A 288,358-nucleotide genomic window follows, 5' to 3' on the forward strand; every position below is an offset into this window, starting at 1 on the left:
AATAATCATTCTCACACAAAGATTCACATGGGAAGGGGAGGGGAAGAAAACTCCTATAAGAAGGAGAGGAAGAGAGGGGGGGGTTTACTTAAACCTCAATCTCAGGGAAATCAACTCTGAGAGGGAAAAACATCCAGATCCATTGGGATCTTGAATTCTATCTTACCCAACAAGGGTAAGGAGAAGGGAAAACCAAGGGGGGGGAGGGGGAGAGGGAGAACAAAAAGGGAGGGAAAGAGAGGGGGGAGGGGGAGGGAACAAAAAGGGAGGGACTAAAAAGGGAAACATCAAGGGAGGGGACAAGGGGGACTGTTTCAAAGTAAATCACTGGACTAAAAGGTAGAGCCGAAGAAGAAAAGGTTAGAATTAGGGAAGGCAATCAAAATGCCAGGGAGTACACAAATGACAATCATAACTTTGAACGTGAATGGGATGAACTCGCCCATAAAACGTAGATGAATAGCAGAATGGATTAGAATCCAAAACCCTACCATATGTTGTCTTCAAGAAACACACATGAGTCGGGTTGACACCCACAAGGTCAGAATTAAAGGATGGAGTAAGACCTTCTGGGCCTCAACTGATAGAAAGAAGGCAGGAGTGGTAATCATGATATCTGATAAAGCCAATGCAAAAATAGACCTGATCAAAAGGGATAGGGAAGGTAATTATATTTTGTTAAAAGGGACTATAGACAATGAGGAAATATCATTAATCAATATGTATGCACCAAATAATATAGCACCCAAATTTCTAATGGAGAAACTAGGAGAATTGAAGGAAGAAATAGACAATAAAACCATACTAGTGGGAGACTTAAACCAACCATTATCAAATTTAGATAAATCAAATCAAAAAATAAATAAGAAAGAGGTAAAAGAAGTGAATGAAATCTTAGAAAAATTAGAATTAATAGACATATGGAGAAAAATAAATAGGGACAAAAAGGAATACACCTTCTTCTCAGCACCACATGGCACATTCACAAAAATTGACCATACATTAGGTCACAGAAACATAGCACACAAATGCAGAAAAGCAGAAATAATGAATGCAGCCTTCTCAGATCACAAGGCAATAAAAATAATGATTAGTAATGGTACATGGAAAACCAAATCTAAAACCAATTGGAAATTAAACAATATGATACTCCAAAACCGTTTAGTTAAAGAAGAAATCATAGAAACAATTAATAATTTCATCGAGGAAAATGACAATGGCGAAACATCCTTTCAAACCTTTTGGGATGCAGCCAAAGCGGTAATCAGAGGTAAATTCATATCCCTGAATGCTTATATTAACAAACAAGGGAGAGCAGAGATCAATCAATTGGAAATGCAAATGAAAAAACTGGAAAGCGATCAAATTAAAAACCCCCAGCAGAAAACCAAATTAGAAATCCTAAAAATTAAGGGAGAAATTAATAAAATCGAAAGTGATAGAACTATTGATTTAATAAATGAGACAAGAAGCTGGTACTTTGAAAAAACAAACAAAATAGACAAGGTACTGGTCAATCTAATTAAAAAAAGGAAGGAAGAGCTTAGCATGGTGTCTGGTACTATAGTAAGCACCTGATGTTTATTCCCTTCCCATCTGACTTGCCGTTGAAATTTCCTATATGTAAAGATTAAAATTAATATCCAATGCTCCATGTATTATATTTAATACCATTTATTAACATTCAAATTAAAGCGAAGGGAAAGTAAAATCTAGAGAAAACTGAGCAAGCTGCTCCCCTCTTCCACATGGGTCCAGCCAGAGAGATGAGAGGGAGAAGGAGAGGGAGAGGGAGAGGGAGAGGGAGAGGGAGAGGGAGAGGGAGAGGGAGAGGGAGAGGGAGAGGGAGAGGGAGAGATACACAGAGACAGAGAGAGAGAGACAGAGAGTTGTCTCCCACTATTAGAATGTGTTCCTTGAGATTAGGGACTATCTTGTGTTTCCATTATTTTTAAATTTTTTGTTTTTTTAAAAATATTTTTCCATGTTTCCATGATTCATTTTTCCCCCTCCATGAGCTAACAAGGAATTCCACTGGGTTATACAAATATTAGTATTTGATATCTATTTACATATTGTTCATTTTTTGTAATAAATCTTTTAAAACTAAATCCCCCAATCATAAACCCATATAATCATTGTTTCAATTTTTCCCCAGAATTTACACGTTTTGTACCTAGTAAGCAATTAATAATCATTTCTTTCTTCTTCTCTCCCTTCCTTTTCTCTTCCTTCCTTTCTTCTTTCTTTCTCTTTCCTTCTTTCCTTCCTTCCTTTCTTTCCTTCCTCCCTTTCTTTTTGTTCCTTTTTTCTTTTCTTCCTTCCCTTCTCTCTTTTCTTCTTCCTTCCCTTCCTTTTTTCCTCCTCATCCCACTTCTGCTTTCATGACTTAAGTCTACATTCTATAGAGTTCATTTAGGTCAGCTGGCCCTTGTACAACAAAGAGATACATCATGTATCACTAAACCTTACCCGAGTCCTTTTTATCTTGGTAAGACCCATCATGTCTTGAATTTTACTGGCATAGTTTATAAAAAACCAGGACTACCACACTGTGATGGAACAATATTAAGGACAAATCATTCCATAACCTTTGGTTTGGAGAAGCAAAAAAAGAAGTGGTCTTCAAATGAGACAACACAGGTTTGTGTCCTACTTTTAATACTATTTAGCTATGTGACTTTAGGCAAGTCACAGTCTCTAAAAGCAAAACTGGGTAGATTTAAAACTGTTTGACCATAGTAAAGGAATATTGATTAATAAATTGCTGTCATCATGGAAGGGGGTCTTTAGTGGAATGCCCTGGGGATCTTTTTATACATCAGTTCTCTTTAACATTTTAATTAGTGACTTTGGGAGAGGAATAAATGGAAGCTTATCAAATTTTTATGTGACACAAAGCTAGAAGGAAAGTGCTTGTTGTCTGCTTGCTTGTTAACAGATGGATAAGAAGGTCAAAATCTAAACAAGTTGGACTAATGAGCCAAATCTAAATCTATGTTCCTATGATGCTAATGAGAACTTTAATGACAAAAAGCTTCAGTTAAAAACCTAACTGCACAAGTGTAGGAGAGGCATAGTTAGACTACAGATCTGGAAAAAAGAGCAAAAAGGCACAGTGAAGAGTGATAGATAGCTCGTGTGTTCCAGCACTTTTGGACTGGAGGCCATGAACCAGAGTACAGAATTGGACAGAAAAAGTAGGGCAGGATGGGTTGACCATTTGCTTATTGGAAAGAATACCATATTACTGAGATCACAAATACACTGGAATATAGTATTTGTTAACTTGGGCTCCCTCAACATCAAAATTTTATGACTATGGTAGTGAATTTTCTGAAAAAAAAAAGTTGTCCTATATATTATGCAGTTCTGGATTTAATCTTATCTTAGTCATCTAAGAATTTGATAAAATTATGAACATATATTTCTTTAAATAATCAAGGACAGTACTTTTAATCCAGGAATCAGCAACCTATTTAGTTCTGAGAGTCACTAGTAGAGTTAAGCAATGCTCATTAGATACCACTGGTAAACAGGTTTGGCTGCCTTTGGAATGGAATGGAGGTGGTGGTGGGTGTTTGGGTCCCTTGATCTATACTGATTTAGGCCCAGGGGCAAATTACATTGTGCTTTTCCCTACACACACCCAACATTTTTAAATAGGCAAAAACTAGGTAAAGGTGATTACTGGGGACAATCCTGATTGAGAAAAATTAATCATAAAACAAGTGGTCTGGTGGAAATTTTTGGAAGGAAGGGAAATCAGTGTGTTATACTCATGACAATAACACTATTAAAAATTATTTAGCAATAGCAACTCTCCACACTGTGAGGAACTGCTGTGTGTATGTGCATGTTTGCATGTGTGTCTCTGAACATAATCTTACAGGGTTAATTTTTTAAATGAAAACTCTTTATATTCCTTCTATAGTTACTTTTCCTCTCATTTATGATTTTGGGCCATAATTGGTAAATTTGAGTTGAACAAAATGGTTGGAGGAGAAAGATAAAGTACTAAATGAGAGGAAGCTATTTTTGAGTAACTCAGAATGTGTGTGAATAAAATACATGGAGACAACAGTATTCTGGGAAGAATTATTAAAGCAGGCTTTGAAGAATAGTGTTGTTATTAAATTGGGTTTTAAATAATGTTTTATCCAAACATCTTCCAAGCATGTTTAATGCATTGGGTTCTTTCATCTTTTCTGGAATGTATTCAGTTTATGAGTCCCAAAACAAAAGCAATATTGGTATTTTTAAGTCAAATTTAAAAACAAAAGCAATCCATCAATAGCACCTAACTGCATCACACATAGTGTAGGTCCATTAGTACTTAATAAATGCTTGTTGCTTGTTTAACACATGGCTTTACTGTTTATTACTTGTGGGGCCTTGGACAAGTCACTACCTCAGCTTCTTATCTGTAAAATAAATGGGGTGGATTCACTAGCACAGAAGTCTCTCCAGCTCTCAATCAGAGATCTTATACCAAACTTGACTTCTAACTTTTTCAAAAAAACAAAACAACAGATCCATTCTCAAAGAGAAACGACTGGCCATCACTAAGAATACTCAAAAGTATAACAAGCAGTTCTGAAATTGTTTGCAAGAGGAATGCCAATAAGGATTTGATTAACCTCAGCAGCTCAAAGTGACTACTCTGAAGTGGACAATGGCTAGTACTAAGCAAGACCTGAGAAGCAAAGATCTGAAAACAAAAAATTTGAATAGAATTTGTGGAATTGCCCAAAAGTGATTGCAATAGCTTAAGATTCACCAAACCAATAACCTGAAGTGATTGCTTCCATTTGCCCTCTCTGCACCTCATAAATAACTGAGAAGGAAATGGGAAAAGGAGAGGTGTACCTGGTAAAGTGTGAGTACCACTCTTTCAGGTGCTATTCAAAAGTCGGGTTACAGTCATTAGACAAAGCCCAAGAATTCAGGTGGAATGGGGAATTTAGGATTGTTTCAACCTCCGTCATTCTGAGAGCACTGGGGTCTGGTGGATTTATCCTGGAAGATGTAGGTCCAAGTCCTGGCTTTTGACACACACAAAGTCTTGGGACCTTGGGAAAGTCACTTCTCAGTAACCCAGGCAACTCTCTAAGACAATCAGTTGCTGAGAAGGTGACAACCTTCACTGGTAAAGGAATTTTCCTCAGCAGTGAAATAACAGGGTCAGTCTCTTTCCTTGAAACCAGTGTATGTCTAGATAGGATATTATATAATTTATGCAAATCCCAGTTTTACCCCACAAGGAACAAATGAGGAAATCGGAGCCCAGGAAGTCATTGGAGAGCCTTAATTAAGGGCAAAGAATCACAAATACACATCCCTTGGGCTCTTTTGCTTCTTTCCACCCACTGCTCCTTCATCCTCCCGTCCTAGATATGGTTCCCACTCTGCTCATCATCACCACAGCCTTCTTTCTCTTGTGTGCCAAACTGAGGACGCGGTCTGGTCTGCTCGAGGTTTGACATCTTTTGAATTATTCTCTCCATTCCAATACCCGGCTACCCTCCACAATTAGAAACCGAAGGCGACTCCTGCGACTTTTTCTCCAGGAGACCTGGGGGATGTGGTTGGGAGGGAGAAAGCGAACAGTCATCTTTCAGTTAATGTGCTTCTCGAAATGGAAGCACAGAGTAAAAAATTGTTGAATCACTGTGAGGCCAGGAAAGGGTGCATAGGGCTTTTTCTGTCATACTCACAGGCGCACCAAACGTTCTCCCAGCAAGCCAACTTTCCCAGGAAGTCCTCACACTTCGCCCCGCCACTGCCTCCCCAAACCCAAACCAGCCATCCCACCCTATCTGCAAACCGCCCGCAATTAGGATGCATGCACGCCACACCCCAGCTATCTGTACGCATCTACCAGCTGGTCTCGGGCTAACCTGGCCACACCCACTTCCTCTCCGGCTAGCAGCAATCTTCCCACTCCATCAGCTGGTTCGGTGTAGGGCAGACGGCTGCAGCTTGGCCCAGCCGGGCTCCCGAAGCGGCGGGCCGCCAGCCCGGGCTCTGTGACGTCACAAGTCCCCCCCTCCTTCCCCCCCAATCAGCAGTTCGGTGCGCGGCCGCCGCCCGCAGCCCCAGCTGCAGCCTCGGGCTAGTCTCGCGCCCGCCCCCTCGGCCCCCGGCCGCTCTGCGCGCTGCATCCACCCACACTCCTCCCCTCTCGGCCCCGGGGAGCCTCGGAGCCGAGGCGGAGGCAAGCAGCAGCAGCAGCAGCAGCAGCAACAGCAGCCGCAGCAGCAGCAGCAACACCACGAACACTCCTACACGATTACCACCATCGCCAACCAACCCCCCCTCCGCACCGATCGTTGGGCTCTACAGTCCCTCCGGGCCCCAGAAAGCACTAGTGGAAACTGAAGATGGCGAGTCTGGGACCCCGGGAGGAGGAGCAGGAGGAAGGATGCTGTGCGCGGGCAGCCAAGGTGGCTGCACCAGCTGCTGCCGAGGAGGATGAGGAGGAAGAGGCTGCGCCCGTGGCGGCGGCGGCGGACACCCAGCTGGGGGCTGCGACTGGGGCCCCCCCGCCCTCCAAGGAGACCTCGGCGGAGCCCCACCGGCCGCTGGAAGAGCAGGAAGCGGCTGGTGGCCGCGTCGCCACAGCCGTGACTTGGTTGCTGGGGGAGCCGGTGCTGCTGCTGAGCTGCTGCGTCGGGGATGCTTTGAGCTGGCAGAGGCCACTCCGCAGCCTGGTGGGCTTTGTCTGCGCCAACCTGCTGTTCTGGTGAGCGCTCCCGGGGCCTGGCCCGGCGGGGCGAGGAGGCGGGAGGGTGTGGGGGGAGGGGAGGCTCACCTGGGCCAGGTGTGTCATTCCATTCCGGGTCTGGAAGAAGCCGAAGAAAAGTTAGAAGTGGGGCCACCTAGACCCATTGCCTCCCCGGCCCCCTCTCCCTAGTTCCTAACTTTCCTCGTCCAAGCCCTTGCCTGTGAATGTGTTGGATACCTCCCTTTTTGCACGTTCACAATTACTTGGCTGCCGATCTAGTGGTCTGTCCAAAAGGCCAGCGGCTAAGAATGCATCTGATCATCCCTGTCAGGTGCCCAGCATGCTTAGAAACACACTGGTAGCGCCTCCAGAAACATGCAGGTCTTTACTTGCTCATCCATGAATGCATGAACCAACATGTGTGAATTTGAGTCCCTGAATGCAAATCACAACAGGTACATCCAGACAGACTCCTGGATACATTCTGGGCTGCTGTTTTCATAATCCACCTGAGGCAGCGACTGAATGATTTGTTTTTCCTCTCTTGGGATCTAGTTTGCTGGATCTGCTCCCTGATGAGAAAATACAGACAAAGCAAAGCAAACAGGTTGATTATAGACCCTACACGGTCTAGAATAGTGTCACATTTTTAATATTTAAAAATAAAGGGTATACTGCCGGGATGGTCTATGGAAGCATTAGGTTCAACAGGTTTAACTCCAAAATGGTCATCTTCAAACATGCAAATGAAGGACCTAGCTCTTTAATCTATAGAAGTGCTTTGTCATCTATTAATTGCCAGCATAAACTCTAACAATAAAGATCCTCCCCTTTCTGAAGAATTCCTGCAACAACCGCAACACTTAGAATCCAGAATAAACATTTCTTATCATAATAAATGCCTTGTTATAACTAAGGGTGTGGCTCTTCTCTGCCCAGGAGGAACAGGATGAACCTTTCCCTTTGAAAAGTCTTTTCAAAGCTGCTCCCCACCCCCCCCCAGTTCCTGTAGCTCTTCTTCATGTGACATGATTTTTCCAGATCCTTCACCATCTTGCTTATTCTTTTCTGCCCCTGCTTCAGTTTGACAGTGTCCCTTAGAATAGTACCCCAGCTGAGCATAGTACGCCAGATGTGTACAGAATGGTGCAGAGTACAAGTGACACTTTATTAGCTTTCAAGTTCATCAGTGCAGTTTAGAGCATGCTGCCATTTCCTAGAGACTCATGGAAGTAAAGGAGATTTTTTGAGCAATTAGAAACTGATAGATCCTGATGTCTCCAGGAAAATGAGCTGTTTTTCTTGGTAATATTGTAACTATATTGTCATTTATTCAGTTTTCCTAGATTTCTTTTTTTCTGTATCAGTGTCTACACATTTATCTAGTTTTGTCACTATTTGACATAATGACTTGGATTAAGGGGAAAAAATGGTATTAGACAGCCAAGAATGGAGCATTCAATAAAGTGATGGCCTGGAGTCAGAAAGACCTGAATTCAAATTCTGTCTTACATGCCTAATGTAAGCTGTATGACCTTGGCAAGTCATTTGAACTTATTGAACTTCAGTGTCCTCATTTGGGAGGGAAAAAAAACAAAGGCACTATTAGTACTTACCTCACAGGGTTGTTGTGAGGATCAAAGAAAAGTGGAAAGCATATTAAAGGACTTTGCAAACCTAAAATTGTTATATAAACGCTAGTCATTATTGTAGGTATAACTAGAGCTTTTAGAGTTTAATTCATCTAGTTTAGTCTCCTCTTTTTACAAGAGAGACAAAATATATTCTAAATAAAACTCTAATACTTCATGGATTCGTTTTGACTTTATGGATACTCATTACTCAGTTGTTACCCCCTTCCCACCTTAGTAGATAGCCTTAATTGCTCTTGCAGATAAAAAAACAAAAACATTATTTGTTGGCCATAGTTCTGAAGATGAGCCTCTCTGAACTTAGCTAGCCTAGTCCTCAGATAATAATGCACTCTATGTGTAAGGACAATATTCAAAGCTTTTCCAGCTTGGTAGAACCTGTAGGGATTGTGCTCTTTTGAGATAGCCTTCAGGAACTCTGAGGCATGTCCACTTTGTGGTGAGGCACTGCAGGAAGAACTGAGTGAAGGATGCTTTCATCTATTAAAAATGACATTGCCTTTCACATCCTGAATGAGGTTGTAAAGAAATGCATTTGATATATTACACTTCTACTGCCTGTCATTTAAGAAATAGACTTGTATTGTAAAGATCCTGGGGCTGGGAATCAGAAGATGTGGGTTTTAGTTGTCCATGTTATCAATTTAATGAGTAATTTTGGGCCAGGCACCTTATCTTTTGGGGCCTAAATCTCTTCATCTGTAAAATAAAGAGGATTCAGCTACATAACTGAATTTTCTCTTCCAGCTCTAACTTCTAAATGAGTCAAATGAAAAAGTTATTTTCAACACTATAGATTTACCTTTTATTTGTGATTGAGTGACTTCAACAGCTGTTTTTTGCTTTTTTTTGTGACTACACATGGATCTTTTTTAATAGAAAAAAATATTTTGGAGTCACAATTTGTCCTTCCTTCTGAGTGATAATTTCTTGAATTTTTGACCCATGTTTCCCAAATCTATAGTGTTTATTTCTTAACATTTGCTTGCTACATCAAGAATTCTTTGGTTAGAATAAGTTCAGCCTCTGTTAATGATATTAACTTATTTTAAACATCATCTTTTTTTGAGGAAGGGGGTCATCTCTTCAAAGGTCTTGAAATTATATCATCTAAAGTTCTGGTTCTTCCCTCTCTGCTCTCCCCATCCAACTTCAGTTCTATATCCTTGTTTTTTCAGTGAAAAGATGGGGTTTCTAGTGTTGATTAAAAACACAAATCCTTATCATATATTTTTCTTGTACAAGTGGTATTGATGAATGCTTTTAGAATTTCTATAAAATAAATATTAGTCTTATTTCTGGGCATGATGCTAAAATATAATGGCCTATTAGGTAGAATTATTTTTGTGGCCTATTGTCTTTTGATTCATCATGTTACTTTGACATGTTCAAGGGCTTTTATTTTTTATTTTTAGAAAATGCAGGTGAAAAGATTTTGTACAGGTCAATTTCTTCCTTTTTTTTTTCAACCCTTACTTTCTGTCTTAGAATCAATAGCTGTATATTGGTTCCAAGACAAAAGAGCAGTAGAGTCTAGGCCCTTTACTGGGGTTAAATGACTTGCTCAGCTAGGAAGTATCAAAGGCCAGATTTGATACCAGGACCTCTCATCTCTGGGCCTGGCTCTCAATTCTCTGAGCCTTCTAGCTGCCTCCAATTTCTACTTAATGAATATTTCCTCAGAACTCAAAATATTGCCGTAAAATCCTATCCTTATGCTTATGAGGAAGCTAGCATACATATAGAAAAAATGACTTGCTTTAGATGGCTAATTTGATTGCCAGAACTAAGGTTTTTATTTTCATTGCTGTCACTCATACAGTTCTCTGGCACTCTGGTGTATTTTTAAGATACTATATAGTCAGAATCATAGAATCTTGGATTTGAAAAGCATCTTAGAAGATCATTTCATTCAACTTCCTATCCAGTATATTCCTCTGTTATGACTTTCTTAACCAAAAAGCAAAAATGTTGTAAGCATTCCTAATGATTGTGGAGTCAGTACAGCATGAGCCAATTAGTTCTACTTTTGAATATATCAAATTCTTCTTTATATTGAATTCAAATCTATCTCTACCTTTTGATACTAATTCTGTCTTTTGGAGGCAAGCATAACGTTTTGGAAGAAGGATCCTAGGACCTTGGAGAACTAGCCATGATGGATAAGTGGGAGGAAGCAGTACTGCCCAGTCACCCCTTCTTGACTCCCCCCACAACAACTCCAATAAAGATCTAAGAACAGCACCATACTGAACACTGGGGGGTAGGGGGTGGGGAGTGGGGGGGGGAAAGAGAGCTACAGAGATATGACTTGGAAAAAGAAGTAAGAGCTTAGCATAAAGGTTTAAAACCTTCAAGTACAGACTCCTTGAAAGTTATAATGGACCAAACCAAAGTTAATGACTATACGTAAGACAATAATATTAAAATAAAAAAATTAAATAATATAAATAAAAAATAATATTAAAATAAAAAATATTTTAAAAATAATAAATAATAAAAATAAAATAAAATATTAAAATTTAAATTAAAAATTAAAAAAAAAAGTCAAAAGATTGAACTAAGCAAAAGAGAATGTAAGGCTATCTCCTATCAACAATTGAAACAGCTCAAGAACTAATTCAAGAATCATTGGATTACCTGAAAACTATAACCAAAACAAGAGACTAGACATCATATTGTAAGAAGTCATGAAAGAAAACTCTCCAGACATATTACAACCAAAGAGCAAAGTGAAAACAGAAAAAAAATCCACTGGTTATCTCCTGACAGAAGCTTCATGATGAAAACTGTCAGGAATGTGATATCCAAAATCCAAAGGTTCTGGCTCAAAGATAAACTAGGAATTATATAGCAATAGATCTGGTAATCTAAGTGAAATAGATGAATATTTTTTAACATTATTTTATTTGGTCATTTCCAAACATTATTCACTGGAAACAAAGATAATTTTCTTCCCCCCCCCTCCCACCACCCTTCCCTCTCCCATAGCCGACCCACGATTCCACTGGTTATCACATGTGTTCCTGTTTCTAACCCATTTCCATGTTGTTGGTATTTGCATTAGAGTGTTCATTTAGAGTCTCTCCTCAGTCCTATCACCTCCACCCCTGTAGTCAGGCAGTTGCTTTTCCTCGTTGTTTTTACTCCCACAGTTTATCCTCTGTTGTGGATAGTATTTTTTAGATCCCTGCAGATTGTTCAGGGACATTGCATTGACACTAATGGAGAAGTCCATCACCTTTGATTGTGCACAATGTAACAGCCTCTGTGTACAATGTTTTCCTGGTTCTGCTCCTTTCGCTCTGCATCACTTCCTGGAGGTTGTTCCAGTCTCCATGGAATTCCTCCACTTTATTATTCCTTTTAGCACAATAGTATTCCATCACCAACATATACCACAATTTGTTCAGCCATTCCCCAATTGATGGGCATCCCCTCGTTTTCCAATTTTTGGCCACCACAAAGAGTGCAGCTATGAATATTCTTGTACAAGTCTTTTTCCTTATTATCTCTTTGGGGTACAAACCCAGCAGTGCTATGGCTGGATCAAAGGGTAAACAGTCTTTTATCACCCTTTGGACATAGTTCCAAATTGCCCTCCAGAATGGTTGGATCAATTCACAACTCCACCAGCAATGAATTAGTGTCCCCACTTTGCCACATCCCCTCCAGCATTCATTACTTTCCACAGCTATCATGTTAGCCAATCTGCTAGGTGTGAAGTGATACCTCAGAGTTGTTTTGATTTGCATCTCTCTGATTATAAGAGATGTAGAGCACTTTTTCATGTGCTTATTAATAGTTTTGATTTCTTTGGCTGAGAACTGCCTGTTCATGTCCCTTGCCCATTTATCAATTGGAGAATGGCTTGATTTTTTGTACAATTGATTTAGTTCTTTGTAAATTTGAGTAATTAAACCTTTGTCAGAGGTTTTTATGAAGATTGTTTCCCAATTTGTTGCTACCCTTCTGATTTTAGTTACATTGGTTTTGTTTGTACAAAAACTTTTTAATTTGATGTATTCCAGATTATTTATTTTGCTTTTTGTAACTCTTTCTAAGTCTTGCTTGGTTTTGAAGTCTTTCCCTTCCCAAAGGTCTGACATGTGTACTATTCTGTGTTTGCCTAATTTTCTTAGAGTTTCCTTCTTTATGTTCAAGTCATTCACCCATTTTGAATTTATCTTGGTGTAGGGTGTGAGGTGTTGATCTAAACCTAATCTTTCCCACACTGTCCTCCAATTTTCCCAGCAGTTTTTATGAAATAGTGGATTTTTGTCCCAAAAGCTGGGATCTTTGGATTTGTCATATACTGTCTTGCTGAGGTCACTTATCCCGAGTCTATTCCACTGATCCTCCTTTCTGTCTCTTAGCCAGTACCAGACTGTTTTGGTGACCGCTGCTTTATAATATAGTCTGAGATCTGGGACTGCAAGGCCCCCTTCCTTTGTATTTTTTTTTTCATTATTTCCTTGATCTTTTGTTCTTCCAAATGAACTTTGTTATGGTTTTTTTCTAAATCAGTAAAAAAATTTTTTGGAAGTTCCATGGGTATGGCACTAAATAGATAGATGAGTTTGGGTAGGATGGTCATTTTTATTATGTTGGCTCATCCTACCCATGAGCAGTTAATGTTTTTCCAAATGTTCAAGTCTAGTTTTAGTTGTGTGGAGAATGTTTTGTAGTTGTGTTCATATAGTTCCTGTGTTTGTCTTGGGAGATAGATTCCTAAGTATTTTATTTTGTCTAGGGTAATTTTGAAAGGGATTTCTCTTTCTAGTTCTTGCTGCTGAGCTGTGTTGGAATTATATAGAAATGCTGATGACTTATGTGGGTTTATTTTGTATCCTGCAACTTTGCTAAAGTTGTTGATTATTTCAATTAGCTTTTTGGTTGAATCTCTAGGATTCTTTAAGTAGACCATCATGTCATCTGCAAAGAGCGATAATTTGGTCTCCTCCTTGCCTATTTTAATGCTTTCAATTTCTTTTTCTTCTCTAATTGCTACTGCTAGTGTTTCTAATACAATGTCAAATAATAAAGGTGATAATGGGCATCCTTGTTTCACTCCTGATCTTAATGGGAATGGATTTAGTTTATCCCCATTGCAGACGATATTAGTTGATGGTTTTAGATATATACTGTTTATTATTTTTAGGAATGGCCCTTCTATTTCTATGCTTTCCAGTGTTTTTAATAGGAATGGGTGTTGTATTTTATCAAAGGCTTTTTCTGCATCTATTGAAATAATCATGTGATTTTTGTTGGTTTGCTTGTTGATGTGGTCAATTATGTGGATGGTTTTCCTAATATTGAACCAGCCCTGCATCCCTGGTATGAATCCTACTTGATCACGGAGAATGATTCTTCTGATCACTTGCTGGAGTCTTTTTGCTAGTATCCTATTTAAGATTTTTGCATCTATATTCATGAGAGGGATTGGTCTATAATTTTCTTTCTCTGTTTTTGGCCTGCCTGGCTTTGGAATTAGTACCATGTTTGTGTCATAAAAGGAATTTGGTAGAACTCCCTCTTTGCTTATTATGTCAAATAGTTTGTATAGTATTGGAGTTTGCTGTTCTTTGAATGTTTGATAGAATTCACTGGTGAATCCATTTTCTTAGGAAGTTCTTTGATGGCCTGTTGGATTTCTTTTTCTGATATGGGGTTATTTAAGAAATCTATTTCTTCTTCTGTTAGTCTAGGCAATTTATATTTTTGTAAATATTCATCCATATCACCTAGGTTGGTATATTTATTGCCATATAGTTGGGCAAAGTAGTTTTTAATGATTGCCTTAATTTCCTCTTCATTGGAGGTGAGATCCCCCTTTTCATCCTTGATGCTGTTAATCTGCCTTTCTTCTTTCCTTTTTTGAATTAGATTGACCAGTACTTTTTCTATTTTGTCTGTTTTTTCAAAGTACCAGCTTCTAGTCTTGTTTATTAGCTCAATAGTTCTATCACTTTCAATTCTACTAATTTCTCTAGTTTGGTTTTCTTCTGGGGTTTTTTAATTTGTTTGTTCTCAAGTTTTTTGATTTGCATTTCCAATTCCTTGATCTCTGTCCTCCCTAATTTGTTAATATATGCACTCAGGGTTATGAATTTTCCTCTAAGTACTGCCTTGGCTGCATCCCATAAGGTTTGAAAGGATGTCTTGCTGTTGTCATTTTCCTCAATGAAATTATTAATTGTTTCTATGATTTCTTCTCTAACCGATTTTGGAGTATCATATTATTTAATTTCCAATTAATTTTTGATTTGGCTCTCCATGTACCCTTACCGATCATTATTTTTATTGCCTTGTGATCTGAAAAGGCTGCATTTATTATTTCTGATTTTCTGCATTTGAGTGCTATGTTTCTGTGACCTAGTGTATGATCTATTTTTGTGAATGTGCCATGTGGTGCTGAAAAGAAGGTGTATTCCTTTTTGTCCCTATTTATTTTTCTCCATATGTCTATTAACTCTAATTTTTCTAAGATTTCATTCACCTCTTTTACCTCTTTCTTGTTTATTTTTTGGTTTGATTTATCTAAATTTGATAGTGGTTGGTTCAAGTCTCCCACTAATATGGTTTTACTGTCTATTTCCTCCTTCAATTCTCCTAGTTTCTCTATTAAAAATTTGGGTGCTATACCATTTGGTGCATACATGTTGATCAGTGATATTTCCTCATTGTCTATACTCCCTTTTAACAGAATATATTTACCTCCCCTATCTCTTTTGATCAGGTCTATTTTTGCTTTGGCTTTGTCAGATATCATGATTGCCACTCCTGCCTTCTTTCTGTCAGTTGAGGCCCAATAGGTCTTACTCCAACCTTTAATTCTAACCTTGTGAGTATAGACCCCCCTCACATGTGTTTCTTGAAGACAACAGATTCTAGAACCCAACAGATTGGGTTCTAATCAAATCTGCTATTTGTCTACGTTTTATGGGTGAGTTCATCCCATTCATGTTCAAAGTTATGATTATCACTTGTGGATTCGCTGGCATTTTGATATCTTTCCCTAGTTCTGACCTTTCTTCTTTAGCTATATCCTTTTGAACCAGTGATTTACTTTGGGTCAGTCCCCCTAGTCCCCTCCCTTGATATGCTTCCCTTTCTATCCCCTCCCTTTTTATGCTCCCTTCCCCTCCCCCTCTCCTTCCCTCCCTTTTTATACTCCCTCCCCCCTCTCCCTCCTTAATTTTCCGTTCTTTCTTGCCCTGTTGGATAAGATAGAATTCAGGATCCCACTGGATCTAGGTGTTCTTCCCTCTCAGATTTGATTTCATTGAGAGTAAGGGTTAAGTAATTCAACTTCATGCTCTCTTCCTCTCCTTCTCATATGAGAGTTCTTCCCCTCCCCTTCCCATGTGTATTTTTATATGGGAAAGATTATTCTATTAAGTCTCCCCCTATTTCTTGAAGTAAATCTTAGTATTATCGACGGTTCCCCCCCTCCCTTTTCCTTTCTTTGCCCCCACTTTCACCAAATCTTCTTAATGCCCCAATCTTTCCCTATGCATGTTTCTTCTAACTACTCTTATGATGCATACAATTTTTGAGAGTTACACAAAACATTTTCCCCACATATTAATATATATAATTTGATGTAAATGTAGTCCTTATAGAAGAGAGTTTGACTTAAAGAAAAAGATAAGATTTATCTCCTTTTCCCTTTCTTTCATATTTACCTTTTCATGTTTCTCTTGCTTTCTGTGCTTGGATATCGAACTTTCCACAGAGCTCTGGTCTTTTCTTAGCAAATGCTTGGAAATTTTCTATTTTGTTGAATGCCCATACTTTCCCCTGGAAGTATATAGTCAGTTTTGCTGGGTAGCTGATTCTTGGTTGGAGACCCAGCTCTCTTGCCTTTCTAAATATCATGTTCCATGCTTTGTGGTCTCTTAGTGTGTTAGCCGCTAAGTCCTGTGTGATCCTTATGGGAGCCCCCCTATATCTGAAGCTCCTATTCTTGGCTTCTTGTAGGATTTTCTCCTTTTCTTGGAAGCTCTTGAATTTGGCAGTTACATTCCTGGGGGTTGTCTTTTGGGGATTTAGTAAAGAGGGTGTTCTATGAACCCTTTCTATTTCTATTTTGCCCCCTTGCTCCAGAACGTGTGGGCAATGTTCTTTTATAATCTCCTGTAGAATAACATCGTGGTTATTGTTTATCTCTGCTTTTTCTGGGAGACCTATAATTCAGAGGTTGTCTCTTCTTCTTCCTCTGTTTTCCAAGTCTGCGACCTTTTCAGTGAGATATTTTATGTTTTCTTCTAATTCATTAATTTTTGGGGTTTGCTTTATTGATTCTTGCTGTTTTATGATTTCACTTTCTTCAAGTTGCTTAATTCTGGTCATTAGGGACTGTTTTTGCTTTTCAGCTTTGTCTGCCCTTCTATTGGATGCTTCCCACTCTTTCTCCAATTGTGCAGTCTTATCTATCAGACTGCTGATCTCTTTCTCCCATTTTTCTTTCCAGAAGGTTTCCATCTTTTGGGTAAGCTCCAGTTTGAGATCTTCCAGAGCTTGTTGATAGTTTCCTTTTTGGGAGGCATGTTCTGATTTTTTTTGGATTTCATCCTCATTCTCTTCTTTTCCTTGGGTACTCCCACCATAAAAGTTTTCAATAGTCACCTTTTTCCCTTTCTTCCTGGAGGCTTGATTTTGGGCCATGTGAGCCATCCCTTTGGTGGTTTTATTCTACTTTCTTTTTTGGTCTGGGGTCTGGGTGATATGGGTGGGTTTTCTGTGAATTTAGGTTGCCTCAGACTAATTCTTCCCAGCCTCTGAGGTTTCTTAGAGAGCTGGGGCCCTGATCAGAGTCAAACTGCCCAGGTGTTCAGCTCTGCCCAGATAATCAGCGCGTGGTCTGCCCCTGGTGTTTAGCTCCGCCCAGATACTCAGCTCAACCACCCCGAGTACAGTTCTGCGGCCCCTGTGCTCAGCACAGGATTCTCCAATGAAACCGCCCTGAGATGTTGTTTCCTGGCAGCCCCCAGATCCCAAGGACCCTGGAGTGTCCCCCCAGACAGAGACTTTTCCCACCCACGCTGTCCCAGTGAGCGCTCTGGTAGCTCACTCTGGTTTGGTGGGTTGAGGTGTGTATGGGGGGAAGGGCAGCTCAGTTCACCTTTCTGTGCAAGCTTTTCCTCCTTCTTATTATAGTGTGGAAATGTTCAAACCCCACGTACCTTCGCCTCTTTGGGATACTGGGGAGTCCTTCTGTTCCTCCAAAGGTGATTTTTATGCTCCTTTGATGTAGTCTATTTCGTTTGGTGCTGAGGAGAGGAAGCATGTGGCGTCTAGATTGCAGCCATGTTTACCCGGAAGTCCCTGAATATTTTAAGAAATATAAATTGTCCAGAATAATAGAAGAGGAAATAGAATACTTAAATAATTCATCTCAGAAAAAGAAATTGAACAAGCCATCAGTGAACTCTCTAAGAACAAACATCCCAAGATCAGATGGATTCACAAGTGAATTCTACCAAACATGTTTTTTTTAAACCCTTACCTTCCGTCTTGGAGTCAATACTGTGTATTGGCTCCAAGGCAGAAGAGTGGTAAGGGCTAGGCAATGGGGGTTAAGTGACTTGCCCAGGGTCACACAGCTAGGAAGTGGCTGAGGCCAGATTTGAACCTAGGACCTCCCGTCTCTAGGCCTGGTTCTCAATCCACTGAGCTACCCAGCTGCCCCCCTACCAAACATTTAAAAAACAATTAATTCTAATACTACATAAACTATTCAGAAAAATAGCTGAGGGAAGGGACTCTACCAAATTGCTTTTATGACACAAATATGGTAGTGTTATCTAAACCAGGAAGAATGAAAACAGAGAAAGGAAACTATGCCAGTATCCCTAATGATACTGATGCAAAAGTCTTAAAGTACTAAGAAGAAGATTACAGCAATTTATTACAAGGATCATACACTAGGATCAGATATGTTTTATGCCAGGAATGTAATGATTAGGAATCTCATCAACAAAATTGACCACAACAAAAACAAAAAAATTCAGTAGATGCAGAAAAAACTTTTGACAAAAACTAACACTCATCCCATTCCAATAAAAACATGAGAACGTTGAAATCAATGGAACATTCCTCAGCATGATAAATAGCATTTATCTAAAACCATTAGCAAACATCTGTAATGGGGATAAGCTAGAAGTCTTCCCAGTAAGATCAGGAGTAAAACAAGGAAACTTGTTACCATTTCTCTTCAAATATTGTACCAGAAATGGTAGCTATAGAAATAGGAGAAGAAGAAATTGAAGAAATTAGAATAGTCAGTGAGGAAATAAAGCTGCCACTCTTTGTAGGCGATATGATGGTATACCTGGAAAATCCTAGGACTTAGTTTCATAATCTCTAAAGTCATAGAGTTAGACTAATCACTTCTGAGGTAGGTCTCTTCCAATTTTAAATTTATAAACCTATTATCTTAATTACATGGAAAATCTAATAATGTCTCTATATGATAAACATTCTCATATCTGAAGATAACTATTATGCCCCAACTATGTCTTAACACTTGAATTCTCTCAAACATTTCTTACATGATATGATTTCTAGGTCCTTTCACCATCCTGGTCATTCTTCCTTGTTTTTACAACAAGTTTTCAGTGGTTCCTCTTAAATGTGGTACACTGAACTGAACTCAGTCCTTCAAACATGATCTGAACAGTGAGGCCAATAGTATCTTCCCCCTCAGTTATGGATCCAAACATTTCATTAAAACTGGCTTTTCTTACCCCAGTTGGCTGCTCATGTCCATCTTCCATTTGATGACTAAGAGCCTCTGATAATCATTTGTACTTGGTTTCTAGAGAGCAACATGTAAGCCAGAGTCAGAAAACTCTGTCTGAAGAGTAATATATAAATAGAAAAAATCAAAGTGAAGGAGTACTTGAGTGAGCAACCTAAAACAGTGATTAAATAGTGTGTCCATGTAGCAAATTAGACCCAGTAGTTTCTCCAGATTATTTCATTATTAGAGCCTGATTATGTTGAGTGATGGGTTCCTTCTGGATTGAAAGCAATACATAGATGCCCCTTGTTGATCTGTCCTTGACTCCTGTCCTGGCATCTCTTGGGATTCCAAGTAAGTACAGTTGATCAACAAGGACTGAGTATATACTTTTTTTTCCTGTTGTTGTTGGCCCTTCGTTTTAGAAGAGCACAGAGTGGTCTTGACTTGTTTGTAAATTGGTCATAAAAAAGACAAAGTTTCAAAAAGCCATATTCTTTGAGGAACAATGATGAGAGCAATAGCTCACATTTCTGTAGCACCTTAAAATTTATTAAAATGCTTTATACCCAGAACTCTGCAGTATAATGAGCACAATTATTATTGCCCACATTTTACAAATGAGCAGCTCAGAGAGGTGACCGGATTTGCTGAAATACACACAACCAATAAGTGAGAATATGGGAGATTTAAGCCTTGCTCTCTTGATTCTAAGTTCAAGGCCCTTCCCATATTACCATTTTGTGAAAGTATGCTCTGACTCTTTTATCCCTTAGCACATCACATGGCAAATTAATAGGCACTTAACAATCATAACTTTGGTGAGTGAATGAATTATTGCCATTCATTCACTGCAATCAAGGAGCTTGCAAAATAATTAGGAAAAAAATTAATACACAGGAAGTAATTAGAAAATAATACAAAACTGCCAATTTGTACAGGACATAATTCCATAAGATTTCAGGCCACATAATACTGTAATCATAAAGCTGGGAGGGAGAGGCAGGTCATCTAATCAACCCTCTTTGCAGTTGAGGAAACTGAGGGTGGAAGTGACTGACCAAGGTAAATAGAGGTATTGTAACTTTATAGAGTTACAGTAGTTAGCTACTGAAATTTTGGTTCATATGTCAAACAATGGCTTGAAAAAAAGGTTGTGAACTACTGGTAGACTGTATGGCTTCACTTCACTGATATTTTAGGTCAGATATTCCTTATATTTAGATATATTTGTGCTAAATAATTATTCTTGTTCTACTTTTTATTCACTAAAATTTTTTTTGCCTTGGCATAGTTTAGATAAAATTAAATTCAAGTTAATATCACAACTAGCATTGTGATAGATGAAAGATTTCAAGCATAATTCTTCATTTTTGAAATTTACATGATTAAAAGTTTTTGCTAGTATAGACATGCCAGTGTAGATACTTTTTAATGTGTAAACCTAGTCTGACATTTTTTTGAATACTTTAAAAACATAATCTTAATGTCCTATAGTCTTTGCTATGTTTCAAATTTTGACAAGAATTCATTCTTTTCCAAATATTATATCAGCTTTTTTATGTCAAGTTGCAGTCGGAAGCTGTGCAAAGTAGTGCAGAAAGGACCCCTTTGTATCCTTGGCCCTGCTTGACTCTTTTGGAACTGAGGGCAGAGCCACCCAAATGGTTTCTGACTTGCTCAGGCATGGATCACATTCTTTACTATTATAGATTTATATTTACATTAAAATGTGGGCAGGAAGTGTTCATTTTTTAATCTTGCCCTATACTGGTCAAATGTGACACTGCATTCATAGATAAAGGCAAATGACTTGGTAGTTGGTTGGTACAGAGGATAGAGTGCCAGACCTGTAGACAGAAGGACCAGAGTTCAAAGATGGTTTCAAGATACCTACAGGCTTTGTGACCCTGGGCAAGTCACTTAACCCTGTTTGCCTCAGTTTTCTCATTTGTAAAATGAGTTGGAAAAGGAAATGGCAAACCACTTCATTATCTCTACCAAGAAGACTCCACATGGGTTAGACATGATTAATAAAAACAAATCGCTAATGTAAGACATTTTACTATTATAGAATATTTTACTTTAACAAGAGGTCTTGCTTTCAGGTGATGATTATTCTGCATGCCAGAAAGTGAGAGCCTTATAGTATAAGATGAAGGGAGAGGACGTTGTATACATATTCTTATGTATGATAATATCTTACATATAGAGTGATTTAACATTTATGAAGCAATTAAAAATATTATGTCATTTGATTCTCACAACAACCTTGTTAGGCGCAGGCTATTATTATCTCCATTTACATATGAGGAAACTGAGACAGATATAGGTGACTTGCCCAGGGCCACACAACTTCTAAGTGCCTGGGACTGGATTTGAATTTAGGTCTTACTGATTCTAAATTTAGCTCTCTATCAACTGTACCCCCTACTGTTTTGTTGCTCTGAAAAATTAAAAAAAAAACACCAAAAACCACTTTATTTCCTAAAAACTATTAACTTAAAAGTGACTTCTCCTATACAGTGTTTTAGGTCACCTACATGTCTTTGCACAGGCTGTTTTTCTCCTTTGTCTGGAATGCACTCCCTCTTCTCCTCGGTCACTTAGGAATCCCAACTACCTTCAAAAACACAACAAGCGAGGGTCACTTCCCAAATGAGCAGTTTTCCCCTGAGATCCTTGTTTCATTCTTTGTATTCCTGGCACAGGGTAGGCCCTTAAGAAGTGCTTCCTGATTGCTTATCCCCCACCCCCAAATATTGCATTTCCTCTTGTATAAACTTAATTGTGTATATGTTTCTCCTGATAGAACAAAAGCTGTCTGCAGCCAGGGCTGGTTCCTATTTGTTTTTGTATCTTCACTGCCTAGCAGATAGTTGTCAATACTTACTGGATGATTAATCTTACTCTTTTTCATATCCTGCTCTTCATGCCTTTCTTTAGCCATTTAGCTCCTACTTTCTATTGAATTTAATTCCGGTTAACAAGCATTGATTAATGAATTCATAGCTTCAGCCTTCCTGTTACTGGTAGAGAGAATTTAAATATCATGCCAGTTCATAGTATCATTTGGAATAAGAAATAGTTTTCTAGAAGGGAAAATATATAAATTAATTCCTTGATTGAAGGATCAAACTCTTTATCTTTTATTATTATCTATCACTAGGATAGACATTGTACTTTTGTCAGTTCCAATATTTCCCTTTAGGGGATTGTGTAACCCTCTGGTCATTCTTTCTTATATTAGAGTTATTTGTGCATTTGCATCTTATCTTTGTTATTGAATATGAACTCCATGAAGGAAGAGACTGTCTTATTATTTTTGGTATTGCCAACAGTTTGCCAATCAACAAATGAATTAAATATGAATTTTCCCTGAGATGATAAACAAAGTTCTTGCCCCAAACCACCTAGTGAGCTTACAATTCAGAAATAGAAATTTATGTGCCTTTATACTCTTCTGCTCCACCAGACCAAATCTCTCCACTTAAATTTCTTATATGTAGAGTGTCCACCTAACTCTCCATAGATATTTATGTGGCATATAAGTTAGATCCAGTACTTGTGCTGCATCCATACTTGTTGAAATGGATCTAGTTCTGGGGCATTTTGGCAAGTGTGGCAATTTTATGATCCCTTACATCTTAACAAGGATATCCTTTGAGGAAGAATTGTAATGCTTATGAAGAAGTAGTCATTTAGGATTTAGTCTATCATGAATTAATTTCTGAGGAAAATGAAAAATTGGCCCTGGCAAACTTTCATAGAAATGCTTTGTAGTAAATTATCATAAAAAAGAACTCAGCATTATTTTTTGAAATCAAAGAGAATTCAATAAGCTTTTAATATATTTGTTCAAAGAATTTAAAAAAGTAATAACTTCTAATTGCTTGGTTCATGATCTTTTTATCTTCTAGAAGCACAGTTTAAAAAGAAAACAAAAAACTCCTTTCTTTCTTCCATTCTGCATCTGGAAAGCTCCTCATCCAAGTACTGAATGGTATAATTTTAAAATTTAAATTGACAATATTGCATTAAATTATTAAGCAATGTATATCTGTGTTGTGAATAATTTAGTAAATGCAATATTTATCAACATCAGAACATATTTGGTTATCATTTTTTAACATCTGAAAGACATTCTTTAATATGAAACACAAGTTTTATACAGTTAGGAAAAATAAAAGCATAATGGGGTTATTGTTACTGAAATTAGACTTGGCTGATCCTCAGGCTCTGAACCTCTCTTGGATAGTTCTGTATTCCCTAGGGGTACCTTAGGTGGTAAGAACAGAAGATATAGCTGGAAAGACTAATTTGGACTTTAACTAATGAAAATCCCTGACCAGGGCTAGATTGAAAAATTGAGAGGAATCGATTCTAGACACTGTTCAATCCAGTTCTTAGCCTACAGTCTATAAACATGTTTTAAAAAATATTTCAATAACAGAATTTCAAATCCATTTGATGTCCTATATATATATATAATCATGCATTTAAAAAACATTATTTTGAGAAGGGAGCCATAGCCTTTCCCAGACTAGCAAAAAGCATTCATTACAAAAAAAGAAACTCTGGTCTAAAGGTTTAAATCCATTCCAAGAGGAGTGCTGTGAATCAGACTACAGGAAGGTTCCTTGTAGATCTACTTTAAATCCCAGAAAGGAGAGGTCAGGATAAATTACAATTGGTCTATTCAGATGGAATTTTTTTTTTTTGGACAGAGTTATTCTGTGACTATTTGATGGCTGACAGTCCCAAATCCCAGAATTCCATTTTTTGGAGATTACCTATAGTTTGTTATGGGCTCATAGAGAAGGGTGGAAAGGAAGCCTGTTTTTCCCAGGCACAGAAACAGAATATTTAATTAATTAATTAATTTTTTTCTTTCTCCAGTTTATTTTATCCATCCATTAAATTATTTTTTTAAAAATTTAATTAATTAATTTAGAATATTTTTCCATGGTTACATGATTCATGTTCTTTCCCTTCCTTTCTTTCTCCCCTCTTTGCTCCCCCAGCCAATAGAGTATTTTATAAACCCTATCCATACTTTTGTTTTGAGTGCTACAGTGGGAAAGTGGTGGATATATATTATGTTATATTCTGTGAACCTATCCAATTTATTACTTATGCATTGTTTTATTTTCTACTTGCTGCATAACTCCCATTTGGAGATGAATTAAAGACTTAATGGAATTCAGTACAGAGTTGTAAGGTAGCTTTAGTAGAACAAGTCTAATCCTTATTTGTGATAACCCTTGAAGAAAACTATCATGTTCTTCCTGTCTTAAGTAATCTCTAGGTTGAAAATTACTATTTTCTTCAACAGATAATTCAATACTTGGCATGATCTCATGGCTCTTTTGTCCTTCTGGTCTTTGTCATTCAGATCTGGTCTCTGGATATTTTCTAGCTTATCATTATTGTTTTTAAAACGTGGCACCCAGAACTAAACACGATGCTCTAAAAGTGAATTGATCAGGGTAAAATGAAATTAAACTTTCACTACTCCTAGAAGCTATCCCCAAACCTGGTAGGTTATATGTGAAAAAAACAAAACAAAGCCAAAAAATCTCCAGCTTTGTTCCTCATAGATCTGGGTTCAAATTGTGTGTATTTTCAATATCACTTATAATGAAAATAGTTTGCAAGGGAAATATTGGTAGATGTATTTCCTTTGCATCCATTTGTTATTCTTCCAACTTTATTTATAAATGTTCATTGAATGACTTTGCTCTTTGTATTTTTTAACTCTTATTTTCTGTCTTAAGTTTTGGTTCTAAGGCAGAAGAATGGTAAGGGCTAGTTCAGTGATGGCAAACCTATGGCATGAGTGCCAAAGATGGCACACAGAGCACTCTCTGTGGGTGCTTGGCTACCCTCCCTCCCTCCCCACCCCCAGAGTTCATTACTAGAAAGGCAGAGGGATTTGGGCAGAGCTGCTCCCTTCCCCTCTCCACTATGCCTGATGACATTTTTTTATATCACCTGCCCCCTGCAGAGCAGCCTAATCAATGGGAGCCCCTTCTCTCTCCCTTATATGGGGTAAGGTGTGGGAGGCATACCCAGTGTGTAGTGGGAGAGGGGCACACACAGCACATGGTCTGGGGAGAGGGAGGGTTGGGGTTTGGGCACAGCACTTGGTCTGGGGGATTAGGTGGGGGTGGGGCCTGGCCCTCCATCTCCAAAAGCTTCACCCTCACTGGGCTAGGTGATTGGGGTTAAATGACTTTGCCTTTGAGGGTCACACAGCTAGGAAGTGTCTGAAGCTATATTTGAACTCAGGACCTTCGCTCTCTTAGTCCTGGCTCTCTATCCACTAGGCCACCTAGCTACCCCCACACATCTCTTTCTCTTAAATCATATAGCCTTTCCCCTAGTTCAGGTGCTCATCTCTTTTTGTCTATGTTATTGTCATAGATGTTAGTCTCACCCCTTTCCAAGCCATACTTCACACAGCTGTCAAAGTATTCTTGACTAAGATACAGAGCTGACTATGTAATTCCATTGCTCAAAAACCATCTCGGATTCTCTTTTTTTCTGGGATACAGTACAAATTCTTCAAAGTGACATTTAAGGCCATTCAGTTCTACCTTTGTATCCTTTTTTCACATTATTTCTCACCATGTACTCCACATTCTAGTCAAACTCAACAGGTTTTTCTCCTAATGCAACATTTCTTCTGCTGCCTCTCTGTATTTGCTCAAGCTTTCTGTGTTGCCTGGAATGAGTTCTCTACTAATCTTACCTTTCACATTCCTCACATTCCTTAAATATCCTGTGAAGCCTTCTTGACCCTGCCAGGTACTAATGTTCTCCTATTCCTCAGTTGACCTCCTTTTTACCATTTAGATATTGTATCTCCCCTGTAGACTGTAAACCCCTAGAGGGCAGTGATTGTTAGATTTTTACATTTCTTTCTGGTCTTAATGTCTAGTCCAGTGCCTTGCACTATTCATTCATTCGCTACTGGCATAAACTTCGAGAACTCAGGGCTATTTCCATGTCATGAAGAGACTTCAGAGTAGAACTTTTATAAAGGACATTCATCACTTACAAAGTAATTACTGTATCCAAACATGGAATAACCTGGGACTGCCAGTTCTTATAATTGATACTGTATGTAGGTTTTGCTATTGTGTATTTATGATGTTAATTCCTTCATTTATTGATTCATTGACTTATTTTTGAGTAAACATTTGTTATTTTTATCCTTGTAGACACATGATTTTATCAGCTTTGGAAGCTCCATATTATAGAATCTCTACATGAATGCAGATGGACAGCTCCTCTGTAATTTATTGTTTTTGAGAGTTGCCTGAGGCACTAAAAAATTAAGCGATTTGTCCATTATATAGTCAGTATTTATAAGAAGTAGGACTCAAATCAAGATCTTCCTGATTCCCAAACCAGCTCTCTAGGTACTATTCCATTCTGTCTAATTGTGCTAGGTACTGTGGGAAATTAAAAAAAAAATACCGAACTTACTGTCAAAGAGATTTCTGTCTAGTAGATGGGATAAGAACAGTTCATAGATAAGTAGAATAGAGGGCATAAGGAGGTACCATAAGAGAATCACAAATTGCTTTGGGGGTTTTAAAGGAAAGGAGAGTTCCTTAGAAGGGGGGAGGGAGATTCTATATATGGAATTATTTCTGCCCATGCAAAAATGTGGAAATGCTGCATGTAAGAATAATCTATAAAATATAATTTTCTCCTTTTCTCAAGAAGACTACTGTGAAAACTGGTGTTTTATTTATTTTGGTTAGCTTTTGTTTTAAAGGACTTCCAATTTGGGACTGGCTCATTTAGAGTTTAATGAGAAGCTGTGTTCTCTTGTTACACTTTCTTTCATTCTCTTTTTCTGTATTGTTGACGATGTGTTTCATTTTTCTAGCATAAATACTTAATATGGTCCTAGAATTCTCAGGTGAAATTATCAGGGAGGACATATGTTTTCCTTTGGAACCTAGTTAGGCCTTGAGTTAAGGGAATACAGTGGATTCTCTGCTTAATTAGAGAAAGTTGTTACTGTCTTTCTGCCATTATGTATAACATTTACAAGCACACAAAGAGAAAAAAGACTGGATAAGTCTGTTGTGTAAAGATGACCTTTTCTTTGGGGTAAAGGGAGGAAAAATAATGGGTAGCATTTAGGTGATGCTATTTTCTAAATGCAAGCATCTCCCTGTTATTGGTTGTATAATGGTTATAATGGATGGTTGCCAAAATTGTAGTTAACCCTTAAGTCACAAGATTGTTAATAGCTAGATTTATTAGTAAGAAAAAAATAAGAGAAATATAGAGAGGAGGTGAAGAATTTCCTAGCCTAATAATTCAAGAGCTTCACAACTCAGTGTCTGTCTCCAAATCTCAGCCTCAGAAAATAACTCTCACCCCGAACTTCCTGCTGGGTCTCATCTTATAAATCCTAACCACACCCACTAGCTCTCTTACATCACTCCCCAGGAACCAATCACAATTCCTCAGTTAGCCTGGTACCACCCAGGGGGGCAGTGCCTGTGGGATCAATTCCCTGGTTGCTGAATGACCCAAATTCAAAACAAATGGAAGGGAAGTCTAAATTCCTGATTGATCAAATTAAAATACAAATTCCCTTCTCACAGTTGGATTGTACCAATTAAGACATTTTCCCCTTTAAGCCAAATGGGAGTGGTAGGGAAAACAAACACCGCCCAAAATACAGTCTAAAGTTAGCTTAATTGCATAGAAGGGTTTTAGCAAGCACTAGTTATTTACTTTTTTAGGCTCATGGTAACTTTGAGCAATTTAATAAAGCCAGTGAATTCATCCAAATAATATTTCAAAATATCTGGTATTATGAGGAAAACCAATTATTGAAATAAAGATGTAACTTTTTCACATCTATGTTCACAGTCTCCAGATTAAGAATCCCTCTTCTAGCACAATTTTGAGTTATTTTGACTCTCAGATTCTTATTGCTTATTAGTCTATGTTTAGATTGCTGAAATCATTTACCTTGGTAGATTTATTGTTTTTTAATTATTCTCTAGCAAACACTGAGTTTCATATCAGAATCAAGATGAAAAAGTTTGCCTATGGTATTACAGAGTCTGGTCTGGTAAGGTCAAGAAGAGTTTCTAGATAATGAAAGTGGTGCTCTAGCATTCCAAGGAAGCCAAGAACTATATTGTTGTCCCCATCTCCAAGGTCACATTTTACCTGCTTTACAATTTAAAAATTTTTTTATTAAAAAAATAAGAAATAGAACATTTAAAAATTAAATTAAACATTTTATCACTGATAGCTTTAAAATAATCAAGGACAGGAGTTCTTGGGATTTTTGTTTCATGGACTTCTTCATTGAATAAGATTATAAACGAAACCAATTATATTGAAATAGTTACATAAACACTTAAAAGTTCATGGACCCCAACTTAAGAACTTGTGATCTAGAGTATATATATAAAAACATTTTTTTAACCCTGACCTTCTGCCTTAGAATCAATACTATGGATTAGTTCCAAGGCAGAAGAGTGGTAAGGGCTAGGCAGTAGGGGTTAAGTGATTTGCCCAGGGTCACACAGATGGGAAATTTCTGAGATCAAATTTGAACCCAGGTCCTCCCATTTCTAGACCTAGCTCTCAATCCACTGAGCCACCCAGCTGCCCCCTAAAAAGTTGTTTTCTAACATAAATCCAATTATATTTTAAGGGACATGTTGATCTTTCCTATTCTCCAAGTTTAAGGAAAAAATTTTTTATCCCAAACCTAACAAACACTAAATAAGATGAGCATTTCCATATACATTGTAGGACAGAAAAAGGAAGTATTTAAGACTGTGAATCTCTGTTGGGATATAGCTTGCTTTTCTTTTAAAGTATATAATAAATTCAATGGATAATTTCAAGGACTTATTTTTTAATAAAATTAAAGAGGGGAGAATGTTTCCTTATATAGTGTGTCCTCTGTGTGTATATGTGTATGTGTACACATGTATTCATTCAATTAATATTTTAATGCCTACTATGTGCTATGAGTAATAGAAAAATAAACAAGACATTGTATGTTCATTAGTTATTAACATGTTATATTCCATAGAAGAATGAAGATATATATTAATTATCATTCTTTATTAATTATATTCTAATTATTAATGCTATATTTCAGAATTGGTTGTTATAACCTAAGCCTAACATATTTAAGAAATACTTTTCACTAATGCACATATATATTCCCATTGATATTTATTTCTGCTGACCCAACCACCAAAATTCCTAATCCTGAAAGATAGGAAGTATGACTGTACTAGGGGGACAGGGAGGTAAAATACTCTTTCATATTCTGCCATGTCATCAAACTTCTATCTGGATTTCCAGATCTTTCTGTGGTTCTGTATTAGCCTCAAAACTAGAGACCAAAATCAGAGAATCCTGGAGAAATCCCATGGATTAGAGCTTGTGCTGTTTCCAACTTTGGGGTGATCCTAGCACACAGAGTCTGGGAAATTCTCAGGTGCCACAAGCAATTCAGAATCACTCCAGAATTACTCCTTGTGTCCTCTCCCTCTAACTTCAGTCTACACTTGCCTTAATTTTAAGCAAATTGCACTAAGACTTTTTTTGAGCACTTTGTACTATAGGAAAAGTCTTAGGTAATTATCTTTATGTTTTGGGGATGTTTGCTCAGGTTAGCAGTTTGTCTTTGTCTCTGAGGCAGCCTGCATGTACAGTGAAAAAGAGCCTGTAAAATGAGGAGGTTGGAGGAGATGGAAAGTCTCTTTCAGCTTTAGATCTTGCTCCTTTGAGTCATACCCAACCGAAGTAGGGCCAATGACCTGTGCTGTTGGATGGTGTGTAGTCCTTTGTTGAAATCACTGGAAAGGTTTGTTAATTCCCAGGGACAATATACAATAAAGCTCTAGTAAAACTCAGGTTCTCACAGGTCTCTATACACAGATGCTAAGAAGAAGGGAATTAAACAAAGTGGAGGTTTAAATTTTAGTTCTAGCGTTGCCTAGGACCACCTAGCTATGTGACCTTGGATATGACTTTCCTAGGTCTTAGTTTCTTCATTTGTATAAATTTGTAATTCTATATTATTAAATTATACATAAAATGTATATTAATATATAAACAGACATAAATTTTGATTTGTGAAATTATCTCTAAGGAGCTCTCTGGGAAGCACTGGGTCTAAGACAGGAGTTACAGCTGAGCATTTTTTTTTTTGCCTCAAGCTAAGGGTAACCTTTTTAAAACAAAGTTTTATCATATTTAATGCATTTTTGGTCTGTAGGATCTTAATTTGCCAACTACTGGTATATCTATTCAGGAGTTATGCTCCCAGTTAAGAATATGAGGCCATTTCCCCAAGAATAATATTGTTCATTGGGGGGGGGGGATGCAATTCCTATTATCAAAGAATGGAGCCCCCTCTTTTGCATTTCAAGAGTTGTGTCCTCTTTCTGATTGGCCTGACAGTTTTGCCTTAGGACCGCCCCTCAGTCCTCATTGGTGGATATTTCTAAAGAGGAAGTGGTATTAGAGGCCTCAACTTCTCTCTCACTGCTTCACCACTGGGGAGGGCTGTGCCCTTGCTGGGACCTTTAATCTTTCTACAGGGCCAGCGTTTGACATGGTGGTCAGTCCTGCCCTTCATCTTTTTATTTTTTTAAGATTTAATTTGATAGCCATGATTTCATAATAATATCATAATTCAATATTAGTTTTCCATAGAGGCAAAGAGGCAGATTTTGACTTGATACATCTTACATTTAATATTTTTATATAATATATAAATTACATTGGTAACAGGGGGTGAAAGCCCTTGATCTGCTTTACTGGGATATATATATCATGAAGCTATTTCCCTGATAAATAGGATGCAAATAATTTAATTATTATCATCTTGTGATTTCATTAGTATAAGGAACTCCCTGTGGAAAAATGATCCTAATCCATGCTCCTCATTGAGAGTTCAAGGAGTTCTTTTCACCAATAAAATCAGAAATTTAGACAACTTTATATAAATTAATTTGTAGCACAGAGAACATTCAGGAAACATCTTAAGGATCTACCTGGGACCCCCCTGTCCAAGAAACATCCCCATTGTATGTTGCTCAGTTATTTTTCAGTCATGTCTGACTCTGTGATCCCATTTGGAGTTTTCTTGGCAAAGATACTGGCATTGCTTGCCATTTTCTCCTCCACTTAATTTTACAGATGAGGAAACTGAGGCAAGCAGGTTTAAGTGACTTGGCTAGGATATATAGCTAGTAAATGTCTTTAGACTAGATATGAATTTAGGAAGATGAGCCTTCCTCACTCCAGGTCTGGCACTTTCCCTTGTACCACCTACCTGCACCTCCTCAGTATAAGGCAAAAGACAAGGATATTGACTGCATTTCTTTCCTAAGATTTGGGTGCTTCTCTTTCAGACCCCTGTAGACTTGCTGTATATCTCACTGTACTCTCAGTATCCTGTAGGGCAGCCTGATGATGACAGGTCACCCTCTTAATGTTGCCTTTAATCAGTTCCAGCCTTCTTTCATTACATTAATATTTAAGCCCTCTTTACTATTTAAACAATCTCCAAGGGAATTGTGTGACTCCTCTATCCTGGAATAAAGGTTTTTCAAAAGCAAAGCCCTAATTGTCTAAAATGTTTAATCCAGGTTTTGGAAGAAAGGACATGGGACAGCTTGACTAGCTCTAGAGCTTGTTTTTTCAATTCTGTTCATCTTCATCATCATCATCATCACAGCACATCATCATTTATATAGTACTTTAAGGTTTGCAAATTCCTTTACGTGTTATCTCATTAGGTACTATTTTTATCCTCATTTTACAGATAAGGAAAATGAGGCTGAAAGAGAAGAAGTGACTTGCCCAGGGTCACACAGCTAGTAAGTGTCTGAGGCAAAATTCAAATTCAGGTCTTTCTGACTCTAGGCCCGGTGCTCTCTAGCATAGACAAAGTTGGGGATATTGACTGACTTTTTGTGGTGCTATTTAACAATAGGTATTTGGGGCTATAACAACCCAAATATGTTTTGACTTTTTAAAAAATAACTGCTTTTGTTACCCATTTCTTTGTGTAGCATCTTGTACAGTACTCTGTATGTGGATTTTTCTACACTGGTTCATAGTTTATCAGTCAAGAAGTATTTATTAAGCATATCTATATGCCAGATACTTTACTAGATACTGGAGATACAAATACAAAAAAATGAAATGATCCCTATTCTCAGGGTGAATACTTTCAAACACAGACAATAACAGGTATATAGGAGACAACCAGTATATATGAGTAAGTATTTAAGATTGGAAAAGAGCCTGGACCTTTGATTTCATTGATTAAAGGGAACTATTTGGTGAAGGACTTCCCTCTATCAGTCCAAGTTGCCACCTTTTGAGCCACTTTGCAGCTTAGAAAAAAAACCCCAACAAAACACCTTACCTTCTATCTTAGAATTAATTCTGTGTGTTGGTTCCAAGGCAGAAGAGCAGTAAGGAGTAATGTTAAGTTTAAAATTATATCTCTAATAATAAAAATATTATATTTTTAGAAGTTTATTAAGGATTATTAGAAATCAAGGATACAAAATAATAATCACATGCCCATGGCTGATTAGCCCATTCAAAATCACCGTGCTTAGCTTAGCTTACCACTATATTTCCTACATCATTGCAATGGCAGAGAAGAGAGAGAGAGTGTGGGAGATATTAATGCCAGTTAAATACCAATTGTGATCTCGCCAACCTGGGGACTCAGGTGAGATTATAGGGAATTCTGGGAAACACCAAGGACTTCTGGGGATTGAAATCTAGGGTTCAAAAATCTCTATTTATACACTAGGCAGTGGGCGTTAAGTGACTTGCCCAGGGTCATATGTGTGTCGGAGGCCAGATTTGACCCCAGGATCAACCATCTCTAGACCTGGCTCTCAATCCACTGAGCCAACCAGCTGCTCCCAGCTACTTTACATCTTAGAGAGTTTCTCAGAGTACAAGGAAGTTAATCCATTGACTTACCCAGTCATGAACACTGAACCCAGGTATTCTGGATGAGAAGGCCAGCTCTGTGCAGGATAAATATAAAGAAAATGAATATAAGATAGGAAAGGAAGGCATCACGCATTGTGGGGATGAGGAAGGCTTTGCGCTGAAGGAAGAGTAGGCTGCTATGGGACAGAGGAGAAGAGGAACATGGAAGATGATATAGAGATAGAATGTCAAATCTATGTGAGAAACATAGAGAAAGCCAAGCAGAATAGATGGGAGAGTTTAACAAGCTGAGTAATGTAAAATAAGCTTGAAACATTGTTTGGAATGAATTGCTAAGGGCTTTAAAAGCTAAGTAGAATAGTTTCTATTTTATTCTAGGAGCAATAGGAATCTGCTGGAGTTTCATGAATAAGGGAGAACTGCCCCTAAGGAAAACCTATTTGATGTCAGTATGGAAAATGGATTAGAATGGGGTAGAGGGAGACTTGGAGCAATCTATAATAATAATAAGTAAAAGTTAGTAATACCTCAATTTAAAGTAATGATTCTATGAGGAGAAAATGAGAGAGATGTTGTGAGGGGAGAAATGACAAGCTTTAACAATCAATTGGATATATGGGATGAGGAGCAGTGAGGAGCTGAGGATTATGCCAATGATATATTATACCTGGGAATTAGAATTTGAAAATATGGTGAAATTTGGAAGAAGTGGGGTTTGAGGGAAATGTATTCAGTTTTGAACATGCTTTGAAATGTCTTTAGGAGATCATTTGATATATCCACTAGGAAATTGGTGATGTGGGACTGAAGCTCAGGTGAGACTGAGACTAGATGTATGTATGGATCTTCATAGAAAGGATAGTTATGGAAGCTGACAAAATCACTGAGACAGGATGCAGAGAATGAAAAAAATATGGTTCCACCTAGAGAGTTGGGGAACAGCCAGATTTAGAGATATGATAATTGCTGATAAGCCAAGAAATGAGACTGACAGAGTGGTCAAACGAATAGGAGGAAAAACAGGAAAGAGTACTTTCATAAAATCCCAGAGAAAAGAAAGTGTCCAGAGGGAATCAGGCACTAATAGATCAATAAGGATGAGGTCTGAAAACATACTACAAAATTCATCAATTAAGAAATCATTGATAACTTTGGAGAGTTATAAGTTCAGTGATGATACTAGAAAACCAATTTGCAGTGTATTGAGAAGAAGATACAAAAAGAAGAAATAAAGCAAATACAGTAAGTCTAAGCTTTCTTAGGACTTTGACAGAGAAGGGGAGGAAAGATAATAGCTTAAAAAGATGGTAGGGTCCATTGAAAGTTTTTTAAGTGTGAAGGGAGACTTGGACTTGTTTGAAAGTAGTAGGGAAGTAATCAGTAGATAAGAATAATCAAAATTTTAGAGTGGAGATAATTGAGAATCAATATACTGGAGAAGACTATAGGGGATAGACTCAAGGACAGAATTCTCCTTCTGGAGGAGAAGAGCCACCTCATTATCAGAGACTGGAGCAAAGGAAAAGAAGTGAGAGATGTCAAATTATTTTTTAGATGAAGAGGAGGAGAAAAGAGGGTGCTCACAGTGCAATTTTTCTAATAAAGTAAGAGGTGAGAAATGAGGGTCTCGAGACATCTGAGAGAGTAGAAGAAAGTTTTAGAAGGAATATGGACATAAGAGGTTTAGAGTAGCTTCTGAGGGGGAGTAATATAGGGAATAATAAAAGTATTGCTTTTGCTTAGTAAGGGCCCAATTAAAGTTAAATAACTTGAATTAGAGAGTAGAGAGGAATATTATAGAAGGTATAAGGAAAGAAAAGGTTTAGAATGGCTTCTGAGGGGAAGTAAAATAGGAAATCAATTAGGGAACAATAAAAGTATTGCTTTTGCTTAGTAAGAGCCCAGTTAAAGTTAAATGATACAACTCTAAAGTGAATCTAGTTAATAAGATTGTATGAGTTTTTCAAGCTACAATCAGTGGCACCAGAGTAGGAGGAGAAGGAGGCTGGGGTTTGGCATAGGATGAGTGGCAATAAATAGGACAAAGAGGTGAATAATTCTGGAGTTGATAGTTGAGTTGGTGAATTGGGTAAAGGTGAGTTGGTTCCAGACTGATACAGGAAAAAATTGAAATAAGAGCAGGGAAAATAGCCTGAGAAAGTAAGATGAAGGGATCGAAGGTCATGATGAGGAAAGAGAATAAGAAAACTGAGATATAGTGTCAGGGTTTTTGATTATGGAAGTAAAATCCTTGCAGGTAATTATGAGATCCAGGATGTGACCACTTTTGTGTGTGGCTGAAGCAAATTGAAAGAACCTACAATGAGTACATTTAAGGAGATCAAGACTATTTGTGTGGCAGAAGTTTATTAGCCAAGATACAAAAAACAAAAACCAAGTCTCCAAGCCAAAAAGAAATAGGCTTATTGAAAGAGGGCCAGTTTCACAATAAAGCTGGACCCTGGTTAGCAACTGGAGACTTCTAGCCTTGTGAGCAGCCTCCTTTTATAGCACAGTTTACAGAAATGCTATCAGAAACACAGTTGAAGTTCTTTGTCCCAGAGTTGGCCCAGGGTTCAGTATATAGGATTGGCAACTCTGACCTAGGTCAGGGAGCAAAAACTCATAATAAAGTAGGGCATATAGCTTAGTCAGCCTAAGATGAATGAGGTCAAAAGTTTAAATCACAGAGTGGAGGTGGTAATAGCAAAACAGAACAGAACGAAGGTCAGCAATACACACTTGACCCCATTATCACTTACTTGGCCCATGCCATGGTTGGTATCACTTGGCCCATATCATTGACATAAATAGGTCCTTTGACCATTGTAGTCATGCAGTGGGTCTTGGAGTTAGTTCTTAGACCAATTACAACATAAATATTAGTCTAATAGATATACTGACTGGTCTTGGGTCCTGTGCCTTTGCCTTTGGCTGAGAGTGTGGAACTCAGCTCCATGTGAATTACAGAATTATTACAGAATCATAGAGAATGGAATTTCATATTCACATTTGTGGATTTTGAAGTCCTATGCTCCAAAGGGAAGAGTTTAGAAGGAGAGGAAGATAGTGAGCCAGGTGATCCTTTCCAGTTTTATCCCATAATATTCTCAACATCTGGATCAACAAGAAATCTTGATGCAAGGAAGCAAATTCAATCTCAAGGATTTCACTAAATACATTAAACTATGACTTTTTTAAAAGTGGGGACTTTTTTGCCTTCCTTTTGTACCCCCAGGCCTTAGAATAGGAACTGACCTATTATAGGTTTTTAATAAATGCCAGGTAATTGATTATAAAATGTGGCTCAATACCAAAATATGGTTATGAAAGGGTATAGCTACATCCAAAGGATCAGTTTATATTGAATAAATAAATGATAGATAAATAATGATAACTGCTACTAATCTAGAATTTTATGGTTTGAAAGGTTCTTTACATATTTATCTTAGTTGCTTCTCACAGCCACTATATGTGAGGTGGGTTCCCTTCTATTTATAATCGTTCACACTTTGGGGAGCCAAAATGGCAGATTAGAGGCAAATCAGCTAAACTCTCCCAATATTCCCTTTAAAACAATTTTAAAATAACACCTTACATCAAATTTTAGACCAGCATAGCCAACAAAGTGTCATGGTGAGACATTTTTCCACCCTAAGAAAATTCAGGAAGTTGGTAGAAGTTTGTGGCACTGTGGTGGTATCTCTGCCTCAGTAGCAGGAGCTTTTGCCCAGGAACAATAAAGGGGTCAGATAAGTGGTCAGAAAGAGATTATTGGGGACCTTTTTCTGGTACAGGGTTTACCACCAGGGTAGAGCAGAGTTCTAGGGGTTGGTCACAAGGGAGTAAGGACCCTGATCAAAGTTTCAGGTCAAAAAGAGCACTAGCACATATGATTGCAGGAGACCAAGGGGACTTCCTGTCCAGGAGATCAGTGACCACACCTCTTCCCACATCCCCAAACTTGTAGACCCCTAGAACTAACTCTGAAAAAAGCAGAACAAAAAAAACTAAACTTTGGACTCAGAGATTTCCTTCCCACCCCAAAGGGAGCAGAACTTAACTTTTAATGATAAAATAGACTGGAAAAAAAGAACAAACAATTTAAAAAAATTGACCATAAAAAGCTACTAAGCTGGCAGGAAAGATCAAGACATAAATTCAGAAGAAGATAACAGTGTGAAAACATCTATAATCAAAACATCAAAGAAAAGTGCTAACTGGACCCAAGCCCAAAAATATTTACTGGAAGAATTAAAGAAAGAGATAAAAGGGGTACAAGAACAAATTAGGAAAATAAATTACAATTATACAAGCAAATTATGAAAAGATAATTAAGAGCTTGGTAAAAGAGGCACAAAAAATTTGAAAGAAAATAATATTCTAAAAAACAAAATTGCCCTAATATAAGAGGCACAAAAATTCACTGAAGAAAAGAACTCCTCAAGAGAACAGAATTAGCCAAATGGAGAGAAGTAAAAAATCTCACCGAAGAAAAATAATTTCTCAAAAATTGGATTTGGATAAATGGAAGCTAATGTTATGAGATGTCAAGAAACAGTAAAACAAAGTCAGAAGAATGAAGAAATAGAAGAAAATATAAAATATCTCTTTGAAAAAACAATTGACTTGGAAAACAGATCAAAGAGAAATAATTGAAGAATTACTGGATTACCTGAAAGCTGTGATCCAAGAAAGAGCCTATACATCATATTTCCAGAAACCATCAAGGAAAACTGTCCCAATATCTTAGATTTGAAGGGAAAATAGAAATGGGAAAAAAAATCTACCAATCACCTCCTGAAAGAGATCCCAAAATGAAAACTCTCAGGTATATTATAGCCAAATCCTACAACTCTCAGGTCAAAGAGAAAATATTTCAAGCAGCCCAAAAGAAACAATTAAATACTGTGGAGCTACATTCAGGATCACATAAAATGTAGAATCTTCCATAGTAAAGAAGTAGAGGGCTTGGTATATGATATTCTGGAAGAAAAAGAAACTAAGATTACAATCAAGAATGACCTAATCAGCAAAACTTAAGTATAATCCTTCAGGGGGAAATGAATATTTAATGAAATAGAAGACTTTCATGCATTCTTGATGAAAAGACCAAAGCTGAATAGAAAATGTGTTCAAATACTGGAATCAGGAGAAGGATAAAAAAGTAAATATGAAAGAAGAGTAATCAAGGGTCTCAATAAAAGTTAAATTGTTTTACTTTATGGGAAGATGTCATATCCAACTCTTAAGAACTTTATCATTATTAGAATTAAAAGGATATGAGTCAATTATGTTGGAAATCACTCCAAAAAGAAGGGGAGAATGAGAAAGAGGAATGTACTAGGAGAAAGGGAAAGGGAGAGATAGACTGGGTAGACTTTTCTTACACAAAATAAACATGCAAGGAAGAGTTTTTATAGTGGAGGGAGAAATGGAGGCTTGATGTGCAATGCTTAAACCTTACCCTTGTTGGAATTTGTTTAAAGAGGAAAGAAAATGCACATACATACTCAGTTGTGGATACTGTGTAGAAATCTAATTTAGCCAGTAGAGAGATAGGAGAGAAAAGGAATAAGAGAAAGGTGAGAAGGAGGATAAAAGGGAGAACAAATTAAGGGAGGCAAGGTTTGAAGCAAGATTGACTTTGGAGAAGGACAGGAATAAAAAAGAGAAGAAGAAACAAGGAAATGGTATGAAGGGAAATATACAGTTAGTCATCATAACTGTGAATGTTAATGGGATGAGTTCACTCACAAAATGGAAGTAGATTGCAGAACCCAACAATTTCTTATTTATAGGAGATACACTTGAAATAGAAAGACAAACAAAGAAATAAAATAAAGGACCAGAATAGAATCCAATATGCATCAGCTGAACTACAAAAGGCAGTGGTAGCAATCATGGTGTCAGAAAGGAAAAAGTAAAGATAGTTCTAATTAAAAAACAAAACAAAACAGGACTACATTTTCTTGAAAGAGATCATAGATCAGGTTCTGAGGAGCTAGCCCATCATTAGGCATCCCCTCTGCAGATTGGTGGGGGAAGGGCTGTTCACTGAGAGGGCAGTGCAAATTTGGGAAAGATGCCACAGGCTTGACCTTGGAAAAAATGTCCCCCTTAAATCTTTTTTCCTATTCCTTTTCTTGATCATTCCATAGCATTTGGGGAAAGTACTATTAAATTTCTAGAAAATGTATAGAAGTTTAGACCTGTATTTAGTTTCACAATGATGGGTAAGAAGTTTACATACCTCCCTGGCAATGAAACTGCTGCCCTGCTCTTCAACAGCAAGAAAGAAGATTTGAATGTAGAAGATATTTACCTGGCTCAGGATGCCAGTCTTTGGAAAGGGAGTCATTTATGATGTGCCCAATCCAGTATTCTTGGACAAAAAGAAAAAGTTAAAAACTGGCCTTAATATAGCCCAATTTAAACAACATGTTTTGATAATTGAAAAAGAAATAAAGGAATACTTTGAAAGCTGGGGAGAAAGTGGAGAAAAAAAACTTTTTTGAAGACCTTTCTGAGCTAATCATTCTTTTGGCTAGCTACTCTATGTGGAAAAGAGATCAGAAAAAGTGGTCCAGCTCTACACAGTCCTGAATGGAGGCTGCACCCATGCTGCGTGAGTCCTGCCAGGTTGGCTGCCTTTGCCCAGTTTAAAGCACTGGGACCAAGCACATAGAACAACCAAAACATTTTCCATAAGGCAATCCAGAAATGTAGGCAGTCAAAAGAAAAATTCAATGATTTTTCCTCCAAACTTTACTAGATTCTCCATACAACGATGGGCTTTCTCTGACAGATGTTGAAATTTCAGTGCTGCTTATTGGACTTCTGTTAGCAAGGCAGCACACATCATCCACAATGAGTGCTTAGATGGGCTTCTTTTTGGTCAAAGAAAAACACTTAAGGAAAAATATTACTTAGAAAAGTGGAATGTCTGTGGAGATTTGCATTCTTTACATTATGATTAGCTCAAAGGTCTGCTTATGTTAGATTGCTTCTTAAAAGAAACATTAAGACTTAGACTTCCTACCATTGATCATCGACTTAAAGACTCTTGGATAGAATGCTTGGATTTTAATCCTGACTAACACAGGACAATCCTGCATTGGGTGAGAAGTTTGCATGTGCCACAAAGAGCTGGTTGGCATTGTTGTAATGGTGAGAACTTTGCATATGTTCAAATTAAGACAATTTGGTCCACTCTGCTCCATTTATAGAAATTTGATCTTGTTGATGGATATTTTCCTACTGTGAATTATACAACCATGATTCACACCCCACATAACTCAATAATCTGATACAAATTAACAATTTTGGGAATGAGGAAGTCTGTTCTCCCTAGACTGTTTACTTCAATGAATGTGATAGGCTAACTCACTTGAATGATTGATGAATTTTTAAAAAATTAAGTGGTGCCTTGAAATCAATGCATTACAATATGTTGTACAATACAATGCAATACAAATAGTTGTATTAGAAACCTTTGTGCAATATAGTCAGATTCAAGTTACATGGGGGAAATAGATTTCTTCCAAAATAACCAATTTCCTATAAATTATGTCATCAGAAAATCAGTGGGGGAATTCCAACCATGGTTTGATAAAGCTTTTTGTCTTTTTTTTTAAAGGCTAACTAAACATAGAAGTACTGTAAGAAAGGAAACTAAAATCTTTGTTCTTGAATTATACCTAAATATTTTACAAATTAACAAATTTTTATACCTACTATTCATTTATTAGATAATGATAGGACTCCCCAGGGTCTTTCAGCTTAGGTGACAGTTTCAGAAGAAGCAAGACTAAAACCACATATACTCAAGAACCTGTACCATGGTACCTTGACACTTGAGTTTAATTCGTTCCATGGCCAAGCTCGTAACTCAATTTGCTCATGTGTCAAATGGAATTTTCCAATTTAAATGAATGGAAATCCTACTAATCTGTTCCAGCCCTAAAAAAACTACATGAATTTTTTTGTTTTATATGCTTTTAAATATGAAAATATACTTCATAAATAACATTGATTTACAGTTATAAGGAAGAATGTAAAGAAATAAACTTGCTTATGAAATGTTATTTACCTTCAAAGTCAGGAGAAGATGCTGGCAGACAAGGTTTTCATTTTGTGCATAATTGCTTAACATAACTTACTCTTTACACATGTAATGCTACATTTAAATGCAAAATTGACCTTACACATTACTTATGATATGTAACTTTTTTGTTAAACTTAATTGCTATTTTTTTACTTGTCGTCATGTTCTTCATTGAATTTTGACTGTTTTGCCACACTTTCCTCCATTTCACTTAGAGGCCATTTCAACAGAAACCTTTCCACAGAAGTTTGTTTTTTCCTCCCTTTCAGAATGTTTCAATAATTTGTGAAACAAGCGTCATTGCCCAGCTCCAAGGCAAAATCTGTTGCAACTTTTTCAGAGTCTTTTCAATAAACTGTTTAATTTTTTCCCAAATCCTCAACATTTCCTTAATCTTGTTTGTACTGATTACCTCATCCACCTTGGTCTCCTCCCACTAATTTCCTACAAAATCTCCATATGCTGCTGCTGGTGTAATTCCTTCAATTCCTCCATTCATTGTCAGGATCCATGATTAAAAGTTAAGAAATTTGCCCAAAAAACTGATAAAGACAAAAAATAAAGAAGAAAATAAAAGCAATCCAATATAGATGCCTGCCCAGCCAGATGAACACTGAACTAAATGTGACAGCCTTATGTAACTTGTGAAACTGAACATTTGGCAGACTATCTAGAGGACAATGGCAGAATCTTGTTATTCAAATACCCACTTGTGACTTAAAGTAAAAAATCCCAATTGTGACTGCTCATATCTCAAATTGCTCATGGCTTAAGGTGCTCATGTATCAAGTGTACTTAGCTGTGTCAGCAGAATTTTGAGAAGCCCTCTTGTCCAAAAACACCTCTTTGGATTTCTGGGTGAGAAAAGGGTGCCAGAAGTTTGGATACCAAACTTTTATGTACCAAAGATTTATGTTCATATTTTGAATAGGACTAATTCCTTCTTTATCTAGATCAAACAGGAACACCTCTCTCTTTTCTCCTGTGCTTCCCTGAATGAGTTCCAAGCAATTAAGATTACTGTTTAAGGGCCCCTGGGTTAAACTTGACCATTATTCTTATTTAATCAAATTACTTGAAATCCAATAAATGTTGACATTTCTTTTGATTGAGGTGAAGAAACTAACAAACAAACAGTAAAGTTGGAGTTGAAACAGATCCATGTGTATGTTCTAACTTGAAAATTTATAGTTAGGGGTGTATACGTATGCATGTGACTTTATTGATACACTGTGTATTTGAGTGCATGATTTTTTCTTACTAGGTAAGGCTAAAATATTCCCTCCTTGAAATATCATGAATATTTCATTAATGTTCTTAGTTAATTTAAAATAGTTTTCAGGATTCATGTTGAACTCATTAAATGTAATTAAGGTTCTGCTGTTAATTTTTCACATTAAAATCATTTTTTAAAAAAGGCATCATAGTCAATGAAGTAATATAAAAATGTTTATAGCAAGTTTCTTTTTTTTTTAAACCCTTACCGTCTGTCTTAGAACCGTCTAAGACAGAAGAGTGGTAAGGACTAGGCAATGGGGGTTAAATGTCTTGCCCAGAGTCACACAGCTAGGAAGTGTCTCAAGCTGGATTTGGACCTAGGTCCTCCTAATTCCAGACTTGGTTATAGATCTGATTCTGATCATTTTGAAGGAAAGTGATTGCTAACATACAAATACTGATAACTTTAGTAGGAAGTGGCTACACCATCTTAGGAAAAAAATTGATAGAGAAGGTTATATCATTGTCTGATGTATGCTGTGAGTTCTGGCAGGGCTTATGTCACAGTTTATGGAAAGGACATTTATAACTCCATGGCCTAAATTTCTATAGAGAAGTCAGCACAAGAACACTCTAGAATAAATTATAAGGACAGAAGCACAAAGTATTTTAGAAAGGAAAAAAGGGCTTGTATGAAGAAATTCATCAACCAATTCAATGTTTTTATAAGAGGTGTAGGATTTGAAAGCCCACATAGATCTCTGAATGTGAATGCAAAAAGAGTGTCACAGTACTATAGAATATTAAGAATGCTAAAATGGAAAATGAGCTGAATGAAATAAATGCTAAGTAGAATAAGGCTTAAAAAAAAGCAAGGTTGAAGGCAAAAGCAAAATCAAGCAATGGATAAGATTTCTGCTTGGGACAAATGGGATAACACTAGATGGCAGAAAGAAGACAACTATAAAATATCAAGAAGAATGATCTTCAGATTTGTTTTGCTTATTCCTAAAGGGCAAAAGCACAGAGAAAAAGATCTAGGATCTGTGAAGAGAAAAACTTCCTAATAATTAGGAGTAGGGGTTTCTATAGTTTGAATGGGTTGTGAAGAAAGTAGATACCCTTCACTGGAGGTGTTCAAATGAATACTGGATGATCACTTGTGTGATGGATAATTAATAATTGAGGAAACAATTGGAACTTCAGTGACTTATTGACTAAGCAGGACAAAAGAATGGTCAATAGACTCTCCAGTCAGTCCAAAGACCCCAAATGCAGAGTAAATCACTTTTTTTATCCACAAAAAATTGATCAAATAAGCCCAATTATTTATAACAAAAACAATTAACCAGGATACAAAATCTGGTCATCTCATTTCCTATTGGAGAAAAGTTGAGGGGCTTTCCAAGTGAAGGAGTAAGTTTCAGTCGAATTGGCAGGGGGGAAGAATAGGTTTCAGGGTCCTTTATTCATAAAATGAAAAGATGTTAATTATTTCCATCTGCATGTATGAAACAATAGATGACTTATATAATCTAGTTTCCTATGGTTGAATAACAGAAAAACAGTAAAATGGAGAATATATGTAGTAGCATAAGGTGGAGTGTTTAAGATGGATAGAATCTGACTGGTCCTTCTGACTCTCACCACAAACTAACTGCATTTTGACCATGATCTTCATTTTATCTTATCAATTGGAAATGTTGTAAAAGAGGACTTTAGATCAGGAATAGGTTGGACCATGGAGTTTTGAAGTCCCTTTCAGTACTGATTGTGTTTCTGAGAAATGTGGACAAAAATAAGTGAGGAGGCAATACCTAGCTGCCTTTGATGAATTTGTGTCCCCTATAAACTACTGGCAAGGGTACTAAAAGAACTTGTATAATACCTACATCATGTGAGACATTTTTGAGATGCTGTGGAGAATGAAAGAAAAGTGCTGCAAAAATGAATATAGGTAAACATTGTTTCAAAAAGAAGAAGAGAACCTTAACTTCAGTTCCTGGCAAAATTCTATAATTCATCTTAAATGCCTATATTTTACGCCTTTAAGACAGGAAAAGTTGATTACTACCAGCCAATATTTATCATTTATCAATGCCAAGACTTAACATCATTCCTCTTTTGACCAGTTCGTTAGGTTGGTAGATAAAGGGAACCCCACAGAAGATAATAGACCTGAATTAGAGCAAATCATTTATGGCCATAGAGATCACAGATTTGAAATTAAAGGACTTGAGAGTCCATCTTAATCCAATCACCTCATTTCATAGATGAGAAAATTGAGTCCCAGGGAAGTTAATTGATTTATCCAAGGCTGTATAGGTCATGTCCGAGGTCTAATTTGAACCCAGATATTTACAGAGATTTGATTTGTAACCCTCTGACTATATAGCCAGTTAGTACTCTGTTTATCAACAGTCATTAAATATTTATTAAGAGCCCACTATGTTCAGATGCACTAGGGATACAAAGATAAACAACCTTGTACAGATGAAACTACGCAGGATAGGTGGATAAAATCAATGAAAGATAGACACTAGGATTAAGAGGGATTGGGAAAAAGCTTTCTGTAGGTGGTGAGATTTTAGCCAGGATTTGAAGGAAGCCAGAGAAGCCAGGAGGTAGCACTGAGGTCGAGAGAATTCCAGAGAAGAGGCAGCCAGAGGAAATGCCTGGAGTTAGAAGATTGAGTATACCCTGCTGAGCAAGTAGGTGAAGAATTTAAGATTATCTAGATTATGACATATAATAGTTGATGGAACAACTTGTAGAAGTCATTTATCGGCATATATATTTTAGGAAGATACTGCAAAAGGACAGTGAATAGGCACTCAGCTACTTGTTGACTTGAACAGATAACCTTCAATGTTCTTTTCTAACTCTTGAGATTGTATGATTTTATTTTTTTAATTTTATTTTTATTATATATTTAGTAACAATTAAAAAAGAAAACATTTAAATGAACAAATGAAAAAATTATGGCAAAACCACAATCTCCACATTGTTTACAATTTGTTTAAAAGTATGTGAATTATAAATGTGATCTAATATAAACACTGCTTTTGAGTTCCCTTTGGATTTGTTTTACTTAGATGTTTTTTCTCTTGATTTTATGGCTCTCATTTTTAATGTAATTGTATGTATTATTCTTATTCTCTTTCATCTCTTCATGTATTTCTCTTATATTTCCAACTTTGTAAAATTATTTTTTATCATAATCATAACTCAGAGTTTACATATTATATTACAAAGTATTTTTCTTACTGAAAATCTATGGCATAGCTAGTCCAACTATTAATTCTCTTATTTTTCAGATTGGGAAATGAAGTCTCTGAGATTAATTTATACTCACACAATTAATAAATGTCAAGTCTTGAACTCAGATCACTCGACTTAAAAATTCATCCTTTCAACTCTATTATGTTTCCTCTCTGTCATTTGACAGTATACTAGTAGTACCGAGTATCAGAGATTCAGCAAATAATAATTTCTCATGTATAACTAATGCTGGAGGCTATCACCATTCTTTCCTTGCCTGGAAATTAAGAGATGCTTAAGCTTCTATAAAGGCAGTTGGATTTACAGTAAAGTTCTGATTTTGGACAAGTCTTTACAACTATTTTCTATTGTCTGAATCAAGACTGTGGCCCAATCTGTGGCAACAATCCCACTGGGATTCTATTCATATCTCTGAATTACTTTTTGCCAATGCTTCCTTTTGTTGAAATACACGACTAAGAATTAACTAAATTTCTGCCCTTCCCTTTGTCTGTCAGTGGTCTGTCCATTTTCATTTTACCTTGTTTGGTAAAGACTATATCCTGTTTTATGTTTCATATAGTACCTTGAATATTAGACATCTGTAAATAATAAATATTGATACTAGCTACATTTGACCACTAAAATACCATTGATGACACCAACTTTCTCATCACCCAGATTTGCAACCTCAGAGACATTCTTTCTTCTTCTTCTTCTTCTTCTTCTTCTTCTTCTTCTTCTTCTTCTTCTTCTTCTTCTTCTTCTTCTTCTTCTTCTTCTTCTTCTTCTTCTTCTTCTTCTTCTTCTTCTTCTTCTTCTTCTTCTTCTTCTTCTTCTTCTTCTTCTTCTTCTTCTTCTTCTTCTTCTTCTTCTTCTTCTTCCTCCTCCTCTTCCTCTTCTTCCTCCTCTTCCTCTTCTTCCTCCTCCTCCTCCTCCTCCTCCTAAGTTTTGATTCCAAGGCAGAAGAGTGGTAAGGGCTAGGCAATGGGGGTTAAGTGACTTGATCAGAGTCACACAGCTGGAAGCCAGATTTACCAATTCTTGATTCTACTTTCATCACATATCTTGCACCTGTTACCTTCTCTCTACTCATATGGCCATCACCCTAATTGAAGCCCTCATCACTTCTTTGTTGAACTACTGCCAGAGCCTCCTAATTTTACTCCTGACTTCCAGGCTCTTCCCTTTTAATCCTTCATGTCGGCAGTGTCAAACTCAAACAGAAATAGACCATTGATGCATAATTAAGAATTTTAAACTCAGTTATAAAATGCAATTTATAGTATATTTTATATCTATATTATATTTTGTTAAATATTTCTCAAGTGCATTTTCATGTTGTTCCAGCTGTCCTAGGAGGCTGTGTGCTTGACACCTCTGCTCCACTGTGATTGCCAACATGATTTCAAGCACATTTGACCTTGCCACTCTTCTCCATGCTCTATGCTAACTGGACTCCTTTGTCATTTAGTTTTGGTCTTCAGCTAAATAGCCATACTAGCCAGGCTAAGGTGCTAGTAAAAGAATTATAGATGTCCCAGAATTGGGGGCCATCGGAGCAACAAAATTTAATTTGTTTGTTTAATTTAATTTAATTGAGAATTGGATTTATCACAAAGTCTCTTATATAACTTTCAACCCTGAAGCCTTCCTATTTATTGGTTCAGGTAATTAAGTGAAACATTTCAACATAGCTTTTGTAAACCATATCTTTGATATTTCCTGAGCAAATATTTTATATTTGTTATATGATCTTTGGATCAGGAGAAAAAGTGACTTTGTGAGTAAGCAGGTTTGAGTGGTTGCAACATTTTAGAAACTGTTAAGCTTCTTCTGCTGTTAGTACTATTAATTCAATGCTTTCTTTTTTTTCCAGGTGGAAAAAAAATGTCCATTTCCAACATTGTCCTTTTCTGCTTAAGCACTGTAGTATGATTAATATTGCTAAGAGTTTGGATCAATGTGCTAAGGAGACTGAGGTCCCTTATTTAATATTTGTTAACTAGTTTTCTTGTTATTTCCTAGTTAATAACTGAACTCTCCAGCCTGGCCAGGTCATGTGTCTAATGCTGGTGGTCATATGGGAGATTTAGAAAGAAAATTTGGTTGGATTGGCACCCATTTGTCACTAGAACTAAATACGACTCATTGGTAGTGGCTCAATAATGTTATTATATATATTTCATATTGCTTTCTCTCTTTTAACACTTCCAGTGGCTATCTGTTTTCTGTTGATAGAAACTAAACTCCTCAGCTGAGAATGCAATATTTTTAACATCCAGCCTCCCTTCCCCTCCAAATCTGACCTTAACTATAACTATTATCCAACACACCCTCCTTACCACTTATATTAAAACATCTGACTTTGAAGCATACCTTGTAATTATCTGATGCGGTATTTACCACTTTCTAATAGTACCTCATTAGATTTTCATGGATAGTGCTGTTTTTTGGCAGTAAATGATTTGTCTTCCCTTCCTTTAATCTAAGACTCTTGCTTCACTCTTTCCTGAACATATTGTCTTCATTCCCAGCTCTGAAATCTTCTCTCATACTGTTCCCACCTCTTCCTCATTCTCTGTGCTTGTCTAAACTTTCTTATCCTTCGTGGTCCAGCTCAAATGCCATCTCTTTTATTAGGCTTCTCTGCCTGCCCTTCCCCCAACTGATGCTTCCCCTTCACCACCCCCTCCCCAAACTCTTTTTTTTTTTTTAAATATATTTTATTTGATCATTTCCAAGCATTATTCGTTAAAGACATAGATCATTTTCTTTTCCTCCCCCCCACCCCCCATAGCCGACGCGTAAGTCCACTGGGCATTAGATGTTTTCTTGATTTGAACCCATTGCTTTGTTGATAGTATTTGCATTAGAGTGTTCATTTAAAGTCTATCCTCTGTCATGTCCCCTCAACCTCTGTATTCAGGCAGTTGCTTTTTCTCGGCGTTTCCACTCCCATAGTTTATCCTTTGCTTATGAATGGTGTTTTTTTTCTCCTGGATCCCTGAAAGTTGTTCAGGGACATTACACCGCCCCTAATGGAGAAGTCCATTACGTTCGGTTATACCACAGTGTATTAGTCTCTGTGTACAATGTTCTCCTGGTTCTGCTCCTCTCGCTCTGCATCACTTCCTGGAGGTTGTTCCAGTCTCCATGGAACTTCTCCACTTTATTATTCCTTTGAGCACAATAGTATTCCATCACCAACATATACCACAGTTTGTTCAGCCATTCCCCAATTGATGGGCATCCCCTCGTTTTCCAGTTTTGGGCCACCACAAAGAGCGCAGCTATGAATATTTTTGTACAAGTCTTTGTGTCCATTATCTCTTTGGGGTACAGACCCAGCAGTGCTATGGCTGGGTCAAAGGGTAGATATTCTTTTGTCGCCCTTTGGGCATAGTTCCAAATTGCCCTCCAAAATGGTTGGATCAGTTCACAACTCCACCAGCAATGAATTAATGTCCCTACTTTGCCACATCCCCTCCAGCATTCATTACTTTCCTTTGCTGTTATGTTAGCCAATCTGCTAGGTGTGAGGTGATACCTCAGAGTTGTTTTGATTTGCATCTCTCTGATTATAAGAGATGTAGAACACTTCTTCATGTGCTTGTTAATAGTTTTGATTTCTTTATCTGAGAACTGCCTATCCATTTCCCTTGCCCATTTATCAATTGGAGAATGGCTTGATTTTTTGTACAATTGATTTAGCTCATTATAAATATGAGTAATTAAACCTTTGTCAGAGGTTTCTATGAAGATTTTTTCCCAATTTGTTGTTTCCCTTCTGATTTTAGTTATATTGGTTTTGTTTGTACAAAAGCTTTTTAGTTTGATGTAGTCAAAATTATTTATTTTACATTTTGTGATTCTTTCTATATCTTGCTTGGTTTTAAAGCCTTTCCCCTCCCAAAGGTCTGACATGTATACTATTCTGTGTTTACCCAATTTACTTATGGTTTCCTTCTTTATGTTTAAGTCACTCACCCATTTTGAATTTATCTTGGTGTAGGGTGTGAGGTGTTGATCTATTCCTAGTCTCTCCCACACTGTCTTCCAATTTTCCCAGCAGTTTTTATCGAATAGTGGATTTTTGTCCCAAAAGCTGGGATCTTTGGGTTTATCGTATACTGTCTTGCTGAGGTCGTTTTCCCCCAGTCTATTCCACTGATCTTCCTTTCTGTTTCTTAGCCAGTACCAAATTGTTTTGATGACTGCTGCTTTGTAATATAGTTTTAGGTCAGGGACTGCAAGGCCCCCATCATATGTGTTTTTTTTCATTAATTCCCTGGATATCCTTGATCTTTTGTTCTTCCAAATGAACTTTGTTATGGTTTTTTCTAAATCAGTGAAGAAGTATTTTGGTAGTTCAATGGGTATGGCACTAAATAGATAAATAAGTTTGGGTAGGATGGTCATTTTTATTATATTGGCTCGTCCTATCCATGAGCAGTTAATGTTTTTCCAATTGTTCAAGTCTAGTTTTAGTTGTGTGGCGAGTGTTTTGTAGTTGTGTTCATATAGTTCCTGTGTTTGTCTTGGGAGATAGATTCCTAGGTATTTTATTTTGTCTAAGGTGATTTTGAATGGGATTTCTCTTTCTAGTTCTTGCTGCTGAGCTGTGTTGGAGATATATAGAAAAGCTGATGATTTATGTGGGTTTATTTTGTATCCTGCAACTTTGCTAAAGTTGTTGATTATTTCAATTAGCTTTTTGGTTGAATCTCTAGGATTCTTTAAGTAGACCATCATGTCATCCGCAAAGAGTGATAACTTGGTCTCCTCCTTGCCTATTCTGATACCTTCAATTTCTTTATCTTCTCTAATTGCTACTGCTAGTGTTTCTAGTACAATGTCAAATAGTAGAGGTGATAATGGGCATCCTTGTTTCACTCCTGATCTTATTGGGAATGCATCTAGTTTATCCCCATTGCAGATGATATTAGCTGTTGGTTTTAGATATATACTGTTTATTATTTTTAGGAATGACCCTTCTATTCCTATGCTTTCTAGTGTTTTTAATAGGAATGGGTGTTGTATTTTATCAAAGGCTTTTTCTGCATCTATTGAGATAATCATGTGGTTCTTGCTAGTTTGCTTGTTGATGTGGTCAATTATGTGGATGGTTTTCCTAATGTTGAACCAGCCCTGCATCCCTGGTATGAATCCTACTTGATCATGGTGAATGATCCTTCTGATCACTTGCTGGAGTCTTTTTGCTAGTATCCTATTTAAAATTTTTGCATCTATATTCATTAGGGAGATTGGTCTATAGTTTTCTTTCTCTGTTTTTGACCTGCCTGGTTTTGGAATCAGTACCATGTTTGTGTCGTAAAAGGAGTTTGGTAGAACTCCTTCTTTGCTTATTATGTCAAATAGTTTGTATAGTATTGGGGTCAACTGTTCTCTGAATGTTTGGTAGAATTCACAGGTGAATCCATCAGGCCCTGGGGATTTTTTCTTAGGAAGTTCTTTGATGGCTTGATGGATTTCAATTTCTGATATGGGATTATTTAAGAATTCTATTTCCTCTTCTGTTAGTCTAGGCAGTTTGTATTTTTGTATATATTCATCCATTTCTCCTAAATTGGTGTATTTATTGCCATATAATTGGGCAAAGTAATTTCTAATGATTGCCTTAATTTCCTCCTCATTGGAGGTGCTGTCCCCCTTTTCATCTTTAATGCTGTGAATTTGCTTTTCTTCCTTCCTTTTTTTAATTAGATTGACCAGTACTTTGTCTATTTTGTTTGTTTTTTCAAAGTACCAGCTTCTTGTCTTATTTATTAAATCAATAGTTCTATCACTTTCGATTTTATTAATTTCTCCCTTAATTTTTAGGATTTCTAATTTGGTTTTCTGCTGGGGGTTTTTAATTTGATCGCTTTCGAGTTTTTTCAATTGCATTTCCAATTGATTGATCTCTGCTCTCCCTTGTTTGTTAATATGAGCTTTCAGGGATATGAATTTGCTTCTGATTACCGCTTTGGCTGCATCCCAAAAGGTTTGAAAGGATGTTTCGCCATTGTCATTTTCCTTGATGAAATTATTAATTGTTTCTATGATTTCTTCTTTAGCTAAACGGTTTTGGAGTATCATATTGTTTAATTTCCAATTGGTTTTAGATTTGGTTTTCCATGTACCATTACTAATCATTATTTTTATTGCCTTGTGATCTGAGAAGGCTGCATTCATTATTTCTGCTTTTTTGCATTTGTGTGCTATGTTTCTGTGACCTAATGTATGGTCAATCTTTGTGAATGTGCCATGTGGTGCTGAGAAGAAGGTGTATTCCTTTTTATCCCTATTTATTTTTCTCCATATGTCTATTAATTCTAATTTTTCTAAGATTTCATTCACTTCTTTTACCTCTTTCTTATTTATTTTTTGATTTGATTTATCTAAATTTGATAATGGTTGGTTTAAGTCTCCCACTAGTATGGTTTTATTGTCTATTTCTTCCTTCAATTCTCCTAGTTTCTCCATTAGAAATTTGGGTGCTATATTATTTGGTGCATACATGTTGATTAATGATATTTCCTCATTGTCTAGAGTCCCTTTTAACAAAATATAATTACCTTCCCTATCCCTTTTGATCAGGTCTATTTTTGCATTGGCTTTATCAGATATCATGATTACCACTCCTGCCTTCTTTCTATCAGTTGAGGCCCAGAAGGTCTTACTCCATCCTTTAATTCTGACCTTGTGGGTGTCAACCCGCCTCATGTGTGTTTCTTGAAGACAACATATGGTAGGGTTTTGGATTCTAATCCATTCTGCTATTAGTCTACGTTTTATGGGTGAGTTCATCCCATTCACGTTCAAAGTTATGATTGTCATTTGTGGACTCCCTGGCATTTTGATTGCCTTCCCTAATTCTAACCTTTTCTTCTTCGGCTCTACCTTTTAGTCCAGTGATTTACTTTGAATCAGTCCCCCTTGTCCCCTCCCTTGATGTTTCCCTTTTTAGTCCCTCCCTTTTTGTTCCCTCCCCTTCCCCCCTCTCTTTCCCTCCCTTTTTGTTCTCCCTCTCCCCCTCCCCCCCTTGGTTTTCCCTTCTCCTTACCCTTGTTGGGTAAGATAGAATTCAAGATCCCAATGGATCTGGATGTTTTTCCCTCTCAGAGTTGATTTCCCTGAGATTGAGGTTTAAGTAAACCCCCCCCCCCCCCTTCCTCTCCTTCTTATAGGAGTTTTCTTCCCCTCCCCTTCCCCTGTGAATCTTTGTGTGAGAATGATTATTCTATTTGGTCTTTCTTTACCCCCTATTTATACATTACATTTTCCCCACATATTAGTATACATAGGTTGATATAAATGTAGTCCTTATAGAAGAGAGTTTGAGTAAAAGAAGATAACATTTTTCCCCTTTCCTTAATATTTACCTTTTCAGGTATTCCTTGCTCTTTGATTTTCGGTATCAAACTTTCCACAGAGCTCTGGTCTTTTCTTTGCAAAAAGTTGGAAGTCTTCTATTTTGTTGAATGCCCATACTTTCCCTTGGAAGTATATAGTCAGTTTTGCTGGGTAGCTGATTCTTGGTTGGAGACCCAGCTCTCTGGCCTTTCTGAAGATCATGTTCCATGCCTTACGATCATTCAGAGTAGAACTTGCAAGGTCTTGGGTGACCCTGATTGGCATTCCTTTATATCTAAATTGTCTTTTTCTGGCTTCCTGTAGGATTTTTTCTTTTGTTTGATAGTTTTGGAATTTGGCAATTACATTCCTGGGAGTTGTCTTTTGGGGGTTTAGTGTAGAAGGTGTTCTGTGAGCTCTGTCAGTGGCTGTATTGCCCCCTTGTTCTAGAATCTCTGGGCAATTTTCTTTGATTATATCTTGTATCACCATGTCCAGTTTGGTGTTTATTTCTGGCTTATCTGGGAGTCCAATTATTCTTAAATTATCCCTTCTCCCCCTATTTTCCAGATCTATCACCTTGTCGGTGAGATATTTTATGTTCTCTTCTAATTTCTTGGTATTTTGGCTTTGCTTTATTGATTCTTGCTCTTTTACACGATCATTGTCTTCCAGCTGCCTGATTCTGGCCTTTAAAGCCTGGTTTTCTTTTACAGTTTGGTCAAACTGGTTTTGTAGATGCGTGAATTTCTTTTGCATTATTTCCAACTTTTCCTCCCAGAAGGCTTCCATCTTTTTGGTCATTTCTGATTCAAATTCTTCATAGGTTTGTGGAGAGTTTCCATTTCCTTTGGAAGGTTTTGGAGCATTTTCTTTTATATTATCTTCTGTCTGCTCTGTATTTTGTATTTTGGCTCCATAGAATGTGTCCAAAGTCGCCCCTTTCTTCTTATTTTTCTTGGTATTTTGGGGCTTCTGTGGTTCTGTGGAGTTTGCCATTTCTGAATGTGGAGGATTAGTTTTTCTTGTCTCTTTCTGGTGTTCAGGGGCTTTAGTCCTGGGCAGATAGTTCTATGAGCTTTCCCTGGGTTAAACTGAATATGCCTCACTGGAACTGGAATGGAAGGGTCGGACCACGAGGCCACACTCTCCCCCTGGCTCGATTTCCGGAAGTTGCCTTCAGAATCGCTGGCCGTGAGGCTGTTTCGCAGGCCTGCGGGGGGGATGGGCTGCCGCTTCCCCAAGCTCCGAGAGCACAGACTTTCACTGAGACTTGGATAGCAGGATCCAGCCCGTGAGGCTGTCTTGCCCGCCCTGAGGGTTGCTGTTGTTTTGACCAGCTCTCTGCAGCGGAGGCCCCAGGCAGTAACTTTCCCCCGGACCAACGGGCTCTCTGCAGCGGAGGCCCCAGGCAGTAACTTTCACCCGGACCGACCAGCTCTTTGCAGCGGAGGCCCCAGGCAGTAACTTTCACCTGGACTGGGACTTGGGTAGAAGACCCTGAGGGTTGTTGTTCCTCAGACCCTGCTCTCTGAGCCCGGCGCGGCTGCGGCTTCCGGGAGCCTTGGACTCTGCGCTCCTACCCCTGAGGTCCGAGGGATCTCGGGTTCTGGCTTTTAAGGGGAGCCGTACCTTTTGAACCGGGTCCAGGTCCAGGAGGAGGGTTCCCAGGGTCTGTGCTGTTGATCGTTTTGAATTTCGGCGCCTTAGGAGCTTCTAGTTTGAGATCGGTCGGGAAGGGTTTTCCGGAGATCTGAACTTCAGCTTTCTCTAAGCCGCCATCTTAACCGGAAGTCCTCCCTCCCCAAACTCTTAAGTATATCTATCTATATACATATATATGTATGTATGTATATATACATAATATATATTTTGTCTTATTTGTTTTTTGAGATTAACTTTATTGTTACTTTGTTGTTCAGGCATTTCAGTTGTGTCTGATTCTTTGAAACTCCATTCGAAGTTTTCTTGGAAGAGATACTGGAGTGATTTGTCATTTCCTGGAAAACCAGCTCATTTGATATAGATTGAGAAACGGACATAAACAGGGTTAAGTAACTTGCCCAGAGTCACATGGCGAGTAAGTGTCTGGGTCAGGTTTGAACTCGGATGTTCCTGACTCTAGACCCACCTCTTTATCCATTATCTGGCTGCTTATTTCTAATACTCGCTGTACCACTTTTAGAGTGGATATGTATTTTCATCATAGATAAAGTGAAGTTATGTTAAAGCATCTTCCAAATAGCCCTTCAGCTTCATCTGTGCTATTTTTCTTGCTCTATAATGTAAGGAAACTCACATATGTCAGGCTCTAATCTTCCCAACTAAACTGTAAACTCTTAGAGGGCAGGAGCTTATGTATCACACATTTCCTTCAAATTATTGGAAACTAATGCAGTACTGGGCATAGATAACAAATGTTTGCTGAATAAGGGAAGAAATCAGTTCATGGAAATTGCCATGTTAATGAGCATTTTTGCAGCCTTCTTGTGTGTGCAGGAGAGAGTGCTTTGGGTTTGTAAAATTAATGGGATGGATGGTAGGGCAGGAAGTAAGGTGTTGGGCTTTAGTAAAGTTTTGCTTAGGGATTAGAAAAGCAGTATTTAAAACATCACCTGAAAAAATGAGCTATGCTTCAGTGCCTTAGAACTAAAATAAAATTAAACAAGTTGGCGGATCAGCAAGAATCTTAATTAACTCTGTTTCTTCTATCCACACTTGGGTTTCCTTGATTCCTTAAATTCATGCTCTGTCCTTTTTTGTTCGTTTGTCCCTTTAAGTTTCATTTCTTTTTGTCTTCTTTCTCTTGTCTTTCCTCTTCCCCTCTCTCCTCACCACTTATATTTTGAAGCATACCCTGAGATACTTCCTTCCCACTTTCAAACAGTACCTCATTAGATTTTCATGGCTATTGCTATTTTTTGGCAGCCTATCTGTCTTTGTCAGCAAATTGTACTTGTCTTCTCTCCTAAGCCAGCAGATGTGGGTAGTAACTGGGAGCCAGAGGCCAAGGGTAGGTTAAGTAAGCAGGCAAGGTGTTAGGTAGATAATGAGGAACTGACTGTGGAAAGTGCTGGTGGTTGGGGTGGCTCAGTGGATAGAGAGCCAGGCCTAGAGAAGGGAAGTCCTGGGCTCATATGTGGCCTCAGTGTCACATCCTAGCTGTGTGACCTTGGAGAAGACACTTAATCCTCATTGCCTAGCCCTTGCTGCTCTTTTGCTTTGGTGCCAAAGCCCAGTATTGATTCTAAGACTGAAGGTAAGGGTTTATTATTTTAAAAAAAGTTGTGTGGGTAGTCTAGTGAAGATATCTGACAGATTTATTAGTTGGAAAAGTAATTTTCTACAAACCTAAGATAATTTTCTAATTTCTATTAAAGCATGGGGTTATTTTGACACTTTTTTCTTCTTGTAGGCAATGATATAAGATCTTCCACCTAATTTATTTTTAAGCAAGATCCCAAGATTCTTATGCATTTTGAATCTAGGCAGAATAGACTTCTTTTTTGTTTTTTATTTTTTCCCTCTTTAGTTTTGTCATCTCTTTATATGAATTATTCAGAATTTACATGAAAGTATAAGAATAGAGAGAATAGTACAAAATCCCAGAGAAGCTGTGTATAACAATGAATTCCTCCCAGGATCCTTTTTCAGATGTTTTGCAGAATTCTTTACAAATGGTTGATTGACAGAGACTAAAGATGGCATTGTTTGAGTCTGGCTTGCTAGTGTTAAATTGGATGAGGGACTGCCAGGATTCCCAAGTGTTGACAAGAAAATAGAATCAATTGTCAGTAAAATTCAAGGTTCTGTTATATAAATAACAGAGCTGATAAATCCTTAGGCTTTATGAAGCTGTTCTTTCTACTGTGATTAGAGAAAACATTTGTTATACCAAAGTCCTGAAATTAAGGGTTCTATTTAAATTAATCCTAGTCTTGTATAAATTCCAGAGAAGGGGGCTGAGGAGTAGATTAGACATAATTTTCTTTTATGAGAAACTCAGACAACATTATCTCATTCTGATCAGCCTAAAACTGGAATTACCTTTTTTTGGTTATCTATTTTGAAATATTTGCAATTCAGTTAGTACAAATGAACAATACCAGTCCTTTTCTGCTGCCTCTATCTCTGCTGCTGGATAGACTAGGGCAACACTATACTATCTGGGGTATAGGATTCCAGAAGCACTCCTTAGAGCCAGTAACCCTACTCAGCATAGTCAAGCACTGGACACCAGCCCTAGGGGAAGCTTTGAAAACTCAGTTATGCTGACATTCTCATGCATTCCCTCTTGCACCCCATAAATCCCTCAGCCTATATGTTTCCTGCCTTTTAAGCCCCCTTTATTTATCCCTAACTTGTATCCTAAATTTTCTTTTTGTTGGCTGTGAATTTAGGCAAATTGCTTTAGCTCTCTAGGCTTTGTAGTGCTATAGAATCATAGATTTAATCTAGGCAGGACTTTAGAGGTCTGCCACTTGCCAAATTTCATAGATAAGGAAATTGAGTTAGACAGCTTCCTGAAGATGACATAAATAAGTTTTGGTGGTGGGACTTGAACCCATGTCATCTGATTCTAGAGTTAATGCTCTTTGCCAAGAAGTATGATGCCTCACTTTTGTCATCTGTAAAATGAGGGGATTGGAGTAGCCAAAGTTTCCTTACAGTTTAAAAAGTCTATGAGCAGATAAACTTCTTAATTCCTGAGATGATTCAGCTTGAAGAAGAGATAAAAGCAAGGACTCAAGGGAACTCATTATATGAGTTTTGGCTCTTTCACTCTCTTCTTGCGGGTTGGAATGAGCCATTTCACCATTCTGATCTTAGTTTGCTTTTATGTGAAAGGCCCTTCCAGCATTTCCCAACTGGCAAACTGGTACGGCCCTAGATAGAAATCCATTTTCTCTAGTGATACTTTTAACAATACATTTAAACTTTTTTTTACTTTCTTCTCTCAGGTTCCTATCCCCCTTGCCTCTTCCTTGGTGCTCTTTGGAACCCTTTCTTTCTTGTCAACAAATTTCTTTCCATTTAAAACTTTTCTATAAATTCTTTCTGACTCCTGACATTGATTGAAACCTGGTTTTCCCTGGAAGAAATATCATACATCTTGTCATTCTAATCCTGGTGATTCTTCTTTTTTGCTTACTAGTGCCTAGGGCCAGACTCACCACCTTTTTTTTTTTGCCTTCCACTCTCATTTTCAGAAGTTTGTTCTGCCACCATCACTCAGTGATCTTTCCTCCTTTGAAATTTAAGTGATCAGATTTTTCTACTCCATCCCAGCTCTCTTTACTATCTTATACCAATTTCAGGCAAGTGGTAAAGTGAATAGTGCCAATTGGAGTCAGGAAGATGAGTCTTCCTTTTTTAAAATTTTTAAAAAATTATTTGCTTGTTGATGACATTAAAATCTCCAGATCTCTCTCCCCCTCCTTCCCTTGACCAAAAAAAAAAATACACACATTTACATACAATTTATCTTGTATTTCTGTTTATCAGTTCTTTCTCTGGGGGGTAGATATACACAAGTTAATCTTTAAACCCTCATTCTGTAGCTGTATATAATATTCTCTTGGTTCTACTTGTTTTGCTTATCATTATTTCATGTAGGTCTTTCAATATTTTTTTAATTAACCTGCTCAGCATTTCTTATGGTACAGTAGTATTCTATCACAATCATATGCCTTATGTTAGGCATTATGTTAGGCATAGGAACAGTTTAGCTGTTCCCTCATTGATGGACATCCCTTCAATTTTCCAGTTCTTTGCTACCACAAAGAAAACTGCTATAAGGAGTATTTTAGAACATATAAGTTCTTTTCCTTACACAATTTTATAAGATTCGGCATAATTCCAGATTGCTCCCCAAAATGACTAGATCAATTCATAATTTCACTGACATTTTATTAGTGTCCCCATTTTCCCACATCCTCTCCAACATTTGTCACTTTAGCCAGAATGATAGATGTGAGATCTCAGAATTTTAATTTAAATTTTTTATTTAATTTAATATATAATTTAATTTAAATTAATTTTAATTTTCTCTTCTCTAATCAGTAATGATTTAGACCATTTTTAATATGACTATGTATGACATATCTCTTTATCCCAAAACTGGCTGTACATATCTTTTTGTCCATTTATCAACTGGGAAATATTTCATATTCTTACTAATTTGACAAAATTCTTTTTAGATATGAGACCTCTATAGGAAAAACTATAAATTTTCCCCAAATTTTTCTGTTTTCCTTCTAATCTTGGCTCCATTAGTTTTATTTTTATAACCCCTTTTTAATTTAATGCGGTCAAAATTATCCATTTTACATCTCACAGTTGTTGTTATCTCTTGTTTAATTCCTCTCCTAATCATAAGTCTGATAGACAGTATATTCTGTTCTTCTAATTTGCTTATAAGAGCTCCCTTTATGTCTAGGTCATGTTTCCATTATGACTCATCTTTCTGATAGAGTGAAATAAGCAGACCCAGGAGAACATTATACACAGACCTGAACTATTGTGGAATGATCAAATGTGATAGACTTTGCTACTAAATGCAAAACAATAATCTGAGACAATTGTGAGGGATTTATGAAAAAGAATGCTATCCGCCTCTAGAGAAAGAACTGTTGGAGTATAAATGCAGATGAGAATATATGATTTATCACTTGTTTATTTGGGTATGAGATTTGGGATTTTGGTTTTATAATTCACTTACAAAAATGAATAGTATGGAAATATGTTTTGTGTGATAATGTATGTATAACCCAGATGGAATTGCTTATCAATTGGGGAGGGGGGAGAAGAAGGAAGACAACATGAATCCTATAACTTTGGAAAACTTATGTGGAAATTTGTTATTAAAATAAAGATTAAACAGAAAAGACTTATTTCTGAATTCAAATCTGTCCTCAGACTCTGTGACCTTGGGCAAGTCACTTACTCCTCTTGGCCTTGGTTTCCTCCTCTGTAAAATGAGCTAGAGAATGAAATGACAAACAACTCCAGTATCTTTTCCAAGAAAACCCCAAATGGGGTTACAAAGAGTTGGACTTGACTAAAACAACTGCCTGGAACTAATTTCTAAGATAGTCTTTTCTTCAATGACTTCAGCACTTGGTTTACAATTGTCTTCTCCTTTCCTTCCCTTGCCATCATCCCATGTGACTTTAGTATTCATGCTGACAACTCTTTAATACCCCAGCCTCTCAGTTCCTTGACCCTTTCAACTCCTGTGACCTACTCCACCTCATTCAATTTCAGTTATGGCCTCTGAGATGACCATCTAGAAGACTCCATCACTATTAGAAGTTTCTCAGATTGTAAACTCAGAACTCACTGTCTCTGATTACAGTCATCATACCCCTCCCACAGTCTCAATTCTCCTGAATGAACCAGTTGTATCAATTTAGTCTGGAATTTCAAAGAATAAAGATATAGCTCTATACCTAGTTAATCTAATTATAAAATTCATTGAGTGTAATAATAAATGAATATATCAGATAAAATGAATATACAATCTAATTATATTATTAAATATGTATAATTATATTATTAAATATAACAAATATATAACAATCATCATCATCATCATGTACACACAGAAAAGTATACCAATACCCTTCACTGTGACCCAGGTCTCACTGCTGGCTTGAGTACCCAACACCTAATGTCCCTGGAGACCAGCCTTCTAGCTGATTTTAAAGGGAACAAGTTAAATCAGAGCTTTCATTGTTTTGCATTTAGGAACATTACCTTTAACTTTTTAGTCTTTTTTTCACCTTTTCCCCCTCCATGTACTTTGTGATCCAATGTCACTGAACTCCTTGCTGTTCCTTGAAAAAGATACTCCATCTCCCCACTTTGTATTTTCACTGGATGTTCTGAATGCTTAGAAATTCTCTTTTTCCTCATCTTCATTTCTGGGCTTCTTTGACTTTCTTCTTCTTGCCTTCTGAAAGGAACCTTTTTCTGTTCTCTTTAATGCTAGTTGCCTTCCAAGATTATTTCCAATTAATTCTGTATATATTTTGTTTTGTGTCGATCATGTGTTGTTTATGTATTGTATCTCATCTTACATTGTGAGCTCCTTGAGGGAAAGAATAGTTTTTCCCTCCTTTATACACCCTAGAACTTAACACACTGTCTGGCATGTAGTAGGCACTTAATAAATGCCTGTTGATTTGACACTGAAATAGGTCCCAGACATCTTGTTCTTTATTATGTTAAATTTTCTTAAATATAATTACTGTCCAGGAATATTCCCTACCCTTAGTAGAATCCTCTGGTAATGATGAAGTATCCCCATCCAGTAACTGTGTCTTACAACATATTCCTCATCCTATACCTATAGTCAATTGCCTTTATAACTTGAGAAGATATGTTTAACTTTTCAGCATTTTGGACTCAAGATTAAACACTGATTAAGTCTTGCCTTTCCATGTTGCTTTCTCTGAAGTTCTACTTCACATTATTTTGCATCAGTTCATTGAAGACTTCCTAAGTTTCTCTAAATTTTTCACATACATTTTTTCTTACACACAATACTATTTTATTACTTCTACATGCTACAATTTGTTCAGCCATTTCCCCAATTGATGTGTACCCAGTCTGTTTCCAGCTTTTTGCTATCATGAGAAGTGCTTTCATAAATACTTATATATATATATATAAGTATAAACACACACACATATAAATACATATATATAAAGACAAAAATAAAGGTCCCATATATATGGGGATTTCCTTGGGATATATGCCCAGTGGATGGGTATTCCTGGGTCGAAGGATAGTTTAGTGCCTTTCCAGTGTGCATTTTACTGACTGCCCCTATGCCTGGGATTATCTTTCACCAAATCACTATCCCCTAGCTTTCTTCAGGGCTCAGTGAAAATCTTATTTTCTACAAGAAGACTTTCTCATTCCTCCTCAGTGCTATTCATCTGTGATTATCTTTAGTTTATCATATATGTATATATATGACTTTGTACAAACTATATATATATATATAGTTTGTACAAAGTCATTTGCTTGTTGCCTCTGTGTTAGACTGTTGCCTCCTTGAGATCAAGGATTTTATTTTTCCCTTTATATCTTCAGTGCCTAATATAGTGCCTAGCACATAGAAGGTGCGAATTAACTTTTCTTGTATTGAGCAGTTGCTTATCAGATGCTTGGACCAATTCACAACTCCACCAAAAGGGCATTAGTGTGCCCGTGCCCACTAAATTTTTTGATAATGATCAAGCCAGGGATAGGGATAAAAATAATGGTCTGTAGAATGTCTTTGATATGGATCTATCAAGTCTAATGGCTGTTTCTACACATATGTTGTTCTGTTCCCTCTCTTAGAAGGGGTCTAATCTAACTAGAAAGTATCACTGATCTTTTTCATCTTCATGCTCTTCAGGCTCTTGAGTCCTCTCTGTTTTATCAGTCTACCACTCTTCTGTTGAAGTTGTTTTGACAATGAATTCTTTTCCACCCTTAAATCCGTTGTCTTCCTTTTTCTCACTCTGATTAACCTTTGCTACTACTCCTGAACATCAAGAGATGTATGCTAGAAGAAGTCACAGAAACATGCAGGCTGGGGCCAATACAGAAATAATATTTAACTTCAACAGGGTCCTTCTTGCTTCACTTCAGTCTCTTACCACCTCCAACTTTTATCACCCATAGTGGCTCTTACAAGCCTTTTTGCTTCTTTAAGCTCCCAACTGTCCTTCCCTTTCTGTGCCGACACATACTCTTTCTTTGCTGAGAAAATTAAGGGTCCACCTCAGTGGGCTCCCTCCTTACATTCCTCTGTGCCCCTGAATTTCATTATGGCTTTTCTCATTTCCCTCCTATTTTCCTTTACTCTCAAAGGATGGGGTTACCTTCCCACTCAAGACTAACTCCTTCCCAGCTGCTTTTTTGGTTCTACCCTTTTCTTTTTCCTCCATGAATTAGTTTGATAACCCTCTATAGTGATTGTATCTTTAATCTTTCCTTCTTTATTGGCTTTAATCTCTGAGATTTCCTTTCCTTCAAAACATCAGATGCCATATCCTACATGAAATTTTCCCTGCTTCTTTGAAGTGGCAAGTTAATGCTCTTTTCCATTAAAACAACTTATACTTATTTTACACATATTTATACATCTCTTTCCCAGACAGCTCAAGACATCTCTGACTGGTAAATAGCTTATGAGGAGGTAGGCAAGCATTCTTTTTAATCTCTCCCTGATTCCTTGATGATGATGGAAAATCACATGCCTAATCCTAGGATACCAATTTTTAGGAGAAGAAGATAAGGTTACACCCAGTTAAAAGTGACATTGTCTATTCATCCCAGTACAAGACTCTGCTGCCTACAGACATACTTGGCCCAAGTTAGATCTTATTTATCAAATAAAATGGAGTCCATAAACTTCCATTTTAATCCTCTCAGCCTAGAAGATGCTCTGGGATAGGAAATGTGAAAGCATTTCTTGGATTTGTTAGGAACAAAGGAATGAGAAAAGAGGTTTGAATGACAGACTTGAACTTTGATTTTTAAAACATAGAAATATTAGAAATCTTCTCATATCTTCTAGTGATATTTCCACCATCCTCCCAGACTTCATTTTTCAAAATCCTTTTCATCTTGAACTCTTCCTTCCTCTGTCCAATCAGTTGACCTGTCCTCAGAATATTTTTTATATTCCTACTACCATGCAAATTCGGATTCTGATTACTTTTTGTCTAGATGAATAAAATAGCCCCTGTTACAAATTTAATTTTCTTTTTTATTATTGATAATATCAACAAATAGAAACATTTCATTTTTATGTCTCTTTCAAGTCTTATATTTGTATGCCAAATTTCTACTCTCTTTTTTCATCAAAAATGTTTGGAAGTTCTCTTTCATTAATGGTCCATTTTTTACCCTGTAGGATTATACTGAATTTTTCTGGGTAATTTATTTTTGGCTGTAATGCTAGATCTTTTGCCTTCTGGAATATCTTATTCCAGTCCTTCCACTTCTTTTTTTGTGGTATGCTAAATCTCATGTGATCCTGACTGATTCCTTAGTACTTCTTTCTTTCTTTCTGTCTTGCATATTTTTTCTTTGACCTGGAAACTCTAGTTTTTTAATGTAATATTCCTGAGAGTTTTCATTTTGAGGTTTCTTTTAGGAGTTGGTCAGTAGAGCCTTTCAACTTTAATTTTGCCCTTTGGTTCTCAGGGCAGTTTTCTTTTAAGATTTGAAAAAATATGTTTCTAGGACCTTTTTTTGGTCATGGCTTTCAGGTATTCCATTAAATCTTAAATTCTTCTTACTTGATCTGTTTTCCCTGTCTGTTACTTTTGCTAAAAACGTGAAGTACCTCACATTTTATATTCTTTTAGTTTTTTGAGTTTGAATATGTCTTGATATCTCATCGAATAATTAACTTCTTTTTGGTTGATTATAATTTTCAGGGAGTTATTTTCTTGGATAAGGTTAAACCTCTTATTCTTAAATGACAATTCTCTTTTCATATGTTACTTCAATAGCTCTCATCCCCCTTGCCCCATTTTTTCCTTTACCACTCTCATTTTTAAAAACCATTTTTTAGGTTTTAAAAAGTTTAGCTTAAATTCTTCCAGTAATTCTGGTTGAACTTGTGTCTGAGCTATGCTGACCTTCAGATGTTTTGGAGTCATTCTCCTAGTTTGTGTCTTGAGCTTCTCTTACCATCTTTGCTTTTAATGATGAGGTTGATTTTTGTTGTTGTTGTTTTGTTTTGTTTTTTGCTCATTTTTCTAGCCTACTTCCAGACTTTGGACTTTATGCTGGACTGAATTTTGTGTACTTTGGGAAGGGTGGTGATAAATGGGAATGTCTAGGCTAGACTCTATCTTCTTACATTTTTCTGCTGGCTTAACAACTCAGACTGGAAACCTTCAAGCTTTAAGTGCTCCCATAATAATATGTTTGGAGCAAAATCTGCTCACTGTATAACTGATCTCTGCAGTTCTTGATCTAAGTTTGGATCTTTTGGGGGTAGTCTGCTGCTGGCCTCACCTATCAGCCTGCTGAGAGGTCCTGATGGTCCAGAGGGACTGAGGTTCCTCTTTGGTTATAGGATTCCTTCCTTGGTTATTGTACTTCGGACTTCAGCCTGGGCTTGAGGGTAGATCCTGGGATCAGAGCCATGCTCTGAATGTTTCTTTACTCTGTATTGCCACGGTGAGGGAAGTGTGCCAGTTTTTTGGTATGACAATGGTATATTTCTCTCATGGGCATGCAACACCCACATGCTATTAGCAAGCCATAGCTGTGTGGCTCAATCCATTACTTCTTTCTCCCCAATTGGTGAGAAATTATCAAGGAAGAAAGTGGGTACTCAGGATCATAAAGAGATAAAAGCAGAAGTGGGCTCAAGTAGCTTTTCCCACTCATGGCTGTTGGGAGACTGACTAAAAGACATAATCATTACCAGGGTACTTCCTTATGATCCCTGTGAGATGGTGGAGCCAGAGCCTTTTTTTCTTTAAAGAATTTAAGTTTAATTAATTAATTAAGAATATTTTTCCATGGTTACATGAATCATGTTCCTGCCCTCCCCTCCTCCCACCGCACTTTTGTAGCCAATGAGCAATTCCACTGGGTTTTACATGTGTCATTGATCAAGACCTATTTCCATATTATTAGTATTTGCACCTAAGTGATTGTTTAGAGCAGGGGTCCCCAAACTACAGCCCTCGGGCCACATGCAGCCCCTGAGACCATGTATCTGGCCCCCACTGCACTTCTGGAAGGGGTACCTCTTTAGTGAGAGGAGTATTGTATGGGGGTGGGGGGTGAGGGTAGGTGCTTACATAATCCTTTGCATAGTGCCTTAGCAGGAGGCACTATGCAAAGGGTTATTTATGTGGCTGCACAATGGAAGACTTCAGCATGGTGAGCAGTGATCTGGGGGAGGGGATTCCACACTGTGTATACTGTACGAATTTAGGGTTAGGATTGGGGTTAGGTTTTTATAGTGCGGTCCTCCAATGGTCTGAAGGCCAGTGAACTGGCCCCCTGTGTAAAAAGTTTGGGGACCCCTGGTTTAAAGTCTACATCCCCAATCATATCCCCATTGAACCATGTGATCAAGCAATTGTTTTTCCTCTGTGTTTCTACTCCCACAGTTCTTTCTCTGGATGTGGATAGCGTTCTTTCTCATCAGTCCCTCAGAATTTTCCTGGGTCATTGCATTGTTGCTAGTAGAGAAGTCGATTACATTCGATTGTGTCACAGTGTATCCATCTCTGTGTACAATGTTTTCCTGGTTCTGCTCTTTTCACTCTGCATCACTTCCTGGAGGTTGTTCCAGTCTCCATGGAACTCCTCCACTTTATTATTCCTTTTAGCACAATAGTATTCCATCACCAACATAGACCACAATTTGTTCAGCCATTCTCCAACTGAAGGGCATCCCCTCATTTTCCAATTTTTGGCCACCACAAAGAGTGCAGCTATGAATATTCTTGTACAGGTCTTTTTCCTTATTATCTCTTTGGGGTACAAACCCAGCAGTGCTATGACTGGATCAAAGGGCAGACAGTCTTTTATCACCCTTTGGGCATAGTTCCAAATTGTTCTCCAGAATGGCTGGAATCAATTTACAACTCTACGAGCAATGCATTAATGTCCCTACTTTGCCACATCCCCTCCAGCATTCATTACTTTCCTTTGCTGTCATGTCAGCCAATCTGCTAGGTGTGAGGTGATACCTCAGAGTTGTTTTGATTTGCATCTCTCTGATATAAGAGATGTAGAGCACTTTTTCATGTGTTTATCAATAGTTTTGATTTCTTTGGCTGAAAACTGCCTGTTCATGTCCCTTGCCCATTTATAAACTGGAGAATGGCTTAATTTTTTTGTACAATTGATTTAGGAGCCAAAGCTTTTGCTGTGTCTTTGAGGTACTATTTATAGGTGGTGGATTTCTGTTCCTTTATTTCCTCCCTATTTGTGTGCTTCTGGTGAATGGAGGCCCCTGGAGAAAGACTCCATTGCCTGTTGCCAGTAGATACAAGGAGGTGAATTAGTGATAAATCATCTAAGCTGATCAAAACAGAATTTAGACTTTGATACTGTATGATTCAAAATATGTTTAAGAATCTCTCTGAAATTTTTGCCTCCCTTCCAAAGTAGGGATTAATCTCCAGAAGTTAGTATCTGATGTGTAGAGTTAATGCTAGAGAAAGTAGGTTTTTTTTTGTCCTGCTGCTTAGAGAAGAAAAAGCTTTGTACACTTTAAAATGCTTTGATATAAATATGAATAGTTGTAGTAATGTAGTAATAATAAGCATTTTCAACCTAGATAGGAGAAATGATCCAAAAGGGGAAAAAAAGGTAAGAAAAATGTCTCAGGAGTAAGTGATTCTGGACCATCATTTGACCTATTTAAAACTAATTATTTGTGAAGCTGTTTATTGTGGAGAATGAAAGTAATTTTTACTTCTTTCTTCAAACCCCTCCCAAAAAAATGCTATTAGGAAGAGGCGGAGAAATAGAAAATCAGGTTGTCCTGGGGTACAAGGGAAAAACTTGTGCTGCAGATAGGCCACTGGAGGGCATTTGAGAGCCAGGGACGGGGTGCACAGTCTTAGAACAACTCCCCTAGATGAGAAAGGAGGTCAGGTTCTGAGCTGGTTCTTGGAAGCCTCAGGACAGTGCAGGGATAGAATCTAGAAAGAGGAAGCCAAGTCAAGGCTTTTTGAAAACACTAAAAGGTATGGTAGGTCCAGGACCAGAATACACTCAGAAGACACAGGTTAAGGAAGGCCTGAGCCAGAGTCAGGAGCAGAAGCATTACTAGAGAGCTTGAAAACAGCCAGAGCCAGGGCCAGTGTCCAGCCCTGAGGTCAGCATGACTGGCACGTTCAGCTTACAGAGAACGGAGATAGGGCACGATACTATAAGAAAAATTGTTCTAAGAAGATCTAAAGAAGCAGGGGGCTGGGAGGAGCAGCTAGGGGGTTCAGTGGATGGAGAGCCAGGCCCAGAGACCAGAGGTCCTGGGTTCAAATGTGGCTTCAGAGAATTCCTGTCGCTTATGATCCTGGGCAAGTCACCACCGCCTAGCCCTTCCTGCTCTTCTGCCTTGGAGCCAATACATAGTATTGACTCTAAGAGGGAAGGGAAGGGTTTAAAAAAAGAAGCAGGAGGAGTTTGTTGACTCTTTGCACCTGGGATTTTAAAGGGTTTATTTAACATAAGTAGTTCAGTGACACAGGCCAAAAGATCACAAATATTTGTTGTGTTGATTGTGTTATTCACTCGGTCTCCACTTATCTTTCTAGCTTTATCTCCTGTTCTTTTCTTTCCAGTACCATATGTTCTAGGCCAATTGGATCATTCACTACTTCGTAAACGTGTCTCATTCTTTTCATGCCTTGGTGTTGTTTCATCTATAGTCTTCCCTCATTCCTAGGTTTGAATGCTAGCTGTGTAATTCCAGACACATTGCTTAAATTCTCTGGGACTCAGTTTTCTTATTTGTAAAATGCAGAGAATGGATCTCTCTTACTGCAGTGGCACATTCTTATTTGTACTCTTCTTCAGACCAAGAAATGTTTCTTATTCTTAAATGTCTCCCCCCAGAACACATAGTGCCCTATCTTGTTTGGATCTCTGACTCTCTGAGCCTCACTTCCTTTATCTGTAAAATCAGGGGGATTAGACTTGATCTCTAGGATTCCTTCCTTCCTTCCTTCCTTCCTTCCTTGCTTCCTCCCTTCCTTGCTTCCTCCCTTCCTTCCTTCCTCCCTCTCTCCCTCCCTTCCTTCCTCCCTTCCTTGCTTCCTCCTTTCCATCCTTCCTCCCTCCCTCCATCCCTTCCTTCCTTCCTTCCTCCCTCCCTCTCTCCCTCCCTTCCTTCCTTGCTTCCTTGCTTCCTTCATTTCTTGCTTCCTTCCTTCCTTCCTACCATCCATACATGATGGGAGAGGAGAAGACAGGGGCAAGAGGGAAACAATTCCTGCCTTTATGGAGTTCACATTCTGTCCGAGTAAGCAGCATGTACCCTATGTAGGCATATACAAAATAAATACAAGGTGATGGGCACTAGAAACCCAGGGAATCAGGAAAGGCCTCATGTAGTTGTAAGGATTTGGACTAGATTTTTTAAGAGTATGGTTGCCAGGAATTAATCAATTCCAAATTATTTTTTTAGCAATTTATTTATAAAATATATAAAATAAAAAATTTTAAAAAAATAAAATTTATTTATAAAAAAATGTGAAAGTAGAGAAATGAGAAAGAGGGCAGAGTAAGAAATCTAGCTTAATGAGCTAGACTATCGCTCAAGCCCTGGCTTTACTCTGGCAGGACTCCAGAAGGCCCAGTTGAGGACCTAAAGGTCAATTAACAAAGGTTTTAGCCAGGAGGCCTCCTCCCAGACCAGGGTGCTCTCCAGAGGTTAGTACCTCCAGGAAAGCCAGGGAAGGGAGTCAGCCTTTTTCACTCACCCACGTGATAGTTATAAGGGAAAATAGAAGCAGTCCAAGGTCCTTAGCTGGAACTCCTCCAGGGTCAGGTTCAAGCCAAAAGAAAGAAAGATGGTGGAGGTGAATCTGGGATTCTGAGAGACTGATGGGAGGAAGAAGTACATTCCATACTGGAGGGGGGGGGCATCTTGTGCCACTTCCTAGAGATGTGAATGGAGGTCTGTGTGAGAGCAATGACAAGGTTAGGACAGAGAGTAGATGGTGGAAAGGTTGGGAGCAGATTGTGTTGTGAGAATTAAATATACAATAACTCAAGCATTACATTTTATTTCTGTAACATAATATATTAATAAAATTATAATTTATAATTAATAATATCATATTATTAAATTATAAGATTTACTAAAATAAAAACTAGAGTTAAAAGGGAGCTAAGTAACTCCAGCTGAGGTCTCCAAAAAAGAGAAAGAGGGAGGAGTCCCAAAAAGTTATATACAAATCACATGAAGACACATGTAAACAAAGGGAAAAGGATGCTGGGAAATACAAAAGGAATTATGGGGAATGTAGTCCTGGGGTTCAATATTTTTCCATCTATACAGTATAAGGTTTTAAATGCTGATCAAGGGAATCTCCTTTAATCTTGGAGATGATAAGGAACCAATGGAGTTTATTAAGGAGAGGGAGTTGACATTGTTATATTGATGTTGTGGAGGAAGGATTGGAATGGGGAATGGAGGAGGTCAGTTAGAAGTCTATTGTAGGGCACAGCTGGGTGGAGAACCAAGCCTAGAGATGGGAGGTCCTGGGATCAAATGTGGCCTCAGATACTTCCCAGTTGTGTGACCCTGGACAAGTCACTTAATCCCCATTGCCTAGCCCTTACCACTCTTCTGCCTTGGAACCAATATACTCAGTATTAATTCTAAGAGGGAAGATAAGGGTTCTTATTTATTTTTTTAAAGACTATTATGATAACTCCAGTGAGAAGTGATTAGGACCTGAACTTAGTAGCTACACAGTTGTAGAAATACATTAACCCGTGGAAACTGAAAACGTCCCCAAGGAGGCTGAGGGTAGAGACAGAAGAAGACTCAGGACAAAGCCTTGGGTAGGTGAGGGGCCTTCAGTTAGTGGGCATGATATGGATGATGAATCAGTAAAAGAAAATGAGGAATGATCAGAAAAGGTAAGAGACCCAAGGGAGAGCAGGATCACAAAATCCCGGAGATTAGAGAGCATCCAGGAGGCAGAAGGCAGTCAGCCATCTCAAATGCTCCGAGGTCAACGACAGGGACTGAGAAAAGACATAAGATTTGGCAATTAAGTCCATAAACATTTGTCAGATTAGTGAAGAGGGAAGTGGGAGGCTAAATGAAAATCTAATTTGTAGTCAGAAGACTTGGATTTGAATTTCACTTCTGCGCTTCTCCCCATGTGATGTTGGGTAAATGATTCAACTTTCTGGAGCTCTCAGGTTCCTTCTCTGTCAAATGAGGAGATTATTCTGTAGATGATTTCTGAAGTTCTAACCAACTCTAAACCACATACTAAAAATATCCTCATAGTTGGTAAGAGACCAGGAGAGTTGGAGGAGAGTGCTTTGGTTTAGGAAGAGAGAAAACGGGAGGGAGATTGTGTTAACAAATAATCATCCCAGCCAGTGTCTAACAACTTTTCTGAATCCTGCAGTTTTGTGTTTCTAACCCAAGGATTCTTTTCTTAGGGTCCATGAACTTGTTCTTAAAAATATTTTGATATTTTGATCACTGTTTTTCACTGTATGTCATATGAATTGATCAAATAAAAATATTTGATAACTCTATTTCCTTTACAATCCTCTGCCATTTTATTTTATTTAAAAACATTTTTCTGAGAATGGGGTCTATAAGCTTAATTAGACTGTCCAAAGGGTCCATGCCACAACAAAAGATTTAACTACTTTTTCTCTAAACCTTTATGAATATACTATATCTAATTCATTGACTATTTATCAAGGGCTTATTATTTTGATTAGTACTGTGCTTATAATTTGGATTATACCTAAGATAAAATTTCCATCCTGTGTAGGGTTTTATAGTAGACAATTCACCAAATTTGGAGTAGTTTTATATTTTGGGGAAATGCAAGATTTTCTTTGGCATATTGTCTGTAATTCTGGTTGCATAGGAGTAATGCTATGGCTTTGGGATGAATACTGTCCAACGAAGAATTTTAAGGCTCCTCATTGAAATTGCAATAATGATTATTCATCTCTTAATATTCTAGGTTTCTTGCACTGACACCCTGGAGAGTATATCACCTGATTTCAGTCATGATACTTGGGCGTGTAATTATGCAGATAATAAAAGATATGGTATTATCTAGAATGAAAGGTAAGGAAGCTCACCAATTTAGTTACTCTCTTACTTCTCACGTTTCTCCAGAACTTTCCATCCTATGCTGTCATGGAATTAGTAGAATGTACCTCTTCTCTATTCCATCATGGTTTCATTGATGTCTGATGGCCCCATTAGACATTGTTGAACTTGGAAAAGATATTAACTGTGCTTAATATTTACTGCTTTGTTCAGGAGGTCTTTTAATCTCTTTTTCTTCTCCTAAGTGAACTCCTCCTAATAATGAGTATAACAATTAAGTATATATCTTCTTCATATGCAGAAATCAACCCATTTACTAATGCATTGCTCTCTGTGCTAATGTGCCAGCAAGTTCTGCCCAAATGTGGAGGAATATTTGAATCATGGTTTCAAAACTGTGAAGCATTTAATGGAAGAAATGATCATTTATTTTAAAAAGAATGAGTACAAAAACAATCTGGTTAATGAAAATGCATTATTAGTAAGTTAAAAAATCTGAAATTGTTGAAAATTGCTTTAACAAATTGAAATAGACACTGCTTAACTAGATTAAAAATTTTTAAGCTTATTTATTTAAAGCCCTGATCAAAACTTTCTCTTTATTGGGGGAATCCTACTTACCAATTTGTAAATCAGGAAGCCATCTTAGGTACATGAATACAAAACTATCCTGGGAAGATAACTATGTGTGGACTTTTGCTACTTACTAGATACCTTTGGTTAATAATTAGGAAAGAATTTGGCTTAGAACATTTTAATTCACTGTGTAGAAAATAGAAAATGGAAAAAATTGGAAAATGATTGTGGTAAAGTCTCCAATGTAAATCCTAAAATTGGCTTAGATGGGTCTCTGGTAGGATGTTGGGAGTCAAAGGACCTCAATTTTCATCCCTACCATTTTACTGCCTACTTGAACTTGGACAAGTGTTTTAATTTTTCTGAGCTTCATTTCTCTTAAATCAAGTAAGAGAACTGGACAAATCTCTAATGTCCTTTCCATCTATAAATCCTTAGGTTCTATGACTGTTGGATGGCATCCATCCTCATCTCCAACATGTCACCAGAGGATGTTTTGTGGAAGGGCATTCTACCTGATGGCATAGAGGCAACATGCTATAGTAGGAAGGACATTGGCCTCCAAGCTAGCTTTCAATTTGAACATTGAGCAAATGACAATGTCTCTGGACCTCAGTGTTCTTATTTTATATAGTGAAGAGTTTGGAACAAATGATCTTTAAGATCTTTTCAAGCTCTAACTCTTATGATCTTAAGTGACTTAATACCTCTGAGTACTTTTCCTTGTCTGTAAAATGACGATAATACTTATACTATCTACCTCACAGAGTTGTGAAGATTATAAATATGAGTGTGCTCATTTATAGGTCTCTGAAAAAACACTTCACATTAAGTTTAACTTGCATTATTAACATTTGATCTATTGTTTTTTTTTAAACCTCAAAATCAGCAAAACAAATCAAGCCCTAATTTGTAGCATATACTAATTTCTTAACTGTAAATGCATATGCTGAAAATTTATCATTTGGCTCTGAAGAGCCTTTATGAGCTGACTCCAGAACACTCCTGGTTGTAAATTGCTTTGTAACCAAAAAGAGCTATATAAATATCTGTATTTATGATATTGTAACAGCTGATGTCAGTTTCAAAGATTAGGCATCTGTCACCCATGAATTTACCCAAATCTCTTTTGGGTTCTATATTTTTATTTTTACTCCCCATCTTCTTGGGGACAGGAGTTAGCATTAAATTAATCACAGATTGTATTTAATGTTTTAATTTACTAAAAATAAAAATTTCATTTTAAAACTTTACCTTTTGTGTCTATACCTAATTTTATGCATTTCAGATTATCTGCTGTGAGAGATGATGATATGATTAATAAAAAAGTAAGCAAAATTATTAATGTTCTTACAGTAAAATTTTCAAATGTGAAAGTATCATGAACAATTCTAAATTATGTTAGAGAAGGGGCCAAAGAGGAATAAAGATGTATACTCTTTATGCTTTGAAAGGTCAATCTTCTGATCTGTGGTTATGAACCAGATTATATTAGTCAATCCCATTATTTTACTACCTTTTCCTTATTTGTATTTTGCTCTTTCAAGCTTCATAGGCAGCCTTTAAGAATTGCCTTTCTTGGATTTTATAGTCATGTCTTCATGATATGATGCATTTCATCCATAATTCCTTTTCTGTTTCCATTTCAAGATGTTTGTCCTAATTTTAAAAATCTGCCCTCATATGGGAACCCTTCCATCCCTTTGACCCCATTAGATGACATTCAGCTCAGTTACATATGTCTTGATTGCAAGGATCCTAACAGCACAGGCTATTCCAAGTACAAACACAGTGGTTTTGTACAATGGTAGAATAATGTTTTCTTTTTTGTTTTGTGGTATCTTTCCTAATTGCTACTGTCCCATGATTACAACATTTTATTGACCTTTTGAGTTTGGTGTCTTTAGGGAAATAGTCTACTATTATGTAATATGATTATAATAATCTAGACCACTCTTAAATTCCCTTCCTGAGTTAATAATCAATATAACTTTAGTAGGTCAATTTACTAATTTTTCTATATACTCAAAGTTTTTCATGTCATATTTAGACTTGAAGAATTCACTATAAAAAAACTTAAGAGCTTTTATATTTAGGCCAACTGGTGCATATCTCTTTAAATTCTGAAGCAAAAATAAAGAAACCTAGAATTGATTTTATTAGGTAGATGCAACTTAAAGGGCCTTCTGCATTACCAGGAACCGTCACTGCAGACATCTGAAAATGGTATTGCTGCTTCTTGATAAAAAGGGAAAAAAAAACCTTATTAGTCCTTGTGATAGTGACTTTTTTCAGTCTCCTCCTCTTATTGAAGGAAGACTTTTGCCCATAAAGTATCCTAGCCATCTAAATATCTCATAGAGACTCTCTACACAGCTAAATTAGCTACCTCAGAATCTGACCTCCTCTAATAAATTGGTTTTGAGTAGGAGCTAAATGAGACACTTAAGTCAGATTAAAATTAGTAAAAGAATTACTAAACCTTTGCATGAATCCAAAACATAATCATTTTCAATCTTACTCTGGTCCATATCCACAAATCAGAAGATTGATTTTTTAAAGCATTATTCCCCTTTGGCTATTTTGTCATATTTTGTAACTATTCATGTTAGTTTCACTCTGAAAATTTAATTGTAAGAACATAAAAATTACTAAATTTCCTTAAGAATTTTCGATATAAAATAAGGAGCAAATGAAAGTAAATATTTCATCTTATGGCTCTGTTACTATATTGTTACTATATTACAAGTTTATAATGGAACTTTTTCTTTTAAACTGAATTTGGGTTAAGTATGAGGTAGAGAAGCCACATAGGGAACTTCTGGTGTGGAAAATTCCCCCTTGGTTGCATGTAGGCAACTCATTTATAACTTATTATTGTTCTAGATTGTTGACTGGAGAACTGGGACATAAAGGAACTTGATTGTGGTCACAAAGATAGAATATGTCAGAATCAGTGCTTCAGCCTAGGACTGATTCTTAAGTCAGCTTTCCATCCATAATTCTACCCTGCTTCTCAGACAACTTGATAATCATCATTTATTTTTAAGTTCAAAACTTACCTGAGAAATCAGTTTTTAGTGAGTAAGTTTTAGATTTTTTGGAATGGTAATTTTTAGTGCAAAATTTTTAATGGGTAAGTTTTGGATTTTTTTTAGTTGTAAATTTCAAGTTGTTTGGAAAATGATTTAATTTTAATTTGTTTGGATGATTGCCTAAGAGAAAATGGTTAAAACAAAGTATTTGAGTTGAGTTTAATTTTTTTATTTCAGGTGCACAATTGTGGAGGAGCCTCAGTGAAAGGTAGGGGATTTCCTTTTTATCTCTCTGTCTAACATGGTAGTGAATTTCCAGATGCGGAATCTAGAGGAGAGCATCTGCCTCTGCCACAATCTCTCTGGTCCCTACACAGTTCAGGGTCCCAGTGACAGGGGACCCAGCTTCTATGGTGGTATCTAAAAGTGGACTGTGATTTAGAAACAGCATTATTAGGAGGATCATTCTAAGAAATAGGTTGCATCGTGAAATCCTTCCAGCAGTGGTTCTCTACATCTTTTTCTTGGAAAAACAGTCTGTACTGGTTAGCTAGTTGCTTAACTTGGCTAATTCAATTAGAACAGTGTGCTAATGAGGCCAGAAAGGCAAAATTGCTTAAAGCATATGTCCTAAAGATATTTTTATTTACATGTATAAAGAATAATACATGATTATTCATTCAGAAGAAAAAGGAATGGGGGGAATTTTTCAGGGAAAGAAATATTTCTTGCTTTTGTCCTCTAAATATGTTTGAGTGAGGGAAACTGGGAAAATGTGGAAATGAGTAGCAGCCAATTAAATATGGTATTAACATTTTCGGCACCTAATATGGTGGTTTCAGACGTTATAAATAAAACACTGACCATATACTTGGATTTATTTTGAAGTCTCTGCTTTAAATCCATCATTACTTATGCAAATCTATATTAATTTTACCCAATAGAATGTAAGCTCCTTGAAGGCAGCAACTATGTAATTTTTGTTGTGGTCTCTTCAAACTTTATACAATGTCATATATTGTAGGCACTTAATAAATGTATATATTTATAAAACTTCATTTTCTATCTTAATAACAACTCTAGGACATAGAAGGGCAAAGGCTAAATAAATGCCTAAATGGATTTAAGTGACTTGCCCAGGTCATATAGCTAGGAAGCATCTGATGCCACAGTTGAACCCAGGACCATCTCTATACCTGGCTCTTATCTACTGTACCATCTAGCATCCCCTTAACAAATATTTAGATTGAGTGTTACTTAGGTGTATATTAAATTGGATATATGTGTGGGGAGGGCTGTCTACACCCCTCTCCACATATATGTACTCAAATATATATATACACACATACATATTACATTGTATTAGTCAAAGTGGATATTGTGAAACTAGCATGCCATAATTAAGATAATACCATTTAAAATTTCATAGCAGTATATGGTCTTTGACTCGAGAAGGGGGGAATCTACCAGATTTCAATAGTTTTTTTTAAAAATTAAATAGTATTTTTAGATCTCTGCAAGAATATTCATTTGAAAAATGAAGAAAAAATTTTTATTCTGCCCCTTGTTGTTTTTTTCATTCATTTATGACCTATAACTAGCAAACAATGAGAAATAGTTTTGAAGTAAGTGTTAGGTAACAGCCCTGTTATATATGAACATATTTTGGTGGCTGACAGGGGAAGAAAAAGTGAATTTATATAAGGAAAACTGGTAACATCGATTTGAGAAAGAAACAAAATTTCAGATAATTTTTTTAACTTTTTAAAAATATTTTATATTTATATTTACTTAATTCCTCATGTATTCCTTCTCCTTACCCTTTCCCAGAGAGCCATCTCTCATTTAAAATGATGAGGAGAGAAACAGATACCTGAAGAACAGACAGAAAATTAGTCCTATTGTAACCAAAATGCCTGTCTATGAAAGGGGCAGTTTATAGTTGCTCCAAATTTTCCTCATGGTTTTCCAAGTATAGCTGCACATGATAATTAAGTTTAATGAGAAAAATCTGTTTCTGAGGAGCTCTGAGTAATATAAGATGCAGAGGATGATACTATCTGATAAAGGATCACAAAAACAGATTCCATCTGGATACTTCCTCTCAATAGATCAGTTCCCTGATCATTTTTCTTCCTTATTCTTTCCTAGAAAGAAATTTGGAGCATTTCTTTCTCTTACTAAAAATACTATTTGCTTCTAGGTGTACTCTTTAAAAATGTTATAATTATAACCTTCAGAGTTATAAGAATGAAGAAGAATGATTTGGGATTGCTCTTTAGAGATGACAAGCATATTTCACATTTTTGTCACAGTCTTACAGAATCTCTTTTGATCCTATGGGAAATAGCTTTATTCTGTGTTTTATTTGCCATTATATTATGTTCAAGTAAAAATATAAGAAATGTTAACTACAAGTGAATAATCAGAAGGGACTTTATAAGAGGAATTGTTTATATTCTCATGGGGAAGAGATGTCGAAAATGGTTCTTTTAGAATCCTAATGTCACAAGGGATGAAAGAATCAACTGAAATAGAAGACCCATAGTTTTGTCATGTTTTGAGGATGCTATTAGGAAAAAAAAAAAGAAAAGCAGAAGAGAGGAGAGAATAAATTAAGGGAAAATGAGAGAAAAATGGAGAGAATTTGTTAAGACACATAATTGGTAGGGAGCTAGATGGCCCAGTGGATAGAGAACCAGGCTTAGAGATGGGAGGTCCTAGGTTCAAATTTGGCCTCAGTTACTTCTTAGCTGTGTGACCCTGGGCAAGTCACTCAACCCTAAATTCCTAGCACTTACTGCTCTTCTGCCTTGGCACCAATACACAGTATTGATTCTAAGACAGAAGGTAAGGGTTTAAAAAAGAAGACAAATAATTGGATTTTATAAGTAGAACTATATGCATATTATGGAAGGAAGAATAGAGCAGCATCAATTGAATTGGTCAAGAGAGGGATGAACACACACACATACATATATACTAAAGAGTTTAGTGTAGAAATACATTCAACTCTACAGGATATAGATAAGGCAGGAATAAAGGAAAGGGAACTATGAGAGGGAGGGTAGATTCAGGGAGGAATTAGTCATAAACAAAAGAAATCTCACATCTTGAAAAAAGGATAGTAAAAAAAAAGCTTAAAAGGAAAAACTTAAAGGATAATAATTTGAAATAAGTAGAGACAGAGGAAACCATCCATTATAGAGAGGTGATGAATTTGGGATACAGAATGGGATATGTAGGGAATATGATATGAAAGAATTTATTTTTTTGATTGTGTATATTTGCTAAAATAAATTTATTTTTCCTTTTTTCCCAATGGAGTAGGGAGAGGAAAAGAAATAGGTTCTGTTAATTTTCTTAAAATAGAGTAGCAAAGGAGTACTACAAAGGTGAAATGTTCCATGCATCTTCAGATGAAGTCACCTTAGTATTAGTTTTACTTAACTGTTTTGTTTGGTTACAAATGACCTCCCACAAAAATGAGAGTAATCTGTAAATGTTTATAATGTGAAAACAAAGAACATCAATAAACCTTTTCCAAAAAATTATATTAACAACATTTAGTGGGAAGTCTGTATATGTACTCTGTAGTTTGTTGGAACTTTACTGTCATGCTCCCATGTTCAGGTCCTTTTTGTAACAGGTTAGAGAAAAAAATAGCCACCAAAATACATTCTTCTAAGTGTACTCCAATAGAACTATAATGATGGAAATTCATGTATAAATATTGCTGTTGAAATTAAGCATGATTTTTGTTATCCCCTTTTAATCTGAAAATTGAGTCACAATTTTATTTTTTAGTGTGAATCGCAATTACATTTTGACAGTAGCTAAAACTAGCATAAATTTTCTAGGAATGATGTTAGAATGAGAATTACAATTGAAAAAGAATTTGAAAATATAAAATATGTTTTAGCACATAGGGCAAGGATTTCTGATTTAGTAGTGGCATAAATACAACTATTAGATATGAAGAGGAATTTATTTTGAATTTGAGAATGCATTTTAATATATCTGTAAGTTGAATTTGTGTACTTGATGTGATTTGTATTGGATAATTGTCAAGAAGTATTTTTAAGTACCTTGGACCCAGTCTCATGAACTATTATGAAATGTTTGGTAAAGCCCATTTCCTCAATTTAGTCATCTTTTATTAAGCACTGATTATGTACAACATATTGTGCAAGTCTCTGGAAAATTAAGATGAAGACTTTTTTTAAGTTTTTGCCATCAAGATGCTTACATTATAAGGGATGTAAACTATGTATAAATAAGCCCGATTAAAGGTAACAATAATAACTAGTATTTATATCACAAATTAAGATTGCAAAACATGCTTACATATATTGTCTAAGTGATTCTCCCAGCATCGCCATGGAGTAGGTACTATTAATCATCCCCACTTTACAGATTAGGAAATTGAGATTGAAAGTCCAAGTGAATGAAGGAAAAATCCAGATTAAGTGTCCTGGGAAAATCTGAGGAGGGACAAAGACTTTATGGATATCAAGGAGTAGGTAGTTAGCATCTGAGTTGGAAGGGAGAGAATTTCAGCAGGCAGGTACAAATGAGGGAATGTGTTCCAGATTTGGAGGGAATGTGGGGTGTTAAGGGAGTGACTGGCTGTGGGAATGTGTGGAGAATCAATCAGAAAGTCAGTAAAGATTAAGTGCCTATTTCATTCCAGGTTTTGTCCTAAGTGCTGTGGGGATACAAAGAAAAGTTTAAGATACTACCTGCTTTCAGTTCACAATTTAATGGGGAAAATGAGTAAGGGAGATATGGAGGTCCTGATGAAGTCACATAGCTAGAGTGGGAAATGATCTCGGGAGGGGAGAGCTTCTTGCAGAATGATGAGTTTCTGGAGATGATGAAGGAAAGTACCCACATGGAAACTGACCCTGAAATAGTGAAAGATCTTGGCGGAGCTTTCCAGCATCTATCCTCTACCCTCTCTGATCAGAGAGAATGAAGGGCTTTAGGGGAAGGGGGTGCATAGGCAGTTTGAGTTTCTGAGTTAATTTCGTCTTGCAGAATCTTCCAGAGATGATGAAATCAGGAAGGTAGCCAGGTGGGAAATGGAGAGGGGAGATCAGTGCATTGTTTCCCCATTTGTCTGTAACATGGGTTATAGAAAGTGGATTTGTGTAGAATCTGGTTGGAAAGTTAGACTGAGAGCCTGCTCGTTGGAGGGTCATGAATGCCAGGCTACAGTGTTTATATTTTAAGAAAGAACTAGTGATAGGGAGCCTCTAAAGGATTGGATTAGCAAAGACATCGGCTCAAACCTTTACTTTAGAGAGATCATTTTGCCAGCTATGTGAAGGATGGATTGAAGAGGAGAGACTGAAGAGCTGGGAGATTATTTAGGACGCTGTTCGAGCAGTGTCAGCAAGAGGTGATGAGGGGATGAAATGGGATGATGACAGTGTGAGAGCAGATAAAGTGACATTCAAGAGAGATTATAGGAGAAGCCGACAGAATTGGCAACTGATGGGATGCTGGGGGCAGGGATGGATATGGAAGAGTCCAAGAGGATTCTGAGGTTTTGAGTATGTTTGACTGAGAGGATAGTGACGTGTCATCAACAGAAATAGGGAACCTGGGCGGAAGGGCAGGCTTGATGGGAGAAGATAAGTTCAGTTTTGTATATGCTGAGTTTGAGGTACCAACGGGACATCTAGTTGAGAGATGTAGGACTCTATAGAGTCTGGGGGCTAGATACGGATGGGGAGCCATCTGAATGTGGAGGCTCTTACTGAAAGCCATGTGAATGGATGAGATCACAATGAGAGAGAATATGTCGAGAGAAGAGAATAAAGCTGAAGACAGAGGCTTGAGGGAACATCCATATTTAGGGAGGTGACAAGAATACAAACCTTCAAAAGAGTCAGAGGAGTATTAATAGAGGCAGGAGCAAAATCAAGAGAAAGAACGTTCTCTACTTGTACAAAAATCAGCTTTTTTGTGGTGGCAAAGAATTGGAAATTGAGAGAATGTCCATCAATTGGGGAATGGCTAAACAAGCTGTGGTATATGATGGTGATGGAATACTATTGTGCCATAAGAAATGGTAAGCAAGATGATTTCAGAAAAAGCTGGAAAGATCTACATGAATTAATATAGAGTGAAAAAATAAATAGAACCAGGAGAGCACTATACACAATAACAGCAATATTATCAACTGAAAAACTTGGCTACTCTCAGCACATGCATTCTGACGGAATTATGACTGGGAATGCTATCCACCCTCAGAGAAAAAAATGGTGGAGTCAGAATACAGATCAAAGCATATTATCTTTTGCATCAGTTTATTTATGGTTTTGTATGAGTGTGCTCTTACAACAATGACCGATATGAAAGTGTATTTGGCATGATAATACATGTATGGCCCAGATCAAATTGCTTAGCATCTCCAGGAGCAGAGAGGGAAGGAAGGAAGGGAGAGAGGGAGATGGTTTGGATCTTATAATTGTGTAAAATGTATGTTGAAAATTATTACATGTAATTGGGAAAATAAAATATCTTTGAATATGAGAGAGAGATAGAGAGAGAACCTAGAAGAAACTGACCATTATTAGCTACAGAAATATCACAGAGGATAAAGAGGGAGAAAGGGGCATTGGATTTGGTGACTAAGATATTATTGGTAATTTGGGAGAAGACAGCTTGATTTAGAGTGCTAGGAATGGAAACCAGATTGTAGATAGAGGTTTGAAGTGTGAAGAAATGATAAGGAAATAGAAATAGTAAATGTAAAATATATTGTTTCTAGAAGTTTAGCAGTGAAAAGGATGAGAAATTATAGGATGATAGTTTGTGTAAGTCCTGCCAGGTTCTTCTATGGCAGAAGCCCTTTGAATCTAGGTCCAAGAATACAGTCTACTTATCCATGGATCAACCTAATTTAAGTGTGGATAGGTTTACCACCTAATGTTTGACTACTAGGTGCAATTTTTGGCTATGGCATGGTTTTAAAAAAAAGCTTGAAGAGATACTGATAGGACCAAGAGAAGATATATGCATATATCTTATTTATATACTCACAATACCTTTATATATATATAGATGTATATATATATACATCAATCTTTATATATTTGTAATATGTATGAGAGAATTTAAAGTTTATATATGTGTGCACATACATATACACACATGTGTGAACAGATGTTTCAAGGACAGTTATAGTTAGCAAAGAAGTAAGCTTACAAAGATTGAAGATGGAAAAGAGACAGGGAATGATTGATGGATCCAGGTCCTGGAGGACACTGAGAAGAGCACAAGGACACAAATATTGTAGTTATCCTTGGCAAGAAGGACCTTATCCTCTGAGACTGCAAAGAAAAAGGGGGGAGAGCATGTCTGAGGACACAGAGGATAGTGAGGGAAATTGTGACAGACAGAAAAGTAGGAAGGAAGTTCATCTTCTGAGAATCTGGCTAGATGAAAAGGGCTAGAATGGAAATGACAGATAAGATCATTTGAGAGTCCCTTTGGGGAGTGTGAAAATAGCCAACCAAAGACCTTTTTCTTTTATCAGAATGGATTGCTTTGTAGTAGTGAGAGCTCTGTTGGTTTTAGGTATCCTAAATTGTGGTGGATCCAATTGGCACAGTTTTGTGAACTATTCCAGAACTGCCTGGATGGAGATGGATTTGAGTGACCCAGATTAGAGAGTTGTAGGATAGAAATGCTAGAAAAATAAAAGAGTGTGCAACTAGGTAGCACAGTGGAGAGAGTACCAGGCCTGTGAGTGGGAGGATCTAGGTTCAAATATGGCCCCAGACACTTACTAGCTGTGTGACCCCTGAGCAAGTCATTTTAGTCCTGTTGTTGGTCTAGCCTTTGCTTTTCCAAGTTGTTACTAAAATAGAAAGTTGGGGTTAAAAAAAAAAGATAAAAGAGTAAGGGATTCGAGAGTACAGTTAAGTCATCATCATTGACCATGTGCTTATTGTGGTGGTAACTGACAGATCATTAGTGATTTAGAGGAGCATCTGGTCCAAGCTTGGGAAAACTACCCCTGGAGAAATGGGTAGAAGAGAATGGTTTGCTCCAATGGTCATGAAAGTGTGCTTAGAGCTTGTTCTGATATCAGAGACACAAAGCTCATCCTGGGTCATCACCAGGCATCCTGGCTTTTGTCCTGCCTCTGAACTTCAATGATTCTGGAAGAGAGGAAGCTGATGACTTTGGACAACACTGCCTCACTTCAAATCAGTTTTCTTGCAAGTTAAGACGTCACCCTCTGATGCCGTTGGTCCTCTTCAAAATGAGGATGAACAACAGCTTTGTGCCAGGTTTCACGTTAATTGTAGGAGATAAAAAAGGTAAAAGGAATTCCTTTTAAGGAGCTCACATTTTAAAGGAGGAGAAAATGTTTCTACACATACAGTGTAGTTACAGAATAGATGGAAGGTAATTTGATAGAGGAAGGCATTAGTAGCTGGGAGAACTGGGAATCTCTTCTTACAGAAGAGTGGACTTAAGTTGAGCTGTGAAGGAAGCCAGAGAAACCAAGACATGAGAAAAAAGAGCATTCCAAGCCTGGGGGACAGATGTTGTACAGGTACAGAGGATGGAGTGGGATGTTTAAAAAAAATTCCAAGTAGGAAACCATAGTTACTTTGTCTTGTTGCAATGGAAACTTTTAGGATTGTCAAGACTGTGAAGGAAGGGAAGAGACATAAAGGTAGACAAGGAATGAGCAGCGATGCTAGAGGTTGCAGTAAAGATGAGCACCTGTTTCAGGATAATTGTGAGAGGTACAAGGACAGGAGATTGAAATTTCCACTCCTACCAGATAGTCTTGAAGACTGAGCAGTTCCAGGTGGTGGTGAGGTTAGAAGGTCAGTGACCACTTTTGTGGATAGCTGATGGAAAACCATCTTTCATTCCACACTTTACTTGCTTGCACCACCTTTTTCAGTTCTTTGTTGAGCTTTTGGGATGTGAAGTAAGAGGATAAAGTGACACAAGCATCATATAACACATTACTGAAGTTACCCAAGGATGGTTAGAGAGCTTGGAGAGGAAGACATTCAGTCAGATGCTTATGTTATTGAAGAAGGTGGGAGAATGACCCTAGAGAAAGGTAGATAAGCAGCAAAAAATGAAGTTCTTGACAGATTTTAAGACTCTCAAAGAAGCAGAATTTGTTGAACGATGCTAGCAGAGCAGGGATCTTAGGAGAGCAATGGAAACAAGTATTATGTTGAGTCCTTCTTCCTCAGTCTTTTCCTTTTTTCCTTCTCTGAGTATCTAAATTATCCAATAAAAGGAGACTTGAGATACTAACCAGCCTTAGTCAATCTTTTGAAAAGAAACAACCCAGTCATATTAGCAACATAAACTAAATCAAGGAAAATATTCTAAAACTTTTTTCTAGTGGAACTTTTTAAATTTAATGATATAAATGAACCATATGCTGTGGTTATATAAAGAAAAAAATTAATTAGTGATTGATCTTATTATAATTAGGAGGTGGTAACTTCATAGAATATCAACACTGATCATTAGGTTCTTTTTTAAAATTTAAGTTTATTTAATGAATTAATTTAGAATACTTTTCCATGGTTACATGATTCATGTTCTTTCCCTCCCTTCTTCCCACCCCCCTCCCGTAGCCAACAAACAATTCCTCTAGGTTTTACATGTGTCATTTGGTCAGTAAGTTCTGGTTCTCAGTTTTGCATATTCTTATACTTGATTTTGTCAGTTCATCCAGAGGTGGTGAGAATCCAAGATACTGATTCATAATAACCAAACTCATAAGAGATTAACATATGAATTGGAATGCTGATTTGTTAATTTACTTTGAGAACTAGTACTGGCATGTGAACTGTAGTACTTGTGTTGACTGGCTATACTATGTTGTCTTTCTAGCAAAATATTCTCTTAGGAAATAAAATTAATATCATAAGGGAATTGAATGATCTTAAGGGATAACATCCTCAAGCTATGATAGACGTACTATTTATATCATTGTAGGAATATACCTGCCAAACAAATCAGATACTTATTTCTGCTACCAGGTCACACCAGAATAGAATTGGAGACACACTAACAATTTCTTGCTTTCTACCTCTAATTTTTCTAGACTCCCAGCAGATTGCTATACTTTTGTTTGCATTGGTCATGAACAAGTTATAATTTCTATGGTTATCATCCCTATTAGAATAGATGATCTCTTAAATCCGATTCAGCTATAAAACCTGTTTGCACTCATAAGATTTCAAGATAAATTATCTTGTTGAATGACTCTCAAAGTACTTAATACCCATAACTATGTCCCTTAGGTATCTTTCTTTTCATATTAATTTTTATGATGAGAATTTTAAATTCTGTTCTATTCTCATAAAAGTCTCAAGAGATAAAATCAAAACACTCATTCTTTGATTTCATTTTTGATTCAGTATGATTTTCATAATACTTCTGACATTTTGCAAGAAAAGTGTCATAGATACATTTAAGTCTGAATTATATGCCCTGTGTGCTATATGAAATGAGCATTTTAGGCATCTTAGTTCTCAGTTGTCTGCCTCTCAGAAATCACCCACCAACTTGGCCATAATTGGAAACTCTCTTAGTGACGTTAGCTGAGAATCTTGGCCTTAAATAATCAAGGTTTTCCAAATACTGACCTCATTTGAGCTGGGCCATGTTTCAATTGAGATCTCTTGGGGAGTTAAGGTTGACATATTTAGTCAACATTAATCTTATTAAAAAGATATAGATTGCATTTTGGACCATTCATTCAACTTTCAGAGTTTTAGAAGTAAGTGAATTGCCATTTCAGGGCTTTACTTTATTTCATGTTTTGTAGGTCTGTCATTTATTATGTTGGAAAATGGTTTAGTAGATTAGATTCTTTAAAAATACATTTGTACTTCGAATTTACAACTTAATTTATAGAAAATAAGTGATTATAAAACACTAATTTATTTGGGTGCATGATTTTTGTAGAAATGAAAAGTTTCTTTTAAAAGCATATAGTATAGTTGTATTCTATTTTACCAAATTCTGAAAATCAAAGTTTTATCAAAAATTCTAAAAATGTTGATACTTTATAAGATGATAATAGAGGAAATCTGTTAGATTAGATTATGCTCAAGTCATTGGAATATTTTTTGATGGTGTTGTTAGAAATACAAGTCAGATAACTTTCATATATAGAATACATTTGTATAATTGATCTTTATGTTTGGAATATTAGTGTAACATGACCTTGGTTCTCAGTATGTGTGCTGAGTACTGTTCTGCCTGACCTATTTTTATGAATGATAGGCAGCAAACACAGAAGGTTATAGTAGTCTTTTCCAAAGTGGCCTGCCTGTAGAGCCTAGTTGTAATGCTAATTTTAAGATTTCTTTAGGCAGCTTAGTTTCATGCAGGTTCTTTCTTCTAGTGTCTACACATAGTATGTGCTGAAAATGGTAATATTATTATTTTTTTCTTTGAATATAAGATTAATATGACTGGTTTGGTTTAAAGCCCTTGGGTACATACCCAAAATTATAAAACTTCTAGTTTTGAAATTGTCTTTTGCTTGGTCACTTTGCCCCCCTCCCCCTTAACTTTAGGTTAAACTAAAAAGAAAAAAAATTCTCCAAAAACATCCCTTTGCCCAATCATGACTTTAATCATTATCAATGTTTTTGGTTTTCTTTTTATGATGAATGATAGGCTTTTCCCCTTCAATCACTGATAGTTTCTTAGCTTTAGCACATAATAGTAGAATCTTGAATATAAATGTGTTATTTTAAAATTTGGTATTTAACATTTTTGGCCAAGCTGTTTGGAGTTTTCAATCGAAATTCCAGGGACCCAAAGGTTGGATTATGGAGAATGGATTCACCATTTTCTGATGAAAGTTTGGCTTTTTAATGGCATATCAAGATCAGGAAATGGTGATAACTAATACCACCTTTCATTTCAGATATGAAGATGAGGGATGGGGGGGAGGGGAGGATCCCAGCATGCTAAAGGTTCAGGCAATTAATGGACCCTGAGGTAGAAAATATCCCTAGAGAAAAAGAATTTGTTCCAGCTGATAATCCAGAATGGTAATCAGACTGTTGTTCTGTATGTAAATCAAAAGTGAGACCACTTTGGTCATTAAATTTGAGAGGGCTAGGTAATGCCATGAAACTCAGTTTGGAGGTATAGACTAAAAGCACAGGAAGGTTGGTATAGGATATCAATTAACACCAAGAAGTATTTGTGAATAAGCTTCTCACACAAAGCCTCTGATCAAAATAGAATCCTTTTTATGGCAGTGGCATCCTAGCCATATTTGCCTTTCCCTCTGTTGCATCCAGGCCACCTTAAGCTGACCCATTTAAGTAGCATACTAAAATATGAAGATGCTTGCCCTCTCCAAAGACTCCAAAGACATTTGGAGTACTCCTCCATCCATTGGTTAAAGCTTTTCATAGCTAGTACTTTTGGTACAGTAATTGTTCTTATCTTCTAGGAGGGTGGCATAATTTTGCCTTTGTAAGCTGCTTGGAAATCATCATCATAGTTTGAGAATGTTTCAGGAAGTATGGAGTAAGATATCCTTGGGTTATAAACCTCAACTCCTGAGCCCCATCCCCCCCTTAAATAGAAGATGAAACTTTAAGATTATAACGTTGAGTACAGTCAATTAGCAAGAACAATCAACAAGTATTTATTAAATATCTACTGTGTGCCAGGTGCTGTGGATACAAGTACAAAGAATGAAATAATTCCCATTCTAAGGAAACAAATTCATTAGGCACCCTCAATTTGTATCTTAGGATCTTAGGATAATCTTAGGATTATCCTTGTATAATTAAAAATGAGAATAATTTCCATGGGAGCATAACTGTATCTGACATTCATAGTTATAAAACCTGCATGGCTCCTGATTTGGGAAATGGAAACCTATAATTCCTATATTTGATATTCACAAGAAAACTGTATAGACATATACTGGCAGGAATCTAAATGTTGTATGGTTCCCCCTGGTTATCCTCAGGGTTTTAATACCTGACTTTGGTTCAGTTTCCTCTTGTTCACGCATGTGGGTCCCTGGCAACTGAATGTCTTCCTTTTTAGATGTTTCAGGATTAATCATATGCCCTCCTTTCCTAATGAGAATAATAATCAATCATCTAAAATAGAAAGTAACTTGATATACCAAGAAAGCATTAAATCTTTCAAGTTCAGTCATCATCCCAAGAGATGTCCGCCATGTTCCTGACTTCTACCTCACAGCTGATGAGGACCCGGATCCTTTGCTTCTGCCTCCTGGTGCCATGATCTGGGCAACAGATGGGGGTGTTAGACTTGCTCATCAGATGAACACAAAAGATGCTGTGTCTTAGTGTTTGGGTTGCCATTGCCATTTGCCTTGCAGATCACTGAGAAAGAAGATTTGGCTGCTGTTAGGAATTGGACAGCATGGGATCTTCCCAGGCTCTGGAAGGGAGGACCTGACCACACTGAGTTCCAGGGACAAAACTATTACAGTGCCCTGGTGTCAAAGATGTGGGGAGGGATCATTCTTTAGTGTCTTAAATGCTAACATGGAATGGCACGGAAAGAAAACCCAGAGGAAATTCTTCCCAGTACTCTTATTAAAAATCTCTGCACACCTCCTGGGACACGTACTGTGTAAATAATTTGTAAGATTTAAAGGGGTTTATAACAATAAGGAGTAAACAGCATTAAATGCTAAATTAAAATTAAAAGTGTTGAAAGAGTTAGTCCTAGTTGACCAGTGAGTGAACTACTGAGGAAAACCAGGCTCAGTTATACCTTTTGCTTTAAAACTCTCACATTAAATATAAGTATTTTTCCAAATGCTGTGGAAAACACCAATTTTTGCCTTGTCAAATTATATACCTTCATGATAAAGTGATATTATTGGCATTGTATTAAACTGAGGTAAAAATGCTTAAAACTTATTTTATGATGATAATTTTCATGTGGAGCTGCAGTGATCTAATACTCATCAGTCAATCAACAAGTATTTATCAAGTACTCACTATATGCCAAGTGATGAAGATACAAGTTCAAAGAATGAAACAGTCTCTCCTCCAAAAGGAGCTTTTGTTCCAATAGAAATAGTAAGTATAGAGGAGGCAGGTAGGAGGTTCAGTGGATTGAGAGTCAGGCAGACGAGGTCCTGGGTTCAAATGTGGCCTCAGATATTTCCTAGCTGTGTGACTTTGAGCAATTGCCTAGCCCTTACCACAGTATTGATTCTAGGATTCTATGATTCTATGACAGAAAATAAGGGTTTTAAAGAATAATAAGTATACATGTAATTGCATACAGCAAAAACACAAGTGAAAAATGAATATGTACAAAAGAGTTAAACACAAGGAAGTTTGGGAGAGAATCTTTCATTTGGAAGACTATGTTAATATTAGATGAAAAACTTGCTTTTATAAGTTATTCTTTAGTTGATTCAAATTATACTGGAAGATAAGCTTATACTTGTCTTAAAAAGCTGAGATATGCATAGGATAGAGTGAGTTACTCTTATGGTCACAAATTTTAATGCTAATTAGGACATCTCTTGCTTTCAGTAGAATACATACAGAATTAATTATTTAATATGAAAAGCACCATAAAAAGACTAAATTTTAGGCATGCAGCAGAGTCTTTCAAAGTAAGAGGTTTTGCATTTATGCAGAGTTTTGTATGAAAAAAAGACAAATCAGTACCTAAGAGTGTTCATTCTAAAGAAAGAAACACCACCATCTGAATTCAACATGGATATTCTGGTGAATAGAAAGAATATTTCTAGAGTAAATTTGTTGATTTGGGTGGGAGGAGAGGGAGAAGGAGGGAAAATGACCTTTAGAATTCATCTATATTTTGAGATAGGGATTAGATTTAGATGACTTTAAAGATCTTTTCCATCTCGGTGATTATGTGATTATGCATTAGCAAATTTTTTCATTAGTGATGAATCTTCTATGTTCAGTAGTATATCAGCTTCCTCGGTTCTCAAGTCTAAAATGCCATTCATTTCAAGCAGATTGCAGATTTTAGAATTAGAAGGAACCAGAGTGGTCCAGAAGCTTGCAGTCTTACTTTGGAGCCCACCATTCTACTCAAAATATTCTGTTCAAGATTCCCATGTTATCTCATAACTGCTACATTTGGAAAACTTTTCTCAGTTCTTTTCCACCATGATCATGTCTTTGTGGCATTAATGAACTAGGTGTTCTCACCTGCCTGGGTTTCCATTGTTTAACCTTCTCCTGGTTCTTCTTTACCTGTCCGATGTCTCTTCAGTTTCCTTTGCTGGATCATGCTCTCTCCTCCATCCTGGTTAAAAGGACTTCCAGAATATAGCTCCAGTCTTTTTTTCCCCTAGTCTTATCTTATATTCATCTCCTTCCCTCATGGGATCATGCTATGTTCCCACAAAATTTTATTACTGTTTCCTGAATTCAGCATTCTTCCTCCTGCCATCATATTTACAAACATGATCCCTTATACCTGGAATGCTCTCCTTCTTCTTTGCACCTTTCAGAATTGTTCTTTAAGGCTACCTTCCTGTGAAGGCTTTCCTGATCCTCCCAAATGTTTGAAGTATCTTGTATTTACTTGTTTATTTTCTGTATTGACCCCAGAAGAATGCAAGCTCATTGACAGAGGAATACTTTCATTCTTGTCTTTGTATTATACAGTATACTTAGGTACCAAAGCCTTGTACATAGTAGGTACTTAAATTTTGAATTGACTTTACTGGAAACCTTTCATTTTATGGACAAATAAACCGATGTCCATAGAGGTGGAATAACTTGCTTGAAGGCACACAATAAATGACAGATCCAAAACTCAAAAACCAGACCTTTTTAGTCTTTTAACTCCAATATTTCAGTATTCTCTCATCTACACCATTTGTCTAGATAGAATCACTTCCAGATTTAAACAATGATCCTATGATTCTCCTCCAGATAACATTCAGAGATACCAAAGGAAAGCTATTCTATATGTGTGTTTGGCTATGGACATCTTTATCATTATTGTTATTTTAAATATTGTGGTTCCCAGATATCTGCTGTAGTAACCTAGATTGACATCATTAGTTCAGGAGCTTCTTTCTCCTTCTTTTGGTGCTTCTCCTTCATTACATAATTAAACAAATTCAGCACAGGTCCTCGTGAGCCTGCCTTTGTTATCAAGTAGCCATACAGAAACATGAGGGAAAAAAAGTACAGCCTTGATTGTGATCGCCCTAACTGGCCTTTGGGGTTACAATAAAATTATATTTATCATTCAGATCAGCCTTCCTCCTTCTAAGAGTACCCAAAACTATTTACAGAAATTTTTAATTTTATAACTTTCAAATAGTTGTCAGTAGATTTGTGAGATTATCAGAGAAGGTTACCTTCTAATGGTACCCATCCACCTTCTCATCTGGCGTAACTTCTGTCCATGCCTTCTTATAAGCCTCCACAGGAATTCCTGCAATGTGTCAGGGTCTTTGTTTTAGTTCTCCTAATGTTGCATGTATCTAATGGATCCATGGATCATGAATAGTGTCTACTTGTTATAGTAATAAAAATGATAATAACTAAATTTATATAGAGCTTATTATGTGCCAGGCAGTATGCTGAGCTCTTTTTATTTGTTTTTGATCTTCAACAGTCCTGGGAAATAGGTACTATTGTTACTGCCCCTTTTTCTACAGATGAGGATACTGAGGCAAATAGAATTTATTTCCATACATCTCAGATATTCTTTACCCTCTCCACACCATAGAAGGCATTATCTGACAAATATACATATACATATATACACATATAATATATATACATAGAGAGAGAGAGAGAAATAGAAAGAGATAGAATATTTCTTGTGTTTCCATTTTTCAGTTCATTCTCTGTAGGTGAACATTCACATTCTTTTAAATATTACATCTATAATTTTATGTAATATTCTCTTGGTTCTACTCAGTTCACTTCATTATAACATGTAGTTCTTTCCAAGTTAAAAAATTAAATTAATTTGTTTATAATTTCTTCTGGCATAATAGTATTCCATCACAATCATATACCACAATGTGTTTAGCTATTCCTGAATTGATGGACATTCCCTCAATTGACAGTTCTTTGCACCACAAAGAGATTATAAATAATTTGGAGTACGTACGTTCTTTTTCCTTTTTCTCTGATCTCCCTAGGAAATAGACCGAGCAGTAATCTTGCTGGATCTAAGGGTATACAGTTTTATAACACTCTGGGCCAAATTCTAAATTGCTCTCCAAAATGGTTTGATCAGTTCATAGTTCTACCAACAGTGTGTTAGTATTAAGCTCTTTATAATTATTCTTTCATTTGATCTTCAACAGTCCTGGGAAATAGGTACTATTGTTACTGCCCCTTTTTCTACAGATGAGGATACTGAGGCAAACATGTTAAGTGACACACAGCAGGTGTCAGTAGATAGATTTGAACTCAGGTTTTCCTGATTTCAGGTACGCTATCTACTACACCATTTAACTTAACTCATGCTCTGCCTTCACATGAGTACTCTTCCTCCTTTTTTCTTGTTGATGATATCTTTTATCTGATTAGTTTATCCATTTCAAAGGCCACTGAATGCTATAGCTTATTTTTGCTTAACATGGTTCTCTCTGTTGCTCTTTGAGTGACCTGAAATTTTGATTACTTATGAGATTTTGGAATTTTACATTTTTTTAATAATTTTTTAAAAATTACAATTTTACATTACAGCCATTTACATAAATTAACTAAAACTAAGTTAACCAAGCTCATTGCATTAGAAGTCTTGATTTAATGAGTATAATAAATTAGTGACTAGTAAGAATAATTTATAATTAAAATATCAAAGCATCAACTTAAGCAATGCTTGGCTTCAGCCTGCAATACAATTATACTGTTCTATAAATATTTCAGCTGCTTCAAAAGCTTTCTACTTAAACTATTTAACATGTTACATTTTCTCATCAGTATTAAAAAGACTAAATTGTTTGTGCTAAAAGTGTGTGGATCTTGAAAGCCAAATTTAATGAGACTTTATTTTTATTGTAAAAATAAGTATTTTATAGGCTGGAATAAGGTATCTTGAAAACTTTTTGTATTCTCGTGTTAAACCAATCATTTCAGTTGTCCTTTGAATGAGATTTAAATATCTGAAAAAAAAAAGATATTTTTATGTTGTTGGAACTTGGCATGTTGGCCATAGATTCTGTGAAGAAGAAAATATCTGTTTGATTAGGTGTCATAGGAATTGGAACTGGCATGTGGCACCTATATTTAGATTATATATTTAAGCAGAAGTACATATTTGCAGATCCATAAGGAATAAAACCTATAGACTGCTCGGTTTGCTTCCTACACAGGAGAAAGGAACCATATGACTAATTTGTTTTTAATATTACAACAAAAATTCTAAGTTGTGTTGGTTGTCCTTCATTGTTTTCCAAGAGGACCATGATATCATGGGGGACTTGTACATGAACTGGATTTAAGAGAGGCAGAGAGGTGCACAAAGTCTCCAGCCCCACTTTTTCTTTCAGAGTCATCGAAGTCCAGTGGCCAGACAGAACTCAGGACACCTGGTGATGCCTGGGATGCTGTGGATGACCTTGATGTCTTTTTTTTTTCTAATTCTATAAATTTTTTTCTAATTCTATAAAAAAGTTTCTTGGTAATTTGATAGGTACAGTAGTGAGATTTAAAACCCAGATTCTCCAAATGTAAATCTAAATATCTTTCTGTTACACTGAACCTCCATGTATGTCAACCTTCTAAACCTTCTAAACAAAATTCTTTAAGACTTGATTGCTGAAATGATGTTTTTTTTGATCTTGTATGTTGTATATCTTTGATGTAATTTGAAATCACCATAATAGCAAAATGATTTTTAATTTTAAAAAGTTCCTAAAATAGACTAAATCCTGGGCTCATGCTAAGAAGATGCAGAAATGAATGAGGCAATTTCTGTCCTCAACCTGCTTTCTGGAATAAATCATCTTATCACCATTTCTGTTTGGTGTGCAGAACGGCCACTTTGTAGGCGGACATATGGAAGAACATTAATGGGAGGTGAATCAGCTCAGATAATTTGGAGCCTTAGTGATACAACTGGGCTGGGAGCCCACGCTGTCTAGACTCCTCCCTCACATGTTAACATTCATTCCTGAATGTGCTCTAAATGTAACTCTGAGCTTTCTAATACAGTTTCATTCAGAATAAGATATAAGATCCCACATACCCCTAAAACTGTGGCTAATGAACTGTTAACTAATAATATGCTCTAATAAAACAAGAAGGAACATTAGAGATCTTATCTAACCCCCTTAGGGGACAGATGACCCAAGAAAAATTTTAATGTTAATTTCCATTTCTTCCTTTCCTTGTGGGCCTTCTGAGTCTCACCACTTCTACATTTCTGACCCAGCTAGAAAAAGGATATAGTCCCTAAGCCATTCATTTGGGTAGAAAGAACCTATGCTTCACTAGTATAATCTTTTTAGATCCCTTTTATTGCTAGGTCACTTTTACCTCACTGATTACTCACTGATTATCTGCTATCTGCATTAGTAGTGTATTAGCAGGGCAGCTGGGTGGTACAGTGGATAGAGCACCAGACCTGGAATCTGAAGGATGTTTTTAAATCTGGTCCCAGACACTTCCTATCCATGTGGCCCTGGGCAAGTCACTTTATGGTGTGTCTAGCCCTTGCCCTTCTTAGAATTGTTATTAGGATAGAAGGTAAGAAAATTTTAAAATGGTGTTTTTTTTTTTAATGGGGAGATACAGAAGACATAATTGCACAAAAATTTTGTTGGGAATTTAGTTTTGTGTCAGAAAACATAAAAGCTAATTTTAACTTGAATTTAAAGGTTCCTTGTTCATAGAACAAACTCGGTGTAACCCTTGTAGGATATCTGCTTTTAATTAACTGGATCCTAATGTGCTTTGCCAGGTAGAAACAGTTAAAAAATGAACTGAACCAAAAAAAAATTGCATCACTCAGTTGCTCCCTTCTCTGAGCTTACAGATGAGAGCACTGGGCTCTAACATTTTTGATCTAACATTTTTGATCCCATCAGTAAAAATTTTTGAGCATGTATGGGCAACATTTTTAACTTATTTTTACATCCTATATGTGTACTACTGTACTGATAAGTAGAAATATTACAAAAATTTATCCTAAAATTAAATCAAGATGAGATACAAATAAAGTAATATTTTACTCTAGAGTCAATAGGGAGAATCATTAGAGTTTATTGGACAGGAGAGTAACATGGTCATATCTGATAAGGAAAATTTTAGGTAGCTGAATGGAGGATAGGTTGGAGAAAGCAGACAGTGGAGACAGGGAAAAGCTTAGCAGGAGGCTATTTCAGGAGTCTAGATGAGAAATAATGAAGACCAGAACTAGGATGGTTACTGTTTGAGGAAAGAGAAAGGGAATAGATGAGGGAGGTGATGTACAGGTAGAAATAGCAGATGATTTGACAGTTTGTCAGATAAATGGGGTAAAGGGAATGTGAAGAGTCAGATGATGCTGAGGTTTTGAGCCTGAGTGTTTAGAAGAATGGTGGTATCTTTGACATTAAGAGGGAAGTTTGGAGAAGGGATAGGTTTGAGGGGAAAGATAACGGAAGGAAATCATTGATTATATGTCACTACTCATCTACATCTGCATGTGTGTATGTATGTGTGTATGTAGAGGACAACTATTGTAAAAATTAAAAACTCAATAATAAAAAATTATAGTTTAGGAGATTTATTAAAAATCATTAAAAATCAAGGAATAAAGAGGATACAAAATAAAAATCTCATGCCCATGGCTGATCAGCCAGTTCAAACACCCACCTTCCACCACAAAACTCGGGGCTGGAAGTAAAGAGGTGGGACCTTCCATGTCCCCACCTAATATCCCCTATCTCTAGGAAGTACGTAATGACAGTAAGTCAGAGGGCTCCTGGGAAATGTAGTTCTTTTTTTAGGGTAATGGATTTTCAATTATACACTATTCACTGATCACTTTTCCAGAGCACAGAGCTTGTCCTTCAAGGTTTCATGGAGTGGACATAGTGGGGCAGGTGAGGATTCGTCCTATTTATGGTTGTCTACACATGCACCTATTCTAGTTTGCAATGGTGAGGGGAGGAAGTAAGAGAATATTAGGAGATAGAAGTAATTGTGTCTGTGTTAGAGATAGGTTTTATGACTGGCCATCAAAGAGAGGGTACAATGTTACTCATCTTCTCCTTCTCCTTTTAACTCATAGTATACCTGGGAGTCAGGTCATGGTCCCCAAAAGAGTCATGACTGGTTATCTAAAAGCACTAAGTTTGGTGTCATATTTATATTAAAACTGAATTGAATCCATTGTAAAATAGGAAAAAGGAAGATTAGATTCTTTTGTTTTCTTCAACAACATGTTTATTTTGTGAGCAATTCAGAATGTTTTATCTCACATTGGACAGGCTGAAACTGACCTTATTTTTTGGATATTCTATAATATCTACAATATTGGGTAAAAATACTTTTCAGTCATGTAGCAAGAGTGAGAAAAAAGTGAGAAAAAAGAGAGCCCAAGTGCTGCAGTGGTACCAATATAATTTTAAGAGACAGTGTACTCAAGTACAAAACATTCCATGAAGAACTTTATATAGAGTATTTATCGGAGTACACAAGCAGTAGTCACACAGAATGAGAATGGGTTGCAGTTGGCATTATTGTAGGGCCTCACCACATCGCTCCCACATGGGGAGAACGGATGGATCCACTGAAGGTAAGCCTAGTGACAGAATGGTTTGGAGGCAGGGAAGCTATTGCATGAATGTGGGTGCAAGATGATGAATATCTGGATTGTTGCAGTGACTGGCAATAGAAGAAGAGGTTTAAGTTAGAGACAGTTTGAGATCCTCCATAACTTGCATCCAACTCTCTGGGTTTTTTTGGAGCTTTAAGCTCCAAATGTTTAAGCTTTGATGTTTCCTGGATCTCGTCCTCATCCACTGGTTCTGTTTTTTGATCCTTACCCCATAGAAGCTTTCAATTGTAGCCCCCCCCCCCCTTTCTCTCTCTTATTTATTCATTTTCTTTTCTTTTTTTTTCTTCCACTCTATGGACTATATATAGACTTTCTTCTCTGTTGATTTGCTGAACCTGAGTGTTTGAGCTTTTCTGTCCTGCGGCTGAATCTTCAGTTTTCTCTGGTAAACTGGATTCAAAGGGTTGAGCTAACCTGCTGAGCTGGCCTGGGGTGAATTTTTCATTGTAGCAAGCAGACTGAGGGTGTCCAGCCAGGTGCCCCTCCCTACCTTCCCTCCCTGCCAGGCCTTATTATAGTCCTGGACCACGTGTGGTGGGTCAGAGAAGAACCCTCATGGCTGTGTCTCTGCCTCGGGGCTCATACAGTGCATGGTCTTATCCAGTGTTTCAGCACTCCAGGTGGGGTAGGATACCTCTCCCTTTTCCGTGAAAATAGACAGACTGTGCCTACTTTTTCAAGTTGTTTTCAGTGGTTGAGTCTGGTGACTTCTTTGTGTTGGGTTTGGATTTCTTTTTTCTTTGAAGCTTGATATAAATATTGGTTTGGAAGGATTGTTGGAGAGGTTATGGCTTTAGGTGCTCCTAAGCTGCCATCTTGGCTTCACCTCCCTTTGTTTGAAGGAAGGATTAAACATGCTTGGTAACTAACTGGATGTAGGGTTTAAAAAGAGAAAAAAATTCAATGCTGACTTACTACTGGTGAGCCTGAATGACTAGAGGAATGACATTAACATTGATGGAAATAGAAATATTAAAAGTGAAATCTTCTTTGGAAGATATGCATTATGAATTCTCTTTTAGACATGTTGAACTTGAGTGATGCTGGGAAAATGTTCAGTAAGTATTTGAAAAATGTGAAAAGGTAAAAGATCAAAGCTTGATATGTAAATTTGGGAGTAGTTTATGTAGCAATAACTATTGAAATGAGATCAGATTAGATCACCAAGATACAGAATGTGAAGACAGAATATTGGGGGTTAATAATTTCCTGGGGCAAAGAAGGAAACAGGAGTGGAGTATAGGTGGGAAGAAAATCATGAAAACGATAATGCTGTGGAAACTAAAAGTTTTCAGGTTGCAAACTTTAAAAATATACATTCGTATTACTAAATAGGTATTATCATCCCCATTTTATAGATGATGAAATTGAGAATCAGAGAGGTTAAGTGATTTGCCCAGGGCCACATTGCTAATGTTAGAAGCAGGACTTAAAACATCAGACTTCCAAACTCCAAATCCAACACTAACAATATCATATGCTAAAGAGAAATCAGGATGGGCTTAGTGGATAGAGAGCCAGGCCTAGAGATGGGAGATCCTGGATTCAAATGTGATCTCAGACACTTTCTAGCTGTGTGACCTTGGGCAAGTCACTTAACTCCAATTACTTAGCCCATACTGCTCTTCTTCCTTGGAATCAGTAGTTGGTAAGGTTTTGAGAGAGAGACAGAGAGACAGAGAGAGGGAGAGAGAGACAGAGGGGGGGAGAGAGAGAGATTGAGAGGGAGGGAGAGAGATTGAGAGGGAGGGAGAGAGAGGGAGTAAGAGAGAGAGAGAGAGAGGGAGAGGGAGAGAGAGAGAGACAGAGAGAGACAGAGAGACAGAGAGAGAGACAGAGAGAGGGAGAGAGAGACGGGGGGGGGGGGGAGAGAGAGAGATTGAGAGGGAGGGAGAGAGAGATTGAGAGGGAGGGAGAGAGAGATTGAGAGGGAGGGAGAGAGAGATTGAGAGGGAGGGAGAGAGAGAGAGAGGGAGGGAGAGAGAGAGAGGGAGAGAGAGAGAGGGAGAAAGAGAGAGAGAGAGAGAGAGAGAGAGAGAGAGAGAGAGAGAGAGAGAGAGAGAGAGAGAGAGAGAGAGAGAGAGAGAGAGAGAGAGAGAGAGATCAAAAGGGATGAGGACTGGAAAGTAATTCCTGTAAACTTTACAAGGTGGAGGTCATTGGAAATGTTTTAAAATGAACTTCCAATGAGTGGATACGACATTGTATAGGAGGTTACAGAGAAAAGAGCTGACATAGACTAACCTTTGTGTTTTTGTTGTTTTTGAGATGAATTTGAACAATGAATTTGAAAGGAATGAAGCCTTAGACAGGGAACAATATTGACAGAACGGCTTAGGAGACAAGTGTTTTCATGATGCCTGGTCATTGGAGGGGATGGAGTGGGAAGTGATGAGAGGAAGAGAGGAAATTTCTAGAAATTGACGTATGTGATCTATTTGCCATGCTCTGAGAGAAACCAGAGAAACCTTGGTGGGGAGGGATGAAGAGAGCCAGTGAACTGCTTAGTGGACAGAAAAACTACCCAGAATTTCTTCGGTTCACTTTGTAATACAAAAGGCAGAAGAATCCATATGATATCCATGAGTTGCAGGGGTAAAGGGAATTTGTCCTCTTTTTGTCCTGAAACATGGAGAACAATTCAAACAACTGAACCAAATGTCTAAATGTCATATGGGGAAGTGTGATCCTAGTTAGTCACAGAATATCTGGGCAGTACTGACATTTATTATTGCTTAAATGGGAAGTCCATGAATGTGACCTTCATTTGTGATGCTCACTTTTTGGTTGATGGAGATGGAGAATAAAGGAGGAGAGGAAACAGATCACAAGGTTGTTTAGGGGGCCTGGTCAGCAAGGAAAAAATGACATGTTATATCCCCTCCTATTGCACGTATGCTGTTTATGACTTTTTTGAGAGCTATTCTTACTTGCTGCCATTTTTAATACCTGAACAACTGGGAGAGAGAACTTATAATCCTACAGTCATTTGGCTTGTCATCTTAGAGAGTATTTTTAAACCATAACACTCTGTCTCCACATGTCATTTACAACACAAGAAAGGCCTTCAATATTAATATCTTCAGAGTACAGACTGTAGGCATTAGGTGCTGAATAATATTTCTTACAACCAAAGTAGTATTTTCAATTACTCCTGATAAACCCTTGAAGACATTTTTCCCCTTTAAAATTGACTTCTAATATTATGGCTTTAATTACAATAATGATTTTAAAAATTGGTATGATTCAGTTTTCAGTGGACAGCATTCAACAGTGACTTATAGTAGTAGCTTAATAAATGCTAATTGACTGATTGACTTATAAAAATAGAACCATTTAATTTCTTTGGCTAATTATCAAAAACATTTAAAAAGTCACAAGTCAGTGTTTTTATCGCTCTTCTGTGTGGTCACATGTCATAGTTGAGAGAAAAACAGATTTGTAATTAGGAGACAGGGGTTTGAGTTCTTGCTGTACCCTTATTAGCAATTATTAATGATGATTATTAATGATGATTTATCATTTTACCCTGGGCAGACCATTAACTTCTCTAAAACCTAGTTTCTTTTATCTGAAAAGCAAGTGATGATGATGCATGAGCTGCCCATTTCACAGAGTTGTTGAAATGAAAGCACTTTACAAAGTAAACCTTAGAACTTACTGTGAATTATAATTATTTGTCTGTGTCTGCTGGATAAAAGGCTAAACATAGAGTCTGTAAGGCTTAGGTTTTAAATCTGTGTCAGACACTTTAAGCTCTGTGACCAGAGAGAGTCAGCTAATTTCCATCAACCTCCATTTCCTTGCCTGTAAAATGATGGCAATGATAGCAGCTACTCCCAAGTATTTGGGAGTTATAGAGCTCAAATGAGATAACACATGCAAATGCTTTGCAAACAATAAAGCACATACAAATGCTATAATAATAATACTGATATTAATAATTATTATTACTATGTGAGGTCAAGGACTCTTCTATACTGTTTAAATTTCCTGCCCTTATCAGTATGTGATATGCTATTTTGCACGCATTGAATTGATCATTTTTGATAAGTTGCAGATTTTAAAAGAAGTAATTTTTTTAGAGTTGTTAGGAAAGGCATTAATCTTGCTGGTGAATTTGTCTGATTGTTAGGAAGCAAGACATGGTAATTAAACGGACAATTATATTATTTGTATGAAATTTTTAAAGAAATAGAAAGTTTGATTTACTAAATGAACTAAATAGATTGGGAGATGGTTTGGGGGTTCATTTGACCTGGAGCAAGACTGCATCTTTGGTAACAGATATTCATCTAGAATTAAAAACTGTGCATTGTGATACATGTAGCCATTTAATTTATTTCAGCAATATCTGTTTATATAATGGGATGGAATACAGAAGTAGTAGGAGGGACAGTAAGAAGGTGACTTATTGGATTGAGAGAGTCAGACCTAGAAATGGGAGGTTTGGGGTTCAAATTTGACCTCAGATATTTCCTAACTGTGTAGCCCTAGGCAAGTCATTTAACCTCCATTGTGTAGTCCTTTGTATTCTTCTGCTTTGGAACCAATACTTAGTACCAATTTTAAGATGGAAGGTAAAGGGTTTTTTTGTGTGTATTTTTAAGTAATAGTATCTACTTTTGTGAAATTTCTAAGTATTTCATTGAAGACCTATTCAAAGTTGTGAATTAATCTTGTAAATTTATCTTGCTTCCCAGTTAAGTGATTGAAAAATGTATCAAATTGGAAATAAGACACAAGAAAGAAATGTGTCTTATGAATGTTGTAATAGTGGGATTCAGTCTTTCATCATTAGAAGGAAGCAACTAAATTAAGAATCCTGTGTTAGGAAAAGTGGCATCCTCTGGATAATGCCAGCTGAACTCTAGAATAGAACCACAGAATTTCAAAGCTTGAAGGAATCTTCAAGATCATTCACTTCCACCTTCTCATTTTACATTTGGGAAAACAGAGAGGGTCACAGAGGTAGTAGCAGAACTCCTTCAGAGGCAACGCAGTCGGTAAGTGTCCGTACCATGTCTTGAATTTATCAAGGTCTTTTAAGTTTAACTCTACAGTTTTTTCATCAAAGCAAATACCACCCCACCCCCGAAAAAAATTTTCTTTTTAATTTTTCTGTTCATGAGACACTGGTATAGTAGAGAGTGCTGTAATCCAGAGTCAGACAATCTGGGTTTGAATCCTGGCTCTGCTATGTAATTCCCTTTATGATCTTGAGGAAATCAGTTCCTCCCTCTTATCTCAGTTTCCTTATAGGTGTTGGATTAGAGGATGGCCATGAACCCCCACTCCAGCTTTAAATTTTGTGATCTCTGTTGGGAAGAATAAAAATGGATTGGTATAACAATATTTTCAAAAGATTGCATGTAAAGAGAACTAGGAAAATATTATGCATAGTGATTCCAGCTATGTAAAAGGAAAGAAGGATAAAACAATTAAATACTGTGTAATTATACTGACCAGGGTTGGCCCTGAGGGATGAATGAAAAAAATACACCCTCTTATGCTGATGAGGTTGGGAACTATAGGTATGGAATGTTGCCAGATAAGGATTCTTTGTTAATTGCTTTTGTGCAATTATTTTTTAAATATTTGTTTCCTTGGAAAGCTCAATGAGTAGGGGAGGGGAATATTTCAAAATTAATATGAGGTATCCAGGTGACATCTTTGTTGGACCACTAGACTCTGATTTGAGAATAATTGTTATTTGAATCCTACCTTGGATCTTTACTAGATGTGTGACCCTGAGTAACTCATTTAACCTCAGTTTCTTAATCTGTACATTGGGAATAATAATGGCACCTACCTCACAAAATTGTTGTGAAAATCAAGTGGATTTACATATGAATAGTACCTTAATATTGTTATGTAAAAACCAAATGTCATCAGTAATACTTAAAAATTTTTTATTTGATTAAAACCTTAACCTTCTGTCTTAAAATCAGTACTATGTATTGGTTCTGGGGCAAAAGGTCGAAGAGTAAGGACTTGGGAGTTAAGTGATTTGCCCGGGTCCCCACAGCTAGGAAGTGTCTGAAGCCAGATTTGAACCTAGGACAGTGATGGTGAACCTTTTAGTGCCACTTCGCCCATCCACCCCCCCCCCCAAAAAAAAAAAACTTTAAACCTGACAGGAGATAGAGGAAGCACTTTCTTTTGACTGCTGGGCAGAGGGGTGGGTCCCCAGGACCATGGAGAAGGGGACGGGAACAGTTCCACCTGAGTCCCTCTGGCTTTCCGATAACAAACTCTGGCAGGTGACTGTAGGCATGCCCACAGAGAGAACTGTGTGTGCCCTTTTTTGGCATGTGGGCTAAAGGTTCACCATCACTGGCCTAGGATCTCCCTTCTTGAGACCTGGTCCTCAATTCAGCCAGCCAAACTAGCTGTCCCAGTTATACTTTTTTTAATTGATAGCATGTATAGTTTCTTCTATAGAGCCTACTTAATGATGGTATTGTGGGCATAAAAAATATGCTGAAGATACAGGTGAGATACTTTGATCTTGTTCTCCCCAAGTGCATTCGCCATCTCTCAAGGTCTCCAGTGTTTTCTCTAATGCCCTTGAATTGCTGGTGTGTTTCCCCACTGCTTTCCACAGGTGATTAATGCCCTAGTTTCTATCAGTTAGCTTTATGAAGAGATATTTACTTTCAAAGTTGCATAAACAACAAGTATAATCATTTCCCCTAACATCTAGTGAAACACTACCCCTTATACTGTTCATCTCAGCCCCCGGGGAGAGAGGGCACAGACTTAACACAGCTCTGCAGAGCATCCTCCAGCTGCACTCACCACCAGATTTTGGGTGGCCAATGCTACTGTGGGCCTGGGTCAGTGAGACCCCTTGGGACTCCATGGCCCCCTTATCCAGCTTCTAGCATGTCCTGGAGTAGATTTACCTCTCTTCCAAACATGGCTCACTCCCCTGGCCTGTCAAAGCTCCTAAGGTCAGGGCCATCCCTAATAATCTCCTTCACCCAAAACCCAAAGGGATGAAAGCAGGGAGGCAGAGAACAGAGGCCAACTCCAGAGTACCTGCACATGCTTTGTCAAACTGGGGAGCACAGCAGTTTGATTCTACAAAGGACCTCATCTCCCCAGCATCCTCCCTTCCCTTTACAGGCACACAGTGCCTTGGAATGCTCTTACCATAGTCCCATACATAGGAATAGATGTCATGGTGCTCCGCTAGATGGAGAAGACAACCCGGTTGCTCTCCCTTGCCCTCCTGTTGTAAAACCAAGGCCATCATGCGGCGGGAAGACAAGATCACTCACAGAGGTTTACCAATTAATATATAAAAGTCAGCAAAGGTGGGCTTTGAACTTTTTAAAAAACTTTTAAACAAGACTTTTAATATACATCAAACGTTCAATACATATTTAACCAATAGACTGGAACTCTTCCCAATGGGTATGTTAATACATAAAAAAATTACATACCCTCAATTGCATAAAATTGATCATTGTTATAAGAGAAGACTTGTATAAAACCCAAACCCTTGAATAGTAAGTAACTCAGTCTTCTATATCATGGTATCAATTTCAAATAGAATTGCGTCCCTAAAGGCTGCAAACCACAAATTCACATTCTGTTGTATTGTTTAAAATTTTATTTTGTTAAACATTTCCCAATTACATTTTTTCAGTCAGGAATTTTGTAGTGAGTTTGACACCTATGTCCCACACTGAAACCTACTGAAATTATTATAGAAAGATAGTCATCTAATTATAACAGTCTCCAGAGAAGAGGCATTTGTAGTTTTCTTTTAGAGAATTCAATTTAGTATCTCGGAATCCCTGGATTTAGAAATTGTTTCTCATATTGGGGCAATCAAATGGTGCAGTGAATGGAGCCTGGAGTGAGGAAGGACTGAGTTCAGATCTAGCCCCAGAGATTTAACTGTGAGACATTGGGCAAGTTACTTACTCTTTGTCTCATTTTACTTATCCATAAAATGGGGATAATAGTAGTATCTACTACTCAGGGCTGTTGGGAAGATCAAATGAGATAATGGTTAAGTACTCAATTCAGTCCCTTGTACATAGTAAATGTTATCTCAAATTAGCTCTTAATTTTTTAAATCTTTATTATGATTATAATAATCATATTCTAATATTAATTTCTCCTGATGTGTTCCATATTCTCACTGAACAAAGATAGCAGCTAGCTATCCAATTCCTCAGCCTTTAGTTTTTTTTCAGATAAAATGACTTTAAGCATTTATTAAACACCTGGCACTGTTTTAGGTAATGTGTTTATAAAGAGAAAAATGAAACAGTTCCTACCTTTAATAGAATTTTATTCTGACAGAGCAAATAATAAGTTTTTCTATTCTATCTATTTCTTTATTCTTATTAAGTTTTTATATTTGAAAAATATTTCCTAAGTAAATAAGGTAGTGTGGGGTGCAGAGGGGCTTAGCTGCTTGGGGAGGGGGCATCAGAAAAGACCTTGGGCAGGTAGGAGCATTTGAGCTGAGCTTTGAAGAGAAAGGTTCTCATGGGGGAGAGGTTGGGGGAGTCCAGACCAGGGATGGACAGCTTCTGTAAGGAATTGAAGGCAGAAATCTACAAAGGAAGAAGCTCAAAGGAGGGAGGATAAATAAGGAGGATAATGCAGGGATGAGGGCCTGAACTTGGATGATGAGCATGCCAGTGAAGACAGGGAGAAGGGGGAGATAGATATGAGAGATGTTTTGGAAGAAAAGTTGATTGGATATGTAAGAGTCGAGGAAAACTTCCCAAGGTTATGAAACTGCCTAACTAGAAGAAATAGCAAAATTGGATCCCAAATTCAGAACTTACAAAATAGTGCCATGTGGTGGCATAGTATAAGCATTATTATCATTTTACAGATAAGGAAATGGTAACTCAGGTTGTAAATTCTCAGTTACATAGTAATAATTGGTTTATACTCCAATGGGATCAAAGGAAAAAGAAAAGGATGAAGATGGGCAATATACATACATGCATATACATCTATATACACACACATATATACATATATAATCATAGAAACTCTTTGTAGTCACAAAGAACCAGAAACAAAGGATGCTCATCATTTATGGAATAGCTAAAATAAATAAGATTACCAAAAAAAAATTTTTTGCACTCTAAGTAATGAGAGGGATGTTTTCAGAAAAACCTGGAAGTACTTGTACAAACTGCTGCTGTATATAGTAAAGTGAGCAGAGTCAGGAGAACAACATATACAATAACAACATTATAAAAGAAAAGCAAATAAGAAAGAGATAAGAACACTGTTTGTTGCAATGATCAACCATAGTTTTAGAGGATGGGTGATGAGCCATGCTACCCAGTTTCTAAAAGAGAAGGGTGATGGTCTTGCAATGCAGAATGAGACATATATGAGAATCTCTTGAATTTGCATGTTAAATACCAATGTTTTGTTTTTATTTCAGTGAGGGTATTGGGGAGCAAAATAAGGAAAGTAATAAAGTTACCAAAATGAACATAAGAAGAAAAGAAGGTCATCTAAGCATTTTAAAAAGTTTACAAGCCAATAGAAGTTTGGTTGGGGTTGGGTGTGAGGCAAGAATAAGCATACTGAATTTATCATATATTTAAAAATATAAGCAAGCTTACATAAAACATTTTTAGCTTCTTGTATGGCCCCTTTTGGGGGGATTTGTTTTTATGTGGAAATACTCCAAGGATTTGGTGTTAAGTTCAGAATTAAAACTTTTCAAGAAAGAGAGTTTTAGGGGGCAGCTGGGTAGCTCAGTGGATTGAGAGCCAGGCCTAGAGACGGGAGGTCCTAGGTTCAAATCTGGATTTAGACACTTCCCAGCTGTGTGACCCTGGGCAAGTCACTTGACCCCCCATTGCCTAGCCCTTACCACTCTTCTGCCTTGGAGCCAATATACAGTATTGACTCTAAGATAGAAGGTAAGGGTTTAAAAAAAAAAGAAAAAGAGAGAATTTTAGTAAAGATATTAATCTTATTATTTATTTTGGGGGGTTGAAATATTTTAATTAATTAATTAATTTAGAATATTTTTCCATGGTTACATGATTCATGTTCTTTCCCTCTTGTCTTCCCCTCCCTCCCATAGCCAATGAGCAATTGCAATGGGTTTTACATGTGTCATTGATCAAGTCCTATTTTCATATTATTATTTGCATTAGGGTGAGTGTTTAGAGTCTACATCCCCAATCATATCCCCATCGATCCATTGTATTCAAGCAGTTGCTTTTCTTCTGTGTTTCTACTCTCACAATTCTTCCTCTGAATGTGGATAGTGTTCTTTCTCATAAGTTCCTCAGAATTGTCCTGGATCACTACATTGCTGCTAATAGAGATGTCCATTACAATCGATTGTGCCACAGTGTATCAGTCTCTGTGTATAATGTTTTCCTGGTTCTGCTCCTTTCGCTCTGCATCACTTCCTGGAGGTTGTTTCAGTCTCCATGGAATTCCTCCACTTTATTATTCCTTTTAGCACAATAATATTCCATCACCAACATATACCACAATTTGTTCAGCCATTCCCATATCTAAGAACATCTCCACCTTTTCCAATTGTTTGCCACCACAAAGCTATGAATATTCTTGTAGCTATGAATATTCCTGTACAAGTCTTTTTCCTTATTATCTCTTTGAGGTATAAACCCTTCTTCAGTATGGCTGGATCAAAAGGCAGTTTTTTAAAGCCTTTTGGGCATAGTTCCAAATTGCCAAAAGATATTAATTTTAAACAATTAAAGAAAACCTATAGTTAAAAAACAAAACAAAACCTATAATGACAGAACTGGGATTTAAACCTAACATCTCCTGATTCCAAGTCTTCCATGTGTTACAAAAAAAAGTTCCAATAAGATAATAAAAATAGATTTATATAGTTTCAGTTTTTTTTAAAAAGCCACTTTAAAACATATTTTCCTAACTTAGGGTCCAAATATGAAAATAAATAAATGTCTTCATAAAGTCAAGATAAGTTTGATTCTTGTTTTAAGCCATCTGATCTATCATAACTATTACTCGATTCTAGAGGAAATTAGGTTATCTTGCTTAGGTTGAATTTTCACAAAGATGTTAATTTTAAAATTCATTGAATCATATTCTTTTGATGTTCTTAAAAATATATAATTTTAAAACTACAAAGGAAATATCTGTTTAGATATTGAAATTGGTCTGCTGGATTGAGTTACCCAAATTATTGCTGTTTTGTAAAGATCTGTTTTAAATTTTCCCCTTTTTAGTTTTTAGCCCCCTCATGCAGTTCCTTTATGTGATCTTGACAATAATTGCCAGTTATTTTGCAATAACTTCAATTAATTCCTCAAAATTCTTTGTAGCTTTCTTTATTTGTTATTCAGAGGGATCATTAGGTAACTGCTAGGGCCTGTACAAATAGGGAGTAGTGTTATTCCATTCAGGGTGCAAAAATGATTGGAACTTTGACATTATTGTGACATGTGTCTGTTTTGGCCATTTACTAGGATTAGATTTTAATTCCTCTAGTGTTTTTATCATTTGTTTATCATTTTTAAAAAATTCTAGAAATATCTTGTTTACACAAATTAAAAGTACAATTTGGGGGTTGATTTATTTTGTTTAGTGGTTCATCTCCATGGTTTTATCCTCTGATATTATATTATTAAATGCACCAGTGTAATAATTTTTTAAAAATCATGTTTTTTTCTTTTTTTAAAACCCTTACCTTCCCATCTCACAATCAATATGATATATTGGTTCCAAGAGTGGTAAGGGCTAGGCAATAGGGTTAAGTGACTTGTCCAGGGTCACACAGCTAGGAAGTATCAGAGATCAGAATTGAACCTAGGACCTCCCGTCTCTGGGTCTGGCTCTTAATCCACTGAGCCACCCAGCTATCCCCCTTAATCATGTTTTCTTAACAAATTTTCTTATCCTGGGCCTGAATGCTGTTAGGAATTCTATGCTTGAATATCTTGAATTTGTTGTTTCATTTAATAATAATAAAATAATTTTTAAAATATTAGCTAATTAACTCTCTTTCCACTTAGGTTAGTAGGAAAATAAGGGCACAAGGGAGTGATTGACCCATTTTTGCACATACTAAGACTGGAGTAGTGTTAGGAATAAAATCTGCAGTTTTGAATCACTATCCTTTAATTTTCTTGAAAATTGGTAAATAGACCCAGCATGATATACCCTCATGTTGGAATTAGAGTAGATAGATTTCAAAATCTATCTAAAGAGAAGTGTTAGTAATAGCAGATTCTGAATGAGCTTTATTTTGTAGGGCTTTCTTGAAGCTTCTTAAATGCTGATAATGATTCTTTAGGAATTTCATCCTTGTTTCCTCTGCCAAAGGAATAACAACCCGTTCCCTAAGAGTTTAAGGGTAAAAAAAAAAAAACAAACCACTTACAGTATCATCAAAACAGAATTTGATTGCTTGATTCATACTTTGAAGTCAGAACATTGGGGCCTTTGTATACTGATGCCATTCTGGTCCCAGGTAATGATAGCTTTAAAAATAAATGCAGGCAGAGGAGATGGGAAGGAAGGAATGGTGGAATGATATGTAATTAAAGAAAGTCTTCCTATTTTTTTCCCCTTTAGTATCTAGAAGTTGAGGGCTGTTATAACCTGCTGCTTTGATAGAGGAACAACAGGCTAACTTCATTTTTTTTCCTTCCTGCCTCCAAATTACTCACTTAAATTTTGTCATCCGATAGAGCCCTGGGCTTAGACTCACAAGAACTGAATTCAGATCCAGCGTCAGACACTTCCTAGCTGTGTGACCCTAGCAAGTCAACCTCTGTCTGCCTCAGGGGATAATGATAGTATCTTCCTTCCCAGAACTGCCCCAAGGACCAAATGGAATCTTTAGGTAGGACTTGGCACAGTGCCTGGCATTTAGGAGGTGCCATATAAATGGTTATTCTCTACTGTTAAAGTTAAATTATGAACTCTGGTTCTTAGTTTCTGTAGAGTTTCTTAATATTTACTTGAAATAGAGAGCATAGAGATAGAGGGAGATTATCCCTATTCTAATCTCTCCAGCTAACCAGCCACTTGGGTGCTCTTCATATGGCATTCTCTCAGCCACCGTCCAAGAGAATAGACAGAACACTCACCCTCACCCCCTCTTTTATCTTCCGCTTTACTCCCAGACCTATAACCGTTAGTTGTGGGTCGTGTCCCTAGGATGCTTCACCTGTGACCTATGTTTGGGGTGTTCTCACATGACATCTAGTCACGTGACATAAAGCTAGCAATACGGGGACACAGGTAAGATGATCCCAGTTTGTGATACTGGGAGGAGGGGGATTTCCCTTCCCACAATCCCCTCTTTGATTCTTTGGGAGACCAGCATGTTAAAATCCTCTCTTGGGGTTTCTAGGAGATTAACATATCAGGTCTTCCCAGTGAATCATTCCACATATGTAGTTTATACCTCTAAAGCTTCTCTTACTAGAGGTGTGTAAAACACTTGCACTTTACAAAGAGGGAATTACAACAATTTGGGAAGAAGAGGGAAGAAAAAGAAAACAAAAATGATTGATAAAAGCACTGACAAAATGCCACGTAGGGAGCATTTCCCTTTGGCGTAAGAGTTTACATTCAGAATAAATGAAATGTTCAACCCCCTTCAGTTCAGTTCATTATATCCCAAAGTTCATTCTGGATCTTTTTGAAGCTTCCTTGAACCCGCGAGAAGCCTCAAGGTAGGAAGATAGAGGAAGGATAGAAGTTCTGGATGCCACGAGGGGGATGGCGGAGTCAAGTTAGAGCTATGAGGTGGCAGGAATAAGTCAGAAATCCAGGCCTTATTAATTATCAAGGAGCCACAGCAGAAACTCCAATCAGTGGAAGAAGGCTTATACCCGTCCAGTGATCCAAATTTAATACCACACAGGTCGGAGACATGATAGAGAAAAGAAAGTGCCTGGCCGAAGGCCAGGTCCCAGGTGGGAGAGGTAGATAAGGAAAGGAATCAAGGATGGAGCTTGGCCTAAGGCCAAGCTCCAGCAAGGACAGGCATCAGTGAGAGCTGAGATCCAAGTGAAAGAAAGGGCGGAGCTTGCTGTGGCCCGGTATTTAATCTCTTTGGTATGCAAATATACACAATACATAAGGATGATTATCATTGGTTAATGACAAGGTATAGGTGTGGTTTCTCTTAGCCAGGTGAACACAAAGGAACCTGTTTTCCCGCCTAACCTGGGGGAAGCTGGGGTCAAGGGTCAGAGGCTTTCCCAGCCATGTGCAAGACTGAGCATGCTCTCTTCTAAGTCACTCTGTACATACTAACTGTTTCCCTTGCCCATAGCTAGGGGTGGACTGCTACACTTTTGACGTAGTGTATGGCTTCTATAGGCATCCTTATGGTACCTTCTCTAAAAGATCCGCTTTCTTGATTTGGGGTGTTGGCAATTTTTTCCCTTAAATTGCTTTAAAAGATCTTAAACCTTTTTTTTAGGATAATTATATAATCTCTCTTAGGAGGATGTTGACCAACACTAGAATCTCCTCAGGATACATGGCTGAGTTATGATGTATAGGAACCAATTCTCAAGAAAACCACCCCCCCCTGAAAAAAAACCCAATAGAAGAAAAAAATTAAATTCTAGATTAAAAAAAATATATATCTTAAAATCTTATGTACATAAAATTATGAGTAAAAGAAAAAATAATCCCATAACAGGTCTTTGAGTCACCAGCAAGCCCCAATTAAAGTAATTTATGTCCTTCAAGCATGAAGGACAATTGCAGCAGTATTGCACTTACCCATCAGCAGCCAGGACTACAGAAAATTTCCATACTATTAAAGATAAGGGACTAGATTTTGAGGTAATAGGGAAGTATGATTCCCTAGTCTGATTTTACCTTCAATCTCAGGGAAAGGAGAGCTAAAATGAAAGCCAAACTAAGGAACGTGTAGAAATCTAGCATGGGGAAGTCCAGTGCCTTGATTTGTCAAAGGGCTGCTTCCTTGAACCTCAAAACAAGTCCATTGTCTTGGCACAGATCCTCATCAACCCCACAGGGATTGTTGGTCTCCTCGACCTTGTGCTTCCTTGCACTGTGCAGTGGCTCTTTTGTGATCCCTTCTTCTGAAATCAGACACAATTATTAATTAAAGTCCCATAATACTTCATAATCAATGGAAGGTTTCCATCGTCTAAAGTTTTTGGGTATGCATTGGTGTTAGGGCTAATAGGTACTGTAAACTTATCCTTCAAAATCAAAAACATTAATACTGATTCCATGTACTCAAGTACAAAAAAAAATTAGAAGAAAGAGAAAAATCAAATATCCTATTGCAAATATGAAGAAAAACAACAATAATAATAATAAATCAGGAATTCATAGTTCACATTCCATGTGACAAAACACAAAGGTTTCTCACTCAAAAGCAAGTTCTATTTCCTTTTTAACTTGGCCATGATCCAGTGTGAGTGTACATAACTTTTTCACCAGGTAAAAGCTTGTTATAAACAGTAGTACAACTAGTGTAGATTCTAAGAAATACCACAAATTCCCCCAAATTTTAAGAGCCCATTTGATGACAACTGCAAGCAAACCTGTTCCCTACAATCATGAGAGGTTCCACTAGTTGTCAATAGGATTCCCATAAATCTCTACAACCAGTCCTCCACCACCGCAGTCCAAGGGAATAGAGAGAAAGAACTCATGATCAACCCCCTCTTTTATCTTCCCCTTTACCCTTGGACCCATAACCTTTAGTTCCAGGTCATGTCCCTAAGATGCTTCACCTGTGACTTATGTTTGGAGCATTCTCATGTGACATCCAGTCATGTGATATAAAGCTAGCAGCCTGGAGACATAGGTAAGGTGACCCCAGTACATGGTCTTGGGGGAGGGGAGTTCCCTTCACACATTATCTAACCCATATATGGTTTGAAACTTCTCTAGGTCTTATAAAAATTTAAATTTAAATGAATAACAATAATTCCAGGTTCTTATTTTCCATAGAGTTTTATTAACCATCACTAAAGAATAGAGAAAGCAGATTAAAGCCTAATCTAACCTAACTGACCACAGCTGGGCTCACCAGCTGCATTCTGGGAAAGAGAGGGGGCAGTCCCACAGCAAAGCTTTTATCCTCTATTCCCCCATGCATGAGTGTGAGCACTCAAATGGGATGCTGGGTAAGATGAGTCTTGGGGAGTGAATTCTATCTACAGTAAAGTCTTCGCATCTTGTGCTGTTGTCTTGTCTGTCTTTAGAGAAATAACCTATTGGAAGATCCACTGGATGCCTTCCGATTCTTTTCATGTTTTAGAGTAGAATCACAAGATCAGAGGATCCTAGGTCAAGAACAGGAAGGGACCTTAGCATTAGTAAAACCCCCTCATTTTCTCATTAGAGGAAACTGAGGCCCAAAGAAGATGCCCATGGTCATACAAGCAATAAACTAGCAGATCTCATATTGGAACTTTTGTCTTGGGATGTTCAATGGTTTTTTTCCACTATACTTTTCAGTATTTTTTTTCTTTTTCAAGTCCAGAGTTTCATAAACATTTTTGTGCCATAGTTCCTCTGGCAATCTGGTGAAGTCTATGTATGAACTATATCTCAGAAGATATTTTTTAAAAATCATAATTGGACATGCAAAATTTTAGTTAGTGACTAATAAAAATAAAATATATATATGTGTGTGTGTGTGTGTGTGTGTGTGTAAAATATACATTTTTCCCCCCATCCAAGTTTATAGAACTAGAAATCTCTTGATCCCGAAGCTCACTTTGGCTTTGGAATTCATACCTTGGAAGTACCCTCTGCTCCTGAAGCCTTTCCCTCTGGTGGCATGGCTCCTCTTAGAACCCTGTTTAAGGAAGGCACCCAAGTTAGCTACTTATCATTCCTCTCCTGCCAGTTTCTACCATACTTTATCCAACCTGCACCCCAGGCTGAGTGTCTTTGTCTCCTGCAAATTCAGCTTCTTTTTTTTTTTTTAAACATCCCTTACTTTCTATCTTAATAGCAACTCTAATGCAGAAAGGCAAGTTAACAGGGTTAAATGACTTGCCCAGAATCACACAGGCCAGATTTGAACCCAGGGCAACTTCCCCCACTCCCTCCACTCCAGGCCTGGTCCTCTAACTACTTTGCAACCTAACCTGCCCCAGCTTCTTTTTATTTATTATTTTCCCTCATTAGAATATAAAGATGTAAACTCCTTTAAATCAGGGACTATCCTTCCCTGAACCCCTACTTGTAGTCAATTCCAAAGGCAACCAGGTTCAGAGTAATGGGCCTGGAGTCAGGAAGATTTGAATTCCAATTTGACCTCAGACACTCACTTGCTGTACGATCCTTGGGCAAGCCACAACGTCTGTTTGTCTTAATCCACGGCAAGCCACTCCAGTATTTTTGCCAAGAAAACCGAATAGATAGTATGATTCACAGAGACTGAGCAACAACAGTTCTGCTGAATGCATACGTATGCATTCCAAAAAATCACTAAGCTGTATAAAATTTCACAATTGAAATCATGAGGCTCGTGGGGGAAAATGGAAGCAGAAGCGTAATACTCAAAAACATTTATCAGTGATATATAAAAAAGAGATAGGGGCCTAATGAAACGGTTAGCACAGTTTTATGCATGTTACGTGATACAGAAATACTTGCAATCCTGGGCTACTACTTGGCCTGCATCCCAGTTCCCATGAGCCTGGACTGGCAAAGCCACGGGCTACTAAGAGAAGAAGGCTCTTTTGGGTGGTAGGTTGGAGAAGTGAGCATTTACACCAGTATTTTCCTATTGTTTCCACTGCTCTGGAAGATAAAAACAATAAATGGAGTATTTACCTTGAAAAAGACCTGAAGTTTGATTTTCAAAGTGGGTATTGGAAAGGGTGTAGCTTGTGAGTTATTGTGCAATTTTCTGAGTTCCCTGAATGAAATTGCAAATAAACTTGATGTTCAGTTTTGCTAGTTATTTCCTAATAAATCAATTCTGTTGAAACAAATTCTTGTTTTTAAAAAAGTGTTTAAAAAGTGTTAAATATTATTTTTTTAAGTCTTAGAACAGAATGGACTGTATTTGAATTTCTAGGAGAGTGATCTTCTTAGTAGAGTACCTGGGAAATATACTAAGTGTTGTGAACTAACCAACTGACTGTATATTTTTTAAAAAGTTTTAAATATCATCATGTACTCTAAATCAGCATTTCCCCTTGATTATCTACTCTTGTAAGTAGGTAGTATGACTTTCAGACCCCTACATGTAAAAAGATATGCTCAGGGAAATTCAGTAATTATCTCTTCCCTTGTTCACAATAGTACAAATTTTGTATTATTGATAGTTATTCTCTAAATACTTTCCTTACTTTCCTCTTTTCTGCTTACAGAACTTTGTGGTGTCATCCAGGACTTAATTCAATCAAGTGGCATTTTATTACCCCAACATTTCATCAATCAACAGGCATTTATTATATATCAGCACAGGTTTTGCACATTACTATCTGCAAACTGTAAAGCATCTTTTAAATTTTGATTATTTTTGATTATATGTTATTTTATATTGATTATTTTGATTCCATCTTAGAATCAGTACTATCAGTTCAAAAGCAGAAAAGTGGGAAGGGCTAGGCAATTGGAGTTAAATGACTTGTCCGGGGTTATACATAGCTAGGAAATATCCAAGATCAGATTTGAGCCCAAGATCACCTGTCTCCAGACCTGCCTCTCTATCACCTGTGCCATAGAGCTGCTCCTGTGAAATATTTTTGAAGCATTTTACTTATAAGAGTTATAACTAAAAATATTTGAGAGACTGATTTTGGGGGGACAGTATCAATTTATTGATTAGGCTAGCATTTACCCAGTAAATTAAAAGGTCAGTGATCTTCTCCATGATCAAAAATCAGGAAGTTCCTTCATGCTGTCCGTAATTTGGGAACTCATTATTCAGTCTTTCCCTTGAACATCCCAAGACATCTCTAATTGGTAAATAGCTGATGAGGAGGTGGACTTAGAGACCTCAACTCCTCCATCATTATTTCATCACCAGGGAGGTAGGTCTTTGCCAAAATAAGGAAAACTCCAACACACCCTTCCAATTCCCACCTTACTTTCAAATGGGTGAGAGTTCAACATGTTAAAATGCAGACACCCCAATGGGATGTTAATTATATATTTTTGTTGAATTTTATTTTTTTCAATTACATATAGAAACAATTTTGACAATTGTTTCCTGACATTTAGTGATTCAGCATCTCTTCCTCTCCTTCCTCTCCCAGAGGTGGTAAATAGTCCAATATAGATTACATCAGTGCTTTCATGCAATAACATTTCCATATTCCCCATGTTGTGACAAGACATGTATGACATATCATATTAAACCTTTAGTAGCTTGATTAATTGATGGGATTTCTTTGATGATGGAACAGCTTTTCCCTACCTTTTCTACTGTGTAAAAAAATTAAAATTGGTTTGATGAAATATAAGAGTTAAAAATAGGGGGCAGCTGGGTAGCTTAGTGGATTGAGAACCAGGCCTAGAGACAGGAGGTCCTGGGTTCAAATCTGGCCTCAGCCACTTCCCAGCTGTGTGACCCTGGGCAAGTCACTTGACCCCCATTACCTAGCCCTTACCACTCTTCTGCCTTGAAGCCAATACACAGTATTGACTCCAAGACAGAAGGTAAGGGTTTAAAAAAAATATATACATATATATATAAGATTGTGGTCGCTGTTTATAAAATTAACTCTTAAGTCACGAGTCTTAGCAACTCTTAACAATTAACGAGTTTTAGCAACTCTTAACAATTTAGTTTAATAGAGATATAGTAAAAGAGAGAAATGTAGGAAGGAAGTAGAAAGTATTGCCTAGCTGTTGTAAAATTTAAAATTAAATTGCAAATAATAAAAATAATATATTCTAAGAGATTTATTAATGATCATTAGAAATTGAGGAATAAAGAAGATACAAAATAAAGACCATGTGCCCATGGCTGGTTAGCCATTTTTAGCCATCCCCACTCACCACCATCACTGCTAATTCTACATCAGACAGGAGGACCTCCAAAGCTCACACCCTTTATTCTCTGTCTATAGGAAGTATGTAATGACAGGAAGTCAGTGGGCTCTTGGGATAGATATGTAGTTCTTTTTTAGGGTAACAGATTTTCAATTATACACTGGATACCCTATAATTTCTGTTCGAAGAAGTCCAACTCATCACCTGGCAAGGGTTCCCTCAAGTCCTGATCTCCACATGGAATTGTGGTAGTCTCTTAAGCCAGGAGTCCCAGTGGTGTTTTTAGCAGGGGTTTGACCAATGCAAGCCTCTTTCTTCCTTCGGCTCCCGTCATTCACCCAGAAAGCCAGGCAGGATCCAGGCAAGGTCCCAGGGCAGAAAAATACTTGTGAGCAAAGCTCACTGAGGCAGCAGTGAACCCATCAAGAAAGTCCCCAACTCTAAGAAACTCCAAAGCTGAAAGTCGAAGTCCCAAAGCCAAAACTCCAGTCAAAGGGCCCAAAGCTCCAAGTTGAAGTTGAAGTCCAAAAGCCCCAAGGAGCCATCCTCCAAAGAAGAAGTCCAAAAGAGAAGATCCAAGGAGCAGAAACTCCGAAGAAGCCTCAGGGAGAAGTCCCTTGGAAATTCAGGACTTTTTATAGTCCCTTTTCCATACCATTTCCTGTCCTTTCCCCACTTTATGGAAACAATCACAGTCTTTCAATTTGCCTAGAATTGCCAGGAGGTGGGGGTGGGGGGCAGTGGCTTCTGGAATTGTTACCCACTCTAGCAAGTGACTTGCAAACTCTCATACTTAGTGACTGGTAAGGTACTAAGTAGGGGTACTTGAGTTTTTGATTGATTAATTTAAAAGTTGCTGATTGATAGACAGAGAGTTTGATTCACTCTTCACAATTCCCCCTGTGATTCTTTGGGAGACTAGTCTCTCTATTGAATCATTTAAGATAACCAGCTTATACCTCTAAAGATCTTCTAGTTAAAGATGCATACAATATTGCACTTCCTAAGAGGAAATTACAGTAGTTGGAGATGAGAGGGAAATAAAGGAGAGAGAGAGAGCAAAACTGATATTTGCTAGGCGAATTGACAAAAAGCCAATTAGGGGGCAGTCCCCTTTGGCATAAGAGTTTACATTCAGTAAATGTGTTCAACCTTCTTCAGTTTAATCAATTACATCCCAAATTCATTCTGGATATTCTGATGCAGTGTAGGGTTTTTTTGTGACATTTTCTCCAAACAGTTCATTTTCTTGATTTGAGGAATTATTGAGCTTCTTTTGTAGGGTCTGAGAAAATTCCCCCAAGAATGGAGACACGGAGACAATGCAAGTAATCAAAGGAACACCTTTATTACTAGTGCACTAGGGCTGCTCCAAAAGAGGAGCTGCGCCTGGCTCGGCTAGGGGGTCACCTTATATAGCACGGGGGAGCTAGCATGAAATGTTGAACAATAGGATGTTGTGATTTGTCAGTTGCAGCTGGCTGTAAGTTTCACAATGACTAGCGGTTATACTGGCTTGGGCAAGAGTTTTACCCCTGACCCTTTAGAGGGAGGTCATTCTGATCTACTTCACTTTTTTCTGAAGTTTCTCTAAAATAATTTTGTCTTGGATTTTACGAAAATTATACAACTCCCTCGTATTTTAGGATGACTTACAAATTTTAGTTTTCTATTGTCATATGAGAACATTAAGGCAATATATGCCAAAAAAAACCCCAAACTTATGTAGATCAACTAGAATGATGATCAATGAGTTTTCATTGGCAAAAATGCAATGAGCTCTGGGTTCAGCCAGAGCTTAGATCTTTGTTGAAGAAAGTTAGACTTGGATGAGACATTTTAGTGGTAGTAATGAGAGAAGGAGTTTTAAGGGGACAAGATAAAAGGCTTAGAACATATGATGAGGGAGAAGGTTAAATCAAGGCAGAGGAAAAGGGCTTATAGAAATGGGAATTGGAAAGTGTTGAAAAACCACTTTATTTTATAAATTTGTTAGGTGTAGATTGTGGTGCTAAAAGAAGAATAAAATACCCTTAATGGAGGGAGAAGATCATTCACCCTTTAATTAAAATTTTTTGTCTTTCATCTGGTTGATTGACTACCAAGAATGTGCTAGAGATATCCTGAACTGGTTAGCAGAAGACAGTTGTTAAATTTTCAATATAAGCATTTACATCTTGGAAATTGGCAAATACTATAAAAATAGTACTTGATCTATGGTTTTGTGAATTGTATTGTTTTAAGGAAGTAATGGAGAAATCTTAATAATAAAAGTTAAGCTTAAAAGTGTGTGTTCTATATAATTTTTTAAAATGAGAAGTTGTTAAATATTTATCAGCACACTCCTGATTTGTCCTTTCCCCAAAATCTGGCACAAGCCTGGGATAGCAAGCTACTTTCCTCTGGGTTATCAAATGCACACGTGAATACATAATACATGCAAAGTATATGCATAAACACACACAGCTGTATGTCATGAGGTAATTAGTATTTCAGTTTAGTCTGAACTCAGTTTCCCAGTGTCCTAATGAACATGTTGACCAAAAGAACTGATTATGAAATGGAGCATTGCATTGGACATCCCTTCCAATAGACGAGTAATCATCTGATTGACATTCCCTGGGCTTTCTAAAAGGATAGGAATGTAGCCTTGTAATGGGAATTATATTCAATCCTGTTGGTAATCACAAACAACCCTATGATCAATAGGATCTGGATTTCAAAGAATTAAATTTTACTCGAGTCAAAAATATTGGTTTTCTTGTTATGGAAACATCTACTTGGATACTGGGAACTAAGATGTTCAGTTGCTACTTCAAGATGTTGTTGGATCTGGGAGTCTGGCACAGTAGATAAATGGCTAGGTCTGGAGTCAAGAGGACCCAAGGTGAAATCTGGCCTCAGACATTTCCTAGCTGTGTAACTCTGGGCAAGTTACTTAACCCACATTCATGTTACTGAATCTCATTATTTCAGTGTGGCTCTTTTCTTTCCTCTGGGTTTTATTTGGGATAATGGTAGTGACAACATTATTTTAGTTAATCACATTACTGTTTTTTTTTCTAGAATTAAGAAAAAGAAAAGAAAAAGAACTCCAAAGACTAAATTGCTGAATTGACTATGAATTGGTCATTCCTAGTTACCAGAAAATGCCCCTAACTTGGAGGACAGAATTTGAAAGAAGACAATGAAATATAAAGAACCAGAGATCCACTCCTAGCCATCCTAACCACTCTTAAATACAATCATATCTTAAGTGCTTTTCAATTCCCCAATCTGTCAGTAAATTCATGTAACCAAGCTGCTGCCCTTCCCCTTTTCTAAAGAGAACATTTAAATCCTCCACTTTCTGAAGTTCAGAACTGAGGTTCTATATGTCTTTCCCGAGTCTATAATCCCAGGCAGACTGTTCTGTGTGATTTTCTTGATTATAATCTCCTTTTTCCCTGAGTAAAGACTGGCTATTATAACAACTATGGTAATTCTATATTTTTTCAGGTTGACAATAATAAAACTGTCTTCTGTTTTTCAAAAGCACTGTTATCTGCAGTTAAGAGATGGGAATTAAACCTGTGATTTCATTGGAATAAGGAACTACCAAGTGAGGAAACTCCCTTGACAGATGTGGGATGGCCTCACATATAGCTTTTTTATAGCTTTGGGGATCTTACCCCCAGCTCTCATTTCTTTGGATGCCAGACCCTTAAGCAAGATCTCTTCCTTCGTGTTCTAAGGGTATCCTGGTTTTCCAAAGCTGTCAAGTCAAGTCTCCATCCTGGTGTTTTCTCCAGTGTTAACTGCCAGTGACTGGTGCTTCAGTATCACTTAACCAATTCGCTTTGTCAACCTGGAAATGCACTGAAGTAGTCAGCAAAACCAAATCTTTAATCAGGAAAGAGACAGGTTCATAATAATTGGCTGCTGCACAGAGCCAAGCTCCAAATACTACACAGAGTCAGAACCCTGAGACTCTGGGGACAATATCTCTGGAAGAATCACTGTGAGAGATGATTCTTTTAAGAACAATAGAACTTGAGGGCTTATATAGCTTTGGGGGAACTAAGGACAGGGAAGTATGATTAATTGGCTTTACCATGGCTACAAGGAAATGAGAAGTCTAAGACTGGATTGCCAGGGATAGGAGACTGATGCTTTACAGTGGATTCAAAAGGAAAGGGTCCAGACTAGGGCTGGGCTCCTGGGAAAGGACTCTGATATCATGGGAGAAACTTCTAAGACAAAAAGGTCCTTGACATTTGATTCTATCTACTAGTCCCCTAAACTGGGATCATTAAATATTTTAAGGTCTATTGTTCAGTCTGAAGTGGGTGAGTCTGGGACTTCTCTAGGAGAGAGTTATCTGGAGACAGGGGCAAATTTGGAGTTCCCAAAAATCCGGTTTACACATTCCCTTTGTGGGCCAGGCCAAATACCATTGACCACACAGAAGGGTGGGTGTCTAAGAAAGTTTCACCCTGTTACTAAGGATGGAAAATGCAACTGGGTTCCCCCCCCCCATTAAACACAAAGCATTTCCCCAAATATTCCTTATCCACTTACCACAATCCAATAACTAGTCAGGCCTGCTGGTTACCAAACTGAAATTAACTTTCTTATACTCCAGAACCACATACATGTTAATCAGAAAAGCCTTATTCTATTGACACAATAAGTAATAGCTGAACAAAAATGTGAAAATATAGCACTCAAATCAAGAATTAATATACCTATAAGTGCATCTAATTACTAACATCATTAAAAATCAACTGTTGCTGATATACAATATTTCTCACATTAACCATACCAAGAGTAGAAGGAAAACACTAAAATATAAAGTTAGGAATCCTGGACTTCCCTTTGTCTATGGGTGAATTACAAAGGCTGGAACATTTTACCAAAATGCCAGTTCACATATTCATAGTTGTTTGCATGCTTTTCTCTCCCAATAGACTGTGAGCTCCTAAAAAGCAGAGACTATTTTTTTTTGGTCTATCTTTATATTCTTAGTACTTAGTTCTGTGGCTAGTGCTTTAAAAAACTTACCTGATTGCTTCCTGTCTTAGCCAATTATTTTTTAGAAAAGTTTATCTTTTCTTTCTCTTGGGTTTCACTTAATCTTTTTTTTTTAATGAATGACAAATATTGAATAATTTATTTTTTTTATTCCTTCATATAAAGCTGTGACAGTAGAGGCAAAGTGAAATGGAGAGAGTGAGGTTATTGTTCAGATAATTACATTGAAAAGAATTTTGATTTATGTTCCTCTTGGCCCTCTGCCTAGTTGGTCAAATTGAGGAGAGAGTATATAATGGCTCCTACTTTTCTCTTCTTAGGTATACTCTGGTACCAAACTCAAATAGAAACATTCCTGAAAGCCCCATGGCAGCTTAGAAAACCACGAATTAATATTGTCTGTGTTACCTTGTATTTTTATTGTTAAACATTTCCCAATTGCATTTTAGTTTGTTTCTGGCTCCCACTAGGGAGTTTTGCATCAGCTACAGCCATAGTGGGTCCTGAGTTTGATGTCTTGTGCCTAGCACTGTGCAGGGCATGTAAAAATTGCTTCGTGTATATTTGTTGCCTCTCTGATCCACTGGAAAGATTGCTCCTTAGAAACTAGGGATAAGTAACTAGAATGTTGAAAATATTAACAGGTTTTCCCCTTTTTGCACATTGTTCTGTTGCACTCTATCAAGTAATTGCTTGGCTGAAGGAAGGTTTATATTTCACTTTTGATTCCGTTGCTTGTATTTAACCACCTGCAGTGTTAGAATCATGATTATAGTTTTTTTTTTTTTAAACCCTTACCTTCCGTCTTGGAGTCAATACTGTGTATTGGCTCCAAGGCAGAAGAGTGGTAAGGGCTAGGCAATGGGGGTCAAGTGACTTGCCCAGGGTCACACAGCTAGGAAGTGGCTGAGGCCAGATTTGAACCTAGGAACTCCCATCTCTAGGCCTGGCTCTCAATCCACTGAGCTACCCAGCTGCCCCCCATGATTATAGTTTGCCTAAACTGTCCCAGTGAATTTGGTCTCTAGAAGTTGTAATAGCTTATTGATAAAAGATAAATAAAATTCTTATTTTAAGGGAGTTGGGCCACTTTTTTCCCCCTAAGAGTATCAGATGTTATCATTTAGTCCTCACTCATCATGTCCTTTTCCCTAAGTTTGGCATGACTTTGTCAAAGCAAAGTATCCAACTTCCCAAGGAAACGTGCATCCACACAACATCGTATGTATCACGTGCTAATTGGCATTATGACCAGACTAAATCAGTTTTCCTTGGCCTGGAAATACCAGGAATAATTTCCAAATTATTTTCAGAAGTCAGAAACCATTCAACTTCAGGCAGCTAATGGTATAGTGGATAGAATGGCAGCCTGGAGTCAGCAGGACCTGAGATTAAATATATACAGACTCTTTTTAGCTATGAAACTTTGGGCAAGTCACTTGACCTCTGCCCTAGTTTCCTTGACTGTAAAATGGGTAAAAAATAGTGCCTTTCTTAAAGAGTTGTTATGAGGATCAAATTAAGAGTTTATAATAAGTGCCTAGCACAGTGCCTGACTATATAAGATGCTATATAAGTACGTATTCTCTCATCCCCCCAAAAAACAAACTAGGGTTTGTATGGATTTCCTAAGTAGGGAGGAAAAAGGTTTGAGATTATTTTTATCAGTTTGAGATTAAAGGCGTTTTTTTTTTAACTCCATTTTAAAAGATTCGTATTAGAAGGGATTTATATGTATAAACTCAACTCCATCTCTGCAAAAGACAGCAGTACTTTTGTTCTGCAGGAAAATTAATTTGCAAATTATTCATGGACTTAGAATCAAGCTTTAGCAATCAAACTCAGTTGGGGAGATGTCTTTGTTTTATGATCTCCTACTGTTATGTGTGTGTCTGTTCTATAAAGAAAAGAATAATTATGTGACTATAAAGACAACTGATTTTCCTCACAGCAAATTGGCAAGTTCTCTTGCTAAGAAATTCATATTGAAGCCTTACTTACTAAGGGGAGAAATAAGAATAGGAGACAAGCCCATAGGTCCCAACAGGAAACTCTGCTGTGGTCTGGTTTCTTGAACCACATTTGAATTGTGAATAATATTCAATTTTAATCCAAGTCCCCAAACATTTAAGTGCCTACTTTTTATCAGGCACTGCTCTGGTTCCTGGGGATACAACGGTAAGAATGAAGCAGGCTGTGCCTTCACAGGGTTTATGAAGACTAATACTAAAATTATTTTCAACAGACAGATATGATACACAGGCAGAGAATAGAATAGAATCAAAATAATGCAATTTAAGATTATTGTTAAAATGCTTAAAATGTTTCAAAGCACGTATCTTTTGGGATAGATCTTTATATGCTTGATTTAAAATATCATTCAACAGTTTACTAAACCAAACATTTACTGAGGGCCTAAGTTATATGGGGGACACTGTAACAGACTTGAGAAATATTCAGCAATAAGATTTTCTCTCATAGATTTCACTTATATTAGGGAAACCTAGACAAAGTTCTCATTACACTTACATTATATACATTTCACTTGGCATAAAGAATTCTGAAAGAAATCTACATTCCCTCAAAAATCTATAGTACCTTTACTGTACATACTGTATTCTCTCTCTCTCTGTTCTTGCTCCTTGACTTGGGGTTTTGGAAGCCTCCCTCCACCCCTCCCAAAAAAAAACTCCTTTAAAGAGAAAGCAGAATGCCATTGGCAGTCCAGCCATATAGAATGTCCGTCACAGGCCTGCCCTTTCTTCTCTATTTGAGGTCCCTCTGTGTCCTTGAACTATATGTAGGCCCCCTCCCTTCATAGGCACTGCTTCCTTCTTCCCTTCCTCTCTTTCTCCTCCGAGGGAAATTTTGCATTCTATAAAAATCATTTACTTACAGAGTTCTGCAGAATGGTCCCTCTTAAAAAGTGAGAGCTGTCTGTGGTTAATATTCCTATAGCTATTATTTACACAGCCATATTTAATGCTAAAACTAATTTTAAATTTAGTTAAGACATTTTGACATCCTGCTTACTGACATAAAACCATTTTTATTGTATGTAAGGTGGTTATCTAAGATAAATATTACCCATAACTCATGAAAAACTGTAACACAAAATAACGATATGGATGAGAAAGGTACAATAACACTGTTAGAGTTCAGAGAAGGAGAGCTTAGTTCTGACCAGGAGAATCTGGGAGGACTTCATGTAGGGGATGGCTTTTGAGCTGGGGCTGAAGATTTCAACTAGAGATTGGGGAAGGGAAAGTCATATTCTAAGCCCGAGGAACAGTGTGATGAAATACATATGAGCATTCATTGGGGTTTTTTTGGAAACAAGGTTTAATAAGGTGAAATAGTTTGGATTTACACATTTTATCTAATATTCAATGTCTAGCCAACCTGCAAATGTACAAATCACTATGATTTTTGACAGTTTCACAAAAGAGAGAAATTTTTTAAGGCTTATCAGGAAACTAATGAACATTCCTTTTCACTAGCTGCCCTGTATCCTGTTTCTGTTGTTGCAAATAAAAGGATATGTTGGGAAATAGATGCCAGAATTCATTAGTTTGCTTTTTTGTTGATTGGAAATAACTGAAATTTAGGCTTATGATGAGGGGAAGGGCAGTGTGGCTATGTGTACCAGGGTGGGTACAGAGGGCTGGGGGAGGGAAGATCAGGGGTCCTTGATGGGGATAAAAGTGCTTGAAGGAACAGAAGATGAGTTAAGTACCATAGGAAGAGTGGTTAGTTTTTGACCTTTACTTTTATCTTGGCTCACAGAGTCCCAGGTATTAGATTACAAAACATGTTCTGGAAATTATTTGTAGAGGGCACGAGTCCCTTTAGTGACAGCTTATTTCTGGATGTTTGGTGCAGATGGCTGGACCATGATGACATTCGGGGGTGTGTTTCCCAGCACATCATCTGATTAGTCACTGAGTTCTAAGGAATTCCCTGGCTGGTTTCCTAGCAGATCACGTGAGTGTATAAGAGAAATAACTTTGATTATTTCCTCTGGCCCCTTTTCAACACAGTAAAGGCTTCCCCTTCCCTCCTTGACACTTTGTCCATCCCTATTTTTGTTATTCCATATGGCTTCCTGGGAAATAAAATGTTATATCATGTTGAAAGCATTGCTTCTAAATCAAAAAGTTCTGCTGTGTTTTAACTAGACTGTATTCAAGCCTTCTAGCTCCCAAGTTTTGCTGATAGCCCTCTAGGGGGATTGGGGTTCTGAGGGGATTATTTTTAGCCCTTTCCTAAAAGAATCTTGGAAAGCAGAGTGTTGCCTATATTAAATTCTGTAAATGCTTTTTTTTTTAACTTTTCAATATTTGTGTTTGTTTTAGTGTTCCTTAGGTTCTAGGAAGAGAGTGTCTATTACATTGTTTACTAACTAATAAAGTACATTTAAAGTACACTTGAAATTGTATGAGGTGCTAGAGTTATATGTAACTATAGACATTTTATTTGTATGTAAGCAGCTGCTTCATTTTAACATGTTTACTGGGAAGATAACAGGTAAAATGATTTTAATGTAAATTTTTTAACTTTTAAGAATTAAAATATCTTTTAGGAGGGAATGAAATTAAGCTCCAGTGCCCTACAATAATCACATAACAGATCTTTTCTGGCTGAAGAACTCTTGTTATTCAGTAACGTTGGAAACTCATCCTTCACAGACTAGAGGCAAAATTCACCTCGCTCACTGAGCTACTTAGAAAAGGGGAAAAAATGAAAAATTCTCATATGTTTTTATATAAATACAAATTTTGCCAGAGGGGATTAGAAGAACATATATGTATATGTATGTGTGTATATATTATATATATACATATATTCATATATAGTCACATATACATATATATCCATTCAATACATATGCATACATACATACATACATACTTACATATATATATATATATATATGAGAGAGTATTCTTCCTTATGTCCATGTTGTTTCCCCTGGTAGAATACAAGATCTCTGAAGTGAAGGACTGTTTCATTGAAGCTTTCATTTTTTGCAGTTTTATTCTTTGCAGTTCCTAACAGCCAAAACTCATTAATTGCTTGTTGATTGTTTTAGGTTTTAAAATTTATCATTAGTTATCATCCCTACACAAATCCACTTTCTCCCTATCTTCAGGCTTCATGATCATAAAGGGCAGTTTGGTGAAGTGTATTTTATTTTAATATTTCTTTTCTCATTGAGTCATTTTCTCTTTGATCCATTCTGATTTTCAGGATGCTCACTTCTTATACAACATTTTAAGATTTACCTCTACATTGATTCTCCTTCTTCTTCCTATTTTTCCATGTTGTATGGAAAACTTGTATGTAATTACCAGTTATTCAGTAGTACTTCATGTCTAAGATGCTGTGTTGGCCCCATCCTATTTGGATGCAGGATCTGACACAGATTCTCTGAATTCTACTCCAGGCCTATCACCAGCTGAGATCTCCAAAGATATCTGTGACACAAAAAAGGCTAAGAACTCCTGCTCTAGAACAAAGAGGGTAATCTTCATAATCCATAGCACCAGAGAATGTTAAAGCTGAGTAGAAGCTCATAGTTCCATCTAACCATATCATTTTAAAGATAAGGAATGGGAGGCAGAGATAAGTGAAGTAGTTTGCCGAAAAAGTGATACTTTGAGTCTCCTTGGACAAGTACACATACTTAAAAAAAAAAATGAAACCTTCTGTCTTAGAATGAACAGTAAGGCAAAAGAGTGGTAAGGGCTAGGCAACTGGAATTAAGTGACTTGCCTAGGGTTACACAGCTAGTGTGGATGAAAGAGACAGTATGCACTGCAAGGACTGCAGAAGGAAATGGAACTTTGGCTGACAAGGGGGATGGGACTGAAACCTCCAGCTAAGAAAAGGAGATGGACAGTTGGGAAAGGGTTCTTGTCTCTTCTGAACTGAGAGGGGAAAGAGCAACCTTGTTGATCTTAGCCTGCTATAATCCCTCAGTTGATCTGAAGAGACCCAGATTAGCCAGATTTCCTCAAAAGAGGTGGATAGAGACTTTTTCCCTTTACAGAAGGCAAGAGACTAACCATCCAGAAGATTTCCCATAAATATCTTCAAAGCTGTATCTCTAAATCAGGAAATTACACCAGCCCAACTCCACAGTCCTCAGGGACCCAGGTCCCCAGACCTGAGCCCTCAACTCCTGAAGAGAATTTAGGTTGAAATCAGAAATTGGGACTTCCTGTTTTCCCTCTTCCCTAACCTATCAATCTTTAATCTCCAGACAATAAATAGATAAAATAAATTACAGAAGAAATAAACATCTCATTCTTCAAATGTACTTAGGGGATCAAAGATAATAATCATCCAGAGAAGAGAATAGAAACCAGAAATTGAAGGGGATTTCCTCTTATCCTTCAGCTCTGGACATAGATCCAACTTCACCTTCTCTGGGGCAGCTCTGTCTTGGAGAGGAAGTAGTGCTTCTATTTATTTGTTCCTTCTCTCTCAGAGACCTGTCAAGCTTTGGTTCTTGATTCCCCTCTAGTCTACTAGGAAGTATCTGATTTCAGATTTGGACCCAGGACCTCCCATCTCCAAACCTAGACATTATCTACTGAGCCACTTCACTACTCATATATCTTTTTTTTTTAATGGGCAAAACTGGCACTAGAAATTTGAGTTCAATATTTTTTCACTACACACTAAATTTCTTTGTTTTGTTTTATTCCCAAGTGTTTTAATACCTTTGTACTACATTTTAATCTAGAGGTTACTTCCAAGTGCTGGTAGAAAGAGTATTAGATTTAGCAACAGAGGAACTGTCTGTGCTACTTATTATCTTTGCAAACAGGCATTATTAGAGAAAGGTGTGCATTTTTATTCCTTCGGCATATCTGGAGTTGTCTAGAACTGCTGGACAGATGACTACAGATAGTAATGATTAGCACAAGTAAAGAATCCCCTTGAAGTGGTTCCATGTGTTTGAATATGCACTATTCAAAATTGTAATTATATAAAATGTGCTCATTGGTTCCAGCTCAATGGAACTATGCAGTGGGACTTTGAATATCTTTACCATTTCAGCAGATTCATCATTCATACTAATCAAGGTCTAGCCATATGACAATAATGACAAGTCATTTTTGTATAACCTTTTAAAGTGCTGCTGGTAAGAGCAAACCCAGGCCTCTAACTATATATCTAATATTCTTTCATTTTTACCTTTCTTGATCCCCATAACTGCTAGTACCCTTGTTCCTTGGAGTACTTTTGTATTTTGTATTTTATCTTTTGTATTTATTCTTTATATACTTATAAATGTATGTGTTGTCTTTCTTGATAGCTTCTTGAGAATAGGGACTTTAATTTTTTATCTTCATGTCGCCAGTACCTGGCATAGTGTCTGGCACATAGGAAGCATTAAAAATACTCATTGTTTGGTTAGGTTAAAGCTTTATTTTACAGTTGAAAGACCTGAGGCTCAGAAAGCTTAAGTGAGAGACCTGTCCATTGTTAGGAATAGCTGGGGTTTCCAGTAAGATTCGAATTTCAGTCTGTTTGACTCACAACCTCTGCCCTATTATGCCAGTGTCTCTAGTATTTAGAATTTATTACTCTATATTTATTATTATTATTATTATTATATATTCTCTGTTTAGAATATATTAGTTTTCTGAGGTAGAAAAGAGATTGCAAAAGAAATGTATTCTTTTGGCTGTAAATAATAAGTATTATTTATTGTCCTATACTAGCACATACTAGTAAAAAATATGAAAGAAGGATAATATGAGTAAGCTAAAATTTAAGCATTCACATTGCTATGGGTGTGCAAAAATAGCCTGGGCTACCCCTTATGATTTATTCATACTTTAGCACATGATTTCTTGGCTTCCATTAAGTTGACTGAAATAGGCATGGTAATTTTTCCACTCCTCTCATAGCCTCCCATATACTCTTCAGTGATGAATGTAGTCCAAGGCAGGAACACTAGGGAAATGTAGTGTACTAGAAACTAGAAAGATAACCTTTGGTACAATATTCTCTCCTCTCTCATTCCTTACCCCCTCCAATCCCAGTTCTTCACATTGCTATGAATCAGTAATTAACCAATATCTGAGTTATTTGGTTTTATAACATATTGGGCATAATTCCAAATTGTTCTCCAGAGTGGTTGGATCACTTCACAGCTTCACCAATGGTACAGTAGTGTCCCAATTTTTCCATATCCTCTCCAACATTTGTCATTTTCGTTTTCTGGCATATTGGTCAGTCTGATAGGTGGAAGCTGATTCCTGAGAGTTGTTTTAATTTGCATTTCTCTAATCAGTAGTGACTTAGATCATTCTTACATATGACTATAGATAATTTTGATTTCTTCTTCTGAAAACTGCCCATTGGGATAGCTATGTAGCTCAGTGGATAGAGTACCAGGCTAAGAGTTGGGAAGACCTAGGTTCAAATTTGGCCTCAGACATTTCTCATCTGTGTGATCCTAGGCAAGTCACTTAACCTCCTTTGCCTAGACTATGCCCTTCCATCTTAGAGTTCTTACTAAGACAGAAGGTAAGAGTTTAAAACAAGAAAAGAGAAGAAAACTGTCTGTTCCTATCCTTTGACCATTTCTCAATTGGGGAATGACTTGTATTCTTATAAATTTGGCCCAGTTCTCCATATCTTTGAAAAACAAGGGACAAAACTTGAAACGTGTTAAAGAATTTACTCTAGTTTCCTGCTTTCCTTCTAATCTTAGTTCCATTAGTTTTGTTTGTGCCAAAACTTTTAAATTTAATGTAATTAAAATTATCCATTTGATATTCTATAATTCTCTATCTTGTTTAGTTATAAATTTTTTCTTTATCCCTAGTTCTGACAGGTAAAATGTTGAATGCTCCCCCAATTTCTTTATATCTCCCTTTCTGTCTAAATCATGTACCCATTTTGTGACCTCATTTTGATATACAGTGTGAGGTATTGGTGTATATCTAGTTTCTGCCAAAGTGTTTCCTAGTTTTCCTAGCAATTTTTGTCAGATGGGGTTCTTGTCTCAAAAGTTTGGATCTTTGACACTAAATTACTCTGTCATTTACTATTCTGTATTGTGTCTCTCATCTGTTCAACAGATCCACAACTCTGTTTCTTAGCCAATATGAGATTGTCTTTATGATTACCACTTTGTAATACACTTTGAGATCTGATACTGCTCAACCACTTTCCTTCACATTGTTTTTTCATTGATTAACTTGTTCTTCATCTTTTTGTTCTTCCAGATGAGCTTTGATATTTTTAATAGCTCTATAAAATAATTTTTTTCATATTTGGCATGGCACTGAATAAGTAAATTCATTTAGGTGGGGTTGTCATATTTATTCTATAGGCTCAGCCTACCTACTTGAAAATTAATTAAACATTATTAATTAATGTGGCAATTAATGTGGCAATGGGGGAATACTGAGTCTCTAAGTCTTAATTCTCAGAAGAAGTTTTAGTGCATACTGTTTTCAGCTTTCAGTTATTATGCACATATAATTTAAGTTAGGGCTAGGGATAGATAGATCTGTGGTTTCATTGGTTTAAGAAAACTTCTCAATGAGAGAACTTCCTGTCCTGAAAAAAAGTCTGTGCTCTCTCTGTATTTATAGTCATAGAGAGTTGCTTGAATCACTGAAAGATTAAGGGACTTCCTATCAGTCTTTGTCAAAGTATGAGACTTAAATGAAGGCTTTGAGAACACCTTTTCAATCTACTATCCTATGCTGCCTCTTTGCCATATTTTATATTTTAAGTGTTACTATAATTGGTAGATGATAAGCACAATTAAAGTCATAATTTGAAATAAGTTTTATCTACATTCTTAAGTTTTTTAAATATATGACTGAATGTAAATTAAAACATCTGTAAGAGTTTTGGCTATGAGGCTAAATCTGTAGATCTTCTACCTAGATTAAGTCCAATCTTGATATAGGAAAACAATGGTTTGATAGGCTGAATTTCCATATTAGCACCTAGTGCTGTTAGTTTGATTTGCACATGATATGATAAGGGGCTAATAATATGAGAAGATGACCTACATGGCACAGGGTGATTTCAGTCATAGCAACACAATATTTATCCTAACTGCAAAGAATCAAGCTGCTAATTAAAGCCTGCAACCTTTTCCAGAGATTAAGCCAAATGCAATAATAAAAAAAAAACTTCTCCCATTCCTTAACCAGATAAGGTTGAGTTCTAGAAATCACCACTATAAGTAAGGTCTTCTCTTTTAGGTTACTACTTTGGGCATGATTTCTACATTCTTCATGATTTTATTTTCATATTTTAAAATTCTCATTTTTAAAAAGGGTTTTTTGAGGGGGGGAGTGTGGGAATGTAACCACTTAATCCATCTGTTATAAATCATTAATCACCATGACTTTCAACAAAGCTATTTTTGGTTGAGTACATAGGGTAAATAGACATATTTATGTAATCAAAGATTATAAATATATAGAATAATAAATTTTTATTTTAAAAAATTGTGTACATCAAGAATGTCAGATCACATCCTCTGAAAAGTATCATATATCATTGACTAAGATATGGATACATGATAAAAGGAGATATTATAAACAAATTAGAAGAATGGAGAACATTATCTATCAGATTTATAAAGAGGAGAGGAATTTATGAGTAAACAAGAGATGGAAAGCATTGCTAGGTATAAAATGGATAATTTTGAGTACATTAAGTTGAAAAGGTTTTGTATCAATAAAACAAGTGCTGCCAAGATTAGAAGGAAAGCAGAAAATTGGGGGAGGGGGATTTTCATAGTGTCCTGAATAGAGATCTCATATTGAAAATATGCAGAGAACTTTATCATACTCATGAGAATAAAAGCCGTCTCTCCATTGGTAAAAAAAAAAAAAAGCAAAAGACATATGAATAGAGAGTTTTTAGATGAAATTGAAGCCACATACAGGTATATGAAAAAATGCTCTAAATCATTACTGATTTAGGGAAATGCAAACTAAAACAAATCTGAGGTATCATCTCAGATCCACTAGATTGGCTAAAATGACAGATGTTGGGAGGGGATGTGGAAAAGTGGGAACACTAATATACTGTTGGTAGACCTGTGAACTGATAATTTTGGAGATCAATTTGGAATTAGGCCCAGGGATCTATAAAACTGTGTCATACCCTTAGACTCAGCTGAGACTGTTTCCCAAGGAGATCAGGGAAGAAGGGGAAAAAAAAAACCCCTATGCTCCAAAGTACGTATAGCAACTCTCTTTGTGGTGCCAAAGGTCTGGAAATTGAGGGGATGCCCATCAATTGGGGTATGGCTAAGCAAACTGTAGTAAATGGTTGTAATGGAATACTACTGCACTGTAAGAAATGATGAGTAGATTAAATTTTTTTTAAACTTGGAAAGAATTACATGGGATAATGAGGAGTAGAATCAAGGGAACGTTGTATACAGCTACAAATTTGATATTTGAAGAATAACTTGTGAATGCTTACTTCCAGAGAATGAACTGAGAAGTGGAAACATGAAAGACATAATCTATGTGTTTTGCTGGATGATGCCTTCTCTAGTATGGGGAGGAAAGGGACTGAACTAAAAAGAATAATATTGCAGAGAAGATAAAGCAGGTTCAGAGAGACTTAGACAAGCAGGATAGCTCTGAAATTATTTTATTATACATTTTTAAAAGTTGTATGCAATAGATTTCCAGTTTCATATGCATTCCTATTTTTTTAACCCTTACTTTCCATCTTAGAATCAATACTGTGGTTCCAAGGCAGAAGCACAATAAAGGCTATGAAATGCAGGTTAAGTGACTTGCCTAGGGTTATACAGGTAGGAAGTATCTGATGTCACATTTGAACCCAGGACCTTTCATCTCTAAGCCATGCTCTCAATCTATTGAGCCACCTAGCTGCCCTTCTTATGTTCTTTTTATAGAAATTTTCGTGTCTGTGTCTATTAAGTTCAGAGTAATGGAAAATAAAAATTATGAATAAAACATACATTATTATGAGCTAAAAAGAAAAATAAAATAGTCCCTTCCCTCTAAGGACTTTATTGTGCTCCTGGAAACAATATGCATACATGCAAATTGTGGATACAACACACACACACACACACACACACACACAAGGTAATTTGCAGGAAGTGGAAGCAACTGGGAAGGGCTTAGGAAAGACCTCATGCAGGAGGTAGCATTTTAATTGACCCTTGAAAAGGTATGCTTGATAAATATTTGATGACTAAAATAGAATTAAGTAAAAGAACAAAGGGATGGGTAAAAATGTAGGTGGTTTTGAGGTGAAGGTGGTACATGATCCAGGAGGTCATATTGGATGTTCCCAGTCTTTTCAGTAAAGTAAAAGGGGACATCATCTCCTAAGAGACATTTCAGTATGAGCAGAGCTGGAGGTTTGAGAAAAGAGAAAAAGATTTGGATCTTTTGTTGTCATTGGGAATATGGTTTGGAGTCAACATTACATTTGTGTCCAATTGTTAATGAACTCTATACTCTTTATCCTTCAGAATATTTCCTAAGTGCTCTCTTTGCCCTGAACCCATTGTCATAGGCCTTTTCATCTCCTCTCATGTCCTGTACAACTTTAATCCAATAGTCCCTCAAAGTGAAACTGTAAAAGTTACTTTTAATTTAGATTTTAACTTTTCCTACGTACATCAGTTACTGAGTCTTAGACACAGATTCCAAAAATGATAAAGGAATTATAACATACAATATTTTGAAACCACAAAATAAGTGATATGGAAACTATTGAGATCACATTTATTTAAGAGCTTTTTTGCTAGACTTTTTATCAATCCAGCACTTCAGCCCTATATATTGGGGGTCCGGATCTACCTCCACTGTCTTTCCAATTACTTTTATTTTTTTTAAACCCTTACCTTCCATTTTAGAATCAATACTGTGTATTGGTTCCAAGGCAGAAGAGTGGTAAGGGCTGGGCAATGGGGGTCAAGTGACATGCCCAGGGTCACATAGCTAGAAAGTGTCTGAGACCAGATTTGAATCCATGACTTCCCATCTCTAGCCCTGTCTCTCAATCCACTGAGCTACCTAGTTTCCCGCTTTCTAATTACCTTCTGACCCCTCCTGCTCCTTACCTTTTGGTTTTAGCTCCTATAGCCCTGCCCGGTAGATTTTGCCTCACTTACAGTTCCATACCCTCCATGGTTCTTTCTGGCTTGCTTTTGTGACTCCCCAAGCACCCTGTTGCTGAAGTGCCCTTGTTTTCATCTTCCCCCAGTTTCCTACCTAGATCAGCCTTTGGTTCACACAATAGCCAACCCAGAAAAGGAATCTGAGCACTAGAATCTGTAGCGGGGTGGAATGAAAGGAAAGAGAGGGTGGGAAACGAAAGTCTGCATGTTTCTGGTATAGTTATTTGTGTTTGCATGTGGGCAAATTCACGGGGCAAGAGGTCAGACAAGGTAATTTGTTTAAAATCCAGATACACAGAAATGACCTCCTCTCTGAGTGGGTCTCAGCTTACTATCTATAAAATGAAGATTGAGCTTAGATGGCCTAAAAGATCCCTTTCAGCTCCCATAGTCTACGTTTTTGCCTAGTGCATTCACTAATGGGTATGGGAATGTGTGAGTGTGTGAGATTTATCACACCTAAGAGAGAGAACTTGACCTCTTTTTACCTCTTATGACAGAAATGGCCAAAATGTAGGCTGTTAGATTTCTCTTTGTTTGATCTTTTCTTTTCTTTCTTTTTTTTCTCAGTCTGAATAAAAGAGATGGAAAGGCAGAAAAATACTTTATTTTTAAAGTTTACCTATTTTTATCATCAGACCACTGACTTTCACCCTGACACACAGTCAGCTCAGCATATTTATAACAAAGTAATATTGGCTAGACTCTATCTTTAAAAGCCCTTATTATAGTCAGCATGAATTCTTATTAGTAAATTTAACCTCCTATGTAATCTCCCCCTCTCCTAATCCTTGAAGAAGGCACAGGTTTTTAATACTTTAGATCCATTACAGTGGTGCATGTTCAAATATCATTGTTGGTCCACTTTCATGGCCATCACAACTAGTTAAAATATAAACATCAGTTACATTTATAAATATAAATGAAATGAAAGAGACTACTATAGGTCAGAAGTTCTGAGAGAAGCAAAGAAATAAAATTTATTTCCATACCCTTTCTATTGGCAACATAGATCAGTAAGGCCGGGGGATTATTTTATCAACATGTTCTTAGAAAATAAGGTACCTTCTACTCCCTAAAAAGAGCCATACATATATATCTCATTTAGAATCTTAGAAAAATAAATTACTCCTGTGTTCTTTATAGCACTATAAAATAGAGACTAGTGCCACCCCCACCCCTGAAGCAGATTTAGAGGAAGTTACCACTCATAACCTATGCTAATTTGCCAGCTATGACTAAGAAGTCACTTTTCTCTCCTGTTTTTGAGTAAAGCAGCTCAGTTGCACAGAGGGTACAGTCCAAAGGGAATATGCCTCGAGTAGAAATTGAGAGATGAAATAATTTGGGTCCCCTCCACTTTCATGCAGGGTTGTCCATGAGGATGCCAAGGATTTAAAAAGGAGAATGTCAAAGAGAGTCAAAGGACTCTTTTCTCCATGTATATTCTCTGTCACAGAAGAGAATCAGTCAAGCTTTGAAGAAATGAGTTAATCCTGACTCTGGATCCTGAAATAAAAGCAAAGCTGAGCACACATTGGTGTAAAATTAGTATTTTAAAACTATAAAAAATTTTAAAGTCTAAGTAGTATTTTTAAAAGTACTAAAGTAAACATCATGGGTAGCTCTCATTTTAAGAAGCATTAATTTAATAATGGACATAATTATATCTCTTACATAAATATCTATGGAATAGGAATGGCCAACCTAGTTGGATCTTCTCAAAAGTACTCCTTTTTCACAACTGTCTCCTTTTAGGATTTCTTTTCCCTTCCCCTTGTAGCAACTGAGAATGGAGATTAGAGAATGAGTCTTTTAGCACACATCTTTTTTTTTAATATTTTATTTGGTCAATTTCAAACATTATTCCTTGGTTACAAAAATCATATTCTATTCCTCCCTCCCCTCAACCCCTCCCAGAGCCGACACGAAATTCCACTGGGTTTTACATGTGTTCTTGATCAGAACCTATTTCCATGTTGATGTTTGCACTAGGATGTTCATTTAGAGTCTACATCCCCAACCATATCCCCTCGACCCATGTAATCAACCAATTGTTTTTCTTCTGTGTTTCTATTCCCACAGTTTTTCCTCTGGATGTGGATAGTGGTTTTTCTTGTAGATCCCTCCAAATTGTTCAGGATCACTGCATTGCCACTAATGGGGGAGTCCATTACATTCAATTGTACCACAGTGTTTCAGTCTCTGTGTACAATGTTTCCCTGGTTCTGCTCCTCTCGCTCTGCATCACTTCCTGGAAGGTCGTTCCAGTCTCCATGGAATTCCTCCACTTTATTATTCCTTTTAGCACAATAATATTCCATCACCAACATATACCACAATGTGTTCAGCCATTCCCCAATTGATGGGCATCCCCTCATTTTCCAATTTTTGGCCACCACAAAGAGAGCAGCTATGAATATTCTTGCACAAGTCTTTTTCCTTATTATCTCTTTGGGGTACAAGCCCAGCAGTGCTATGGCTGGATCAAAGGGCAGACAGTCTTTTATCGCCCTTTGGGCATAGTTCCAAATTGCCCTCCAGAATGGTTGGATCAGTTCACAACTCCACCAGCAATGAATTAATGTCCCAACTTTGCCACATCCCCTCCAGCATTCATTACTTTCCTTTGCTGTCATGTTAGCCAATCTGCTAGGTGTGAGGTGGTACCTCAGAGTTGTTTTGATTTTTTAGCGCACATCTTAGTGGTTTGGTTATTCTAGTATTTATGCTTTGAATTGATTGCTTATTCCTACCTAAGACCTAGAATTATGGAAGAACATTCAGATCCTTGTCTCAGTCACTGACACACAGTTAACTGATTTCCTAAGGAAATATTTTCATCATTTCAGTTAGTAAATGAGTCAGTCATAAAACAAATCCTAAAGAAAACAGATGAGATTCTTCTCAATACTGAGTCACTCCTTGGTGGCAAGAGAAACCTTTTAAGTAATTATGTTATGTTGAGGCTTTAGAAAGTCACCTAAATATCCAATTCACAGGAAGGAGATGCAAATCTAATTCCCAGACTCCTTCAGCATCCTTCCTCATCTGGAACAATTAAAACTAAGAATTTAACGTGTGTGTGTGTGTGTGTGTGTGTGTGTGAGAGAGAGAGAGAGAGAGAGAGAGAGAGAAAGAGAGAGAGAGAGAGAGAAAGAGAGAGAGAGAGAGAAGAGAGAGAGAGAGAGAGAGAGAGAGAGAGAGAGAGAGAGAGAGAGAGAGAGAGAGAGAGAGAGAGAGAGAGAGAGAGAGAGAGAGAGAGAGAGAGAGAGAGAGAGAGAGAGAGAGAGAGAGAGAGAGAGAGAGAGGTAAGAGTAAGTTGGGAAACTCCAGACAAGCAAAACAGTTTTACATCCATTGGAATGTAGTTAGAAGCTGAGTTTAGTTCATCTCATAGACTATGTAAGAATGAAAGCAAATGCCAGTAGCTGATGAGATGTTCTATCTGGAGCCAGGTTCTTCCTAAAATAAATATTGGTGAGAATTGGGAGCTTGTCAGTGGTGCCGTGCTGTTAGTATTGGGTGATGCTGCTTGGTTGACTTTGAAATCTGTTCATACAGTTCAGAGAGTCTCAGGATTTCTAGAACTTTTCTACAGAGACTTATTTTAACTGAAGCCTGAAAGATTCACTATAATCATCAGCCTCTCCAAGTTGAACTGACTGTATTACTATTTCTGATAGTGATCTGATGGATACCTTCAGGAATAGGTCAACTACAAACTTCATCTTCTTTGAGATCCCTCAATCAGCTGGAGCTTGATCTTTCTTAAAGTCTAATTTGGATAAGAACATGTGGGATAGGATTTTCCCTTCAGTGCTCTAACTACTCAAGGAAGCCATGAATATGGATTCCCCAGTGTAACTCAGTGTTTGAAGTAGTCTAATTGTATTGGAACTAGAATTTAGGGGGTCGCTTTCTTAGCAGCATTCTTCTTTTCATTTGGTAAATTCCTAGTCTCACAAAACAAGTGTTATAACAGAAAATTATAACTGGTTACAAGAAAATATTACTCCTTTTTGTTGCATCATTGACATATGAAAAATATGAGTCATAATGTCCAATAATAATCCTTTCAGTTTAGTAAAAGTAGATTCATGGAATTTTAGAATTAGAAGGAACCTAGAGGCCAACCTTTTGAGACCTTCATTTCCATATCTTTAAAGCAAGCAGATTCTAGTATGTAATATGCAGCCATCTGAAAATTATCATTATAATCTTTACCTTCAGTTTCTAAATCCCTACCCCTTTGGGTGGTATTGTTTTGCATCTTTTCTCCCCCAGCATCTAGCACAAAGTCTTCCAGGTAGTAGGCACTTCATGAATTATTAATTGAATTGAATTGAAATGGATCTAATCCAATCTTCTTCCCCATGCAAGAATTGTAAAGTCCCTCACAAATAATGGGTTAACTATCCCTAGCTGAAAGCTTTTCCACTTAAAGGAAACTCCTGGCTTTATCATCTAGCCTATTGTATTCTTGAACAACTCTCTCATCATTAAAAAATTCTTCATAATAAATTTCTTATAACTTCCCTTTATTGTCCTGAATTTTGCCCTCAGTACTGAAATATCCATCATACGTTTAAACTCTCTACTCTTCTTTGAAGACAGCTATTATGCTTCCCTTACCCATTCCTTTTGCTGGCTAAATACTGAGTTCTTTCAGTTCTTCATTCATTAAACATTCAACAAACAGCAACAAAATATTCTTGATAAATAATTAGCCACGTTGGTAAGCTCTTAATTGTGAAATAAAACTTCCATTATGTGGTAGAATGCAGAGTAGTGAGTCTTGGATTTGGAGTCTACAAACCCAAGTTTGGACTCTGGTTCTTTTCACTTATGACTTGAATGACCTTGGGCTTCCTTCATCTTTCTAGACCTTAGTTTCCTCTTCTGTTGAATTAAATGATTTCTAAGATCCCTTCCATTTTAAAAGACCAGGATCTCTGATTAAAACAGATAAACTAGTGGTTTAAGCACACACACACACACACACACACACACACACACACACACACACCTTGTGTTTAAATCTAGGATTTAGTTCTTAAACTGGTTTACGTGGGCTGTGAGGAGTACCGTGAGATAATTATAGCCAGGTTGTGTAGTCAGCTGTTTAAAGGCTCTACAGCTCTTTTTGAAATGAGATATACAATATTAGCTAAAGTCTACGCACCCCAAAATGTTATAGTGCATTTTGTTCAAATTGTTTCTTTGAACTCTGCATAATACTTGTAGGTTACATTTAAATATCACTTTATACTTAGCAATGCTCTTCCTTGCAACAACTCTGAGACACAAATAATAAAATCTAAGAATCAAATAAGAGACAGTGTGGTGTAATAGAGCCCTGGACACAATCAGTAAGACCTGGGTTTGAACTGTACCCTCAGCACTTAACCAGTGTTGTGCCAACATGGGCAAATCACTTAAACTCTTTAAGCTTCAGGAATAATAGTATCTGACACAATACTGGATGGGGTTGTTATGTGGATCAAATGAGATTATGTCTGTGAAGCACTTTACACACTTTAAAGTGCTATGTACATGCTAATTATTACGAGATGAATATTTAACATGAGTTTGAATTGATCACCTTAAGATTAAAAGCCTGGTATGATACCATACTATGCCATCTGAGCTAGCTAAAACAATAAGGCTATAGTAATTATATGCCAAAAAAAGGATGAGAACAGAATAGTGTTATATATTGTGATAGAGGCTGGCACTAGAGAAAAAGTGGAGAAAAAAAAAGCCTCCCCTCGAGGGTATACATCCCTTCCTTTTCTTTTCTTTTTAAAAAATATATTACTATATTTTAATATATATTAATATATAATAATCTTAACATTTATATTGAGATTATACATTATAATAATCTTGATATTCTATATTAATATGTAATACTAATATTCTATACTGTATAATAATACATCAATATGATAGTTTTAATATTCTGTATTAAGATATGAAGAATTCTAGGTGCTAGAGAGACAGGATGGGAAGAAATTGGTTATAAGACCACCAGAGGCAGAAACAGGAGCAATCTTGTCATTAGAGTGTTCTCCAGATCATCTTTGCTCCTGAGGCATGATAAAGTGTTTTGGGGGCACTTCAGTTATCCTGAAATCAAGAGCTTTCTCTTCCAAAAGCAACGAAGGTATTAATTTCTTCCCTGGTTTTGTCTTTCAAAATTGGAGGAACCAATGAAGAAGATATCTAATCTGGGTCTGATTCTCACAAACAGCTACTTTGCTCTGGGAACGCTGCATCTGGCGTACTTATTCTGTATGCAGTATTCTGGGAAGGACATTGATAAGCGGGGGAGGGTTTGGAGGTGGGAATTTAGGATGATGTAAAAGGTCAACAAGAACATGTCATATGAAGATTGATGAGTTGAAGCAAATGGGGATTTTTAGCTGAAGAAAAGAAGGTTGGTTGAGTAGTTGGCTGAGGTATGACACATAAAGGTACAGAACCTGGACTGAGGAAGATGAAAGTTCAAATCAGGCCTCAGATATTTATTAGGAGCATTACCCTGGACAAATAACTTAATCTTGTTTGCCTCAGGTTCCTCATCTGTCAAATGAGCTGGAGAAGGAAAAGGCAAACTCTAGTTTCTTTGTCAAGAAACCCCAAATGGGGCCACGAAAAGTTGGATACAACTGAAACAACTGAACAACAAGATGTGGAAAAGGGATTCAATTTGGGGGTTTTTTTGGCCTCAGATGAAAGAACAAGGAACAGTGGGTAAAAGTCAAAGAAAGACTAATCTAAACTTGTTGTAAGGGAAAGCTTCCAATTAGTTTGGAGTTTTTCCAAAAGTAATGGCTACCTCAGAAAGTAGCAGGGCCTCCCTCACTGGAGGTCTTCAAGTGAGAAGACTGAATGCCCAAATCATGGTTATGTTATATAATACAAATTCCATTTGGGTACAGGTTGAACATGATGGCTGCTGAAGTCCCTTCCAACTTTCAGATTCCATAATTCTGTGATTCTCTGAATTCTTTTATGTAGTTCAGTCATGTCTAACTCTTTGTAACTGCATTTGAGTTTTTCTTGGCAAAAGTACTGGAAAGGTTTGCCATTTCCTACTCCAACTCACTTAACAAATGAGGAAACTGAGGCAAAGAAGATTAACTTATTTGCCAAGGGTCACATAGCTAGTTAGTATCTGAGGTCAAATTTGAACTCAGGAAGATCAGTCTTCCCAACTCTGGACCTGTCAATTCTACACTGCACCACCTAGCTGCCATTTTATTGCAATTGTTTGTACTTTCAGACAAATTTCAAAATTCTGAGAACCCAAAAGAATAAGGGAGAAAATGATCCCTTGTATTTGTGGCATTCTATAAATTCTAAATTCTATAAATTCTATAAAGGCTAAGTACTGTTTGGGGTTTTTTCCCCCTAAGACATTTATCAAAAAATCTAAAAACTAGAAAGGAACTTTTGAAGGCAGTTAGTCTTAACTTACACAAGAGATCATCTTTCCCTGAAAATCTTTAGTGAAAGAGGGATACCTACAACCTCCCAAGACAACCCGTTTCACTGTTGAATTACTCTAATTGTTGGGGGAAGGGAAAATTAATTTCTGCATAAATTCTTATTATTCCTAGTTCTGCCATATAGGGCCAAAGTGAAGAAGTCATTTAATCCCTTTTCTACTATGAAAACTCTTTAAGTAATTGAAAGTAGCTGTAATGCTCCCTTTTTCCTACTTTTCTTTCCTGCCAGTTTTTTTAAACCTCAGAAATTACTACCAACAGAACTGAATTTCTGGGGGTAGGAAGTAATTTAAAATTTCAAGGAAAGGTGAATGAGAACATTTCTCTCAGTATCACACAATCATACTACATGTGGTTTGTGTATTGTATCACGGCATAGGAATCTCTTCAATGATCATTAAAATGCAGATTCTGTTGAGGAATCCAGTGGCATAATAATAAATAAAATGGTACATGCTTTAAAGCCATAAACATTCAGGGGGTAGCTGGGTGGCTCAGTGGATTGAGAGTCAGGCCTAGAGATGGGAGGTCCTGAGTTCCAATCTGGCCTCAGACACTTCCCAGCTGTGTGACCCTGGGTGAATCACTTAACCCCCATTGCCTAGCCCTTACCACTCTTCTGCCTTGGAGCCAATACATAGTATCCAAGATGGAAGGTAAGGGTTTAAAAAAAAAGACATAAACATTCACTTAAGATATAAAATATATTTTTTTCATCAAATAGTCAGATCAAGTAAGGATTTTATCAATTTGAATTCTGAGTTTCGGGGGCAGGATCCAGGAATAATCCTCTTAATCCTAGAATGTCTTTCAATACCTAGGGCTTTCTCATCTATTGTGTCCTACTGCCATTCTAGGGTCTCCCTTTTCTCATTGTTGATTTCCTGTGGGAGTCTCTATATTGGGGACAGATCTAGACAAGTCTTGCTTCATTCTCCTTTGGCTCTTAAGAATTTTGCTATTACTTATATCCCTTCTCCAGCAACACCTATTAGTGCCTATTTTTCTGTATCATCTCCAGCATTTGTTATTTTCCTTTTCTGTCATGTTAGCCAGTTTGATGAGCATGAGGAGCTACCTCAGAGTTATTTTCAATGTGCATTTCTCTAATTATTAGTAATTTAGCAACTTCATTAGTCTAAAACTCTATGCCCATGATGGCAAACCTATGGCACACATGCTAAATATGGCACACAGAGACCCCTCTGTGGGCATGCATGCTGTTGCCTGCCAGAGTTAGTTACTAGAAAGGCATAGGAACTTGGGTGGAACTGTTCCCCTCCCCCTCTTCACCATGCCTTCCTACCCCTCTGTCCAGCAACCCTCCCCTCCCTGAGCAGAGTGCTTTGACCACTTCCCTCCCTTCTTCTCCCCCTTGTCTGGGGTAAGGCAGGTGGAGGGGTGGGACATGACATGCAGTCTGGGGGAGGTGAGGCATGGCATGTGGTCTCCAAAAGGTTCAGCATCACTCTATCTGCTCTATGCTATTTTGGTCCAAAATCTTGAATAGGATATTTCCAGGGCCACTTAAACAAATATGTGTGCATATGTCTGACAGTCTGTCTGTTTCTCTAATCTATTGTTTATCTGTTTCTCCTCTTTGGGAAATAAAAGTTGAAACAAAAATTAAAATTATTTTGTTTAACTCTTAAAAATTATGACAAACAAGTGTAATGGGAGTGTGTGTATGGGGATAATGGGCTTTAAAAACATCTCAGACTCCCAAATTGGCCCTTTGCCAATGTCAGAGAAGACTTTACTGGACCCTATTTTGTCCCAGTTAAACAAATGTGGATACCTAGGCACATATTCTATCTGAGTTAGAAAGCTCAGGTGCTGATACTGCAGTGGTGAATTTTTCTTGGAAAAACGACTGACACTGTCCTCTGAAGAAATACCAGTGTACAGTGATGACATTTCTTGGAGTAAGAGAGGGGGAAAAAATCAACTCCAGCTACATTTTTGCCAAGTGAATGGTTGTGACATCGAGCAAACATTTCTGGGTACTATCACAGTTACAACACCTTTTGCTTCCAAACTCCCAGCTTCAACTTGAGGGATTTGAGATTTGATAGTCCACACTAAAGTTTCGGATCACCTGTGATGTGTCTGTTCTTAAGGCTCACTGCCCTGCCACGTTTAGAAAAGGAAAAAAAAAAGCAAAGAAAAGGAACAGGCCTCTGTGAAGTCATCCAAATAAAGGTTAATAACTGGGTGGTGATGCCTTCTCACAAGACTGAAGAGAAATGCTTGGCAGCTGAACAGCCCTTGCTCCCCAGCTGCCTGTCATGGTACTTGGAGTAAGAGGTGACAGACCTGTTTATTTATAGAAGGGGCCAATAACAAAGACAGGACTGGGAGCTTCATTCAGGAGCAGCAGGAAGTGTGTAAACACTGACTTGAGGAGCAGGGAGCACTCTTCTCCAAAGGAGAATTCTGGCTGGGTATTTTTCCTATTGACATCTTTAACTCCAGTTGAAAAGAGCCTATCATTGGAATAATTACCTTGGTTTAGAAGTGCTGTAGTTGCATCTCCTTTTTTTTTTTTTATTAAAAGGCTGAAATGCCTGAAGGTGAGGACTTTGGACAAGGCGAAAGGTAGGCTTGAAATGTTTTTTTTTTCTTTCTTTGCCTTTTAAAGACAGGTCTAGTGTGGATTATTTTTAAATTAAAAATTAGATATCTTCAAAAATACTTGTTTAGATAAATCTATAAATGTGAGAACACTGAAAGAGTGATCAGCTAGTTTACTTTTATATAAAGGGAGAGATTTATTAGTTCTCTATTCCTAGAAATCTATAACATAATTAAGACAGAATATATTTCTGTATGTGGATATATTAAGATAAAAAATGAGGATAGTTTGCCACCTTAAGAATAAAGTTGAGATTACTGTTGTCCCCCGTGTAAAAATTATTTAAATCTATGGTTTCTGAGCTTAACTTTAAATCAGGCTTGTTTGAAAGCTAAGGTGTTTTGTATTTTAAGATAGGATTTCTTGTTTATGCTCGTGAACCACTTGAATTACTAAAATTATTTCATATCAAATCAAGCAACTTATTTTTATATTTTAAAAACTTTTTTCATAGCAGTTCATAGTTTGAAAGAAATCATTCTGACAATTGTAAGCACTACATTAATGAACCATATTGAAGGTTTTATTGTGTTTCAGTTATAGGAGTGGGTGAGATAAAATGTGACATGACAGTCTATTTGGTGACATCCACCAATTTTCCTCTTTAAGATTTTACACTTAAACATATATACACAGAAGACAGAACCTATTCCATATACAAAACAAAAAAGGAGAAAGATGATTAGGTAGGAAACTTCAGCTTTCTAGTGCATATGCCTTGTCTTTCCTTTTTTTAGCATATATTATTATTATGAAAACTTTTACCTTGTGACTTAGAATGAATACTCTGTATTGGTTCCAAGGCAGACAGCAGACTAGGGCTAGACAATAGGGATTAGTTAAGTGACTCGCCCAGGGTTACACAGCTAAGGAAGTGTCTGAAGCCAAGATCCAAAACTGTGAACTCCCATCTCTAGACCTGATTCTCAATCCACTGAACCGCCCAGCTGCCCACCTTTTGGAGTTTATTATAAATTCAAAATATCACTTTCAAAGATGTCCTGTTTGTGCCTCCTTTGGAACTTAATTCTTTCCTTTTTTGTACATTTTAAAGAAATGATTAATTCATCTTTTTCTTTCCTTCCTTTTTCTTTTGGCAGTACTATTACCCCACTTGCCTCCCATGTCAACAATTTCCATCTATAGTAAAATTCTCCATTTCCATTGTGGCAATTCTTTAAGTAAATATATTAACTAGGCAAAGAAAATATCTTATTCCAGTTCTTACTTGAGCAAATGGGTTTCAGTATAATAAAAATGAACAAAAACAGCCTTGTTTTAAACACAAGTGGTCTTATTAACATTAGCTTTCATATTTAGTGGGAGGGTCTGTTACTCTATAGAATTCCTCAAATGATCAATTTTTTATAAAAGACTTTCTTGCTGTGACCTAAGAAAAAGAAATATAATCATTTGGATTCAGGTAGTGCTTCTGATGCTAAATGGAAATGTGATGGCCTGCAAGTTACTTACCAGATTATCAGTTTATGTGGTTAAATACTTTCCTTTTCAACTATATAGTTTGCTCCTATTCCCCCCTCTCCAATTCTGTACCAACATTCCAGTATATATGGAAATGAGATGTTTGGTTAACAGTCAATTTATATAAAAGGAGGTATCTTTTAAGAAGTCTATACTTTAGATATGGATGGCTAGATGAGGAAGATAAGGTGGTAAATTGTTCCCTTCTGTTTCTTTTTTAAAATATAATTTCAGAAATATGATTTTATAAATCATTTTCAGAAAACTGGAAAAAATTGGTTTGACTTCGAGACGACACATTTGGAACCTCAGTACATTTGATAATTTGGATATACCAGTATGATGGCTAATTGTATGAGTTGTTTATCAGTTGTAGTAAATATCAGAGGGAATGAACATAGACAAAAGAATGTTAGAATTGGGATAGTGTGGGGAGCATCTTAATAACTTGTTTTAATGAGTTCTATAACATTGTCACTTTTAAATGAAAGAATAATTGGTTGTTAATGATAAATTATTCTGAAGTAACAGTTGTTGATTATAATTCAAGCATGACCAGAAGGAAAGATAATATATGTGACTACATAAAAGGAATTCCCATAGATCCCCAGGGGCAGCGTATCTTTTTCATAAATTCTGGTGAGCTAAGTAACATTGTACCCCCAGGGAAAGAATTTGTCACATAAAGACCTAAATAAGCCTCCCAGAGGATTTTGTTTCTCCTGGGATCTACGGCAGAAAGGGACCCAAGAGATATTCTACTCTAGAGTCTATCCATACAATTTAGCTACTCTGGGAGATGTAATGGATTCAACATTAGCAAAATTACCTCACTGTTCCAGCCCTAGAAAATAACGAATCTCTCTCAAATTCCAAAGTTCCATGATTCTGTAAGTTTGCTCCTTCTCACCCTCATCCCCTTTCTCTGTAATTGCCTATCCTTCAGATTATTATTATAATCTCCTTAGACAGGAGAAAGGAATATTGCCAGTGGATGATTCTTTCAGAGCGTAGAAGTGATATTGTATCTAGAGTAAATTATATTCATGTAGGGGGTATAAATTAGCTACTATTTACTCAGTTTCAGTGATGGGGGACCAGGGGTGGAGACCTCTGTGTACAAGGAATTATGGATTTCAGCAGATAAAACTAGCACTATTTAAATTTTGTTTTAATTCTATTATCAGTTTGTTTTCTTTTGGTTTTATGTAACAGTTTAAGGTTTGCAAATCACTTTACCTAGCTGGGGTTTATCTTCAGAAAAACCTGATGAATCAATTAGATACTACTGGGACAGTTTTTAGGATGGCAAAACTGGGGTCCGGAGATTACAGAGCTAATAAATGTCAAAGATGGAATTCAAACTCAGTTCTTTCCTAACTCTCAAGTCTAGCACATTTCACCTGGGACTACATTGCAAGCAATCTTGATTTTACTTTATGCACTTGTTTCTTGAAGGTGGTACATAGTTATTCAGAGAAATCATTCTAACAGGATTATAGTGAGCCAAAGGACATCTGGATTAAAGAGGTTAACTTTGCTTGGTGGAAAGAGTACCGGATTTGGAATTGGGGAGCCTGAGGTTGACTTTGGGGCCAGCTGTTTACTAGAAGAGGACTGCCTTAGATAGCTTCTGTTGTACTCTCTGCTTCTAAATCTTACGATACTTTTGGTATATCTAAATATTATGATATAGACTTTTGACATCAATATGAGAATATTCCCTCATAAATAAAATCAGGAATTAGGTCTGAACACATTTTACCCTTAGTATTGTGTGCTTTTCAATACAGAAGCACATGGTATCATTGATAATAAATTTACTGGAGTTCTATTGTCATTCAAGAACCAAAAGAACCAGAGCTGATGTAGTCTTTTGCATTTTAGGTCAGTAATACATCAGAGTTCTTGTTTTATAGGATCATAGATTGAAGGGATCCTTAGCCTTTTATAAATAGGGAAACTGAGGACCAAAGAGGTTAAATGATTTGTCCAAGGTCACAGTGTCTGTGACAGAATTCAAACTTGACTCCAAAGCAAGCACCCTAAATCACTATTTCTTCCTGCCTTTTATATATTAGTAAATGAGGAAAAATAGGAGATAATGTCCCCAGGCAAGTCTTTTGAAAACTTATTTATCTATTTATTTGTTGTTACATTAAAATTCCCAGTTATGTCCCTCCCTTGCTTTCTTCCCTGTACTAGAGAAGGCATCATTTGGCAAAAAGGATATATGGATATATAAAACTGTGTCTAGCTTATTTCTTTTTATAAAGTCTCTAGAGGTGGACATACACAATTTATTCTTCAAAAATATTTCTGTGCTATTATTAATTTATTATTATTATTAACACATTTTCGTGGCTCTGCTCATTTTGCTCTTCATAATTTCATGTAGGTCTTTCAATTTTTTTTAAGTTAGCTGCTTGTTATTTCTTGTGGTGCAGTAGTATTCCATCACAATCATATGCACAATTTGTTCAGCCATTCCCCAAATAATGGACATTCCCATAATTTCCAGTTCTTGACCACCACAAAGAAAGCTGCTATAAATATTACAGAACAACTCTAAGTTACCCAGCAACGATTCATCTCTTTTGATAGAGGGAATTTGCCAACTAGGTATTCCTTGTATCAGTGGAATTATAGTTTCAGATCCCTCTTTCAATTCCATGCCCCCCCAAATAAGAAGGTGGAAGGGGAGAAGAAAAGGGAGCAATGGCAGAGTAACTAGGTGGTTTGGTGGATAGAGTGCCAGGCTTGGAATCAAGAAAACTCATCTTCCTAAGTTTTTTTAACCCTTCCTTTCCATCTTAGAATTAATACGGTATATTGGTTCCAAGGCAGAAGATTGGTAAAGGCTCAATCAATGAAATTCTCAGGTCCAGACCCTTTCCCTGTTAAAAACTTATTATTGAACAGGAAACCATCCAATCAAATTTGATTAACAATTAAATTTAAAATAAAATTAATCTCAGTGCATGACGTATCATTAACAACTTTTCAGTAACTCCTTCAAGCCCCCCATCCACATTCTGAGTTTGTTCAGTTATTCTAACTCTCTGTTCTTCTTGTATAGAGGCATAATTAAAGTATACTTTATTGTTCTGGTTATTGATTTTTCTTTGTATTATTTCATTAGGTCTTTCCAGATTTTATTTTGATCTTCATTATTATTACTCTTAATATTTCAGCATCATATTTATTGCATGATTTATTCAGTCATTCCTTTAATATTGAATGTTACTTCTATTTTTAAAAATTACACATAATGATGTAAAATTCATGTAGTTTTTTGTTGTTCTTATTATTCTTTGAGAATATTATTTAAATATTGTTATTATTGAGTTAATTTTTTTAATAGTTGTCAAATGTGCATTTTTCTGAGACAATTGGATAGGCACAGTGATAGAGTCTGGACATGGAGTCAGGAAGACCTGAGTTCAAATCCAGCCATACAAACTTACTAGTTCTCTGACTGGGCAATTCACTTAACCTCTATTTGCCTCACTTTACTCATCCATAAAATGGAGATAATAATAGCACCTATCTCTCAGGGTTCTTGTGAGGACCAAATGAGACAATATTTGTAAAGTGTTTTATAAATCTTAAAGAAGTATGTCAATGCCAACTCTTATTTATCATTAGGAGCAGCTACAGCAGCTACTATTAGTAGTAATAATAATCTGCTTTCATCACTCTTACCTCACACGTTTCCTCCATATTTGGATTAATTCAACCTTGTTTTTGGCAATAATATTCCATTACAATGCTATGCCACAATTTCTTCAGTCTCTGGGAGGCAGTGTGGCAGAGTAAAAAGAGCTCTAGCTCTGGACTCAGGAGACATGAGTTCAAATCCATCTACTCATCTTCACTGTGTGGCCTTGGGCAAATCCCTTCCTCTCTTTTCCTCTCTTCTGGATTGCCAATTTCTCATCTGTAAAATGAATGAATTGAACCAGACCTTGTGTCTTCTGCCATTTTCTCCTCTACAAGTACATACAATCATAGATACGTGTGTTTGTGTATGTTATAGATACATCTCAATAAATGTGTCTGTCTCTTACATTTATGGGATACTTTCCCTACTGTAGAATTGAACTGAGGTCCCTTCTGTCTCTAGTCACTAGCACTTAATAAATGCATTGTCTTTATTCAACAATTTGCCTCAGTGTTTAAATGTTTCTGTAGAACTGTAAGCCCATCAGAGTGGTGACTCCCTTCATCTGTGTGAGCAGGGAGTGAGTTTTAGACTTAACTGCCAGGACCCTCCCCCTTAAGGGTCTTGGCAGGAACACTGGCATCATTCGAGCTCTGGGGTTGCCCCTCTCCTGATAAGCCCCTGGGAGAGGGAATAAAATGCTCCAGCTCCAAAGGCTGCTTTTCACCTGGGGATGGCCCAATCCTATGGTCCATGGGAAGAAGACTCTTGGAGCTTGTTAGGGATGAGTGCTCTCTGCCCTCCTGTACAGATTACAATCCCTTTCCCTCTGATAACTGCTTGTGTGTAGCACCTGTTGTGAGACTTTTTAAAAATATCTTTTCATCTCCTTTGCTGGCATCATAATACTGTTAGGATATCCGACTGTGGGATCTCCTTTCTAATTATCTGTTTCTAATTTTCTTTTGATTTTTAAGCTTTTTTAGAATTGTGTGCAAAATTAGAGTAAATAAACAAAAAAGGAGGTCATATGAAGTCACTGGAGAACTTTATTTTAATGGTTTCTTTGTTTCACACATACTCACACATACATTGTTTACCTGCATTATGTGCCTTTTTCTCTTCTTCATATATACATATATATGAGTATGTGTGAATATATATTCATATATTATTTTTGTTAAATTGTTTCAGTCATGTCTGATTCTTTGTGATCCCATGTGGGGTTTTCTTGGCAAAGATACTGGAGTTGTTATCCATTTCCTTTACCAGCTTATTTTACAGATGAGGAAACTTAGGCAAACAGAGTTCAGTTACTTGCTCAAAATAAAAACATAAAAACACACATTTCTTATATCTATATGCCACTTTTCCCACGATAGCTCAGTGTTGTAGGTTGTGTAAGTTTTGTTGTCCCAGTTTTATAGATGAGGAAACTGAGATTCTGAGTGATTAATAATTACACAGCTACTAAGTATGTAGGTCAGAATTTGAACCTAGCTCTCTAAGTCCAATGTCTTTTCTTTTTCTTATTTTTCTTCTTGTCTATTAATATTAAAAATTCATTTTGCCAGAATCATGAAGGAAGAAATTCTGTATTACTGATTTTCTGTATTACTGAGATAACAAAAGCTTATCCCTTTAAGCACTCAAACTGTGACAGGTTCAGCCATTTTGAGGCAGATTTTTCTCAAGTGGATGGCATACTTGCTTTTTTTTTTAATGCAGACCATGCTAAAGAGAATCTTTTCTTGATTTAATGTCATCTTTGTGAACATATAATTGTATTAGTATCTTTGTTGTAGTGATTCAAGTAATCATAGGACTGAAGAAAAAGAAAGGGCAATTTTTTTCAGCTCAGAGGATGCCTGAAACACACCCAAAGGAGAATGCTTTTTATCTCAGTTTGTTACACTCTGTAGAACATCCTTTGGTTAATAACCACTTGTATTGAGATATCTTTGATCTGTGAACAACTGTGGGTTTTTTTTTTTAGTTCTAGCTTTTGGTAGATTTTCTGACTTGTTCCAACACTATTAATATGTTACCTCTTAGTACTAGTTGATATGCATGCCTCTCTGTTAGTTATTTTGTTTCAAAATTTTTTATACTCTACTGTGAACAGGGATCAGATAACTAAGCTTTTTAGAATGATGTCCAAAATATGAATAAATAGTCACTAAATAAGGACCCAAGGTGTTCTTCTATAACTAAAGTGTGAGCTTTATGATATCACTTATGGCTACTTGCTATCTCTATTTGCTTCCTTACTTATTCTTTGTTATTTTACTGATTAAAATTGAAGGATGTGACTTCTAGATGAATGAGATGTTACTACACTAAAAATGTTTAGAAGTATAAATAAAGTTGTTTACTTTTTAAATAGTTTACACTACTAAACAAAAAGTAAAACTTCGGGCTGTGGTTTTCTCTTTGAGGGGCAAAGGACACGTTTACTCTTTGGAATACAGAAAAGAAAAAAGCCTCCACCGTGACTTTGGTAAATGATGATTATGGCTTTTTTGATAAAGTTACATATATTAGCCCATCAGACAGAATTTTACCTGATTTCAGTAAAGCAGTCTTAACTGAGGAACATTTGGGAATTGTTTCACCTTCTTCCATACTTTTCAGAGCCTTGATGGCCATGTCAGGGATTTTGCAAAGGAGATACATGATTCAGGTAAGGGGTTAGATTACTCCAATTTTATGTTACAGCCATTTACTCTGGGGTTCGGTGACTCTGGCCTCCATAAGGTTTCTCTATAGGGTAAACACCTCATCTCCAACTCTGGACATTTTCACTAGCAGTTTCCCATGCCTGTGATTTTCTCCTTCCTCATTTCTACCTGCCAGCTTTCCTGTCTTCCTTCAGGTCGCAGCTGAAATCTCTCCTTCTGTAAGAAGTCTTTTCCATCTCTCTTAAGGCTAGAAACGTCCTTCTTTTGATCATTTCCTATTTATCCTGTTTATACTTAGTTGTCTGCATGTTGTCTCCTTATTAGACTGTGAACTCCTTGAGAGCAGGGAACTGATGGTCTTTTGACTTTCTTTGTATTTCCAGAACTTAACACAGTGCTCAGCACTTAGTAGATTTTTAATAAATGTTTGTTGACTGACCAATTACTCTCACTCCTAAAATTCAACCTTATGAGAGGGTAAAGAAACTTTTTTTTCTAAATAGACATGGATTAATTGAAAATATTGAGGGTAATAGGAAATTTTTTTAAAATTCTTCATTTAGTGAATGTTTCCTTTAGAGAAGTATAAAGTGTTTTACCACTCACTTTAAAAATGCATTACAGTGATGGAATACTATTGTGCTCAAAGGAATAATAAAGTGGAGGAATTCCATGGGGACTGGAACGACCTCCAGGAATTGATGCAGAACAAAAGGAGCAGAACCAGGAGAACATTTTACACAGAGACTGATACACTGTGGTACCATCGAATGTTGGACTTCTCCATTAGTGGCAATGCAGTGATCCTGAACAACTTGGAGAAATCTATGAGAAAAACCACTATCCACATTCAGAGGAAACAACTGTGGGAGTAAAAACACCAAAGAAAAACAACTGTCTGAATACATGGGTGAGGGGATGTGGTTGGGGATGTAGACTCTAAATGAACATCCTAGTGCAAACATAATCATTGAAATAGGTTCTGATCAAGGACACAAGTAATACCCAATGAAAATGCACATCAGCTGTGGGAAGAGTGGGTGGAGGGGAGGGAGGGAAATAAAGTGATTATTGTAACCAAAAAATGAAAATAAAAATGCATTACAGAGGATTTTAAACACTTTAGTCAAGAGTATTAATTAATCTTCAGTTTCTTATGATTAGTCAGAAAATGTAAATGCCTTTTTGGGGGAGAGTGTAGGGTATCATTACATACTGCATCAAGGTCACAGTTTATAATCGAAACCCTTCCCCTTCCTCCTTTCCTCACTCCCTCTTCTCCTTCCTCCCAGGGGGAAGGGTAAGTTAATTAAGTTTGAGTGGGAATAGAATAGAATGAGAACCAGAATAAACTTGGAGAGGGAGAAAACTTTTAAGAATAAATAGGTAAAAGTCATCTGCAGCTTTTAAGAAAAATCTGGAAATGATAGATAAAGTAGTCAAACACTGTGGGGGAAGGAGATGTAAAGGAAAAGATGATTGTTGGTGTTAGAGTAATATCACCTTATGTTGAAATTGCTATGGGCTGGCTGGATCAAATTGAGCAGAGAGGGGAGGTTCCCTTCTCCTAACATGCACAGTCACCCCCAAACACACACCCATTCACCTTCCTGCCTCTGCCATGTTTATGCTAACCTCCACCCTTTCGGTCCAAAATTGACAAGGGTGTGAAAACCAAAGAAGTAGAACTAGTAAGGTCAGTAGGTTCCAAACCATAGCATACTAGGATTAGTTGAAGGAGCTAGGGATGTTTCACCTGGATAAGTGAATAAGGAACATTTAACCTCTGCCTTAAAGTATCTTAAGGGCTATTGTGAAGGATTAGAATTCTTGATACAAGTAGGTGAAATTAGGACCAGTAGATAGAAGATACAGAAGTGCATATTTAAGTTCAGGCTAAGGAAAATTTTATTAATAATTTGAACTATTTAATAATGGAACAGCTATAAGGTGGTGAGTTTCCTGACACTCAAGGTATTTGAAGCAGAGGTTGATTGACCATATCTTGAGGATGTTAGAAAGGGGATTTCATGTTTCAATTAAGAGGTTGGACTGGATGTGACCTTTAAGATTTAAGGTTCCTAGCCATAGCCCTGCTGGGTTTGTACCCCAAAGAGATAATAAGGAAAAAGACTCCATTATTAGATAGTTCAAATTATTAGTAAAATTTTCCTTAGCCTGAACTTAAATATGCACTTATGTGTCTTCTATCTACTGGTCCTAATTTCTCCTACTTGTATCAAGAATTCTAATCCTTCACAATAGTCCTTAAGATACTTTAAGGCAGAGGTCAAATGTTCCTTATTCACTTATCCAGGTGAAACATCCTTAGCTCCTTCAACTAATCTTAGTATGCTATGGTTTGGAACCTACTGACCATACAAGAATATTCATAGCTGCTCTCTTTGTGGTGGCCAAAAATTGGAAAATGAGGGGATGCCCTTCAGTTGGGGAATGGCTGAACAAATTGTGGTATATGTTGGTGATGGAATACTATTGTGCTAAAAGGAATAATAAAGTGGAGGAATTCCATGGAGACTGGAACAACCTCCAGGAAGTGATGCAGAGTGAGAGGAGCAGAACCAGGAGAACATTGTACACAGAGACTGATACACTGTGGTATAATCGAAGGTGATGGACTTCTCCATTAGTGGCAATGCAGTGATCCTGAACAACTCGGAGGAATCTACGAGAAAGAACACTATCCACATCCAGAGGAAGAACTGTGGGAGTAAAAACACAGAAGAAAAACAACTGCTTGACTACATGGGTCGAAGGGATATGGTTGGGGATGTAGACGCTAAATGAATATCCTAGTGTAAACAACAACATGGAAATAGGTTCTGATCAAGGACACATGTAATACCCAGTGGAATTGCAAGGGAGGGAAATAATATGATTCTTGTAAACAAGAAATAATGTTATAAATTGACTAAATAAATTAATTTAAATAAAAAAAATAACAAAAAGAAAAAAGATTTAAGGTTCCTTCCAAGTCTAGGATTTTATGATTCAAACCTAAGATGCCACAATACACTAGGCACATTTTTCGTTACTAGACAAGTGAGATAATAAAGCATATTAAAAAATTAACTTCTTTTTGTTAACATTAAGATTCCCAGATATCTCCCTCTCTCCGTCCTTTCCCTACACTAGATAAGGTGTCATTTGACAAAAAAATGTATATATAAATTATAACTTATGTGTTTCTATTTATCAGTTCTTTCTTTGGAGGTGGACATTGACGTTACTCTTCAAACATTAGTTCTGTAGCCATATATAATGTTCTCTTGGTTCTTCTTATTTTACTTTTTATAATTTCATGTTAGTCTTTCCATATTTTTTTGAAATTGGTTAAAGCACTTTGAAAATAAGTACTATATAAATTGTAATAGGGTCATGGTATTATTAATAGCAATAATAATTTGGCATCCTGGCATATTCCTTAGGAGATAAGACTGTGGAGTAAAGACTTATCCTACCTGCCCCTTTGAGCTCTATTCTGGCTATTAACAGCTAGGTGTGAAGTGGCTCTGAAGTTAGGGAGACCAGAATTCAAATCCAACTTCATACAATTGTGTGACCTTGGACACGTAACTCAATCTCTGTTTGCGTAAATTTCCTCTACTGCAAAAAGCAGTTTATAGGGAGATTCTGGGTGGCTCAGTGTACTGAGATCCAGGCCTAGAGAGAGGAAGTCCTAGTTTCAAATTTGGCCTCAGACACTTCCTGTGTGACCCTGGGCAAGTCACTTACCCCCCCATTGCCTAGCCCTTACCACTCTTCTGCCTTGGAACCAATACACTAAGACTCTAAGAGGAAAGGGTTAAAAAAAAAAAAAGCGGGAACTAATAGCATGTACTTTGCTTGGGTTATTGTGAGGATCAAATGAGAGAACATTTGTAAATTATTATTATTATTTGTTTTTTTACTACATGGTCAGAAGGATTAGTTGCTTCAGAATTTGTATAATAAATCTCTTGGCATGAAGTACAATGAAAACCACTATTCATAAAACAGATTCATTGCTCAGATGAGCTCATTGATTCTGTCTAGGGCCAGGCTTGCCTGTTGTTTATCCATCGCTCTTCATGGGCAGAGCCACTGTTTGTGTGGAGTCAGCCTGGTCATATGCAAAACACAGGTGATTTTTACCCTCTTTGAACCAATGTGGAAGGAAGGACACTGAGTAGATCTGGGGAAAGAGTTGAGTTTTAGAAATTGTTTACCAAGAAATTCTTTTAGCATAAAGGCTTTCCTTTGTTCCTCTATCAATGGCATAGGACTAGGACAGCATCCCTGTGTGTTCATCAACATTGCCTGACTGTGATTTATCAGTTTGGTCTGTCCTTGATATATTATCTTCTCAAGGGCAAGGACTAGACCTCTCATCTCCTCTGTAGCGCACCAGCACATGAATGCTTAATGAATGTTACATAATTATCATCACGATTAAGCTTCAGACCCAGCCATGTAAACAGAAACAGAGGCAGCTGAGTGTAAGTGATACCCTCTGACTTAATACCTGACATTTCCTGGTGGTATTTTAGTTGTGCATTGGCAAATATAATAAATAAAATAAAAAGGAAAACCTAAATGTGTGTATAATGCAGTGGAAAGCCATAACGTTACCTTTACCTCCATTTAAATCATCCCTTGTTTTGAGATGTGGGAACAGGAAAATATTCTCAGATGTTTTTCTTCACCCTGCAGAGTATAAAATATATAAAATTCTAAACAGTGTGACATATAAATGTTACTAATATAGCTTCCCATTCTAAGAACAATGAATAAATCATAAATTAAATTTAAATCTGAACTGTAGTTTCATAACTTTTCCAGCATATTGATATAAAACCAACAGTATCATGCTTTAAGCATCTCTTGAAGGCTTATTTCCACTAGGGAATGAGTGACAGAATCTACCATGGATGGAATTAACAAATAAGTAAGTCAGACCTACATTGGCTCTTCTTGCCAGAACTAAGATGAGAAAGTGGCTAATTAATCAAAATATGCCAGGCATTGGCATTGGTCATAAAATATGAGCAATAATCCTTTGTTACATCAGATGATATGTTAAAAGAGGCAGCCATTGATTTTTTTAAACCCTTACCTTCTATCTTAGAATCAATACTGTGTTCAGTAGAACCTTGATACATAAGCATCTTAAGGCACCAGCAATTTGAGATACAAGCAGTCATGAGCAGGATTTTTTGCTTTAAGTCATGAGCAGATATTTGAATCATGAGCTTCTGTCAACCTCCACTAGATAACGTGTCAAACGTTCAGTTTCACAAGTTACACGATGTTCAGTGTTTATCTGATCATTGTGAGCATCTGTATTGAATTGCTTTTTGCTTTCTTCTTTATTTTTGACTTTTATTATCAGTTTTTTGAGCAAACTTTTCAACTTTTAACCATGGGTCCTAATGAAGGAGGAATTAAAGGAGTTACAGCAGCAGCAGCATATGGAGGTTTTGCAGGAAATTAGTGGGAGGAGACCAAGGAGGATGAGGTAATCAGTATAAGTGAGATTAAGGAAATGCTGAGGATTTGGGAAAAAATTAAACAGTTTATTTCAAAGGCACGTCTTGAAAAAGTTGCAACAGATCTTGCATTGGAGCTGTGTAATGACATTTGTTTCACACATTATCCAAACATTATCAAAGGGAGGAAGAAACAAACTTCCATGGAAAGGTTTTTGTTGGAATGGCCTCTAAGTGAATTGAGGAAAGTGTGGCAAAACAGCCAAAATTCAATGAAGAAAATGATGATAATTAAGTAAAGTTTAAAAAAAGCAATTAAGTTTAGCAGTAAAGTTACATATCATAAATAATGTGTATGGTCAATTTTGCATTTAAATGTAGCATTACTTGTGTAGAGAGTAAGTTATGTTAAACAATAGCACACAAAATGAAAACCTTCTCCGCCAGCATCTTCGTCTGACCTTGAAGGTAAATAACATTTCATAAGCAAGCTTATTTCTTTACATTCGTTCTTATTATCTATAAACATATTTATTTGTTATTTATCAAGTACACTTTTGTATTTAAAAGCACACAAAACAAAAAATTCATGCATTTTTTTGAGGAGCTGGAATAGATTAATTGCATTTCCATTCGTTTAAATGAGCAAATTCGATTTGACACACAAGCAAATTGAGTTACGAGCTTGGCCATGGAACAAATTAAACTCGTGTGTCAAGGTACCACTGTATTAGTTCCAAGGCAGAAGAATAGTAAGGGCTAGGCAATGGGAGGGTTAAGAGACTTGCCCAATGTTGCGCAACTAGGAAGTATCTGAGACCAAATTTGACCCTGGCTCTCTATCCACGTAACCACCCAGCTGACCCCATAGCCATTGATTGTTAAAGAAAAGGTATTCAGAGCATGAGGGGTTACAATAAGGGTTTTTTTTTAAGTCTGCTCTGAAAAAGGAAATTAAAAATACTGATGAAATGATTGCTTATCTTTAAATTGCTAGTGTTTAATGATGGAACTGGTCTCAAGAACATGACAAATCTATAGAACAGTAAAGGATACAGAGAAAGGCCATTAAAAATATTCCCTGAGTTCAGAGAGCAGTCTAATGGGGGGGGGGGGGGATGTCATGCAACCTCCCATGTACAAATGCTAGATGCAGGCTACATTGGAGATAATCTCAAAGGGAAGGCATTAAGATTAAGGGAGATTTGAAAAGGCCTTGCAGAAGAAAGAATTTCAGCTGAGAATCAAAGAAAGTCAGGAGGTAGAAAAGAGGAAGGCGACTATTCCACGCATGGGGACAGCTCCTGAAAATGCATTATCAGGAGATAGAGTGCCTTATGGGAGGAAGAGCTAATAGGTCCTGGTCATTGGATTATAAAGTATAATAAGACTGGAAAGATTGGATAGGACCAGTTTTTAAAAGGCTTGAAAAGCTAAACAGGATTTTATGTTTGATCCTTAAGGGAGTAAAAGGAGATAACATATGTAAAGTGCTTTGCAAGCCTTTAAAGGGTTATGGAAAGAGATGCTAGTTATTATCATTATTTATCACTATTTTTATTATGCTGCTGGAGTTTATTGAATGGAGGTGGTAGTAATAGAGTCAGAACTATAACTAGATAATTATTTTTGATAACTGAGTGGAGGATGGACTTGAGTGGGAAGAAGCTAGAGGCAGGAAGACCTGCTAGAAGGTTGTTGTTGCAGTGCTCTAGTTATGAAGTGATGGGGACCTGTACCATGATGGTGATATATTCAAGAGATGTTATGAAGGTAGACTTGATAGGACTTGGGAACAAATTAGATATAGAAGGGAGTGAAAAAGAGGAATTGAGGCTAACACCTCAGTTTTGAGCCTGGGTGAATGGGATGATGGTGACCTTGAATAGTCATTAATGCACATTTTAAGGGATTAAATATGACAAGTTTCAGTTAAAATATTGTAGTTGTTTAGTCCTGAAATCATTACATTACATTACATTAAATATTTGTTAAATCTGGGCTTTGCTATCTCTCATGTTCTATACTAACTTATTCTCTGCTGAACTCCTAGTAGATACATAAATAAAAATGAGCAGATAGTACAGGAAAGGCAGGTAAGGCTGGTAAATAGAAGAAACCATAAAGAATAAGGAATGGTTGAGTATACACTATGTTTTAAAAGTTATGTAAAGTCATTTGCAAATCTTAAAATGTTATCACCTTTCATTATTATGGTTATTACTATTCATGAGTTCAGGCTTCCTAAGTGATTGTATAGTTTTATTCTCAAAAATCATATAAACCATGAGAGAATAGTGGGACACAGTAATAATAATAATAATAAAATACTAGATTAAGTTGAATACTTCACATAACTATGGGTTTACCACACCAAATGGAAAATCAAAGGATCAGAGCTTATAAGAGATTGAAGCCATCTAGTTGAATCTCTACCTGAAAAAGACTTTCATTATGACAACCAATTGGTCACCAAGCTTTTGCTTGATAACTTCAGGATGAGGGAATGGGGAAATAGAGAATGAGGAAAGCCTGTTATTCCAAGGTCATCATTTCCATTTCAGGATATCTTTAATTTTTAGGAAGACAAATCTCACTTAAATATCCAACCCAAATCTCTGTCCTTAGCTTCAGATAGAATTCAGATTTTCCTCTTGGATATTTAAAACTGGATTTCTTGGAGAGATCTCAAATTCAAAATGTCCAAATTTGAATTTTTATTGTATTTCCTCCCAAACCCTCTCCCATTTCAAACTTCCTATATCTCCCTAATTCTACCATTCTATGGCCCTCCTAGGATCATAACCTTAGCATTGGCTTCAACCTCTCTCTATAGTATCCATCCCATTACCAGATCTTGTTATTTCTACCCCTCCAAAAACTCTCATCTTTGACCCTTTTTCTCCCCTCACACAGCTACCATCTTAATTAAATCTCTCATCATCTCTTGCTTGAATTATTCCAGTATTCTTCCTAATAAGTCTTCCTGTCCAAACTCTCACCCTCCAGTCTATCCTGCATATTCACTGTGGCCAAAGTAATTTTCTAGGTCTGGCCATATGGTTCCCCTAATTAATCAATTTCAATGGCCTATTTCCTCAAGGATAAAATGAAGATCCCTCTCTTTAGCTTTTTTTCCTCAAGGACTTTTTAGATTCATATAATGTTTTAAGTATTTCTTCCAACTTCAAGTTATCTAGAAATTCAATGAGCACAGAAATAATTGACATTTTAAGTTCAAAAAGTATTTTTTCTTGGATATGCATGTATTATCATGCAAAATATATTTTCATATTTTTCATTTTTGTAAGTTAATAATCTTGAAAAACCCAAACCCCAAAACATATACTCGAAGAGACAAGTGATAAATCCTATGTTTCCATTTGCATTCTTACTCCAACAGTTCTTTCTCTAGAGGTGGATAGCATTCTTTTTTATAAGTTTTCCAGAATTGTCTTGGATCATTGTACTGCTGGGAGTAGCAAAGGATCACAATATTGCAGTTACTGTGTATAAATAATCAACATTGACAGGATATTCCCCTCCCCCATGATCAATCAACTTCATGAGGTAGGAAATATAAATATTATTATCTCCATTTTACATACAAGGAAACTAAGCCTCAGGGCTTATTGACTTGCCTATGGTAACACAGCTAAAGTGTATTTAAGTGAGCATTGAAGCCAAGTCCTCCTCACTCTGATTACTCCACCGCCAGTGCCTTTCAGCATAATGGCTACCCTTTCAACCAAGCCACCAGGCCAAGGCTACATCTCTGGTGAACTTCACTAGAGACTTCATTCAAGTCATTCATTAGCCTATTGGGCAGACAGCACTGAAGAGAGAATCTGGCCCTTATTTTCCAAACCCTTTTAAAAAATAATAATAAAATTTTATTTTTTTCCAGATCACATTATTTTTTTCCAGATTTCACACAATTTTTAAGTATTTATTTTCTGATGTTTTGCAATCCATGTTGTCTCTCTTCCACCCCTCCCTTGACCCTCTCCAAGAAGGCAGGTAATATGAAATAGATTATATATTTTCAATTTATTAATACATATTTCCACACATGTCATGTTGTGAAAGAAGACACATATTGCTATACTAGAGAAAATTTCATAAAGGAAATAGAGAATAGCATGTTTCATTTTGCATTTGAATTGTTACTTCTATGGCAGTGGATACCCTGTTTTTGCTATGAGTCTCTGGGAATTGTCTTCAGTCCTTGTCTTAATAATATTAAGTAATTCACAGTTGATCATGATACATTATTGTTGATACTGTGTACAACATTGTGGTTCTGCTCACTTCACTTTGCATCACTTCATAAAAGTCTTTCCAGGTTTTTTTTTTTTGGTGATTATCTTATTTGTCCTTTCTTCTAGCATAATAGTATTCCATTGCAAGCTGAGACCACAACTTATTCAGTTATTCCCCAATTAATAGACATCCCTTCTAGTTTCCAGTTCTTTGCCAGCACAAAAAGAGCCGCTATATAATATTATTGTATTTCCCCCCTATATTTAATTTCTTTGAGATACAGTACTAGTAGTGGTATTGTTGAGTAAAAGAGTATGCACAGTTTTATGGCCCTTTGGGCATGATTCTAGATTGCTCTCTAGAATGGTTGTATCAGTTCACATCTCCACCAGCAGTATCTTAGTGTCCTGATTTTTCTACATCCCCTGCAAAACTTATCATTTTCCTTTTTTTTTTGTCATGTTAGCCAATAATGGTGGGTGTGAGATGATATCTCAGAGTTGTTTTAATTTGCATTTCTTTAATCAATAGTGATTTATAGCAATTTTTCATTTGACTAAAGATAGTCTCTCAGCTTTTGAAAGCTCTTTACAGCCCAATCCCAGCTTATGTCTTTAGCAGCAGACATACGTATATAGTCCTTTTCTCCATTTTCATATGTAACACCCCATCTCCCATCTTCTTTGTCTTTTTATTGGCAGCTCCACATACCTGGAATGTACTCCTTCCTTTCCTCTGCATTTATAGAGCCTACCTGTTCCATTAAGAAGCACCGTGAGCAATGTATTCTGAATGTGATCTTTCCCAGCCTCTCCAAACATTTGTAGTCCTCCCTCCCATGCTACCTAGTATTTAACTATATTGTATGTATTTTCTGCAGGACCCTGAGCAAGTCACTTAAGTTCTTTTTGCCTCAGTTTCCTCAACCATAAAAAGGGGTTAATAATAGCACCTCTCTTGAAGGGCTGTAAAGCACTTAACACAGTGCCTGGTACATAATAGGTACTATGTAAATGCTTATTTCCTTCCTCTCCTGTATGTACATATATACATGCATAAAAGCATGCATAAATCTTCTGGGTTAGAATGTAAACACCTTTTGGTTGCCATGTTCCTGACTTTTCTGGACTTTAAAATCAAGCCTCCTTTGCTGTCTCAACAAGAAGTTTTTGTAGGAGAGTTTTCATTTTTAAAAAATTAAAAATTTCATTAAAATTTTTTTAAATTACATTTTACATTTTTCTTTCTACTGGGGTGCCTCCTGGGAATAACAAATAAAGTTATCTGAATTAGTCGTGGAAAGGAGTAAATGAATTTAAATGAGATTTGATACTCCAGCTTCTAATTTATGACAAATATTCAATAGCCTAGGTCAATCCTTTAACAGGAAAAGGTCATTCTTAATAAAAAGGCATACATCCACTCCTTAAAAAAGAGATATTTTATCTGATTGAAGGACTTTGTGGTAACAAGAGCTAGTAGAGATGGGAAACTGTGCATATATTAAAAGTCAGTTCTTGTTGGAGTAATTGGTTCCAAATTCAGAATATATTTCGAGGTAGTGATTGAGTGAACTATATTTTGCTTTTATTTTTGCCCAGACACATGGTGTTCCATTAAATGATATTCATTGAAAATAGAACAGTGTCTCATCTTCTGTTGACCAACTTGCACCACAGGCTTCATTAGCTAGGTTTTTGTCCTATTTCCTTCACCTGTGACTCATTGCTTTTTTTTATTTTGGTCCAGTTCTAACTCAATACAATCTAGTAATTCAGGCTCAGAGTTAGAATTCGGGGAGGTACTGATGGACCACATTGCAAAACAAAACAAAATCCAACCACCTTTATCAGTGGTAAGATTAAAAGAGATATGATTCTTAATACATTAAAGGAAACCATTACTTCCCTCCCTGACTACACGGCAGTATGCAACATTTAGTCAGAAAGGCATTTCCACAGAACATCTGGAATTCTGCGAAAACCTTCAGAACTGACTCCATATAGGCTTAGCTTTTATAGCCCTTTATGTGCTTTTGAATTAGCTGACCCTTGAGGACACTCCAGCTTATGTAAAATGGGCATTGTACCTACCATACCTTAAAGTCATTGATATGAAGTTTATGAGCCCCAGGGGTTTAATACAACTTAATTTACCTACTTGTTTAGGTGGTACTAGGGAAGGAATAAGCATTTATAAGAATGCTTAATCCTTGCCAAGTGCTGTGCTAAGCTCTCCCTCACAACAACCCTATGAGTTCAGTGCTACTCTTGAACAACTGAGGAAACTGTGGCAAAGAAAGTGCCTTGGCTAGGGTTCCATTAGTAGGAAGTGTCTGAGGCTGTATTAGAACTCAGGTCTTCCAGATTCTTAACCCAGGACTCTATCCTCTGTGCCACTTAGCTGCCTTATATGACCCTTTATAAGAGTTTAAATGTAGGTTTTATGCTAAATATGAGAGTTATAAAGTAATATTGTGGTTGCCAATTTTAAAATATTATAGCTTAAGTCAAAATGACTTTTAGCAGCTTTGGTTTACAAAAAGGAGAGAAGAGTGAAAGTGTAAAAGTAGATAAAGAGACACGTTCCTAACAAGCCTATCATAAGCCTTTCTCAGGTCTGGCTCAGCCCTAGTTGGGGCTTCCCCAAGGCTCTGTCTCCATGTGGATTTCCCAGTAATTCTCAGCCAGAAGTCTGGTGGTATCTTCAGTCAGGGTTCCACCAACACAACCTCCTCCAAAGCCAAAGTAGGAATCTCAGCCACTCACCCAGCAAACCGATGCAGGATCCAGGGAGAAAGTCTTCTCCAAGCCAAGAAAGGAATCTCGGGAACCAATCTCTACAAACTCCAGGAAGGAAGGAATGCTAGACCATGCTTTTCTTTTATGCTTCTTTTTCCACATCACTTCCTATCACTTCCTGTTATTCCCCCTTCACAAAAACCAATGGCAGCCTCTTCATTTGCCTAGCACTGCCCAAGGTGGGAAGTGCAGTGGCCTTTGGAGGTGTGAGCTTACTCTAGCTCTAGTAAGTGACTTGTGAATTCTCTTACTTAGTGTTAAGTAGGGGTACTTTAAGTTTTTTATTTGATTAGCTAAAAATAGACAAGGGGAGAGTTAATCCTACTTTCAGAGTATGCAAGAGCATAATTCACTAGCATTCAACACTAGATCTTTCTGTTACTAAATTTGTATCTAAACAAAAGTTTCGGTGTTTATCGACCAGGCGGTAAGGTTAAGACAGTATTAGATACAGTATTTAGAGCTATCAGTAAAGAGTGAATCAAGGCTATTTCATATATCCAAGTCTTGTTTTATAGAATAAATGTGGGCTTTATTTGGAAACCTCTGGGATTGTCTTTGAGCCCCAGAGACTGAGTGATTGATAGAAGCTTATCTGGATTTAAGAGAGTGAATGAGTGTTATTCAGATATTTCATGCATGAAAAGAGAAAACTGATTATGGCTCTCAGCAGGGAAGAGAGGAAAAACTCTAGAGAATGAAGAGATGGAGAGAAACTTAAGCCTTAATAACTGCAAAGTAACAGAAATCTAGGTTGAAACCAGCAATAAGAGATAGAGTGATGTAGTAGCTAAGACAAAGGCATAACCACAAATTTCTTCCAAGGAATAATGAATTAGTGATATATAACAAATGCCTGGTTTGCAGGAATAGTAACAAGGACCAATAGGACTGACTGCAGATACAGTAAAAGGATATTTATAGAATATACTTGGAGGAAGCCTCAGATTAAGCTTGCTCTCTACATAGAAAGATATTCATTGAAGTTTTAAGTGTTGGAGTCTATAAAAGTGATTGTACTAGTACTAAGAATAATAATATGTACTTATCGGGTATTATTATAAGCAAGTTAAATAACCAAAATAACTTTACTGCCTGGTGCTTCTAATTTTTAATTGCCTAAGGTGGAAGTGGTAGAAGAGGTGGGTTTCAGGTGATGGCTGAGGCTTTGTCACCAAGAGCAAGGCAGTAGATATAAAATGGGACCATGTTGGTTTATCTGTCCTACTAGGTGTGGAAACGTAGGTTTATTATTTCATTGACACAAAAATAAAGCATCACTACTTTAGATTATCCCACAAGTTTATACAGTTATAATAATTAAAATTAAATTTGGAGGCTGCTAATAACCTTAGTAGCTTTTATTACATCAAAGTAGTGATAGTAAAGAGAGGGAAATGTAGGAAAGAGGTAGAGAGTTACCTAGCCTACCACCCTACGTGCCATTCTGATGAAATCAAAGCTCGCCACCAACAAAGGACCAATCCCCAGCTAGAAGTCCATGAGAGATTCTTCAGCAAGAGTCACCAGAGCAAGAGTCACCAACACCAGACTCTGAATCTGATTGCGAAATTCTATCAGAATGTCCACCAGACCCCTGGTCTCATCTTTATAAGCAGCTTTCTCTACCTACTAGCTCTCCCATGACACCTATTCAGGAACCAATCATAGTTCCTTAATTTGTCTGGCACCACCCAGGGGGGCAGTGCCTGTGTGATAAATTTTCTGTCTTATTGGTTTCAACTTCCTTTCACTGTGGACATGTGTATCCTTACACATCTCATTGGTAAAGGGCCCCCAGGTCCCTGATTGATTAAATTAAAACAAAGGGAGGGGAATTCTCTTCTTACACAGTCCAGTATCTATGAATTGAAAACAACTTAAGAACTATAGATAGGTGAGTTAGATTTATTGCTTTTTTAGAAGAAAGGAATAAATGGGCATGCATACTTACTCTACTGTATAATATTCATGCATCATTGTCTATTACAGTACTCATACAAATGTGTTAGGCAGTTAGGTGGCATGGTGCATAGAGTGCTGGACTTGGGATGAGGAAGACCCAAGTTTAATTCTTGCCCTGAGCACTCTGTATGACTCTGGAAAAGTCACTTAACCGTTTCCAGGCATGATTTCTCTATTTGTAAATGAAGATAATTGTACCTACCTAATAATATTCTTGTGGAAATCAAATGTGGGAAAGAACACATGTAAAGTTTTTTTTTCCTTTTTTAAACGTTTGCGTTCCATCTTAGAAACAATACTGTGTATTGGTTCCAAAGCAAAGAACAGTAAGGGCTATGAAGTGGGGGTAAAGTGACTTCCTCAGCAACCAACAGCTAGAAAGTGTCTGAAGACAATTTGAACCCAAGACTTCCTCCCTATCTCTGGGTCTGGCTTTTAATCCACTGAACTACTTAGCCACTCCCATGTAAAGTTCTTAAAGTGTTATAAAAGTGCTAATAAATACCATCATCATCACTGTCATTTTCATCATGATCATTATCATTGATATTTCCAGAATCCAATTTTTCAGCAGTAAGGTGATGGGGCTAATGGTGGAAATTTTCGTGAGTTGCTATAGTCAAAAACATCCATCCCTTACTTAGCTGCTGTTGAAGAGAACCTGATAATATAGTAAAAATCCTCAGGCCTCCAAGTTCATGAGTGTGGGTTGCTATATAATCAACAGAGGATGTTCTTTTTACTTTGGGACAATCTTTGAAAAAGTTTTGCTCAGCAAATAATGAAGACAGCATGCTGGATCTTAGGAGGAAAGACTGAGAATGGAGGAGACCTCAAAGATCATCTGTCTAGACCAGGTCCTCTTCATTTTACAGATGGAGAAACTGGAAACCCTGATCATTTAAGCTACTTGTTCAAGGTCACACAAAGAAAGGAAGGTAGGAAGGGGCAGAACAGAATTCTTCTGATTCCATAACCAGGATGCTGTCTAGCATATCTCTTGTGTTGGGTTGTTTAAGAGAATGGACTCCTAAAGCCTACATTTAAATATAAATTGAAACAATGGGAAACTAATTACATATGAATTTTATCTATATATCAAATCAGACTGGGCAACATATTATTTCTGTTTTTATGCTATGTATACCTGACAGTAATAAAACTGATTTTTCCCCCAATGGTTGTTGACAATTCAGACTTTTTAGTGATTCAGACTCTTTCCCCAATTAATCAAACTTAATTAGCTTTTATATTCTCCATTTAGATATAAAGAGAAACAAGAGTAACCTAATTATAAATCTTATCTATACATCAAAATAAGTACAAGAAGGGACACTTGGCGACATATTATTTCCATTGTAAAGCTATAGATACTTGAAAGTAATAAAACTGAATTTCTTTCCAGTAGTTAATAATTAATGATTTAGACTTTTTCTGTGATTCAGGCCATCTTTCCCCTAATTAATACAAGTTAATTAGCTTTTATGCTGTCATCTTCAAGAGACCAACTTCTGTTGATGAAATGTTTTCCCCTGCCCCTTGGGGGAATTTACTCTTCTGCTATAGACCAGTTTCTCTACTACCCACTTGCCCTGATGCTTCATTATATAGTGTTACCATGACCTTGGGTTTTCAAAAGCAATGCCAGGTTAGTACAAGTTCTAGCAGTTTCTACTACATTAGAAAGGCTTTGAGGTAGCATTTAGAAAGGTCCCAGCATTGGGATAAAATTATATTTACTTTCTGAGGACCAGCCTAGCCATATATGGAGAGGCTTATCACCACTCTGCTGGACACTTGGTGACAAATTTTTTGTTCGAGGCATCCTGTGCAAAAAAAAAAAATGCTAATTAGCTTATGCAAGGATGGTGACAGAGTGGTGTAAAAGGGCTGCAGGGGCTGCTAAGAAAGATAATATTAAGAGCCTTTATTTCATGGGTTTGGAGGTCATGGACCCCTTTAGCAATCTGTTAGCCTATGGAGAAGTCTGCCTTCTCAAAATTGCTTTTTTAAATAAACAAAATAAAAATCATAGGATTAAATAAAACAAGTTCACAGACCCCAAGTGAAGAACCCCTATTTTATATAAACTAACATAGTGTTTGGTAATTTACTTATAAAATGCAGTGACAAACTAGTGGACATATTGCTGGAGGAACTGAATCATATCAATCTTGAGATTTCCATTATTAATGAAACCAGAAGACAGAGTCAATTTCAGCTAAATTGAAAGATGCTTTGTTGCCTTGGAGAGTAAAAGAAAGGAGTAGATTAAATTACTCTTAATGTATTCCCCAAAGCAAGAGAAGCATAATTTCATGGGGATATTTGGTCATCTCCTATTACAGTTCTCACAATAAATTTGTCAAAAAACAAACAAACAAACAAACAAACCCCAAACCAACACTACATTGAAGAAACTTGCTGCTTACATATTAATTGCTATTGAATAGGATGAAGAAGTGGAGATTCTGTGGTAATTCCTCCAATGTGAATCAACATACATTTAATGCTTAGAGACTTTGCATGCAAGGTTGAACTTTGTGAAGGATGATAAAAAATGTTCAGGGTTCAGGAATAAGAAATGAGAGTGATTAAAGGCCATTTACCTAAATATGTTTGTATTTTCTTCAAGAAGAGTTGGCAGCCATTGATTATGGCAGCTCCCTAATAATATCTCCCAAAATGAAATTGATTCTATTGTTACAGGAAGAAAATAGCTAGTTACTGATGTGGGATCTATTTTTATAACAACTGACTTGTTAGAGCATCTAGAATAAAAAAATATAAACTTTTTTTTAGTGGTACCAAAAAATCTTTCTATTCTCACTAAAATGACTGCTTAGCAAGAGCAGCGTTGCTTGTGTATATATATATATATATACACACACACATATATATATATATGCTTAATACTTTAATAAGGTGATTCCAAGGTCTACTTCTTGGTTTATTTTTATTTTTAATTATTGTCATAGCTTAAAAGATATTTCAGTGTAGATCCAAATGGAAGAAGTAATTCATTGCCTGTAATTACTAACTCATGTACTCATTTTGTAATCTAATCCATTAAATATGCAATGGTTTTTGTTGAAATTTCCATCCTCTTTGTGTCACCTGTTTTTGCAAATTATTTGAAAGGATTGCATTTTTAACAAATAGGTTCAAGTCCTATTGGAACTCTTCATTTGGAAAAAATTTAAGCTAATTCATTAATTATGTTTCCCAATTTAAAAATGCAGACATGAGAGTTTTTAATGGCAGACTTCTCATTATATTTTATCAGTTTGTCATTGTTTTTATTTTATAATGTGACTGATAAATATTGAATAAGGAATAGAAAGACAGCTAAGTGGCACAGGAGATTAAGTGCTGGGCTTGGAATTAGGAAGACTCATCTTCCTGAGGTCAAATCTAGTCTAATTGTACACAATATCAATATTGGACAATGATAACTAATTATATGATTATACTACTTATATGATCCTGGGCAAGCCACATAACTGAGTTTGCCTCAGTTTCCCCATTTGTAAAATGATTTGGAGAAGGAAATGGCAAAGCACTATAGTATCTTTGCCAAGAAAACCCTAAATGGGGTCGTAAAATATTGGACATGATAGAAAACCAGTCAATAACAAGGAATAGAATTAACAGCTCTGCCCTTATTTCCCTTGCTAAATTGTGCCATTTGTATCAATTAAAAATTAATTTTGCTAAATCATGGGGATTTATACTTCTTTCCTTTATGGGAACTGGTCACAAAATACTTTCTTTTGTTTTTTTTCCTCTTATATGCTTATTTATAGCCATATGTGTTTCTGTGGAGAAAAGTAGTTTCCAAGTGACAATTAGCATTTTTATACTGTAGCAATTTTTTTCATATTTCTTATTGTCATGCAAAGCATACTTCCAAATTGGTCATTGTTGTAAGAGCACGCTCATATATAACCAAAACCCCTCCCCCCCAAAACCTTAAATATACTGATGTGAAAGACAACTCCAAAGTTTTTTCTCTGGAGGTAGATAGCTTTCCCCTGCATAAGTCTTTCAAGATTGTCCCAGATCATTGCATTGCTGAGAGTAGCCATATTTTCACAGATAATTATAATCCAATATTGCTGTTATTGTGTACAATGTTCTCCTGGTTCTGCTTATTTCTCTCTGCATCAGTTCCCTCAGATCTTTCCAGCTTTTTCTGAAATCATCTTGGGGCAAATTTTTATAGCAAAATTATTTTTTTAATTTATCCAGAATATTTTTCCATGAATATTTTCCATTTTTCCATATTTTTCCTCCCCTCTTCCCTCCCTCCTTCCAAGAGCTGACGAGCAATTCCACTGGGTTATACGTGTATCATTTTTCAAAACCTATTTACATATTATTCATATTTGTAATAGAGTGATCTTTTAACATCAAAACCCCTATCATAACCCTATAAAAACCACATGATTAATCATATGTTTTTCTTCTGCGTTTCTGCTCCCTCAGTTCTTTCTCTAGATAAGGATAGCGTTCTTTCTCATAAGTTCCTCTGAATTGTCCTGGATCATTGCATTACTGCTAGTAGAGAAGTCCATTACGTTTGATTTTATATATATATATATATATATATATATATATATATATATATATATATATATATCAGTCTCTGTGTATAACATTCTCCTGGTTCTGCTCCTTTCATCAATTCCTGGAGGTCATTCCAGTTCACATGGAATTCCTCCAGTTTATTATTCCTTTGAGCACAATAGTATTCCATCACCAACATATACCACAATTTGTTCAGCCATTCCCCAATCAAAAGGCTTCCCCTCATTTTCCACTTTTTCCCCACCACAAAAAGCGCAGCTATGAATATTTTTGTACAGGTCTTTTTCCTTATTATCTCTTTGGGATACAAACTCATCAATGGTATGGCTGAATCAAAGGGCAGACATTCATTTAAAGCCCTTTGTGCACAATTCCAAATTGCCCTCCAGAATAGTTGGACATTGAAATTCACAACTTCATCAACAGTGTATTAGTGTCCCAATTTTGCCACGTCCCTCCAACATTTATTACTTTTCTTTGCTGCCATACTGGCCAGTCTGCTAGACATGAGGTGGTACCTCAGAGTTATTTTGATTTGTATTTCTCTAATCAAGTGGGATTTAGAACACTTTTTCTTGTGCTTATTGATAGTTTTGATTTCTTCATGTGAAAACTCCTTATAGCAAAATTATTGAATGTCTGCACTTTGGTTGATGTTCAGTATGATGAAAGGATGCGTAAGATGGAGTACTTTTCCTCGCAGAGCTTTGTTTTCTCCTAGAGAAAATAACATGCATTCATGAGGTACTGTATAAATGTCATGAAAGGTCACAAAAAAGGAAGGATTATTTTTAGAAACAGGAGATCAGGGGATAATATTTCATTGGGAAAGTACTGTTTTAAATCTGCTCTGAAGGAAAGGTGGGACTTAAAAAAACAGCCCAAAAAGGAGGGAAAACAATTATGGGAGCATGAATTGTTTTAATTCCTATCGACCAATGATGTATGTAGCCTGAGAAATATATCTTTCATATTACCAAATATGTAAGAAAAAATACATTTTGTGTTTTCTAATTTAAACAGATCCAGCCTCATGCTATATACCCTTATGGGGAAGATCCACATCCCAGGCAGGATGCTGCTAAGGACTTATACCCACAGAAGCAAACTCCTTTCACAAAATTTTTGTTCTTTCAATTCTCCTTAGGGAACTTGGAGCATATGAGTTTGGATAAGGAAAAAATTCCATCTTTATTTCCATGAGCCTTTAATCCTATGTATTTTATTGTATGCGTTTTAAGATATTTAGAGGAAGAATCCTGTAGGCTTAATCAGATTGCCAAATGAGTGCCCAACATACAAAAACAGTTAAGAACTCCTGCTTTAGGGGCTAAAGAAGGATTTTATTTCCTGATAATCTGATATTATTCTTTAGGGGAAAAATAGAATTCTTCTCCCCCCACCCCCATAGGGACAATGATTGAAGACAAACCTTGGCATTCACAAATGGAAACAGGCATTTAATCATCAGAACACCTCCAGTTAGGTGCTTGTCCCATTCTGACAGTGGAACTTAAATTGTTCGTGCCTCGGGCTTATTACAATCCGGTCATTAAAAACTTCAATAAAATCAGACATTAATATGACTTCCAATTGGCCTCTGTTCACAAAGTTTTAAAGAATTGCAACTGTAATCAAATAAAAACTGATGTTCAGTTTAGTTTCGGTTTTCAGACAAGGACTGCATTTGATTCATCTCAGGAGGAGAAAAAGGGGAGGAAGAAAAATTAATAAATATATTACTGATCTCAGATGAGTTTGAAAGTAGGATAACAAGAGGCCCCGAGAATAGAAATTCAGTTTCAGCAGGGAGATGTTGATTTACCACTTTAGACATGTGGCTCTCTGCTTGTCAGACCCAAGTAGGAGCAGACTAAGTGGCGTCTTCTATTCCCTCCCCAGGCTCTGCAGAAGACGTTGCACGCTTGGCTCATGTTGCCTGAGAAACTTAAAGCTTAGAGTTGAGTGCTGTGTAATTTCTTAATCTTGTGTTTGTTTGTATAATCCTTTGGTCGACATATCTTATTCTGCTTTGTCATGGCTGTGATTTGTGTGTCTGTAAATAGATATGTGTCTGTCTATCTCCTGGTTGCACATAGAAGCCTGACCACAGTTATTTAGGTACATATGTACATACACACAGAAGTATTTAGTATGTGCTTTCCATGGGCATATTAGTGCCAGTGGGTTAAAAAAAAATTTTCCAACAGATTGCACTAAGAAATTGTGAAGGCAGTAACTTGAGATTGACTGACCTTTCTAAGAAAAATTTGACAGGACTCTGCCATAACAGATGTCTACCATCAACAGAGCACGAGATCATTAGTCATTTCCAGAGAATGAAAAGTCTACAAGATCTCCAGGCCAAAACACACACACACACACACACACACACACACACACACACACACACACACACACACATATGAATGTGATTGGTTGGAGCATCTGCTTGTCACAATTGCTAGGTGATAGTTTATGTGTTAACCTTCATTTTAAAAAATGTTATAGTTAGATGAGTTGTAGTTCATCTAGTTCAATACCTTTATCTTATAAATGAGAAGACTAAGGTCTAAAGAAGAGTGTTGCATAGCAGGTTGTGAATGAAATATAATTAAAAATAGTTTAAATCTATTGCCAAGGACTATTTTAAGCACTTAATAAATGTTGAATTAAAATTTCAGAGTTTAATTTTAAACTTGTGAATATAGAAAGGAAATATTGACATGATAGGCACCTCAAGAACCTCTTTTTTTTTTTACTTTAATTTTCATCTGAATACACATTGATTAAAAAACAGACACCATAAGAGAAGTTTTGAGCTTTTGTAAAAGGGCTGGAAAGTCATAGGTATGTTTGAATTGTATTCTCTTTCAGTAAAATACTACAGTCCTAGAAAATCTTCAGCAGAACAACAAAAATGTTCCTTCCAGAGCTTTTTTAAAAGTAAGACATTGCTATGATCTTATCTTTATGTTCATTTTATTTAGTGTTGCCCCAATCTGTTTCCCTATTACATCCCAAAATGAAGTATTTTAGTTGTATTCTTTTGCACTTGGATCCAAATTGAGAAGTAAAGCGTTAAGATCTGAATTTTGCCTAAAGAGATCTTTTTCAAAGTGCAAGTTTCTAGTTTTTTAGGGTACCCATTTTCAAGAGGATGGCAAATGTCCCAACCAACTATTCTTGAAAAGAATATCATCTTGGATGAGATATTTCATTTTAAATGAAAATAGAATTCAGAAAGATGTCAGTATTATTAAATAAGGCTTTGAAGTTAGAGCAACAACTTTTCATTGCATTCTGATGTTTTCCTTGCTTTACAAATAACTAAATTTGTCCAAGCCAATTAAGAACCAGGCAATTATAAAATGGAACTTTAGGGTTCCTCTTGCAGTGTACAGTGCTCAAAATAGATTTCATAAGTATGAGTAAAAATTTAATATTATTTCATTGCATTCTTCTAGCTTTTAAAATTTCTCCAAAATCAGACATTATATTACCTTTCTAAACCCTTTCCCCCCCTTCTATTCTTTAAATGAAAAAAACTTTTGCTTCACCGAGAATTGTCTTCCTGTGGCATATGATGCTTATTCTAATCCTCCTGCCTTTGTTTATGCTCATCTGCTTGCCTGAAATGTCCACTGTCCCGGACTCTACAACATTTTAAAATACCACCTATTCAGATGACTTCAACTGACATTGATTTTTCAACATAATTTCTTCTCTAGCTCCCTTTTGCATTTATTACCAGTACCCATTCAGTTATTTAATCATTTGGTAAATTAATTTCCAAATATTTTATGCATTTTGTAGTTATTTTGAATGAGACTAACTTTTCTGTTATTGTCTTATGGATTTTGTTATCATTTTATAGCAGTGTTTTAGTAAATTTACTTTATAGCTTGTAACTTGTTGAAACAATTATTTTATTTAGTTTCTTTTTTTTTATTTTTTAATTTAAAATATTTTTCCATGGTTACATGATTCATGATCCCCCTTCATTTTTCCCTCCCCATTCCTGGAGCTGACAAGCAGTTCCACTGGGTTATACATATATTATTTTTTAAAACCTATTTCCATGCTATTCATACTTGCAGTAGAGTGATCTTTTAACATCAAAACCCTAATTACATCCCCATAGAATTACGTGATCAATCATATGTTTTTCTTCTGTGTTTCTACTCCCACAGTTCTTCCTCTGAATGTGGATAGTGTTCTTTCTCATAAGTCCCTCAGAATGTCCTGGATTACTGCATTGCCCCTAATGGAGAAGTCCATTACATTAGATTGAACCACAGTGTATCAGTCTCTGTGTACAATGTTTCCCTGGTTTTGCTCCTTTCACTCTGCATCACTTCCTGGAGGTTGTTACTGTCTCTATGGAATTCCTCCACTTTATTATTTTAGCACAATAGTATTCCATCACCAACAGACACCACAATTTGCTCAGCCATTCCCCAATTGAAGGGCATCCCCTCATTTTCCAATTTTTGGCCACCACAAAGAGCGCAGCTATGAATATTCTTGTACAAGTCTTTTTCCTTATTATTTCTTTGGGGTACAAACCCAGCAGTGCTATGGCTGGGTCAAAGGGCAGTCTATTAAAGCCCTTTGTGCATAGTTCCAAATTACCCTCCAGAATGGTTGGATCAATTCACAATCCACCAGCAGTGTATTAGCATCCCGATTTTGCCACATCCCTCCAGTATTTATCACTTTCCTTTGCTGCCATATTGGCCCATTTAGTTTCTTTACTGAGTCTCTAGGATCTCGTAAGTAACACATTCAAAAACCAAAGATGAATGAAATCAAAATGAAAGACTGGAACAAAATTTGCTGTCAACCAAGTGAATTAAAAAAAAACTAAAATGACATAGGAGAAAGAATGGCTCCTGGACTGGAGAACACCCCTCAAAGCCACTTGAGTTCAAGTCAGGTCTCTGACAACATCCTGGTTGAGTCACCCTCAGCAAGTTCCTTCAACTGCTGCAGGCAGTTCCCTCCGCGAGTTAACCTTTAAGGCTGAAGAATTGGCCCTGATTTGCTCGTGCAAAAACAGTTTTCTCACATTTCAGTCTAATCCCTTTCTCTGCTTTTTTCAGATTCACATTGATTATTAGTTTTATTCCAGGCTTTCATTTTTAATTGTGCATTTCTCTGTTTTGAGAGTGCTTTGTTCTTAAGAAACAGAGTGTAGAATTTTGGTACCTTATGGATATTGCCACTCTCCTTTATTGGAGTGTCAAATCTATTTATATTTTAAGTTAAAAGAAATGGTTTATGCTTTTCTCCATTTGGGTGTTTAGTATTATCTTTTTAAAAATCTATTTTGTTCCTTTTAAAGATAAAGAAACTTATCTTTAAGAAGTTCAGAGAGGATGATAGATTTATGTAAAACCACATAGTAAGTGACAAAATTAGTATTGCCAAAGTTGTCAAAGTGGGATTTGAACGCAGGTCTTTAAATTCAAAGATGAGAGAAGTTTGTTTTTTTCTGCTATATCAGGTAGTTTCTTAGTGCTGATCACATAAAAAGTAGTCAATAAATAACTCATTCATTAATGTTTTTGCAATGTTCTTTTGAAATCCACAGAAAATTAATAAATAACAAAAAAAAACATTAATTAAGCATTTACCATGTACAAAGCACTGTGCTAACTAAGCACAGGTGATACAGATAGAAAAACAAGATAACTTCTTGCTTTCAAGAAACTTGTATAAAGTGGCTAAATGTAATAACATTTAATGTTCTCAAGTAATTTCTATTTCTATACCCCCCCCAGTTTCCTGTTTTACTTCTTATCTTCACTACATTGGTTTTGTTTGTGTCAAAACTTTTAAATTAAATGTATTAAAATGATCCATTTTATACCTTAACATTTATGTTTAGTCACAAATTCTTCCCTTGTTCATAGGTCTTACAGATAAATTATTCTATGCTCTCCTAATGTGTTTCTGATATCACTCTTTAAGTCTAAATCATGTATCCCATTTGACCATTTCTTGGCATACAGTGTGAAATGTTGATCTATACTTAGTTTCTGCCAAAATGCTTTCCAGTTTTCCCAGCAATTTTTGTTAGTGAGTTATTCTCCCAAAAGCTTGAATCTTTTCATTTTTCAAACATTAAATCATTCTGGGCACTTATTACTAGGTTTTATGTGCCTAATCTATTTTGTTGATCCATCACTCTTATTTCTTAACCAGTACCAAGATTGTTTTCATGAAGACCACTTTGTAATACAGTTTCAGAATCTGGTACTCCTAGGCCACTTTCCATCACAATTTTTTTCATTGATTCTCTTGATATTGGTTTTTCCAAATGAATTTTGTTACTCTTTTTTCTAGCCCTATGAAATAATTTTTTGATAAGTTGGTTGGTATGGCACAGTAATTTTAGTAGAATTGTCATTTTTCTTATATCGGTTTAGCCCACCCATAAGCAAGTAATAGTTCTCCAGATGATCAGTTCTATTTCTATAAAAAGTGTTTTGTAATTGAGTCCTCATAATTTCTGGATTTGTCTTGACAGGTAGGCTCCTAAGTGTTTCATATTGTCTATAGTGATTTTAGATGGAATTTCTCTTTCTACCTCTTGCTGCCAGACTTTGTTGATAATGTATAGAAATACTGATGATTTGTTTGGGCAACTTCACTAAAGTCGTTTATTATTTCGACTAATTCTTTAGTAGATTCTCTAGTTTTTTCTAAGTATACCATCATGTCATCTGTAAAGAGTAATAGTTTTGTTTTCTTATTGCCTTTCTAACTCTTTCAATTTCTCTTCAAATGAAACTAGCATTTCTAGTACAATTTTGAATACTAGTAATGATAGTGGGCATCCTTGCTTCATCCCTGATGATCCTGGGAGGAAAGCACCTATCCTCAGCATTGGGGAATATAAGGGCAATTTTTTTAAAAGCCTAGGTTTTCTCTCTATGCTCCTTGAGGGGCAGGAATTGTTTCATTTAAAAAATATTATAAATGCTTAATAAACTTTTGAATTGAATTGAGCTGAAAGAAGATGAGGAAGGTAGAGTTGAAATGGAAAAGTCAATGAATGGAGATTGAAGATGCAATGTTGGGAGAATAGTAATGGAAGATGGAAGGTATGCAATGATGATAGCTGGCATTTATATAGCACTTTAAGGTTTGCAGTTAGCTTATTCCTCATAAGAACCTTGAAAGACGGTGCCACTAATTTTATCTGTATTTTATAGGTGATCAAATTGACAAATTAAGTAACACTCATTATCACACAGCTAGTAAATGTCTGAGTTGGAATTTGAACTCAGGTCTTTGTGAGTCAAAAGTTTTATACTATATCCTAGACACTTAATAACATGCTATAAAACTGGGAATTTGGATTGGAGCCCAGCTGTAGAAGGTTTTAAATGCTAGCTGGATTGTTGAGGACAGATTGGTTGAATACTCTGTACTTCATGAAACTAAAAAAAAAAATTTTAGTTTCCTGAGTCAAATTTTTGAAGTCACTGAAGTTATTCATACTTATTACTGTAAGATATTTTCAGCTTTCCTATCACTTGAAACCTACAAAATTTCGCATTGGCTTCCTTTTTGGAGTTACTAAACAACCTAAGTCTCAGGAAGGAAGGATGTCAGAATATACCACTAAATCTCTAATATAGTTCTCTGTATAACTTCAGCTGAACTCTGGGGATGTATGACTAGTCCAGAAGCAATTCTTTAAAAAAAAAAAAAGATAAGTGCTGGTAGACCTGTTTTGTTTGTGTGTATATTGTATTGCCAAGCTTCATCACAATACAGCACCAGAACAGACTTTTATGGAAGGAAAGACAAAACTTAGAAGGAAGCTCAGAAGCCTTAGAAAGTTCAAATCTATTATATTTGACCACAATGCCTCTTGGCTCCTGGAAATAAAATGTTAATATAATCTTGTAGAATTTAAGGGAGATATTAAGATTTCAATAAAATTCTTGCTTAGATGGGAAGAAAAAATCCTAGCCCAATACAGTTTATTTTGGTTGAAAAAAATCATTGATTTTGCTCTTAAGTTCAGGAATTCATAGAACAAAGAAGTTAAGTGTCAAAATTGAAAAAAGTGACCTGAATGTTTACATGTAGAGCAAACTGATAGAAATTTAACCAATTCTTCCCCTTTGTATTTTTAAAGGGCCAGTCCTTGTTTATTGACTCATAAAATTATTAGCCATTTGTATTTTGTAGAGAGTCTTGAATATCTTTCTTTACAGATTCATCTATAAATTTAAAGATCATTCATTAATGGTCAAAGAGATTTTGCCCTCAGTAGGATGATCAGGTTTGCTTATCTGGCATTGAGAATAAATTCTGTTTCCCCATGGTGTCACTACACTGAAATATTCACATTAGATAGATAGAATGCATCCAATTAGAGAAAAATTGCAATCTATTTTTAAAGAGCACCATGGTGTCACACTTCTCAGGGTTGTAGAACCCCCTAATGGAGAACTTTACATGTTGTAGTCCAAAGAATGCATTGAGAATGCTATGTTTATTTTAATTTTTTTTGTCTTTGTAACCAATCTAAAAAGTAACTAAAATTTTTTAACTGAAATTGAGAGGTATGTCTCCCCATTTTTACCCAAATTATAAATACTTTTCTAAAATATTATTTTTGTTATAATATATTTAAAGGGTAATTAGAACTTTTAAACTAAAATGGATGGGGTTTCATCATTCCCATTTTAACCCAAATTAGAAATATTCTTTTAAAAATTCTAATTATAAAAAATAAATTTGCTTTTGTTTCTATAAGGAAAAAGAGAATACTAAAGATTTAATGAATTATTTGGAAGAGAAAGAGAAATGATTACAAATTACTCAACACCCAATATGAATTCATTTTTTTTTAAAATCCATTTGTCACACAAATACCTGAATGTGTTTGAGGTATGGTATTATTAAAAAAATATGTTGTTACTTTCAAAATTAATTTGTTTTTAGACCAGTGAATTTTACTTATAGAGAAAAACAATGAGGAAATTCCACATTGCCAACACTATAACTTGCTTCCTAGAGGATTCTCATTTCTGATATGGAAGATAAGACCTGGCTTCCTAGTCTGGGCTGAAATTTATTGGAGGTGCTATGAGATACAGGGGAAAGTGTGGTGCTGGATAGAAGTTGGAGGACCTACTACAAATACCATCTCTGCTAACTTTTAATTTAGGAGTTCAGGGTCAAAGGACTTAAGACTGTCTCTTCCATCTCTAAATCCATAAATCTGTGGTCCTGTATTCCATTATAGCAGTCAATAATTAAATCAAGAGTATGATCCCATAGTGGCAGATTTGGAGTTGAAATGGACCTTAATGGTCATCCAAACCAACTCCCACATTTTACAGAGAAGGAAAATGAGTCCCAGAGAAGAAAAAACAAATTGCCCAAAGTCCCTGAGGAGGGAATAAGTAGTGGAACTAACTTTGAATCAAGGTTCTGTGACTCTTCATTGTATCCCACTGTCTCTATAATAACAGGACTAGAATCCAGATGTGGGTTCCAGTCCTACTTCTGCTCTTTAATACTATGTGTGTTGACTTTTTAGGCAAATAATTTCACGCCTATGAAAGACTGCTTGTGAAATATAGTACTTTAATAAAGGTGGGGTTATAAATGCAGGTTATAGTTATTCCTTTCCTCTTTCCAGCTTTTCCGACCAGCCTGTGATCTTCCCCTACTCCCAAGTTCAACAGCTATGGAGTGCCTACTTGCTATGCCTTATGGATGATATATATGGTCATTTATAAAGCTTTCCCACTCTTACTTATGGACACTTTCCTTTGAGAGAAATAGTGGATGAAATTTCATAGTCTCAGGTCTAGTTTTGGGGGAAGTGTCACATTAATGCTTGACCAGATATGGAGCTGAGATCATTTTCATTAGTATTCACTGTGACTTCCACTCCAGAAATGGGTACCTGCAGAGCAATTCGCCTCATGTTTTTAGCATTGGAGAAGGGATATATTAAGCTATATCCTATTTAGCTATAGGGAGATGCCTTCTCAAGGAAGTCAGTGGTTCTCTCCTTGTCTAATGATGGCAAGAACTCAAGAGACTATCTAGGAAGTGTCCAAGAATTAAGGAGGAAAATACTAATAATAAATATTGGAATATTGATCAACCTCTTCCCTTTAGTTGTTGGGCATAGCAATGGGAGAATGCTATACTGTTTAACCAAAAGCTGTAGCAACCTAACTTTTTTAAAGGTCTTATGTATATTTCAAGACCTTTCAAACTTTTATACTGTGTATGTCATACTGCTTCCAAGGATTATGGGAAGGGAGCCATATTCCATGTAAAAGATCTGTTTCCTATGGGTCAGTCCAATATTCACACGAGCTGCTTTCTCTTACTTAAATGTTTTCAGGAAAGAACTTTCTAGGAAAGCCTAGAGTTTAATATTCTCAATAACTGTATGTATTATGCATGTGTCACCTGTAATGCACTCTAAAACATCAAACAGGAATGAGCATAAATTTCCTTTATGACTTTGGATTCTAGGAATGAGGAAATAATTTTTCCTAGAAAGTTCTATCTCTAAAAGTGGAACACTCAACTAATACTAGGAAAGAGAACAGGTGGGGCAGGAGGGGCAAAGGAAAATAGTGTGGTCTAATGGGATGGCTGTCATTACTTAAAACCAGAGAATTTGAGTAGGATGGCACCTCAAACATAATTTTTGCTTCAACTTTCTTATTTTATATAGGAGAAAATTGAGGTCCAAAGAGCTTATTATTTTATCCAGAGTTTCTTAGCCAATTTATTACAGAAGCAAAACCAGAACCTTGTACTTCACTTTCCCTGTCTAAGAATTTTTCCATGTGATAACTACATTTCATTACCATTTTCAAATACACCCTTACAGACAACAACAGTAATAATTTCATGACACTTTCCACTGCTCATATGTGCTTATATTTGATGTGTGACATTTTATTTGTGGACAGTGTATCTTATCAACTTTTGTGAGTGGAAACTGCTCGATCAGAGCCCTGTGTCTTTTTTTATCTTCAAATTTCCCTCAGTGTCTAGAATATAATAATTATTTAATAAATATCAAAGAGAAGATGGGAGAAAGGGAAAGAGGAAAGAACTCTAGATCATCTCATATAGTCTGATTACTCACAAAAGCACCCTAGGGCAATCAGGGTGTTAGATTTAAGAATTTAATGATAATGATGACTCATTTAGAGTTTTTACTTAGCAATGAATGTGTCTGCTTCAATTACTATTCTATAATAGCAAGAGATAAAATACTAGTTCAGAAAAAATGGATTTGTTTTTCTAGGGAAAAGATATACTAATCTAGTAAGAGTCTTATTTTATTGAGCATATTTAAAATAAGCATATATATATGACAGCAGGCATTATTAGCAGGGAACGAGAGGCTCCAGGATCAATGAGATAAGAGAACCCAAAGATCAAACAACAGAATAAATGAATACATCTTTAAGCTATCTTGGAATTTTTGTCAACAACAACAAGATCTCTCTGGATGTTATAGTTCATGATGGGGGGGCATTTTGATGATACTCAAAATTGATAAAAAAAAATGTGAATGATTATCATCCTCTAGAGAAAGGTATTCTTTAGTTATGAAAGATATCTATAGAGAACTTTAATAGATTTGAATATATGATTCCTCTTTTTTCTACTCATTTTCCTTTGCTCACTAAGCATCCATTTGTTAAGAAAAAAGTCTACTAATTTGATTATCATTAGGAATTTTTAAAAGAAAACAGATGGTCAAGTTGAACAGTCTAGGAGCTTCTGACATTAAATAGTCTCTTTACCTCTGAAATTTGTCTCACTTTCAAATATATTATTTTTACTTATCATCAATTTATGATTCATGTTATATTTTCTTAGGTTAATACTCAAATTCATGTGTATTTTCCAAGTATATACCAATTGATGGTGGAAAGACTTTATAATACTTGTTGATCCAGCCTAGGCTTTCAAAATTTTCTGTCAAGTTAACCAACCAATGTTAAAGAGTCATTGTAGACATTTAGACTTCGATTATTTGATGGATTCTAAACACCAGATGAAATTCCTTTAAGTATTATCATCAGTTATTCAAAGTTATGATGTGATTTCTTTCTCTTTGTTTTAGCTGGGAAGTGGTAAATTCCAAAGCTGATGAAAAGCCCAGACTCAGCCAATGCATTGCAGAATCATGGATGAACTTCAGCTTATTTCTTCAAGAAATGGCACACTTTAAGCAGCAGAACCCTGGCAAGGCAAGTTTCCCCACACATAATAATCATAACTTTCATTATATCACCCAACAGATTTGGAAACAGATGGTCTCACTTATTACATCGGGTTGCAAAGATTCATTCATTCTGAATACAAAGAATATACAATTTACTGAGAGAGAAAACCTGAAAATTAGAGGCAGACAACCTGGATTTAAATCCTAGTTCTGCCACTACACTAGCCTACGTTGCCCTGGGTAAAGCCACTTTCCACAGCCCTAAATTAGGGATACTAACACATGAGCAATTTGTCTCACCGAGTTGTCATGAGGAAAGGATGTTATAAATATTAGAGTATTATGTAAATGAATATTATGTTTATTATTAAAAGACTTTTAGAGAAGTATGGATGCTCTAGCCATGCTTATATTCTGAATTTGAGATTTCTTGTAACTCTGATCAAGGAGAAGATACCTAATTTTTAAAATTGTTATGTTCAAACTAGATAAAACATTTTATGAATTTAACATGATTCTCCTTTGGCTACTGCTGTAGGAAAACAAAACTAATTTCTTCCTTCCCCTTTCCCTCCAAAAGCAAAAAAAAAAAAGAGAGAGAGAGAGATTTTTGAGAAATTTATGGCAAGCCTGATTTCCAAACTGAAAGTTAATCACATTCATCCTATTGTAAAAAAAATAAATAAATAAATAAGCATTTGGTAGAAATATCATAATAAATAAATAAATAAAATAAAATAAATAAAAGAGAACAAATGAAATAAATTTTGGAAATTATCTTTAGCCTAAAATAAATAATCATCCTCAATAAGTGTTTATTGAATTGAATTTGTGGGGAAGGAGACGACTCATGTAGAGGGCTCCTCAGACCATTTTGGAAGGAGGATAACTGAGAGGTATCATCACACAGAGAAATGCACATCAAAGGCCTCCTCCGAGACTCATCACCATGGCAACGTTGTTGTAGAGAGGCCCCCCCCTTTACTTTTTCGGCAGCTTCTCTGTTAAACCCTGTGGGAACAGGGCTGCCCCAGGGTGTGGTAGCTCTGATAGTAGACTTTTACTTTCATGCTGAAAAAAGGATCCCTCCAGTTCCCTTGTCTTCCATTCCCTGTGAGCATTAAAGGTTGCAATCGCTGATTATTCTGTTATCAGAATACTTAGTTCTGCTTTGGAACTTTTGAAAAGTCCATAAGATTTTCTTTTAAAGTTGTTGTTTTTATTTAAGATAGCACTGTATGGTACAGTACACCTGTTCTGCCCTCTTCCTATGTGAGCAGCCCATTCTTTTCTTTCCAGCCACATCCATCCCCTTGATAAATGGCCCTTTTCCCACCCAGTTGTTTGTGGCTGTTTGTGGCTGCTGTTCTCCGTTGCCCTTGATGCCCTGCGATGTTCCTTGACTACCAGCCACACAGCATCCCTGAAAAAAATGACGTTCTTATAAGGCATGACCAGTGTTTCAGAGAAAAGCTGGATCATTAAAAGTATTCTGTTGTGTGTTTTGATTCCTGGCATTTCAAAAACTTTGTTCCACATCTTAATTTCTTCGTATTTCATCAAGTTACCGTGAAATTTAGCCCTTCTTCTTTCAATCACATTTCCCCCCAATAGGGTATGTACCCCTTTCTCAGAAACATGTATCTTTTTAAAATTCCTTTTAACCCAGGTGCTTCCTCAGCTCTGGTGATCCTAACTTCCTCCAATTCAGTGGGGGTGTCTGTGTCCTAATTGCACAATATGGCTCAAACTCACATTCTAACATGTGCTTTTCCTAGATCATACAAGAGTCACGAATCAAATAGCAAATATTTAATTACAATAGAATAGGTAACGTAATGTCATCCACTGAGCTACACGGCTGCCCCCCTCTTTGTATCCTTTAAAGTGATTGAACAATTATTGATGTGAGGCTATTGTTGATTTGCTGCCAGGGAGGGAGGGAGTCTTTAACATAAAAAATGGTTGTTTGAAAAACTTTAACTACTGATATATGCTGAAAGAATATATTTTGTATCATAAAATGCATATAGTAAAAGTATATAATCAAGAATGGTAAATAGAAGAAATAGAAGGAATTTTGGAAAGACATAAGTGAAGAATACCCAACTAGATCAATATATTCAATCATTTGGGATACCCCTAAGTTGAAGAGTTTTAAAAATTTTTTGAATTAATTATAAATGTAAGTTTAATTAATTTCATTATTTTTACAGTCTACAATAAACAACTTGTAGAAATAATTTGGTGGGAGTGAGGGGAGCAGCTAGGTAACTCAGTGGATTGAGAGCTAGGTCTAGAGATAAGAGGTCCTGAGTTCAAATCTAAACTCGGACATTTGTGTGACCCTTAACACTATTCTGCTTCTGAACAAGTACTCAATATTGATTCTAAAGATGGAGGGTTAAGGTTTAAAAAAAATAATTCGAGGTGTTCATGTATGCAGCCATAATAAAATGTTTTCATCATGAATATTGAATATTGTTGGTTTTTTTAATTCTAGTTTTGCCTCCTGGTCTGCAGTGTGTGCACATTTTTTACAATCTTAGGAAGCTACATTCCTGGAGTCATACTCTCCTACTTTGTATGTAAGTCTACCGTCTTATCTTTTTCAAATTCCTATTGTATTTGTGGTATGTCACTAGCTTCCTTTAAGGCTCAGCTTACTCAAGTGCTACCTTCTCCAGGACACATTTACCAGATACTCCTGCTGCTACTTTTGATTCTTCCTGGGTTATCTTCCAATATCTATTTTTATCTTCTATACTCTTATCTTATATTTTCTTATGCAATTAAAATATAGTCATATATATTTCTTATATATTCTATACATATGTTCTTATATATATTTCTTATATTAAAAAACATTTTTACTATGTTTTCTCTCCCATTAGATGTAAGCTCCTTGAAAGCAGAGACTGTTTTTGCATGGGGAAAAAAAATCAAAGCCCAACTCAGCGCTATAAATAAAATGTTTGTTGATGGATTGTTTTATAAAAAGAGCTAGCTCTAGTTTGGATTTTCACTCTGCCAACATATCTCATTTTATCCACATGGAAACTAAAGGACTGTTTAGTGGCAGAGCTACAAATATATCCTGGGGCATTTGACTCTCCAGCTCTAGTCTTTTTCTGGCATATCCTACTGAATCTTTGAAAATCACTTTCCTTGAAAATGAAGTAGCCCACGAACAAGTTTCTTGGCTTACAGTGTTCAGGTTGCAAGGGCATGAATGGATAGAAGTCTGGTTTCCCGCCAGCTTTTGAACAAGGCTTATTGTTAAAGTTGTCTGTGGTGACAATGATGATGATGAAGATGAGAGAAGGAAACTGAAAGCCTGCCTTGTTTGTGAAATAAGTTCATTATTTTTTGTTCATGATTTCTATTCTCTCTACTGCACAGTACTTTTCCTAAGTAATAAACACTTATTTGGCAGTAAGGGACATTCAGGGCCTTTGTTTGTTTGTTTGTTGTTTTCAGAATTCTGAGCCCTTGAAATAATTCCTTCCTTTCCCCTTTATTTTAGTACTCTGTGCCTTTTTGTGTCCACTGTTTAAGTGCAATGAATTTGGACAAAGAGTATACAGCAAGATCAAGTCATTTCTGCTAAAACTAGATTTTGGAATAGGAGAATATATTAACCAAAAGAGGCAAGAGAAATCTGGTAAGTAAAGTTGAAAATGCCAAAATTCCACATATGACATGAGGCATACACATATGAGTCATTCTTGAATTGGATTTAAGAAATTGTTCTGTAAGCAAAGCTGTGTACTCACCACTATTTCAGCTGTTTGCACTAACCCAAAGAGAATACACATTTGATTTCAATTTGGTACTTAAGGGATTTTTTTCTGACTAAACTTTGAGGAAAGCAAGCTCTCCATAGACTATTTCTCATTTGATTTTAGATATTCTTCTAGTATATTTCACTCATTACTCTGCTTTTATTGAATAAATGAATTTAAAATTTGATAAGCTATGGCAGTGAAAGGTTTAATTAAACATTTTATGCTTTGCTATTTCTGATTAATTTTCTTTGTTTAAGTTGATTTAATTGGAAAATGGGATATTGATAATATGTTGTTGAGAAAGCCTAGAGAAGAAATATGGTAGAATAGAATGATGAAATAAAAAAGAATCATGCCAAGGGAGAAGGAGACAAGAAGTAGGAAAACTGACTTCCCTCTCAGTTTATCTGGGCCAAGGATAGTTCCCTATATAATTAATTTATCCTGCTCATAAATGAGGCTCTTGCTGTGAAAACATTCCAGATTTGGAAGTATTTGACAATTTGAGAAACATGGGATGGACACAATAGACAAAAAGTAGTACCTTTTGGAAAGCTAAGAAACTGAAAACTTATGTCTACATTTTCTTTCTCAACAGAGGCAGATAAAGAAAAAAATCACAAAGACGACAGTGAATTAGACTTTTCAGCCCTTTGTCCTAAGGTACTTCCTGGCTAATTTTCCCTGTTTTCTTTGGAGTTTGGCTGTAGAGTCACTTCCCTATAACAAAGCTGGATGGATGTTCCTTAAGTGGAACTTCAGCATTTCTAGGAGGTGACAAACTCCATAAGGAAAACACACATCTTATTAAATGACCTGTTGTTTTTTTTAATCTTACACTAATTTCATTAGTGTTTGCCTAAGAAAAGGTGGTTGGAATGCAAATTAATATTTGACTTTTAAACTTTGGCACAGGTTAGCCTCACAACTGTTGCCAAAGAGCTATCCGTGTCTGACACAGATGTATCAGAGGTGTCTTGGACTGATAACGGGACCTTCAATCTCTCCGAAGGATGTACTCCCCAAACAGACACTTCTGATGGTATGTAATAGGGTGATGATGGTGAGGGCTAGGTGCATCAGGCCTGGAGGCCATCCTGAGTCCAGATCTGACCTCAGACACTTCCTAGCTGGGTGACCCTGGATGAGTCACTTAATCCTGTATGCCTCAGTTTCCTCATCTATAAAATGAATAGGGGAAGGAAATGGCCAGCCACTCTGGGATTTCTGTCAAGAAAACCCCAAATGGCTCACAGAATTGAATGTGACTGTAAAATCACTGTACAACAGCTGTGCTAAGTCCCTTACAAATATCTCATTTGAGTTTTAGAAGCATTTATTATCCTCATTTTACTACTGAGGAAACAGAAGCAAACAGAAGTTAAGTGACTTTCCCATGGACACAGAGCTAGTTATTGTCTGAAGCTGGGTCTTTGGACTTGGGGCACTCTGACCGCTGTCACCTAGTTGTCTCTTAATGTAATATATGCCATAATATACTATATGCCATTGCTTTTTGACAGCCTCAATTATTTTTTTTTTGACAGCCTCAATTATTATTAAAACGTGCAAAAATGTTTGACCATCTGTTCTAGCACTTGTATGTGCTAAGTTTACTTCAGTGGGGTGGCTATTTGGAGATAGACTAGATCTCTTAGAGTATCATAATTTAGAGCCAGGAGAGGACGTAGAATCCATCGAGTCCCGTGCCCCACTTCCTTTTATAGACGATGAAACTGAAACCGGGTTTGCTCAAAGTGATACTGACTGCAACCGACAGGTGGGATTTGAAAACAGGTCCTTTTGACTTATAAATTCAGATATTTTGGTATTGAAGTTGCCCCCACTCTAAACGATGAGACCGATACTCAAGAACCATCTTCTCTCACTTAATAATCCACAGTCAAATGCAATGAATTATAATGACTGGTCTCCTCTTTTTGCATACCCTTACCTAAAATGTGAAAGCCTTAATTGCTTTTTAAAAATAAATTCTATATAGTAAATTGCACAATAAATTGTATAAGTTTTAGATAAATTCACTTAGATCAGTATAACACATTTTCTTTAAAATCTGTTCTTCAAGTAAAACTGAGAGGAGAATCTTTTCAGTCTTAGCCCTAGCTTCAACAGACCTCTTATTGCTCACCAAACGTGCTTTGAGGTTTCATTAGATGCCAAGGCATGGAGGTGACCTTCAGATTATCAAAGGCTTTGCCAGAGGAGCACAGGCTCCGTCAAGTCTTAGCAAGCTGGAAAGGTTTTGAATACAGACTTGATCAGAACTAGCCTGACCAAGTTTGAAGAAGTTCACAACTTGGTGGTTGTGGGACTGAAGACTGATTTTTTTTTAAACCACAGCAATTACTGAGAAGTTGTGCTCTCCATCAGTGGAGGGGAGTAATTTCTATATTTGCATTAGAAATTATAAATCCATAAAAAATAAATATAAGCATATATATTTGTATTAGAAATTATAAATCCATGAAAAATGAATATAAGCATAATAAAAATCAGCTCTTCCTTGTTCAATGTATTTTACAAGGAAGAAAAATTCCTGTAAGCATACTCAATGAATAAATGAGGAAGGTAGCATGCTACAGTGGCTCAGGAGCCCAGGGCACTGCTCAGTTCTAGCACTGGCTGTTTGTGTGATCTCAGGCATGACACTGTGTAATTAGAATTTTGCTCCCCCAAACTCTCTTTCCCAGCTTCCTGTGTTCCTTCTCACATTATGTGCCAACATAGGGAGGATATATTTTTGTGTAGCTCCTCCCACTTGCTCTTTTTCTCCTGATCATGCTGGGAGGTTGGGTGAGTGCCAGGCAGGAGAATTTTTCTCACATGTCTTTACTCAGGTTTTTACTTTTGTTCTTGTATTCTTCCTACTTCAAGTGATCATTAATAAATCTTATGTAATACTTGGAGTTATTGGATATTAATTTTAATCTTACACACTCACTTTACCACCTTGTGGGCCTCTGGGGCTTTTTCCTATGGGGAATGCAAGGCATGAGGATGGCTAACCTAGCAGGAAGCTCCAGTGTTCTGTGCTGGATTGTCAAATAGATGCAGGCATTCAAGGACTTAGGTCCTATTTTCAGGTATAGAATAAAATAGCTCTTTGGTCCAAAGTAGTGTAATCAGAAAAGAAGGATAAGATCCTTAGAGTTTAATAAATTACAAAAGTAAATGTTTGTTGGTGGCAGCACTCAGTTAAGTGGAGTGTAGGGAACAAATAATAAGTATTAATAGGGCACTTTAATGTTTGTAAAGCACTGCATCTATACCATCTCTCGCTTGATCTTTACAACAGTCTTGGGAGGTAAGATTTACAGATTAGAAAGCTCAAGCTAAGAGACTTGGCCAGGAAGATGCAGCTAGTAAGTGGCTCAGGCAGGATTTCCCCTCAGGTCTCCCTAAATCCAAGTCTAGCATTCTAGCCATTGAACTGTGTATAGTAAAAATATCCATTAGTTTATCAATTCATTTTGGAGAAAAATAGAAAACCTCGTAGAAAAATCACTCTATCAAATAATATTTGTTTTAATCCTTCAAGAAACTGTAAAAAAAACCCAAACGTTTTTTATCAGTGTAGCTAGTCTTTCTTCCCTGAATGTAGATCAGAATCTTGTAGTAGTAATAGTAGTAGTAGTAAGAGTAGTAGTAGTAGTAGCGGTGGTCGTAGTGGTGGTGGTAGTGATGATAATAGTAATAGTAGTGGTAGTTGTAGTAGCAGTAGTGGTAGTAATTATAATTAGATATAAATTAAATTAAATAATAAAAAAATAAAAAACAATTGTAATATATTATTTTGTTTTCACAATCACTCTGGGAGATAAATGCTATTATTATCCCCATTTTGCAAGCAGGTTGGATGACCTGCCCAGTATCACACTGCTGGTCAGTGTCAGATTCCAGATTTGAACTCTGGTCTTCCTGACTCCAGATCTGGTGCTGTTGCCTTCCAGGCCATCGAGCTGTGTGGAGATGCCACAGCTAAGGAAGGTGGTTACCTAATGACCACATGTTACAGGATGTGTATCTGCACTCAGCTAGGCTGGTTCTATAGTCAGTCTCTGGGTTCGTATCTGAAGATTGCCAGCGTGGTGGCTCCAGGGGCAGCAGGGCATGAGGAGGGATGGAGCGGGGGTCTGACCTCAGATGCTTTGTGGCTCTGTGACCCTAGACAAGGCACTTAAACTCTGTGTCAGGTCAGTCAGTAAAGGTTTATTTAGCACCTCCTGAAGGATACAAAGGGAAGCATAAGGCAGTGGTGGCCTGGGGAGATCACAGTCTCTTGAGGGTGGGCAAATTTGGGGAAATTTGTCCAGGAGGTTTTGATCTTTCATTTCACTGGGAAACGCAGTACAGTCTCAGACCTCCAATGGTTCATGGTGATGCAGAAAAGACTGGACCAATTTTGTAGACTGCTTGAGGATTCATACTAAAATAAGTCATCATTTAGATTGAGGGATTTTACTTCAGATCTCTTAACTCTTTATCCCAATTATCTCCTAGATCTTGACCGACCCAGTTTACAGGAGGAAGCTTTCTCCAGGGATCTTTCAGAATTTCCATCTCTAGAAAATGGCACAGGAACAAATGATGAAGATGAGTTGAGTCTTGGCTTGCCCATCCAGTACAAGAGAAAAAAAGAGCCCATGGACAGTGGTCACAGACAGAGCAGAGAGAAGCAACCAACAGCTGGTCTCACCCTTCCTTTGAGCAGTGACCAGACCATTCACTTGATGGGAAATCTCGCTGGTGATGTCATTGTAGCTGCAATGTCTGCTGCTATCAAAGACCAGTTGCAACAAGGAGTTCAGAGGGCTTCTTCCCAGTCAGTACCTAGCCCAGGAGAAGACACAGACACAGAAGAAGGTGATGATTTTGAACTACTGGACCAGTCAGAGCTCGATCAGATTGAGAGCGAACTGGGACTTACACAAGACCAGGATGTAGAACCTCAGCAAAAGAAATCTTCAGGCTTCCTTTCAAATCTGCTGGGAGGCCATTAACTTGGGAATCAGAGCTTGCAACAGAGCAGAAATAAACCACAAAAAAATTTAAAACAAACAAAAAGGAAAAAAAAGAAAATTATATGAGCTGTGAGCTTTAACTATTACTTTAGATTTGTTGTCCTATTTTCCCTTCTGCAGTGAATTAACTGGATATATATCAGCTGAAACTGAAAATGTAATGTTTCTGATAATTATACCTTGACCTAGTAGCATGAAAATGAATTCTATATCCACTGTGTTGTCAGAGAGGAATGTTAGAGATTTTTCTTTAAAAGGAAAAGGCCAGATTTTAGAGTGATACCTCCAAGTATTCTCTATTCTTTTCATCATACTTCACCTTTCAAGCCTGCAAGGCAGTTTATTGTGACACAATGAGATAAGACAAGTGTTGCAGACATAATATAGCTTTATGCTATCCTTTCCCTCTAGTATTTCGAAAGTTTTAAGAATTTGATGTTAAAAAATCCTTCCATCCTGTTATTTTTAAATTTAAGAACATGGACAGCACTGTCAAAATGAACTAGGAAAATAAAATTATTTTACATAAAGCATTCTTTTAAACTCTTTGAATAGGCTGATACATTTCCAGGTTTTTTCTGCAGTTGTAGGCTTATAGATTTGTAAAGTGGCCTGCTCCTAAATTGATTGCCATCTCTAGCCTTGCAACTAGAGAGATTATTAACCCAGAAAAAGCAAGTGTTGCTGTCATGAAGATGCTGATCATGATGTAAACAGATAAAATTTCAGTTGCACTTTGTTTTCTGTTTATCATATGCTTGTGGTAGGGATTTCGTGAGTGCTGATGTTTAACATAAACAGATCTTCTTCCTACCCAGACATGGTTTGAAGATATGTTCATCTCCTAGTTAACTGAGGAAATAGTAGCCACGAAAACCATGGTGAATGTCAGCAGCTTAGCAGAATTATATAGTCCCATACCCATGGTCTGGGTAGTTAAAGCAAGAGAGAAATTTACATTGTTTGGAAATGTATTTATTTGTCATTTTAAGTCTACACATGATTGATGATTTGGGTTCTGGAATAGATTTTATCTATCAAAATATTACAAAAAAACTTTTTGGATCATCTTTAAATAACTAAATTTGTTAGAAGGAACAGATTTGTTATTAAGGAACAAAGAAAGACATTAAGCCAATTTAGTAATGTGAAACAAGCTTTGAGAAGGGTTGAGGGACCATGTCAGCTATTAACAAAAAAACCCATTGTAGCTGGCATTTTGAAAGATGAACATGGTCACCTGGGACCCTCAGAAAGGAAGGATAATCCCAGCATATAGGAAGCCTATTTTTCTCTCCTTTTCTTTTGTTTACCTGCCTTATCTTCCTAAAGAATAATCACAGGTAATTAGTCCTACATTTTAATGTAGTGTACCTTATTTATTTATTTTTCTTTCTGAGGTATTAAAAATCTAGACTGAATTTGCCAAATATTGTAGGGAGAAAAGTTTCATAAGACTTTTGACATTTCCTAATTGTCGTTGCCGTGCTTTTGTGTCCGTAGGTGCCTCGTGGCTGTGTTTGCTTGTCCTTTATTGGTACAAAGTGAGTCTGTGCCTTTGTTATCTTGCCCATTCTGGAACAAAGGAAAATTACTCTTATCAGCTAAATTGTGTGGTTTTGGGGAAATATGTCCTAATTCCATTCAATGAAAATTTCTGGACATGAAGAAAAGGTTACATAATAATATAACAATAGTTTCAAGTTTTTTTCTTCATGTGCACTTCCTCACAAAAACATTCTTGTCCAGGAAGTCCAAACATCATATATATAAGCCATTTCAATTTCTCAGCTGAGAAAAAAATGCAGGTTTCCCCCTCTCCCCTTAGAATACCTATAAGACAATCCAGGTAGTTATAAAAGTACAAAGAATACAAGAGGACAAGTCTAACAGAAGATTGTCAAGAGTTGACCTGTGTGATGGAATAAACAGTGAAAAGTTAGCATCAAATGTTTAAAAATTATAAATTCAAAAGGGCTTTGGGGTGGGGTGGGAGTTGGCTTGGGAAAAGGTGTTACCAGGATTGCAAGTATAGTAGATGAGACATACTAGCTTTCTTTAAACAGTGGCATTGTAAGCAAGTGTGCACTTTAATGCTATTTGCTCAAAAAATAAATGTGATTATAATGTATCCAACACAGCAAACTCTTCTCAAAATGTTAATTAAACCGAGAAACATATAATGAAAGGAGTAGTTGTCGAGGCTTTTTGTATATAATCCTTTTTCTGGTTTTGAGATATAGTTGTAAAACAGTTGTGCATTTGCCCTTGTGTTTGAGAACTCGTGTGTTGTGTCATCTGGCACATTTTTTTAAAAAATGGCAGTTTCCCCACCAGGGATCTCGCTACACATGCTTTATCAATACCGTGGCATTGTATCTTTCCCCTGTTAAAAATCTCCTATCAAATCAAAAAGAATTCAGTCAAGGTGAACCAGGTGTACCTTTTCAATCCTAAATGTGTTAGAATAATTGTTCTCTAATTTCATGCAGAACACGCCGAGTTACAGTACATAATAATACAGTAGAGATGATTATAGACTGTCTTATAAAATAACAAAATAAGGCTGGAAAAGTGGAGGTTTACTATTTTGGAAGATCAAATTGGACTTTGGAGAAAAGACTATTTTCCCATTTTGAAAGGCCTTTGATTCTTGCTTATCCTATTAGCTTAAAAATAGATTCTTCCCTACCAAGGACCTTTTTAGAATCATAGACTATAAGAGCTGAAAGGGACCTTAAAATCATCTAATCTCATCCCTTCATTTTACAGATAAAGAAACTGAGGCCCAGAGAGTAGAACGTAAGCTCCTCTGAGGGCAAGACTCAATTGGGGGACTTGACCTTTGACTCCCCAGTGCCCAGCACAGTGCCTAGAATATTACAGGCATTTAATAAATGCTTATTCATTTGAATTAATAAAGAAACATTTGTTTTACAACCATGTAGCAAGGGAGGGGGGGAGCAATGATCTTTAATAAAATGAAACTTTTGGTATAAAAAATTGAGAGATCTTGTTGAAATTTCCTACATTTAAAGGGGGAGGGGATAATCACACATCCCAGAACATGTTAAATTTATCTTGGAGTTTAAAGCAAGACATTTAAGAGAAACAAAGCAACTTTGACATTCATAATAAGAACCATTTGTTTAAGAAATGTGTGCTTAATGTTAACATTTTTCCAGCATTTGTGCAGAGTTGCTGTCCTTGGCATTGTGGGAAGGAACATTAAATTTGAAATGGTTGTTGCCTTCTTGAAGTTTACTGTTAAGTTCAGGGGGTCAGGCTGGGGTATTTTAAATACTTTTTTGATTTGAATACTCAAATTGTCCTGCTATAGTTGGTGGCAAGAGTGGAATTATTCTGGGATATTCGACTGAACTACCATTTAATGTTAGATGGTAATGCTGGATGGTCCAAAAATTAGATTTTTATGCATTCCTATCCCTTCTTTCCACTACTGTGTTAGTCTGTCTTAAGCTAGATGGAAATAAGCAAATTTGGGATCTGTTTCTATTTTTATGGCCTGAAGCAAATCACTTCACTGCCCATGTGCCTCAGTTTCTCCTTCCATAAAATGAGGATTCTACTACTTATTCCCACTCTACCTCACCATGATATTGTGAGAACAAATGAGAAAGTTAATTCTTCAGATAAAAGACACTGTGTAAACCAACGTACTTATTATTTGACAATGTTAATTATGATGCCTTCCTTTTGAGCATTAAAATAAAGGCATAATATGCCGGTGCCTACTCAAATGGAAATTCTTCTAAGATTTTCACAGCTTAGCACAAATGCAGACTTTCTTGAATTGAATTGGTTTTATTTTTTGAGTGTTTATGAAGGAAGGCTGAATGATAATTTGTGATAATTGAGCAGAATCTTATGAAATATTAAAATCTGTTTTTATTTAGTTTGGATTTATTATTCATTCTTAACTGAATAAGAAAAACCTTGGCCTAAGGAGAACCCCAGAAGTCAGTTGGTCTATTCAGACTAAAGTCTCTGAACCAAACACTGTGACAGATATCTAAGGGTTAATTCAAGTTTATCATGAATGTACTCCATGAATCACCTGTAGACTCCATATATCCAGATAACCAGAAATTTAGGAGGTTGCAAAATGTCTTAAAACTTTATGGAAGTATCCTTTGCAGCACTTTACTTAAAATGAATGTTTTATAAACATGGAATAATTGATAGCAATTGTTTGTAAACCATTTAATAAATGTCTGTTAGTTTTTACCTTTTATTATGTTTTCTTTTAATCCTCAAAAATGAGCTATAATCCAATGTATTGCCCACCTATAAAACTAGGAATGACCAATAATAGAGGTTTATGAAAAAAATCATTATTTTGAATTATTTTTTAGAGCTAATATTTGGATTTTGTTAGAACTATTAGGATGTTTTCAATTAATAACAGTAGAGTTAAGAATCCGGTTAGCTTTCATATTCTGGATTCTTTTACTAAGTGTTGACAAGTCTTGCTCAGGGCCCCAGCTTGATGCCTTGAAATAATGAGGAGCCAATACTTTGTGTATGTTGTCTCTTTATGGAATAAAAATATATCCTAACTCCAGATTTATTAAAATGAAGGATATCTCAAGGAATATCACAGAATATGAAAACAATTCTTATTCAAATGCTTATATCTGAGCAAATTTTGTTATTTATCTATAAAAGGATTTAAAAGTCTTAAAAAACCTTCTCAGTGGGCTGTAAGCCCCCAGAATTTTAACCAATAAATAATGAGGCCATTTCCCTGAGAATTACATCTTTTGTTAATAGAAGAATGCACTCTATTAATAAAAGATGGGTCCATCTTGTCTGGCTCTTATTTGGGAAGAGCTCCATAAGCCCTGACCCTCTCCTATGGGGAAGTGTGTCTTCTTTCAGATTGTCATGTCCTTTGGACATCCCCCTTGCATGCCCAGTTGATAGATATTTTGAAAGAGAAGGTAGTCTTGGAAATCTCAACTCTTCTACCATTACTTCATGGGGGATGGAAGGGCAGGCTATTCTTCAGGTGGGTGAATCCTTATAGAAGTGATGGCAAACCTTTTACAGACTGTGTGCCGTGCCCCATCCCCTGACCCCAGCCCCAGACTGCATGCCATGCTATGCCCCTGTACCAAGTGCCAGGTATGCCCTGCCCCCACCCTTACCCCACACAGGGGAGGAAGAGAGCACTCCTATTGGGCTGCTGGGTGGAGGGGCAGGTAATGTGAGAAAATGTTATCAGGCATTATGGAGAGGGGGAAGGAAAGGAGCTCCACCTAAGTCCTTCTCCCTACCAATGAACTCTGGGGTGGGGGTGGCATGTGTGCCCACAAAGAGTTCTGTGTGTGTCATCTTTGGCGTGTGTGCCATAGATTCACCATCACTGCCCTATAGCTTCACTAAGCTTAGAGAAACTGGCATCTTCTTTGCTTTCAAATGCTTTGGGGAAGATATTCTTGCTTATAGAAAAAGAAGGATCTTTATCCTTTCAAAGCCTTTAACAAAAGATAAAAGGTCCCAAATCAGTTAGATGCTTTGGGGCCTGGGAATAAATTATTTATCTTGGGAGCTGGCAGGCCTTGGGAGGTTAAGTGGTTTGGGAAAATGAACAGTTTCACACAGAAATGTTACTAACAAATAATAAAATTCAACTAATTTTCCTCAGGACATTTCTCAAAAACACTAAAAAATAATGAAGCACCTTTAACAATAATCTCAGCATTCATGAATGATGAACTGAGCAACTCAACATTATTCTTCTCGTACTACTAAATTGTTCAGTCTAGTTGATCAATCAGTATTTGAATACTACTCTCTGCTAGGTAAAAGGTAGGAGTGAGCGGGTGGGGGATATGATACTTTGTTCTTGAATATTTAATAATTCAATGAATTAAGTATTCTACATCAATATTAGGTACTGGGACAGTCAGAAGTACAAGCTTTCTCATTTGTATGAAGCACTTTGATGTTTACAAACTGTTTTATATGTATCATTCCATTTGATTGAAATTAAAAATAGGCTCTGGGTTCATCTATTATGTGAGGCAAAAATATTATAGTATGAAATAAGGAGCAGCTAGATTAGGTGTGGGGTTAGGAAAATTATTCTCCCTGGGTTCAAATCTGGCTTCAGACACTTTTATTAGCTGTATGACATTAAGTCATTTAATAACCCTATTTGCCTCAGTTCCTCATCAGTTTTTTTTAAAAAGCTGGAAGGAGAGGAAACTGGCAAACCACTCCAGTATCTTTGCCAAGAAAACCTCAAATGGGGTCACAAAGATTGGACTGGACTGAAACAGACCAAACCACAAAATAAGCAGATGAAAGGAACCTCAGAAACAACTGAAGAATACAATATAATTATGTGCCAAATTATGTAGAGCAAACTAAACATTCACTCAAGGAACCAGCTAGCTAAATCGTTGAAGAACCAGGGCAATGCAGGATGGAGGATAGACAACTAGGACAATGTGACATAGAGGTCAGAGAACCAGGATTGTTTGAAAGTCAGAAAAACAAGGAAAGGGATGAGTTTGTTTTAATTGAGAATAAAGCTGAGAAATGGGGAAGTTACATTACATTTAGCTAATAGTTTCATTTCTCCGGCATAGTATTATTGGGCAAAAGCCTGCTTTACATAGTATTAGGAATGTGTGGAAGAGTAGAAGTACCAAATGTGGGACAAAAGTTGTCAAGAGTTTTTTAGTGAAGACAGAGAAAAGTTGGTTAACAGCTTGAAAAGGATAGCAAGGACAATATGAGATTAAAGCATGGAGGAAGTATGAGAATACGGTAATGATTCTAAAGAGGAAAAATGATGATGAAATTTAAGAGGGAAAAATGTAAAATCAGCCAATAAACAATAAGCATCTATTATGCACATTCCCTTGTGTTAAGCACTTGGAATATAAAAAGAGGTAAAAGACAATCCCTGCCCTTAAGGAGTTCACAATTTTACGGGGAGATAACAAATGTATATAAACACCATGTACAGGATAAATAGAAAATAATTAACAGCAAAGGCATTAGAATTAGGAGGGATTGGGAAAGGCTCCTTGCAGAAGATGGAATTTTATTTGACATTTTAAGGAAGCCAAGGAAACCAAGAGGCAGAGATGAGGAAGGAGAGCATTCCAGGAATGGAGGACAGAGAGAGAAAATGTCCAGAGCTAAGAGACAGAGAATTTTATTCATGAAGACTCATAGCTTCTAGAATAAAAACAAGACAAAGGGAACTAATAGCTCTGAATGTCAAGCAGAGTATTTATATTTGATCCTGGAGATGGCAGAGAGCCACTGGAGTTTGTTGAGTAAGACATGGTTGGACCTGAACTTTAGGGAAACCATTTTGGTGGCTAAATGGAAGATGGATTGGAGTGGGGGAAAACTTAAAAGTGGGGGAAAACAAAACAAACTACAGGTATAGGATAAAGATGGCGGAACAATACCTTGTATGAAATGCATCTAGGGTTTTTTGGTAAACTGCAACCTCAGCATAAATCAGCACAGACTTGGCAACCAAAAGCTAATGCAATCTTAAATTGTAGGTGTCAAGTTCTTTAAAGAGACAGAGGATTCCCTTATCGCTATAAAAGGTGGAGGATGGGAATAAGCATTTATGTAATATCTACTTGTGAAGCACTTGGCTAAATGTTTTATAAATATCTCATTTGGTACTCATAACAACTCTACAAGGTGGGTGCTATCTCCATTTTATAGTTGAGTAAACTGAGGCAAATGTATTCTATGATTTCCCCATGGTCACACAACCACTAAGTGTCTGAAGCTGGATTGAACTCTGGACTTTCTGGCCCTAGGCTCAGTGCTCTATTGGTTGTGCCACTTAGCTGCCTAAAGTAATACATACAAAAGAGTGTCTCAAATGTTCAAATAAGTTGCATTAATAGCAATAGTGTTAGAACACATCTAGAATGTTGTTATCCAATTTTGGGTGCCATACTTAGAGAACATATTGATATACTAGAGCAAATGCAGAAGATGACAGCCAGAACAATGAGGCAACTCAAAGCCATGTCATGAAAGGTTCACAAGTTTAGAGAGCCAGGGCAGTGCTGTTCTTTTGTTTCCTGATATTGAGACCTTTCATGGAAAATCAGGAAGGTAGCAAGGTTGGACTTTATTTGAAGATAACCTCTTTTCCTCCTCTTGGAGTGATGCTATCTCACAGGATGTGGGTTTTTCCTAAAAGTCACTGGTTTTTTTTAGGGGGGGAACTGTCTTTTGACTCTTCTGTATATATATAGAAGAAAATACTTCACCACACATGAATTTTAATGTTTCATATAAATACTTCTTTGGACTATCAATAGTATATTTTATTTCCTTATAATCACACATCCAAACACATCTCAAAGAGTCAAAGGAATAAGATCTAGAGTCAGAATTTTAGTCTAAGTTATTTCAACAAAGGAAATAACAGACTGGGAGAAATGAACTGATTTTTTTTTTCAAATTTTCAAAGTAAATAATAATGCCAAAATATAAACCTGATCTTCTCTATTCCAAGTCTAGTACACAATCTACTACAAGTATCAGGTTGCAAATATTTCAATAGACTTGATGATACTTATCCTTCCTAATAAGTATATGCACACTCTTACTCATGTGGCTTGTTCCCAGTTTAAACAGAAGCTGTTTTTGACATATAAGCAGACAAGAAAGCAAGCTAATCTCTCAAATGTCAACAGGAGTTGTCACCACTCCCTCTTCTGGATAAGACCCCCTTTGTGCTTTTTCAAGTCAGTGGAAAGTGACTCCTCCCTAAGAGTACATTTGATGAGATGATACCTCAAAATTAAAAATCTGTCAAGAAGAATTTTTTGAAATTCAATTTAAAAAACTATAACTAACATTTAAACATGAGAAGCTTTTCATTAGTTGCAGTGACCAAAAAAAATCAACCAGCTGGAGATCAGTCTTCTGTTGCTGCACATTTCCACAATGAGCTGGACTAGTCTTGAAATGATAGATATGAAGTCTGTTCTCAAAGCTATTCCAGCTTATTAGATCTACAAGATCACACCTTTGGAGAGTCTCCTGTTACCTCCATAAAAAGATGAAGCATTCAAGTATGAGGTAAGTAATCAGAGCAGGAAGTAATATTGGAATCCAATTAGATCATAAAAATATTTTGTCTATTCAGTATATGTAATATTGTGATAGTATGTTTGGACCACCATCTATCTAAAATTAGAACATATTAAATTCTGTTTTGCTTAAACACAGGAAATATAAATTTTGACATTAGGAACTTTAAGTCATTGGTTGCAATAACATTTTAATCCCACCAACAACCACCTTTTCTAAGTAAACGGGATGCAAGGGTCCACATATGCTTGAAGTATTACCAATAATATTAAAATCTGTGACATCTTAATGCCATAGTTTTTAAAGAAGTCATTGGTCTTTAAGATTTGCAAAACACTTTGCATATAAATCATCACATCTGATCTTCACAACAAACTTATAAGGTAGGTGCTGTTATTTTCAGGTTTTTATAAATAGTAATAAAATAGCAAGTATTTTTATGGTGTTTTAAGATTTGCAAAGCACTTTATGTAACCCTGCAAGGTAAATAACTACTCCAGTTTTACATACATGGAAACTGAAGCTTAGAGAGGTTGTGGCTTGCCCAGTTAAAGTTAGTATCTAAGGCAGAGTTCAAAATCAAACTTCTTGACTTCAAAGGTAAAATCTCTACCTACTATGCCACCTAGCTGTTAAGCATTTTATTAAATATCTACTATATGCCTGGCACTGTGGCTAGGGCTACAAAGGCAAACAAACAAACAAACAAACAAAAAACCCAACCAAAGACGTAAACAGTTCTTTTGCTCAAGAAGCTTAAATTTTATTGGAAGGAATATAAATTATACCTAAAAAATTAAATATATTCAAAGTTATGGTAGGGCAGAGGGTGAGCCCTTGATCAAGTGCTTCAAGTTACACAGAAGCAATGAGCTTTGAAGGAAGAGATTTTAAGGAACAAAGGTGAAAAGGAAGTGAATTCTAGGTATGGGGAGAAGAAGCAGAACCTGTGTATTGGTCCTATCATAGTAATTGTTAGCATTTTATATAGTGTTTTTAGGTTTGCAGAAACTTAATGTCCTTATTTGATCCCCCAAGTCCTGCAGAATAGGTGCAATTATTAGCTTCACTTTACACATGTGGAAACTGAGGCAATGAGGTTACATTACTACGTGCTAGATATCTCCTAAGCACTGGAGATATAAGAAATAAGTAGTTGCCCTCAAGGCTCTCAGAATCTAAATGGGAAGTAGTACTAAGTACAAACTCGTTATACATACAATATACAAAATCGGCAAAAAAAAAAAGGCCCTCGGATCTAAGGCAATATTGGAACTCGGGGCTTTCCGACTACAATTATCAGTACTCTATCCACTTTTCCACTTCTTTGGGGACCTAAAAATACTACCACTGGAGCACCTCCCACCAGAGTAGAGTGCTGATGGGCTCAAAACGCAGATCGAAAGGCATTTACAAGTGGGGATTTATTTTGCCCGATTGTACAATAAAAACATTGCAAGTCTAGTAGTTGTTTGGTGGTTGATGTTGTTTTTGGTCAGTGATAGTAAGGGATGGATATGAAAGAGGAAAAAAATGCTATCTGAAAAAATAAATTAGTATATGTGCTGCCGAAGCGACCACTTGAAAAAATAAATTAACGACATAAGCCTGACAGTGCTATCAAAGCCTGCAGTGCTCGCAGAATCACTTCTGAAGCATTTCTGGAATCTAAGGACAACAGCTGGACGCTAGGCTTGGGCTCCAAGAAGATTGAGCCAAATTACGCCTTTGAGGGTGCAAACACACGCGGACCTGGACCTGGAAGCAGCTCGATACTTCCGTCATTTCCTTCCGCGATGACGCCACATAAGTCACCCTGACCCAGGATAGGCTAAGGTTATGGGAGGAGAAAGGAGAAGGGGAAGGACGTAGGTGAATTCCAGCCAAGCAGAAGAAGCCGCCCTGGGCTTCCGGGGCACAGGTCAGGAGACCGAGAGGTTGCTGCTGACTGACACAGAATTCACCCAATCCGCTACACTCGAGGTAGGCTACTTCCGTCACGAGGCAAGACTTCCTGTCTCTAGTCCCAGAACTTCTGGCGGAAGGCGGAAGTCTCCGTCTCTGGCCCGTGGCGAGCTCGGCTGGCCGGCTCTCCGGGCCCTGCGAGGTGGGGTGAGTGGCCGAGCTAGACGGGGCGGCACCGCAGCGCTAGAGCCTTTCGAGCTGGCTTTGCGATGGCGTCGTATACGTGCATCACCTGCCGGGTGGCGTTCAAGGACGCGGACATCCAGCGCGCCCATTACAAAAGCGACTGGCACCGCTACAACCTGAAGCGGAAGGTCGCCGACATGGCCCCGGTGACGGCGGAGAACTTTCAGGAACGGGTCCTGGCTCAGCGGGCCGTGGCCGAGGAAGAGAGCAAAGGCACTGCCACCTACTGCACCGTCTGCAGCAAGAAATTCGCCACCTTTAATGCCTACGAGAACCACCTCAAGTCCCGCAGGCACCTCGAACTCGAAAAGAAGGCGGTGCAAGCCGTCAGCAGGAAAGTCGAAATGTTAAATGAGAAGAACTTGGAGAAGGGGCTGGCCCCCGACGGCCTGGACAAGGATGCCATGAATTCGGCCATCCAGCAGGCCATCAAAGCGCAGCCGTCCATGTCCCCGCGAAAAGTAGCCCCGGCTCCCGGAGTGGCCAGGAGCCGGGTGGCAGCTACAGGGGGACCTCAGACCTTGGACAGAGACCCCGCTGAGAAAGCACCCCGACTACAGTGGTTTGAACAACAGAAAAAGAAGTTAGCCAAGCAGCAGGGAGAGAGTGAGGAGGAAGATGAGGACATGGAAGGGGATGGTAAAGAACTTTATAAAAAGACTTAGAAGATTCCTTTCCCTTGGGTTTATATTTGCAGAATTCGAAGTTTTGTAATGGTAGTAATATTTCTATTGGTGGGTTTAGCGGGCCAAAAAACCTTCACCAAAGAGTACTTTGCCTAGAGTACCTAAACATGTTTTTTTTTTTAAAAAAAACATATAACTATATAATTGGCTTTTTTGTGATTTTATTGTAATTTGTATAATGCATGTAGGGGCATTATTATGACGGTGCAGATAGGCTTCACCAGATTTGCTAGAATGTGGTACAAGACCCAAAATAGATTAAGAACCCTTCTGATTGAGATTGCTTAAGTATGGTGAAGTAGAGCTTGCATGGCCTCTCAACCTTTGAATGTCAGATTTGGAGATTTATTATTCTGGTCTTTGTACGTTCATGATACTGCTGCTGCTATACAGTAAGACCTGTGCTTTGAGTAATATCCCCCCTCCCCCCTCCCTCCCCGCCCCATTGTAAGTTTGATCCGATCCCGGGCTAGTTTGTCTTCGACATGTACCCGGAAATAATGCTTCTTCTCCCCCCCCCCCCCCAGTTATTGAGTTTAGGTATTCACAGTTCTTCCTGCAAAGGTCTAAATGAGGTTTGATCCTTCTGTAATCTCACTAATTTTATAAGCTCATATTCTTGTATGGGGTAGAAAGAAGGATGAATTATAAAGTTTGTAATACATCGATGGTTGAAATGATGTGAAGTGTCATACAAATGAAGGTTACTATTACTATTTTTCATGGGTTTACATTTGTATAGTGCTAAACTTATATAGTTTTGAGGATTTAAGAACTATTTTCTCATAGTCTTAACATTTTCTTTGTTAAAATAGAGAACGGCACATTGCTTCTCAAATTTAGATGAACTTAAATATTTGTTAATGGCCTGCTTTTGCTAAGTGCTCAAGCTATGCAGAGAAATTAGTCTGAATTAATTAATCAAAAATGAATTAATAATTACCTTAAATATAGATGATATAGATAACTTATCTGTGATATCCCAAGTTATTTCTAAATCATACAACTAGTAAATGGGGAGATAACTGCCTTTATAAAGGGTTGTATTTAATCTCAGCGAATGTATCCTTTGTAAATGCTCAATTATTTGAGTGTACAGAAAAGATTTGTGCTTTCATTTGTGTGGGGAAAGGAACACTCTATTATACTAGATAAGTCTTGGAGAGTTACCTGAGATGTGTGATTTTGCTTAAAGCTACTCAGATATTAAATGTCACGGGTGAGTATTTGAACACAGGTCTACCTGACTCCCAAGTCTTAACAGTCTATTCATTGTCATGGTGCCTGGAAAATATGCATCGTATTAAATTGTTTTTGTGAATAGTAGAGATAATAGTTATGATTTTCATTACTGCATTTCTAAAATTACCTTTATTTTTATTCTGACTTGAAGATTGGGAAGATATTGATTCAGATGAAGAGATGGATTCTGAAGGTGCTGAGGAGCAAGATGAGGTTGATGAAGTTAAGGAAAACCCACCTCCTGGGGCCATTCCTGTAACAGACTGCTTGTTTTGTTCTCATCACTCGAGCTCACTCATGAAGAATGTGGCTCACATGACAAAGTTTCATAGCTTTTTTATCCCTGATATAGAATACCTTTCTGATCTTAGGGGACTGATTAAATATTTGGGTAAGTCCATTTTTCCTTGAATAAGAAAACATCTTGGGTGGGAATGGATGGTAGGGAAGTGAAATGTTCTATTTTCATGTGTATAAGACTTGTTTTTTTAGATAGATTTTTATTCTCTTATCATCAAGCTTTTAATAGCTAGTGTTCATGAATACCACAAACATGATTGTTATCTTTTGAGGTTTGCAGTTAAATATCAAAACTTTTCCCCCATAGGATCCTTTTTACTTTTTCTTCCAAACTTCTTTTCATTTTCAGGGGAGAAAGTTGGTGTAGGGAAGATTTGTTTGTGGTGCAATGAGAAAGGAAAATCCTTCTATTCTACTGAAGCAGTGCAAGCTCACATGAATGACAAAAGTCACTGCAAACTCTTCACAGAGGGAGATGCTGCTCTGGAATTTGCAGACTTCTATGATTTTAGGTAGGAAGATCCTTCCCTGGCATTACATGCTCTTCTGTGAGATTGCCAGACTTTAACCAGATTAAACTTTTTTTTTTTTATTTTAGCATCTCAGGTGGGCTGGTCACTGTACTTTATCTGAGGGATATACAAAGGAAAATAAAACATGTTTTATGCCCCCAAGAATCTTAACTTTGTCAGAATAATGAAATATGTACACACAAATACGTAAAAAATTATAACCTCTGTGCATCTAGCATTTTAAAGTTTATAAGGCAATTTTCATACATTTTCTCATTTGGCCTTTGTAACAACTCAGTGAAGTGGTTGATACAGTTATTATTCTGATTTTACAAATAAAGAAACTGATGCTAGTCACTTTCCTGTGGTTAGACAAGACCCAATTATCAGAGTCAGAATTTGAACCCAGGTTTTCCTGATTCTAAGCCCAGCTCTTAAAATCACAGAATTTGAGAATTGAAAGGGATGCCGTGACCAATCTATAGTCCAGCCCATGTATGAAAGGAATCCCAATTAAAGCATACTCAACAAATGATTATTTAGTCTCTGCCTGAAAGAACTTCAGTTATGGGAAATCTGTTACTTTCAGTTTGGAGTATTTCTAATTGTGAGAAAGTCTTTCCTACTATGAAGCCTGAATGTGCATTTTTTTTGTAACGTCTTTACAGCAAAATATCTTAGAAACATACTTCAGCTGGGAAAATTAGATTGTACTTTATGAAGGAAACGATTTCAACTGGATTAAAAGATGAGGTGATTGTGTATTGCAGATGGAGGAAACCCTATGAGCAAAGATATGGAAGTGGGAAAACACAGAGTATTTAGAAATGTAAAGATAACTTGGCTGGATGATAGGGTTCATAGGAAATAAGAATAGAAAAGTATAGGAGTCTATATAGAGAGCCTTAAATTCTAGGCTGAATTTCTACTTTTTATTCACTTGATTATGGGGAGCTATTAAAAATCAGAGCAAGGAATAATAGAACTCAGAACTACTTTTGGAAGATTTACCTGGTCAGTACTGTGTAGAATAACTCATTGGGGTCTGTGGGAGGGGAGAGGGTTTTGAGGTAGGAAAATCTATCTAGTGATGTTTACAGTAGCCAGGCTAAGTAATTTGTTTCTATGCTAAGTTAGTAGCCTTAGAAACAGGAAGCCTTGAGGACAGGAATTGTTTTTTTGTCATTGAATCTTCAGGACATTGCATGTAATGAGAGCAAGTAAATACATTAGAAGGTGCTAGAAGAGGAATGACAAGGGATAAGTAGGAGGCTTAGGTCTTAGCTTATTAGGAATGATATTTGGGTGATGGAGTGAAGCAGCATGTAAGAATAGATCCATAGAATGAAAGAGGAAGAAAGAAGACCAAATGCAAATGAGGAGAGATTATGATAAGTAGGTTAGGAGAAAACTGGTAAAGGTAACTGGTAAAATTTCCTTAAGTATACTGTCAAAAATGTTGTGAGTTGAGTTCTTAAACTTTGTGAAGTTTATCTAGACTTTTCCAGCTATAAAATATTTAATGTGTTATGCCAGTTTTAAAGATTTAGAACATAAAGCTAGTTAAAAATTACCTATGCTTTTTGTTTTTATATCACAGTCAGTTCCTTTCAACCCATTGAACCTCCCCCCCCCCAATGGAAAATAAGTAAGCAAACTAAAAAGGCAGGGCAACTTCATCAAACAACTTTTGCACATTCCACACCCAAACTACCTCTTTTTTAACTAGAGGAAAGAAGAAAGTTTATCATTTGTTCTTTCAGGTGAAGATTAGACATTATAATCAGAGGAAAGCTTTCTTTTATTACTGTTTCTATTTTTATTGTTTCTGTTGTTTCAGTGTAGTCATTGTGTACATATCTATTATTCTAGTTCTATCTCAGTTTATGTTTATATATATATCTTAACTGTGTTTCTCTGAATTTCTAGTATATGGTCTCTTGTGGCACAATTTTAATACATTATATAATATTTAAACACCACAGTTTTGTTCAGCCATTTTCCATTTGATAGACTTTGTTTTAGTTTAATTTTGTTTTTTGCTACTACAACCAAGGTAATTGCTTTTAAAAAAGATGAGATAGTCATAAAAAACTTAAATTGTAAAAATTAATTGAATAAAGGAGGTCACTTGTTTGGTCAGAGATGTTCCGTATCTCTCACTAGAATCTTGAAAAAAAGGATATATATGTTACAATGGAAGCAGGTACTGCCCCAGGATCAGAGGAATTGAGTTCAGATTCCCACTCTAATGCTCACTATACATCTGGTCCTGGATAAATCACTTAACTTCCTTAGATGCAATTTTCTCATCTAAAAAACAAGGAATTTTGACACATTGGCTTTGGAAGTTTCATCCAGCTCCAGGTCTGTGATCCTTTCAATCTCTGAACAAAAATTTAAAATTTCTTGTTAGCTCTTTCCTTTACACTCTTTTGGCTATACAGTGAATTAGGGAATCTGGCTTTGGTGGTAAATGGTATTATTGAGCTAGATTGGCTGTATAAACTACAGTTTGGCTACCCCTGGAAGATTGAGAACATTTATTGTTTTTCTAAATAGCATATGTTTAACATTTTGTTGTTGATTCAGTTTCAGTAAACTATAAGCTCTTGCGGTGTGAAGGACAGACAGGTTATAAGTTTTTTGATGACTTCATCATTACTAACCTAATACTAACATGATTAAAACAAATTATTTCCTAGATTTGAATCTGGCATATGCTATCAGAGCCAATAAAACTAAAATAGTTTAAAAAACCAAGACTCTCAAGTTCTCATGAAAGTTAGTGGCAATCTGGGGTGTGATTTTTTTTTAATCATTTTTCTTATCCTCCCCATTCCCAACCTCTTGCCCTCCCCCCTTTTGCTCCAAGTTTCTTTTCTCAAATATACCCACAGACTTGGTGCTAACCATGGAATCATAGATTTGTCATTGAGAGATATTCATTCTAACACCTTTATTTTTCAGATAAAGAACTAGGTCCTGGGAGTTTTAAGTTATTTGCCTAACATCACATAGCCATAGAGATAGAGTTTGAACCCAAGTCCTCTAACTTCTTAGGTGGGATTTATTCTGTCTACCAAAGTGTTACTGTAATCCTAATGAAGATTAAAATAGAGACTAGACTTATGAATTAATTTATATAGAGAACTACCAGTTCAGGAAATGCCTTCTCTGCAAAAAGTTGTAGAGAGTTGCTGAGAGAGTATAACGACTTATCATGTGACTCAGTATGTCAGAGACAGGACTTGAACTCAGATAAGAGGTCATCTTCCTTTCCATTTTACCACACTGCTTTTCATATTAGCAGTTCCCTTTTCCCTGTACCCTTGTGCTCCCTTCAAAAAAGGCCAGTTTTCCCCAGCCTCATATGCCTCCCCCCAAAAAAAAATTTGGAAAATTGTGTACTATGACAGATAATAGATTAATTATAATCTCTAATTTTGAAATTTTCCTAAAATATGTTTTTTAATCTCTTGTAGGAGTAGCTACCCAGATCACAAGGAAAGTGAGGACACTGAAGTGTCTGAGGAGTTACCTTTAGAAAAAAATTTAGAATATGATGATGAAACCATGGAACTGATTCTCCCTTCAGGTAAGTGCTTATTTCAGAAACATCTTGATGTGAAATTGGATGATCTAACAATATATAAGTAGATTTTCTTTCCTATTCAGGAAAAAAAGAAAAACATGATTGTAAATATCACATATTTTATTACCCATTTATTGACTTCCAAATCTTATAACTCGCTTTCCCATATTTTGAAAGAAAAAGTTTACTTTTTTTCATTTCTTTCTGTTTCATGATGTTGATCCTTCAATTAATGTTTGTTCTCTTTGTTCTTCGTTTTCTGCTTTGTCCTTTCTTTTGATTTTCTTTTTTTTCACAGTCTTCCTTTGTTTCTAGAACTGATTATTATATATAACTTCCCTTCCCTTACTCTCTAGTCCAATGTAACCAACTTTCCTGCTGGTTCTCATACTACACTCCTTTCCCCTGTCTCCATGTCTTTGCACTGATCATTCCCATAACTAGAATGCCCTCTCATTTCACCTCTGCTACTTAGAATTCTTTTTTTCTCCCTCAAAATCCAGTGTAAGTGCCTTTTTTTACATGAAGCTTTTCCCAGTTCCTTGCTACTAGTGCCCCTCTCATTACAATTCATTTTTATTTGGTTTTTCTATTTTCTGCTCCAGTATAATATAGATTCCTTGAGGGTAGGCATTTTTTTTCTTTGTAACCCTGGTACCTGGCATAGTAGACTGGATTGAACAACATAGATGTATGCACATACATGTATACATGTGTGTCTGGGTTTTTTCCTTTTTTTTTTCTTTTTGTGCTTTTTAAATTCAGAGAAGAGGCATGCGCTATTATTTCTTTCAGCTCCTAGAATAGTGTTCTGAACATAGTATGCTCTTAATAAATGTTTATTGAATGGAACTGAAAGTTCTACATTCTTAAATTTTGACATGTACAATATTTTATTGGTTATTATGTTTAAGACAGATGCAAAACCATTTAGACTTGGTTTTTTAAAAATTATTATTATTTTAATGGCTCTGAAGGGTTAAATTTTGGGGGTAGGAGTTTGAACAAAAACCAGTGCACAGTTTATTAAATGCAAAACACTTACTTTATTGTTAGGAAATATGGATAGGAAATAGGAAGGAGGAAAGTGAAAGTAATCGTACAATAGCTTGTAAGGCAGTATCTTCTGCTAGACAAAGCCCTCGCCTAATCTCCTTTTCTCTATCTGATAATATAACCACTATCTATCCTACCTTATCTACCAAGTTAATCGGTAATCAATAAGGCTATTATGGCCTGAAATCCATTTCTCTGACTCCAACAGTCCCTGAGAGAGCAAGGGACACACACTCCATTCCCCAGGGGACCCAGAGACAAAAGCTCTTCCCAACAGTCTGTAACTTACAAACCCCACTCAGCCACACCCTTCCGGCACCAACTGCCAAGTGGCACAGCAAGGGGTCTCTTACTAGGAAAAAAAAAACTTTGTTACTCCTTTTCCTCTTAAATCTAAAAAGTAGAAATTAATAAAAACTATCTTAACATAGCTATATTCTTTGAAAAATGGCTTCCATTTTCTTCTTTTCTTTTTCTTTCTTATTAAATCTGTTATATTTTAAATCATTCTCTGTACAAAGTAAGAAAACTGACCCACACTAGAAATACATAAGTATACTAAATGCTCTGGGCTGCATTAGAGTGTTACTGCTGATACATTTTTGGGAGTGTATATTTCTTTTCTTTCCTGGAGATATATCTGCTTTGTAAATATTTTTACTATTTCTAGGAAAAATTGCGTCTTAAAATGCCTTTGAAAGATGATTTTAGGTCAAGCCCTCTCTCCTAGAAATAGAGGATTATTCTGTTGGTATATAAAAAATATGTTTCTGCTCTTTCTCTCTTTAGGGAGAAAATCAGAACATAATTATGTGATTAGCTTATCTGCTATTAGTGTGTGAGGAGTATGAGATTTATGTTGAGCAGAACTTAAAATAGGAAAATTGTTTCAAGTTCTATTAGAGACAGATCTTAAATTAACTTAGACAATGAAAAACCCATTTAAAAAAACAAATTTGTCCCATTAAATTTTCCCTACAGGTTTTTTGGGCACCTTTTTCTATACTTAATACCTGTACTCGTTTGATACCTTATAACTGTAAAGATTAAAATTTAGGGGAGACGGGGACATTGAGGCATCTGAGGCAGGTAGAAATTAGTTTCTCTCTGCAAGGAGTATTATATTTTTTAGAGGTTTATTGAAGATTAAAGATTAAAGAAAATACAGGATAAGAAACACGTGTCCAGGTCATAGAGTGGCCTAGACACAACCTCACCTACATTATGAAAAAAAGCCACACCTGTCCCAAAACGGAAGTCCAAGAGCCAAGAGAGAGCTCAAAAGCCTTTGAATCAGTTTAAATACCTTCTCGATCTCGGCCCAGGTGAGATTACAAGGCATTCTGGGGAAGTGGAGCAAAGGCTTGTGGGGATTGTAGTCCTGTATTCAAGTCTATTTTTTTACATAAGACATATTACCAAATTATATAATAAAATATAAGGCATTATGGTGTAGTAAAGAGTCTAGAGTTGGAAAGGAATTGGGGTCTGTTTTAGAAATAAGCTCTGCTATTGCCAATTGTGTAACTAGAGATGAACCACTGCCCATGATTTTATGAAGTTAAAAAAAGCATTTTAACATTTTAGAATGAAAATTATGGACTGTACTAGTAAGGTATAGTACATGTGGTTTCTAAAAAATTGATATTGAATCTTAGCCTTCAAGCTGAAAAGAAGTTTCTGAACTTTTTAGTCCAAACTTATTTTACAGATGAGATAGTTTGAGGCCCAGAGAAGTTCAGACACTTGCCCAAAGTCACACAGCAGAATGAAGAGTTTTGACCTACCTTTAATTCCAGTACCAATACCTTTAATCATATGATCCTCCATCTCATTAAATGAACAGGTTTCTCTTCTACACAATTTTCTGAAGTATATTTATAAATAAAAACAGATCAGTGAGTTGCTTGTCTTCTGCTAAGAATCATGATCACTTTGTACCTGTAATAGGTTTATCATATGACAAAAGATCAGTCACAGGCCATTCAGAGCCACCTTAATAAAAAAATGGTTGTTTCATATTGGTTGTAAGAGAATATTATTTCTATTATCTAATTTCACATTTTTTGATGAGGTTCATATAGAGATGCTATCTCATATTAAGGTTCTATATACTGTGGTGCAGTAGATAAGATGGCTACTTTTTGTAATCAGTTCATAGTTTTGGGATATAAGCTCATCTTCTGTAGGCTCCCTGAAATCATTTTCAAATTCACTCAAGGAGCAAACATATTGCCAAGGTTGTAGCACAAGAGCTCGTTCTTTTCACACATGGTTTTGACTTTTTCTTTCAGGTCTATTTTGAAAGCTTTTTATTTCATGTAACTTGTGGATTATGAGTTCAGCATGGTTACACCTATGAGAAAGGTGGTTCTTCAATACTTAGGGATTGTAAGGGGAAATTTTAGATTTGTGACTTAATCTAAATTTAGTTGGTTGCCAGGGAAAATTCCAAATAAAATACTCAAGTCAGTTTGTAAATTTTATGGTGGTTTAATTAATATAGAGGGAAGGAATTAAGAAGAAGAGATAGGGAGAGAATATAGGATTTCTTTGGCCTAGCCTGTCCCAGAGGGAATTCAAAGACCTCCGCCACGAGGTGTTCTCAGAAGAATAGAGGTTTCCTAAGAAGATAGTGTTTTGGAAGGTAAAGGAGAAAGGAATCAGCCTAAACTCTGAGAGAGCTCAAGGAAGATGCCTCCCCTGGACTAGGTTACTAAGCTTCTCCCAGTAGTGTATCAAGGACTCTCACTGTCAAACCCGGGCAATAGCTGCCGCCACGCCAAGATGCCAAGACGCTCAGCACACTGCTGCCAGAGCCACCTCTCTGTGAAAAGAGCCTGGAGAGAGGAAGTGATGCCAAATATATAGACCATTTTTTACATAACTTTCCTGCGTCTCACATGTACCAATGGTAGCTTAAGCTTGACTTAGGACAGCCCAGGGGTCTGTCAGTTGTTTCTGATTTGTCAATTACTAGCACATGTCTGTCAAAGGCCATCTTTCTCAATACTTAATACTTAAGTAGGGGTGTAGACATTCCTGTTTTGTTAGACTAAGAAGGGTGGAGTAAATCTAAAATTCACAGGATCAAACTTATGTCTTACTGGAAATGAAGGAATGAAAGAAAAAAGTATTTTTCTAACTGATTATTTTGTGTAAAATACCGTGCTAAGCTCTGATGATACAAGACAGTCACTATTTTAAAAGAACACATGCTCTTCTCTTTTTTACATCTAAAGTATTTTCTTTTCCTCCTTTCTTCCTCCCCATTTGAAGAAAGAAAAACAACCTTGTACCAAATATGTATAATCTAACAAGACAAATTCCTGTATTGGCCACGTCCAAAGATTATTTCTCAGTCTGTACTGAGTCCCATCAGTTCTCTTTCTGGAGGGAGGTAGCCTGATTCATCATCCTTTTGGAGTGGTCAGCAGTTGAACTGATCAGAGCTCCCAAGACTTTTAAAGAGTTTTGTACTTTTAATGTTCTTGTAAACATTTTTGTCTTGATTCTGGATTAAATCATACAAGTTTCCAAAATGTCTCTGAAATCATCTTTGCTATTTCTTATAATACAATAATATTCCATTACTTTCATATATCGTAATTTGTTCAGCCATTTTCCAACATTTGGCTCTCCTTTAGTTTCTGGTTTTTGCTTCCACATTAAATTACCATAAATATATAGAGAGGTTTTTTTTTTATGTCATTTTGGCATACGCCTGGTAAAAGTATTGCTGTTCAGTAACTTTTGGGGCATAATTCCAAATTACTTTATTACTATATATTATATAGTTTATATTATATTATTATATATTGTATATATGTTATTACTTTATTACTATATATATGTATATATGTGTGTGTGTGCTTCAGTTTTGTGAATTTTAGATTTTCTCCACCCTGATTAAATCTTTAAAATCCTAACAAATAGGAATGTCTACAACCCCTACTTAAGGATTAAGTGTTGAGGACGATGGCCTATGACAGACATGTGCTAGGAAGTGACAAATAAGAAACAACTGACAGAACCCCTGGGCTGTCCTAGGTCAAGCTTAAGCTACCATTGGTACATGTGAGACGCAGGAAGTGATGTAAAAAAGTATATTCACGTCACTTCCTCTTGCTGTTCTCTCTTTGGCGGTGGAGGGGTTGGGCTCGGGGTCTCTTTCTCTTGGAGACTTTGGGCTTGACTAGTGGTGTGGCTCGTGGTAGCGTTTTGGCATGTTGGCGTGCTCTGTCTCGGAGTTTAGGTTGATTCCTTGTCATTTTACTTTTTTTTTTAACAACTGTCGATATGATCAATATATGAAGAGTTGCTTTAATTTTCATTTTTCTAAGTGTTTTGAAGCATTTTGGGATTTCTTCCCTTGAGAACTGCCAGTTTTTACCTCTTTGCCCATTTATCATTTAGGGAGTGGCTTTTGAGAGAATTACATAAGTTCCTTTTAGATCTTGGAAGTAAAACCTTTATGGGAACTTGCAAAGATTTAAAGAACTTGCCTTCTAACAGAAACCATAACTGCAAGTCAGATGGAAAGGTCCTTAAGGTACAGTGCCAAAGTAAATTGTAATGCATCTTCTTTAATGTCATTTTAGCTGATAAAGTCATTATTTCTGATTTGATTCTACTATTCTCCTTAGTAGTGCCAAGGATTTTAATGAGAACTTCCTTTGCTGTGACTTCAGTGACTCGCGTATCATGAATTGAAGTATTAACCAGCAGAGGGCGACAGTTCCAATTATATTTTGAGGACAATGCAGTTTTGTTGGTGTTATGTTCCAGTAAACATTTTGAGCAGTTGTATTTGTAGTATGGGGATTTGTTGTCCATTAGCTTATAAAGGATATTAAGCTTTTAGCATATAATACTAACCACCTGGTTCTGACTAGCTAGTTTGTAGATGGCAAAATTTTTGCAGTTTTCATTGATCAATAAATTTAGGCTTCCTAAAACTCACTTTTCAATAATTTGTGGTAGAAATGACTTAATCCTGAATCATAAATCTTCATTATTCAACTTCTTTATCAACTTATTCTTCATTGAGTTTGTGGTAATGTCAATTGTGGAGTGCTTTTAGTTTCCACTCTTGGAACTCGGGCATTCCATAGGCAAAATAGACAAATAGACAAAATAGACAAATCTATTGAATACACAGTAGGGCTCCTGAATTCATAGGGGATGTGCTGTAAAACCGATTACTGAAACCATAAATATAAACAAATACCTATAATTGAGGGGATATCACACATTTTTTTAAATATATTTCCCTATATATAGGAAAGTGATAATAGGAAACACTGATAGAAAATCAAAATGACAGTTAATCATGAAGTTCTAGTAAATATAGATGTGCCTTCTCCCTGTTCCTGCCCCTTAACTCAGCATTCAGAGTGTTCCCCCTCCCCCATCACTAAAAATTGGAAAAGGAGGGAAAGGGAGAGTGAAGCAGAGGCAACCCCCTTTTCTAGGACCTCAGTACATGAAATGGGAGGATGCTTCCCTGACCCTTGTGGTTAACTATGGATAATTGGAAATGGTGTAGATATATACATTTGGTCAAGTTTTATTATCTTTTGGCTCATTTCATGAATACTCAATAGTCATCCACTTTAGCAGTCACTACATGGAAGGGCTTTTAATTCCACTTTAAGACTTTTAACATTTCATAAATTCCACTTGAAAGTAAGACACTTTAGATTATATCTGGCTATCCATTGGTATCATATACTTAGTGTAATCCTTCATTGTTACTTGGGGAAGTATTGTATATTTTTTTCCAAATTGTTTTTAAACATTGTTGCTATTTAAAACTCAATTCAGAAATTTACAGTGAGAATCATTGACAGTCTGAGATTCTATCAATAGTCTGCTGGCAAGGCTGAAGTACTGTGGTTTTATCAAATATCTTGCCTTCACTATCTAAGCATAAAATTTTAAAAACTGACATCAAACACATGAAACATGCAGATGGCTTTTATATTCCAGTGGTTTTTCACCTTGTATTATTGCTTTGCTTTTTTATAGAATTCATTTATTCAACCAATCACCTGAATAGTGATTGGATGTATAAGTGGATCTGAATGTGGGCCATTTGGTTGCTCTGCTCTGACCTAAGATGACACAAATGAAATTGATCTTTAATGTGTGTGTACTCAGTATTATGATGGCCCTATTTGATTGAATTAACTTGTTTTTGAGTATATTCAGACTATCAGACTTTACAAAGTGGAGGTTGAAATGGGAAAGGGTTATGTGGTGACATTAATGGGTTTGCTGATTTGGGTAGTCTAGGAGTATCTGATAACATTTCAGGAAGCTTAGCTGCAAGTTTTGAAAATCAGCAGTAGGTCTATTATATAATTATGTTACTGGCATAAAATATTCAGCAGATGGCACTGTGACTCTTTACTTTGAAAGGTTGGTCTATAAAATTCTCTCTTGAATCTAAAGTTTTGTGGGTTTTTCGTTTTTGCATTAATCATCCTCTTCAAGGCAAGTTGATGCAGAATATATACTGTGATGAGTTATAATTATTGACTAGGTAGGTGGATTTGCTAATAGATATGAAATATCAGTATTTTTGTTTTATTAACATCATAATATAAAAATATTCACATTCATTCAGCAAACAGCAGTGATGCCCTGAGGGAGATATGAAAATAAGTAAGAGATGGTCTAATCCTTGGCTACAAGGGGCCTCTAGTTTAGTATGGGAGATAAAAGATTCAGAAACGGATTACCATTAGAATTAGATATTTCCTTTTGGAAGTAGTTGCTAGAGATCAAAGATTGTCCACAAACTCTTTGTCAAGGATGTATTGTGTGTGAGTATGCATTATATATATGTACATATACTTTGAGTGACACTGGCCATTTTATGAATTAAGTGGATTACTATTCTCTAAAATATAAGGAAATAGATGATTTTAAAAAGATATGGAAATAGACTGAGAATGAAGTCAGCAAAACTAGAAAAACAATTTACACAGTAATCAACATAAAAATGAACAACTTTGAAGACTTGAATGAAATGAGCAGAACCTAGAGAAAAATTTCCACAAGAAATCCCCCTGGCCCCCAGTGGGATGGGAGAAAAAGAAAATAGATTTCTGTAATTTTTTTTAATAGGAGTGCTAAATATGTGAAATGTTGCATGCACATTCAGATGAGGTTAGTCTATTATTAGTTTTCCCTAACTGTATTACTTTGTTACATGAGACCTTTCTCAAAGTGGAAGTAATGTTTGTAATGGAAAAATAAACCACATCAATAATAGTTTTTTTTTTGAGATGCAGATATGAGCAAGGAGGATTTGTTCCAGTAATGGGGAGCCATTTGCTTTTTGCACATTATACCTTGAATAGTTGGGTATTACGTCTTTAGAGAACTCAGCTGACTAGTGTGATAAAGGATGAAAAGGTTTGTAATTTGCAAAACTGCAAAAAACACCCCAAATCCTACCCTAACACTAGCAATAGTATAGGACTGAATAATTATTAAATCTTCCTGTTCCATTTCCTTTTTGCTAGTCAGATTAAAATTTTCTACATAGTAAGAGTTGCAAGCAGGAATTTTAAAGCATTGCTGCAGAATGATGAAAGCCTTTTAATGGAAATTTTAACAATTTTTAAAAAATATTTTAAAATTATTTTTAAATACCAAGTTAGAATATCAATTGGAATAGAAATAGTGATTCGTTGTACTAATGATTCACTATATAATGATCTGGGTATAATCACCTGAGCAAACTCAGAATATTCTGACAAAATATAGGAAATAGAAAAACCACAGTATGCAGCACTGGGATTTCCTGCTAGTCTTCATCCTTGTTTTCATATCAGTCAATTATATTTTATAATCATATAGCTTTACTGTTTTTTCCTCTGGCTGTATCTCAGTGATTTCTTATTGACATCAAAAGTCTGTTTAGTGTTAGGGTTATAAGTTCAGTGTTGGGTTTTTTTTTTTTTAAGTATCTTAGTTTAGTTCTTAATTAAGCATCTTTCTTAAAGCTCTATATTGTGAGCTCAGAGTGCCAGTCTTATGAATATTACTATCAAAAATTTGTATTAAACACTATGCCACACATAAAATAACCCCTGCCTTCAAGGAATTTATATTCAATTCCAACTACAAGAATATGATCATAGAAATAATCAATATATATTTATCTATATTTCTGTGATAAGCAACTTATTTTTCCTAGTTACTCCCCCTCACCTCAATCTACCTCCCACTGTACATTTTAAATTGATATAGCAGGTGCTTTATTATGTTTTCATTTAACTGATTTTAAATTGTTTCAACAAGATTTTTTCAATAGATATACACATTTTAGATTCTCAGAAGACTTAAGTACATTTTGAGAGCAACTAGTATAAATACTGTCCTTATTCCTTAGAGTTCTCTTTTATAATTTGTAGGGCTTCTTGTTGAGTTTATTGTTGTTGTAGTCCTTTTAATTATATTCAACTCTTTGTGGCAAAGATGAGAGTGCTTTGTCAATTCTTTTTCTGGCTCATTTTACAGATGAAGAAATTGTGGCAAACGGGGTTAAGTGACTTGCCCAGAGTCACAGTTATTAAATGTCCACGACTGAATTTGAACTCGGGTCTTTTTGACTCCCAAGTCTGGCACTCTATCTGCTGCACCACCTAGCTGCCCCTTTGCTGGGTTTCGTGTTCTAAATTGCTACCTTTAGACTAATGATGAGTGCCTATATATATTTAGAACTTTTCTTGATTTGCATATCTAGAGCTAAGAAGAGCCTATGAGGAAACTTAGGCCTAGCCTAGGCTGGTAAATGACTTGCTCAAAGTCAGAGTGAAAGAAAGTTTCATATGAGGGGGGTTTGAGCCCAGGCATTACAGCTTCAATAAGTAGGTAATTCTTCCCAACCCCACCTCACCTCATCACCTTATCACACTTCCCTTATGATTGTCAGTTTATTATATGACTTCTTCATGTGATCAAATAAGTTCAGACTAGATCAGTCTTGAAAAATCAGTTTTTGGAAATATGATTTGTTCACAGTTTGAATAGATTTGTTTTGTAAGGATAATGTATAGTGAAAATAAGAATTTTATACTATTTGGTTATCTTCTTTTATTCTATTTCAGTGCTGGTTTCCATTATTTAGAAAGGAATAGAGAAAATGAAAGGGAAAAAGCAGAGGAGCTGATTTTCCATTTTTGACATTGACTGACCTTAGTAACTGAATAGTTTGTTTCTTTTTCATCTTTAAAATAGGGTAGGAGGGGGCAGCTGGGTAGCTCAGTGGATTAAGAGCCAGTCCTAGAGACGGGAGGTCCTAGGTTCAAATCTGGCCTCAGCCACTTCCTAGCTGTGTGACCCTGGGCAAGTCACTTAACCTGGATTGTGTAGCCCTTACCACTCTTCTGCCTTGAAACAAATACACAGTATTGACTCCAAGACGGAAGGTAAGGGTTTTAAAAAATAAAAAAATAAAAATAAAATAGGGTAGGAGTCTAACTGCCCCCTTCTCATTTCTTTGAGATTTCATTAAGTATAATTAATTAGTGGCTATGGGAATTTTGTAGACTAGGTAGAGTATGCAGAACCAGCTGCTGTTTTTCTCATTTATTCAGTGGCTTCTGATAGGTGTGGGGTATATATATGTATATGTATATGTATATGTATATGTATGTATATATATGTGTGTATATATATGTATATATATTTATCCTTATTTACAAAAACATTATTTTCTGAGATCCTGCTTTAATTTCGCATATTTTGTCTTGTTCAGCAAGTAGAACTCTATCACACTGCCACCCATATAGTTTCAAAGCCTAGCTTAGCTAGGCTTTGCTCCATAGTTCTACACTTGATTGTTCCAAGAGATTATTTTGGTGTCCCAGTTCTATGATTATAAAATATTCTTCTTAACCAACAGGTGCCCGAGTTGGTCATCGCTCCCTGATGAGGTACTACAAACAACGCTTTGGTTTGTCAAGAGCTGTTACTACTGCCAAAAATCAGAAGGCTGTGGGCAGGGTGCTTCAGCAATACAGAGCCCTGGGATGGACTGGGAGCACAGGTATGTGGTATATTGAAAACTGAAAACCCTGGAAAGGCCTTTTTATTTCTGGGAAGAGTCTTTTAATGTTATGATAGTAGAATTTCCCTAGAGAAAAACTTATCCTCTCAGCATCAAAGCATCCATTTTAGGCCACATATATTAGTCTGAACAAAGAATGCTTTCTTTTGGAGTAAAATTCTCAGACCTGTCCGGAAGGATTAAGGACAGGAAGAAGGCTTGGCTCCAGCCTATTATAGTGGTTTTTTTGGTATCTGACATAGTAATAAATTCTCTTCTATGTATAACCAAAAGCTTAATATATTTCAATGCAATATTCTGTAATGGAGGGGGGATCATACTCCTTAGATGGAGAAGTGAGAGTTGAAGGCAGAGAGGAAAGGGTTGATGAAAATGGCTTCCCTCCCTGAGTCCCTGAATTACATGAGGGAGACAAAATGGAGATCTCACCTCAGTGAAGACTTGCCCCTTGATGATGATGCCAGCCCTTGAGGGCCGGTGGGGAAGTCTTTTCTACAAGGAGAGAGGTATGAGGGTCCTCAATCCGAATATGTGCTGCTTTGGGCCGTTCACAAGCCTCCCCCTCATGTCTTCTTGAAAACTAGCAACAAGATGGAGTTGGCCAATGGGCTTACTCTCTAGATATAAACAAACGAGATTGAAATCGATATCTGACTGCTTGTTTGATTTAATTGTTGATTGGGGCAAAGGGTTGAGGTTAGAGGGGTTCTGGTTGCCCTAAATCTCTTTCTAAGTAAAATTAATTACTGAAGTACAAGGTTTTCTCGTACCCAGGGGAGGTAGAAAAGGGGAGAGCACTGCACTGCTCACTGATTTGAGTCCAGTATCTCAATAGTTCATGAAATGAAAGTCTTTGAAGAAATTAGGTTTCTTGACAGGAACCAGCGATGTTTAAACAGGAACCCTTGATACTAGGATTTCTGTCTGTGACAGAAATCTCCACAGGTGTCTTGAATGGCCCCGAGAAACAGCTCCTCCTTCCACTCCTTTCTGTGTCTCCACCCTCAAGACTCCCTCCTCAGGAAAATTTCCCAGAAGTCCTTGTCCTGTTCCCAACTGTCCTTGCCTCATGCAACTGTCGATCCTCAGCATTCCAATCACCTCCAACTGCTCTCTTTCTTACTCTCAATCATTACATACTATTTTGTATTCTGTAGAGACTGTTAGTTGCCCTACATATACTTCCTTTGCATAGAGAGAAATGGTTCTAGACAGACAACTGTGCCTTTAACCACTAGCTAGCTGTCTCCTAAGTCTTGGTTTGCAAGTATTTGCAAGTATTCCTAAATATTGATTGCAAGGAGATTGCAAGGAGACCAAGGTTAGAAACTGGACTTCTTTTTGAAACACATCAGGGGTTGAAGAAACAACTTAAAAACACTGTATTTGAGTGGGTATAACTATCTAAATGAGTAGCATTGCCTTTATATCCTTATTACTGAAGACAAGGGTTAGGATAGAGATATCTTTATTCAGCACAGTGGAGGTAAAATTAGTTTTGTTTATGGATGAATCTCACTTGTAGAGGTCCCCTGCTCTTATTTCCTGGCAGTAACAAACTGAATAACAGCTTTTGAATTTTAAAACCCTGGTCCTTGTCCTCAGGGTAGAGATGCTTTAATTCAGAAAGTCTGGTAGAAGGGCCTCCAACCTGCTTTCCATCTGTGAAGTTGATTCAGGTTGAAACAGTAGTTTTGGCAGCCAAGCTTTTTAATTTCTTTAGATAGAAAAATAACTGTGGGAAAGAAAATGAGATAGGAGGTCACAGGACCTGGGTTAAGTTCCATCTTTTCTGTTTACTAGCTATGCAATTGTGCCTAAATCACTAAAACTCTTTTAACCTTAAATTTCTTCATTTGTAAAAATGAGAATAATTATCGCACCAGTTCACTAGGATTATGAAGATCTGTGATGTACATATAAAAATTGATAGAACTAATCACAGGGAAGACTGGAGTAGAATGGGGGGTAGTCGAAGGCTGAAAAAATTGGAATAAGCAGTCAAAAATAGTCCCCACAAGAGACAGTAAGATAGAAGGGGAGAGGGAGTGTGAAAGTAAGGAGAGAATGTGAAGAATTTTGGTTTTGGTTATTAAAAGTAGTTTTAAGACCCCAAAATGTTAGAAACACCAAGAAACCCCCCCAAAATAATGGAATAGATGTTCCACCATGCTTTAGAAGATCAAAATAAGGTGGGAGGGAGAGAGATTTGCTAAAGAAATAACAAAGGACATTTAGAGTTCTTTTAAAAGATTTGGATAGCTGAGAACAAATAGAAAATCTCTGAAATAGTGGACTTTGGAAAATGGTCTCAGTGAAACCTCAGAATAAAACAAAAAGGCAGTAAGATTGAAGGAACTCTTTAGATATCTAGAAAACCAAAGCAACTTACTTTGACAGAATTATGTCTTCTATGAAAACATGAAATTAATAGCCTAAATACCATAATATATAAGAAACCCTAAAGTACAAATTAATAGCATTGCTAAAAGAAAGTAACCCTAGGCGTAATCTACCAAGAATGATTATAGCCAAACTCTAGAATTTTAACAAAACACTAATCTTGCAGGTACCCAAGAAGAGGCCCTTTATATGCCAGGCTAAATCCTCTAACTTGATTCCTTGTTTCTGAGTAATGGGGGGGAAAAAAAGGTCTGGCATGTGATCATCCAAAATATAAATGAAATTGGCTTGTGCAATGTAATAGAACAAATTTTGTAAAACAACTTTAGTAAAACATCAGTGGGGGGGGAGGGGAAATGAGTTTTCACAGCAAAGGGAAAATATATTCATCATCCCTGCTAAATAAACTAGAGATAGGGCATCTTGCAAGTAATTAATTAGTCAAAAAGAAAGTTTTAAAAAGTTAAACAAGGACATTTAGCATGAAAAGGCCAAGTAGTTAAATCAATGTTTGTACTGATTTATATTGACGGATAGAACAACATGAGTATTTATGAGGGAAACTCACAATAGGACCTTGGACAAAAGTATACTAGAATTGGAGTTAGAGGAAAGAATAAAAGTATTACTTCTTGGAATGAAGGCCATTCACAGTAAGAGTTGGGTAGGGAGGATTTGGGGCTTCCAGAATAATACTCATCTGTACAAAGGAGGAGAGGGTGGGTTTCCTTTTAGAAGTCTGAATTTGATTGAAGATCTTTAAGAGGACATTTTGTGCCATATCCTAAAAGGGAAATGCCCCTAGACCTATGTTGGCAAATGTATGGCACATGTGCTGGAGGGGAGTTGCTTTCCTCACGCTCTGCCCAGCAGCCCAATTCGAGTACACTTCCCTCTGCTGTCTGGGGTAATGTGGGGGGCTCATAGGCAATTTGAAGGTGCAGTTTGGGCACGAGATCTCTAAAAGGTTTGACAACACTGTCCTAGAGATTGAAAAGAGTTAGAAAAAGGAAAGGGTGAGGACCTGGGAGAGTTTCAGTTTGAGAACTGGGGGAATGAGATCCAGAGAGGTACGTTCCCTGCCTCTAGGAGATATGCAGCAAAATTCACCCTTAGTATCTGGATTCTGGATCCAAAAATTCTGTTATTGTGCTACCTCCTTATCCCTGGGAGTGAGATCTTAATGTCTCAGACCAAAGGAGAATGTCACTGTTGGAAGGGTAGGTTTTAATAATCCAATATCACACACTTATCTAGGCTGAATAAATAAGAAGGCCAGATTGGTCAATTTATGGTTGGATTGAATATTTAATTGGTTGCCAGGGATTTAATTTCTAAATCCCAAAAATGAATTACTAAAGTAAAATGGAATTTATGGTAGTTTATTTTTAACAATAAAGGGAAGATATTAAGGAAGAGAGGAGAGAAAAGAGGGGAAGAGAGGGGGAGAGGGAGAAAGGGAGAAGGACGAGATGAGGGGGCTTTACACTCACCAATCCCATCCCCCAAACCCAGCAATTATACAGTTATTTCATCCTGCAGACTAGAACATCTGAGTAAAAATCTTGCCTCAGATACTTACTAGCTGTAAGTAGCAGAGCAAGTCACCTAACATTTCTCAAACTCAGTTTCTTCATCTGTAAAATGATAAGACCATCAGTCTTTCAGAGTTGTCAGCAAGATAATTGAAGGGAAATAAATTGTAATGGGCTTTGCAAATCTGAAATCACTATATAAATGCTCACTATCATAATATTTTTAACCCTTCTCTTGCCCAGGTTCAGAAATTATATCTATCACTTCTGCTTGAAAACCATTCACTCACAGTATCCAATCCAAGAAATATTCTTTCCTATTCCTTTCCCCTTCTAGGATTGATTAATTTGATTTTGCATATAAATGTCATTTTCTCAATGATTTAAACAAGGAAAGAGTTCTTGGAGTGGAGCCTGCTGGAGTTGAGGCTGATAAAAGAATCTGCTGATTGAATTGCCAAAAGGTACAGGATAATCCAAAAGCAGGTCTGATGTTAAGAACAAGCAGTCAGATGCCCCAGGGAAAAAGCTAATTCTCCTCAGGTCCAACCAGAGGAGAAAGCCACAGCCCCAGGCTTAACTGTCTCTCCAACAAGCAGCTGCTCTAACCCAGAATCCCAGAACTCTGCACTTTACTGTCAAGTTGGCCTCTGCTCTCTGCACACACATTCCTTTATCTATAACAAAGATAACTGCATAGGCACTTCCTCAATCTACTTCCTAGGGAATAGCAATAAGAAGTGCATTCAGGGTTTCTACACTGGAAGGAAATAACCCATGAGAGGAAACTTTGATCCTGTTGGTAAAGGCAAAACAGGATCCCAATTGCTGGTGTTAAAGGTGGAAAATTTAATAGTTTGGATAGAAAACAGATTTTAAAATTATAACCTTCCTTGAATATGAATGGCATAGACTTGTCCATGAAATGGCAGGATGGATCAGAGTATAGAACACAAGAATTTTCTTTAAACGAGAAATCAATCTTAAAATATAACAGCACATAGAGAATTAAAATGAGAAACTAGGATAAAACGTAGGCTTCTTTTTTGGAATTTCTTAAATGGTCATTCATGGTTTCAGATAAGGCAGTATAAAAATGGAAAAATAGGTACTGCCAAAGGAAGCTATAGTATGCTTGAAGGCCCTTTGCTAAATACATGTCTAGGTAGCTAGGTGATAAAGTGGAAAGAACTCTGAGTCAGTTCAAATTTGGCCTCATAGACTTTATAGCAGTGTAACTGTGGTTAAGTCACTTAACCTCCTCTTGCCTCAGGTTCCTCATCTGCAAAATGTAGATGTAGTACTTGCTTTCCACATCTTTGTTGTGAGGATCAAATGGATGTAATAATTGTGAAGAGCTTAGTACAGTGCCTGGGCACAGAGTAAGTGCTATATAAATACTTATTCCCTTAGCTCCAAAATATATGTTCATCACGTGGTTTTAACATTTGAGAACCTGAAGGGCAGAGAGAACTAAAATACGTGAAGATAGTAACGTAAATCAAAACTAGATGAATGGAAGCCACATACACTCTTCTTAAAATTCTGAAAAAGAAGCCTCTTTTTTTACAGTGTTCTCTTAGTTAGGGGCATCAGCTCTTTGGGGTATGAGGTGCCCAGGAATGTGCATTGAGCGAGAGGATGAAAAGATGTCATGTCCCACCTTCTTCCACTTGTGTTTATCTCTAGCACAACCACAACTCTATGTGTGATTGCCAATACCCTTCCTTTCTCTAGTCTTAAAATAAAACTGTACAACTTCTCTCAGGATTGTTATACTGTAACCTAACAAGGACAACTACTGCTACAGCAGCTGTGCAGGCCAAATCCCCACCTCTTGTCTGCAACAAATACCTAGAAGAGGGTCAGTAAAAGCCTTGGTCACTCCCTTTCATTTTTGGTGTAATAGTTGCAGAACATAAGCAGATGTGAATGAACTGTAATTTGCCTCCCACACATGTTACATTATCTTTCCTTCTTTCTCAAACCCATTACTGTTATAAACTTCCTTTTTTCTAGGCACTATCATCCTTTGAACTAGATACCCAGGTTCAAAACCTTATTATCATTCTCAACCACTTTTTTGTAACCCATATATGGTCAGTTGCCAAGCAATTGTCTCTGCCACAGTGTCTGTGTCTGCCATGACTATCTGTCTCGTGGATCTCCTTTCCACTTCATATATCCTCTAACCTAATCCAAGGTTGGCAGCTAGGTGGTACACTGGATATAGTTGCAGGATTTAGAGTCAGGAAGATCTGAGTTCACAGCATGCCTCAAAACATTTAGTAGGAAGAGGCAGCGGGGTGGCTCAGTGGATTGAGAGTCAGGCCTAGAGACAGGAGGTCCTAGGTTCAAATCTGGCCTCAGATACTTCCCAGCTGTGTGACCCTGGGCAAGTCACTTAACACGCCCCCTCCCCCACCCCATTGCCTAGCCCTAACCACTCTTCTGCCTTCACAGTATTGACTCTGAGACAGAAGGTATGGGTTTAATTTAAAAATAAAAACAAAAACAAAACATTTACTAGGAAAGTGACCTTGGACAAGTAGTAGCTCAGTTTTCTCATATGTAAAATAGGAATTTAAAAAAAAACTTAACAAAAAACACCTTATCTCATAACTTTGCTGTGAGAGTCAAATGAGTTAACATAAGTATAGGACTCTGCAAACATTGTTTCCCTACCTCAAATCTATTCCAGTCTTTCTTCCATAAAATTCCCAAACTAATTTTGTTAATGCACAGATCTGACCATGTTTCTTCTCTACCAATTAAACTCCAGAACTTCCCTATTGATTCTTGTGACCAAATATTTCATCTTTGTCTTAAATGTCTATATTTGTCTTAGAATGTACATAATTATTAATACAAGAACATATGTATATAATTTATAAATAAATTACATGAATTGGAGATATATGCCCAAAAAAATTCTTTACCGATGGGGTGTGTGCACATCTCAAAAAATTTTGGGACTTCTTTTCTATCATATGAGCTAAATGTGATGTTGATTTCCAAACCAGAGGCTAAAGCAAGGAAAGAGAACTAAAGACTAATATTACTAAATTTACAGTTGATACAAAAAAAATTTAGATTCTGACAGACTTCAGCAATATACCTTTAAAATTATTCCTTGTGACCCCGTTGGACTTGGATACCAAGGGATACATGGATAATTCAACATTAGAAAAACAAATACTTAGCATAATTTTATAAATAAAACACTGTAACCCACATGGTTATAATCAATAGGTGCACAAGCAGCATTCAACAAAATAAGATTTTTTTTTTTAAGTAAAAAAAGCTAAAATGAATAATGGTCTTTTCATAAACAAGATTTTAAAAAGCATATGCCTGAAACCATAGCTAGGATTATATGAAAGAAAAAATGAAAGCTTTTCTAAAAAAGTTCATTGGTGAAGTAAAATGTGCCCTTCTTTTTACTATTTTTATTGATTTATTATTGATTACTGTATAATCAATTATTATTACTAATAATAACTAGCATTTACATAACACTGTGCTAAAGCACATTATAATTATCTCTTGATCTTCATTAGGGAGGGAGGTGCTGTTATTACCATGTTCAGATGAGGAAACTGAGGTAGAAAGAATTAAGAATGTTGCCAAAAGTAAGCTTCTGCGGCTAGATTTTTAACTCAGATCTTCCTGACTCCAGGTCCAATTCTGTTTCTACTCTACTACATAACTGCCCCATTATTATTATTTAGCATAATACTCAAAATGCTAATGATAGCAGAAAGACAAAGAAAAGAAATTAAGGGAATAGGAATAAGTAGAAAAGAGATAAGAATATGATAGTTTAGTTTGAAGATAATAGAGATAATTTTGGAAGTAGAATTTACAAGACTTTTCAACTAACTTATTGGATAGAATGTTTGAGAGTGAAGATTTCAGAATGACTCTGAGATGGCAAAGTTAAGTGATTATAATGTTATGTGAGTTAAATGTAGGAGTTTTAACAAAGTGAGGAGAGCAGTTTTCATAACTTTAATTTAGAAAGAAGTACAGTGGAAAGATAGAAAAGAGAAAAAGAGATTAATTTTATATCCTATAAATCTACCTAAATTAAGTCTCACTAATAAATAATTCCCAATAACTACCTAAAATTTTCCAATACTACTTTTTTTTAAACCCTCACCTTTTGCCTTAGAACCTGGTTCTAAGGCAGAAGAGTGGCAAGGGCTAGGCAGTGGGAGTTAAGTGACTTGCCCAGGGTCACACAACTGGGAAGTGTCTTGAGGTCAGATTTGAACCCAGGACCTCCTGTCTCTGGGCCTGGCTCTCAATCCACTGAGCCACCCAGCTCCCCCTCTCTCCACCCCCACCCCTCCACTACTTCTTACTGTCTTCTCAGGACAAGTTCTTCTGCCTGGCACACCAGCCTAATTCTGTAAAATATTAATTAACTAACTAACTCCCTAAAACAATAGGTGGCCAGTTGTCACCAGCCAACTGCCAGCAGCCCCTTGCCTTAGAGCCAGACTTCTTGCTCTCTAGAGATCCTAGAGGCAAAAATCCTCTTCCCTCAGTGGCTGCTTCCTTTATCTCCTCACTGACCTACCCCCATTTTACCACTTTCCTGCCAGAAAGCAATTCCTCCTTCCTCTCCTCAGTGTCCTGGTCTTCTTGGTAATGGAATCTTCAGCTCTGGCTCTCTGTTCACTGAATCTGTCAGTTCTCTGATCCACTGAGAAACCCTGCTCTCTCCCCTCTTAAATTAGAGGGTGTACAAGGGAGAGATTAAGAAAATCCCTTTAACAAGGTTGATAGTATCCTCAGCAGAAATAGGAAAGTTAAGAAGGGAGAAACTGGTTGTATAGGGAAATTAATGAATTTTATTTTCAGCATATTGAATTGGAAGTTCCTAAGGACATCTATTGGAAATGTCCAGTAGGCACTTGGTGATTTCGTTCTTGGAATGAAAGTGCAGAATTGATAGTTGAATCTGTGGGAGATGATATCACAAATGAATGAATGAAATGTGTGAAAAAGCATTTAAGTGTTTATTACATGCCAAGCACTGATGTAATCTTTAGGAATACAAATAAAAACATAAGACAGCCACTGATGTGAAGGACCTCGTGGCACATAGATGAAGGTTCCATCAGGGAGATTGGAAAGACCTGGTGGTCCTAAGAGTACTAGCAGGTTAGATGATGTCTAGGGGAAACAGGCTACTGAGAAAAGATTATTTGTCTGGAACTACAGGAATGATTGTAAAGTAGAGGGAGGGTATAGTGACAGGACAAATTATGAGGTACCGTGGGCCTGAAAGTATAGTGTGGTAGGGTAGATGAAAATGCCTGTGATGATCTTTCATATAGAATTATAGTTCTTTTTGGCATATTTTGCTACAAATAAGACCTTTTCCTCTATTGAGGACTTCCTTGAAATATAAACTCCACTAGTTGAGGGTATTAGCCTAAAGGGTATGAACAATTTGGTAATTCTTTCTCCCACAATTAGAAATTCCTTTCTAGAACAGTTGACTTCACTGACAGTATTTTAGTGCTAGTCTAGTCACAGCCTCAAGATGCAGTAGTTTAATTTTTTCCAATTATCTTTGCTAATTTGAGATATGGCTATATACCCAAGTTATAATTTGCATTTACCTTATTAGTAATTTGAAGTATTTTTTCCCAGATGGTAGTTGATAGTATGTTGTGTTTTTTTTTAACTATCGTTACCTTTGATCACTTTTACAATGAGGAATAACTCAGACTTGTTAAATTTTAGCCAATTTTCTATGGATTTTGGACATCAGGCAGCTAGTGATGAAGTGCATAAGAGTACTACTAGCTCTAGAATTTGGCAGAATCAAGTTCAAAGCCTATTTTAGAAAATTAAACTAATCTTGTGAAAAAGGCAAATCACTTAACCTCTCTCTGCTTTAGTTTCCTTTTCTGAAAAATGGAAATAATATCACTTACCTCCCAGGGTTGTTGTGAAGATCAAATGAGATAATAATTGTAAAGAAGTTAGTTTAGTGCCTGGCACACAGTACTAAACTATTTTCTAAATTACTCAGCAGTTCCTGTCAAATAATCTTTCCTAATTAGCATTTTTTGTCTAACACTTAGACTGCTATACTTATTTGCTTCAAGTTTTTTTAACTAGTCTATTTACACTGAACTACTGTCTTTTTAAAATTGGACCAAGTAATTTTGACAATCACTGCTTTATAATGGGAGATCTAGTAACTGTACATCTCTGATCTCCATCTTTTTTTTTACCATGATTTCCCTTGAAATTCATAAATTTTTGTACCTCTATATTAACTTCCATTTTGTTTAGATCCATATTGTTATAGGTACTGCCATTAGTGTCATCTTTTAATTTTTCACTCCCACCCTTACCTTTACTTCCCCTTCCCCCCCCCCCCCCCCCCGCCCCGCTCATAAATCTAATCATTTGATATCTTAATTTTACCACCACAATCTCTCACATCTGTCTCTTCTCTGTTTACATAGACATAGTCCTGATCCCTCAACATCATCATTTCTCACCTAGACTGCTATAAATTCTTGATCCAGGTCTCTTCCCTGTTCTAGTCCATCTTCCATACAGTGATCAGAGGGATTTCCCTAAAGCATGGGTTTGGCCATAGTATTATCTTATTGAGGAAACCTTTTATCTGTAGGATAAAATATAAACTCCTCTTTCTGGCACTAAAAAATCTAACCTTGATTTGCTTTTCTTTCCCAGTTACACATTCCTTTCCTTCATACAATCCAGTCAGTCTCACCATATGTATTTTTCCAGCAAAGCACTTCATTTCCCCTACTGTATTTTGGTGCTGGCTATTATAAGATTTAAATTAATGTCCAATACTTCAAGTATTATTTTTATAAAGTTTATTATCTGACAAAATAAAACTACATGACTAATTTTTCTATCTGCTCAAAATCCCCACTCCACCAAAGCTAGACAGGAAGGAAAGAGCAAGAGAAACAGACCTCCACCCAATTTAGATTCTGTCTTGAGTCAACATGTAAGGACAGGACATGAGTGGGGTGCTGGGAATCATAGTTTTGCTTGGGATCATAGTTTTTAGGATAACTCTAATTATACTCTATCCCCATCAACTAAAGGATTGTATTGATTTTAGGATTGGAGAGATCTGGGCTTATTTGTAGGAAAGGGACCAAAGGATAGAGAGAAAAGACATGCTTAAAGAGCCAGGCTTCAGAGGACGTAAGAAGAAAGGTTGACATTTTTAAGAAGAAATTTCTTTCTTTTAGACTGTTACAAAGACAGTAATATGTTATAACAAAATGTATCTTTTTTAACCCTAAAAAGTTGATGGAGGGTTATATTGAAGCCATTTCATTTCTTGGAAAGTCTTGATGTTTTGTTATGTACTCATAGGGTTATAGATTTGTGGAGTTGAGAGACCTCTGAATTAATAATTTGTCTTTTTTTTTTTTTTAACTTGGTATAGTCACAGACTTTCTTAATATGACCCTTTTTGTTTGTGTGTGTGTGTGTGCATGTATGTGCGTGTGTGCGCATGCCCTAACATGTATCTGGGCCAGCATATTCATGTCTGGGGATTTTTGAATGTGTCATAATTTATATGTAAAGTGCTAACTGCCATCTTAGCTTAATTGAAATTTGCTTTTATTTCTTCCTTTTAAGCCCCATTAAAAAAAAAACAACCCTTAACTTCTGTCTTAGAATCAGTATAGTGTATTGGTTCTAAGGCAGAAAGAAGAGCAGTAAGAACTAGACAATGGGGGTTACGTGGCTTGCCCAGGGTCACACAGCTAGAAATTATCTGAGGCTAGTTTTGAACCCAGGATCTTCTGTCTCTAGGCCTGGCTCTCAATCTGCTGAGCCACCTTACCTGCCCCCTTTTAAGCCCCATTTTCTGACGGATTACTAACATAAATTTATTGTGTCATTGTTTTCCTAGAGATGTCTCAAAATGGTGGGATTCTGTTGAGAAAGATTAAGTTTAAAGCAGCAGGGTAGACTTTATGTTGCCTGGAACTGTCTTCTACTTTATGAAAATGCATAAATAGCCCTTAAATTTTTTAATGATACCATCAGATGTTCACCAGTGATTAAAAAGGCATCATAGATCCTACTCTTGAGGGGCTTATGATTAAAATCCCCACTTGTTTTTGCTTCTTGAAGAGATTTTCTAAGAGGGCAGGAGGACAAAGCCAATAGCTTAAGTTTGCCAACCTTAGAAAACTTGTCAATTTGAAATTCTTTAAAAAATCATTCTGCTGATTTACCTGATTTGCAAAATTAGTTATCTCTAGCTGTTCAGTGAGAATTTCAAGAAAACAAGAAGAGTAAGTGAATAGCCTTTTGATTGTTTAGAAAGCTCTGGACAATTAAAATCAGTTTTAAAATTTCACACATGGTTTTTCTTCTTGCTGGCACTCGTAAGTTATAAAGCCATTCATTTATAGCACAGACTGATTTCATGTCCTCCTTGTAGGTAATTACTCCTTTTGCTAGGCATTTTTTATACTTTCTTTGCATCCTTAAATGTTTGACCACTTGTACAAGCACTATGGGAAGTTTTGGATTTTCCACAAAACAATTTTTCTTTGACTGGAAATACTTATTTTTTGCCTTGCATTTCTTATCCACAGGAGCCAATCTTCTGCGGGGGCGTGACATGCAGTATGTCCAGAGGATGAAATCAAAATGGATGTTAAAAACAGGAATGAGCAACAATGCCACAAAGCAGATGCATTATAGGGCTCAAGTGATGTTCTAAGTGACCCTTTGGCAGTGTTAGAGGTAGGGTTCAGTGCAATCTCATCACTTCAGAAGTTCCTGATTTGTCTGAGAATCTTGATGTCTAAATGGATGTCTGTTAGTGTGATAAAGCTTCATTAACTGCTATTGCACCATTTCCTCCACCACTTTTACCTATAATAATACTGAAAATCATTCAGTTTTCAAATGTCATCTCTGTCAAAATCTAAAGGTTGTATATGTACAAAATGAGATGTGCTCAAGTGATCACTGTGCTCAGTAATGTATTAATTTGGAAATTGGCTTATGCTTTTAGATAATTTTCCGTATCAGAGAACAGTATATACAATGAAAGAAATGATTGAGAGACTTTAAGGTGACTTGTCAAATCCAGTCTTAATTTTAACTTCTAAAATAACAATTTTTCACGTCCTGGTGTGGAGGTACCCATGTGCTATCTATGGCTGTTTTGAGACTTGTGATTTCTATGAAGAGAATTGGACTTTGAACCTCTCCATAAAGTTTGTATGACTATCTCTACTGGTGCTGAGATAAAACTGCACTGTGTAGTTTCATTAAACCAGAGCATCCTCCAGGAGGCATTTAAAACTTTTTTGCTTAATGAGTTTTCATTTCTACGGCACATCTTGCAACAGGTGACAACACTATGAACCCAAAACCTTTCAACATTGAAAGCTAATGACTTGTTTTCTCAAGCCTTCTCTAGTGTGGCATGTACTATGTGGAAAATATATTTACTGCTGCTGATTCTTATTCTAGAAATAATCTGTTTCAGAGAATGAGAATGGTTGTCTTTCATCAAAATCTTAATTCAGGTAGTTCATGGAACGTTAAATACGCCAAAGTGAATCACACAAATCAGTGCTAAACCATGCTCAAGATTATTTTGTTGAGAACATGGTAGCCTCCCTAGAGTTAAAATCAGAATGTTAAGTATATACCTCAGCTTATTTGATTTTCTTTATTACTCCATGATTGCTATGCACATTTATATTGAAATCTTTCTTAAGTCTTACTTGTTTTGGGTCTGCTCCATTCTTGTGTAGGGCTGGGCCCTAAGTGTATAACCTCCTGTCAATTAGGACTGCCCTTTTCAAAATGAATGAGCAACTTGGGAAAGTGACTAGTAGCATATGGCTCCTTTGATTTTTGTTGACTTTTTCTTTATCCTCTGTAGAGGATGGGAGAAGAATGGAAGAAAAATAGTACATGTCTTTGTCTTACCAGGCTCTCCCATATGTTTGTATTTATCTTCTTACCACATTCACCTCCCTGGAAGAAGTTCTGCATTAAGATGCTCTTGATTCCTAGTCTCTTTTCTTTCTTGGGCTTATGTCTGCACAGGGAAAATGAAGCCTTGGGATCAATAGGTAGGTCCATGGGGACCGAACTCTTCTCAGAACTTAAGTCCAGTTAGTGCTTACAATCTTTTGTCTTTTCACACTTTGGCATTTTGCCCTTTGGCTTCACTTTTCTAAAGGTACTTTGTTTTCAAATTCTTAAAATATCTAACTTTAAACATTGCATAATTCTCTTTGAAATTATATTTTTCTATATTTCTCCTTTGTGTACTTTGGATACAAGTGTTTATTCTTGTCATTCCTCTCAAAAAAACAAAACAAAACAAGAAAACCAACCTAGTTCTTTGCCATAGAGAAATGACTCAAACTCTGGATATCAGAGTAGCAGTAAAAGCTCTTTGACAATACCAAATTAATGTTGTCTGCTGCAGCTGGCTGAAAATAAATTGTGTGACATTTCTCTTTATGGGGTTGAGGGTGGGATCATATGGCCCTGGTGTGTTAGTGCAGCAGTCTTTTAGCATGAGACATCATGACTGGGATCAGAAGTGAGAGTATAATTTTGCTCGCTCTCATGCATGCCACAGAAGTCCAGTGTTTCTTGACAGTTTCAGCTGCTGGGACAGGACATAAACTGGAAAGAAATTTCAGTAGCCTTGGATAAAGTGTTCTGTTTTGCATAATAGTTCTCAGGTACCTTATTTCATACCGAGGGGCCAAAGAGAAGAGGAGCCAGTGCATTGGAAAACTGCATTTTTTAGGAATGCATTTATAAGAAAATGTTGGCTTGGCTTTTTATACCTTAAGCGAAGACTCCATCAGTATTGGTACTATTTTTTTTTTTAGATTCCCTTGTCATTTTTCTGTGATCTTTTCAGACATTTCAACTGCTTTGCTCATAAGTTTGACTAAAATCACTTTAAGCATATCAGAACTTGTTTCTGAAAATAGGAATATGGGAAATCTAGTAAATGACCTGAAATATAAGTGAGGTTTTGAGAACTGATTTTGAGTGAGAAGACTTCAGTCACAGTACTGACACTAGTTACATGATCATGGGCAAGTTATTGAGATTGCATGATCTTCAGTTTCCTGTCTTGTTTCACCTTTCTCAGAGTGTTTAATGAAAGCCCTCGATGAATGTTAACTTTTTAAAAATTAGAGTTTGCATTATGTAAATAAAAAGAAATTATACCTTTGAATCATTTGTCAAATACAGAGAAATGGCTTGCTCTATGATTACACATCAGTTATTTTTGTTAACTTGCCATTTCCTTCTCCCTAGCCATACTGGGATTCTTCTGTTAAACACAATAAAACTTCACTAATTTAGACATCAACAATATGGAATTTATGATAATGCATGTACTTTTTTTTTTTTTGGTAAGAAAATAGAGACAGGCTTTTCTGCCAACTATTAAAACACTAACATTCCAAGAAAATTAATGCTAATCAGAAGGAGGAGCTAGCAATGAACTGGAAAAAGTTTTATAAATGCTTTAATGATTCCAAAAGAATAATTTGTAATTAGTGCAGCAATTATATGTTTCATTTAAATTAACCTTTGCAGTACTGGGTGGGGGGAGGAAATGTGATGAGTTTTCTGAGGAATAATACTTGGAACACATACTTTACACTTGTCAAGAAAACTCTTTGCAATTAACACTATCATAAAAAAAATGGGAAATGGGAAAATTTGACTGCCTTTGAAAAGATCTTAGAGTTAATCTAGTCCAGTTCCCTGTTTTATAGAAGAAAATAGTCCCAGAGAGGTAGAATTTAAAGCCACACAGTATGTGTAGCAAAAGTAGTAGAATTCAATTTCTTCATGCCCCAGTTTTCTGCTATTTTCACCACATAGAACTTTAAAGAGAAATTATTTTCAGTTTTGAAATGATTTATATATATACAAATAACTTACTAATTTCAGTGTTTACCTTTTAAGGGGAAAAATAAAACATTACTGCTCAGACCTGAAAATAACAAAAATATATTATTTATGTCTGCATTTTGAATTTTTCATTGATTTTTTTGTAATCCTTACCTTCCATCTTGGAATCAATTCTATGTATTGGTTCCAAGACTGAAGAATAGTAAGGGCTAGCCAGTGGGGGTCAAGTGACTTGCCCAGGGTCACACAGCTAGGAAGTGTCTGAGGCCAGATTTGAACCTAGGACCTCCCATCTCTAGGCCTGGCTCTCAGTTCACTGAGCCACCCAGCTGCCCCCAGGAATCTAATAATCTTGATACCACTGCTGTCCTAAATTCCACAAAGCAAAACAAGTTCATTTAGATTTTGTGCTACTCGTCATACATACATACATATCCAAACATACATACACTTCTATCACTCTGTAATATCTTTTTAAAAGTTCCTTCGGAACTGGGACTTACACAGTTTTTTCTTGGTTTCCCCAATATGTGTGAAAGGTGTTTGTACATAGGCATTTAATAGGGATTTTTTAAAAAGTGAATTGAACTTGAAGGAAATTTTCCTTGACACTCCATTTCTTGGTATGAAAATAAACTAATCAAAAGTGAGAAAAGCACCTTGAACATATATTCTGCATAACATGATATCACATATCCTTAAGAAATATCAGTTGATGCAGACCCAGTAGGGAGCATATTGCATATTACAGGGTTGCAGAAATATATAAATATAAAGAAGATATATATATATAAAGAACAAACGAGCAGAAAGAAAGCACAATGGACCTGTAGTAAAGTGAAGTTGGATTTATTCAGTTTCATTCAATTCCCTAAAACTCTTGAGAATCATTTTACTTATATAAGTGGGGATAGTAATGCTTATTCTACCTACCTTCAAAGGATGTATGGAGAGAACTTCATAAATCTAAAAATATTACCTGAATGGGAGCAATTATTTTTATTCCATCAAAAATCCTTCACTGAGACCTTATGTTGCATGGAGTTGAACCTGACTGGGTTCTAGAAAACCATCTCAGGAGAACATAAGCTCTGATTGGTCCTAGTAAGTTGGAAAGGCTTCAAACATAGGCCCATTGAAAAACTCTGTCTTCTAAGGCCAGCCTAGTTAAGTTCAGCTTATCACCATAGGGGGATAACCAAAGCAACTCTATAAGGTTACCTAAATTGTAGATGTAGACTGTGTTGTAAGAGAGTGTCCTCTGGCAAAGTCTCAAGACCCTGAAATATCAGAGTGATTATTGAGAAAAAGAAAAGCAGGGAGGAAGGAGGCCCTTTCTCCCTTCATATAACTGGAAAATCCAGTTACTTGTGGCTAAAGATCCACATCTGAGACCCAGGTTTCTAATAGTCCCTGCCTCCAGGCTATATCTTCCTGCTTGTTTCCTTGGTGTTTTGCCTTCTTGCTTTCTGCTGTTGCACCAATGCTCTTTGACCAGGATATAATTTAAATAAAGTGATATAAGGATGATAACAAAACACACCAAGAGGAATAGGAGTATCACACTGACTAAACATAACTTATTGTGGAATTTTTGGTAGCTGTTGCCCTGTCTTTAAGCTTGGTTATAAAGAGCTAAACCAAATAAGGTTATTGTGAATCTAGCTACATCAAGTAGATTAGAGAGATTTAACCAGTAGTCTATTGCAAATAATTAAGATCAAGAAAATTAGTAGCTTTTGAATATAATTAAAACCCATTATCTATAGGGTAATGTGCATATATTGAAGACATTTCCATGTTATGAAATAAATTTCTAATAGCCCATTCTTATAGCTTAGTGTCCACAGCCAAAACCCTTTTTGAATCCCATGAGAAAACAGACATATTTCACAAATAAGCCTTGAAAATGTTTATTTGAAGGGCAAGAGGAGTTGGCTATGAGCCAGTACTGAAGGATGAAAGAGATTACAATATAGAAAAAAGCCTAGAGAACTCAAAATTTGGATAGGACTGAGAGAATAGTTGATCAAGACCCAATGGCTTAGTTCTACGCTGGCATGGGACAGACAGGGCTTGAAGCATTTCAGTTGAGACCATAGCTAGCTTGTAACCAAAAATGATTTCCCTTTCTATAGAAGTACAATAAAATGAATTCATATATTCATTTAAGTAGTCTGGTCTGCTCATAAAAAAAAATAGCTTCAAATCTGCTACTGAAATAAGTTTTACATCACAGTGTCTTTGTTAAATATGTCCTATATAAATAGGGCCAAAGAAGAACCAGCACTGTTTTTGCAAATCCAACAAGATATAAAACTAACTTTGTGTTTTCCACAGGTGGGCACAGATTGCCAGAGCCAATTATAGGTCAAGTAGCAAAAGTAGAGAAGTGGGAACATTACCATCAGCCAGAGAGCCAGGTTGTGAAGAGAACTCAGTTAAGAATCTTGATAATAATGCTAGTTGTCAATTGTATAGTGCTTTAAGTGCTATAAGTGCTTTTGCAAAACACTCTATTATCATCATTTTATAGATGAGGAAATAGAGGAAATAGACTGAAGGAGAATGAGTAACTTGCTCAGGGTCATGAAGGGAGTAAGTGTCCAGTGAAGGATTTGAATTCAGTTTGAACTACCTCTTGAGTTCAACAGGATAGTCCACTATACCACCTATATGTCTATGATTTGTAAAAAATTTAATAGAATTGTTTTTAATGTGAAAGTAGGTACATACCAAGAACCATTACCTTTTTTTTTTAGGCCTGCATATATCACACTTGCCTTGGAAATATGTCTGACCCCGTTGAAGAAAAAGACACTACCTGGGCCATTCTAAACTGAAGTTCCCTTTACACATTACCTTTTTTTTATTTAGAGGCCCTATTTTAAGGCTCAAACTCCACCAAGACGGCATATCCCTTAATTCAAATAGAAGTTTTAGTATGTGTAGAGTGGCCACCTGGCCCTTGCTATCATCACATTGCCTAATGTCCGGTTTGATGAGGGCAAGAGGGCAGTGTGATAGCTATATCTAAGAGCTGCCCGGAAACTGCAAACGATTCTCCAGTATTAATAATATCTTCAGTAAGGCCATTGCTTAGCAAGCCATCCTCAAATATGCACCTTTACTTCAGATCATGGAACTCCAGACCTGGGACACCTATGAAATGATTTTGCCTCCACATTGCCACTTTACATGTGCAGAAATTGAAGCCCCTAATAGTTCTAGTTCAGCCTCTGTAAAAATGCCTTTTATGCCCACATGCTTATGAAACTATCCAGGGTTTCAAAAATAAAAGCTTAAAAACCGACAATCAGTGACTTATCATAAATAATTTTTCCTTCTCTGACTAAAATTTTAATTTGTTTGATTGAGAAGGAAATCGTTTGTTGAACCTTCAGAGACTTTTTTCCATTGGGTTAGACTCTGCCCCATATCCAAATCTAAGTTTCTGACGCTTCAATTATTTATTTTTTAATCAAGTTCTAATCCATTGTTTAGACAGTGGCTTTTGATGTGATTTCAAAATGGAGTACATTTTTAAAATTAGATCTCCATCTGCTATTCTATGGAATGTGGGTTGGAGTGTATTTAAATGGACTTATTTTTAACCTCTGAAAGTACCATCTTAATTAACCTGATCCCAGAAATATAAGTGATGTCATCAATGGGATTTTTCCCCCACTTCCACTCAGATTCTTCATACTTAGTGAACCATGGTATTAGATGTTGTTTTTGTTTTTTGCCAAGTTGTTACCTTAAACCTCCCAGTATTGGGGTCCTAAGCAGCAGTTGGTTTGCAGAATGCATAGTTCCTCTTCATACTGAAGTGATTCTGGAAAACAAGCAAACCATATTTTTATTACTTTGCAGGTTCTTTAACCTATTTTATATTGTAGGTTGATCACTTATGATGCCTCTTCTGAAATGGTGTAGGGGAAGGTAGCTTCCTGTGATGGCTACTGGCCTGCACAATATCATTGGAAAAATCTTGGCCTGATGAAAAAGACCACCTCCACTACTCCCCCACTCTGACAGGAGCGTGATAGTTAAGTGTGTGGGAGCATCAGTTGGGTACCAACTTGTCAGAAGTGTTTTCTTAATCACACATCCCAGCACCAATCTGAAAATACTTGGATTGGTTCCAACTGGAAAACAGACCCCAAAGCAGCAGATAGCCACTAGATAAACCCCCCAGCTAGTCTTTACTGAGATTGTTTTTCTTGGTTTTTTAATTCTCTGTCCTTACCAGTCAGATTTACACAAAGGATAGAAAAGTGTGGCATTTCATTACCACAGTCTTCCATCTCTCCTAGGCATAGTAGAACTCCAAGCCTTTGACTTCAGCAGCGCAAATTGAAATTCATTTAGGATGTGATTAAACACATACTGTCTTCATTACCTCTCATGGTCAGTTTCTTCTCTTTGTGCTTTGACAGTTATATGCCAAATTATCTTTTAAAGCAAAATGTGAACTAGAATATACCCCTCTCAGCTGCTTCCGTTTTCTGTCCACCTCATATTGATTTCAATAGAATTGGTCAATGTGATGTTTCCTGCTTTCAGCAATGGTCTCTGAAGGGCCTCCCAATATTTCTCCCTCTCTTTTCCCAAGGGGTGGTCTCTAAGCTGTGTCTTGGCAGATGAAAGAACAGCAGTAAAACCAGGAAGTGGAATAAAATTCCTGTTTGACAAGGTAATAAATCAGGATTTCTTAGGGATGGAAGGTTAGGTGTTGGGTGCTATCTGAAAATATTCTCATTGATCAGGCAAATAAGCCACTTGATAGCTTTAGCCATGAAGCCATGTTCACAAATAAAGCTATTTTATTAGCTTTTAATAATGATGCATAGTAAAGCTTGGGGGAGGGGGTAGAAATTTCAACCAAAGGTTGATGATTTTTGACATTTGGATGTAATGAATTCTTTTGTTTAAAGATGCAAATAAAAGTCATTTTTTATCATTTATTTTGAGTAATGTAATTTTTTAGTTGATGGATTTGTGGTTTTAACTTTTAAAATTGCAGTTCATTCAAATCACAGATTTTTTAGGGAAATTTCCTTCTTTGGTTTGTAAATTAATTCATAAAGTCATAGATGTAAAAATGTAAGGGACCTCAGAGGCCATCTATTTTAACTCCCTCATTTTACAGATAACTAAACTGAGGTCTAGTGACTTTCCCAGGGTCACATAGGTAACAAGCTTGGAGTTTGAAAGTGGAACTTCTGTCTCCCCTCAACCATACTGCTTTCCTAGGACTATAAATTAAAAGTTCTATTAAGGGATTTCATAATAGTAATAATAATAACAACATTTATGCAATGCTTAAAAGTTTGCAAAGCCCTTTGCAAATATCTAATTTTGTCTTTACACCAACCCTGGGAGGTAGTTGTTATTATCTCCATTTTACAAATAGTGAAATTGAGGTAAGTAGAATTTAAATAAGTTGCCTAGCTAGGAAATGTCTGAAGCTAGATATGAACTCAAGCCTATTCTTACTCCAGGTTGAGCACAAAAACTACTATACCACCCAAATGCCTCATAATCAATCCTGTACTTTTAAAACAAAAAAGGATCTTTGAGATCAACATTTTCATTTTACAAGATGAGGAAGATGAAGCTGACTATTTGGTTTCAGAGAAGTTAAGTGTCTTACCTCAGGCCACAGAACTATAAGTGGCTTGGCAGACTGACTTAATCCCAGGTCTAGCAGTTTAAGAATTCCCAAGCACTTTTCTCACAACTAACCCACGAATCTGCTAGAGTTATTAGACTGTAGAGGAAGAAATTGAGCTTTATTGAGACTGAGTAATTTGTCCATGACCACCCAGCCAGTAAGTATCATAGCTAGGATTAAAATTCAGTTTTCTTCCAACTAACCACTCCTAACCACTTCAGCTTGGTGCTGCTCCTAATTTCATATTATGGCAACCAAATCACTACTCCACTGGAAATGACTGACAAATCTTCAGGGTGGGTGATTAATAATAAAAAATATGCAATCAGTCAATAAACATTATACTATCCTAAACACCGGAGATACAAAGAGGCAAAGGACAGTTCCTGTTCTCAAGAAGTTTACAGTCTAATGGGGAGATTTATTCAATGAATCAATCAGAAGTAATAACTTTAAGATACTAAGGAGTTCTTCACAATTCTCATTTGTAAAACTATTTGGGATGTGTTGCAGAAAAACAAACCAAAATTCTTCTGTTAGCAATCCAGCCTCTGTCTCTTCATTGCTACTTGTCATGCTCACCTAAAATACATGGCATTGGGTTCCACAACTGAGAAAACATGAATGGAATTGATGCTCACACACACCAGACTGGCTAATATAGCAAAAGGAAATCAAATGTTAGAGGGAACATGGAAAAACTGGGACACTAAAAACTGTTGGTAGAACTGATACAACCATTTTGGAGAGCAAACTGGGACCACTCACAAAGAGCCATCAAACTGCATACCATCACCAATTGTAATGGAATACCACTGTGCTATGAAAAATGACAAGATGATCACAAAAAAACCTGGAAAGACATTATGAAGTGATGCAAAGTGAAGTGAGCAGAATCAGGGGACTGTTGTACACAGTAACAGCAGTAATGTATGATGATCAACTGTAAATGATTTAAATGTTATCAACAAGGCAAGGATCCAGGACAACTCCAAGGGACTCATGATGGAAAAATACTATTCACCACCATAGAAGGAACAGATGGAGTTTGAATGCAGATTGAAACATACCATTCTTCAGTTTATTTTCTCCATTAATTTTTCCCTGGTATAAACAATATTGATCTTTCACAACGTGATGAACATGGAATTATGTATTATGTGATAATATGTGGACAATCTATATAACAATACCATGTCTTCTTGGGGAGTGAGGAGGAATAAAAAAGAGGCAAAAAACATAGATTGCAAAATGTCTTAGAAAACAAATATTAATTGTGTGGATATGTTAAGAAAAAGAATTGGTGAGTGAGAAAAGGGGAATAAAGAGGTTATTATTTTTCCTTTAGCTTTTGAATGTTTTCAACTCAGTGGATAGAGAGAAGACTTAGAATCAGGAAAACCTGGGTTTCAAACTCTGCCTCAGATACCAGCCAAGTGATCATGGGAAAAGTCACTTAGCCTTTTAATCTTAGTTTCCTCATCTGACCAATGGGACTATCTCATACTGCTTTGCCAAGATTTTTATAAATGTGTTTGTTTTGAAAACCTTAAAGTACTATGTGTGAGTTGTCACTTAAAAATGAATTGTCTAGGACATTGATGGCGAACCTTTTAGAGATGGAGTGCCAGGCCCCACTCCAATCCCAGGACCACTTGCTGTGCCCCTCTTCCCCCATGCTGGGTACACCCTGCCCCTCCCCCCCTTTACCCCACACAGGTGAGGGAGAAAGTGCTCCCATTGACCTGTTAGACAGAAGGGCTGGTGAAGTGAGGAATGTCTTCAGTGAATGTAGAGAGGAGGAGGGTAGTGGCCTGAGCACTGCCCTTCCCTCCAGCTCTGCTGCCAACCTTACCCCCTGTGTGCTCCTATTAGGCTGCTGGGCAGAGGGTTGGGGAGGTGTTGTGGAGAGGAGAAGCACTGCCTGAGTCCCTCTGCCCTTCTAGTAATGAACTCAGGGAAGTGGGGGGTGGAGAGAGAGGGTGGCTGAATGCCCATGGAGCTATATCATTTTTAGCACTGTAACATTTAAAATTTAGGGGAGAGGGGGAGACTGAGGCAGGTAGAAATTAGTTTCTCTCTGCAAGAAATATATATTTTTTTAGAGGTTTATTAAAGGTTAAAGATTAAGAATATACAAGTAAGAAACATGTGCCTAGGCCAGAGGCCTAGACAAAATAACCTCACATCATGGAAGAGACGCCTCTGCTCCAAAAACGGAAGTCCAAAAGGGCCGAGCCCTTCAAAAGCCTTTGCTTAAATATCTTCTCGATCTCAGCCCAGGTGAGATTACAAGGCATTCTGGGGAAGTGGAGCAAAGGCTCATGGGGATTGTAGTCCTGTATTCGAGTCTATTTTTTACATCCCCCCGTGTGATCATTTGTGGAAAAATTAATTTTTCCCCAAAAGGATCATAAAAACATAATAAACTTAAAAGATTACAATAGTGTGAGGATAAGAGAAAAAAGAATAAAACCAATAATTTCTGAACACATTGACAAAAAGCCATTAGGGGGCAGTCCCCTTTGGCATAAAAGTATACATACAAATAAATGTTCAATCAACCACACCCAAAGTTCAATTTTGTGCAACTTGTGGTCTGGAGGCTTCTTCATGGTGGCTTCTCCAACAGTTCAGTTCTGGATTCAGAGAGGTAGCATCATCTTCACCTAAAATTCTTCTCAAAAGGAATTTAAACTTTGCAATTTAAATAATGATATTTTTACATTCCCCCGTGTTGTGGGTGATTGAAAGATTCAGAATCAGTTAGGGATGCATGGCTGAGGTATATGAATCAATTGGCAAGAGATATTAAAAAAGACATCAGAAAATCCAAAAGAAAAGAAAAATTTCTGGATGAAAATATAGACTATCAAAGTCTTATGTGTAAAAATTCCAAGTAGAAGAAAAATAAATCTATAACAGGTCCTTCAATCAGGGCCCAATCAAAATGATCTAAGTAATGATGCATTTACCCAATCAGCGCCAGGACTACAGAAAGGTACCACACTATGAGAGGCAGAAAAGAAAGGGACCAGAGTATATAAGCCAAGGTTCCGGGAGCCAAGTTTGAGGTACTTGGTAGAATGTGGAACAAGGAAGACCTGCTTTTAACACATGTTAAACAGCCGCAACCTCGAACCCCAAACACGTTCAAGTCCTCTTTGTCTAGGCTCAAAGTGACGTCAATTTCTCCAGGATTGGTTGGTCTCTTTGACCTTATGCTCTATTGGCACTATGCAGTGGCTCTTTTGTGTATATCTTGTCCTAGAATCAGACAGAATCATTAAGCAAAGTCCCATAATTTATTTAAATAATTAGTGGCATAATTTTTATAGTCACAAGCTTTCTAGGGCATGCATTAGCAAATGTATTTCAAACTTGTAGCACTGAAAAGTCAAAAAGTTAAAGAAAATCTTAATACTGGTGACATGTGCTTCAAATATAAAAAGGAGAGAAAAAATAATAAAAAAAACTGAAAAAGTATATTGCACATGCAAGAAAAATATAATAAAAAAAGAGCTTTAAAAAATTCAAAAATATAGCTTATAACCATTGACACTCTGTGTCAGTTAAGAAAATATAAAATACAAGGCTTTCTCACCAAAAAATGAGATCCATTTCCTCTTTGTATCTGGCCATGATCACTGTGAGTAGAAGGCAAATGAATTGAACAAGGTTAACAATTTTTTCATCTTTAAAAATACAGTAGTACAAATATGTAGTTACCAAAATCCCCAAAATTCTCAATAGCCCAATTAATTACAATAGCAAACAAACACACTTTCATATTTCACATAAGTTGCTGTATGACATTTTTAAAACCTATGAATTGATGGACATTTGTCACAATTTTTACAAACAGAGCAATCCTTCAACCTTGGTATTTAAACATATTTTAAAACAAAGTAAAACTCATCTTGGGTTTAGAACATAATCAAGAAATCTATATATCATCCTGGTAGAAGTAAAATAGTGAGCTGAAGAGCATAAATAAAGGGGTGCTCCTTGTTCTTGGAGGCTTTTCCCAAGGGTACAAATGCCCTGAAATTAACTGCCCAACTTCCATTCACATGTGGGAAGGTTGGGGGTTATAAAATACATTTCACTTCAGCTACTAGAATGGACCTTACCTCGTGGTAGGGGCAGGCAAAAATAACCAGACTGTTAAAAAAAATTCCAAAATCATATTTAAAAAACCCTTAAAATCAAATCATTTGAGGTATTTAGCACATTACATTTTTCCAAGGTTGTTAATACAATTATAACCAGTTCTGAAGTCCATCTATCCTCAGCAAAATAAAAAAAAGCTGTTTTTTCATATATGGGCTTATTCACAATAATATTTGTTCAACACAGTTATAGGGGAAAAACAACAGAATTTCAAAACTCAGTACATTCAAAATAACTTCAATCAACCTTCAGTTCACAGAATAATATTCAATCCAGTAATATATGAACTTAAAATCACAAAGTTAAACCTTAAACAAAACAATGCAATAGAATACAGAGATTTTTTTTAATAAACCATTGGAGTCTGAAATGCCTTAGAATGTAGCCTTTAGTCTCTTCAAAGTTCCTTGGGGGTTTTTTTTGTTTGTTTGTTTTTATTTATCCATTTAAATGTCTATTGTCCGAAGGTAGAGTAGTAAAGGCTAGGCTATGGGGTTCAAGGGATCCGTCCAGGGCCCCACAGCTGGGAAGCATCGGAGGCCAGATTTTAACTAGAGACCTCCCGTCTCTGGGCCTGGCTTCCAGTTCGCTGGGCCACCCATTTTCCTCCCCAAAGTTAAAGTTGAATCTTTGGGCTGAGTCTGCTCCCAGACAGGCAGGTAAAATCAATGAAACTGCCAGAAGAGTCAAAAATCCTTTTAAACAGCCCATTGCTTTTTTAGGTTTCTGTTTGAAAAGATGTTTCTTCTCTCTAGTCTTTTCTCTCTTTCCCCTCTGATCACCCTGTGGCCAATACCCCCAGCCACGTGGAGGCTTAGCCTAAGGGAAAATTTCCCGGTCTCCTTTCCCTCTGGTCTCTCCCCTCCGCCCACGTGGCCAATACTGTTACCAGCTGGTCGCAATGAGTCCTGAGCGATCTGCTCCAAGGATCTGGGTGGTGAGCCGGCTGAGTCCGAGGCCAGATGGGTGAGAGACAGACCGCCGGGGTGGGTCGGGCCGGGAGCTGGAGCACAGCTCAGGCACCAGGTGAGAGGCCAGGAGCAGACGCAGGAGCCGGAGAGGGCCGCAGGCAGGAGCTGATCAAGATGGTTTTCTAAAGAGTATCTTGGAGAATCGTGGCTTTAAAAAAATTCTCTAGGCTAAAAACATTTTTTGAGAAGTTCTCATCCCTTCGTGGTCGCCAACTGTAACATTTAAAATTTAGGGGAGAGGGGGAGACTGAGGCAGGTAGAAATTAGTTTCTCTCTGCAAGAAATATATATTTTTTTAGAGGTTTATTAAAGGTTAAAGATTAAGAATATACAAGTAAGAAACATGTGCCTAGGCCAGAGGCCTAGACAAAATAACCTCACATCATGGAAGAGACGCCTCTGCTCCAAAAACGGAAGTCCAAAAGGGCCGAGCCCTTCAAAAGCCTTTGCTTAAATATCTTCTCGATCTCAGCCCAGGTGAGATTACAAGGCATTCTGGGGAAGTGGAGCAAAGGCTCATGGGGATTGTAGTCCTGTATTCGAGTCTATTTTTTACAGCACCCTTGTCAAAGATTCACCATCACTGGCCTAGGACCTTAGTAGCAACTACATTCTTCCCTTCACATTCAACTCTTTTTTTTCTTTCCTTTTTGGACTTGCTTTTCTTTATCTTAAGAATTTCATTCTTGAGAAATTCTTTTTTCTCTTGGCTCACTTCTACTAGTAGGAAGTACAATGAAATGGGATGCTAGTGAAAAGTAAGACAAAGGTTGCCAATACCATCAGCTTTCTTCTTTTCATTTTGCTTCTTTGCCATTTTACATAATAGCCAGAGGCATCAGAGTTAAGGGAGTGGGGATCTTATTCTAGCTCATTAGCTATTTTGCAGTTTTGCTAGGTGGGGTCTTTGGGTTGATTTGAAGGTCACTGAGGAGTATGATAGGAGTTAAAAGGAATTTTGAATCATAATTCAGTTAAGAATTTAGATAAAGAGGCCTCAATTAGCTATGGGAGAAAAGAAGTTAGACTTAAATGCCTAATGACTTTTCTAACTAGCTGGCTGGGTGAAATTGGCTGGAAATCATAAAAGATCTAAAAAGCTCCAAAGGGTAAGAACTGATGGACCCCTCTTCTTTTGGGGAAAAAAGGCTACTTTGCAAGTGATGATCTACAGCTGGAGGATAAGAATAAGTATTTGCTGTTATGGAATAGTTGGAGATACCCAGCAAAGAGCTGCATAGTATAAAGAATGAAACAGAGAACCCCTCAGCTAATTGGGAAAACAGTTTACCTCATGATGTTATCAAGATATTGGTGAGTTGGCATCAGTGTTAAAGGCATGAATTGTGCCAACCACATGTGCTCCCTAGACACATAGTTTCCCTATGCATGTGCCCTTTCATGTGCATTTATTGGCTTACCCATGTTTCCCATGTATTTTCTTCCACTGGTCATGTGGGAACCTGTGGGATTCATACCCCTTTTTGTGTGGGGAGAATATTTTTTTACATCGTTTTTGATGTGCTGTTAATTAAATGTCTTGCTTTGAAGTGATATATTCTCTGCCAGAGTAAATGCAAACATTTGTAGAGGCTCATGAGCTATGATTTTGAATGGATACTTATTCATGAATTGCATGGAGCCTTGAGGGTAGTAACTTTCTTGGAGGTCTATATGATTATGTGTAATGATTATTACATGTAAAATATATGCCATTAGATTGTAACCTATCCTTTCTTTGTACCCACTGAAATCTGCCTTCCCAAAATGTCCATCTCTGTAATATTATAGCTTAGTTTTCATTTCATATGATCCTTTTCTTCTCAATTATACATTTTAATAGGAATTGTTCTTTCCCCAGAAGGTTTCCATCTTTTCTACCTCACCAGTTAGTTCCTCCCTGCTGATGAGAATCAGGTACAGAAAATAAGTTCCCTTCATTGCTTCCTTCACCTTTTGAAAGGTTGAAATTATAATAAAAATAAAACAAGAAATTATTAACTGCCCTGCTTTTGTCAGAAAGATCTCCAGGAGATGACTGAGTAATTGAAATCCTTTATCACTATTATTTTTGCTCATATACCAGGTATGTAATCTGGTTCTTGAATTTCTTACCTATTCCTTCTTTCCATACTGGTAGTCTGTAGTATATACAAATGACAAAATTGCTTCTAGTTCATCTTCCTTTCTTCATCTAAATACTACCTACCATTCTTTTCCCTTTTAATTCATGGATTTATTCTTGTGAATTTATCTTCATAACATGTAATACTACTATGGTCTACCCTGATTCTAGAATACGTATAATGAATCATGCTACTCTTCTCCTGACAAAGGAGTAATGGACTCAAAAAGTGTAAATAAAACACAAATTTTTGTACACAGCCAATATGGGAATTTGTTTTGCTTGACTGTAATTGCCTTCATTTTCAAAGAGGACCAATAACATCACTAGATGAGATGAGCATGACTGTGATTTAAGTGAGGCAGAATTTCTCACTCATTAGCTTAATTCTTCTAGTCTTTGAAATACAAGGCAACTTGGACTTCACAGCACAAAAGTCAAGACACCTGATGGTGGCCCCAGATGCAGATACTCTGAGCAGGTGTAAAATTAATACTGTCAGCTTTGTCAACTTGGCATCTTTGATGTCTGACCAAACTCAAAAAAGTACTTCACTGCTTCAGCTACCTTCATGAACACTGGAATAAATTGTTCTCTAGGGAAGGCTCCCCATGGTTGGGATAGAAATGCCCCTAACTAACTCATTGTTGGATTTGAGCTTTGTAAGTACCCTCAACTTTGTTTAGCCTATTTGCCATGATAGTTTTACAGAGGCATGGCCACTGTGTGTGCTATAGATTCTTGGAGTCACAGGTGAGAATTGGGGGACAGGTGAACACCAAAGGAGAACAAGCACTCCTGAAAAAGGCTTGACAAGCCTTCACATCAAGGTGTTAGTCTGTCCTGAATATCCACAATTAAGAGGATTAAGGTATAGTATTGTAATGGAGAATTTGTTGTCTAATGAGACCAAAGAGAGAGGGACTTTTTTGTTTGTTTCTTATTTATTAACATCTTTAACAACAAGTAAAAATCTAATGATACTCTGGCTTGATAGGCATCTACCACATAGATGTCTCAGCTTAAGGGCTGGATTTTTTTTTCTTTTTTTAAAAATTAATTTATTTGTTTGGAATATTTTTCCATAATTACATGATTCATGAATTTTCCCACCCTTCTTCCCTCTCCCCTCAGAGTTAACAAGCAGTTCCACTGGATTATACATGTATCATTATTCAAAACCTATTTTCATGTTATTCATATTTGATAGAGTGATCTTTTAACATTAAAGCCCCAATCATATCATATTGGATCATGTGATCGATCATATGTTTTTCTTCTGTGTTTCTGCTCCCACAATTCTTTCTCTAGATATGAATAGCATTTTTTCTCATAGGTCCCTCAATATTGACCTAGATTATTGCACTGCTGCTAGTAGAGAAGTCCATTATGTTACCTGGAGGTCCTTCCAGTTCACATAGAATTCCTCCAGTTTATCCTTCCTTTCAGCACAATAGTTTTCCATCACAATCAGATACCACAGTTTGTTCAGCCATTCCACAATTAATGGATACTTCCTCATTTTCCAGTTTTTTGCCACCACAAAGCTAGGTGTAAAGTGGTACTTTTGAGTTGTTTTTATTTGCATTTCTCTAATCAGGAGGGATTTAGAACACTTTTTCATGTGATTATTGATAGTTTTGATTTCTTCATCTGAGAACTGTCTATTCATATCCTTAAGGGCTGAATTTCAAAATTTAGAAGCAGATTTTGGTTTCTTCTTTGCAGGCATGTTCAATGACTGCATGTTGATTGATTGTCACAACTATTAAGTCCTGAGGTTTGAAGGAAACAAGGAATTCTGAGAGGTAGAGGTAAGATGAGGGTGTATTCCAGGCATAAGGATGTGGAAAGGAAAACTTTGTCAAGTTCTGGACTTTCTGCCACTGAGTGGAACCAACAGCAGGTGGAATGTTAGAGAGAAGATATTGACAAGACAGACAGTTGGTGGGGGAAGGGGCAACTGGAAGTGGCAGTTGGTCTTGTGACTAACACTTCCTTCCTGGCCCTTGAAGTGGAAGGAGTCTCTCTCCCAGTCTCAGGATAGAAGTGCCTCTATTTTCCTGATTTTCCCAACTGTGTGCTCTCCCTGGATTCCTGTGATCATGTCATCAACAAAAGGACTTAAGGGAAGCAGTTTGGACTGTAAGGCTCTAGGGGCGTCAGCCTGAAGAGATAGGCCCAACCAGCTCTGAAGATCAGAACTTTTCTTACTCCCGCTGTCTACTGCTAAGACTTTAAAATTAAGAAAGCTAGCACAGATATAGCATAGACAGGAATAAGAGAAACCCTCCACCAGCCTGTGAGGCCTGGCCTTAGCTCAAAAGCTGAAAGAGACTCAGACCTCATCTAGGGACATCCCTATTCCCTCTTGCCTCTCCAGTCCAAAGTTGTTATTAAAATTTATCTTTATTTGAATATCTCAGTCAGATAAGAGGACTAACATTTCAGGGGACATAGAGGGAGCTGAACTTCAGGACAGCCATTCAACAGTAAGCGGTCCTTATTGGACCCCTGCTGGGCGACCTTGGTCTGGGCGGTGGTTTGTCCCCCAGAGCTTACCTGCTCTGGGGTATCTGCAACATCATTATATAGAGAAGACATCCCCGCAGGCTTTCGTAAGTGGCCCATTTCTCGGGAACCCCATTTTTCAAAAATAGCCTCTTAGCAGGGGGCATCTCTCTCCTTGTACCTCACCAGCAGCCATATTCCCTCTCTCCCTTCAACTCCTTCATTCCCTGTTATAAAACCTTAAGTATTCCCTGTTTTTAAATCCACCCGTTTTTCCTATAAATATTACAAGGGACAGCCAGTACTATTTTACCAAAACTTACTTTCCCCAAGCATGATTTCATAGAGGACATAGGCCTAAGTTACTTGACACATATGAGAATCATGTATGATGACTATAAATCAAGTTTCTTCAAATGAAAGTGGGAGTCATTTTCTCCAGCTCAACAGTAATAATCTTCTTTTCAAGATCCCTGCATCTCCGATTTAGAAAGGGCCTTGGAAACAGTTTGGTAAAAGTCATAACCAATACTTGGTACTTCAGCCTTTGCCTGAAGAGCACTAGTAAAGAAGCCCCCTCTGCCCTCTCAGGCAGCCAGTCCGGTCTGCTTTTGGATAATCCCAATGCTTAAGTAGTTTTTCCTAAATTCAAATCAAAATTTGCTAGTTTGCACAGCCCTCTCATTGTTCCTTGCATTATCCCCTGGGGTCAAGCAGAGCAAGTTTGATCACTCTTTTTATGATATAACTTCTCAAAATCTTGAAGTCATCTGTCATGACCCCCCCCAAGTATGTTCTTAAAGCAAAATAACTCTTTGAGTAGATCCACATATACCATTATCATAAGACCTTCCAGTACCTTATCTGCTTTCTTTTAGTTGATCTCATTTATCATTAATTTTCATTTTATTAAATTTATTATATTTATTATTTATATATTAATGAAATATATTTATTTATTCCATTTCACATAAATTTTTCATTTATAATTTTATCAAATTATTTCATAACACAGTACCTAGAGGTGTTGTCAGTGCTTTGACTAGGGTTCAGTACACTGGTTCTATCTTATAAAAGTGTAACTGACTTAAAACCTAGTGGAGAACATGGAACAGAGCATATGACTTCGTTTTGAGCAAGAGAACTCAAATTTAAATCATGGAGTTGCCACTTATTAACTGTGTGACTTTGGGCCTCAGTTTTTTCAACTAAAAAATGAGACTAAACCAGCTGAGATCTAAGTTCCCTCCAGCTCTAAATCTATGATACTACAACTTTATATTTATCTCTAATAAATTTTATCTTCTAAAATTGAGCTTGTTAAAATCATTTTTGAATTATCTTTTTGCCATTGAGTAGATTAGCTATCTCCCTCAACTTCAGGCCACCTGCAAATATAAGTACACCATCTATGTCCTTATCTAAATCATAGATAAAAATGTTAAACAGCAACAAGCAAAGATCCCTGAGCATCCACTGGTTCCCCACTGAAAACTTTTCAAGTTTACATTAAACCATTACTAAACCATTAGTAAACAGATGTTTATTAAATTTTTATTGCATGTTGAACATCCTATTAGTCACATTGGGAAGAAGAGGAATAAGAAATTCCTCTGTTCAAATCCTTTCTTTAACACTTAATAGTGTATAATTGAAAATCTGTTACCCTAAAAAAGAACTACATTTCCCGGGAGCCCACTGACTTCCTGTCGTTATATACTTCCTGTAGACAGGGGATATTAGGTGGGGACATTGTGATATGGAAATCACTTTAAAAGACATATATATTAATTTAAGGTCGCCAAGGAATTCAGCTATGTAATTCCTAAATGAAAACTCAAGTCAGCAGTCAACCTTTTATGGAGTTTTTAATTATAAACAGGAGGAAGAAAAGTATTAGAGGGAAAGAGAGAGAGAGAGAGAGAGAGAGAGAGAAAGGGGAGAGAAGGGAATAGGGCTTAAATACCCACTCTGCTTAGGCTGGGCCAAAGGCCCAAGGCCTTGGATAGCTGAGGCAAAGAAAAGAGATCAGTCCCTATCACTCATGTTACCAAAATGGAGAAACAGTCTGAGGGCCTCCACTCCAAGCACCAGGCTCCATCAACCACCTCTCTCCCACACAGGAAGAAAGAAGCCCTCCTTAGCTGTCCTCTACCTCACTTCCTGTGTCTCACCTGTGCCAATGGTGGCTGTAGCTTAACCCAGGACCGCCCAGAGGTCTGTCCCCTTTGCACATGTCTGTTGAAGGCCATATTCTCAAATAATTAAATCTTGAGCTTTACTGCAGCCCTTCCTAAATCTTGTTACCCTGAGTAGGGTGGAGATTATAGTTTCCAAGACCTGATTCTGTTATTCCAAGTATCTCTTGTTATTGATCAGGAAATAGCCAAATCCTATCCTCTAAAGAATGGTTTGAACAGGGTTGAGTAGTTTTGAAATTCACAACATGGAGGGTCCCGCACTCTTTTTGGCCCTGTTGGGAAGCATGGAGGTGGTGAGTGGGGATTTTGAAATGGCTAATCAGCCATGGGCATGTGGTCTTTATTTTGTATCCTCTTTATTCCTTGATTTCCAAAGATCATTAATAAATCCCTTAAAATACAATATTTTTATTATTGAGATTTAATTTTAACTTTTACAATAGTTCTTTGACAATCAGCATGCTGTTTTGAACACAAACCAAGGAATTTTGAAAGATAGATCCATGCTTGTAGCAGCTTTGTATCTTGTAATCCACTGAGTTTGTGAGGGTAGGGGAGAGATCCTCTATCCAAGCCTGAATTAGAATTATTTATTTGCAAGTCCTTCGAAGACATTATTTCTTGTCCTAAACTAGTTTGGAGACTTAAGACCCTGATCTGTCTCTAGGTAGATTTTTTATCTTGAGGGAAGTCAACTCTTTTTAGGCCCTCTGTTCCTTCATTGAGACAATATCAGTGTAGAAAAGGGGAGGAGGAGGAGGAGAGAGTATTCTACACCATAACCCCAATTAAAGTAACTAACAAGATTCTATATATTCTTAACACCTTTATCAGGTGAGGTATCAGTTACTCTTTGAGCAACAGAATCAGTCAAAGGTATAAAATAAGTGTGAATAATTACTAAACATCTTAATAGAACTAATCAATCAACCAAAGGCATAAAATAAGTGTGAAAAATACCTTAATCAATTTGGAAGGAGTGAAATGCTTTGAGACACTGGATATATCTAAAATGAGATAATGCTTTATGTGTTAGGATTGACATAAAGAATGGGTCTAGGTAGATAAAAGAAGGAAGTTCCAGCAGAAATATTCTAGCACCTTTAGAGTTAGGTTTTGGGAGCTTGAGGAGACAGCCACTATAGGGTAGCACGTGGGATAGAGTAAACCCTGAAGAGTGTCACACTTTCTAGCTCTCCTGTGGAGTTGGGTGATTTTTACATAACATACTTCTAAATTCAATCTGCATTTTTAACATTTCCTCCATTTATTTTCTTAAACCTGAACAATCAACAAAACAATAACACAAGCCCTGATTTGTAGCATTTGTTGATTCCTGATTTGTAAATGTTCACACCTAAATTTTTTTTTTACCCTTACCTTCTGTCTTAGACAGAAGAGTGGCAAGGGCTAAGCAATCAGGATTAAGTAACTTGCTTAGGGTCACACAGCTAGGAAGTATCTGAGGCCACATTTGAACCTAGGTCCTCTCTGCTCTAGGCTTGGCTTTCTATTCACTGTGCTGCCTACTTGCCTCCCATAGATAGTTTCTTAAAACTGGAGAGCACAAGGATCATGCCTTTATACATGACATTAACTTTTGAGACCCAAAGGACTGATTAGCATTTCTGTTAATTGGGCAGGATGTAACAAGGGCTGTATTTCTTTTACTTTGCCCATTGGATGGGAACAAACAGTAACCATAGCTGGGTTGAAAAGGCCAGATACAATTAACAAAACTAAAGGGCACATTTGCTCATCACTGAGGAGGCAGTGCCTTGGCCAGGCACACATTTAAATACAACAGAAGTTCATTGACAGCAGCTACTATATAATAGAGGAAAGGGAAGCCCCATAAACAGCATCCACGTGTGAAGCAATTAAAGGAAAGCAGTTCCTACTATGGCAGCTCCAGCAATCATCCCATTGTATTTTCAAGGCTCTGCTCCTTTGGGGATAACACATGCATAATAATTTGATGGTTTCTTTAGTGGCTATCTAGATAGTGTTGGTTTGGGGGGATCCTGAGAGGGAGTGTGAAACCATCTTGATTCTCATGGCTGGAAACTGAGCAGATCTTTGCCAGTGTGATCACTCCAAAGCAAAAGTTAGACTAGGCTTGAATAAGCTTGGCAGGATATTTAGTCTAGGCAGAATAATATCTGTGTGTCTTTTTTTAAATAGTAAAGGTATTTATTATGTTATCCATGGCCTCCTTCATGCCTTTTTTTTTTCTTCAAGCCAAATATCCTTTAATGTGCTCCCCAGAACTACATCTCTAGGCACCTGGATTGGCCTCCAGACCAAATGAATAAATGGCTTATGCTGGTAGAAGGGGAGTATATAATCTTGCCATATAGGCAGCCTTTGTAGATAGCAATAATTTGAGTTTTCAGATGTTACTTCTCCCAGGACTAAATGTTCTTCCTTCCTCCTTTTCCTCCTACAGGTTCTCTTCTTCCTCCTTTTCAATACTCCCATTCCACATTTATACAAAACATTTTCCTCTGATCTCATTTCAATTAGTGACCCATCTTGGTCAGTTGCCATGGAAATGTCATGGTCAAGGCAGAATTTTGAGAAGGCAACCAGTTAGCAAAGCCTTGTGCTTGCCATTCCACTTGTCCCCTCCCTGAGAGTCCTCTTACATAAATATAGTTGTATGTATACATAAACAAGTATTCATGCACACATATACATCTATATGTATGTAAGTATGTATTATAAAAATTTAAATTTGTTTTTATGCTAATATGAAAGTTCTAAAGTAATATTGTGGTCGCTGATTTAAAAATATTATAGCTTAAGTCAAAATGACTTTTAGCAGAGTTATTTGCAAAGAGGTGGAAAGAGGGAAAGTAGAAAAATGTAGCTAAAGAGACAGATTTTAGCAAGCCTACAAGCCCTACACCAGTGAAATGAGGCTCAGCCCCACCAGGGCTTCCTCACGTCCCATGTCCCCACGTGGATAGCCTGGTAATTCTCAGCCAGAAGTCTGGTGGTGTCTTCTGCACAGGTTTCATCAACACAACCTCCTCCAAAGCCAAGGCAGGAATCTCCCGAACCAATCTCTCCAAGAGCCTGGAAAGGAAGGCCAGCTACTCACCCAGCAAGCTGAGGCAGGATCCAGGGAAAGAGTCTCCTCCTTCAGTCCAGCTCACCAATGCAGAGTCTCCAAAGATGAACTCCAAAGGAGAGGTCCAAAGGAGAAGTTTGAAGGAGAAGTCCCTTGGACAGGAAGTTCAGGACTTTTTATAGTCCTTTTTCCACATCACTTCCTCACTTTACAGAAACCAATCAAAGTTTTTTAATTTGCCTAGCACTGACTGGGGGGTGGGGGTGGCAGCAGTAGCCTTTGGAGGTATGAGCTTACTCTAATAAGTGACTGGTGAATTCTCTTACTTAGTGTTAAGTAGGGGTGTTTTGAGTTCTTGATTTGTTTAGCTAAAAATAAGCATGGGGAGAGTTAATCCTGTCTTCACAATATGCATTGACCATATTTTCTTTAATTCAATGAAATAGTATAAAGAAATGAGGCAAAAATGTATATTTTCCCCACATGCAAATCCAGCTCAAGAACCCCTAATGGAGATTTGAGCTAAGTGGCAGAGAAAGGGCATCTCATCTTCCATATTCACCTTTCATCCCCATTTCATATTCAATCTACTGGGTGGCAAAGGAAGCTAATGTCATTCACTTTTTGAGCTTTTTCTGCTGGAGATCATTGGTTCTTAGAGTTCTCTATTTACTAGCACACATGTACCCTCTCAATTTGCTTCTCAGGTCTAACAATTATCATCTGGAAAAGACCCATGCACCTCTCTTGGCATCAGTGGCTGATTGATCATTTAGAGTTTGGGGGCATGGGGACTTTAGTACTTGTCAGGGATTCCCACCTTTTCCTTTGTCCCCTGTGCCCTAAAAGCCCTAAACAGTTGATCAGGGCAGGGTATGTACAGTTTCTCTGAAGAAATGAAACTCTAAAAGGCTTAACTTATCTGATGGGCAATTGGAAAAGAAATGGTCCAGAAAGAAAGCAGCCCATACCTACTGGGCCAAAAAGGACTCCTTCAATTTCAGATAAGCAAAATGGAGCACCCACCAAAACAATTCATCAGTAAAAATATTATAAGAAAAGCTGCCCTCTCTTCTCTAGTATCCTGAGAACCACTCCAAAAGGCAAGTAGAACCTCATACCTTCTTTCTGTCAGATGCCAAGATTTCATCCTCTTCTCTCTGGGGATCTGAAAGGAACATTTCAGGTAACTGGGATCAAGGAGAAAAGTTACCTGCTCTGAAAAAATCATATCCCACTTAAACATCTCTTAACTATGCCTACAATTTGAGGCATTAAGAACTGTGGGAACTAGGGGCAGCTAGGTGGCTCAGTGGATAGAGAGCCAGGAGGCCCTGGGTTCAAATCTAGCCTTAGACACTTTCTGGCAGTGTGACCCTGGACAAATCACTTAGCCTCATTGCCTAGCCCTTTCCATTCTTCTGTCTTGGAATTAGTTAATAGTATGGTTTTTAAAAGGTTGAAAGAACAACAGAAATTATTTGGGGGTAGGTGGGTGGGTGGGAGAGAGTGAAAAGATGAAATTGATCTCAGATCCAGGAAAAGGGAGAGAAATCAGTCCTTGGATTGTGCCCAGCATTTTAGGAGTGGAGGATTTAGAGGGTGAGGGCTTTAAAATAATCTAGCCCATTCCCTTCATTTAGTTCTCTTTGGGATTAATCTGTTCTTTTCATCTACTGGAAATTTTTCTCTCTGTATTTCCCTCCTCTCCTTTATTTATTTATTTTTTTCAAGGGACCCTTCTCTGGGAGGGAAAGGGAAGAACATACTGGGAAATGTAGGCAATATTAAAACAAAAGATATCAAATTAAGATTTTTTAAATTTCAAAATTAGAAAGTGATGCTACTAGATGGCCATGAATTTCTCTCCCATGCCAACCTGGTCCTTCCTCTTCACTCTACCCACCCTTCCCCTATATTGGTCTCCAGAAATGGTTTCTACCCTAACTCAAAGGCCGCATCCTTTCAACCCTCACACCCCCATCAACACAGGTCCCACTTAATGCCAAGGGGCACAAAAAGTCTTCCTTTGGACCTTTTCTTCTTTCACCTTCATCTGTTAGGAAGACCCTTGGAAGCTTGGCCCGTTGGCCAGACTGCAAAACTTTACCTCTTTGAGGGTCCTTTAACACTCAGGAGGAGTTAGGAATGCCTAAGGTTTTTCCTGCTGGAATGCTAGCAGCGACAATTTACATGTCTGCGCGCCTATTTTAAAATGCCATTCTTTCCCCAGCCATGTTTTAGTCCGTTATTTCCCATGAGATGAGTGAAAAAGCCTCCGTCCCTTTTCTGACAAATATTAGGACTAAATGCACTTTCTCCTGGGGAGACCTGTGATCTGAGGTCAAAGTGAAATCAAAGGTACAGGCTCCATTTGAGTTAAAAAGATTCACTGACCCAGAATGCAACACTGGCAAGGGCTTATTTACATGCAAATTGAGGTCTAATCAGGTGTGGCAGATAAAGCTCATCAGGACAAAGTGGGATTGTCTTGGTGTCACTCCCTGTATGTAGATCCCCAGAAAGAGCCATCTCTGACTGGAAGCACAGAAATGAGAGTCACTGGGAGGGGAAGAGCTTTATCAGCTATCATGCTAACCAGGGAGGTTTCTTGGAGTTCCTCTCATGAGTCCCTCAATTACTGGGACTAGGAGGAATTCAGAATGTGCTCTCACAGGAGAGCCACAGAACTTGGGTCAGACATTGATTTTTCTGGAAGTGGGGAGATGAGTAGGTTTAGGTGCGAGGCTCCAACCTAGAAAATTAGCCCTATGTATGACTTCAGGAAGACCCCTTCACCGCTCTTTGGTTTACCATTTAATTCTGTAAAACGTGGTTAAGGATATCTTCCTCACCTGCTTTCCAGGGTTGCTGTGGCGATAACAGTGTCATAATAGATGCTAATTGCTTTGGAAAGTAAGAGGTATAAGCGAACATAACAATGATAGCTGATGTTTTCATGTATCTTCAAAGCCTGTTATTCCCATTTTACAGATGAATCTGAAGCACAAAGGTTAAATGACACAGCTAGTTAATGCCTGGTACTACTTTTGAACTGAGAATTTTCTGACCCCAAGGCTAATGTTTTCTCCACGCCACCATCGAATTACACCAAACAGAAAAGAGAACTAGACCAGGATTCAGGAGAGCTGGATTTGAATTTGCAACTCTGGGGTAAGCCACCTAATCCTTCTGAGCCATGTTTTTGCCATCTCTATGATGGGAATCAGTCAAGTTACATTCATTAAGTGCCTACAATGTGTTGGCACTTTGCCAAGAGCTTGGGACACAAGGAAAGGCACCCAACAGTCCTGGTCCTCAAGGAGCTCACAATCTTAACAGGGAAGGCACCATATGAAAAAAGCAGAAGGTGGAAGAAGATGGGGAATGATGAGGTGGCTGTTCTGCCCCACTCCTTAAAGAGAAGATCTCTCTGATGTCTACCCTTTGCCCTCTCCAATCCAAAGGGGGAGAGAGGTACTTCCTCCAGGAAGATGAGTTTCTGGAGACAGGAGGGAAGTTCCAGTGATTAACCATGTGGAAAATGAAATATCAAGATGTGTACTACCTTACCCCACAGGATTACGGTGAGGAAAACACTTTATAAAACTTTATAAAAGTATTATATGAATAAAGTTATTATTTAAAATATGAGCTATCACTATTAAATTGATCAATAAGTATTTAGAAAACATATTCAATAATCTGAACATTGTTCTCCTGTAGTGATCTCATCCACAGCTATGGCTTCCCCTGTCACCACTCTGCAAATGACTTGCATATCTATATTCACTTCCAATCTCTTCTGAAAGAACCAGTTATACCAATCAATAGTGATACACAAGGGCTTTATGAATGATATATTGTTATAAGAGTTTAGTTTTTCATTTTTCAGTCTGAGTGAGGGAGAGAAAATAAAGGGAGGTGATTTTAAACATATAATAAAGGTGCGAAATTTTTTCAAGTCACTATTATTAATATTTAGCAAATCATCCATTCATAGAGAGCCACCCATGTTCCTCCATGCTGATAGAGCAGGAGATTTTACTTTTCAAAAAAAAAACTTTCACATCTTCAGTGACTACAAGTAGTGTATGTCTTTGACAGGTCTATATCGAGTGGATACAACATGCTGGGCATTAGGATACCAAGAAGGCAAAAGACAGTGCCTGCTCTCAGCTCATCCACAAACAATAAATGTATTAGCATAAACTGGAGATGCTAGTCTCAGAGGAGAGGCATTAGTATAAGGGGGACAAAGAAAGGTTTCTGGCAGAAGGTAGGATTTTAGTTGAGACTTGAAAGAACCCAGAATATTTGGCTCTTTTTTGTCTCTATAACTGAACAGTGTTTTTTCAAAGGAAAAAATGATGAGTAAAATTGAGAGTAAGTGAGGAGCTGCTTTTTCACTGAAGGAGAATGAAGGCATCCCTATGATAGACTCTGCCAAGCTAATGATGAGAGAGAAGCTTAATGATGAGATAAATTAAAAGCCCATCTTCTACAGGAAGCCTCATTTAATTCTAGTGCCTTCTCTCTGTTAATTATTTCCTATTTATCCTGTATAGAACTTGTTTGTACATCATTGTCTCCTTTTCATCTCATTAGATTGTGAGTTTCTTGAGGGCAGGGACTATCTCTTGCTTCTTTTTGTATTCCTACAGCATAGCACAGGACCTGGTACATAATAGGCCCTTAATAAATGCTTATTGACTGATTGATGAGAAGAATGGACTAGCCATAGAACTGCAGAAGGTTGAAGATGCAAAAGACTTTGGGACTGAATGAATTTGAGAAATAATCTAGTCCATCTTCCTCATTTTATAAATGAGAAAACTGAAGAACAAAAAGATCCATTGATTTATGCAAAACCACAAAACTAGTGGCAGAACTAGGACTAAGTCTGTCTTCTAAGTCACCTCAGCACTTCTGCCACTGCCCACAGCTGCCCCTCCTAATTCAAGACAAATGATTTGTCCCCAGGGGGCCACTCAACAGGTGAATCAGTGTTTAAAAAAAATCCAGGTACCTGAATTTTCTATATATGCCAAAATCCACCAAACAACACTATTTTTGAAAGAAAGTAATGGGTATAGGGAAAAGAAATTTCATGGAGAAAATGAAGAATGTGAATTTGTACCTTTAACAAATTTTTTTAAAACCTTTTATGGAAACAGTGACTGCACAGATATCCCTTCCCCCAAAATGGCTAGACATTTTCATTTGAGTTCCGTTTCCTTAGAGAGATATAAGCTTATCCTACTAATTAATTAATTCTCTTTTAAAGACCATTCACCATATTGGCTGCAGGCTTTATCCTAATATAGGCATCAGTTTCCATCCAACCTCTGAAAACAGGAAGTATTTCATTCCTGCTGGCTCACAGTATGATGGGCAGCTCTTGTGAAAATCTCCAATTATCTGATCATTTCGTTTCCATCCTCCTCATTTGCTATTTGCCATTTCTCATTAAATATCTCCCAGAATTTTTTCAAGGTTACAAGTGCACATTAAGCCAATCCGTGCGTCTCTAGTTAGACTTCCTGGGGGGAAGGGGAAGAAAAGGTAGAGGAACAGACTAGTGCTGTTTAAGGAAAATTCATCATGGAAATGTTCATGCTAATTATTCAGAAAAGTCTTGACCCTGTGGTCAACTGTTTCAATAATGCCTTTTCTTCCACCCTTGAATCCTTTGCCTCTTTTCCCTTCTCTCATTCCTGCCCTGCTAACCCTCAACCCTGGGTAACTCTATCATCTGCCTCCTCCACTCCAACTCCTGAGTGGTGGACTCTGCTGGAGACAATCATGCTGATTGGCTCTGCTGCCAAATTATGCTAACGAGCATCAACTGAATCCTAGCAGTTACTGCACAGCAATCCTTTTATTCAAATCTTATTGACTCCCTATGGCACTTTCTATGATGAATATTCTAAATATCTTTTTTTTCCAAACCCTTAATTATGCCCCATCCCTCTTTTAGGACATGACCCAATCTCCAGCTAAACTGAAAAGGTTGAATCAAAACAAACAAACAAACAAAAACAAATACAAGAACAAATTTTGGCCCCCTACCCACCCAATGGACTTTCTCTTGTAATAAAACAAACAAACAAACAAACTGTTAAAATCATATGACATAGCTTCCACTTCTGGCTCTATTTGCAACATTCTGCCCCCACCATTCCCCTTCTTTTTTCCGAAACTAAGAATAATCAATATAGTTTTGGGCTTAATTTCAGTGTTCTTTTAATTTGTTTTATTGTAATTATTATGTATATACTTATCATTTCTCATCTGGCTGTAATACTCTAGGACTTCTCTGACCGACTTCTTCACCACAGGGGAAATTCATTGGAAAATCTCATCATCCTAAGACATCTCATCAGCCTTGGTACTTCACTCCCTTCTGCCTGTCTTCTTGGAGGTTTGATGTCCAAACCTGCATTTTAGGAGGGAGCTCAGTTTAAAACATCTCATTTCTCATTTGACTACACTACTTTGGAACTTTTCCAATATGCCCCTAAATCAGTAACTCCTTCTCCCTCTGTCTCCATTTTTTACTTCCTTTTAGGTTTTTGCTTCCCACCATGAGATTGCAAGCTTCTTGAGGGCAGAGATCATCTTTCTTTTATCATATTTTAATTCCTGGATCTTAGCACAGTGCCTGGTACATGATAGGTACTTAATAAATGTTTGCTAACTATTGACTATTTTTTTGGTTCTCTTTATGTAACTCTATTTCAATTTATTTAATAGAAACAGCTAACATTTATAGAGATTACTATGTATCTGCCACTGTGCTAAGTAGGTTGTAATTATTATCCCATTCACATGTCCTATCTGTTCCCATGTTTCTCTAAATTTCTCAGATTTTTTTTCTCGTGGTATTTTCATATATCACAATTTATTAAGCCATTCCCCAGTTGACAAGCACCGCTACTTTATTTCTAGGGTTTTGGGGGGAGCTACCAGAGCATCTTTCTTTTCATTTTTGACTTCTCTTAGGCATATATCCAACAGTGGGATCTTTAGGTCAAAGAGTTTAGTGACTTTTCTCAAACAATTCCAAATAGTTTTTGAGAATGTTTGGACCCATAATTCATAGATATACATATATATGGATATACATATATATGTTTATCCCTTTGTGATATTGTGGACCACCTATTGTTGTATCACCATTAGACATGAACTTCTTCAAGCCCTTTCCTCTATTTATTCCTCTAAAATTCTCATTTGTCCTAACTTGTTCTCTTTCCCCCCTCAGATATCAGATGATAAAATAGCCCTATTCCTTTTCAAGTAGTCCCTTTACTTATGCCCTTGATTCTAACCTCTCTCTTTTCTTGTGAGGCCTTGCTCCATCACCTCTCTCAGGCATCTTCACTTTCTGCATCTCTTCTTGCTCTTACCTTTATGCTTTACAAATATACTCAGGCATACCTTTTCCTACAGTGAAAACTGAAAACCCCCAACCAAAAGACCAAAGTACTTTCATTGACTCTCCTTCCTCCTTTAATTTTCATTCTTTATCTCTTCTACTCTTCTTGGCCTAACATTTAGAAAGACTAATTTATAAAGTCAGTTTTGTTATAATGAGATGTGTGCAATAAAAAGTACAAGGATTATGGGGAAAATGGAATTGGGGTACAACACTCTAAAACTTCATTAGTGACATTAAAAAAATAAGAATAGCATAAAAGTGGTAGCACAATTTTATACAATGTTAAGAAAACAATAGTTACACAATGGTTAACACATGAATGTTACCATAAATAGTAATGGCCTCTGAAACCTCCTTCTGTTGCTCAATTGGGAAGGCCACAACTTCAGACCTCTAGGCTAGGAGGCCACAGCAGAAGGTGGTGGGGAAGGGGCATGGATCAGCTCTCTTAGGTCCACATCTCCTACTGTAACAGAAGATATAAAATAAATATAATATTTTACCTTAAAAAGACCTGAAGGTTGCTTGTGGAAGTGAGCCTCTGAAGGATTGCAGCTTCTGAGTTATTTTGAAGTAGGGAAAGTTTTCTGTGTTCTTGCTGATTCTTGCAGAAGAAATCCCATGTGGGCATACTTGAAATTGGAATTATGTTCAAATTGTTCCCTAATATATCAGTCTCATTGGAGCAAATTCGCATTATCAAAACAAGTATTATAGTAGAATTGGGTATAGTCTATATTTCTTTTTCCTTAACACTCTTAACTCCTTAACCATTCATATTCTGGATTCATATTTACTGATTTACAAAAACTGCCTTCTGAGAGAGACAGGGATAGAGAGAGAGAGAGGGAGAGAGAGGGGGGGGGGTAGAGAGAGAGGGAGAGAGAGGGTGGGGTAGAGAGAGAGAGAGAGAGAGAGAGAGAGAGAGAGAGAGAGAGAGAGAGAGAGAGAGAGAGAGAGAGAGAGAGAGAGAGAGAGAGAGAGAATCTTTATTCCCAGATCTGCTGTTTTTTTTTTCCTCAATCTCTTTTACACCCCTGTAGCACTTGATATTGTTGACCCTAACTCCATGGATTCGTTCATTGATTTTGTGGTTCTTTGACTCTAGTGAAATTATATTTTTGTGTTTCTCCTGTCTTTCTGACAGTTTCTTCTTTGGATTATTTGCTCCTCCTTATCTCTCCCTGACCTCTACTTTAATAAATTCGTGTTTACTAAGGTTCTATTTTTTATCTGTTTCCCTTCTCTTTTCTGTTGTCCTGTGATGATCTTCTCTATTCACCTGGTTTTAGTTGTCACCTTTTCAAAATAATTCATCAATCTATCTCTACTTCCAACTTTTCCCTAAAGCTCCAACTCACACATATCCAAAACAGAACTCCTTATCTTCACCTTTTCTCTCACCTCTCGTCCTCCAAGTTATCCAGAATCAAAATGTTGGAGGCATCTTTAATTCTGTCTGTACTTTCCCTCAACAACCCTCTGCCTAATATTCCTGCCTCCAGCATTCAGCCTTAGCTCAACTGACAAAGTTAATTGATTCACTTTTCACAAATTCCAAGTTTCTTCCCTCCAATTCCCTTTCATTCCTATCACAATCACCTTCATTCATTCCTTTATCTTGTTTGTTTAAACTGTCTTAATAGTCTACCTTCAATCTCTGCCCTCACATCCAAACTTGAAGACATCCTAATTCATTGCTGTTATCACATCACTCCTCTCAATAAATCAATCAGCAAATCCACAAATATATATTAAATACCTTCTATATGCCAAGTACTGTACCAAGAGCTGGAGTTGCATATTGAAAGATTGAAACAATCCCTACTCTCAGAGATTATATATTCTATTGGAGAAAAATAACAAGAACATTATATGTAAGTAAATAAGGAATACATATACATGGAATAAATACAAAATAAATACAAGGCAGTATAAGATAACTTGGTAGAGATGGCATTAGCAGTTGAGAAGGATTTGAAATGGCTTCATGTAGAAGGGGATCCTTGATCTGTTTCAAAGGAAGAAAGAAATTATATGAGATGAGGAGACATATAACATATCTGGCCTGTGGGAGGGCCAGAGTAAAGCCATACAAGATAGAGTATCATGTACCAGGAATTGAGGAAGGATCATTTTGAAAGAAATACAGAGTGTAGGAGAGTGACTAATGTAGAATAAAGCTGAAAATGGATATTGGAGCCAGGTTGTGAAGAATGTTAAAAAGCCAAAAAGGTGGAGTTGAAACTTCCGGGTAATCATGGCTACAATCTAGACGCCACACGCTTCCTCTCCCCGGCACCGAACGAAATAGACCACATCAAAGGAGCATAAAATCACCTTTGGAGGAACAGAAGGACTCCCCAGTACCCCACAGAGGCAAAGGTACGTGGGGCTTGAACATTTCCACACTAAAATAAGAAGGAAAAGCTTGCACAGAAAAGTGAACTGAGCCACCCTTCCCCCACCCCACCTCCCCCACTAAACCAGAGTGAGCTACCTGAGCGCTCACCGGGACAGCGAGTGAGTGGGGAGCGTCTCTGTCTGGGGGGGGGGGCACTCCAGGGTCCTTGGGATCTGGGGACTGCCAGGAAAAAATGTCTCAGGGCGCTTTCACTGGAGAATCCAGCGGAACTGTACTTGGGGCGGGCTGCGCTGAACAACAGGGACCAGGCGCTGATTATCTGGGTGGAGCTGAATACCTGGGCTCGGAGGCTGGGAAGAACTAGTCTGAAGCAACCTAAATTCACAGAAAAACCGCTCATATAACCCAGACCCCAGACCAAAAAGGAAAGGGGAATAAAACCACCAAAGGGATGGCTCACATGGCCCAAAATCAAGCCTCCAGGAAGAAAGGGAAAAAAGTGACTATTGAAAACTTTTATGGTGGAAGTACCCAAGGAAAAGAGGAGAATGAGGAGGAAATCCAAAAAAATTCAGAACACGCATCCCAAAATGGAAACTATCAACAAGCTCTGGAAGATCTCTAACTGGAACTTATCCAAAAGATGGAAACCTGGAAAGAAAAATGGGAGAAAGAGATCAGCTGTCTGACAGATAAGACTGCTCAATTGGAAAAAGAACTCGAAGCATCCAATAGAAGGGCAGACAAGGCTGAAAAGCAAAACCAGTCCCTAATGACCAGAATTAAGCACCTCGAAGAAAGTGAGATGATAAAACAGCAAGAATCAATAAAGCAAACCCAAATAATTAATGAATTGGAAGAAAACATAAAATATCTCACTGAGAAGGTCACAGACCTGGAGAACAGAGGAAGACGAGAAAATCTCCGTATTATCGGTCTCCCAGAAAAACCAGAGGTAAACAACAAATTGGATATTATTCTACAGGAGATTATAAAAGAAAATTGCCCCCACGTTCTGGAGCAAGGGGGCAAAATAGAAATAGAAAGGATTCATAGAACACCTTCTATACTAAATCCCCAAAAGACAACGCCTAGGAATGTAATTGCCAAATTCAAGAGCTTCCAAGTAAAGGAGAAAATCCTACAAGAAGCCAAGAAGAAGAGCTTCAGATATAAGGGGGCTCCCATAAGGATCACACACGACTTAGCGGCTAATACACTAAGAGACCGCAAAGCATGGAACACGATATTTAGGCAAGAGAGCTGGGTCTCCAACCAAGAATCAACTACCCAGCAAAACTGACTATATACTTCCAGGGGAAAGTATGGGCATTCAACAAAATAGAAGATTTCCAAGCATTTGCTAAGAAAAGACCAGAGCTCTGTGGAAAGTTCGATATCCAAGCACAGAAAGCAAGAGAAACATGAAAAGGTAAATATGAAAGAAAGGGAAAAGGAGATAAATCTTATCTTTTTCTTTAAGTCAAACTCTCTTCTATAAGGACTACATTTACATCAAATTATATATATTAATATGTGGGGAAAATGTTTTGTGTAACTCTCATAAATTGTATCATCATAAGAGTAGTTAGAAGAAACATGCATAGGGAAAGATTGGGGCATTAAGAAGATTTGGGGAAAGTGGGGGCAAAGAAAGGAAAAGGGAGGGGGGAACCGCAATAATACTAAGATTAACTTCAAGAAATAGGGGGGGAATCAATAGAATAATCTTTCCCATATAAAGATACACATGGGAAGGGGAGGGGAAGAACTCTCATATGAGAAGGAGAGGAAGAGAGCGTGAAGTGGAATTACTTAAACCTTACTCTCAGTGAAATCAAATCTGAGAGGGAAGAACATCTAGATCCAGTGGGATCCTGAATTCTATCTTATCCATTAGGGCAAGAAAGAAAGGAAAATCAAGGAGGGGGTGGGGGGAGGGAGTACAAAAAGGGAGGGAAGGAGAGGGGGGAGGGGAAGGGAGCATAAAAAGGGAGGGGCTAGAAAGGGAAGCATCTCAAGGAAGGGGACTAGGGGGACTGACACTTTCTCACTGGTTCAAAAGAAGAAAGCTAAAGAAGAAAGGTCAGAACTAGGGGAAGATATCAAAATGCCAGCGAATCCACAAATAACAATCATAACTTTGAACGTGAATGGGATGAACTCACCCATAAAACGCAGACAAATAGCAGATTGGATTAGAACCCAAAACCCTACCATATGTTGTCTTCAAGAAACACATATGAGACGGGTTGACACTCACAAGGTTAGAATTAAAGGTTGGAGTAAGACCTTTTGGGCCTCAACCGATAGAAAGAAGGCAGGAGTTGCAATCATGATATCTGACAAAGCCAAAGTACAAATAGACCTGATCAAAAGGGATAGGGAAGGTAAATATATTCTGCTAAAAGGAAGTATAGACAATGAGGAAATATCACTAATCAACATGTATGCACCAAATGGTATAGCATCCAAATTTTTAATAGAGAAACTAGGAGAATTGAAGGAGGAAATAGACAGTAAAACCATATTAGTGGGAGACTTGAACCAACCACTATCAAATTTAGATAAATCAAATCAAAAAATAAATAAGAAAGAGGTAAAAGAGGTGAATGAAATCTTAGAAAAAATAGAATTAATAGACATATGGAGAAAAATAAATAGGGACAAAAAAGAATACACCTTCTTTTCAGCACCACATGGCACATTCACAAAAATAGATCATACACTAGGTCATAGAAACATGGCACTCAAATGCAGAAAAGCAGAAATATTAACTGCAGCCTTTTCAGATCACAAGGCAATTAAAATATTGATCGGCAAGGGTACATGGAGACCCAAATCAAAAATTAATTGGAAATTAAATAACATGATACTCCAAAATCGGATAGTTAGAGAAGAAATCATAGAAACAATTAACAATTTCGTTGAAGAAAATGACAACGGCGAAACATCCTTTCAAACCTTATGGGATGCAGCCAAGGCAGTACTTAGAGGAAAATTCATATCCCTGAGTGCATATATTAACAAATTAGGGAGGACAGAGACCAAGGAATTGGAAATGCAAATCAAAAAACTTGAGAATGAACAAATTAAAAACCCCCAGAAGAAAACCATACTAGAGATCCTAAAAATTAAGGGAGAAATTAATAAAATAGAAAGTGACAGAACTATTGAGCTAATAAACAAGACTAGAAGCTGGTACTTTGAAAAAACAGACAAAATAGACAAAGTACTGGTTAATTTAATTAAAAAAAGGAAAGAAGAAAGGCAAATTAATAGCATCAAGGATGAAAAGGGGGATCTCACCTCCAATGAAGAGGAAATTAAGGCAATCATTAAAAACTACTTTGCCCAACTATATGGCAATAAATATACCAACCTAGGTGATATGGATGAATATTTACAAAAATATAAATTGCCTAGACTAACAGAAGAAGAAATAGTTTTCTTAAATAATCCCATATCAGAAAAAGAAATCCAACAGGCCATCACAGAACTTCCTAAGAAAAAATCCCCAGGGCCTGATGGATTCACCAGCGAATTCTATCAAACAATCAGAGAACAGTTAATCCCAATACTATACAAACTATTTGACATAATAAGCAAAGAGGGAGTCCTACCAAACTCCTTTTATGACACAAGCATGGTACTGATTCCAAAACCAGGCAGGCCAAAAACAGAGAAAGAAAATTATAGACCAATCTCCCTAATGAATATAGATGCAAAAATCTTAAATAGGATACTAGCAAAAAGACTCCAGCAAGTGATTAGAAGGGTCATCCACCATGATCAAGTAGGATTTATACCAGGGATGCAGGGCTGGTTCAACATTAGGAAAACTATCCACATAATTGACCACATCAACAAGCAAACCAACAAGAACCACATGATTATCTCAATAGATGCAGAAAAAGCCTTCGATAAAATACAACACCCATTCCTACTAAAAACACTAGAAAGCATAGGAATAGAAGGGTCATTCCTAAAAATAATAAACAGTATATATCTAAAACCATCAGCTAATATCATCTGCAATGGGAATAAACTAAATCCATTCCCATTAAGATCAGGAGTGAAACAAGGATGCCCATTATCACCTCTATTATTTGACATTGTATTAGAAACACTAGCAGTAGCAATTAGAGAAGAAAAAGAAATTGAAGGCATCAAAATAGGCAAGGAGGAGACCAAATTATCACTCTTTGCAGATGACATGATGGTCTACTTAAAGAATCCTAGAGACTCAACCAAAAAGCTAATTGAAATAATCAACAACTTTAGCAAAGTTGCAGGATACAAAATAAACCCACATAAGTCATCAGCATTTCTATATAATTCCAACACAGCTCAACAACAAGAACTAGAAAGAGAAATCCCATTCAAAATTACCCAAGACAAAATAAAATACTTAGGAATCTATCTCCCAAGACAAACACAGGATCTATATGAACACAACTACAAAACACTTTCCACACAACTAAAACTAGACTTGAACAATTGGAAGAACATTAACTGCTCATGGGTAGGACGAGCCAATATAATAAAAATGACCATCCTACCCAAACTCATCTATCTATTTAGTGCCATACCAATGGAACTTCCAAAAATTTTTTTTACTGATTTAGAAAAAACCATAACAAAGTTCATTTGGAAGAACAAAAGATCAAGGATATCCAGGGAAATAATGAAAAAAAATACAAAGGAAGGGGGTCTTGCAGTCCCAGATCTCAGACTATATTACAAAGCAGCGGTCATCAAAACAATTTGGTACTGGCTAAGAGACAGAAAGGAGGATCAGTGGAATAGACTGGGGGCAAGCAACCTCAGCAAGACAGTATATGACAAACCCACAGATCCCAGCTTTTGGGACAAAAATCCACTATTTCATAAAAACTGCTGGGAAAATTGGAGGACAGTGTGGGAAAGATTAGGCTTAGATCAACACCTCACACCCTACACCAAGATAAATTCAAAATGGGTGAATGACTTGAACATAAAGAAGGAAACTATAAGAAAATTCGGCGAACACAGAATAGTATACATGTCAGACCTTTGGGAAGGGAAATACTTCAAAACCAAGCAAGAATTAGAAAGAGTTACAAAATGCAAAATAAATAATCTGGATTACATCAAATTAAAAAGTTTTTGTACAAACAAAACCAATGTAACCAAAATCAGAAGGGTAGCAACAAATTGGGAAACAATCTTCATAAAAACCTCTGACAAAGGTTTAATTACTAAAATTTATAAAGAACTAAATCAATTGTACAAAAAATCAAGCCATTCTCCAATTGACAAATGGGCAAGGGACATGAACAGGCAATTCTCAGCCAAAGAAATCAAAACTATTAATAAGCACATGAAAAAGTGCTCTACATCTCTTATAATCAGAGAGATGCAAATCAAAACAACTCTGAGGTATCATCTCACACCTAGCAGATTGGCTAACATGACAGCTATGCAAAGTAATGAATGCTGGAGGGGATGTGGCAAAGTGGGGACATTAATTCATTGCTGGTGGAGTTGTGAATTGATCCAACCATTCTGGAGGGCAATTTGGAACTATGTCCAAAGGGCGATAAAAGACTGTCTGCCCTTTGGTCCAGCCATAGCACTGCTGGGCTTGTACCCCAAAGAGATAATGGACAAAAAGACTTGTACAAAAATATTCATAGCTGCGCTCTTTGTGGTGGCCAAAAATTGGAAAATGAGGGGATGCCCATCAATTGGGGAATAGCTGAACAAATTGTGGTATATGTTGGTGATGGAATACTATTGTGCTAAAAGGAATAATAAAGTGGAGGAATTCCATGGAGACTGGAACAACCTCCAGGAAGTGATGCAGAGCGAGAGGAGCAGAACCAGGGAAACATTGTACACAGAGACTGATACTTTGTGGTACAATCGAAGGTGATGGACTTCTCCATTAGTATCAATGCAATTTCCCTGAACAATCTGCAGAGATCTAAAAAAAAATACTACCCACAAGCAGAGGATAAACTGTGGGAGTAAAAACACCGCTGAAAAGCAACTGCTTGACTACAGGGTTGGAGGAGATAAGACTGAGGAGAGACTCTAAGTGAACACTCTAATGCAAATACCAACAACAGGGAAATGGGTTCGAGACAAGAACACATGTGATAACGAGTGGAATCATGCGTCGGCTATGGGAGAGGGAAAGGGGGGGCTGGGGGGGGGGGGGAAGGGGAGGGGAGGAAAAGAAAACGATCTTTGTTTCCAGTGAATAATGTATGAAAACGACCAAATAAAATAATATTAAAAAAAAAAAAAGCCAAAAAGGTGTTTATATTTTATGCCAAAGGCAAAAAGGAATCATTGGAATTTATTATTTAAGAGAGTGACATGTTTAGGTCTACACATCACTATAGCAACTTCACTGAGGATGGATTATAATGTTGAAAGACTTGAGGCAGGAAGAACAAATAGGTGGTCATTCTCAAACTTGAAGCATGAGGTGCTAAGGGTAAGATGGTGGCTGTTCTGCTTGGGACATGCTGAGATGCTTCTGGGATATCTAATTTGAAAAATTCAGACTACAGTTGGTAATAGGACACTGGAGTTCTGGGGACAGACTGGGGATGGACATATGACTGAGAGTCATCTGCATAGAGAAGAAAATTAAATTCATGGGAGCTGATGAAGTCATCAAGAGATCTTTAATGTTACTGAATAAAATATAAACTCCTGATTCTTTTTATTTGAGGTTCTTTTTGTTCATTCTGGCTTTCCAGCGTATCACAAACTCCCACTTTGATTTCATCTACATTATAGACAAGACTGTAGTCCATTCATTACCCATCAGTGTCCTGTAGGCCTTGACAGGTCTCTGCACCCCTCTATTTCTACTGATGTCCCTCCTCTCCTTCATGAAACCTTTGATCACCCCCTGCTGGAAAATGACCTATTCCACCTAAAATTTCTCCTAATCCTTTGCTTGGTCTTCTGCCTTGCATTTATCATATTCTTCCTTATGTCACAAGTAGTTTATTAAAAAAAAAAAACTGGATAAATATCTCCTTCCCTTCTGTTAAACTGTAAGCTCCTTTATTGTGAGGTTTGTGTCATATCTCCTATGTAAGGGCTAGAATGTAAGGGGTAAAATTACAAATGGTTGGACTAAATTTATCAGAGTGTGGTCGCCAGGAATTTAATTAAATTCCAAATGATTTTTAGCAATTTATTTATAAAATATAGAAAGAGTGAAAGGAAGAAAATCAGAGAGAGGATAGGGCAAGGTATATCTAACCTAACACACTTAAGTATTTCGCTCCAGCCCCTAGCTCAAACCAGGCAGGGCTAATTAGTCCTCAGCAGGAAGAGCCTCAGCCTTGAGCAGAGGGCCCAGTGATGAATAAAGCAAGGGCTTCAGTCATGAAGCCTCTCTCAAGATCGGAAGCCTCTCCTGAGGCTTGTCCCTTCAGAAGATCCAGGAAAGGAGTCAGTCTTTTTCCCTCACTCACTCGATAGTTCAAAGGGAAAAAATCCAAGAGGTATCTGAGGTCCCATGCTGGAGCTCCTTCAAGATCAATTTCAATGCGAAAGACCCCTTCACAGGAAGTTCTTGGCATTTTTAAAGACCATTCTTTTTCATCACTTCCTATGACTTCCTTCCATTTTATGTGTACCAATTACAGCTAAAGCTTTGCTTAGGACTGCCCAGGGGGCAGTAAGTTAATTCTAATTCGTCACCCATTATTGCATACGTGGGTCACAGACCTCCCCCACTCAAGTGTAAGTGGGGTGTATATGCTTCTGATGATTAAATCTAAAAATGGGCAGGGGAGAGTTAATTTAATCTTCACCCCTCCTGAATCCTCAGTACCTGGTAAAAGACCTCCAACATAAATGTTTATTGAACTGAGACTGCAATGGTGGAAATAGTATAGTGACTTGAATCTGGACCTTGGCTCTACTACTGAGGGACCTCTATCACTTTGGGTAAAATGCAACTTCTCGGCCCTCAGTTTGCTTAGCTTTAAAATGAATTTATCAGCTAGATGATTTCTAAAGTCCTTTCCAGCTCTGAAATCTTTGATATGACTTTTCTGATGTAAATCTTGAAATTTCTCAGACTTGTGAATGTTAGAAATTTCCACATTGAGGAATCCTCCATTGGAACAAATTCCCTACTGGGAAACATTCCCCATTTTGATGTGAGAACTCGCCAGGATCAGAAATGGGAGGACCTCTACTCCACCCGTACTTAAGACTGCTTTAGGGGAGAAAACTCCTTGCTAAACAATGAAAGTACTTGGACCCATGCTTATAATAAGGCAAGGAGTTCTTTGAGCCATGCCTGTTTTTTAGAATTGATACAATGAGATGCTAGGTACCTAAAAGGGTCGGGCAAGTTTTCTCTTAATGAGATTAGTTGACTCAGCTGTGTTTTCACTGGTTCAGACTTACTGAGGAGATTAGTTGACACAGCAGCATTTTTTCTGGTTCAGATTTACTGAGGAGATTAGTCGACTTAGCAGGAATTCAGATGGGCAGTCCTTTGGAAAAAGTCTACAGTGATTGGTAGATGTAAGGACTTAGGGGAGGTGACATAGGAGAAAAACCCCTATATAAGAAAAAGCAGAATCTCTTGAGAGAAAAGATCCTTTTGGAGGATCTCTGATGAGGATCGCTTGGGAAGAATCTCTTGAAAGAGGCTCTGGAGAAGGGAAGCACTTGGAGGACAATCTCTAAGGAGGTCTCGCTGGAGCTCCTCTGAGGGGACTCTGTCCTTCTGGAGGCTCTGGAGAGAGGCCCTTTGGAACAGTCTCTGGCTGGAAGGCTCATTAAGGAGGACTCTGGCTGGAACTCTCTCTGGTGAAGTCAGCTGAGATGGAGCTGGCCTGGTGTCACTAGAATCCTTGCTTAGACAGACGTTGTGGTGAGTGTTAAAAGACTGACTGACTGATCTCTCTTTCTTAAGACTCAGGTCTAGGCCATGTTGGCTTAAGGCCCTTCATACTTATTTCCTTTTTCTCTCTTTCTCTCTTTTCTTTAATTCCACATTTGTATTAATTAAAATCTCTATAAAACCCAGTTGACTTGGGTATTTGAATAATTGGGAATATTTCCCTGGCGATCACCTTATATTTGATTTAAAATCCAAGACACTGTAGTGAAACATATTTTCTGCGGTCAAATTTACTCACCCTCTCTTATATCTATCACAATTTATATCTTCCACCATTTTAACTCACTACAGTTTACAACATCACTCTTTTAACTGTTACAGTTTAAGGCCTTTAATCATTTTAAATCTAACACTGATGAACACAAAGGTATGCATAGAACTCTGCTTTGAGAAATGTAAAAAAAATCATTATTTAAATTGCAAAGTTTAAATTCCTTTTGAGAAGAATTTTAGGTAAAGAAAATGCTACCTCTCTGAATCCAGAACTGAACTGTTGGAGAAACCACCATGAAGAAGCCTCCAGACCACAAGTTGCACAAAATTGAACTTTGGGTGTGGTTGATTGAACATTTATTTGTATGTATACTTTTATGCCAAAGGGGACTGCCCCCTAAAGGCTTTTTGTCAATGTGTTCAGCAATTATTGGTTTTATTCTTTTTTCTCTTATCTTCACACTATTGTAATCTTTTAAGTTTATTATGTTTTTATGATCCTTTTGGGGAAAAATCAATTTTTCCAAAAATGAGCACACGAGGGTATGTAAAAAATAGACTCGAATACAGGACTACAATCCCCACGAGCCTTTGCTCCACTTCCCCAGAATGCCTTGTAATCTCACCTGGGCCGAGATCGAGAAGGTATTTAAGCTGATTCAAAGGCTTTTGAAGCTCTCTCTCTTGGCTCTTTTTGGACTTCTGTTTTGGAGCAGGCGGTCTCTTGCGTGATGTGAGGTTATTTTGTCTAGGCCTCTGGCCTAGGCACATGTTTCTTACTTGTATATTCTTTAATCTTTAACCTTTAATAAACCTCTAAAAAATATAATACTCCTTGCAGAGAGAAACTAATTTCTACCTGCCTCAGTCTCCCCATCTCCCCTAAATTTTAATCTTTACAGAAACTAGTTCTTGGTTCATTATAATTTTATTTGTTTGCTGTGGCTAGATATGCTTGGGGAGAAAAAAACAAAGCCCATTCTTTTTCACTGCCTTAAATGAATGATTTGATTCTTTTAGGTTCCCAAAAGTGTAATGCTAATTTGATTGATCTACTGAGTTATGATGTCTTATAATTTACATGGAAGTTCACTGCCTAATTCATTTTCCAAATTCATCTATGGGTTTTTAAGAAATCACCAGGCTCTCAAAAGCACTTAAATTTCTTTTGTCTATTTTCCCCTCTAGTCTTTTCTTTCTAACCACAATGCACCACTCTCATTAATACAAACATACCTGAAAAAAAATTGCCCCTGTCAAAATTAGCAAATGGGATGGGAATATTTTTTGATAAAATGTGCTTTGTGCTCACATTGTACTTTCTCTCTGATAATGATGTGGATACTAGTCAGGCATAACTGTAGGCCTGATATATCTTCAGGTCTAAGTCTACAGCTGAGATTTGTAGCTTGAGCTGCTTATCCCTTTGGATAGGCCCAAGGCCTGTGGCTCTGCTGGATGCTCTTCTTCAACATCAAGGAGACACTTGGGATTCAAATCATGGTCAGCAAAAACAAAGGCAAAACAGTTAATAGAAAGTTTGGAATTGATCACAGAACCTTCCCATTCTCCAAAAGGAATGATAGTGAAAGATTATGCTACTCAGTCTCAAATTTCAGGACTTGAGTGATGAGATGTAGGATCCATGTTAGGGTGCTAGTGTAGCACCTTTATTTTGGCTGTTTTTTGAGTGAAGATCTCATTCTTAACTTTCTATATAGCTTAATGAATGTCAGTTCCAGTTAGTTCCAGAGGTCCTGCCTACCTAGACCATGGAAGGGTTTTATGGTTATTGGGATAATACTTATACAGATCAATAATTCAGTAATTAGGTATAGATCCCAATCATCAAATACTAAGAATTTTTTATATTGTATCCATGCACAGTGAAGGAATTGTTAGTATTATTAGATGAAAGTGCTCACATGGTGATGTTCTCCAACACATCTTAACATTCCAATCAGTGAATTTCCTCTAAAGTTCCATGATAAAGAATATTTTATAGAGTAGAATATAAGCTTTTTGAAGGCAGAGATAGTTTTCATTTTCAGCTTTGTATCTCTAGAAGCTAGCATAATTCTGGCACATAGTAGGCATTTAATAAATAAAGTTTGGATTGAATTGATGGCCTTATCTTCACTTACTCTTCTGTAAACAACTTAATTAACTTTTTGTTAAGCAAGAGCATGGCATATAAGGAAGTGTGACAGGCTAGTCAGTTATAATAAGTTGGATGTCAATCCTCCATATATTTAGTCACCAAGTAATCACAGGGAAGTCCCATCACCTCTTCTCTTTGAACTTCACTGAGATCCATGAAATTGTCTTAAATACTGACTGGTTGAGATTTAGACTCCTTATTTTCATTATGCCCATTTTCAAGGTGGAGTATGTATTATGTGATCAAAGCAAAGCAAGCAGCAAGGGTTCATTTCTTCAAGTCTACGCTAATGCAGAAGAGTTGGGCATCACCTATTAGAGGCAGAGCCCAATGAGGAATCAGAGAAATTCTAGTCAAATGGAGGCAATTTTTCATTCTTAACTGGGCATACCATTACAATGGAATGTAATGGTCCAACCAAATCTCTCTAGACTGAATTTCAAGCCTAATCCAGGTGGTTCCATCATCACCTGCCATGCAACTGTCCAGGTTTAGACTGCAAAGTGGTTTAAACTAAATTTCATCATATGTTATTTGGTATACCACTCTACAACTTTATAACACTTTATAAATGGCCCAAATCACTTCCAGTGCTTAGTTTCCCTCTCTTCACTATACCAAGGAATTATCTAGACATAGTTATTAATACACCCATGGTAGGAATGCTGAGTAAAAGGAAGTTTAAAATATTTGTTAACTTTATCACTAAGTCATTAAGGATCTATGCTACTTTCTAGCATTCTCAACTTCAGGTATTCCTGCACCAAACTAGTCAAAACCATGGGCTATTTAGAAAAAAATGAAGTTTGGGCAGTTAATCCTTTGCATCAATTTCATTCATGAGTATGTGTTCTTTCAAGTTTTCTAGAGATAGAAAAAAAAACTATCTCCCCCTCATATTATAGACAGGAAGAGGAAATAGCTATTTGCAAGTGCAATTTAAAAGCTTTCAATGCCTCCTTCACTTTGAAAGCCCCATGTCAGTTATAATTAGGCTTCTACTTATTTCCATTCTCTTGAAATTAGTGTTCCTAAATTCATCAAAGACCTTTAAATCCAGTGACCTTCATATTCAGTCCCCCATCCTCCTTGCCTTCTCTGAGAATTTTGACAGTTGATCATCTGCTTATTTTCTCCTCTCTTGATTTCAGAGACATCACAACTTCCTTATTCTTTATCCTCTCCTGCTCTGTATTATCTGGCCTTTAATCCTCTATTTGACTTGTAAACTTGAGTGTTTCTCAAAAGCTCTGTTTTTGTCCTTTCTCTTTTCCTACAACATGTCCTTGGCAATCATATCACTTCCATGACTGCAACTATCAGGTCTATGTGAAGAACTCCTAAATCCATATTCTAGCACTGACCCCTTTTCTGAACTTCACACCCATATCTCCACCTATAGGACATCTATACCTGGATATCCCACCAACACCACTAATTCAACATGTCCCAAATTGAGCTTACGATCTTTCCCCTCACACCTTCTCCTCTAATCTGCTTTCTGTGTGTCACACCACCAATCACTCAATATCGCATGTTTAAGTCTTAGAAATTCTTTAACTCTTCTTCCTTATCTCTCATACTCAAGATATTCCTAAATCTTGTCAGTTGAACCTTTACAATATTTATTGAAATGGTCCCAAGATATTTCCACTGCTGTCACCTTTTTATAGGCTCTCATGATATCTCTGGATTTTTGCAAGAGTCTCATTTACAAATATATTTTTAAAAATTTTCTACAAAATCTACATTTCCCAATGTGTCCCACTGGCTTCCACTTCTCAGAGAGTCAGACCTTGTAACAAAAAATTTTAAAAGGGGAAAAAAATCTGACTACTATATTCAATGTTTTAATAATCTCTTGCAACTCTTACTTTTACTCTGTCCCTCTCCACAATTCATCCTTCATGTCACCAACAGAATGAGCTTTCTTTTACATAGATCTAAACACGCCGCTCCTCTGCTCAAAAATCTTTGGTGGCTCATTATTATTCAACAGATTATGTTCAAATTCCATTATTTGGAATTTAAGAACTTCCATAATCTGAAACCTTGCTACCTTTGTAACCTTATCTCAGAATGTGAAGAAAACAGGGACACCAATATATTGTTGGTAGAGTTGTAAACCAATCCAGCCATTTTGGGGAGCAATTTGGAATTATGCCTAGACGTCTATAAAACCGTGTATACCCTTAGATCCAGGTCTATTTCCCAAGGAGATCAGGAAAAAAGGGAAAGAACCTATATGTTCTAAAATATTTATAGCAGCTCTCTTCCTGGTTGTAAAGAATTGGAAATTGAGGGGATGCCTATTATTTGAGAAATAGCTAAACAAAATAATTGTGATGGAATACTACTGTGCCATAAGAAATGATGAGCAGGCTGAATTTAATAAAACTTAGAAAGAAATACATGGGATAATGAACAGCAAAATGAGTAGAACTAAGAGAACATCACACACAGCTACAGTTAATTTTTAAAGAATAAATTGTGAATGTTACCTGCAGAGAGTAAACTAAGAGGTAGAAGAAACATGAAAGACATAATTTGTATGAACATGTCTATATTCTGGATGATTCCTTCTGTGATGCAGGGAATGGGGGAAGGGCTGAGATACTAGTGGATAAATTCTTTTAATAATAAAAAAAAACTACATCTCATTTACTTTCCATCATGTATTTTATTTTAAAATTTTTCTTAAAATTAAATTTTATTTTATTTTCAAAGATCTGCTTTTTCTCCCTCCCATCCCCTTTTCTCCATCCCTGCTGAAAAAGCAAAAAAAAAAAAAATAAAATAAAACTCCTCTTAAAAACATAATTTCTCATTGGCCATGTCTAAAAAGATATACATCTCAATATGAAAAGGTGGGTAGCATGTTTCATCATGAGTCCTCTGGAATCCTGGTTGGTCATTACAATGATAAGAGTTCAGCACAACAGTATTGCATCATATTTATATACCATAATTTGTTCATCCATTCCTCAGTTTATTGGCATCCTCTTCTCCCCCAGATTCTAGTTCTTTCCCAACTCAAAATGAGCTAGAAGTATTTTTCTACATGCTTAGAATTTGTTTTGCTTAGGCTAATCCTTCTGTTAACTTACCCCCTGCCCTTCTCCTTTCTTTTTCCCTTCCCCTCCTATTTCTCTGTTGAGTAAAATATATTTCTCTACTCAGCCCTGTATGTGTTCTTTCTTTTTCTGACCAGTTCAGATGAGAATTATACCCAAGTATCAAATGCTCCCCCTTATCCACTCTTACTTTTTTTGCATTAAAATCCTCCTTGTGCACTCTAATTATGAAAGAATTTCCCCTTCCCCTCTCCCAACACCATTCCCAGCATATTCTCTTTCCTTCTTTTTCCATTAAAAAAATACCTTCTGTCTTAGAATCAATACTGTGTATTGGCTCCAAAGCAGAAGAGTGGTAAGGGCTAGGCAATGGGGGTCAAGTGACTTGCCCAGGGTCACACAGCTAGGAAGTGTCTGGGACCAGACTTGAACCTAGGACCTCCCGTCTCTAGGCCTGGCTCTCAATCCATGGAGCCCCCTATCTTCCCTGTCTCTTTCCATTCTTAAGGTCATCAAGTAATAATAAAAAACCACTCCTAGGCCTTGTCTAATTGGACTCCCTCCATGATCCTGATGTGGACTGAAATGTCCCACCAACCCTGCCAAGTGGCTGTACCTAATCAAAAGAATATGAGAACAATAACTAGTAGATTAGTATGGAACCATTTTTCAGGTAGGACAAATGGTTTGCTTAGATTAATAATTATGAGAAAACTTCTCCCATCAATCTTTAGACATAACCTAGATCCTTGGCTGGGGGTCTCTGGACAACAAGAGGGTTCTGTTTCCCAGTCACACAGGACCAGGTTCAAACAATGCTCAATTCCCACACTCCTGGCCTTCCAAAATGACCAAAAGTTGTCCCAGGGTATTTAACATGTCATTAGCATCCATTTACATTGCTGTTTGCTCCCCCTCCCCCACAATGGGCAGAGTGAACCATGGGTAAAGCCACTCAGACCAAAGTGGATCATGGGTAAAGTGACATCAATTCCCTAGAGCCACAGGGCAATAGCTGCCCAAACAAACGACCCCTTCCTTAATAACTAAGCAAGATAGAAAGCAATCCTGAGAACCCTCCACATACCCTTTTACCTTTTAGTCTTTCCTCTCTTACTCTCTACTATTATTGACTGCACCTCCTTCCCTTGTCTTAATTACTTACTATACTAGCTATTCTGTACTCTAGTCTCTTATAATAAAGTATGTTTTCTGAATGGAGTCAGTTTGAGTCATCTGCCAATTCTCTGGACAACATCCAGTAAGCATTAACCCCATCAGTCCTACTTCTGAAGATAGCCTATTCCACTTTAGGACAACTCTAAATATGAGGAAGTTTTTTTCTTTGTTCCCCCCCCCCCCTAAAACCCTTACTTTCCATCTTAGAATCAATACTATGTTTTGGTTCCAAGGCAGAGGAGCAGTAAGGACTAGGCAATGAGGGTTAAGTGACTTGCCCAGGGTCACACAGCTAGGAAGTGTCTGAGATCACATTTGAACTCAGGACCTCCTATCTCTAATCCTGGCTCTATATCCAATGAGCCACCTAACTGCCCCCAAGAAGTGTTTTCTTACATCAACCCTATATGTGCCTCTTTGTAACTTCTATTATTGTTCCTAGTTCTTCCCTCTGAAGGCCAAGAAGAACAAAACAAAGTCCTTTTTTGGATGACAATTCATAAAAAATTAGAAGATGCTATGCTCCCCTTAAGTCTTCTCTTCTGCAGGCTAAACACCCTTGGCTCTTTATCTGACCCCTATTTGGCATGATATCATATAAGTCTCCAGGTTAGGTCATACCAAGAGTTAGTCAAATGAAAGGAAAGAGTGCATAGAACCTCAATCAGCCATTTGTGTCTTAATGCAAATTTCTATCTTAAATTAATAAGGGCCTTTATGTAATGAGACACCAGACAGCTAAATTTTGATAGGAGGAGTGGCAGGGATCAAGGAAGATTCAGAGCAGGAGTAGCTGGAGCCCTGCAATCTTTGGATTGTATTAATTACAATGTGTGCCTCAAACTATATTTCCCACAATTCCCTTTTCCCTTTCCTGGACCTGCCTCTGTGATGTGATTGAGGTTCCAAGTGGAGACAGGGGGAAGCTCTCTCAGTTTTTCTATCCCTTTGCTTCAAGTTAAATGTTTAATAAATATTATTAAATATAATACTTGGAGTATTGGATATTAATTTTAATCTTTACAGTTATAGGGTAGAAGGAGAACAGAATTGGGTAGCCAAAGGGCATTGTTTTTTAAAAATGAATTTTTATTGCTATCTTATCTTTTTATATCATTCATCTTTACCCCTGGGCCTTCATTTCTCATCCCTTCCAGGAGCTGTACCTCATAATAAAGAATTTTTTTTAAGAGGAAAAAGGAAAGAAAAAACTCGTCAGTACCAATCAACGAATCAAACATGCCATTAAATCCAGTGCCTCACACCTTGGGACCTTCTACTCCTGAATGGAGTAAGGGACTGTGCCTTCTCATGTCACATTTTTGAGACCAAGCTTCCTCTTTTAAATTTTATGGCTTTTTTTTTAGTCCTTACCCTTCTGTCTCAGTAACAACTCCAAGACAGAAGGGCAAGGGCTAGACAAATGGGGTTAAGTCACACAGCTAGGAAGTGTCTGTATTCCCCCTCAGCCATCTCTTCTCTAGAGTAAACACTCTTGGTTCTTTATCTGCCCCCATATGGCATGTTCTTGTACAAGACTCCAGATGTGGGCTGACTGGGGCACACCAAGGGTTAATCAAATGAAAGAGAAGAGCTCCAAATTTGAACCCAGGTCCTCCTGACTCCAGGCCTGGCCCTCTACCAACTGACCAACCTCACTCACCCACAACATTGATTTCTGAATGTTCGTAGCTGCTTTTCTTTCCATTTCCATGGTCATGGTCAGCAAATATTGTTTTCCTGGCTCTCCTTACTTCATTCTGCAGCAGTCTTTCCATGCTTTTCTGTATCACAATCATCATTTCTCATAGTAATGTTTTATTACATTCAAGGACCGTCATTTGTTTAGCTGTTCTCCCAATCAATGAGCATCAATTTTGTTTCTAGTTCTTTGCTCCTACAAAAAAGTGCTGCTTTAAGTATTTTGTTGCATTGGAGCCTTTCTTTCATTAATGACTTCTTAAGGGTAAATGACTAGTAGTGATAGTGAGAGGCATGTGGTGCATATCAACAGGAAGGTTTATTAGGATTAGGGAGCAAAGGGACAACAGGAGGACACCAATGATAGGCAACCTTTTCTTATAATGAGCGATTGCTTGATGTGTTATACAATTTATTTTAATATTAGTGTTTTCATAGTGCCTGTTATAATTAAGAAACACAGTAGTTTAACATTTAAACTCAGCTAGATATTGCTAATAGGTGTTATTAGCGTGCATTCTTTCCTCTCTCTCTCCTTAGAAAATAATCCCTTCCTTGCTCAGAATCTGACATATTATCCAAACAGAATTCTGGCAGCCTTCTCTGTCAGAGTGACTTGACCAAGGTCATCTGGCAGATCAATGCCAGAGCCTGGCTTTAAGCCCAGAACTCTTTGACTTCCAGGCCTCTTTTTTAAACAATTATATCCTGACACTCCTGGTTAATTGCCCCCCTTATCCACAAATCTTCAGGTTCTCTAGGCTATAAAGATAAAATTTCTATAGTATAGTATCTGGATTCGTAGCTGCTAATGAAATCTCAGATTTGCTGTGTACAACATTTCATCTAAAACACCTCTGTAACTATTTCCTTTTTCATTTTAACCAGAAGATATGCTGCTCTGGAGATAGCCATGTTTCCTAGAGCTCTGCTTCATCTCTCTCTTTTTGACTTTGTTCTTTAAAAGCTCTGTTTGAATACTCAATGTATGCAGGAGGTTGGTGTATTTATAATTATAATGTTGGACTTGTACAATATCGTATCAATCTTTTTAGGGACCCTGGGACGCACTCATTGTTTTTTTTTGCATTTTGGGCCAATGATGCTTGGGTGGCATCAGCCTTCTTGACTTCTGGACAACTTCTTGACTTCTTGACAACCAGGACATGGACCATAAAAATTAGAGGCAGAAGAAACCTTAGAGATTGTCTAATGCAACTTCATTGTTTTATGGATGGGAAGAAGGAGATCCAGAGAGGTTAAATGACTTTTCCAAAGTCACTCCACTACTTCATAGCAGAAACAAAACTTGAACTTTCAAGTCCTTTGACTCCAAATTTAGGGCTCTCTCTACTACATGATAGCAGCCTCTCCTGAACAGATAGCAACACGCTCTTGTATCTCAAAAGTCTGATTTTCCAAGGAATCCTAAAGGATAGTAATTAGGAAGGGCCATTCAGGTGAGAAGGTAGACCTGCTTGTCTGTACTCTTTACACACGTATACATGCAGTGAAAGGTCTTCATGGACCCATTTATGCATGGACACACACAGTGACAAGGGAGCTATGCTCAGGTTAATCATTTCTTCATAAATTATGACATAAAACCTAGTTGCTTCATTGCTGGTATAAGAACTTTTATCTTGTTTTTTTTTGGTTGTTTTTTGATGACCTAAGAATTTATGGTAAGAAATACACTGTAGACTTTTTAAAAACAATGAGATATCAGTGAGGACTTCTTTTATGCCTATTGGGTCCAGGCAGATGGGGTGGCCCACAGGAACTCTGAAGGGCTGCCCCGTTTTGTGGATTTCTGATCTAAATTAAAAGATTGTTCATACTCTTCCCAAGACAGTCGCCATAGAAATCTTTACATTCCATTGATAAAGTCCTGAGAGGAAGGCTTTGGCAGTCAGGATTTGTTATTATAAGCCATAGCTTACCATACCAGAATAATGGATGCTTAGCAAAGGACTTAGTGTGGCTTACAGGGACCAGGAGCAAATATTCAGCAAGAGGCTTGTCAAACTGATTGAAATCATCTTGATGTTAAATTTTAAGAGAATGGAGAGAAAAGCCCATATAAATTATAAATCTAGATATCATGGGGGATTGCATTTATGACATAGAAAGAAGAATCAAAAGGTTGTGTTCAAGATTCTTCTCTCCCTATGCCATCTCCCTTAGTGGTAAAGCCCATTCCAATTGTTTAAACCATCACCTCTCTGTAAATTATTTCTGTATCTGTATCTTTTACCCTAGTTGCCTTTCTAAGCTTCAGACTTCCATG

At 37.0% G+C, this 288,358-nt stretch overlaps 2 protein-coding genes, 2 long non-coding RNA genes and 1 pseudogene across 6 annotated transcripts; 4 read left to right on the top strand and 1 right to left on the bottom strand.

Annotated features, from left to right (window-relative positions):
* Window positions 1-5,293: 5,293 nt before the first annotated feature.
* Window positions 5,294-5,902, bottom strand: LOC103097046 (uncharacterized). The gene is made up of 2 exons (XR_008917786.1): window positions 5,718-5,902; window positions 5,294-5,575 (listed from the first exon to the last, which is right to left on the bottom strand). It is a non-coding gene; the product is annotated as an uncharacterized LOC103097046 (long non-coding RNA).
* A 30-nt stretch (window positions 5,903-5,932) lies between these two features.
* Window positions 5,933-197,876, top strand: RETREG1 (reticulophagy regulator 1). 3 transcript variants are annotated; one of them, XM_056824279.1, is made up of 10 exons: window positions 6,617-6,745; window positions 23,047-23,129; window positions 71,789-71,895; window positions 75,729-75,759; window positions 184,692-184,818; window positions 187,297-187,381; window positions 188,320-188,457; window positions 189,180-189,244; window positions 189,497-189,623; window positions 193,103-197,876. In XM_056824279.1, exons 3-10 carry the CDS (start codon window positions 71,835-71,837, stop codon window positions 193,600-193,602), a joined length of 1,134 nt encoding a protein of 377 aa, XP_056680257.1. In that variant the 5' UTR covers window positions 6,617-6,745; window positions 23,047-23,129; window positions 71,789-71,834; the 3' UTR covers window positions 193,603-197,876. The 3 variants fall into 3 exon arrangements, with proteins under 3 accessions (XP_007486896.1, XP_056680257.1, XP_007486897.1); XM_007486834.3 differs by lacking the exon at window positions 23,047-23,129 and having other exon boundaries at window positions 5,933-6,745; XM_007486835.2 differs by lacking the exons at window positions 6,617-6,745; window positions 23,047-23,129; window positions 71,789-71,895; window positions 75,729-75,759 and adding an exon at window positions 144,866-145,577.
* LOC130457946 (lanosterol 14-alpha demethylase-like) lies at window positions 31,106-40,509 on the top strand (annotated as a pseudogene).
* A 6,885-nt stretch (window positions 197,877-204,761) lies between the features above and the next one.
* Window positions 204,762-235,658, top strand: ZNF622 (zinc finger protein 622). Its single transcript, XM_003340596.4, has 6 exons — window positions 204,762-205,530; window positions 206,971-207,210; window positions 207,469-207,631; window positions 211,117-211,229; window positions 222,205-222,348; window positions 234,941-235,658. The coding sequence occupies exons 1-6, from the start codon at window positions 204,915-204,917 to the stop codon at window positions 235,066-235,068; spliced, it is 1,404 nt and encodes a 467-aa protein (XP_003340644.1). The 5' UTR covers window positions 204,762-204,914; the 3' UTR covers window positions 235,069-235,658.
* Window positions 223,578-228,827, top strand: LOC130458468 (uncharacterized). Its single transcript, XR_008917787.1, has 2 exons — window positions 223,578-223,690; window positions 228,076-228,827. It is a non-coding gene; the product is annotated as an uncharacterized LOC130458468 (long non-coding RNA).
* Window positions 235,659-288,358: the final 52,700 nt, after the last annotated feature.

Source organism: Monodelphis domestica, chromosome 3 (assembly GCF_027887165.1).
Source record: "Monodelphis domestica isolate mMonDom1 chromosome 3, mMonDom1.pri, whole genome shotgun sequence".
In the NCBI taxonomy this organism is placed as follows: Eukaryota; Metazoa; Chordata; class Mammalia; order Didelphimorphia; family Didelphidae; genus Monodelphis; species Monodelphis domestica.

Coding starts and splice junctions, on each gene's coding strand:
- RETREG1 (XM_007486834.3), top strand. CDS start 6,384: ATGGCGAGTCTGGGACCCCGGGAGGAGGAGCAGGAGGAAGGATGCTGT. Junction 71,896..75,728: donor GGTATTATCTAGAATGAAAG/GTAAGGAAGCTC, acceptor TTTTTATTTCAG/GTGCACAATTGTGGAGGAGC. Junction 184,819..187,296: donor AGCAGCAGAACCCTGGCAAG/GCAAGTTTCCCC, acceptor TTTTAATTCTAG/TTTTGCCTCCTGGTCTGCAG.
- ZNF622 (XM_003340596.4), top strand. CDS start 204,915: ATGGCGTCGTATACGTGCATCACCTGCCGGGTGGCGTTCAAGGACGCG. Junction 205,531..206,970: donor TGAGGACATGGAAGGGGATG/GTAAAGAACTTT, acceptor TCTGACTTGAAG/ATTGGGAAGATATTGATTCA. Junction 207,211..207,468: donor GGGACTGATTAAATATTTGG/GTAAGTCCATTT, acceptor TTTCATTTTCAG/GGGAGAAAGTTGGTGTAGGG.